The sequence below is a fragment of the Diuraphis noxia genome, unplaced genomic scaffold, assembly GCF_037042655.1.
Source record: "Diuraphis noxia isolate RWA-SAM2 unplaced genomic scaffold, SU_Dnox_SAM2 contig0004, whole genome shotgun sequence".
Classification (NCBI taxonomy): Eukaryota; Metazoa; Arthropoda; class Insecta; order Hemiptera; family Aphididae; genus Diuraphis; species Diuraphis noxia.
In genome coordinates, this window is record NW_028301714.1 from 47,521,902 (window position 1) to 47,784,927 (window position 263,026).

At 26.9% G+C, this 263,026-nt stretch overlaps 20 protein-coding genes and 1 pseudogene across 33 annotated transcripts; 9 read left to right on the forward strand and 12 right to left on the reverse strand.

The window, feature by feature from the left end:
- Window positions 1-3,776: 3,776 nt before the first annotated feature.
- On the reverse strand, window positions 3,777-14,853 carry retm (real-time). Its single transcript, XM_015512812.2, has 14 exons — window positions 14,645-14,853; window positions 14,383-14,532; window positions 14,190-14,321; window positions 11,915-12,138; window positions 10,924-10,985; window positions 10,126-10,250; window positions 9,117-9,306; window positions 7,011-7,099; window positions 6,526-6,784; window positions 6,333-6,451; window positions 6,132-6,257; window positions 5,531-5,672; window positions 5,177-5,411; window positions 3,777-4,790 (listed from the first exon to the last, which is right to left on the reverse strand). The coding sequence occupies exons 1-14, from the start codon at window positions 14,705-14,707 to the stop codon at window positions 4,730-4,732; spliced, it is 1,977 nt and encodes a 658-aa protein (XP_015368298.1). The 5' UTR covers window positions 14,708-14,853; the 3' UTR covers window positions 3,777-4,729.
- Window positions 14,854-22,802: 7,949 nt separating this feature from the next.
- On the reverse strand, window positions 22,803-26,930 carry LOC107164845 (uncharacterized). 2 transcript variants are annotated; one of them, XM_015512815.2, is made up of 7 exons: window positions 26,642-26,930; window positions 26,465-26,558; window positions 23,854-24,673; window positions 23,630-23,792; window positions 23,397-23,572; window positions 23,215-23,326; window positions 22,803-23,129 (listed from the first exon to the last, which is right to left on the reverse strand). In XM_015512815.2, exons 2-7 carry the CDS (start codon window positions 26,550-26,552, stop codon window positions 22,968-22,970), a joined length of 1,521 nt encoding a protein of 506 aa, XP_015368301.2. In that variant the 5' UTR covers window positions 26,553-26,558; window positions 26,642-26,930; the 3' UTR covers window positions 22,803-22,967. The 2 variants fall into 2 exon arrangements, with proteins under 2 accessions (XP_015368301.2, XP_015368302.2); XM_015512816.2 differs by having other exon boundaries at window positions 26,666-26,929.
- A 2,207-nt stretch (window positions 26,931-29,137) lies between these two features.
- On the reverse strand, window positions 29,138-34,509 carry LOC107164852 (transcription factor E2F5-like). The gene is made up of 8 exons (XM_015512827.2): window positions 34,097-34,509; window positions 33,816-33,925; window positions 33,227-33,335; window positions 31,649-31,936; window positions 31,463-31,553; window positions 29,826-29,900; window positions 29,450-29,494; window positions 29,138-29,364 (listed from the first exon to the last, which is right to left on the reverse strand). Exons 1-8 carry the CDS (start codon window positions 34,283-34,285, stop codon window positions 29,246-29,248), a joined length of 1,026 nt encoding a protein of 341 aa, XP_015368313.2. The 5' UTR covers window positions 34,286-34,509; the 3' UTR covers window positions 29,138-29,245.
- Window positions 34,510-36,019: 1,510 nt separating this feature from the next.
- LOC149056135 (uncharacterized) lies at window positions 36,020-37,946 on the forward strand. Its single transcript, XM_089227526.1, has 3 exons — window positions 36,020-36,950; window positions 37,013-37,233; window positions 37,317-37,946. The coding sequence occupies exons 1-3, from the start codon at window positions 36,395-36,397 to the stop codon at window positions 37,647-37,649; spliced, it is 1,110 nt and encodes a 369-aa protein (XP_089083652.1). The 5' UTR covers window positions 36,020-36,394; the 3' UTR covers window positions 37,650-37,946.
- A 2,664-nt stretch (window positions 37,947-40,610) lies between these two features.
- On the reverse strand, window positions 40,611-47,448 carry LOC107164863 (ATP-binding cassette sub-family F member 2). 2 transcript variants are annotated; one of them, XM_015512847.2, is made up of 13 exons: window positions 47,288-47,448; window positions 46,806-46,945; window positions 46,068-46,274; window positions 45,810-45,998; window positions 45,606-45,746; window positions 45,355-45,481; window positions 44,356-44,458; window positions 44,192-44,287; window positions 43,887-44,066; window positions 42,838-42,978; window positions 42,583-42,774; window positions 42,321-42,524; window positions 40,611-40,832 (listed from the first exon to the last, which is right to left on the reverse strand). In XM_015512847.2, the coding sequence occupies exons 2-13, from the start codon at window positions 46,942-46,944 to the stop codon at window positions 40,701-40,703; spliced, it is 1,851 nt and encodes a 616-aa protein (XP_015368333.1). In that variant the 5' UTR covers window position 46,945; window positions 47,288-47,448; the 3' UTR covers window positions 40,611-40,700. The 2 variants fall into 2 exon arrangements, with proteins under 2 accessions (XP_015368333.1, XP_015368334.1); XM_015512848.2 differs by lacking the exon at window positions 47,288-47,448 and adding an exon at window positions 47,135-47,276.
- A 2,762-nt stretch (window positions 47,449-50,210) lies between these two features.
- LOC107164848 (ras-related protein Rab-18-B-like) lies at window positions 50,211-54,016 on the reverse strand. 2 transcript variants are annotated; one of them, XM_015512820.2, is made up of 7 exons: window positions 53,873-54,016; window positions 53,576-53,775; window positions 53,022-53,128; window positions 51,814-51,931; window positions 51,549-51,740; window positions 51,060-51,182; window positions 50,211-50,721 (listed from the first exon to the last, which is right to left on the reverse strand). In XM_015512820.2, exons 3-7 carry the CDS (start codon window positions 53,087-53,089, stop codon window positions 50,620-50,622), a joined length of 603 nt encoding a protein of 200 aa, XP_015368306.2. In that variant the 5' UTR covers window positions 53,090-53,128; window positions 53,576-53,775; window positions 53,873-54,016; the 3' UTR covers window positions 50,211-50,619. The 2 variants fall into 2 exon arrangements, with proteins under 2 accessions (XP_015368306.2, XP_015368307.2); XM_015512821.2 differs by having other exon boundaries at window positions 53,576-53,967.
- Window positions 54,017-54,156: 140 nt separating this feature from the next.
- Window positions 54,157-63,786, forward strand: Rabex-5 (Rabaptin-5-associated exchange factor for Rab5). Of its 6 annotated transcripts, XM_015512817.2 has the most exons (12): window positions 54,163-54,335; window positions 54,511-54,529; window positions 54,738-54,915; window positions 55,297-55,409; window positions 58,844-59,098; window positions 59,703-59,829; window positions 60,683-61,046; window positions 61,767-61,895; window positions 62,512-62,622; window positions 62,802-62,948; window positions 63,037-63,231; window positions 63,585-63,786. In XM_015512817.2, exons 3-12 carry the CDS (start codon window positions 54,755-54,757, stop codon window positions 63,672-63,674), a joined length of 1,692 nt encoding a protein of 563 aa, XP_015368303.2. In that variant the 5' UTR covers window positions 54,163-54,335; window positions 54,511-54,529; window positions 54,738-54,754; the 3' UTR covers window positions 63,675-63,786. The 6 variants fall into 6 exon arrangements, with proteins under 6 accessions (XP_089081970.1, XP_015368303.2, XP_089081969.1 ...); XM_089225843.1 differs by having other exon boundaries at window positions 54,163-54,529; XM_015512818.2 differs by lacking the exon at window positions 54,511-54,529.
- Window positions 63,678-70,837, reverse strand: LOC107164854 (uncharacterized). Of its 3 annotated transcripts, none has more exons than XM_089225846.1 (5): window positions 70,663-70,837; window positions 65,126-65,327; window positions 64,945-65,056; window positions 64,338-64,452; window positions 63,678-64,005 (listed from the first exon to the last, which is right to left on the reverse strand). In XM_089225846.1, exons 2-5 carry the CDS (start codon window positions 65,304-65,306, stop codon window positions 63,889-63,891), a joined length of 525 nt encoding a protein of 174 aa, XP_089081972.1. In that variant the 5' UTR covers window positions 65,307-65,327; window positions 70,663-70,837; the 3' UTR covers window positions 63,678-63,888. The 3 variants fall into 3 exon arrangements, with proteins under 3 accessions (XP_089081972.1, XP_015368315.2, XP_089081973.1); XM_015512829.2 differs by lacking the exon at window positions 70,663-70,837 and adding an exon at window positions 67,848-68,099; XM_089225847.1 differs by lacking the exon at window positions 70,663-70,837 and adding an exon at window positions 67,949-68,095 and having other exon boundaries at window positions 65,126-65,313.
- Window positions 70,838-71,494: 657 nt separating this feature from the next.
- olf186-M (Ki-ras-induced actin-interacting protein-IP3R-interacting domain olf186-M) lies at window positions 71,495-81,651 on the forward strand. Its single transcript, XM_015512850.2, has 12 exons — window positions 71,495-71,711; window positions 72,198-72,444; window positions 72,521-72,597; window positions 72,830-72,878; window positions 73,479-73,756; window positions 75,634-75,835; window positions 77,087-77,263; window positions 77,357-77,783; window positions 78,403-78,453; window positions 79,058-79,120; window positions 80,966-81,142; window positions 81,343-81,651. The coding sequence occupies exons 2-12, from the start codon at window positions 72,251-72,253 to the stop codon at window positions 81,541-81,543; spliced, it is 1,896 nt and encodes a 631-aa protein (XP_015368336.1). The 5' UTR covers window positions 71,495-71,711; window positions 72,198-72,250; the 3' UTR covers window positions 81,544-81,651.
- A 5,889-nt stretch (window positions 81,652-87,540) lies between these two features.
- Window positions 87,541-126,567, forward strand: LOC149056136 (dynein axonemal heavy chain 10-like). The gene is made up of 64 exons (XM_089225815.1): window positions 87,541-88,141; window positions 89,096-89,293; window positions 90,294-90,358; window positions 91,192-91,585; window positions 91,678-91,867; window positions 92,284-92,470; window positions 92,693-92,950; window positions 94,925-95,115; window positions 95,351-95,549; window positions 97,194-97,441; window positions 97,610-97,754; window positions 97,826-97,972; window positions 98,038-98,185; window positions 98,500-98,621; window positions 98,696-98,872; window positions 99,092-99,247; window positions 99,316-99,408; window positions 99,498-99,691; window positions 99,757-100,113; window positions 100,236-100,400; window positions 100,732-100,855; window positions 101,032-101,427; window positions 101,505-101,907; window positions 102,259-102,407; window positions 102,489-102,628; window positions 102,694-102,889; window positions 103,557-103,790; window positions 103,873-104,202; window positions 104,388-104,557; window positions 104,629-104,720; window positions 104,931-105,056; window positions 105,399-105,652; window positions 105,721-105,915; window positions 106,000-106,172; window positions 107,047-107,601; window positions 111,068-111,353; window positions 111,469-111,966; window positions 112,049-112,078; window positions 112,161-112,253; window positions 112,704-112,856; window positions 113,086-113,197; window positions 113,268-113,482; window positions 113,673-113,861; window positions 114,042-114,227; window positions 114,286-114,463; window positions 114,648-114,806; window positions 115,051-115,183; window positions 115,268-115,448; window positions 115,879-116,076; window positions 117,729-118,060; window positions 118,196-118,732; window positions 118,817-119,038; window positions 119,255-119,535; window positions 119,637-119,794; window positions 119,960-120,709; window positions 122,209-122,390; window positions 122,716-122,875; window positions 122,949-123,165; window positions 123,241-123,386; window positions 123,453-123,801; window positions 123,966-124,315; window positions 125,084-125,251; window positions 125,358-125,537; window positions 126,219-126,567. The coding sequence occupies exons 1-64, from the start codon at window positions 87,898-87,900 to the stop codon at window positions 126,513-126,515; spliced, it is 14,355 nt and encodes a 4,784-aa protein (XP_089081941.1). The 5' UTR covers window positions 87,541-87,897; the 3' UTR covers window positions 126,516-126,567.
- On the reverse strand, window positions 108,400-109,646 carry LOC149056137 (uncharacterized; annotated as a pseudogene).
- An 8-nt stretch (window positions 126,568-126,575) lies between the features above and the next one.
- LOC107164855 (fas apoptotic inhibitory molecule 1) lies at window positions 126,576-136,446 on the reverse strand. Its single transcript, XM_015512830.2, has 4 exons — window positions 132,734-136,446; window positions 127,347-127,572; window positions 126,956-127,008; window positions 126,576-126,863 (listed from the first exon to the last, which is right to left on the reverse strand). The coding sequence occupies exons 1-4, from the start codon at window positions 132,863-132,865 to the stop codon at window positions 126,720-126,722; spliced, it is 555 nt and encodes a 184-aa protein (XP_015368316.1). The 5' UTR covers window positions 132,866-136,446; the 3' UTR covers window positions 126,576-126,719.
- Window positions 136,447-136,601: 155 nt separating this feature from the next.
- ICA69 (islet cell autoantigen 1-like protein) lies at window positions 136,602-143,198 on the reverse strand. Its single transcript, XM_089225814.1, has 8 exons — window positions 142,984-143,198; window positions 142,591-142,679; window positions 140,874-141,121; window positions 140,355-140,515; window positions 138,533-138,887; window positions 138,003-138,096; window positions 137,630-137,876; window positions 136,602-136,894 (listed from the first exon to the last, which is right to left on the reverse strand). Exons 2-8 carry the CDS (start codon window positions 142,611-142,613, stop codon window positions 136,793-136,795), a joined length of 1,230 nt encoding a protein of 409 aa, XP_089081940.1. The 5' UTR covers window positions 142,614-142,679; window positions 142,984-143,198; the 3' UTR covers window positions 136,602-136,792.
- A 2,731-nt stretch (window positions 143,199-145,929) lies between these two features.
- On the forward strand, window positions 145,930-158,087 carry LOC149056138 (hapless 2-like). Its single transcript, XM_089227201.1, has 9 exons — window positions 145,930-146,193; window positions 149,525-149,653; window positions 150,145-150,282; window positions 150,349-150,566; window positions 151,987-152,100; window positions 152,165-152,325; window positions 153,902-154,286; window positions 154,695-154,936; window positions 156,942-158,087. Exons 1-9 carry the CDS (start codon window positions 145,945-145,947, stop codon window positions 157,661-157,663), a joined length of 2,358 nt encoding a protein of 785 aa, XP_089083327.1. The 5' UTR covers window positions 145,930-145,944; the 3' UTR covers window positions 157,664-158,087.
- A 38,917-nt stretch (window positions 158,088-197,004) lies between these two features.
- Window positions 197,005-200,123, reverse strand: LOC107170254 (tubulin beta-1 chain). The gene is made up of 4 exons (XM_015520329.2): window positions 199,953-200,123; window positions 198,823-198,931; window positions 198,557-198,752; window positions 197,005-198,216 (listed from the first exon to the last, which is right to left on the reverse strand). Exons 1-4 carry the CDS (start codon window positions 200,007-200,009, stop codon window positions 197,235-197,237), a joined length of 1,344 nt encoding a protein of 447 aa, XP_015375815.1. The 5' UTR covers window positions 200,010-200,123; the 3' UTR covers window positions 197,005-197,234.
- Window positions 200,124-222,022: 21,899 nt separating this feature from the next.
- LOC107170256 (phosphatidylinositol-3-phosphatase SAC1-like) lies at window positions 222,023-228,607 on the forward strand. Of its 3 annotated transcripts, none has more exons than XM_015520331.2 (13): window positions 222,023-222,176; window positions 222,522-222,619; window positions 223,683-223,777; window positions 223,901-224,106; window positions 224,183-224,314; window positions 224,995-225,100; window positions 225,574-225,761; window positions 225,824-225,979; window positions 226,046-226,363; window positions 226,434-226,670; window positions 226,754-226,855; window positions 228,164-228,224; window positions 228,290-228,607. In XM_015520331.2, exons 2-13 carry the CDS (start codon window positions 222,561-222,563, stop codon window positions 228,442-228,444), a joined length of 1,815 nt encoding a protein of 604 aa, XP_015375817.2. In that variant the 5' UTR covers window positions 222,023-222,176; window positions 222,522-222,560; the 3' UTR covers window positions 228,445-228,607. The 3 variants fall into 3 exon arrangements, with proteins under 3 accessions (XP_015375817.2, XP_015375816.2, XP_089081565.1); XM_015520330.2 differs by having other exon boundaries at window positions 222,034-222,172; XM_089225439.1 differs by lacking the exon at window positions 222,023-222,176 and having other exon boundaries at window positions 222,289-222,619.
- Window positions 228,511-230,295, reverse strand: RPA2 (Replication protein A2). The gene is made up of 4 exons (XM_015520332.2): window positions 230,061-230,295; window positions 229,423-229,604; window positions 229,072-229,341; window positions 228,511-229,005 (listed from the first exon to the last, which is right to left on the reverse strand). The coding sequence occupies exons 2-4, from the start codon at window positions 229,594-229,596 to the stop codon at window positions 228,700-228,702; spliced, it is 750 nt and encodes a 249-aa protein (XP_015375818.1). The 5' UTR covers window positions 229,597-229,604; window positions 230,061-230,295; the 3' UTR covers window positions 228,511-228,699.
- A 248-nt stretch (window positions 230,296-230,543) lies between these two features.
- On the forward strand, window positions 230,544-234,538 carry Hira (histone cell cycle regulator-like protein). Its single transcript, XM_015520335.2, has 2 exons — window positions 230,544-231,352; window positions 231,461-234,538. Exons 1-2 carry the CDS (start codon window positions 231,158-231,160, stop codon window positions 233,969-233,971), a joined length of 2,706 nt encoding a protein of 901 aa, XP_015375821.1. The 5' UTR covers window positions 230,544-231,157; the 3' UTR covers window positions 233,972-234,538.
- Window positions 234,539-234,601: 63 nt separating this feature from the next.
- Window positions 234,602-236,349, reverse strand: wash (WASH complex subunit washout). Its single transcript, XM_015520328.2, has one exon. The coding sequence runs from the start codon at window positions 236,147-236,149 to the stop codon at window positions 234,827-234,829; it is 1,323 nt and encodes a 440-aa protein (XP_015375814.2). The 5' UTR covers window positions 236,150-236,349; the 3' UTR covers window positions 234,602-234,826.
- Window positions 236,350-239,059: 2,710 nt separating this feature from the next.
- LOC107170258 (nuclear pore complex protein Nup160 homolog) lies at window positions 239,060-243,668 on the forward strand. 2 transcript variants are annotated; one of them, XM_015520333.2, is made up of 2 exons: window positions 239,060-239,325; window positions 239,881-243,668. In XM_015520333.2, the coding sequence occupies exon 2, from the start codon at window positions 239,886-239,888 to the stop codon at window positions 243,504-243,506; it is 3,621 nt and encodes a 1,206-aa protein (XP_015375819.1). In that variant the 5' UTR covers window positions 239,060-239,325; window positions 239,881-239,885; the 3' UTR covers window positions 243,507-243,668. The 2 variants fall into 2 exon arrangements, with proteins under 2 accessions (XP_015375819.1, XP_015375820.1); XM_015520334.2 differs by having other exon boundaries at window positions 239,060-239,321.
- Window positions 243,669-246,525: 2,857 nt separating this feature from the next.
- On the forward strand, window positions 246,526-257,923 carry LOC107170251 (opsin, ultraviolet-sensitive-like). Its single transcript, XM_089226236.1, has 8 exons — window positions 246,526-246,717; window positions 247,032-247,229; window positions 248,519-248,731; window positions 250,240-250,370; window positions 253,718-253,890; window positions 254,497-254,657; window positions 255,171-255,272; window positions 257,601-257,923. Exons 1-8 carry the CDS (start codon window positions 246,656-246,658, stop codon window positions 257,692-257,694), a joined length of 1,134 nt encoding a protein of 377 aa, XP_089082362.1. The 5' UTR covers window positions 246,526-246,655; the 3' UTR covers window positions 257,695-257,923.
- The last annotated feature ends 5,103 nt before the right edge of the window (window positions 257,924-263,026 follow it).

Sequence of the window (263,026 nt, forward strand, 5' to 3'; positions counted from 1 at the left end):
ACTTATGAGAAACTTTGCATTCAATTTTCAAGTATTTTGATTGGGCCAAAAAAATATTATTGACACTTCAAAAAAAAATTTTCAGAAAAATTGAAAATTTCAGTTGTCTATAAATATCTCAAAAAGTCAAAATATTTTGAAAATACAATCATGTAAAGAAAATGCCAATCTAAATAACTGGTAAAATTTTCAAGTATCTACGACTTAACTAAACTGTATATATATAACACTAACATTAACATTTGGTGAAAATTTCAAGTATTTACAGTGATTAGTTTTTGAATTACAACCATATAAAAAATCGATTTGGTCGAAAACTGATTTTGAGTAAAAATTCACGTTTTTCTGTCACTATTTTGTTTTTCTTGATTTTTTTGAAAACTGTTTACTTTTCACCTCTAAAATACACCAAGGTGAATCTTTTACATCGGAAACCACCCTCAAAGTTTGAAATTGAAGCATTATTTCGACTAGTTATGCTTTACATAAACACAAAAAAAAAAACACACATCATTGAAAAATCAATACACTCATCACTCCGTTCAGAATCTAAAATATATAATGTAATAATAAATGTATTAAGTTAAAATTTATAAAACTAAGGACTTGGGAGAAGAAGTCATCAAGTGAAGGAACTTCCTGACATGAATGTAAAGGGGGTTAATTAGGTAGTTAATAGGTTCAGTGGCGCCGATCACCTAATTTATCAATGACATATGTCATAGTAGATTTTATAGCTGGGGGCCCCCCAAGAGGTACTGTGGCCTGGTTGTGGTTATAGGTTGTGAAAAAATTAGGGTGGGGGCAGGCCCCAGAGGGGCCTCTGAATGTACGATGTCATAGTATTTTTTAAACACTTTGGCGCCACTGAATAGGTTCAATGGTTGAGTAGATTCGAACGAAAAAGCTTGTAAAAGATTTTGGCAATATTTTTAATGGGTTGAATTGAGAAATCTTGCAGACGACCTTCATTATTATATTATTATTATCATTATTATATTATTATATTTCACCTAACCTATCATTTGAATTTTGAGATAAAGTAGGCTTTGATTATTTGGTGGAGACATTTGGACCATAGATTATATTACTCTATGGTTTGGATTTTAAGAATGTTAGATGGTTCGGTGCTTCCCCATAACTGGATTCCATAAGTCCTTATAGGTTGAGGAATAATTTGTACAACAAAAGTTTACTTTTCAACTTGTTTAGAAGACAGTAAAAGGCACTGCAATTGACGGAACCGATTGTTTAGGTGTTTGGTATGAATATGATGGGTTGTCCAGGTTAATCGACAACCTAATTGAAGCCATAGATAGCGGACACTTTAGGCAGATCGAGAAGATGGATTATTGAGGTAAATAGGAATTAGGAGGGCAGACGCAAAACGTCGAAGCGTGAATGTACAGTGTATTGATTCTTTAAGCCAAATCGGTAGGAGCTGAGATTTATTAGTTGATGGTTTTAAATAAACTTTGAGGTCGTTTCAGGATTAAAGTGTACAACTAAGAAAGTCTTGTAATTGGCTAAGTCATCGGTACTTGTACATTTAGTGGTAGGTTTATCTGATGCAATGATATGAATAGGTTGAATCAGAGGTTCCCAAACTTTTTTGACTCACGATGCCCTTAGTCATTTTTTTTTTTAAATCCGGAAGCACCCTATAGTAAGACTTAAGTAGAGGTTTTATTTCGCACTACATACGTGCTATTGGTATAATCAAAAGTATTAAGACTCGGTTGCGTAATTAGGAATTTGGTTTTGGAGGGATGAGGGATTATATGTTGTTATCAAAATCTGTAAGCCTCTTACAGAAACCTACCACAACAAATATATAATGTTAGCAGTAAAATAAAAGTGAAGGGACCTATATCCCCTCATCTTCCCCTTAATTTATGGCTCTTTTAAGATGTAGGCAAATAGGTAGTACTTATATACACATTTTACTTTATTAAACAAATTATTACATTGAGCATTAACTACATATTTTTATTTTTATTTCCAGAACCCTTAATAAAGTTTGGGACACCCTGGTTGGGAACTTCTTGGTTGAATAGTAGTGAAGCAGCGATCGCACCTTGTGGTATACTGGTACAAATCAGAAATATTGCAGATGCAAAAGGATCCTGAGCGTTCCTAAAGTGCCTATTTAGTAGGTAAAATTTAAAGAGTAAATAGTAATAAGAGGGAGCGGGAGAATGTTTTTTTATTTGAAGAAATCTTTATGCCATACTGTGTCAAAACCTAGTGCTACACTGCTACGTCAAAGAATGCACCCGTGCATATTAGCTTTTTTCCAATGTGTAGGAGTTGTTGCCAACTAGTCGGTGGATTAGGTGTATGGTAGAACGATTGTAACAAAATCCAAATTAGCTGTTTGGCAGATTAGAAAACAAAAGTTTAAAATCGTTACTAATAAAATTGATTTTTTTAAATATTCAATAGAAATTTCAAATTAGGGATATAAAAATAAAATATCATTTATTTGAGAAGCTACAATTTTTGATACACATATCTAACAATATAAATTTATTGATAATAATAAAATACTGAGAGTAGGTATCATTGGTATAATACTATTAAATTCTATGTCAATATGGAAATTATTTTATTTAATTTTAAAAAGTTCTAATCATATAATAGAACTATAATAAACACATTTGTACATATTAATAACATTTTTATTTAAATAAGCTTGAGTATATTACTAGTATTTTTAAAAAACTATTTATAATATGTAGTATAATATATTTTTGATTGGAAATAATTATAGTAAAACAATTAACATATGATGTACATCAACAATAATAATAATTAACAATATAACATAATAAGTATGATAAAATTATCAAACTATTAATAGAAATTAATGTATTACATTATGATACCACTGAGTTGTAATAATCAAACAATTCTATGTCATAAGATAACTTTATAAGATCATAATTGTAAGATAAATGCTTCATTTAAATAACTATAATGAGATCATACTATCATGCTTATTTTTGTATTTTAAAATTAAAAAAGGGAAAATTATACTTGCATTTTATTTTAAAAAAGTATGTATAATATGATAATACTTTACCTTAACAAATAAAAACTAACTAAAAATAATTAGAATTTTTTTGGCATAGACAATAGATACCTAGATGATATTTTCTAAATTGTACGTATTATAATTTATAGTCTATATTGGTGTTTAGAAAACACCAAACAAGTATCATAAATACATAACAATAATGATTTTAAAAGTTGGGTAATATAGTATTATATTTTACAGTCATGAATGGCTTTAATAATTATTAATGTTCACTATGTTAATAAACTGATGTAAAAACATCTGTTTTGAATAAATTATTTAAAATTAATTGAAATATCTTTACTTGAGCACTGATATTATTATTATTTTTATTTTAAATTAAAATAAAATTATGGCTAGAAATTAATCAGTTTAGATTTTAAAAAAGGAATAGTTTTAATTTTTGCATAAAATTGTTATTATTAATATAAACTAATTTAATTAATATTTCATATTTAATTAATTAATAAGAAGTATACTATAATAATTGATAACATACCTATTAGTTAAAAATGTTGATTACAATAACGGACATAAGTAAAAACTGACTGCAATTAGTTAGTCATGAATTAATAAAATATGTAACTTTGATTTGAGTACATGGATATAAGAGCTATTATTTCATAGATTTAAAGTATTTGTCAGGATTAATTATTATATGTTTGTCATTACTAATAAGATTTAAAATATATTAAAATTTATGGAAATTAATTTTATTTAAATATCAAATAAACACAAAAACTGCTGACAATCCAATAACAAATTATAATAAGATATATTAATTTTGTACCATCAAGACACATACAAATTAAATTGACATGAGTTACATCATTAAAGTGAAAACATAATTTCATTTAAAATTTATCTAGTTGAATGATGGTGTACTATAATTACATAACCAAAAAAAAATTTTTTTAAATTTAAACAGATAAAACATGTTTTGATCACAGATAAAAATAACAAAATAATATTAATAAATAATAATTAAAATAGAAGAAAAATTAACTAAAACTGCCAACTGAAAAAAGTTGATATTGTAGGAAATATAAAGATGGTATATCGTAAGATAGTAAAAATACAAACAATTATCAGGTCATTGCATAACAAAAAAATTACTAAAAAAAATAACAAAATCTAAACTTAATAATATATACTATGTGATGACATTAACAGTGATTATATAGTTAAATATAATTATAAAGATTATAATAGAAACTAAAACATCAAAAGGACCATTCTAAAAATAAAAAATATCTTTTAATAAATCCAAAAGATTTTAATATGTTATGAAAAATTATAATTACATTTAAAATTAATTATTTAAAGTTATTTTATATTTCTAAATATTGATGATTTATTATTTTGACCTCAAATATTTACAGGTTAAAAATTAAAATTATGAACTCATAATAACTTGGTTAAAGTAACAATGAATATAACTCAAAATTAAAAAAAAACTAATAAATATGAAAATGTTTAATTTAAAATTTAGGTACTTTTAAATACTAAAAGACTGTAAGAAGATATTCATTAATTTTTTACTAATCCAAATAATATCCTACTTGATGTATCTTTTTCTAAATTATAGTCTTAGTTATATAGGCATGACAATTAAAATTGAATATTTAAACAAAATATATGATAAGTTAATTATCTATTACTGAGAGAAGAAAATTTACTATTAGCAGACATCAAACTTGACATTGAACCCCTGTGAAATATTAACAAAAAAAAAAATAAAAATTATTAACTAATAACTATCAAGTAATTAATAGAATTCAATTAAATCAAGTTAAGATATTGATAACTATACCATATGTGTTAATTAATATAAACACAATATCAGTATCATAAAATATTTTGTTTTATACTCCGGTCTACGAGAGATTATTACCGCTATTCGGCCAAAACTCTTCCAATTCTGCGCATACTATACCATAGCATACATATGCGCATACCAAGTAAAGCACAACTATGGCGCATAGTGGGAGAAATTTTGTCACTGCCGGTTATTCTGCATGCACGTGATGGTACTAATCTCTCGTGGGCTGGAGTATAGTCATCATTTTTTCCACTCCATATTTTATTTATAATTACCGATAATCAGCAGATTTCAACATTTCATAATAATACATGATTTTAGCTTTAGTGTGATGTCCTGAGCTTATATTTAAGCTATCTGATGACCAGTACCATTGTAATACATATGTTCCTCTTTTAGTGGTAAGATGAGATCCTTGAACGCTCTCCCCATCATGACATAAAATGGTCTGTTCCACTTTTTCATAATGTTCTCCTTCTTTCCAGCCCTTTTCAATAACATTTATATTACCTAAAATATAATTTACTTATTAACTTTTTTTTATTTATTTAAAATAACTAATTATTGAACAACGAAACAAGTAAAATACATATAAATTATTATATCATAATACATTGATTTATAAATACCTCTGGCACAACTGAGAAGAGTTGATGGCTGAATTTCAATTAATAATCTTAATACATTAAAATTAATATCTTGTCTCATAACATCAAAATCCCATGTTATTACTGAACTAGATTCTTCGACATCAATAAAAACTTCATGAGCCTTTAACAAAAAAAATATATATATATGTTTTCTTATTTGAAAAAAAAAAAGTGTGTATATTTATTTATACAAGATGATTCACTAAAATACTCTTACATTACTTTTATTCTTTAGTAGGTAATGCAATCATTTAAATTATGACTTTTTAATTTTTAAATAATCGAAAGACTATAATTTAAAAACTTAGATTTGTTTTTATTTTTGATGAAATTTATTAGTTAAGATAATAAAAGTATAGTAAAATCAAAAAAATTAATATTTGGTATTTTGTTATTGTTCCAAGTGTTCATTCCTCTTTCAGTCACAAACCAGTAAAATACATCAACACACAATTATAATAATTTAGTAATTTTTTATTTGAATACCAATTTATTCATTAAAAATAATTTATATGACAAAACAATGTTTGCCGGGTCAGCTTGTATATATATAAAAAAAATATTTAGAATTATAAATTACCTGTCCTTTAGTCAGTGTAACAGATTGATATATACTATCTTCAGTAATCGTACATGCTTCTTTTTCTAACTCTCCTTCTTTTAGATACAAGTTTTTGGGCACAAAACCACCTTCAGGAATTTTAACCTGTATTTTGAGAGTGCAAGATTTATTCATATCATAAAAGTGAACTTCATAAACTTGAAGTTAAAAACAACATACTTTACAGGGGCCTCCAAGAAAATCAGGTACATTATCTTCAGTAAGAAATTCACTGAGACCTCCAGATGATTGATAATCATTACCTCCATAAAATAGGAACTTTTGACGTGTTGTCTCATCTAGAAAATTAAAATTAATATTAGTTTATAATAGTAAGGAAAATATAAAGAGAGTTATTAAATATATTTCTTACTGATAAATGTGCTCACTAAGGTCCACAAAACTGGAAATACTCTAGGTGCACGAATTATAATTACTTGCCCAAGTGTTTCTGGATAATTAGATTCTACAATTTCAATAATTCTGAGCAATGCACTCACACCAGGTCTCCACAAATGTCTCATATTTAATCCTTCTAAATCAACTAATAAACACCAAGTTGTTATTGGTTTGCCAGATGTATGTGTTGCTTCTTTTGTTAGTTTCAAACCTTCTTCACATACATGCATAGCCTAAGCACAAAATAATAAATATTAGATATAGCAAAGCAAATGATATCTAGAAATAATAAACATTTTAATTTGTCTTAATAGTAACCTTAAATTAAATAGTGGAATTATTAGTTCCCTATATAATATAATATAAAAGTATGAACTTATTTAAATTAGTTCTTAAAATATATTTGACAAACAATAAAAAAGATGATTAATTTGTTATAACAATAAAATTATAGTTTACTTGTTTAAGAAGACAATCTTCACCAACTGATTTAAGAAGGCCTTTCACATCCATTTGACCTAAACGTAATATATACAATGGACGTCCCTCTATAATATAAAAAAAAAACATTAATCAAAATATTTTTTTTTTTTGCATCTTCTATTAAAAATATACAATCAACTAAATAATAAGGTATACAATTGGAAAAAAGAAGAGAAAAAAATATACATACATGCAAATCATAAGGCTTAAGAAAAGTAGCTACCCAGTGATAACACCTAGACATGATGAACATGACTATTATGGAATTATAACATCAGATGTGGTGTGAACGGAGTCATCTGTTGATGACAAGAGGTTAGGACGGAGGTCATAGATCATTTGTTAGTAGATCAATAGGTTTCTCCATCACTTACACTAAAGCCGTTTGGGATGATTTCCAAGGATGGAAAAGAGAGAGATGCAATGAGTGGGCTTCTGTAGTGAAAAAGTATTTATGAAATCTTTTATTGTGTTTTATCTACATCAGCTACAAAGGGTATTGAGAGATGTGATGGAGTGTGTGATCAGAAACCTAATATGGTGTCTCAGTGATTTGTCTTAAGAGTTTTGGATTAATAGGTTTGTATTCTATATTTCTATTGATATTAGTAGGTTTTGATGACCCCCATAGCCGTATACCATGGATTCATATTGGTTTAAGTAACATTTTATACATAAAAAACTTGTTTTTTTTTTTAAATAAATATGTTTAGAGGTCAGTAGGCATAGCAGTTGGCGACTATGATTGTTGAGAGTTAGATGTTTGGAGCATATATGAGAAACCTTTGTGAGCCAACAAGCAAACTAGGATTAATCCAAGATATCTGATATTTTGAGAGTAAGGTTTTGAGGTTGATATCTCAATAGATATAATTGTGAAAAGTCTCTAGGACATAGTGTGAAGGTTAAGTGAAGCAATTTTGTTTGGTTTAATTTCAGGCCCCATTTTGGGTATGGCGAGGCTAGTAGGTTAAGATGGATTTGTATAAAGGAGAAGGTTATGTCTGCGTAGGAATGTCATATAGTGCTTTGTGGTCAGCAAAGTTTGCTACTTTTTTTGTTTTAAGTAGTGGATTGGTTAGTTTAGGTTAGGTTATTGTAAAAAGGAATGGTACAATAACTTCACTTGGTGGGATACCAATTTCTCTTTTAGAAATATTTGAAAGAGTTTTGCCTGAGCAAACGGAAAAGTGGTGGTCATTAAGATATGATTTAATAGACACAAGTAAGGAGCATTTAAAAAAAAAAAAATAGTTTTGTATAAAAGTAGTAAAAACTTATGACGAATAAATCTGTAGGTTTAAAAATTACTAAAAATTATATGCATTTTTAACTGTAAAATAGTTAGTACATTTCATAGTTTGTCAAATTTCTTCAAAATTTGTACATCAAACTTAACAAAAAAACGTTGTGGCTATGTTTTCTATATTTTTTAATTACTGTAAGAACAACTTATGAGAAGTCATGTATTAAATTTGAAATTTTTTGATATCGAAAAAAAAATTATTTGGGATAAATAATTATTTATTTTTGATTTTTAAGAAGATTTATTTTAATTTTATCAAAAATTAATGTAACATAAAATATATTCCCTTTTATCATAATTTTTTTTTTTTAAACCAATACATTTATTTTCTCGATCAAAATCTAAAATTTCTTAAGTTCATACAAATTATCAACTTCGTCAATACATAAGTCAATAAGCAATTGAAAAAGATGAATTTTCTAATTATTAAATAATAAACCAAGTTAAATATATACTCAAAATTGTTTGTCAATCATTTTTTGCAATATTTAAACATTAATTATCAATTATTTTCTTATTTTATGTATGTAAAATACTTTAAATTTTAATAGACTATTAGACTAATAACTATATTAATTTACCACACATTTTATAGGTCAACATTTAATTCTTGCAGGATTCTTTAAATACAAAAATAACTCTAAAAAACACTCTTATAAAAGTAAAGATCATTGCTTTCGTTATTTAGAATTTAAAACATAACACTATGCATTAATTGCTATAAATATTTACTTGAGTTTATACTAGTAAAAACCATAAATTAATTTACACTTTACCTTTGTCCTGGTGGTGCCAACCACAAGGAAAATATTTTTTGATAGCTTCAGGAAACTCGTGCTCTGATAATATATTGTCAATATTATGTTTTTTTCGCCATATAAGCGATTGGGATAAATTTTCTCTAGCTTTTTCAATATTAAAATCAGTTGCTCGCAAAAACCGCAATAATGTAGTATCACTAGGTAACTGAAAAAATATTGTTTTAAAATAGAAGTTTTTTTCCTAAATAAAATTTGTTAACACGTTGACTGTATGTCTTTTTGTGGTTTTCATTCCAGTGAGCAATAATAACTTTTAAGTTCTAATAAATAGAAACAGTTTTCATATTATGGTCATACTTCTGAGAAATGTAAAAACATGTATTTTATAATATCTATTTGACCAAACTAATTAATAATTATTTTACCTTAAGCTTCATGTACAAATTAATAAAAAATTGACTTCAAATGTAAAAAGTATAATTTAACGCGGTCAAAATCTTAGTCAAAGGTTGTTTTATTATTATTATTTATTAAGAGGACATTATACCAGAATGTGTTGTCTCCGTCTTACAAGTGTGTAACATAGTAATTTTTACACTCAGCAGAACACGTGTAGGTCTCTGTTAGTTTAAAATTTAGAGTGAATTGACTTCTTATAAAAATTAAAGATAACATTATTATCAAGGACTTCTCATAGGCTTTTTATTATATTTTAATTTTAAAGCGAGTTATGAGTATTTTAAAATTGTAAATTGCTTGCATATCTTCAAATACTCATAACTTTGATTATTAATTTTAAAAGCTATTTAAAATAAATTTATTTGTGTGTAATTAAAATTGCAAAATATATTCTAATAAAAAATAAAATCTTTATTTTGTTTAAATGCTGAAATTCTATTCTAATAGTTACAATATTTTATGTACCCAATATTTTTCAAACCAATTAAATAAACAAAGATAAAAAACATGTACATTTTCCAATAAGAATGTATTTAATTTACAAATTAATTTTGAAAAATATTACCTTAGACTTTTGTAGTTGAGACAATTGTTTCTTGAATTGCACTAATTTTGATTCTTGTAATGGTGTCAATTCACCAATGTATCTTTTAATATACTCATCTTCTAACCATATTTTTGACTGGGAATCTAAAAATATATACAACACAAAAAATAAACCTCAATCGAAACTTCATTTCTAACATATTTATTTTAATTATCTAAACTTTAAGTGCTTCATATAATATAATAATGCAAACAATATCATTTTAATGAACAAAAGAAATATTAATCAAATACATAAACTCTTTAATTAAGTTAGTATATATTATATATATATATATTTTGGTTAAATAATATTAACAATATTTTTCTTAAAACAATTTATTCTCAAGCAAATAATAATTGAGAAAACTCTAACCTTCGAACTGTAAGTTTGATTTAAAATCAAATCATGGTGAAGAATATTGTCATAAAAAAATTAAATTAACTGAAAAGTATACAAAATTAACATTCAAAAACTTAGTTAATAAAATATTAGAGAATAATTGTATTATAAGCTGCGTGTTAAGTAGGTATAGTAAAACACAGGGTTAAATTGGCTTCTTTCTCATGTAAGCCTTTAGTCGGGGTGTGCAGTGCTGGAATGAGTTAAATTATGTAAGAAAATGCATTGATAATTAAATGAAAAAATAACAAAATAGGGTTTAAATCCTCAAAAATATTGTGCCACCACATTCTTATTGAATAATCTTCAAAACACAATATGGTTTAAGCGAAAATGTGATGTCAGAATGAGTAAACTTGATTTTATATACTTTACCTGCAGTAGTTGGACTATCTTTACTTAAACCAATGGGACTTTCTTCTGGGTTATTCAAGTCACTAAAAAATAAAATTGGGATTACAATATAATAAATATTTTTGCATTTAAGAGTAATCTCAGGCAGTGTCCAATTTTCATCAGATTTCGTCAAACAACACTCCACAATAATTTAGTTTTGACTATCAAAATTGGCCATTACTTAAAAATCACTTTACAGTGTTAATCTTGACAAAATCCAAGCTAACCCGGTAGTTTGAATTATAAAGAAATGCTTTAGAACAGTGTTTCTTAATGTGAGTGGTACCATTGATTATAGAATAGAATCTATTCTATAATCAATGGTGGTACCATTCCCGAGGGGGTATTTTGGTTAAGGAAGCGGTGGGCTCTCAAATGCAGAATAATGGAAAAAATAAAAACACCAGTATTCAATTGACATATATTATTGAATTTTACCTTCTTTTTTGTATAGAAAAATTTTAAATTAGAGTCAAATAAAACATTTATTTACTAAACATTAATAGTTTGTATTTTAATTTATAAAACTGATACATTTAAGTATGAGATTTTTTGTTAAAAGGGGGGGGGGTTGTAAGCAGTCAGTTATCTCGGTAAAAAGGTGTTGAACTGAAAAAAGTTAAGAACCACTGCTCTAGAAAGTGTGACACTTGGCAAGTTTAAGCCACGCCTATATCTACCCTTGATCGCAAAACCAGGGGTTACTCTTATGTAAGACAAAGTTGAAAGTAAATTTAAATAAATAAAAAATATTTTATTTATAATTTATAATTTATATTTAAAAAAGTAGTTGGAAAATTTTTAACAAAACTAAAGTGTTGAAATATATTATTTTTATTACTTTTTTATCATGCTAGCATGCAATTTAAGTCAAGTAATTTTAGATAAAATATATGTTTTTTATGTTTATTACTATTGTTATGAAAACATAAAACTTATAAGTGAGTAAATATGATGAAATTTGACTAACCAAGATTGATCACTTCCAGTAGGTATCCAACGAGGAATATTAACTATTCCATCTTTTTTTAATTCATCAACATAATATTCTATTATTTCTTTACCCTTGGAAATATTCTGAATGTATTGTTTCATACCAAGTTTTTCCATGGTTGACTCAAAACCCAAAAAATATTTTATATCTAATAGTGCACTCTGTTCATAACATGTCCATTCTGGGTTTTCTGGATGAACCTGAGAAACATGCAAATATAATAAAGTATGCATAATATTGTACTTATACCTATTTTATAACATTAAAATATGGAAATATGATATTATAAGCTAATAAAAAAATAATAATAAAAAATAGTCTATTGCAATTGTATTAATTTAAAATTGTATAATAGCACACAATGAAAAAACTTGTTATTACCAGGGCTTAGATTTTATAGCACTAAAAATAACTGAAATATGCGCTATAATATTACCTACATTTTTTTTAAATAAGTGATAATTCCTTAAAGACATGGAAAATAGCAACAATGAAAATTTATACTATTCGCAATTTTAAAAATAAACCATACGAATGAATGACAGAATATTCTACACAAAGTATATAACTACAAGCCGTACAATATTGATAGGGAGTTATAATTGTTTACTATTTAATACGCCAATTTGATGGACTACTTTAAAATAGATTTAAACATGAACAAAAATGTGGGTTATTATATTTTTTTTATGGATTCAAACAAAATATAATTAAAATAAGCAACAAATTATTTTTATTTTTTATACCACATAATATAAACTAGATTCATAAAAATATAATATAAAATATCTTTTTATGCAAATAAGCAAAAAATAGCACAACAACTTTAAAAATAGTACTAAACATCTATGATACTTCAAATATGCAATAATATGGACAGGGCCAGTTATAGCAGTTGGTTTTTTAAGTAAAAAACGAATATGAGTAGCTGTTAAAAGAATTTAATCAGTGCTCAGGGAAGAAAAAGAAGAAGGAAGATCTTTTAATGATATCTACTTTTAATTAAAATATAATTTTATTTTTTGGGGTCTCTGAAATTTATTGATTAGTGGATCACCAATATTTTGATTGTGGTTATAGGCCCGAGGCCCCAAATTATCTTAATCTAGGCTTGAAGAAAGCTAACTTTGTTCCCCAAATAATTTTTCAAAATTTTAAAGGTAATTATTTATGTTATTATTATAATTATTATCACATTTTACATACCCAAAAAATGTAATAAATAAAAATAGATTTAGGTGTCAATTGTCCTTAAAGTAAAAATCTAATCAGTAGGTGTCAAATGTCCTACATTCATCTTATAGGAAGCTTTACTAATTAAAATAGAAATTCAATTACTAATCTTAATTAAATATTCAAACACTGAAGTTAATGCTATGATGCTATATACATTGTCGGAAATCGTGGGGGGAGGGTCTTGAGGGGGCTTAGCCCCTCCCCAAAAAAGCCTACCAAGCTTCCCCCCAACCTTCTAGCAAACATAACAAATTGTAGTTTCATTTCATATATTATATTCTTAAAAAACAAGAAATATAATTTCTAAATCCTCAAGGATGATGGTTTTAAAATAAAGCATTTATTGCAATAAGATATATTTAGCTATTCAACAAAACTATTATTTTAGAGTATTTTTTTTCCTAATACAATACCTATACTATATTATTATATATGTTATAAAATATTTATATTATAAAATTTCAAATATAAAAGAAAATTTATGAGAAAAATCGTAACCCCCCCCCCCCAGCACCAATATATATATATATATATATATATATTGTCAAAAAAAGGTAAAGTAAATATTAAATATTTGTTTAAAGAATTTTTTTCTAGTTTCATGATAATTCTTGAAAAGTAGTAAAAATTAAAAACTGATGTACAAACCAAATCAAATTTCCTACCAGAGACTATTCTTAATATTGAATCATTTTTTCAAATATAAAAAGTGTCATTATCAAACCAATATATTCATCACTCCACTCAGAATCTAAAATGGTCTAACAATAATTCAGATTAAATGAAATATGCTATATTACATATAGCATATTAAATTTTTATTGATACAACCTACACTGCATTCTCAATGTTAAATCTATTAGTTGTAAATAATTGATTTAATTTGTTACTAAGAATTAATGTAATAAATGTTCAGTGGGGCCCATTATCATCTTGATTCTTGAAGAACAAATAAAAATAATGATATAGGTAAATATGTTTATAATAACATTGAATATTAATAGATTAGACTTACATAGTAACGACATTTTTCTAATACATTTACACGAGTCGAAAATGTTTCATTTGTTGCTTCAATATTTAAACAACGTTCTCTCAAATCTAGTACATTTTTCTGAATAAAATATACATAATCTACACCAATAATCTAAAAATAAATGTTATTACATGTACATAAATATTAATTAGTACATTATAAGTATGAAAACCTTTTTTAATAAATATGGAGCTTCTACAACCAGTTTACATCTTCTTTCAGTGGTTCTAATTGAACCATCATTTGTTGTGCTGTCGGCTGTTACTTCACTCCCAACGAAGACCGGTATTAACGGAGATGTCGGAAATCGTCTTTCGTACGCCTATATTAAAAATTATTAAGACACAATGATTTGCAAAACGAATTTTTAATTTTTTTTTAAATTATAATTCTTGTACACAGACTTGTGTAATGCAATATACTAGTGTACTTACAGCCATTACAATTTCAAACGGATACTTGTAAACTCGCACCGGCGATTGATATTCTTGGACCATCTTAGCGAGGAATAAAAATCAAAAAAACAAAAAAAGAGTAAAATCAAACAATAAAAACGAACTCTAAGCTAATTGATTATCCATTAAAATTTTGATCAGTAATTAAATTATTCAAACACTAAGGTAGTAAGGTTTATTGTATCATTTGTATCACTAATCATAATCAATACTGTGACGTAACCGATATGTTTAATCTATTCTACGAAGGGAATCAGCTGATGATAACATTTATACCAAGGTATAAGGTATAAACTATAATAAATCACAAATTAAAATATATTTTAATTCGTGGTATAAATCAAGGTGGATTTATTATTTAAAAAGCGGCATTTACGCCCTTCGCTTCGGGGGTTGTATGATTGTATAAATCATACTAATCATAGACGTTAAACCTATAAACTTTCTTTAGTATTTGATTTTCGGTTGGATACTTAGATACCAAAATACTCTTCTCAGGCGACCTCACACTGGCCACACTTCACACCAAAAACGTGTGGAATAGGTACTAGTATCTCTCTCCTACGATTATAATAATTGTTTTGGAGTTGGTGATCAGGATTAACGTAGGAGAGGTGGGCGTAGCTCAACGAAGATACAAACGGTTAGGTACTGAATTGAATATTATGATTATTTGATTTTGATTAAAAGCAGTGAACGGATTTAGAAAAATTAGAAGGCGCAGTGTAAGGCCATAAACAAAATGAAAATATTAGCTTACGATTTGCACGTTGCGCTCGTTTATGAAATATTCAAACATGCTTATAGAAGACGCTAACAAGAAACAAAAATATTAATCGTTACGTTGACCAAATTGTAGTATATTTAATAGGTTATAAGCAACAATAATAAAAATACATGATGCCAATCGATGTCATTCAGCATAGGTACGTAAACAAAACAAACCTTGCAAAAAGGGCACATGTCCATAATTTTCATAAAATCATATTTTTACAAACTTTTGTTTAGATAAGACAAATACATCGTTCTGTCTGTTGGACTAACAATTTTCCACCCATAATTTATTTATAGCTTTATTTATTTTTTAAAAAAACCAATAAAATCATTTTCTTTTAACTTAATTTGTGTAGTTACCTTAATCTTAGTATAATTTTTGTACTTTGAATATTTAAGAATTGATATTCTTACAAGAAGCTCAAGAAGGACATATGTCCAAGGTCTTAAAAAAACTATATGATATATAATTTTATAAAATTTCATATACATTTTTCAGAATCTTACAAATCATTATAAATATAATTTATATATAATGTAAATTAGTGCTTTCAATACATAATATGTATTTTTAATATTTTTCAACTGCTATTGTAACAATATGTTAGAACTGTTAGAAGCCTTGTATCAAATTTTCAAATCTTAGATTTAAAAAGAAACATTTTTATGAATTTCTATCTAAGATAATTTGCACATTGCCGTAATTTTTATGTATTTGGTCAAAATTTGAACTTTAAATGCTTATAAAAAAAAATCGTGTCTATAATTATTTATTTTATTTTTCAACTTTTATTGTAACAATACATATGTTAGGAGCCTTGTATTAAATTTTCAAGCTTTTCTACCCAACAAACAAATCTTTCGACTTAAGTCGAATTTTTTTAAAAATTGCATGGTAGATAGAATATACTTATATAAACATTCGATTAAAATTGCATGTATCTATAATGCCCATTTGTTGTAAAGGTACATCAAATAACCAAAATCGATTTTGACGAAAACTGATTGTGCATAAAAATTCCCGTTTTTTCCTTAATTTTTAGTTTGTATATCCCGATTATTTAGAAAAATATTGAGAATTTATTATATCCTCCTCCTCTGGTTAGCAATATTAAACAAATATAAAATAATATATATAGTTTTAATTAATATACATATTTATGTATTTATAGTTTAAAGATATACTTAAATTGGGAGGAGTTGATTCACCATTTTATAGGCAGAATTCGTTGTCTGGTAGCTATCCAGGAGTTACCCCAGGCCTATTACATTCGTCAATGGGTCACACATCTTTTACACCACTTAATCAAATGCCGATATTTACACCAAAAGTAATTATGCAATGTCATCTGACAACTTATACTGCTTTTTGTATTGTGTTTAATATAGATTTAACACTTTATTATGTAGTATTCTAGAATAATAAATATTTCCAATAATTTTGAATGTATATCTATTTATCTTTGATTGATTCCTAACTCCAATATAATGTAGCAAAATTATGTATTCAATTTTAATATTAATATTGTCAATGTATTTTATTCTCTCAAAAATGTCTTCTATTTAAAATGTAAATTTACTAATTACAATAGGGCTTGAAACGTAAAGCATTTAGGTAGTGCTTGACTTCAATTTTGCAGTGTTATAGACATTTATGTCGTTATTTAATACAATTAAAAAAAAAAATGCCTGTTTCTAGTTTTTTCTAGTACTTTTTTTTGCACATTTTCCACTTTGAGATGACTCAGATGGTAGACATTGAGAATATAAAACATGTTATTATTCTATAACTTTTTTCTCGATGTATGTTTATAATAAAATGTTGATTTTGTGTTCTATTATCTTGTAATAATACTTGAGTTGTCTATTTATTATTGCTATCTGCAATACAGCAGAGCAGACCAATACAGGTCATGATTTGTTGCAATGGCCCAAAATAAAAAATGTTCAAAATGCTCAATGATTTAATATAATAGTTCTAAAAGATAATAATACCAATATTTCTTAAAGCAATATACCAATATCCTCAGTGTGATTGACATAATAAAATATAGTAGGTATAATCATATATTGCATGGTGGATAGAATATACTTATATAAACATTCGGTGAAAATTTCATGTATGGTCATTTGCTTTAAAATTTCATCAAAAACCAAAATCGATTTTGTCGAAAATTGATTGTGCGTATAAAAATTCACGTTTTTTTCCCTTAATTTTTAGTTTGTTAATCCCAATTGTTAAGAAAAACATTGGGAATTTTTTACTTTTGATCCCCCAATGTACCAACTAGATTCACTTTCTGATCGAACGACGTACTGAAAGTTGAAAATCGAAGCACTTTTACCCCCCAAACGTGATGACAAACACAAAAAATAATTTTAAAAAAAAACACACATCATGGTAAAATCAATGGTAGGCGGAAAAAATGGCCACGGAAAAAAAAACCCAAACTGAAAAATACACCCCGGAAAAAAAGCCCAAGAAAATAAAAGTGCAATCATTGTAAATTGTAATATTTTATAAAATGTGGTTGATTGTTGATTATAAAATGGATTTACAATCATATAATATTTTTATTTCTGTAATAGAATAAACAGTGGCGCCGAAGTCCATGTTTATGTATGGCAGCTGCCATACATATAAAAATTTGGCTGGGGGGTGGGTCTTTAGATGAAAATTAATAGGAATAGGATCACAAATTATTAAGTAATATTGCCCATTGGGCATTGAGAATATTTGGTATTAAACATCAATGTTTTCGTTGAACCCTGAACAATAAACGCTAAATAGTTCATAATAAATAATAATACAATCAATAGTAAGAACAGTAACAACTATTAGCGCAGAAATCGGTGTCAGTTGCTTAGCACTAGTCAGCAGTCAGTCATTACTTTATTAAGTATATTCAGGTCAGAGTGAGCGACTTATTTGTTATTTTTGTTGAGTTTATTGTCTACTAGTGTTCATGTACTATTTCTGTTAACTGAATAGTTTATAATTAAATGAATTATTATTTAATATACTTAGTTTATATTTTTAGTTATCACTTTTTATATTATTTTGACTTTTGTCTTTTGAGTTTTGACTTTTTAAGCACGTTTATTTTTAATAATTAAAATACTTTATTACCCATATTAATATATTATATGAATGTTAATACTGCCTTATCGACTATTATTTATACATTTAAGAATTGAGTATACTTATTTTATGTACATACGTATATGGTATATCCGATATCGTATATAGAAACATTAGAAACAAATATTTTGATTTGTGGGTTGTGTTGTAGGTGGCGGGGGTGGGTGGGTGGGTGGTTGTTGGAGATTCTTGCCATACATTTAATTTTGTACTTCGGCGCCACTGAGAATAAAACATTTTTAATAGAACATAAGAACAAAATATTAAAAATACAAAATATTCACGTTTCTGGACTTACAGATATATAAGTATAATATAGATTGTATTGTTAATTATCACGCACGTACAAATCTAGTGTTGAATTAACAAACAAAACACTTATTAAGGGTTAATTAATAATCATTTACTTGGATTAATTTAACTCATTTGTTAATACAAGTATTAGAATCAATATTTAATACAAAATGATTTTAACATTATAGCTATTTTAAATATAACTTATTTAGGTTGAACTATAAAGTTAATTCAGCTACACGCGGCTGGTGTTACCTTTAACTACCCAAATCACATGATTTACCTGTAAATTAACTTAACTGTACAATAATGATAATTAACTATAAAAAGCTAAGTTAAAACAATACAAAATTTAACTGAAGTTAAAAAGTTTAAAAATATTAAATACTATGTATATTATTTAAAATATGTATCTATAAATAAATATAAATATATTATGTATAATATATTTTTTGGGGCTTTTTACCGTGGGTTTTTTTCCGGGGTGTATTTTTTAGTTTGGATTTTTTTTCGGAGTTTTTTTCCCGCGATTCAAAATCAATATATTATATTCCTTGCTTTCAGTGGCGTATATAGTAGGGGGTTCAAACCCCCTCCCCCCCAAATTGTTTGTTGGTACGACACTTATACGAATTTATTATCCAAGTACCCAACAAAGTTAATTTATAATAATAATTAAATACATTTTTTTATAAGCCCCCCCCCCCCCCCCGAAATGAATTCCTATATACACCACTGTTCGCTCAGAATCTAAAACATGATCAAACCGATCAAGGTAACCAATGAATCTAATTTAAACTAGACATTTTTATTGTAGGGACATAATATCCACATTCGTTGTCTTCGTCTTACAAATGAATTTAACATAGCAAATTTTATTCTGTACCTACGTGGCTAGACACGGTGTGTTTACATTTTTACAAGTTAATTACACGCACCGTATTTCATAGCTCTTGATAACAGTATAATTATAGCAGCGATTGCGACGATGTTATCTGGTAATGTATAAACATTACGTTATTATAACTAAAACTATTATAATAATCAGTCCAAACTTCCAAAGTGCGCTATTCCAACACAACACTCTATTACACGCCATATCGCAATAAAATCCACCGTTTACAAGCGATAAGCCCAGCAGATTACCTACGAAGATTCGCAACTCGCAAGGTAACATCGTACAGCTAAAACAAAAAAATAAATCTATAGATCGAAAGGTCCCGAACTCTCATCATTAATAGATTTAGAATTAACGTTAAATTATACTTTACCCTTTAGTAAACCATACTTCAACCAGTTCAATACCATACAAATAAAATGCTCTCTACTCAGTCTACTCGGTACTCATATATACAGTAAAATAAGACCGTTAGTAATAACCTACGCGTGCCTTGTCAAAGCAGCTGCCTCGAAAACAAATATTAAAAAATTACAAACCCTTAAAAATAAATTTTCAAGAATAGCCCTAAAAGCCCCGTGATTCATGAGAAACTAACAACTACACAATTATACGGGTGACGGGTCTACCACATATATGACATAATATCTACCTGGATAACACAACAATTCAAAAACTTCCACGAAAAACTTTACAAAGTTGAAGAAGCACTCCACTTCAAAATCGGTAAAAGATCCACAAATCTAAGATTTAAACCTCGGCTATCCCCCAATTTTAAAATTAACATCCTCAAATAATGTTCATGTTTATGTAACAAAAACTTCTTCCTACAAAAAAATAAAACTAAAATGAGAAAATGCACAGCTTAGCACCCTTAGTTTTTTTTTTTATTGAAATTGTGCCTATGGTGTTTCAGGCTTTCTATCATATTTATTAATTTAAAAGCGAGTTATTACTTATGAGTACCTATCTTAAAATTGTAAATTGTTTGTATGTCTTAAAATAGTTATAACTCGAGTAAAAATAAAAATATGATAGAAATCCCAAGAGTCAACTAGATAATAATCTTACTTTTACATTTTTTAAGAGATAAATTCACTCTAAATTTCAAACTAACGGTGCTAAACATGATCGGCCGAGCGTAAAATTTGCCATGTTACGTTGTAAACGGAGACAACACATACGAGTATCGCGTCTTTCAGATTGATATAAGTTGCTACTTGCTATTGAAGTGTGATTATTTTTCTTTTTTTTATTATATATTTCTACTTCGACAACTAAGGCCATTAGCATTGCATTACATAAATACATAGGCATATTTACATTTTAATAATAACTAATTCCACAAAAATTTAAAGGAATACTGCCATCCTAAATCAAAAATCAGTCAGTAACAATGTAGTAGTTTTGAGAAAAGTAATCTCAGAAATAATCATTCAATGATTTATTCATTTCCTAACTATTCAATTAATTGGCTTTGAAATATTAATGGCGTGCAGAAGTTTCTACTACAATAACATTTGTATACGTACTCGTAAATGTTGTGTTGATCGAATACAAAATAACAATTATTGTTGTTATTCGGCACATTTTTTTTAATATTGCCTATTGGTAATTATAATAATTCGTCGAACGGGAAATGGCGTGAGGCGAAACAATAAATATCAACATTTTTTTTTGTTCAGGCTCGACGGCTTTTGTATTTAATACATTACATGTCAGTTATTGGTTGGCGAATTACAACAAAATAGAAAAGTCGTTTCATTATAGAAACCAAGTGCAAATCCAATGTTTTAAAAATTTGAACTTTAAACGCTAACAAAAATTAAATTTGTGGCTTGGTGAGGCGCGGTCGTACGCTTAATCTGCGGAAACGCACTGAGCGTACGTACCGGCCGCAGTTGCTAGCTCCCGGATGGGTGACCACCCGTGATTTTTAGCAACATATCCTTGCCACACATACCTACACAAACACGTGTTACAACCCTACCCACTTAAAAACCTACAAGCAAACATACAAATATATAAATACCCTACCGTACCACCCCACACCCAATGGCCTATGTTGCCGCGGGTTCTCCTTCCAAAAAAAAAAAAAATTAAATTTGACTTTCCAGTAAACATGTATTATTACTATTATTAAGATAGATAAACTTGATAAGTCTTGTATCAGATTTTTAAATCTTGGATTTAACAAAAAAAAAAAAAATGTTTATGAATTTCTAACTCGACTAACTCCAAATAATTTGCAAATGTTTAAGATTTTTACATGATTTGTCAAAATTCGAAATTAACACTCATAAAAAATTAGCGTGAATTTACGGTCCTTTTTTGACAGAGCAAACATATTTTTATCTACAAAAAAAAACTAATATTTAAAAATGCCATATACCTAAAAATAGCTCAACACGAGTCCAAATATATTGGAAATAGTGTTATGTTTAGAAAATGTTAATATAAACATTTAGTGGATATTTCATGTATCTAAAGTCATTTGTTTAGAATACACCAAAAATGATTTTGTGAAAAATTCTCGTTTTTCCTTAATTTTGTTTTTTAAATACCCGCCTTTTTGAAAACTACTAGCAATTTTAAACTTTTCTCTCTCGAATGCATTAACTAGATTTACTTTCCTACAGGAAAAATTACTGAAGTTTAAAATCGAAGTATGAGTTTGAATCAGTGGCGGCGCTAGGCGTGTGCGGTGTGGGCCATTGCCCACGGCCTCACACCTCAAAGGGCCTCGCGTTCTATAGGGTTTTATAATTAACCATAGAGAAATATGACAGAAGTTAAAAAATTTTTTAAAAGGGCCTCTTTAAGTCTACTTCGCCCACGTGTAACTTTTACCTCGCCACGCCACTGGTTTGAATAGCGGTAAGGGAAAGTCCTCATTAGCGGCACGTCTTAGAGACCTCATTTTGGGAGAGAGTAGGTCTCAACACCAGTTCCTTTTAATACCTGGGATTTGTGTGGATGAAAGGTGGCCATATTAGAATTTAATATTTATATTGATTAATACTAAATCATTAATTAATTCTTAAATTTTTATTAACTATTACAAGAGCATAAATCACATAATATTATAATATTAAACGATTACACATTATAAAGGATTAAGATGATACACTGCACTAATATTTTATTCAAATTTAAATTAAATATCAAAAATATTGATTTAATAATATTATTATTTATTTCCTAAAAGACATAAAAGAGTTATCATTAGCAGCTGTTAAGAAACGAGAATGTTCTTCATTCACTTCAGATACCATTGAACTTAAATTTTCTGCGTTGTGCTCAATATACTGTAATGCTGTCATATGGCAGTTCAATATTCGACAAATAGTATCCAACTGAAACCAAAATAAAATTTATCATTATGCAAATATGTTTTATAATTGGTATTATTAATATTAATATAATTTTGATTAAACTTACATCATCATCAGAGTCTTTTTTTGAGTTAGCTTTATTTAAATTGTTTACTATTTCTTTTATATCCCCTGACATTTGTTTTACTTGATTATCGATTTCTTGTGCAGCTTTATATCTGTGTAAAGTATGATTTGATTAAAAATAACAAAAAATAACAATAATATACATAATTTTAAATAACTTACATTGGTTCTCTTTCATTATTCAAGCTACTTAATACTTCAGCAGATTGTAATTCTTGTTCTAGTGGAACTAAACAATCTTCAAGTTCTTTTTGTTGGGATAACAAAAAGTCAAGTTCATTTTCAATATCTACTTGTTCTTTTTCTTTTTGCTCCAGAATATCATACAGTTTTATCAACTATAAACAAATAGTTATGATTAATTAATATTTTTAATTATTTATTGTACAAATTACTTTAGTAGATTGATTAGTTAACATATTATCCCAAACAGTTATTTCATTTGCTTGATTAAGAAATTGTTTTTCTTGATTTTCTAAACTGACAGTCCAGTTGTTAATTAAATCAATAAGCTGTTGGAAATTAGTCGGTTGAACTGCACTAGATTGACTATCTGATCTGTTATAAAAATGTATTATGATATTATTATTGTAATTGATGTATTAAATTTTGTACATACTGAGATGTAACAGGTTGAGCTTGTGTAGTAATTGCCGCAGTAGTTTGTATTGTAGTAGCTTGGGCTGTGGTTGTGGTTATTCCAGAAGAACTCAACGAAAATCCAGTAGTGCTTGTTGTGCCTAATGAAAAACCAGTAGAAACTGCTGAAGATGTAACCAAAGAGAAACCTGTTGATGCTTTAGTAGTGGCTAATGAGAATCCAGTAGATGGTTGAGTTGTTGTCAATGAGAAACCAGTAGATGCTTGTGTGGTACCCATTGAGAAACCAGTAGATGCTTGTGTGGTACCCCCCATTGAGAAACCAGTAGATGGTTGAGTGGTACCACTACCTAATGAGAAACTGGTAGAAACTGCTGGAGTTGTACCCAAAGAGAAAGCAGTAGATGCTTGAGCTGTGCCCAATGAGAAAGCATTTGATACTTGAGTTGTGGCAAGTGGTAAGGCAGAAGATGCTTGAGTTGTAGCTAACGAAAAACCAGTAGATGCTTGGGTGGTACTAGCTAATGAGAAACCAGTAGAAACTGTTGGAGTTGCACCCAAAGAGAAAGCAGTTGATGTTTGATTTGTGCCCAATGAAAATGCATTAGATGCTTGAGTTGAAGCTAAAGAGAACCCAGTAGATGCTGAAGTTGTCCCCAATGAGAAGCCAGTAGATGGTTGACTTGCGACACCCAACGAGAAACCAGTTGACGCTTGTGTGGTACTACCTAGTGTAAAACCAGTTGTTGCTTGTGTGGTACCACCTAATGAGAAACCAGTAGAAGTTGGTTGGGCATTACTCCCTAAGGAGAAACCAGCTGGAGCTTGAGCTGAACCCCCTAAATAAAGAAATAATTATGTTATATTCAATGAAAAATCTATAGAAGCTTGAAGAGTAGGCGTTGCTGATAAAGCAAAACCTGTGATACTGAAGTTTTAGTTTTATCTGCCAAGACACCAAAATAAGTTAAATTATTTATTTCATATGGCTTGGCTAATAAATTAACACCAATAAAATAATATTATATTGTACAGATATAATAAAGGAAGCAGAAGCAACAGCTATTCAAATTTTAATACCAAATGGCAACTAAATATACATAACAAGCAATACCTATTTGACCAGTGGCGCAATTAGGGGGGTGCAAAAAGGTCTTTAGCTTCCTCCAAGTTAAAATTTAACACCCCTTGTTTTTTATATATAATTATTATTATATACCTAATATAATGAATTTTATGTTTTTAAATGATAGGAAATTTTCTGAAAAAATGTTTAACTGTTTGGTCGTAGCCCGTAGGTATAATGTAATTTGTTATTTATCTTTGTAGAATATTGAAAAAGATTTATTCAATCAGATAAACACCGAAACTATTTTAAATAAATATTGCATGAAACCCAGAAAAATTATGCTGATTTCAAATGTATAACATGAAATTCTTTGCCCCCCCCCCCCACCGCCCAGTGATGTATTTACAGATTAGCACCCCTCGTTTTAGAGATCTAGTTATGCCTATGCCCTATGCGGCTATTTCTCAAATGTAAGTTATTAAATCTCTGTTTTAGATACAATATTAGTCATTGGTGACTTAGAGGAGTATATAAAGTATTTACCTCACCATAATTTTCTCTTTCAAATTTTGATTTTTAAGAATTCCGTTTACAACTTACTAGTATATTTAAGAACTATAAATTAAATAATTACATTTTGATTTTTTTTTATAGCATTTAAGCGTTTAAGAAGTATTTTGTACCAATACAAACTCATAATCATAATATGATAACCAATCTTTTTACTGTAAATTATTAAGGAGATGACTTTTTGAAAATTGTTATTTATTCAAGTAAAAATTAGAATGAGTAATTTCTGAGTGATTGATGAGTACCTATGTACCTAGTACCTACTTACTAAAGATAATAATCATAAGAAATGGTTTTACAAAAATATGCAACAATTAAAATATTGGATCTATTATTTATTATAGTACTCATATTTAAAAAAATTATATAATTATATAATAATATATATAATTATATAATAACGTAAAATAAGTTTTTTTTACTATTTCAAAATTCTGTAACTAAGGCTCTATCTATGTTTTATGTGTTTTTACTCAAATTGGACTAATACTTTAACTCACAATACAACATGTTATTACAGCAAACGCTCGCTAGAAAAGGCAGCTTCATCAATTCTTGTCAAACAATTGTTGATTTACTATAACTACTTTCATTATATTACCTATATTAAACTAACTAATTAATAACTATCATAATCAAGATTTAATTTTAACATACATTATACACATGAAAGAATTAGGAATTAAAATATATTCAATAGTGTCAATAGTGAACTAGTTTCACAGAAGTTGTACCTAACTTCATTATATTATGCTCGTCATAATATAAGTGGAAATTGTCTTTTGTCTGAAATCGCTAAAAAGTAAAAACTGTCAGATGACAATTGACTTAGAATTCCGTCTAATTATGCACAATTATCTGGAGAGGAGTTAACATGAACATAAATTACATTTCATGAACTTCCTACCTTTATAAGTTACAACCTACAAAGCTTATGTTACGAACTTCGCGTACCCGTATGAGCCTAATTAAAAATCAACTATAAACTTACATGGAGTATTGGCAGGTGTAGACATTGTAAACATTGAAGGCTGATTTGTGGTTTTGGGTGTCCCGAAATTAAAACTCATGTTGGACATATACACCTATTTGGTTTTTTTATTTGTAATCAAAACAATGTATTAAAATTAGTAATTATGTTATATTAAGATTATACCAAGTTAGTTACTTTGAGTTTATATAATTTAACTACCTATATCCGGAATACACGCCGAAATTGAGAAATTCACAAATTACAAATAACTAATTGAGACAATTGAGTAAAAAGTAATAACCGCAAAAACCGCGGCAAGATGGGGTCTTAAAATCTTCTATCAATATTTAATGAAATAATGAAGCAAACAACGAATAGCGAATAGCGATATCTAGTATCATATCAGACATATTCAGTAATACACATATAAATATTTATATGTCTATGGTAATCCACGATCGGGGTATAATCAAAAGAAAGTACTTAAAATTCTCGATTGTGTTTGAAATAATCGATTAATTCGATTATTGAGAAAATTTTAGCATAGAACCACAGAATATAACAATGATTTTAGACAGACTGACGTGTCGGGCGTCGGCAATGGCATCGGCATCGAAATCAGTTAAAATAATCGAATGAAAAATACGTTTGTACATGGTAAGTGGTAACTATACGTAATGATACAAAATGGCAAATACTATAGTACCATTACCAGTTACGCAGTTACCAGTACTTACCACAGAACAAAAATTATACTTCATATTAATTTAATTTATTGTTTAAATCATGGCTTATTATTTAAATATAAATAAGCCAGGGTTTAAATACTGCATTAGTGCATTCAAATTTCAAATATTAAATTATTTAAAATTGGTTGTAAACTAGCTGACTATGTAGTATATAATTAATAATTGTAGTACGTCTTTCTACTATCTTCTACCACAGCTTCTATCATGTACCTAGTGTTTGAACTGAGGCAGTATAATTGTGCTAAACATTTCCACCCTTTCCTGGTTTTTTGAACGGGAAAAAAAAAGTGTTTGAATTGAACAGTTGTGACTTGTGAAAGTTCTTTTTAAAAAACATTTTAGGTACCACTTCTAATCAAAATTTAATTTAAACATTAAACTGTTTAGTCTTTACTCTTATAAATATAAAATTTCTTCTATATGAACATTTTGTAAACAGTAGTTAAGCTTTGTTGGAGTACCTATATGACACGGTGTCGTGCATTGATCAAATCGTGGGTGGACGTGGGGTGTTAATATCCCATTATCCCCCCAAATAATATAGTTTTTTTAGATGTGAGGGATTGAAGTCCCATCCCCACTCGGCAATCACATTTATGTTGAAAATGTTAGCCTCTTGAAGTTTGAATGGATTTATCCACCAATCCATTTTATTGGATTATACCTATAATGTGTAGTGTGAATCCACCCAGTCAAAGCCCACAAATATAGATACTAAAATATTAATTCGTGTAGGAAATAGATCATTAGAACATTACACACCTACATACATAATATACATGCATTGCATAGTACGTTTCTAATTTTTTTCAAAATTATATTGTTTCTGCGGCTGCAGTGGGCACTCTGTGTATTATAATAGTGTAGGTACTAGGTAGTAGGTACCTATAGTGTAAATGTATGATGTAGACAAAATTATTAGGTATCAGTTCTCAAACATTTTTTTCTTCTGTATCCCTCATTATAACATAACATTTTTTTCATTATTTATTTTTCATAGACTAAAATATTTTATATCTTGTGGCAAATAACAACAATGTATATATTTTGCATTTAAAAAATGAATAACCTATTTTACATATTTGGTGAGATCCAAATCTTTGTTAGAATTAGGGAACAGATATAAATGTTCTAAAAACCAAGAAAAATGCCTTAAAAAAATATGATATAATGCACTATTAACAGAAGATTTTTTAAAGTGCATCAAAAAAATACTCTTAAAATTATTTTTAACATTGAAAAAATTTGTTTTGATATTATATATAAATTCATATTTTGATTAATCTAATTATTTATATCATTTTATCATTCATCTTTTCCTATCTTATTTTTACCATGAACATTGTATCATTTGTATCAGTAAAAACATAAATAATAAAAAATATGTCTAGGCAATATAAATATTATTTTATTTTATTCTGTTAGAATGAAATTTAACTAAATAGTAATCAAATTTTATGCATTCTTATATAAAAATGACTTACAACATAAAAATACACTTAAAAAGTCAGAAATGCTATAAAAATAGAGTTTTTAAAATGCAAAATAAAAGTTAGATTTTTTAATTCCTTGTTGTATAAGATGAACTTTGTGCTTGGAAATTGGAATGCATTGTTTTTGGATATTCATAAAAAAAATTGCAATTTCATTCAAATCCATCCGCTAGTTATAACTAATAAATAATAATAGCCAGTAGGCAGCTTAAGTCTCAACTTATCCGAAAAAAATTAGAAAAATCTACGATAAACAGCTAGAAAGAAACTAACTAAATATTTTCGATGCCATAAAATTAGTAGTTACCTTTAGTTTAGATTGTTATCATTATTATTATTTTTATGAATTTTACATTAATTTGTAACTTGAAATGTCATCAAAAATTCAAAACTCACTTTTCAAATGAACATGAAGAAAAGCAATAATTCAAATAAAAAAAACAAATTAATTAAAAACACAATATCGTAGTAATTTATTAACATGGTATATTAATTAAAACATTCAAGTGATGTAATCAATATTTTTTAAACATTTTTAAAATAGGTATGAACTTTAATTATTTAGGTTTAATATCAAAAGCTTCAAATGCACCTTCAGAAGGGTCAATTAAACATGGAAAAGTATTCACTGACGGAGGTGGGCTCAACCTGAAGATTGGATCATAACGTGGAGAAACTAAATAAATAAATAAATTATATTATAAATAATAATACTTTGTAGAAAGAAAAATATAGTACTTAATTATTATTTGATAACATACCTCTTGCATATGACTTAGGTTCATAATCATCTAATGTATCACAATCTATAAAATAAGAAATAGTATTTTAGATGTTTAAATAGTCTTATAAAAGTATCTTTTAACATTCTGTACATACAGATTACTATAACTGTGCCTCATAACTTAATAATGTTTGCCACGCTACTGATATATACTCATTAATAAAACATATTAAACAAATATCTAAGAACTGAATAGGGAAGTTTTTATTTTAAGGCATGACTATACAGTATTTATTTAATAATATAGCTATTACCAATAAAAAAAAAAAAACAGAGAAAAAAATGCATAAAGAAAATTAGAAAAGATAAAAATGCAAAAACAAATACATAATTATGTAAATAGGATGACTTACTTATATTTTTTTCCACTTGTTTACCTTCTTTATTAAGTACAATAATTTCTTCTATATCATCAGATTCGTCATTATCTATTAATAATATATACATTTTTTAAATTTAATATATTAAGTATAAAACTATCTTTTCATATTTATGTGCTAAACCTAATATTAAATTATATAAAAGAAATATCTTATTTTAAATATGACCAAGAGCACTAAGTTTAAGTAATTTTTTGCAAAAGTATGTAATCTTTATATACAGGGTGATTATTTTAAGTGGTTACACTAATTATCTCGAAAAGTATTTACTTTTTTCAAAATATTTTTTACGTGGTTTCAAGTTGTTAAAAAACCAACGTTTTTATTAAAAAATTATATTTTTAAATATTTTTATCCTTATCATTTTTTAAGTTTTTTACTTTTTTGAATGACAACAGAGTTTTAATTTTATATTCTAAAGCAGAATATTTTTCTAAGTATTTTGATTCATAAAAATCGAATTTAGGGCTTGTAGTTTTTGAGTTATAAGTATTTTAAGTATAGATTGGCAGAGTGGAGTGGTATGGGGTTACCCCGCAAAATGTTTGTCCACTACTCCGCTTGTCTAAACTTTAAATACATATAACTCATAAACTACTCATCCTAAATTCGATTTTTATTAATCAAAATACTTAGAAAAATATTCTGCTTTGGAATATGAAATTAAAACTCTATGTTGTCATTTAAAAAAGTAAAAAAACTTAAAAAATGATAAGGATAAAAAATATAATTTTTTAACAACTCGAAACCATGTAAAAAAATATTTTGAAAAAAGTAAATACTTTTTGTGATAATTAGTGGACCCACTTAAAAGAATCACCCTGTATAATATTAAACATTATTCAGCAACAGAAAAGATAAGAGCAAAATATTTTAATAATAAAATATTTTGTTATTCTAATTAAAAATAGGGGAAAAAGTGATTTTGCTATAACTTGAAGGGTAGGGTGGTTTGTTATACATTAATTGTTGAACACAAATTACAATATGTAACTTTAATTTCCAATAAAGTAATAAATGAAAATGGATGTTAAAATCAATTGGCATCAGTTAACAGTTCTTTTTATAAAAATTCTGCCAAAGCAGTGGCGGACTGGGCGACTGGGAGATATCGGGAAAGTTTCTTATATCCATGAACAATATTGATATTATTGGATTTAATATGTAATTTCCTCCAAATTTGAATTTAAAATGTGTGTAAGAAAGTTTTATATATATTTTTTAGATTTGTTGGTTATAATATGAACTATTTATGAGAATCTTTGTTTTAAATTTTCAATCCTTAGTTATAAAAACTGAACATTTCATAATTTTTTAATTACAATGATTGATTATTTTCAAGACTTTGATACATTTTGTCAAAGTTCAAACTTTAAATGCTAATATATTTGAAAAGCCGTTAGTATATTGAAGGCCTCTACAATTATGATTTTCCCGGGCTGTTTTTCTCCTAGTCCGCCACTGTGCCCAAGGGTAGGTGTCCTGCACCACTTAATTTAATACTTTTAAGCTGCGTCATCTAGTTTGAACGTAGATATCACAAATGCTCTGATGGCATTTTTGTAAGGATAATAAAAAAATAAAAAATGATATAAAATAATAGTACTTACTGTGTATAATACTAGTTTTTACATCATCAGAATAATTAGTGCGAGGTATTTTTCTTAATTTACTAATGGAGTCCGAAACACATCTTTTATTCTAAACATAAAATTATTAATGTACATATTAAATTTGTGCAAGTATTATTTAAAAAAAAAAATTCTTATATGAAACTAATAAATATATAAAAATACCTCAAGTTGACCAAATGCTTTGAATGAAATAAGATTCATGTTAACTGGTACAGTTTTAGAATTAAAATGTATCCTAAAGGGCATACTGTTATCATAGGGTTTAATACTATAGTTTCGATTAAATTTGGTTCTTGGTATGGAAATGCTAGCTCCTCTAAGTGCTTCCATAGGTTGTACAGTAAAAACTGATCGTTTTTCATGTTGATTGGAGATTTCACTACTCAATAGATACATGTAACGAGCAAAAGATTTTTCTTCCTTAAGTACTTTAAAATCACGACCAAGAATCTAGAAAAAAATGTAATATGCACATTACCTATATATATATAGCTAGCTTAGTAATATATTAATGCATAGATTTTGTTGTTAAGTTATTTATTATTTAATATGTATATAATGATAATACAATCAGTCTCTAATTAAATATGTATTAAATAAAACAATAGATGGAGGGATCAACATAGGCTATACAAATGTAAGTATATAAAGCACTTTCTTTATAGTTTTAGAAATAATTAATTCTTGAACTTTAATTTTTAGTTACTTGCATGACTTTGATAAATTTGTTTAGTCATCATTAAGCCCTAGATAACCTTAATTTTTCATAAAATACAATTATATAACTATTTTCCAGTTCATAAAAGCATGTCTTTTGGATTGGACCAGATTTAGAGTAAATTTGTAATTGGTATTGATGTTTGTAAAATTTAAAGATCTGAATAAATATATATATATTATAATTTATATTCTTCCCTAATTTAAAAATCATAATGAAATTAATATTAGATAATCAAAAATATTAAAAACAATAAGGTATATTATCCTATGATCTAATTATTAAGTTGTAAAATAAACTAATCAAGTTGTTAACTTGTATTAATACAAGATATGACAGATTGCATAGTAATATTTTAATAATAATCAAATAGAACATGAGTAAATGCTTAATGTTGTATAGCCTTCTTTTGTAAATAGTACATTAGTACAATCTAAATTAGAATATAAATTTGTCACCTAGAATTACTAGTAAATATACTGAGTTCAACATAAAAAGTAAGCTCAGTGTCAAGATGATCGCTTTACTACACCTCAAGTGTACAGATGGTTAACTTGATGAGGGGGGGCAGATGGGTGTTGCTTGAATTCCACCTGACAAAAACTGGTCTCTGCTGAGCTTACTTCTTATATAGAACAAAGTGTAGTTGATACAATTTAAAATGTTCAAAGGAAATTTCACTATATTTATGTAGCTAGGTAAACAATTTAAATATTACCAAAAGTTGAAATAAAAAATTTACTTAACACCTAATAAGTTAACAGAAATATTTTTTATTTTTTATTAAACCTCAAATTAAAGATATTATTTTAAATAGCTCTATTTTTGTCAATATTTATATTTAAAAAAATTGATAACATTTACAAATGATATAAAATCATAAAATTAATAAGTAATAGGTAACTATTACAATGAAATTGTATCCACTTGTATTTGAATTTTAAAATGGTTGATTAGAAAATAAAAGCATAAACTCAATCAATTAATTTTAGTGTAAAATAATTTTATCATAAACAATTTACCTCTAATTGCTTATCCAGAATATCTTCTTGCCACTTTAAAGTTTGTATTTCTTCTTGAAGTTTTGTTCTTGTTGCAGCAGTCTTATCATCTTCACTTGTTTCAACTCCCCTAAAAAGTAAATAATCATTTTAATATACAGTGTCCTACGGAGATCTGACTAATGAAATAACTTTTGTTATAATCAATATTTTTTACAATTTTTTTAAATATCAATATTTTTGTTAAGTAGTAATTTATTTAACAAAAATATTGATATTTAAAAAAATTGTAAAAATCAGCTATTTGACTTAAATAAGTATTTTTACCATATACATTTTTCTGAAAATCAGATTTAAAAATTGGCTATATTGAATATTTTGAAAAAAAAATTTATACATTTTTAAGTTTTTTATTTTCAGTTTAAAAAATAAAAAATGTATTCTAAAAATGTAGCGCAAGTGTCTATGAATTATATTTAAAAGAAATTTTTTTAAATATTGATTAGAACAAAAGTTATTTCATTTATCAAATCTCTGTGGAACAACCTGTATTAGAATAAGAGTTCAAAAAGTCCAGGTATGGACATTAACTATTTGAGTATTTATTTACCTCCATCTAACTTGATTTTTGGTCTTTTTTTCTATTAAACCAATACCTTCTAATACATTTGTAATATCATAAATTCTTCGTTTTTGTTTAACAGCAAGCATTGCAGTGGCCTAAAAGGAGCAAATGGGTAATTTAACATTTCAAATTGGTAGTTTATTATTTAATTAAAACACATATTTAAAAAAAAACAATAGCCTTTAAAATGTATTTTATAATCAAATAATTAAGTTTTTTTTTACATTTTAGAGTCTAGATAAATAAAAAAATAACATGTTAATTACTTTGTTTAAATGCATTACTCCATCTGGAGAGTTTCGAAGAAGATCAGCAAACTTAGTGGCCAAGTTACCCAACGATTTTTCTTGCCTGCCTTTGCCTAAAAGCATATCTTCAACAGACATTAATTTTGACAATGATGAACTTTCCTCATCACTGCTCTCCACTAGTTCCAAAATGCTTTGATCGTCCATATTTACTTGAACTTGAAACGTAAAAATACTTGAAACAACATTTATTTTCTATAATTACTGTACAATAACTATATGTGAATTATTATTAAGCTATGGTAAAACTTAAATTATTGCGAGTATTACGACATAGGTAAGTAGAGATATAAGAAATCATATTATTTTATTAACTTTATTATTGTTGATATTTAAAATTATTGTGGAATTGTTATGTTCAGTGACAAAGCATTGCTAAATAATTGTGAATACAGATAAGAAAAAATTGCTTTTATCGTGGTTGTTACCATAAACTAAGATAAGGTACCTATGGTGAACAGATTGCGCCACCTAGACCCCCATCCAAATAGACCTCTATGATCTAAATTAGTAAATTCTGGATGACACAACAGGTTCTAAATTCTAATTGATAAGGAATCTAACGCCTAAGCCGTCTAAGGTCTAAAGAACCATAGGGAACAAAGAACAAACTATTAAAAAAATAGTTTGGAGTTTGAATTACGAAATAAGATTTACTATATAGTTTAGTAACTGATGCCTTTTTGTCAGTTTGTCACCGTTTTTATATAAACTAAAACTTGTAAATTCTTTATTTCGGAATAAGAATCTAGAAATTATAGACTACAGTTTTCATTTTTTTCCTAATATAAAATATTTTTTTTGCTTCTTAGTTCTTGAAATACACATTTTTTTGTGTTCCTCTACTCATTTTTTAGATTCTGAACGAAGTGATGAATGTATTGATTTTACAATGATGTGTGTTTTTTGTTTTTGTTTTTGTGTCTGTGTACAGCATAACTAGTCTAAATAATGCTTTAATTTCAAACTTTGGGGTGGTTTCCGATGTAAAAGTGAATACCCTTGGTGCATTATAGAGGTCAAAAGTAAACATTTTCCAACAGTATTCTTTTCAGAATTTTTACGCAAAACCAGTTTTCGACCAAATCAATTTTTTTATATGGTTGTAATTCAAAAACTAATCACTGTAATTACTTGAAATTTTCACCAAATGTTTATGTTAGTGTTATCTATATACAGTTTAATTTTCACAAATTTTTGACTTTTTTTGAGTTATTTATAGACCACTGAAATTTGAAGTGCCGGTAAAAAAATGTTGGACGACCAAAAAAACTTGAAAATTTAATACAAGGTTCTTTATGAGTTGTTCTTATTGTAGCTAAAAAAAATTAAAAATCGTAAGTCACAATTTTTTTTATAAGCGTTTATATTTCAAATTTTTACGAAATCAGTCGAAAACGCGAAAATTTGCAAGTAATTTTGAAGTTGAAAAATCATAAATTTTTTTGTGTTTATAACTAAGGATTAAAAATACAACACTAAGTTTTCCTTCAAGTAGCTATAGAGAAAACTCAAAACATCATTATAGGAAAAATTTTAAGTGCGTTTGAATTTTAAATTTTTACGAAATATCGTACCTAACGATAACGATTTATCTTCAAACGATTTTAAATATTTGTAATTATTCAAAAAGTATAAGTCGTAGATACTTGAAAATTTCACAAGTTATTTAGATTGGCAATTTCTTTACATGATTTAATTTTCAAAATATTTTGGCTTTTTTTTGAGATATTTATAGACAATTGAAATTTTCAATTTTTCTGAAAATTTTCTTTCGAAGTATCGATAAAAATTTTTTGGCCATATCAAAATACTTGAAAATTTAATACAAAGTTCCTCATAAGTTATTCGGCATAAATGCAGTTTGGTTCCCACGCGAATTTTTCGATTTTTTTTTTTCCAAAATGTGTGTTTCACGACACTGAATACAAAAGTCTAATTCCAAAATTCTCGCAAATCATTATTTTGGAAGTTATAGCCATCCAAAGTTTGCGATTTCACGTATTTAGTATTTACGCATGCATGCGCGCAAACCGGCTTTAGATACCCACTTTCTTACGTTTTCGTATTCTCGCCTCTCATTTATATGTTATTTTATTTTATTACAATATTATCTAAAGTAGTTTGATGAAAAATGTTAGATTATACCCTATAATTATATTTTTGTAAAAGTTATATTTAACTTATTAGTTTTATGTAGATATCTACCTCATTATAATTTTAATTAACGAGTTTCAAAAGGCAATAGAACTGATAATGTTTTATTTTCGTTTTAAATATTACTTTTTGAAGATTGCTATGTTAGTACCTACAAGCGTACTCCAGATCACTACAGTTTTTGTTACAGTTACGACAACATATCATTTTAAAATGACATCTATTAATTTTATTGAGTTGTATGATATATTTGAGCATAAAACCAATGGCCCCGTCTCAATGAGTGTTATACAAAAATTGCAATCGTGGAATTTGTTAGCCCGTGATGGTGTATTAAAATGTAAAAATGGTCATTATTTACAATTATACAGCGATATACGTTCTTTAGACGGGTTTAGTTGGAGATGTAGGGCACCTATAAATAAACAAAAAAACAAATGTGACTATTATCGATCGATTCGCATAGATACATTTTTTCATAAATCGCATTTGTCGTTATACCAAATAGTATCGTTTGCATATTTGTGGTTAGAAAACGTGTCACTGTCATTTATTGTTAAACAAATTCGAATTTCTCAACATACTGCTGTAGATTGGTCATCATTTCATAGAGAAGTCGTCTTCGAGGCTATGATTACGAATCATAATAAGATAGGTTAGTTTAAACTTAAATAAATCATTTTTTTATAGTATTAAAATAATTAATTCATATAATAGGTGGAGTCGGACAAGTTGTTGAAATTGATGAGTCCAAATTTGGTCGAAGAAAATATAACCGCGGGCATCGTGTAGAGGGGCAGTGGATTTTTGGTGGTGTTCAGCGAGAAACTGGGGCTTGTTTTTTAATACCCGTAGAAAAGCGAGATAAAGATACCCTATTAAGAGCAATCAATGATTGGATCTTGCCAGGGACTACAATTATCAGCGATTGTTGGAAGGTAGATTTAGTTTTTACTATGTGGGCTGTGCCGAGGGATATTGTGGTACTGAGTTGTGATATTGTGTTATTTTGTTTTACTAGAGTTATCAATGTTTGGAGGATGAAGGGTATGTTCATTTAACAGTGAATCATTCCATTCAATTCAAAAACCCAGAAACCGGAGCACACACTAATAATGTTGAGGGAATGTGGCGTCACGCCAAGGCTTCGCTTTCCCAATATTGTCGTAAAAAACGGTTTTATGGTGGATATTTAGCAAAGTACATGTTTTTGAAAAGGTGTCGTATATTAAACATTGAACCTCTAACGGAATTTTTTAAACTTGCTGGTGAGCTGTATAACTCAAAAGAAAACGATGTTTTGATAAGTGATGATGATAAAGACTCTTCTTCTACAGGAACGGATGACGATTAATAAAATATTGAAAAATTTAAATAAAATTAAAATTGCAAAAAATGTTTGTTTTCAATAACCCTCCCCATTCAAGTTTGATTTTTTAGCCCGGGGGGTTTGAGGGCCGAGCCCACATTCAACGAGAGGTCCGTAGGACCTCGAGTTTGGTGACTGGAGCTGGCAGGCGGAGGGAGCTACTTATACTTATTTTACTTTATCTGGCCATCAAGTCCGGCGACCGGAGCCGATAGGCTCCGGGAACCGGGGGTCCCTTGAATTTAAAGACATGAGTCATTTGTGTTAAATTAGTTTCAGATTACTTGTTAGGTCATCAGGCTGCCCGCAGGGCAGGGACGCTCTCCCCCCCGCGACCCCGGAGGGGTCGCCCCCCCCCCCCCCCCCTCCCCCTCCCCCCCAGGTTTGCTATTTAAGCCCCGGGGGGTTTGGGGGCCGAGCCCCCATCCAACGAGAGGTCCAGAGGACCTCGAGTTTGGCGACCGGAGCCGACAGGCGAAGGGAGCCACTTATACTTATTTTATTTTATCTGGCCATCGAGTCCGGTGACCGGAGCCGATAGGCTCCGGGAGCCGTGAAGTTTATTGACTTTAAGACATGAGTCATTTGTGTTACTTAAGGTTCAGTTTACTTGCTAGGTCACTTACCTACAGCGAACGTGCGTATATATTGGCGATGTGCACGGCATTAAAGTAGTGTTGCGCGTATATGCGTATAAACATAAAATCGCAAACTTTGGATGGCTATAACTTCCAAAATAATGATTTGCGAGAATTTTGGAATTAGACTTTTGTATTCAGTGTCGTGAAACACACATTTTGGTAAAAAAAAAATCGAAAAATTCGCGTGGGAACCAAACTGCATTTGTTCCAGTTATTCTTATAGTAATTAAAAAATTATAAAAATACAATGGCACAATTTTTTTTAAAAAGCATTCAAAGTTTGAATTTTGACAAAATACATAAAAATCACGAAAATTCGCAAATTATTTTAAACTAGAAATTCATAAAGTATTTTCCTTTTAAATGTTAAATCTAAGATTTGAAAATTTAACACAAGGCTACTAATATATTTTTACTATACCAATTGCAAAATAAAAGAAATACATAGTCACAATTTTTTTTTTACATGCATTCGAATTTTAATTTTTTAAGCTAGAAATTCATAAAAAATTTTCTGTTTAAATCTATGATTTGAAAATTTACAATAATCTATAATAATATACCATAGACAGGTAAACCATCTCCGTTCAGAATCGTTTTTCGTATACAATGATACCTATCATTGCATTCAAATTTAACCTACCCTAGTCAGAGGTCCACCCCACCCCCTAATGTACAGCAGAGCGATACCCACTTACCCGCTTTTTTTTTTTGTTCATTATTTAATTTCTAATAGATTTTTTGCATACATTTTTTTTGACTTAGATAAAATTGGAAGTAAGTAGGTATACTGATTTTTATGAAATTAATCATTTAATAAATAAAATATAATAAATTTCTTTTTGCCATAGGTTTATAGGTATTATTATCATAGGCGTGTCCACGGGGGATGCAGGGTATGCACCTGCACCCTCTGCAATTTCAAGTGGCACCATGAATTATTAAGAAAAATTATTCAAAAAAGGGGGCTAGGGCCCATTAGCCTCTTGGGTACGCACCAGGATGCACCCTCTGCGTCAAAGGTCTAGACACGCCTATGATTATTATGTAATTAATAATCATAAATTTTTAGATATTTTAGAATTTACCGCATTCATAATGACATAGCAATACCATGGTATGTTTTGTTGTATACATAAAAATTTAAAACTAACAATATTATGTTCTACTTTACATGCTTGTTGAAGTCTTATTCTTCACTGCAGTTATGAGTGTCAGTAGGTAGGTGCAACGGAGTAAATCAAAAAAAGCTTGAATATGTTGTAATTAAAAAAATATTCATTGTAGGGTCTTAAAATCTTTTTCCTCTAAATATTAAAATATGTATATTATTATATTTAACTAAACAGGTAGTTTTGAATATACATTATGTTTATCATAGTAATATCTAAATTATAAATGCATTTCAATTAAATTATAATTTACATTTATACAATAAATAGTATTATTTGTTACATTATTATTTGTGTTTATGATAAATTACCGTATGGTACTACCATACTGAAATGTATACAACTCTCAAGAGATGGTATTAGGCGTAGTTATCACTAAGTCGTAACAATGTTCATTGTTTAAACAAAAACAAAGGGGTCTGCACTTCATAGTTCATGGTTATGTAGGACTCAACATTTAGGAAGAGGTACATTGTTAATTGTTATATTATTTCACATTTTTACTGACAACTGACAGGAGATTAAAATGTTTCACATCAAGACTCATAACTCAATTATTTGGTTGACTGTTGTGTAAATTGTCGCCGTGTGTTCCTTATGAAACTTAAAGCTAATGTTACTATAAAATAAATAGTAACAATGAATCAATTAATGCTAATATAAAACAAAAGACAGGAGGTATTTTTAATTTTAATTATATTATTGTCACAGTGTATTTGACGCCAAAGGGCCTTACAAGAAAGTACAATAAAGGTGTCAAAATACATTTCAACTTCAATATCGATAATTAAAATTTACTCAGAGTTTGAGTTATCTTAAAAATTAAACATATCATATATTTTACAATTATTTAATACCACAAGAATATCTTGTTACACAATTTTTACCAATTTTTAGGGATAAGCGTCTCAACAGAAAATTATTTATGTGGCTGATTTTCAGATTAATAAAAATAAAAATGTTTAAATTGAAATTTGAAATAATTAATCATAAAAGTATATCTTATCAATAAACATCAAGCTCAGCAAGTTATTATCATAATAAAAATAATAATTTATAACCATGGCCATTCAACAAGGTCTTGACAGTATAAAAAACTTAATTTGTTCGCAAACATTTAAATAAAAACAAAATTACAGAATATAAATTGTATTATATTTATTGTTTTTGTTTATAATATTCCAAAGATGTGAAAGCAGAAAAAATATAATTTGTATAATATTTTAACGTTTATTAGAAGCATTATCATTGTTATTTTTCAAAATCTTTTTTTTCAAATGTTCTTTGTAATCCAAGATAGTTGACTCCCATTTAGTGGCTTTACCGTTTTCACAAATCCAGATTTCTTCAGCCACCTGTTAATTAGAATTCAATCTCGATTATTGATAGTTGAAAATCAAATGTTTACAATGCTAATATGATAACAAAATCTAACTCATGTAGAAAATATGTAACATCTACTTCAGGCATTGTAATATAACAACTATTTCAAGAAAAATAACATCAGCTTATGTGTTGGTAATTTTTACAATGTTTGATACATTACTTTAATCATAACTATAAACTAAGATATACCGAATACAAAATAAATTGCCTTTACCAATATTATTGAGACTCTGTCCTTCTCAAATGGTGGCAAGATAATTAGTACTTAAATAGGATTGTTCTGAGATATTAGGAGAATAAAGATTTAATGCCATATATATAACACGGGCATTTAAAAAGTGCAAGTAATGATAGCAAGTTCAATTATAGTACATTTGTTTTATATTAGGTATACCTAATCAAGCTTATAATTACAATTATAATGAAATCACATTTCAAATCGCAAAAATAAAAACATATCACAGATTTCTGCATGTTCAAAAACAAACATAATTTGACAAGCAACATAAGTAGAAAGAGTATATACTATATATTGTTAAGATATAATTTAAAAATAAATCGATGCAATATCCAAAGGAAACATTGAGTATATTTTAAGAAAAGTTAAGTAACAAATCTAATAAATTTAATTGTAATTTAAGATTAAATAAAAATGTAGCCTAAATCTCAGAAAATCAAATTGATATATTAAGTATTAAAGCATTTTCTTTCCCCTAACACTTCAATTAAATTTTTTACTTACTATTTTCAAAATAAGGATAACACTACATGCCACTAGCATAATATACAGTAAAACTCATTTAAGATGCTCTTTAAGGGATCTCACTAGAGCATTTTAAGCGAGAAAACATCTTATGCGGGAATGAAAAAAAATGAAGTAATTGAAATAAAGTTAATTTTTTAATTATTGAACATAATTTAATGGGCAATATACTAATAAATTGTAATTACATACAAACATATATTTTTTGCTAATAAATTTAATTTAAAAAAATTAAAACGAAATAATGATTATATAATTGTGAACAAACTGTACTTACTAAATCTCATAATACGATGAAATACAGTAAAAGTATTATAAGAGATAATGATATTATAAAACTATACAACAATAAGAACATGTAAACAAATAAAATTTCTATTTTTACTTTCACAAACCTACTAAAATTTATCGTAATCTGCTAAACAAAAGTGTTTTATCAGAAGAGATAGAGAAAAACCCAGCGTATTAACAGGTTGTTTTTACATTAACTAGTATAGAAAATATCTAGGGACCGACAAAAAATAGCGTCTTAAGCGAGTTTTACTGTATATTGTGAGAATTACTGATCAAAAGTGATTTCCATTACATTTTAATTGGAAATAATACTAATAAATTTAAATAAAGCATGGCTATATCAAACCCTGGACATGTGTTAACAAAAACTAAAGATATCAAGAAATAAAGGTAATCATACTTGAGAAATGAGTCTGAAGTCGTGGCTAACTAAAACCATTCCACCATCAAAATGATTTATAGCATCAGCTAAAGAATCAATTGTCTCCATGTCTAAATGATTGGTAGGTTCGTCCAGAAGTAATAAATGAGGAGTTTGCCAAGCTAAATAAGCAAACACTACTCTACATCGTTGACCATCACTTAGTTGACGAATTGGGCATACCTATTAAAAATGTATTTAAAAATAACTTCTTATTCAATTACTTAAAAAATTAACTAACTTGTTGTCTTCCAGTTAAACCATAACGTCCAATAATTTTACGCATTTCTTCTCGCTCTTTTACTTCTGGGAAAGAGTTCATCATGTATTCTAGAGGAGATAAATCTAAATCAAGAAGTTCGTGAAGATGCTGATGATATCTAGCTATCCTTAAGTGGGAATTTTTACGAATCATTCCTTCAGTAGGAAAAAGCTAAAATGATTAAAATATTTGATATTAATAAAAAATATAATTTATTACAATTAATAGACTTACTTCGCCATAAAGTAATTTCAGAAGAGTACTTTTACCAGCTCCATTAGGACCTACCAATGCAAGTCTTGTATCCAAGTCAATACCAAATTCCAAATTCTTATAAATATAAGGTGAATCATCACTGTACCGGAAACTCACATTCTAATGAAAAAAATTTTATTAAATTTAAAAAAATAACAATTACTACCAAACTTTTGATAATAACATGTTATGCACGTATAAAATACAAATTAACAGAAAGAATTTTACAAATATTTATAAACTTTATGCAGCTCAACCAGGGAGAAAAATATGGATGTCATACAGTTTAGAATTTGTAGAAAAAATTTGAGCATCATTCATTCGATCATAAAAAAAATTATATTTGTTCAATTTCTCCGGTTAAAAATATTTAGTCACGCAAAATGAAATAAATTGTTCAATAATCTATTAGAAATTGTTTAACTTGTTTGGTAGTTTCAAATATGACTGAATTCAAATAATTTATCATAGAAAAGTAATGCAATAATTATATTTCAGTATAAACATACTACATGGTGTGCAATTGTAAATATTAATATGATACATTTTTCAAGTTCAATGTTAACATATACTATTTATGTTACATAATATGTTTCTATTAAAACTAGATATTTAAATTATTTGAAAAAGAAAAAATCATATTTGACCACTTAAAAAAAAGATAGAAAATGTTATTATCATATTTTAAACAGTTTTAAACTAATAAGAACTTAATAATAACATCTTTAGACTAATACAATTAGTTAATTAGGCTATCATAATATTTGGAGACTAAAATTCAACAAAGTATAATGGGTAAGTTTTAATAAGGTTTTTTAAAAGCATTTTTTTTTACTACTAAAGTTTTTCATAAAAACTTTTTTTTTCAAATTACATGCTAATAATGGTACATTATATCTAAATTGTACTATTTCCATACCTACAATTAAAAAAATGAATTCAAACTTAGATAGGAATGGACCAATTACAAATAACTGATAACAAATATTTGCTTACACAATTATTAGGTTAATTTTTTTTATTATTACCTGAACCATGATAACTGGTGGTGGTATAGTTCCACACGAAGGAAAATAAAATGTAACTAATTTGTCATTTGTTACTTTATCAGTTAAACCTTGTGCAACCATCTTTGCTAATGTTTTTTCTTTGCTCTGAGCTTGTCTAGCGAGTTTAGCACTTCCATGACCAAAACGAGCAATATAATTCTAAAAAATACATCATTTCATAATTTAAGTTGGGTAAGAAGTTTTATTAACTATAAGTGTATATTATTGTTGTATGCACAATAAATAAAAGTTACCTAAATCATATATTCTATGATTAAATTTACCTTCATATGAGCAATTTGATCTTGTTCCCAATTGTATTGTTTCATCTGATTTTCAAGTTGCTCTTCTCTAGTACGAACAAACGCATCATAATTACCCTAAAATTTTTAAAATTAATAGTTATATATGTTCTACATTTGTTTTTTTACAAATATTTCATACATACACCATAAGATTTAAGCCTTTTTTTATCCAAGTGAATAGTATTAGTACATATACCATTCAAAAAATCTTGAGAATGTGATATTATTACCAAGATCCTCTTGTACCTATAATTATATATAATATATTAATAAGCTGGTACTGCAAAACCATAATAAGGAACAAACCTTGCATTGTACTTTCAAGCTTTAACTAAAAACATTAAAAAGAACTTATACTACAAATAATTTTAAAATGTCCATACATTTTGGCTAAATTGAATTTATAATCAATAAAAAAACTTGTTTAAAATGTATGTGCTTTTTGAAACTGTATTTTGTCAATAATATAAGAATATTAATAAAAAAAAGTCAAATGTTTACACAGATTAAAACGAGTTTAAACTATATATAGAAAATGTTAATCGAAATAAACAATTGGTGAAAAATTTAAGTGTCTAAAGTTTATTCATTTATGAGATACAATAAAAATACAATATCAATTTTGACAAAAATTCTTGTGTTTCCTTAATTTGACAACCCTAAAATATATATACATTGAAAAATGAATACCTATATGTCTCAGCTAAGAATCTATAACTAAGTATGAATCACCACAAGAGCATGACAAATCTAATCATCATATAATATAGTTTTTAAGTACAAATATTTAAAAATCATAATTTGAATAAATTTGTTATTGGTCCTCCAGACGTACTATTATGTCCCTTTATTTTATAATATTATCATTTGCTGATAACCATACAATTTAAGAAAATCCTGGCTTGCATTATTCTAAATTTCCATATTAGATTATGTAAATCTAAAATTTTGTTCAAGTAAAAATGTAGTGTTGATAAATTACAGAGCTTAAAATAGTGTAGAAGTGAAAAGATTAGAACTATGCCTAGCATATCTCTGTGTAATAGTCTAAATGGTACAATCCTAATATTAGATGAAAATATAAAGAAATACCTATATACTTGATTTGAAATATTTTAAGATATTGACCATTTAAAACTTACGATTTCAATTCTTCTTCAAGCCAGACACAAGCATCTAAATCCAAATGATTGGTTGGTTCATCAAGTAACAGCAAATGTGGTTTGACATATAAAGCTCGAGCTAAAGCAATTCTCATTCTCCAACCCCCTATAATGCATAAAAAAAAATACAAATATAGAAAATCAATTTATATTGATAAAAAATAGATTTTCAAAATAAAAAAAAATATATAAAACTAATACTCTAAAAATTTAAATATAAATCTTATTACCAGAGAAATCTTTTGTTTTTTGATTTTGCATGGCTTTAGTAAAACCAAGACCGTGTAAAATATTAGCAGCTCGAGCTTCAGCAGTATCAGCACTAATGTCATCCAATCTTTCATAAACATCCATTAATTGTTCTTGTGATTCTATAGTTAAATAATAAAAAAATATAGTTTCTTTTTAATAATAAAAAATTACTGATTATTTACCATCATCGGGACATGCTATTAATTCATCAACAAGTTTTTCAAGCCTAATTCTTTCTTGATCCACTTCCATAACACATTTGAGTGCAGATTTTTCAGATGCTGGCATTTCTCTAGTCAAATGAAAAATATCAATTTGTTCAGGAATTGGTACTTCTCGATTTCCTAATACTGATAATAGAGTTGACTTTCCTAGGAAAATAAAAAAAATTTGCTCTATACTAAATTAATTCTTATTTATAACAAAATAATCTCTCTTACCACTTCCATTTAAACCTATTAAGCCATAACGGCGACCACAATTCAATTCCAACATAGTGTCTTGTAATAGTTCACAGCCATGGAAACTTATTGATAGATTATCAATCTTAATATCCCTAGATCTAGGATGAGATGCTAAACTACCAGTACAAGCACGAGCTTCAGCATTTAATTTTGCATCAGCTTCCAGCTTTTTACAGAGCAATTCTAAAAGTAAAATTTTTAGATTAATTAATAATTGGTTAAAGTTAAGGTTTGTATTAAATTTGTATCTTATTGTATTGTAATAATTGAATTATTACATTACAGACTAATTAAAAATTTTTAATCAATAATCATAAATATTATTGCCATTTGAAAGTGTAAAGCCAACATTTTAATAGTATAAAATACAGTTAATATATATGTCTATGCATACCAAAAGAATAATAAGTATATTTTGTGAAACAATTTAAGAAAGCTTATTCTTAGAAATCATATTTTATGACTTTAAATGTTTTGTGTGGACAGATACACTATACTTAGTATTGATAGGTTGGTATAGTTGTAAACATAGTTATATTGAACTATGATCATTTCTAAAATTATAATTTAAAATTGGATTTGATCAATGATTTTAATGAACTTTAAAACAGTATTGAAGTAGAACAACCCAGCAATTTTTCAAATTTCAATGTTAACAGGATCCTAACGTGAAATAATCAAATTCATAAAATATAATATGTTAATAAGTATTACCTTCTTCACTAATAGGAACCACTTCATCACCATTTGATACTCCATTACTGTCTTTAGAACCGGCTGGTTTAATATTTTGTCGTGCTTTAGCTGCATCTTTCTTTTTCTGCAGTTGTCTTTTTTTCGCGTCAGATGGCATCCTAAGCATAAAAGTTAAAATATAGATTGTTATGTTCATACATATACAAACTATCATTTTTTTTCAAGTAATTAGATACAACAGGCATTTTCACTGTAAAATGAATAATTATATACAAAGTATGTGAAAATAATCACAAATTATTAGTTAAAATAAATACTGCAAGTACGAAGGTACAATAAGTTATTACTTGAAATGGAAGCCATAACCAAGTATCAATTACAGTTACAATTCAAATGTATTAAATTGGCTAACATATTTTATGTTACATTACAAATTATGAGTATAAAGTAGAGCAATGACACGAAACTATGATCGTTACAAGTTGACGACATACTAATACCTGAATACAGTTGACACAACACAAAGAGGTATTTAAAAATGTATTTTCATAAAAATAGAAACGATAATTAATAAGTAAGTAATAGAAAAGTAGACGTATCGAACTTTAAAAAGTAAGACACGAGCTTTTCCAATTTTTAAAACTAAGGCATGAAGTTGCGTACAATATTTAGCAAACGATAAGAAACTAACCTTAAAAATAAAACTTAAAATAAAATTTAAGAAAATAAAAAAAAAATTTTCAGAAATTATTTATACATAGAAAAATTATATTATTCATATTATAGTCATATTTGTAAAAATGCATTTATTTTACTGTGAGGGTCTAATTTTTATTCAATTTTAAATTATACATCTATAAATTCAATTTTTTCCTCCAAGATTTTGTAATTAAATATTGTGTTCTATGATATTAATGTCAATCGGTATGAAATCAAACAAAAAGCGGGAATTCTTGAATTCTTCAAGTCGAATGGTAAGCATTTTCGATACGTGATGGTGTCGTAGAAGCACAAAACAATAGTTAAAGCAATTTTCCAAAAAAATACTTGCAAATAATTAAAGTAAACTTTATAAAATATTAATTTATGAAAAAGCACGTTGTATTTAAAATATTAAAATAAAAATCGCAAAAATAACTATTAATACAAGTATAATTAAAAATGTATATATGAACAATTCTGAACGAAAATGGTCTGTCAGCTTATATTACCAATTAGTATATTTTTAATTTTATAATATAACTGTTTTAAAATAATTTATTTTACAATTAGTTGTACAATACAGAGTGTCCCGTGAGGATATACCCATAAGTCGTAGAGACTAGAGAGGGACTCGACATCCGGATAAAAACCAGTTTTTTGTCATATTATCTACAGAGTGATCCATTTAAGTGGGTACACTAATTATCTCGAAAAATTTTTTTTTTTTAACATTATGTTTATGTTTTTCTAAAACCGTATAATATTTTAATTTTTTTCACTCTTATATTTACTGGTGAAATCATTCGTAACTTTTGATTTTCAAATGGAAACATGTAACAAAAATATCATAATAAATTAATAAAACCATTTTTTTGATGAATTTACATGTTAACATTTTTATTTTTCGTTGATTGATTTGTGAGATACAGCTCCTATATTTTTTTTTTAAATTAAAAATAAAATGCATCATGCATGTAACCCTTGTATATGTGAGTCAAATAAATAAAAACAGATTTATGATATATTTATTATCTCAGGAGATATCATAACAGGTAAATCCTCACAAGACATACTGGTTGAATTAGTTTTGGTAAAAAAAAAAAAATGTATTAGAGAATATCATACTGACATTGTATGTTAAAAAAAATAACAAATAACTTTAAACATTTCAAGTACCCATCCACACATATTTTTAAAATACAATAAAATAACTTGTTAAAATTGTTATTCCTATTCAACTAATTTCATCCAAATTTCACATATTTTAATATTACAAACGAAAATTTAACAATAAAAAAAATAAAATTTTATAATAGTCTAGGACTATCAATAAAATAATGTAGATATTTTAAAAAAAGCTCTAGAAGTCGAGTGCTTAAGAATTCATTTGAAATTCTATATTCAGCCTTAGATTATTTTAAACACAAATAATTAAATACAAATTAATTTTTAATTTTTCGAAATAGTTTTTTTTGGCCAGCTAAGATTGTCTTTTGTACCACTGAGTACCTCCATGCCAAATGCATAATTAGAATAAAAAAAAAAATATAGCACAGAAAATTAATTTTAGTACTACGTGAAAAGCAGTCTAAAATCCTCATTCATCAGATTTAAAAATTTAGTAATTTATTAACAATCAAATATCTCCTGGATCATTAAGTATTACATTTTACCGACAATGTTTATGGTTGAGGTTTATATGCTAAAAATTATCTCCTTTCAATTTGTAAAATTTAAGAAAGGCTTAGATAATGATAAATCTATCTAACCCTCCTCGGATTGTCCATCATTGTTTCATTTATTATTTTTCTCTGAGAAACGGCAGGTAATACAGAAGGTAACATGTATAAATTAAATACTTATTCCACACAGACATAAAGTGATAAATGGCGTATTGAATAGATAAAATCGATAAATTACTGCAAGACTGCAATGTTAAATTATGATGGACAGAGACTACATTTTTTATGATACCCTTTTACCACCGTTAATATAGAGATTTTCCAAAATTTGCAATTTAAAACGATGCTCATACAAGGACTGAGATTTCAGCCAAACATATTTTAATGAGTAATAAAGAATTCTGAATAAGTATGTAAAGCTTAAAGCTACTGACTACATTAAATTGTCTCAAGATGCTTAAGCCCAAAACATTATTCACAATAATTAGTTTATTAATTATTAGAGATTCCCTAAGTTGGATAAAGTTTAAAATATTAATTTAAAAAGTTAAAGTCCTGTTAAATTCAGATAAAATAATATAGTATAGATACAAATGCTGAACACTTCAGTTTAAAATCTCCAGAATCATACACCCAAAAAACCATTAACAATAATATTAAACTATTAAAAAACAATTAAACAGGGGTTTTCCATTAGTAGCTGGTCAATAATTTAAAAATCAATACGAAAAAATCAACTAGAATTAAATAAATGAAAAAAAAAAATGCAGAGAGAACGCAGGCACCTGCCGGCAAACACAATTTAAAATAATAATAATACTGAACATAGAGGTAGAATAATTTACTATTGAATTCAATGCATCCATTAGTTATTACAGTCAACTCATAAACAAGGTTTGAAAACCGGTAGATTGACTTTCCCAGTTTCATAATAATTTAACAATAATTGAATTAACATAATTAATTCTGAATTCATCGAAAACTAAGATAATCACTGCAAAATAAATGCCAATGGAAAAAATAATTATAAAATGATGCATTTTTAATAAATTATGATTTATTATTATTGCATAATATAGTATACATAATTAATCAATTGATTATATATATAAATAGTACTATCTATAAGCACAGAATAATTATAATTATTCTGAGGTAAAAGTAAACAATAATAATAATATTATGTCTATTTCATTAATAAAACCATGAATTAAGTTAAATAATTTTTGAATGTTAACAACCAAAAATGTAACCTTAAAATTATTTTTAAGTGCTATAATACAAAACAAAATAAAATATTAAGTGCTAATTACTTTTATAAGTATACTGACACATCTGTAGCATATTTTTACTATGCTACAAATAATATTTAATATACCTACAAAGTATTAGACTAGTTGTACAGAAACACAATATGACCTTACATAAATATTTTAACAATTAAATAGTTAACAATAACAATATTTTTGCTCCGATACTGAATGATCATCATTACACCGAACCACATTGGAATCTTCAAGCTTTTCCCATAAGCTTGGTGTATTTATTATCTATTTTGAAAATAATGGTATAATTTATTATATAAATACATATTTAGAGTTAAGCAATATGAATCATTTTTTTCTGATATTACTTATACTAAAGAAAAATTTGATATTTATTACACAGATCAATTATTCAGTAGAAAGTGATTTTAAACATAGATTATTAATTAATGGTTAAACAATAATAATAATAACAAAAACAGAAGTTCACTCTTACATCTGTTTTTTAGCCATAAAAATAAATTTTAAAATTATTAATATTTTATTATTTAGTTTATTTATGTTAATAAGATACATGAAAAGGAAATTAATAAACCCGAGTACTTCATAAATAATTTACTTACTTTTCTAACTAATTCTTCAAAAGCCATATAAACGCCTTCTTTGGTTTTTGCACTAGTTTCAATAAATAATGTTTGATGACGACGAGCAAAAGCAATACCTTCTTCTCGAGTGACTTGTCTTTCCTATAATTAATAATTATTGTTTATATAATGAACATATTTATAATACATATATCGATATATTAACAATTTAAAAACAGTATTTAATATATCCAAATTATATTGTTGAATCATGTTTCATAAAAACTTTGATGGTGAAACTCATTAGTTAAATACATACTACATACATACATACTAGACATAGTATATTTAACAAAGCGTATTATAATTATGAACAATATGCTATTTTTTTTTTAAATTTAGCATATAAACTGCAATTCATAGAATTTAAAAATAAATATTCAGTAATTCTGTTATAATTTAACAAATAAAACATAATTATAATAATTATTATACCTACATATTGTATATAATATTATAAACATTAACCTTATCAATTTTGTTACCAACAACCATTTTAATAATATTGGTTTTGGTAGAGTATCTATTCAGTTCATTAATCCATGTTTCTAAACATGTAAATGAATCTCGGTTTGAAACATCATATACAAGTACCGCACCTTGACCATCACGGTAATAATTTGGAGTGAGAGTACGAAACCTTTCTTGACCAGCTGTGTCCTAAAATGTTATTCTAAATGAATCTATTGGCTCGTATTATATTTAAATATTTAATAGATATTTAATTACTTACCCATAGAGCTAGCTTAATATTATTATTATCAACAGTTATTTTTCTCATTTTAAAATCTACACCAATAGTGACTGCATTGTCGTCATTAAATGTGTCATCAGTAAATCTGCATAACAAACTAAAAACAAATATACTTATATTGAATTGAATTATTATGTATGGTAATTATGTTAAACTTAAATATACTAGAAATATTAAACATAAAATAAATATAGCATAGGTGCACGCATATCTTTTTAGCAGAGCGGGCCAAATTAATTACAATTTAGATACTTAAACATATATTTTCATTTAAAAGGATGTGATACCTGCATGCATGTGTTATCTTTGTCTTACAAGAGCGTAATGTATACTGTCTCACGAAAGAAACGGGACCGTGTATCGACCAAAATCGGTCATTCTTGCGCATCCCCACACCGCAGCGCTACAACGATGACGACGATCATCGCTTGGTCACCAGCAGTCATGGTGAGGAGTAAACGGTGTAGCTCATTCTACATGCGCAAAACGGTCCCGTTCTTTTGTAAGACAGACTATAATAAATTTTACGCTCAGCAGAACAGGCGTAGCTCTGTTAGCTTAAAATTTAGAGTAAATTAACCTCTAATAAAATTTGAAGGTAAGATTATTATCTAGCAAGTTATGAGTATTTTAAACTTTAAAATTGTATATCTTAAAATATTCATAACTTGCTTTAAAATTAAAATACAATAAAAAACCTATGAGAAGCCCTAAATAATCTAACCTTTAAATTTTATTAGAGGTAATTCACTCTATATTTTAAACTAACAAAGCTTTATACGCATGTTTTGCTGAGCGTAAAATTTGCTACATTACGCACTTGTAAAACGAAGACAACACATGCAGGTCATGCAGGTATAACGTCTTGTTAGACATTATGAATATAATATAGCTATGACATTAATACCTATAATAAATAATAATTGCAAAAAAAAATAAAAATTTAGCAAGTTTATAATTTCAAATTATTTACCAATCTAGTACCTACATTGGAAAAATTCTTATAATATTTATAAATAGTAATACTCAATACAATCATTAAATCAATTTATTATTATTATTATTATTATAAGTATCTAATTTAACTATTGATATTGACATATTATTGTTAACTAAAAAAAGTATAAAAAATTGATAATTCTTAAACAGTAGATTAGTTTCCTCAATTCAAATCAAAAACAACTTACCATGATTTTCCAACTCCACTTTGACCAATTAGTAAAATTTTTAATGTTGTTAAAACTGATGGATCCATCAAAATTGTTTAATTAGTTTATAGGTATGTACTTATAACCTGTAATTAATAAAATTATCTAAGTTATTTATAATTATTAATTCAAATAATCTGTAATAGATTATGAATTAAAATATTTCATATGAGAAAATTAAATATTTAATAAAAATATAGGATCTTTAAATTAATTAACACACTATTAAACAGTTATAATTAATTGTACTCATGGAATACATCACAAAAGAATTCAAGTTATACTTGAAAGGTAAAGCATCAGAATTATTTTAATCAAATGTATAAGATGATGTTTAGATAATATTACACACTATCAAAACAAAGTATTTTGTATACAAAAATAATAATTTTAATATTTATACTAGGTAGTTATAAATACTTTAGCTAGAAAAAATTGCATCTCGTAACATGAAACATCTAATTTTCATACTCCAAAATAATACGATTTTGAAAGTAGCTAACATAGTAAAATTAATATTAAAGCAAAATTACCTCAATGACTTCTAAAACAACCAATTTTTTTCTGGTTCCAACTCCCCAGACACAAAAGATATTTCAAATGTTAATAACGAATAGAACAATAACAGATGTTGAATGTTAATAGAAAAAATAATTATAATGCGTATTTTATTGCGTAATGTGGAAATAATGTACTAATCAGCAATAGGTAACAGATAATCTTCTGTTCATACCTAAATTAAAGATATATTTGTGAATTACTATTAACAATTAATAACACATTAAAACAAGAAATTATAACTATTGATACTTAATAGATAGTAACTATACCACAGAATAAATTTCAAAAGTTAAGCGGGTGTGAACTGTGAAATAAGTAACTTAACTACTAGAGCAATAAAGCATAATATTCAAACTAGCCTTAGGCTTAAGGCTTTATCTTTTATCTATGAGTTAAGCTATAAAATATAATAGATAATGAGTGTTTATCAGATAAACTTTATTTACAATCACAGAACAATAAATTGTTCTGTGCATAAACATATATATACTGTTCTGTGTTACAATGATGTAGAGAAGATAAAGGATAAAGTGATAACTTGATAACACTCGTCTTCATACTTGTTAAATGTTAGTTGTTAAAAAACTTACAATATTATATTTTATTTTTATAGTTAATCTTAATATTTAATGCTTAAAACAGTTAATTTTGGTCATCATCATGATACCTATAATTATAGTATTAGTTTTTCAGAGTATTAACTAATACCTATATCTAGAAACTTCTAACTAGGTACCTATCACATTTACTACTATTTTAAATTGTGCTAAGTAATAACTACTATGTTCTAGTTACTGTACCATGCTGTAACTATATTGATAATTAATAGTTTTTATTTTTAATAAATGCTACCCTAATTCTTTTTAATTTTCATTAAAACTAAATAAATTTATTTTCATTCAACTAGGACTTCATTTGAACAGACGGTTTGTATAATTGTATTTATTCACTATTAATATTACTATTCTTATTGTTTTTATAATTTATATATTATATTATAAACTAATTATATTGATATAAAGATAATTTAAATAAAAACAGTTTTTTGTCTTGTGACTAATATCAATTAATATTATATGTACTTTATAGCCTTATATTTTTTATTTGTTGTTTTAAATCAATAACATTTTGTAGGTTTATTTATCATCAAAATGATGTCATTTAAAAAAGGTAATTTTCGCATTGGAGAAGCTGAATTGAAATGTAAAAAAGCAAATGGATGTGATTATTATGGTAATCCTCAATGGGATGGATTTTGTTCAAAATGTTATAAAGACATACAAAGACATCGGCGAATGAATGCTTCACCTAAGTATGTAATTAATTTTAAAAAAATTTTACAATTATATTTTATCAGTTTTTCATAGCACAGAAATTAATATTTAGTTCATTTGAGATATATTCTATCTAAAATATCATTGATTTTAAAATTGTTAAATTTTGGTAAATGTTTTTTTTTTTCATTTGTATTTGATTTTATAATCCAACTATTTACTCTAAATACATTTCTAACTATTATAATTCTATCAACATCTCATATAGTAATTGATTATGTTATGGGGTCGTAAGAATTTATTTATATTGAGGCTAATAGACAATCATGAGTGATAACAGGAGCCTTAACATTGACCAGTGTTTTAACATAAACAACTTAACCAACTAATTTTAACTCCTTCCTTAATATATGTTTCAGAAAGGTACCAATTAACAAGACTAATGAAAAACAAGATTTTAAAAAAGTTGGTTCTACTGAAAAAAAGTCCAAATTGTCATATTTGAAAATGTTTAATACTATTAAATCCAAAGGTTTGTTAAAACAGATTTTTTTACGCATATACAGACCAACTATATTGCATTTCTTGGTTTTATTTTATTGAAAATTCACCAATTTTAAGTTTTAAATCTTCAATTCAATATTATTTTAAGTATATATTTAAATACATAGGCTTCTAGTATTTACAAAGTAATTTAAATATGGTCTAGTTTCAGTCATATCATATTTTTTACTTATTAAATGATTTATTAACTACTTTGTTTACGCAAAGCCATTCCATATGATGATTATTTATAGAAAAATCAAACTAATAAATTAAGTAGAGTATAATTTTACAGTGGTGTAATTAGGAATTTGTCCATTAGAGGGGCGGACATTTTTCTACACACAAAATTTATTTTCTAAGTACAGCGGTGAATTATTTTCTGGGATACTACTTCATTAAAATCCTAAAGCTAATGTATCATATACATGTCCCGCGAGGATTTACCCATTGCGATATCTCACGAAATAATAGAGATATCAAAATTCTGGTTTTATAATAAGATTCACAGGGATAACTACAATTATTTCATTTTTAAATTTATTTAAACGTTTTCGTAAAAAATTTAAAAAATATATTTTTTTATCAAACTATTCCCCAAAAACTTAAAGATATCCATTTTTTAGAGTTTATTCTTCTGAAAATATTGACGTTTCAAAATTTTATTTCCATTAATTTCCTGATTTTTTATATTTTTTCTAGTTTTGAAGAAATAAAATATGATTATAAATTTATAACTATTAGGAACACGGAAAGTATTCGGCTGACTGTATGGGAATGCGCGCGGCGTGGTGGGTCACATGTTTGATAACATTTTGGTGTTAAATAATCAGCAATTTTTCTTGAAACTAAAAAAAATAATAAAAATTAGGAAATTAATGAAAATAAAATTTTGAAACGTCAATATTTTCAGAAAAATAAACTCCACAAAATGGATATCTTTATTTTTTTTGGAAATAATTAAATATAAAAATATATTTTTAACTTTTTTACCAAAACATTGAAATAAATTAAAATATGAAACAATTGTAGTTCTTATACCTGTGAGTTTTATTACAAAACCAGAATTTAAATATCACAATTCTCTTGGGAGATATCGCAATGGGTAAATCCTCACAGAACACTGTACAGGGTGATTCTTTTATCAAACAACACTAATTATTTCAAAAACTATTGACTTTTTTCAAAATTTTAGAACCATCTTGTTCTAGAACTATATATTTTTTAAATATTTTCACCCTTATATTTATCAGGTTAACCATTATCAACTTTTGATTTTCAAATGACAACCTATAATTAAAATTTCATAAACTAAAATGGCTATTTTTTCAATGAATTTTCATGTTTAAATTTTCATTTTTTGTTAATCCGTTAACAAGATATAGCCTCCCAAAGTTGGGTGGTTTTGGGTGGTGTTTATGTGTTATAGGTGTATGTTAGGTGGTATTTACACACTAACACCATTTAAGTGTTGTTTGGTAAAAGAATCACCCTGTATACATAAAATTATTAAAAAAATTTTTTTTTATATCAGCTCATAATCCCACCACAAAGTAATAAATAAATATTATATATGTATATATATATATATATTATAAAGGCTTTGAGGAGATCTATCCTCCTCATCTCCCCTTAATTATGCCATTGGGAGTGGGGTCAGAACACCCCCCCCCCCCATGAATCTGAGATGGGAAATTAACTTTTACATGAAACACAATTATTTCTTTAACATTTTTATATTTTAGAATTTTGACTTGGAAATTATATTAGTAGTTTGTATAAACACTATAAACGTATTCTACACACGCTGCACATTATACACACGCAAGTCATAATATTATGATTATATTTACTACTTTGATCATTTTTGCTTGGGAACATATTATTTGTGTCACAACTCACAGAATATATATTCTGTGTTTGGGTTTCCTACAATGGTAGATTCTAAATCGGTTCGCTGAATCTGTTGTCTGGTCCGATAACAGCGATAAAAGCAATATCATTGTCAGTATTCAAAGTTTATTTTAGGTATATCGAATGCATTTGCAGCTCGCCGATCATTTCACACAAGCTCATTATTGTGTAAAACTAATAGTTAGTCGTTGCCGTTCATGTCTCACTGTTTTACTTCATTTAATACTGTTTATTCTTTTATATTTGACATTTGTGTCCCATTTTATTTGTTTTATTTTAATTTAACATCATTTTAAGACGTCTAAACATTCCATTATGATAAGATATTTTTTAATTTAATTTTTAGTATACCTAAGTGATTGGATAGAAAATATTTTAATATCCAATATTTATGTTCCTAGTTTATTTCCTAGTTGGGTGCAGCGCCATGACTCGGTATTAATTTATCTAAAGTTACAAGATGGTGTAATTGATGCTATAGAAAAAATAAGCAGTTGGAATATGCATTTTGTGAATAATAACTTTGAATTCCAGATTACTGTACACATAATATCAATAGTATTTGCTGTTAGTTTACAACTAAATAAACTTTTACAACTACCTGGATTTGATTTATCTCATGTTATTAATATGGCTGATAATTCTATAAATGTTTTAAAAGAAATGAGAAAAAATGTTGAAAAATATTTTTAATTAATATTTGAAAGAGCAGAACTATTTTGTAAGAATTCCAATATCAATATTTCTTTGCCTTGTCGTGTTGGTAAAAAAGTACATCTAGATAATACACCTGTTACCACGCTTGAAGAATATTACAGAGTGACAATATTTATTCCATATTTAGATAATTTTATAATAATGATAAGTGATCATTTATTAAAACATAAATCTTTGTTGAAAAGCCTAAATTGTTTGTTTCCGATTAAAGAGAAAGATAATTCAGATACTTTTGAAAATGACAACAGATTTAGTAAATAATATTCACAATTATTACCATCTTTTTCTTCTTTAATAGTTATTGTAGAACTTAAATTATGATAGACTTCTCTACAAAATTTGTCTAAAATTCCATCTAATTTATCAAAGTTTCTTAATAATTGTAATACAGATGACTATCCAAATGTCAAAAAACTGTTAAAAATCATGGCAACTTAACTCATTAGAACAGCTACCACAGAGTGCAGAAAGGTTATTTTCAACAATGCGAGAATTAGAAAAAAACTAATTTACAAAATATTCATACATTCTTGATCAATTCTTGTTGAAAAAGCAGGAAAGTGAGTGGTTGTTCTGCTGTACAATAGGTAGTGAGTTTACCTCATACTTAAAGAGTAAGTCACTGACACATATGTAAAATCAATACATTTATCACTCCACTCAGAATCTAAAACCTATTAATGGTATTGATAATTCAATAATTGACTATGCATTAAATTATTAAATTTGTTATGTGTATACCTAAATATAAATACTACAAGTTTAATGTAATAAATTATATTTTATTTTTAGACGATATATCTGAAAAATCTAAAAAAGATTATGATCCAATTATTGCGAAGAAGTTGGATCAATTAGATGTAGAATATATGCCTATTTTGTCTGAAACAAAATCTTTGCGTTCCGATTTAAAAAAACAAATCCACAATTTTTGTCAAATGATGATGATGTCACATTTACAAAGCCCTGTTGATATTCAGTCTGAACTCACTCAACATTTTTATCAAAATATTCTGGATATGCTGAATAATAACTATTCTTATGATGGTATTGTATACTATAGTTGTTTTAATGTATTATATTTTTAAGTAAGCTCAATGTTTAGGTAGGCTTAAATTAGCCTGTAATGCTACTAAATTTACTCAGTGGGCCACATAAAATGTAGCTAACTTAATAATATATGACTAAAAATATTTTAATACCTTTACTCTGAACAATAAAATATGAATACTAATTGACAATAAATATTATATTTTATTAGAGTATAGGTCGTTAACTTTTAAGAGCCAATAAAATTTTAAAAATCGGTATTTTGCTATACCGGGTGTTCATTATTCAATAAATATAAACTAGATTGCTTATCCTTACTTTCATATTGAACGGTTGAAAATGACTATAATATTACATAATATAGATTACCTATACATTTCATAAGTGATTTATGATCAATTGTCTTTCACTTGATGATGCTTTTATTAAGTATGTAATTACTTTTTATCAACCATAAACATGAAGCAAATATCTCTAATTAGTAATTCCACATAATTGATTAACCTGAGATTATATTCTAATATATATTATATTCCATTTAAAATATTTAATTTTAATTTTTAATAACCGTGATCAATTTTTTTATGCAAATGTATTTCAGAATTGAGTCAAGAAAAAAAAGAACAAATTTTGGATTATACAGAAAAATACTCTATGATAAAACTATATAAGTTTTTATTTTGTATGACTTTGGCTGACGAAGAGGAAGATTTAGCTATACAGAAACGGTATTTTATTAACTAATTAAATATAATTTAGTAACAAAAAAATATATATTATTGTGTTTAGAATTATGTGTGGTAGATATGATTAAACCTAAGATAATTTATTTAAATGCTTTTAATTCTTATTTAATTTTTGTAATATATGGGTCTTATAGTCTTATCTCATTAAGAAGATTCTACACCTTCGTGTGTTGTATCTTACATATGTAAAACAGCAAAATCCGTTTTACTCTGAAAAGACAAAAACAAAACAGTTTTAATTTTTTTTAATTATAAAACTACATAATAATTTATTGGATGGGTTGTGAAACAGTAAGAACTTTTTTCATACAAGTGGTATCAAATAATAAAAATATTATTTCACAGATAATGTTTTCAACTATATTGTATAGCAATTTAGAGTCTTAACTGTCACTAGAGCCTAAGTGGTTCTATCCTGTGCAAACAATTTTTTATTATGTTGTATATACATATGTAAGACGAACACTACACATGTGGTGTAAACGGTGTAGTGTCCTCATTAGAAGCAGTCAAACAGAGAGTAAGCTGACATAGCTGACAGGTACACTGACCTCTAAAGGCAGCAATCAGTTTGTATTATTTTACAGAGACAGTACGGTCAACCCACTTTCTGTTTCTTTGTGCTTTTAAGGATTGATAACTATTTTGAAACATTTTTAATCATAAAATGTTCTTTAGTTACTAAAATAATTAATACCCATATTAATTCTCAAATGTTTGTAAAATAATAAATAAACAATAAAAATTAAAAACTTAAAAACTTTTTTATTATTATTTGAAAATAAGTATAATAAAAATATATAATATAATCAAAGTTTAAATAATTCTATTTTAGGATTCGTCAATTAAATTGGGTGAATGCTAAACATCTAGACTGTGATATTGACAAAACTAATGCTCAGATTATTGAATTGGTGTATAAAGCTATTCTAGAATTATTAGATATGGATTCAGCTACAGCACCACAAGACAAATTGGCATGTGTTGTTAGATGCTGTCGGCATATATTTGGAGTTTTGCAAGGTGGAAACAATGGAATGAAAGGACCTGCATCTGCTGATGATTTCTTGCCTGTTCTCATATTTGTTGTTCTTAAAGCAAATCCAGTTAGACTTAAGTCTAATTTGCATTATGTGACTAGATTTTGTAATGCTTCGAGGCTGATGTCTGGAGAAGCTGGATATTATTTTACCAATTTGGTACTTAAATATTAATATTTTACATTTTAGAATAGCGTATTTTTGTTAAAATTCACCACTTGTATTAAAGATATTATTAAGTATTCTTAATATGCTGGGTTGTATGAACAATCACTTAACATTTAAGAGGATGTCAGTGCACTATTTGTTTTCTTTCTCTGGCCGATACGCAACATAGACAAAACGCATTCACGCAAATCATTTTTTTTTTGTATTTTAAAGTTATCTTAGAGTAAAATTACCCATTAAAAGAAAAATGAATAAAAATCTTTTTGAGCGAATAACATATTGATATTATGATTTTGTATTCAACTTTTAAAACAAAAAAATATTGTAAATTTAAATGGTGTTTAAATTGTTTTGAGACCATTTAGACCAATCGATATGTCATACCCTCAAAAATATTGTTCTCTATTTTTTTTGTAATGAATTTTACCTTAAGATTACTTAAAAACAAAGAAAAATAAATCTGCGTAAATGCATTTTGTCTATGTTGAGCATGGGCCAGAGAGAGAAAACATAAAGTTCACTGACATTCTCTTAATGAATCAATACTGAATTAATGATCCTTTAAACATGATTTAGTAGCCAATGGTTGGTCCATGAAATTTCATTGAACTATTCAATTTTGTCATGCAATCCAAAATTAATCAATTATTCTAATTATATAGCGTTGTATATTGTCTTATTCACTGAAAGTTTTTTGACTATTTTTTTCAGTGTTGTGCTGTATCATTTATTGAAAATATTAATGCAGAACTTCTTAGTATGAATATTGAAGAATTTGAGCAGTACATGAATGGAACATTAGTATCTGATACTTGGGATTCAGCATTAATTATATGTGAAGTAAATAAAGACATTTAATATTATGTGATTCATTGGTGATCCATGTGTATGTGCAATGTCTAACCAATTTCAATAAGAAAAAATAATAATTCAATTGCAAACATCAAATTATTATTAAACTGATTCCTTGAGATTTTATGAATTTTATATTTCAAAGTTTTTACATGTTACTTTTTAACCGAATTTGTTTTCTATATTCTGATAAAATAAAGTCTTTGTGTCTTCTACCATACTTAAATAGTGATTATATTATCATTTAATTTGTAATTTACCTATTTTAAACATTTTTATTTAAAATGTCAATTGTATACATTACTCTAGTAATAAAATTCAAAGTTTGTTCTGTTTTTGTCATAATTGTATTGTTATTTAAAAATTAAAATAATAAGTTTTACTGAACAATATTATAATATATGTTGAATACAATAATAGATAAATATTAACATATTAAACAAACAATAACTAATTGTCTAATATTTTACATATTATTCATATGATCTTTGAGCAATTATATTTTTGAATGTACGCTATTTCACTAAAATACACATGGGCTGCCACTGATGTGAATTATAATTAATTCTTACATTTTAAACTTCTATAATATGAATCAATTTAGGGGATGCATCAAATGTTTGAACAGTTAGCACTATTGGCAGATTTAAAAAGAAGAAATATAATGATTGTTGATGATGCATTAAAGCTTAAGAATGAAATGTCTGATTTTAAGGTACTATTTATGATATTTACATATTGATGAATTTAATACACTTAAAATGTGCCTGTTTGATACATATTTAAAACTATATAATAAGTTATTTAAAAAATATGTATTTCTAAATTATAATCCCACAAATAAGATACTTCAAATAATTGTGTTTCAACATATTTTTTTATTAATTTCCATAGGATAATTTTATGGATCAATTTGCAGTATTAAAAGAAGTTTATACTATTATTGATGATTGTGATGAAACTAGTAACAAAGTGACTGTTAGTATTGATGATTATGATCCTTTATGTTCCAGTTTACCCTCATGGACTATGACACCACAGGTTAGTTTTCTCATGTTAATGGTAATTATTATAACTACTCATAATCAGTATAAACGAATGGAAATGCATGTAGAATAATATTGTATAGGTTATTCAACCTGCTGAAAGAACTCGTACAAGTTCTTCTTGTACAGATGTTGATTCTTGGGACATCCATTCTGCCGAAACAGTATCATTGCATTCATTAGATACTTGTTTTAATACACCACAAGAAAATAATGAAATTTCCGGGAGTAGTTTAGAACCTACAATAAATGTACAGCCACAGTTAGATGAAATACAGGTGTGAATTTGTGATTTTAAGTTAATAACCAGTAGTAATAAATTAACAACACAATAATGAAAATAGTTGAAGATTCATTACCTACATGATAATTAATTGTTAAAAATACAAAAGCAATGTGAAATAGTCTTAAATCAAAATCATATGGTTATTTATTTTTATAGTTAAAATTGTATAAACCAATGCATGATTTAATTGCAGCTTTATGACTACTTAAATTTTTAAATAGCACATCATATTTTGTTTTCTGTCTAAGCTATATATTTGAAATTAAATGTATTCTGTCAACTACATTAAATCTTTCATTAATTTCATTGATTACTTATAATATTATTTTAAAACAATTTTTCTAGGAAATATCGATACAAGGATGGCAAATACCTAGTATACCATGTGAAACTGGAGGAAAAGAAATTACCGACTCAAAAATGAATACACAATAAATATAATTATTATTTTTGTTTTATTTAATTTTTAATACAAATTTTGTTAATAATACTACCTGTTTACTTATTTTTAATAATATATTTATTATTTTATTGTGTTAATGCTTAATTGTTTCGATTTATTATTGATTAAATTAATGTTTAATATATCCCTTATAGATTACTCATAACTAGTTCTACTGTTTATTGTTTACTATTGGTAATTATGAAGTTAACTAGTAGTATCTAATGGTAGTGTAAACTCTGATTGGATTTTTGTCTCAATTGATGTTTTAAAACGTTTTGTAGTTCCAATTTGTTGAATATACGGGCAAGCAACTAATTTCATCTAAAATAAAAATATATACACACATTTAGTACTTGTAAAATAATATAAATTAATTTAAAATTTAAATAACTCATAAAAAATAAAAATTTGAATTTTATTGTCAATGGGAACAACTCTTTCACTGTAGGTAATAAAATTCATTCTAAATTTACTATCCGTGTAACCTTTTTATAAGCATTTCAATTATTAATTATTATATTTACCATGTACACTTAGTAAATATTTTATCTTAATAAACAAAAAATAATAATAATATAAAATTAAAATAATTCACATAATACTATCTTAAGCTAATATAATATGTCAAGTAACAAAATAATAATTTGTATTACCTGTAAATCAATTGTTTCTGTAAATTTTCTTATGGGAGATTCTAAGTTGAAATTTAGTTCCGATGTATACTTAACTGGAACTATTCTTGGTTCCATCCAAAATGTTGATTGATACCTAAAATTAATTACTATTATTTAACAACTATATGAAAGGCCTGTTTGATAGGTTATAAATATTTGTTTATTTTTACATTTGAATTTGAAAAACCAACAATAAAATATTATTAATTTTTTTGTTTACAACATATAATTGTTGATGTGAAAGAAATTGTTAAAAAATAATTTTTTTAGATAAGATGTATATAAGATATGGCCATATGGGCATATAAAAATGTTTGTTTTGAAATATTATCAAAATTATAATTATTAAAAATTTATCAACTGAATATAAGTTTTTAAAATAGCCTCAAAATAATGTAAATGTATTAGGTGAATTAAATGGTACCTTCAATAATTTTTGAAAGAATATTAACGGAAATTTACGTATAATTTTTGTTACAAATAAAATAAAAATATATATTGCTCCATATTTCATAACGAAATAAAATATCATTAGATTATATATTAATAATGATTAATAAAATATAAATACAAAATATATTTGTACATTTCTGTTGAAATAACTTTTGTGTGATTTAAATTATTACGATGGTGTGTATAACTGCTGCTTTTTTGATTTTGATTCTTGTTAATAGTTGTGCGCTGTAACTTATTCTTATCTAATGTACAAATAAAACATTTTTATTTAAGTAAGCATTAGATATATTTTTAGTGTGCATAATATTTACTTAATTTATTATCTAAATTAGGTAAAAATCTCATAACACAACCACAGTCTCTTATTAAAAATCCTTCTGGTGAAATTCTTTGTTCTGGTATATCTTTGGTAAATTTAAAAGTTTGTTTGAATATTGCTTTACAATGTGCACTATTATTTTCATTCAATGTTTTTCCTTCAGAATTCCACATGGTCTACCTATATATAATCATCTGCAAAAATGTATGCAATTATGAAAGGAGGATTTTAATGTTGAGTATCAGAGTACCATGTATTTACATTTTTTAAATATATTGATACTCATTATTAAAGGAATTTTAACTTTAATATAAGTACCTACTCTTAAAATTGCTACTCTAATTTTCTACATTGTATAAAAATTTATTGAATAGATATTATACAATTTTACAATAATGCTATCAAGAAAAAACCTATTTTCTATAGTTTATATTTCAAGATGTTAAATATTAATGGCAGTAGGTGATAATATATACCTAACTACTACTAGGTAGGTACCTATAATATATTCAGATATTCCGCTGAATACTAATAGATAAAATTATTTAGTGGAATGCTACTATTATAGTACCATTACAAATTTACAAATTTCTTCTACATCAGTAACTCATACACTCCTTGATAAAATATATTAAAAAACAAAAATTCACTTCTGAGCAAACCTAGAATAAATAAGCACAAATCAGATGTAGTTTTCAAAATTAAAATCGAGGAACTTGAAGTATGTTTATTTTACGTTTGCTTATTGGTATAAATGCATGGGATATGAAGGTTGCTCCAGCCCCCTTAACATAGGCGTAAATTTGGCTTGCTAGAAGGGGGGGCTAACGCTAAGATTATAATTTATAACATTAGAAATTTATAACAAGGCTATACTATTTTTAGGAGGGCTAAGCCCCCCCCCCCCCCAATTTACGCCTATGCCCCTTAAATAAAATTATGAGTATATTTTTACGCCATGATCATAAGAATAATAAATGGTACACATATCGATGAAATTCATATGGCTATAATTTCAAAGATGAGCCTGAACGACAAATTCTGATTGCACCATCGATCTTAATTTGTCGAATTAGGTACCTATACATACTACATAAGTTTAAAAAAACATAATAAAGGGAACTTAGTTTTCTTGAAAGATTTTGGTACCTAGGTATACCTTCCATGTTTAATTTTTAGACTTTTAGTGGTAGACGGTAGGTAATGTACTGTACATTTTTGATTTTTGAATTAACTTAAAGGCATTTAATGCTAGATTATAAATACTTAGGTATGTGATATGCGCCTTAATTGTTTGTGCGTGGTTGGTATTTGTGTATATTATATTTGATGTTTGTTGAGTATTATATTCGCGTTAATTTTTAAAAGTAAGATTACTTTTATTTAAGTATAGGTACATAAAATACTGAAGCTTTGTAAAATAGGTAATTATTCTGTTGCTTGTACCTATACATTCATATTTGTGTACCTATATATATAATGGAGTAGACAAATATTTTATGTGTTATCTTAAGTCTTTCTACTTAATCAGTAGATAGGTACCTAGCAGATAGGTTAACGTAGTATTGCAATATGTAGATTGGTAGATACATAATATTAGGTAAATTGGATTAAAAATATATTATTTTAAAAATGTAAATATACACTATTATACAGTGTACATGACACATCCATAACATGTACACGCACAGGGTCGCAAGCTCCCCCCCCCCAAAAAAAAAAAAGTAAAATTGATGAGTGCATGCTACTCGAATCCTGATTATAAATTTTAATTCATCATATATGTACGTTGTTTTTGTTTTTTTCACATAATCAGGTAAGTCGTAGATCATATCAATGAACAAAATAAAAATAAATGTAATAAACTATACCTAAGCAAATTAATATTAAATTTTTTCAATATCATTCATAGGCAGTAGGCACATTAGGGCGATCGCCCTACCTCAAGTCTGTAGGTATAACAGTCTATTTTTATAACAGCAAGACAAATTCCCCGCAAAAATAAAATTAAAAACTAGAATCGTTTTTTTTTTATAAAAGCATACCGCCATACCGGCATTTATAATAAAAATATATTATGGAGAATTCAGACTATTCGTAAAAAAATCGCTCCCCCCCTAAGATGAGGTCTTATATTATACTTGCTTGACCAAACATAACTATAGGTACCTACTTACAAATAATTTTAATAGGTTTAGTTAAATAAGGTAAGTACCTATTTTAAATTTATTGAATATTAAAATGTTAGGTATTATTTTATCAAGTATTCAAGTTTAAATAAGTAACTTACACGATATTTTACATACCTACATTCTAGATTCTATAATAATAAGTGCATATTTTGAGTTTTATAGTGTAGTTTAAATTAAGTTATAGTTTAAGTTAAGAGTATTTTTTTAAATTACTTATACCTATGTCTATTGAATCACAACAAATTTGGAAAAAGAAACTATTATTAGGTAGTAAAATAGGTATATTAATAATTTTCGATCACTGGTTATTATCACATTGGTTAGGTATTTCCATTTTGAACATAATATGTCGTTATTAAAATAATTTTAATTTTAAAAGTTTTAATGATTCACAAGTAAAGAAATTTTTGATCACAAAATGTTGGTGCTTGAGACATTTATTGCTACATATTTTACTCATCTTATTAATGTGGCTATATAGCTTAAATTATATACGGTAGGTACAATTAATAAGTTACTTACTTTAAATTTAAATTTCGCTTTTAAAAAATAATGAAGCCAAATTAATATAGATAGCAAAGGTACTTCAACTTATTTTAAATCGAATTTTGTATTATTATTACGTTTTTAAGCTAACTAGTAATATACTTATCCATTTTTAACACTCCACCATGTTTTAATAATAGAAAAATGTTAGCGTTCATTTGTTGACTACATTTGGAATACTGCAATTGTGTGCTGTTTGTAGTAGCTGGTTGTAGGTATTGAACTATATAAATAATTATATTGCAGCATACACATGCCTAACTCTAAATCAGAAAGGACATATAGTATTAAAAACTGTTAACCGTAACCGTAAACCTATTTCCGGTTCCTGTTTTTATTATAAAATACACAAATGCTAGTTGTACCTATACCGAATTGGCTGTTATACCTATAGGTACCTACCGTGGGCTATATGCCTATACCTAGTGTATTGGTAACGGATAGGTACGTTGAAGCTATATGGTGCGGGTGCCTATATACCTACATAGTATACATGGAATATATTTAATTTAATCCAAACCCAGAATAATGGCATGCGGAAATGTGTAATAGAATGTGACACAATATATATTATATACAATAGGTATACTTCGTGTGATGAGTGTGCATATTTTATAAATATACTTATAAGCTCAACGAATGAACATAGGTAACTGAAAGCGAACATAATATATTTTGATATATAGGTAGTGATATTATGCACAGGTACCTACATACTGAAAACATGGTTAATGAACAAAATCACTAGACCATATTACCATAAATATTTGATTAAAAAAATAGGGAGAAGTATACTATATAGATATATTCATAATATTATAGATAGCTAGGTAGGTACCTAACCTATAAATAAACCGGAAGTAGTTCAGCCTTCAGCGCTCGACGGATTCAACTAAATCTTAAACAGTTAAACCATAACAACATAGTTGAAATTATTACAATTATTATAATAAAATATCTATATGACTATATACCTAAGTATGTTACAGTCTCACAAGCAGATTATAAACTTTGGGTGAAAGGACTGTGCTCAGTGGCGTAAAGATAAGATGGTTCTAAGTCATCATGGACCTCCAAATTAAAAATTTAAAATAATAATTTAAAAAGCAAAAAGCGGGTAAGTCGAGGATGTCACTCTGCTGTACAGTATAGGTTCAAGTGGGTTACTGTATAATGACTAATGGATTGAATTAAATTTGAATCCAATGATATTATATCATTGTATAGGTACGAAAAACGATTCAGAACGGAGACGATTTATCTGTATAGGATATATTATAGATTATGAAAAATGTTCAAATCTTAGATTTAAAAAGAAAACATTTTACGAATTTCTAGCTTAAAATAAATTGCGAATTTTCATGATTTTTACGTATGTTGTCAAAATTCAAACTTTGAATGCTTGTAAAAAAATTGTGTCTATGTATTTTTTTTTATTTTTCAACTGCTATTGTAACAATATGTTAGGAGCCTTGTATTAATTTTTCAAGCTTTTCTACTCAACAAATAAATTTTTATCAATATTAATTAAAAAATAACTAATAATTATCGAAAATTGCATATGCATATAAATCCTATAAATAGTTCAACTGAAGTCGACATTTTTTGAAAATTGCATGGTGAATAGAATATACTTATATAAACATATGGTGAAAATTTCATGTACCTATATAGTCATTTGACATTTGTTGTAAAGTTACTTCAAAAACCAAAATCGATTTTGTCGAAAATTTGTTGTGTATAAAAATTCCCATTTTTTCCTTAATTTTTAGTTTGTTTATCCCAACTTTTAACCCCCCAAAAGTACCAACTACATTCACTTTCTGATCTAACAAGGTACTGAAGTCGAAAATCAAATTATTTTTACTGCTCCAAAACGTGATGACAGTCACAAAAAAAAAAAAAAAAAACACCTATTATAAAGTCTATATCAAGTAGGTACCTAGAATAGACGACAAATTCAAATCGAATTTTCTTTAGAATTCGTATCACTTCACAAGATCAATTGGTTAGGTTAGGTGTATTTTGGGAATTTGGAATGAAGACACGTCTAAATTCCTGTTTCACACGATGTGTTAGATAAAAGGTCCGTCACTCCAGCACCCCAAGTTTAAAATTTTTACACCAAAATTTCACAACATTATGTAACCATTTTGTAACGAAATGTAATCCAAAATTCGAGATCCCTGACTTAACTCGAATCCCGTAAAACCGATTCTAGTTCGGCGATCACCATCATCGTGACGTTACGCGTAAAACCAAGTGCTTTTCAAAATGGTCTGATTGATTTGACATTTTCAGGAGGTTATGTAATCATTTTGTAACCAAATGTAATCCAAAATTCGAGATTCTTGTTTCGGTTTTATTCTAATAAGAACCATTTTAAGGATATTAATAATTAATATTTAATTATACCTATCAGGCTGTAATGATACATTTTTTCGGTATTAGTAATTTATAATTGCCAAATTAATAATTTTTGATTGTAAATATATAGATAGGCTATGTTGCTGTTGCATAGCTGAAGAAGCACTTGCACATGTCACACCAAGTAGGTTAGTAGGTACCTACACTACTTATTACTTACTAGCAATATTCCAATATGGGCAATATGTATAAGTAATAATACCTACCTATATGGCGTAAGAGTGTAAGACTTAACTACATTACTAAAAGTCGGTACCTATAAGTGATAAAAGATTATTATACCTAAATTAGGAAATATATTTTCAATTATAATACATTGCCTATATTATTATTCATTTAATCTCCTTAATACTAATATATTTACCCCTGTCCTTTCTACACCAGGATATCTCAAACGAAAGATGAATTTTTTTTTGTTATCATCATTTAATTTTCCAAAATAAAGCACTTTTAAATAACTCGTATAGTCTAGCTAAACGTTAAAAAATATTAAGTAAAATGAATAGAGTAAAATCTATAAAATGTTTTGATTTGAGTTTGTGTCGTATTATCCAAAAAAAATCTGATGGAATCAATAAGCCCCCCCCCCCCCCAGGCCCCAGGATGTTTTCAAGTATCCTTGAAAGTATAGCCCATCTATATAATCTAAAAATTCGTTAGTCGCCGACAAGTCTATTCCTATTGGCCATTACTCAGGACCATCGACTTCGATATAAAAAAAATACATATGGCAGTCCATAGTCGTGTTTTGTGAGCACGATGTAAATAAAATTAACAACATCGTGTTCGTGAGAAATGAGAATCGTAAATGTCAGCCACGCCGCCACGGGGGCACGAATTAAGATCATGGCAAGGTACAGAGATAAGATACTGTGGATCATAAGAAAGAATATAATCTAAGATAGATTTATAAATAGGTATATGGACTATGGATCGTTTTTAGTCTATTTTAGTTCGTGATGTGAGCAGCTGCAGCAGCTGTCTGCTGGTGAATTTTACTGGTGTAATTAAGAGACATCTTGTCTGTTGATAACATAGATAATAAAAATTATCTATGGTTGATAAGCAAAACGGCACTATCAATAGTAGATTGTAATGTATTACCTTATCTATTATCCTTAAATTCGTGATAAACGCGATTATAAATTTATAAATACAAATAATATTAATATATTATTGTTAAATGTTAACAATTGTTTTGGCTTTATTAAATTAGTAATTACCATAATTATTTTTTCATGTCTAATTTTTATAATATCATTTTGCTATAGTGTATCTAGTTAATCTATATAAATAATCAATTTCATTGAAATATATTTAGTAATACATGAAAAAAAATATGTTCAGTTCTAAAATTATTAAAACTGAATTAGAAAGTTTACTTATCCTTATTAATATGTTGTAATATTTTTGGTAAGCTATAATTAATACCTTAATACATAATTAAATAACACAGTTTAATTTATTTAGTGTAAAAATATATCATAACTTATCAGTATCTATCTAATATTAATAGGTACCTATATTTTATAATATAGGTTACTTATTTTCTGAGTAAAAAAATTAATAGTTCATCAGGTTTATGGATAAATAATTAATAGGCAATAATAATTGTAATATTTTATAAGAATATAATTATTTATGTATTGATAGTTTAAAATATATTCTGTCAAGATATGAAATGCAATACTGAAAACATTGAATAAAAAAATTAAACATAGGACTATTTTATTTAATATATTAGATCTTAATTTATAGTTATAGTTTTATTTTTGGTGAATTAAAAAAAGTGATTTCAATTTTAACTTTAAAATTTTAATTATTGAGTACAAAATGTAATTAGTACATATTATAAATTATTTATTTAAACATAATATACGGTGCTAAAATTTTTTTTAGGAATTTTTTTTGCTGGTTTAATAAGTTCAAAAAATTATGAAAATACAACTACAATGGCTGAAGATTATGACCAAGTTCCTAAAGTAATGGTAGAAAATTTGGAAGATTTATATGTAATCAATGAACAAAATATTCAAGAAACTAATGAAGGTCAACTAAAAAGACCACCTTCTGCAACTCCTCGAAATAGGAGTCCTGTTACTATACAAGAATGGGTAGATTCACTAATCACTACCGTTGATCAAAAGTAATTATTTATTTTTTTACTTTTCTATAAAATGGATTTTATGATTATTAATTAGTTATATTCTAATTATTTTTAGAGAAGATTTTGATAATGTAGAATCTTCTACACTCTTAAATAGTTTGGATGTCGATAATCTTACATTAGGAGCAGAAGGTAATATTTTGTTTATTATTTTTTGTTTATACTGAACAAAATTTAATTATTTAAGAATGAAATATTAATGTTATTTAAATGTTTACTAATTATACTTTATAATATCCACCAACTATTGGATATAAATTATAAATTCTACCTTTCATCCAATTTTTTATTTATATAAATATTAGACATGTCTTTTATATGAAATATAAATTTAATTACATACAATTTTTTACTTTATTTGTAGCTGGACACTTATCTAGAACTATTCCAAATGTCACTGTAACAACTGAAAGGTAAATTTTGTTTATTTGTGTTACATATAATGTGTTGATTTTATGATATCAAACTAATAACTAATATCTATAAAAAACACACTATACCATATAATATTTTGAGGCTATATGTCTATATAGACTCAAAAGTCAATAGTCAAAAGTTTTATTTTAATTTAAAATTAATAACTTAAAAGCTTAATTTAAATAGTTCTTATGGCATAAATGATCTACATTGTTATCATGGGAATGCTTAAAAATTAAATTTGTATATATTCATAAATTATTATGAAATATTATTTACAATTTATAAGATTTTCTTTACTAATGTATAGGCAAATAAAAATATAATTCAATATAAACTATGAATATTTAATACATAATATATAATATATTTTATATAATTGATAGTAAATAATAATTAAAATAAATAATTATACTATAAATCAAATATAATAGTATATTTAATATTTTAATCTATGATAATACTTTGTATCATGATTATGTAGGAATGTATGGTTTATTATTATAATCATTAACAGTGACTTACAAAATTTAAAATGATGGATTTATTACTTAATATATTTATAATATTTCTTATTTATTTACATTTTATAAAAGTAATATTGTACGTGCACCATCAGAAGCTGAGAGTCAAACTTCCAGTTTTGATTCCAAATTATTAAATGCACGTAAACCAGATCCTGAAGAAATATTACTAGGCTTAGGATTTGGAGGTGGAACTGAATCAACTACATATGGCGAGTATGGACGTGTTCCCAATCGATTTTTACAGCCATCCCAACTGAAGGGGGTTTCTGTGGAAGAGTACTTAAAACACCAGCAAGAACTCATATATATGTATGAATCTGGATTATGGGGTTACCGTGGATTAACTGGTAAGTTATTGTTAGTTTTATAATTTATTATATTCATATTAAGACTTTATAAAGTTTTTAGTCAAAAATATGTATATAATTTTATTCATTAATAAAAATTAATGGAGGAAGATCTTTTCATTCAGGTACATTGATGGAACATCAATCTACAGGTGTTTCAGTAAACAATTGTATAATGTAAGTTCATTCTACAGCTGTTGTGCCAAATTTGTTAATTGTTTTGACGTTTTGTTGCTGTATAGATTTTTCTTTTTTATTTTTTTTTTGCATGTAATAGCTATAATTGTAGTATTGAGTATCTTATCTTCTTCATTATAATTTTATTTTAGGAATTCATTTTTTTTATTTATCAAATTTATTCAATATTTAAAAAAAATTTAATCTACTTTTATTATTTGGGTACAATTATTTTTATAACACATTCTATGAATTTTAAACTGTTTATGACATTTGGGGTTTTTTTTATAAGGTATGTCAAAATTTAAACAGGCCAATTTTTTTTCATGGTCAGGCCACTTTTTCTTTATCATTATAAATACATGTATTTTATGTATGCATGGTGGCTGAAGGGTTATCACTTATTATTTTGTAAAATGTAAATGAATTTAAAAAACTAGAAAGCTGAAAATTTAAAATAGTTCTTTACATGCATAAATGTACTAATAATACATACCTGTGAATAATAAATATAAATTATCTTCATAATCATTTCATTACATTTATTATGGTTATTGGTTATGGTTATCATAGTATATTTTAACTTTTATACATCAATCATTGGCGTTTGTTAAGTAAATTGTATGCTAAAAATAAGTTGCAGAAAAAAATAGTGCTACCAAAGTATACTCAGTCATCCCTATATGAGCTATATGCTATTTTTTTATTGGTAAAGTTAAAATTATGAAGTCATCAACGTTATTAAATTTCAACTAACAATTTTTTTTTATTAATATACCTACTTTAAAAATATTTAATATTTTTGATTTAAATTATAAAAAGTATTATAAATATGAAATAACTAAATTAAATTAAATTTGAATGAATTAAATTTAACATAGAAGGATTTTGTTATTGTATTTTTATTATTTTTTGTTTGTTTGTTTTTATTTTTTTATTTTATACTAATTAGTGAGTAATTTTTAATTTTAAAATTTTAAAATTTATTAAAAGTTCATTATTAAATCTCTACAAATCTAATTTAAGAGTATTAATAACAATAATAAATTAATGGCGTTAATATTTGTTAAGTTACTAGACAGTATGTTTATGATGTTAGTAAAAAACATTAAGCCATTTTATTAAATTACTAAGTATATAACCATATTTATAATTTATGCTTATATCACATTAATTTTTTTATTTGCTCAAAGAAATTTGTCCTAATCCACTTTCCTTTGTATTATGTATTGTTATGTGTCATATTTAAAATACTTTTTATGGTTTATAAATGTATAATATTTACTAAAGTATTGTTATTGCAATTAACTTTAAATAGGTAATACACATACTTTTAGTTAAATATATTTATACCTATTTAATGAATGTACTAGATAGTTTATTAGATTTGTTTTTAGCTATTTGCTAATTGTTGAATATTGAGCCTCACCTTACCGTGTGCTAATATCTAGTTAGAAAAGCTTAATCATTTTAAGCATTTCATACATAAAAAAATAGAAAAATGCATAATATGTGTTTGGTCAATTAGTCAATTATACATACATTGAATACAGAATAAAATTATTTATTTTTATTCTTAGTATTGGTAAATAATTTTTGAATTTTATATTTTTTTGAAACAGATTTATTGAAAAACGATTGTGTGTACAATACTTTTTTTTTCATATAATGTGCAGTTCTAATTTATTATTATTTTATAGGACCACCCCATGCGAGCCCATCAGTTATAGTTGCAAAAATCATGGAAAAACTTCGAGAACACGAACGCGATATGACGTGCCCAAAAGGTTCTTCAAGAGTCATGGTTCCAACAACTAAATCTATGCATCTTATAGACAAAAGTTCAAAACAAAGTTCAAATCGATTTAATAAAGCTGCTGAAAACATTCTCACAAAAATTAGGTATTAAATATAAATTTTATAGAGAAACAATCTCCAAGAAAAATATCCATGATCATTTTAGAGGTGAATGATTAACATAATATTTTATTATTTTATTATCGAACATATGTCATTTCAGTATGTTTAGCATGTCTTTAATGTTTGGTGAAAAATAATCACGATGATTCTTTTATTTTCAAGAAGTTAAAAATAATGTTGCTGTTAGTATTCTAGTCAACAAATATTAGATCAAATATTTTAACAGAAATTATATCAGCTAATATAATATATAATATATAATATATAATATAATAATAATATCTTAGACAAACTATATTTTAGCTGACAAATATTTTGTCAGAACTGTATTTTATCTGTTTGCTATATTGATGCCAAAAACATTTGTCTGCTAAATTACTGTCGACAAAGTACAGTTTGCTGAAGTATTTTGCTGATAAAATATTGCTCTACTAAAATATATATATGGCCCATGTCGCTGAAGCTATAAAGATCAATAAAAAAAAAATAAAAAAAAAAATAATATATATATATATATATAATATATATATACTATAAATATATACTAAAATATCCATTAATAATATTTTGGCAAAAATGTGGTTTGAGCATAATATTTTTGGATTTTCTACATGTTCATTTATTTTTATCTTTTAATGGTATTTAATATGAATATAAATATGTAACTAAACCCAAATATGTCATACATAAGAATAATATAAAATTTTCTATTAACTAAAATTTTGTAACCCAACGGCCTATGTCACCGAGGGTATATTTCGTTTAATAATAATAAAAAAAAAATGTTTTGTAAATATTTTATGCTATTAATAATAATATTCAGTTTAAACTTGAACATAGATAATTTATTAATAACTTGATGACTATGATGTCTCATATTACAGTGGTAACAATTATTGTATCATGCATTCATGCATATTATATTATCTGAATTAAAAATAATTCACAAAAACTTTCTGATAATGGTTTATTTGGTTTTAAATAAATTTCTTCTATCTTTTCATGCTAGTAGTTATAAAAAATATTAAATATGGTTATGTAATAAAACAAAAATTATATAATGAACTAACGTAAATATTAGGTACTTATCTTTGAATGCAAGTGAAATAAATAACGACAAATATATTGATAAGATAAATGTTTAAATACATTTACAGTTAAAATTACCGACTATGTAACCTATTTATTACTATATTAACTATATATATTTGAATGTTTTACTATGTTTCATAGGTGTACACCTGGTAGTGTATTAACTCCAGACAATCGTAAATGGCTTGACAGTCAAGGTGGTGACAAATCACCAGAAATGTCAAGACGACTAATAATTGGACAACAGTCATTTGTGTTAACTCGTGATGGTACTTTAATAGAGACACCACCATCTAGTGTTATTGCTGATAATGAAAAGTTAGTCAATGTTCAAAAATTAATTTTCCTGATTTTTTAATACATGCCACATTTTAATGTGCATTCATAATTATTTTGATTTATAAATTTCAGTTTACCAGTACCACCTGACACAAAAGTAATTAACGATAAAGTTCAAACTACTTTAAGTGAGAGTTCTTCTCATTTAGATGAAGATACTAATGTGATATTTAAAGTTGATTCATCATCGTCTGTAAATTCAGATACACAGTTTCAAAAAGAAGATAGTTTGTCAATTGATGTACATAAAAAAGATACCAAAATGGACAGTTTAAAACCTATATTTGATCCAAATCAATCTTTTGATAAAGATTATAGCCCCGAAAGAGATTTAGAAGATTTATTATCTATAGTTGAGCCTTGTCAAGATGTTAGTAAAGCGAGTTCAGAAGTTGATTCAGGTGCTGCTTCTGATAGTGCTGATACATCATGTGCACAAACAAATGTAATATCGTTGACTGAAAATGAATTAACAGCAAATGAAGATATTTGTTCTAATGTAAGTCATTATATTTTAATTTAATTTTTAGGGTTACACTAAATTATTGAAATGTATATACATAGCTTAAATCTATATCATGTTTGGTCCCTAAGTAGAAGCAAAAAGAGGGTGAGCAGTCCCTAGCTAGTTTAGTATAAAAAACCAAAAATAATACATATAAGAATAATTTACAAAGAAAGAGCCACTTTACTAACAGAAGTTTTTAATTGTTTAGTTTATTAAATTTAAATGTCTACTTTCAATAAAATGTACACAAATATTTATTTTTAACTGTTAATGTTTATTTTGTTTGTGGTTTTAGATAATACATTTGTATAATATTGTAAATCTAAGTGTAGGGGATAATACTTTTACCAGTCTCTGTTGTTGAAAAGTCTAATACTCTTAATTAATAAGTTATGTGTGCTATAAGAAATATACCTTTTTTTCGTTTATAATATTTTTATTTATTTGATGAAAAATATTTACAATCTATATTTACAGTTATACAATAGGTAAATGTGATGATGATTGATTGGCAGGAAGTGGAAGTCCCCCAGTGATGGCACCCGAAATATACCTATATATTTTATATTTTATTTTTGTCTCAGAATTAAAAATATATTTTTTTTTTCAGAACATATTTAGGCAATATGAAGATTTATGTAATCTGAGATTGAGATTAAATGTAAGTTAATTTTATCTAATTACCTATATATTTATCAATTTTAATATATAGTTAAAATAATGAGATATCTAAATTATAATCCTATTTTTATATGTTATCAAACATAAGTAGGTATGCTAAAATATTTTAATTTTTGTTTTTATGCCAGTACAACAAATTTCAAATTATTTAAGAATTATTTAATTCTTTTAAAATTAGATCACATTATTTCAATGTTCTTGTAAAATAATTCAAACTCTTTATATTTTCTTAGTGTTGTAGTTTAATTAATATAGTGATGATAAAATCATTAAACATAGCTATTATCAGTTTATTGTTTATTTCATAAACTTGTATATGTCAAAATATAATTTCAAAACAAAATAAAAATTGATTATATGCATATTTTTTATATTTCCTAATAAATAATAAGCAATATTTTGACACCAAATTGTTACCAAAAACTATCAAAATTCAAAGGGTTTGTCTTTTAATTGACATTAAAAAAGCCTTTAATTGTAAATTTTAAACAACAAAATACCGAAACCATGGCTATACATTTTTAAGTATGTCTATTTTTTACTATTGTTAATTTTTTTTTCATTAATTATTATTTGTTTTTTAGGTATTAGGTTGCCCATTCAATATTGTGCCTCAAGATCAATTTATATCCCTCTCTGCTGAACAGGTAAATGAATTATATAGTTTGAGTAAAATGTAAGTGAACAATAATTTAATTCCTAATTGGTTGTAAAAAAAATTAATAATATCTTATTTTTAAATCTAATTTCAAATACATTTTTGGTACCTATTTAATAATTTAAAAGATTTTTAGAAAGATATATATTATTTGGTATTCATGTTGTATGCGGTCTACTGCCTGTTTCTACACGTCATATGTGGTCTACCACATAGTTAAAAATATGAATGAATACATAAATGTAGGATTACAATATATTTATTAATGTAGAATTTCAATATAATATTTAATAATACAAAAAAAAAATATAAAAATATGTAGATAAATTTAATTAGTATATGTATTAAAAACTAACTGACAAAAAATGTAAAATTATATAGAGATATGCATTGTCAATCGATTTAAATTAGGTACAATATAATTTCACATCTCTTAAAAAACAATCAAATGTGTTGTCATTCTTGTTATTTATACGCCAACATTGTTTCGCCAAATATGAAAGCATCAATGATGGAGATGTACCATGGATTTTTTTTAATAATTCGAAGTTTTAAACCAAAATAATGACCAAAAAAATATATATAGATATGTGGCAGTAAACCGCATATGATGTGTAGAAACATATGTTGTAGACGACAAGTGTGCGGTGGACCGCATACGACATGAATACCTATTATTTATGCTCTTAGTTTTCATGATATAGATAGTATAAAAGTTTCTATCTATTGTGTACATTTTGTCTTCTTCTTCTTCTGGTGTGGTCGACAAAACTCATATACCTATCTCTGGCCAATATTTTATAAAATCGATTACTCGATCAGTCAGTGTATTAAACAGATCATTTTTATTTTGTATATTATATGTTGCATTCGTGCATTTCAGCAGGTGCTCGTCGTCTTGTATTTCTCCACAGTCGCATCTTGGATTTTCTTCAATGTCCCATTTCACAAGATTTACCTGTGTGCAGGCTGTTCCTGTCCATATTTAATTTAACGTTCTACAATCTCGATGTGGTAGTTGGTGTCCAGGGGGTAATGCTTCTTTAATCATGTCAGAGTTGGTTGATTCCTCTTTCCACTTTTCTAAGCGTTTGTCTGCTGGTCTTTTTGTTAGCGGTTCACATGCTCCAAGGAAACTTTCTCTTGACTTGAGTCGTTTATGGGGTGCTACTTGTCCATTCATTGGGTGTCGTTCATCCATTAATTGCTTCGTTCTTTCCTTTCTGGTGTGCACTTCTCTCCTGATGTGAGGTGGGGCAATTCCACTTGTTATGTATAATTTTTGTACTGGGGTAGGTCTCAGGCATCCTGTTATTAGGCGGGTCGCTTCATTCAGCGGAATGTCTACTTTTTTGCATGTGCTGATCTGCTCCAGACTGGGCATGCATATTCCCCTGCTGAAAAACATAATGCTAAAGTGGCGGTCTGTAGGGTGTGAGGGTCTGCCCCCCATTTACTACCCACAAGCTTTCGTAGTATATTGTTTCTTGCACTTACTTTGGCTTTCGTCAGTTCGCAGTGTGTTCTGTATGTTAGGCTTCGATCTAAGTAGACTCCAAGGTACTTGGGGTGGTCACAGTGTTCAAGGTCTACACCATTACATTTGATCATAAGCTTTCTTTTTGCATCTCGGTTTCTTAAGTGGAAAGCACAGACCTGAGTTTTGGTCGGATTTGGTTTCATATTGGTTGTACATTTTGTTAAATTTATAATTGTTTTCAAAACATATGAAATGTTTGTTATTATATTTATTTATTGTTATGATTTTATAATTCAATACCAAAAAATATAGGCAGATACTTTGTTCATAAATATATTTTAACTGTGTTAATAGAGGTGTGCACTCCAATGTAAAATTTTAAGACTTGCGCTCCGCGTTTATTTAAATAAGCTTACTGATGACGAAGTACACCATGAACTGCAAAGTTGTCTGGGAGCAGAAGTTCAACATGTGGCTGACCTATTAGATTCAAATTCTGACGTGGACAAACTAGCAATAATTGTTCGACAGGTAATTACTATATATTTTTATTTTATAGAATATAGTTAACCATATTACTCCAAAAAATGAGATTTTTAACTTGCTTGCCTATATTCATTGAATAATTATATTTAGTTAAATATCAAATATGCATTGGTCTATATAATATTCTGCCATTTTGATTAATAAAATGTTGATTGTTAACATTATTTTTTTAAAACTTATTATAGATGACAGTTCTACTTCATCATCAGACACATTTAAATAGCCAATTAGCCGAATTAACTGTCAGAGCCCAAAATCCAACCGCATGTCATGACATGTGTGAATTAATATTACAGAGGGTTCGAGGACTCGAACAGCTAGTTGAACAGAATGCCAATGAATTAGCTCTAATGAAAGCCCAATTACTGAATAAGAAAACATTGTGATTATAATTTGTTATTATTGATTTGTAATGCTTAGTATTTACTTATATAATTATTCATTAAAATAGTCATTGAACAATAAAATAATTTATAATTGATTTTAAGTAATAATTACTTTTTAGTTATTATTCAGTACCTATTATAGAATTTCCTAGCTTCCCATTGTCCCTTAGTATTTTAGAACATGTATAAGCAATAATCTCCTAAACCCTTATATGTTATATCACAATTATTTAAAAAAATATATCAGGTAATTCTTTTATCATTGAACACTCATTTTTCAAAAATTATTAATGTTTTTGAAAATATTATTTTACATAGTTTCAAGTTGTTAAAAAACCAACGTTTTTATTAAAAAATTATATTTTTTAATATTTTTTATCCTTATAATTTTTTAAGTTTTTACTTTTTTGAATGACAACATAGAGTTTTAATTTCATATTCCAAAGCAGAATATTTTTCTAAGTATTTTGATTCATAAAAATTGAATTTCGGATGAGTAGTTTATGAGTTATAAGTATTTTAAGTTTAGACAAGCAGAGTAGTGGACAAACATTTTGCGGGGTAGCCCCGAACACTCCACTCTGCCAATCTAAACTTTAAAAACTTATAACTCATAAACTACTCGTCCTAAATTCTGAACTGCAGTCTGCAAGCATAAAACGTTATTTTCTATTGGGAATAATAAAAATCTAGCCCGTCTGACTAGCAGCATTCGGCGGTTTTATTCTTACAAATTTAATCAATTATTGATAAAAATAAAATAATAATAATCATAATATTTTAAATAATAACCGTCAAATTATAACCAGTAACGACTATAATTAGGTAATTGTGTGTATACAGTTGTGGGGGGGATTGATCCCCCCCCGTAAATACGCCACTGATCTATACATTAGTAAAGCAGTCGAACAGTATATGGTTCTGTGGTATAATAGTACTATAGTTACGTTTTTTTTTTTTTTTTTGTTGTTGTTGCCAGGTTATTTACGTTGTTGTTTATCCGAAATAAACAATAGTAAATGTATACACTAATTGATTGTAGGTACCTATTGTAGGTTGCTACATGCATTCTACAAAATATCGATTTATATTGTATAATATTGTCTATTTAAATAATAGTAAAGAAATGCATGTGTATTAATGCATACTAAAGTTCGTCTTTACAATGTGTTACCTATCTAAAAACCTATCTAAAAACTAACAAACATATTTTAATTATTTTTAACGTCAATTTGTGTATAATGTTGATTTTAAATAGCATATGTTTGTACTTTATGGTAATAAATTAATACATTTAAAAAGAAAAACTTTAACATTAAAAACATATGTACGTAAATATAGGTGCAGGTAATATTTATAGATTATAATTTTTTTATTAGATTTAAATAATCACTATTATTATAGTTGCTCGTGACTAGGTAGGAAGTTATTTTATTAAAAGACACATTAAATTTATTTATTTATTCAAACAACTGCTATTGATTGCATCATTGCACTAAAATATATTAAAAACTGAGTAAAAAATTGCATCACAGCTGAAATAAAAGCGGGTAAGTGGATGTCGCTTTGATGTACAGTAGTTTACAAGTGGGTTACTGTAATGGGTGGTATTAAATTTGAATTCAATGATATAATATCATTGTATACGAAAAACGATTCTCTAGGATGTTTTAGGCTATATTATATTATATTCAAAAAAAATATAGTTACCTACCTATAAATGAATTCTAAATTAATCAAATCAGATTCATTATGTACCCGACGCAACTAGTCATTCATATAGTACCTATGTACAATTTATTATTAAGTATTAATACCTATAATCCATTGACGACATTGACTATTAAAATTAGAATATAAAGTTTAGAAATTTGAAATTTCAAGTACCCACGAATAATATCTTTAAATTACAATAATACATATAACTAAATGAATTGTTATTCTTGGTTATTTGATATTTAATATCATCCAAATTTAAACTTGAAATAACTATAAAAAAAACTGTTTGTATAATTTTTAGATTTTTTTGTTACAGAATTAACTACTTACGTGGAACCTTGTTTTAAACTTTCAATCCTTAGCTATTAAAGTTAAACGTTTTAAACATTTTTAACAATTAAATAATTTGTAAATTTTCAATTAAATAAATTTTGTCAAAATTTGAACTTTAAACGGTTATACATATATAAAAAAAAACATGCCTCTGTATTTTTAATATTTTTTAACTGCTATTATATCAACTTATATAGGAACCCTTATTGTATTAAATTTTCAAGTTTTTGACCCCACGGATACAATTTTATTGAATTAATAGAATTGAATGAAATACTAAAAAAAAAACGGAAAATTTAAAATGCCTATAAATAACTTAAAAATTTTAGAAATATTTTGAAAATTGTATCATGCATAGGAAAATATGCTAGTATAAATATTCAGTGAAAATTTCATATGTCTACAGTAATTTGTTATAGAGTTACACCAATATCTAAAGTCGATTTTCTTAGAAATTGATTTTGTGTAAAAATTCCCGATTTTCCTTATTTTAGATTCTGAGCGGAGCGAGGGATGTATTGATTATACCATGATGTGTGTGTGTTTTTATTTATTTATTTTTTTTGTATGTCTGTCATCACGTTTTGGAGCAGTAAAAGTGCTTCGATTTTCGACTTCAGTACTTCGTGCGATCAGAAAATGAATCTATCTGGTACTTTGGTGAGTCAAAAGCAAAAATTCTCAATATTTTTCTAAATAATCGGGATAAACAAACTAAAAATTAAGGGAAAAACGGGAAATTTTACGAACAATTAGGTTTCGACAAAATCGATTTTTGTTTTAGAAGTAACTTTACAACAAATAACCATAATATAGTATATAGATACATGACATTTTCACCAAATGTTTATATATGTATATTCTATCCAGTATCCACCATGCAATTTTCTAAATATTTCGACTTCAGTTGAACTATTTATAAGCATATCCAATTTTCGATCATTATTAGTTCTTTTTTTTAATTAATATTGATAAAATTTATTTGTTAGGTAGAGAAGCTTGAAAATTTAATACAAGGCTCCTAAAATATTAATATATTATTGTTACAATAGCAGTTGAAAAATAAAATAAATTCATAGTCACAATTTTTTTTTTACAAGCACTCAAAGTTTGAATGTTGACAAAATCCCGCTTCATTTTGTCGTAACCGTAACCGTCACCTCTACTCTCTAACCTAACCGCTACCGCTGCAGTGTTTTGTAACCTTTATCGATATTATCGAATTTTTTATTATAATATTATGACGTGTAATTAAGTGTTGTTTAACTTAGAATTCTTAAATTTAATGTTAGTTATTGTTATATTAACTAATTTTTTTTTTTTTTTTATTTATATATTTAAGTAATTTACAATCTATACAACATTATGTACAATGGGCAAATTTGATAATTAATATAATATGAAATAACAGAAATTAGCATTTAGGGGAAGGCACTCAGTAGCACCAACCGACCGAGAACATTTTAGATGTCGTGGTTTTTTTTTTTTTTTTAATTTTTTTTTTATTTTAGCAGGTCTCTAGGCCACTACCTTTTTAGTCTTCTGCGTACATTGCCAGGAAGTGAGGTGGAAGAAAGTTGCTTTATTAATGGATTACTGTGAGAGTTTAAGTTGGAGTGAAATTTAGAGTAATCTGCTTTTGCTAATTGATTAAATGTAGGAATTTTTAGGTCTCTGTGAAGATTTTTGTTTGTGAAATACCAAGGAGAAGACATTATTAATCGTAGGCAGATAAATTGAAAAGCTTGAAGAGTGTTGGTGTTAGATGGCTTTGCAGAGCCCCATAACTGGATACCATATGTCCAAGCTGGTCGAATTATTGATTTGTATACTGTATGTTTATTGGAAAGGGAAAGTTTGGATTTTAAGAGTGGTCTAAGGATATGAAGTCTAGAGTTAACAGTTTTGCGTTTAGCTTTAATGTGTGAGCTCCAGGTTAAGCGTTTATCGATAGTTAGTCCGAGGTATTTGACTTCGTTTGCCTTAGTAATTGGTATATTGTTTAACGTGACAGGTGGAGAATCGAGATTGCGTAGTGAAAAAGTTACTTGAACAGATTTAGTTTCGTTTATTTTGATTTTCCATCTGTTTTCCCACAAGCTGATCATATTTAAATGATTTTGGATCATTTCACTGGCTGTGACGTGGCTTTCGTGGGAGGCGGTTATTAGCGTGTCATCAGCGTATGTGCCTAAAGATGTATAAAATGTCTTGGGTATGTCATGAGTGAAAATCGAGTAAAGGAATGGAGCGATGTCGCATCGTTGTGGGACTCCAGCTCTAATAGTGTAACGGGTTGAGTAGGTGTTGTTTAGGCGAACAGTAAATAAACGATTTGATAGATATGATTTTATTAAGAGGAAAAGAGGATCGGGTAAGAACTTTTTAAGTTTGTACATTAGTCCGTCGTGCCAAACCCGATCAAAGGCTTGGGAGATGTCAAAGAATACTGCTGTACAGAACTGTTTTTTTTCCAGGGAGCTGGATATGATATCGACTGTTCTGTGTAATTGGTGCAATGTAGAATGTTTTTATCTGAATCCGAATTGTGTGTGTGGAATTATGTTTTTTGAAGAAGCAAAGAGAATGAGTCTTTTTAAAAGAATTTTCTCAAAAATTTTAGAAAAGGTTGGGAGAAGACTTATGGGTCTGTAAGAGGCAGGATCTTGTGGTGGTTTATTGGGCTTAGGTATTAGAATAACGACCGAGTATATCCAAGTGTTTGGAAAGTACGATAGTCTGAAAATGGCGTTGAATATGTGTGATAAAAAAATTAACTAATTTTTTTAAACCCAAAATGTTGAAAAAATTATAAAATTTAAATTATATTATTAAAGACAATTATAATTATTAAAGTACTAATAATTGTCTACATAATATAATAACAGTAGAATCTACTGATCTACTTAATTAAAGTATTTATCAAGATAAATATAATCTATAATAATAACTAATAAGAATCACAACGGCAACGTTGCATATGAAATGGGCGCATATAGGTTATATATTTATAAATCGGCAGGTAGAAGGTAGTACCTTATCTTTCGGGCGCATTTGTCCAGTGTCCATATCCATCGATGCGCAAATGTACTACTCTGGGGCGCAAAATTTTTAATAATCTATAATATCTCCTAGACAGATAAACCGTCTCCGCTCAGAATCGTTTTTCGTATATAATGATATAATATCATGGGATTCAAATTTAATTCGATCCATTATAGTAACTCACTTGTAACTTTACTGTACAGCAGAGTGACATCCACGGCTTACCCTCTCCCCCCCCCTCCCCGGTACTTTTGAAACTACTGGGAATTTCTAAATTTGACCTTCCCAGTGTACTAACTAGATTTACTGTCCAAACGGAAAAGCTACTGAAGTTGAAAATCAAAATATTATTTCGAAAACTTATATCGTGTACACAGACGCAAAAAAAAATGTATAGGTATTAATATTAATATTATAAACACACATCATTGTAAAATCAATACACTCATCACTCAGAATCTAAAATAACAATAAAACAAAATTTATATAAACAATAATTAAATTTTAGCATTGTACCGCGAGTGATTTTTTAAAGTTTTCAAGTTGAATGACTAGCTATTATAACTCAATAAATATTTTTATATTTGGAGAAACTTCTTTTAACATCGTGGGGTTTTAATTAAAATTTAGTTATTACTTATTAGAAGTAAACAAAAACGTTGCAACTCAAATGTTTGGGCGATTCTTTCATTGACTTTATTTCTTCATTCAAAATTTGAGAATTTTAAATATTTCAAAAAATACCCATAATGTAAATGTGTTTTATTTTATATATTATATAGCATCAGAATTAAATATTTTTTGAAATTATAATAAGATAAAAATTTAATTTTAAAGTAGTAAAAATAAATGGTACTAAATTAATAGTTTACGAAACAAAATTTAAGCCTCACTTAGTTTTAGTACCTATCTGGAAAAAAGATGCAAATGCAAAAACATAACTAACCTAGGTGCTCATGATATAATCATCAGCTATAGGTACTGTAATTTATAAAGAAGTTAAAATTTGTATTCAAAATGTCATTGTAAATATGAATATATTATAATGAACATACAAAAAAACTACTTAGAATATTTTTATTTAGAAAATCAAAATTGTTATGGAATGTAGAACGTACATTGAAGACGATAACAATATTTCATTTAAAATTGAGTCTTAGCGTATTTCTTGCACTAATGGCAATGCATGATATAATATCAAAACAATGAATTGTGGATAAATCTATACAGTAGTTTTGTATAAAATATTGTGGAAGAATGGACTTCAGATTATTGTGGTTTGTTAAATGCATAAACAACGTTTTTGAAATTGGAACTGAAAAAGAGACAGTTAAATTATTTGGAGAAACTCTTAACAAAGACGAAGGATTATTAAGGAAGCAATTTATCCAGTACCTCGAATCTTCGACTCTAAACAGAAATATGAACACAAATATATTTTTCATTTATATAACTACGGTAAAAAAAGTCATCAAAGAGGAAATAGAAGTCGAAGAAGAACGTAAGTATTTTAATTTTGAATAACCTAGTAGTTTTATTTGAATAATAATTATGAATGTATAATAAAGTGCAATCTGCACAAAAGACCCGTAATTCATAACACGTTATTTAACATTTAGAAAAACATTATACAATGACTTTATTGTTTAATACCACGGATCGAATTTTATAGGATTTGCTAATTATTATCATAGGATACAAATAAAAATAACAGAGTGAGTTATAAATTTGTTTAATGCATTGTTGACTTCAAATATAAAGTTTTATAATTTATAATGCTATTTTTTGCATATTTGATGTATTTTAGATTTTAAGTGCTATTTTTTTTTGCTAATTTGCATAAAATAACTTTATATTTTGCATTTTCATGAATGTAATTTATACTATGTGATATGAAAAATAAAAAGTTTGTCATTTATTTTAATTATATTTTGTTTGAATTCGTAGGAAAACTGGAAAAATATAAATACCCTTATTTTTGTACATGTTAAAATCTATTTTAAAGTATAGTCCAGCGAATTGTTCTATCTAATAGTAAAATTATGACTATTATATAGAAATATTAATTGGTGTAGAATGTTTATTTGTCGTACATTTACATTCGTATGTATTTGTTTTTAAATTGTGAACTGAATAAATTTAATTTTTTGCTATTTTTCATGTCTTTAGGTTATATTATAGCGCTAATTTCAGTAATTTTTAGTGCTATAAAATCCGAACTTTGTTTAGAACAAATGACTATCGATACTTTCTTATACCTATAACATTAGCTATAACTAATTTAGTATACAATTTGCAATGTTAAATATATTAAATTTTCAAAATAGTGTTCTACCAATCTCTTGTCTCCCAACTTTATAATATTCTATTAATTCCTCATGATTTTTGTGTTTATTACTATCACAATTTTATTATATATCTCATAATATGCTATTTATAATTTATTAATTTATAGTGTCTGAACTTGAAATTCAATCGTTGAGAGAGTCTGATGGTAAGAAAAAAAAGAAGAAACATCATCAAGATAAGAAGAGAAAGAAAAAACACGTTCACAGAGAAGACACATTAACTAGTGGTGACTCACCAGCAACAGACACTGACAATGAATCGGATGACGGAAAGTCTAGAGATGGTTATTCTAGCCCAGACACTGGTAATTTTTTTATTCAAATTTTGTCACTGATCAAAATATGTTTGGACATAAAAGTATAATATTGTGTATAATCTTGATATATGTATTTTTGTGGAAGTTTATTGTGCGAATTTTCATAAAGTAAATTGGAATTGTAAAATTAATTATTCAATTACGTATTGGCGTGTTGAACGTTCTTACCTGATATTACACATTTTTATTTCATATAAGTATATTTTACACAGAAATAGACAATGCATAGTCCCAGAATTCAATATTTCCAATATTTTATTTAAATATGGATTTGAGTATATGTTTTAGGCAATAATAATATAATATTATACTGGACATACCATTTGCCAACTATAATACAAGCGACAAGCGAGAATACTTTATTAAATTACTATACACTAATACTGTTATAATTTAGTAGATTTTATAATTCTAATGTGCCCGAATATCGTTAAAAAATCGCCTTTGCGAATATTTTTTCAATTCTTGCATATTATCTTACAAGTACTTTAAAATTTACGCTTAGCAGATTTCGTTTAGCTTAGTTAGTTTAAAAACTAGTGAATCGACCTCTTAAAATTTAAAGCTAATAAGAGTATTATTTAGACGACCACAAGGAATTTGTACTATATTTTAATTTTGAAGCGAGTTTTAAATATTTTAAAATTGTAAATTTTTTATACGTCTTAAAATACTTGTATTTACTTCAAAATTAAAACATAGTAAAACGCCCACGAAGTCGTATAAAAACTCTAAATAATTTTATAAAAGTCAATTCACTTAAATTGTTGAACTAACGGAGTTAAACGTGCAGATCTGCAGAGCGTAAAATTTGCTGTGTTAAGACGGAGACAACACATGCGGGTATTCTCTTAAGAATGTACACATTTTAGATTATGGGAAAAGATAAACTTATTTAAATAAAAAAACAAATATGTAAACATTAATAGTTTTTAATCACTTTAATTATTATTTTTATTGATATATATACGTTATATTTGATTTTTAGCTATACAAATGGCTGACGAAGGTGGAGTAAAAAAATACTCTGAAAAATTATATAAAAGAGTAAAAGTAAGTAGGTATCTAAAAATACACATATAGGTACTCTCCTAGATAACCCTCCCCGCTGACTAAAACGAAATTGGTCTCGTGATTTACTTAGCTAAATAAAAAAAAACCAGTTTGAAGTACCTAGTGTCAATGGACAAACCCTTCACTCAAGCATCCAAACCTTGTAAAAAAATTTCAAATGTACTTATTGTCTTATTATATTACAGATTTTAAATACATTTATTTATATAAAATAAAAAAAGGTATTTATTCCAACAGAATCTACATGTTTTCAAACATGGAAACCGTATCTATTTTTACGAACGTTTTGTTTATAAATGTATAAGATTTAAATATTTATAAATATTAAAAAGGGAATATAGCCGCGTCAACAACTAGGCTATTAGTGTACAAAAATAATAATAGTAACTAAATATTAATTATACTGCTCAAATTTATTTAAATAAGTTATAACGTATTTAAGAAATAAAATAATGTTTTTGCTAATGTCTTCAACTGGATTCAGTGCTTCATAAAGGTTGTCTGAAATCCCTAGGCTACTTGATTTCTATGTAAATTTAAGTTTTAACTGTATACAAGGAGGTGTTTGGTTGTGAGAGGTTCTTCGTGAATTAATTATTTATATTGCACCTGCAAGTCCATTGAATACTGATACAAAATCCTAAAATAAAAATTATTAATTTGATAAAAATAAATCTTATTTTTCAAACGTAGGTATTCAAATTCTTGACAAATGACGATCGAGTTCTTATTATTTATACCTCTATATTATATTATTATGTAATATATATTAATATCTTATTACTAAATTACGTATATATCGTTTCATTTAGGTAATTCAAGAAAAAATAATCACATTACCAGAACTGCATATTCATTTCGGATGTATGATTGGAAATCTTGATGTAAATCTCAGCTATTTGTATTTTGTCAAAAATACAAACTCAATTATTCCAGTTTATGATTTAGAAGAAGAAGCTGATTTTTATATGCCTAGTCAATTTTTAGTTGGTAATAAAGGTGGATGTTTGATTAAATCTATGGAAAAAGAATTGGAAAACATCTGGATACCATCTGTAAAAAAACTTTTAATTGATCCATTTTTACATGACTGTGTCACTACTCGAACTGAAAAAAATATTATTAAAACATTGGCATCAGCAAGTATACCATCAACATTTATACGAATAACTCGTGAAATTAAAGCTCAACATGATTATGAAATTCGTAAGAAACTTAACATTTTGATTATAAAAAAATTATTTTTATCGGTTACTACCATATGTTTGCTGAATAATACAATCCATATGCTGATTTAGTTTGCGGAGAGCGTCCTGATGATTACGAAAAGAGACTCGATTCTGTTGATTTGGAAAAAATTATATCACTACGCGAACTTTTTATTCTTGAGTCATTACCACTGTATGATATTAATAAACTGGCCTCATCAGAACCATTGAAACATAACTTTTTGATGGAATTGCAATGTTTATCAGATAAATTAAAGTGGTATGGTATAATATGTCAACTTGTAATTATCTTGTACCTATACCTACTTATTTGTTTAAGGTTATATTATTTAAGTTTATAATAAAAACAGCCAACAGGTATTATACATATTAATATACTAGTAGTCAGTATTTACTTAATTTTTTATACTTTCATATTATCTTAGCACTTAGAAAATTTTTCGAAAGTCATATAAATTACACTATACATAACGAAAAAAAATATATATTAAAAAACAAAAGTAAAAAAAAAATGAAATTATTTAGTTGAAAAATTTGATTTTTAAAATAAAAATGTTGACTCCTAATTAAAAGAATTTTTTTTAATTATCTCATTATGAAATAAATTATTATTTTTATTTTTAAATTATAAATTATTAAAGATCACAGTGTCTAATAGACTAAATTGTAATTTAGGACAATAGATTACATGTTAAAAAGACAATCATTGAAAGCCACTGAATACTTAAGTGGTCTTACCAAAGACAATGTAGAAGAAATAGCTGAAACTCTTGAAAAAACTCCTGCAATGATTCTTCAATGCGTAAATATACTAGAAAATTGGAATTCAAAAATGAAAAATCTTTGTTCTAGTATTTTTGAGGTAATTATTACAATCGTTAAGTAAATATTGCAATTTGCCGTTTAGAACAAAATTACATTACATTGCGAGCTACTTAAAATTTATATCATTACTCATTGGTTCATTGTCTGATAATTGATTTTGAGAAACCAACAGAATTAAGTTAAATTAATAATTATATATTAATATTTTATGCAAAAATGTTAATAATCAATAAAATTCATGATTATTTAAAATAAATAGTTTCAAGAGCGAGAGACTATCCATTCAGAGTTTAGTTTTTGGAAAAACAGCGAAGCATCAGTTAGATCAATTATAGATGAACTTGAAACTGAAGATACAAAATTGTTTCTCTATGTAGTAGAAAAAACATCAAACTGTATACAGGCAATTAAAAACATATGGGATGATTTTAAAATTGTTAAATTACAATTTATTCGTTCGTGTGGCATAGCAAAAGACAATTTAAAATATGTTTCACTCATCATGGAACACTATAAGGTACCTAATTTTTATAAATTTATACTAATTGGTAATATAATTATTAATTATATTCTATCGGTTGATTTTATTAGATAAGATTAAGTTAGGTTATTTCGCATATTATAAACTACCTATATTATATATACATTTTAAGCCTAATATGCAATATACCCAATGGCTAATAGGCGTATTTTGCATATTTACAAAATATGCAATAATTGTTTGTGTCTGTGTAGGTATGTGTATGTGATAATTATTAATTAGTCGAAATAAAACTTCATTATCTTTTCTGAAGCGAAAGTAAATCTTGTTGGTGCATTCAGGTTCGGGAGGGAAGACAAATTTTTATTTTTTTTTCTCTATTACAATTAAAACGTCTCAACAATTATACATGCTATTACAAGTTTCAGATTACAATTAAATTACGGTTAGTTATGAATTTATGATTTTCAGTTTTTATACAAATAGAATATAGTATGGGGATTGTATATAATTTTAATGAGGTTTGTGGATAAGAGATTTAATGTTAGAAATATTTACTGCTATGGGAATATTGTTGCGAGTTTGCTTAAAATTACGGTTATTAGAGAGCAATTAATGGATTTAATAATGTTTTAAGTTCGTCAAAATGTTTGACGTTGAATCTGTTGTACTGAATATTGGTTGGGCGGCTGTTATACTGGCCTATAATGGACCAGACGGGGTTGAATACGATGCATGACACGTGCGGGGCCTTGTTGTGTTTGAATTTTTAACTTTTTTGGTTTGTTTGTGGATTTAATCAGTTTGATACAAAAAATGATACAAACTTTATATGATGCTGTATGTGGTGCATATAGTATAGTGCACATTAAGCCGGGAGGCTAGTAGGATTCTATCTTTAATGAATTTGATGCAGTGATGTACATAATATATCAGTTGAGTGATCTTCGCCGCATACAACGTATCTGGGCTGCTGGCTACAGTAGTTGCGCGTATGACCGTAAGCTTGGACAAAATTTGAAATTCCTAGTAATTTTCAATATCTTGGATAGGTACCTACATGTAATTTTCTCCGAATAATTATAATAACATTTTCTATACACCATTAAATTTTCATAATATAATTTCGACTCGTTTTGAGCTATTTAAAGACATTTAAAATTTTACATCTTTTTAATTTTTTTTTTCTATAAATGTCAAAATTTTTTTATTTATCTACTCAAAAAGCTTGAAAACATTGTTTCTCATTCAATTTTATAACAAAAAATTTAAAAAATTTAAAATACTCAAAATTCATAGGTAGGTAGCATTTTTTTCGTAGGTACCAAGTTAAAGTTCAAATTCTAAAAAAATTATCCAACTGAAAATTCGCAAAATATGAGTATTTAGTAGTTAAAAATGTGTAAAATGTTAATTTTTATAGCGGAGGATTCTAAATTTAAAACAAGGTTCCACTTAAGCATTTCATACTGTAACTAAAAATTCTAGAAATTTTAAAAACACAGTTTTTCAGACATTTTAAGTTTTAAATTATAAATTTGAATGCCATTAATTATTTAAAAAAAATAAAAAAATAACAATATTAGTTATTCAGTTATTCTATTGGAATTTGAAAATATTATTCAAATGAAATTTTTTCGTCAAAAATTAATTTAACCTTAATCATGCTGTAATAGTTAGCTAATAGCTTACTATTAACTATTACTATTTACTAGTAACTATTAATGTCTAAGTAGTGAAATAAATACTTTGATCATAATAATATTATAAAATATACTTAGTTATATTATAGATGGACAGACTGTTTTTTGTTCAAGATAGTTTTTCACGCACAATTGGTTTTATAATATTGAATTCAAATTAACACATCCATTGCAGATATTACTGACATTTATTGACAATATACATTACAATGTTACAAACTTTTTTATTTCTTGTTTTGAATTTATTATGATTATGTCAACAGTTTGAATGTGTTTGAAAAATTATAACCATCTTAATCAATTTTAGGACTTTATATCAGCAGATTTTAATACAATAATTAAAATTATACCTATTTGGTTTGATGATTTAAGAACTATATGGGTTTTATCACCATATTTTGGCAAAGATGTAAATATGTTAAGATTACTTCTACAAATTTCAAATGGTTTATGTGAAAATGTTAGACGAAATTTAGGTGATTTAAAATTAATTTTCAAGTAAGTAATTACTAATTTGACTTAAATAAATAGTTGTAAAATATAAATTATTAGAGAATTAAGCCACCTCTACTCACTATAGGTAACGTTTATAACTTATATAAATGTGTTTGGCATTTACTTTTTGTTATTAATTTAGGTGACTAAATATATCATGGCTACTTTTATTGTACTTTAGTCTAAAATAATTTTTATATATCAGCATATTAGATAAGTACTTAAGACTTTTTTTTAGAAATAAAAATATTGAAGAAATATCAGAAATGTCTTTTAATGCTACAAAAATGTTGGATGTTTGGTCAGCAGAATATTTAGAAACTAGAAGATCTATTGAAAAATCTAAATTCCAAAGATGGGAGTTTGATAAAAATGTGTTGTTTAACAAAATAAAATATATTAAACGTATAGCAAAAGATATTCATGAAATAGTGGTTGTAAGTATTTTGGCTTTGTAGCTTGTATATTATAGAAATATTATTTTTTTATTTACTATAAATTAATTTTTACAATATTTAAGCATATTAAGCAATAACCATGGTGATTAGATAAGTAGTTGAGCTATTATATTTTATTTTATCTAAGATTTATGGTAAGCATTATAATAAGACAGAATTCAAAACAAAAATTAAATTTTATATAAATTATTCATTATGACTATAAACTAATAATATATATTTTAACTAAAAATAAATATAGATAATATACTACTTATATAGGTAGTATTATGTGTTTATTATTTGGTGCCTTGGTGGTGCTACACCTAATTAATATAATTGTTCTCATAGTTTGTATTGCATCTGTCTTCAGAAGAACTACCAATGTTCATATTATAACCTTCCTCTCTTCATATTTAAGCTTTTAATTTTTTTTCACATTTGTATATACAGGATGATTCTTTTATCAAACAACACTCATTATTTAAAAAAGTATTGACTTTTTTCAATTTTTTTTTTTTTCAAAATTGTAGATTTACACTCTTCTTGAATTGTTTATTATTTTTATATTTTTCACCCTTATATTTATTATATACACCACCATCAACTTTTGATTTTCAAATGGTAACCTATACTTCAAATTTCATAATTTAATAAAGCTATTTTTTAATTAATTATTACGTTAAAATTTTGAATTTAGCGCTAGTAGTTTATGAGTTATAGGTATTTAAAGTTTAGATTGGCAGAGTGGAGTGGTACGGGGTTACCCCGCAAAATGTTTGTCCACTACTCCGCTTGTCTAAACATTAAATACTTATAACTCATAAACTACTAGTCCTAAATTCGATTTTTATGTATCAAAATTTTTAGAAAAATATTCTGCTTTGGAATATGAAATTAAAAAACTATGTTGCCATTCAAAAAAGTAAAAAACTTAAAAAATGATAAGGATAAAAAATATTTAAAAATATAATTTTTTAATAAAAGCGTTGGTTTTTTAACAACTTGAAACTATGTAAAACAATATTTTGAAAAAAGTCAATACTTTTATAAATAATGAGTGTTGTTTGATAAACGAATCACCCTGTATATTGTTTTTTACTTAAATTTTCCCATAGCATCCATTTTTTGTTTGCAGTTCTGCAATTTTTTTATGTTACTACTGTTATTAGTATGATTTTGTTTTTCCATAGGTACCGAATTAGTTTTATTTGTGTCTAAATTATTTCATTGAGATTTAAATCCAGTTCATATGGTGGTAATATTAAAATATGATTAATAACAGTGACATATGATGAGCTTTTTTAAAAGGGGGTAAGAGATTTTTTTTATAATCTGAGACCATGTTATAAATAGTAGTAAATACTTTGCTGTATCATATCATATATGTTTTGTATGACCAAAAATCTAAGGAGGGGAAATGACCCACCTCTGGAGTATGCTATGATAAATAACATATTTAATACTTTCTTATACTTTTAGTAATAATTTTAAAAATCAATCAATCATGCATTGATAACAAATCAAAAATAGATTTGATCTTGTCTATAGTTATGTGTAAATTAAATCATTTTATAAATAAATTCTGTAAAGCAAATATAATAACATTACTAAAATAACTGAATTATTTTATATTTTATTTAGACAATTAATCAATTTTTGAAAATTTTGGGTCCAGAATTAAGATCAGTTATTAAAGATATGATTGGTTTAGATGTTATAATAAGTAGGGTTAAATCCCTATACAAAGTTTTTGATGCGATCGATTTTGATTTATTCTGTGAAGATAATGTGGAAAATTGGAATTTATTCTTAAAAGAATTTCATTTGGAAGTATTAAGAGTTGAAGAAGAATGCAAACTTTTTATTGACTGGTGTTTTAATAATTTAAGGTAGGTACTTAAATCATTTTAGTTATTTTTGTAGGTACCTACATATATTATGTTAAAAAAATAATAATTTGAATAACATTTCGGGGTCAAAGCTGCAGACATTCTAGTTCTGTTTTAATAAAATATTAATTTTTATAATTATTGTTTTTTTAAATTTTTAAAATTTAGGTCATGTAAAGAGGCGTATTTAATTTTGGAGAGGCTTCAAAAGTTTACTTTAAGGCCCGTCTTCAAAGAGCAACTTAAAACTAAGTATGAATCGATTTTGAGACAGTATGAAAATGAGTTAACAACAATTGAAACATGGTTTTTGGTAAGAACAGTGTATATAATTCTATTTATATAATATTATGTATTACATGTATTAATTATCAATATATTTAGACTCACCAAAATATGCCTCCAGTTTCTCGACATCATCCTCCAATTTCTGGATCTATATTCTGGGTGCGAATGTTATTTGATAAAATTAAAGAACCAATAATTGTTTTCCAATCAGCTAATGAATTTAATATGCCTTTAAAATTTAAGGTAAAATTATAATTTTTAAAATTATAAATGATGAGTGTTGATGATGTCATATACAATTATTGCAGGTTGTAGAAATGTATGAAAGTATTGTTGATCAAATGAAATGCTATGAACAATCAAAACTAATTGACTGGATAAATAAATCTAAATTATTGGCTGCGCGTCAAATGGATGCCAACATACTTGTTTGTATTGAAACAAAAAATAATACAGGTAGATTTATTTAATTAAATATTATTACTTTGTAATATACAATTTTAAACATTATTAAATCATATTACTAATTCTAAATGGTATAATATCATGTACCTATCTAACAAAATATTGAAAACAAAAAACAAAAACAATAAGTACTTCACCACTTATTTTAGAATTAATAACTTTTTAGTGGATACATTATTTGATGTTTTTATGGTATATCGGCAATGTACTAATAAAGTAATGTGTATTGTGTATATTACTATATGTATTATTTATCTTTTAATACTTATACATATATTTATCATTTTTTTTAAATTGTAATCTAGATCAATGTCATACTGAAAGTAATTTACTTGAAATTGAAGATTTAAAAGATTGGTTAAAGTGTTCCAGAAAATCAAATCAAATACTATCTGATAATAAATTAATGTTCAAAACCAATTTTAATGTATAAAATATATTCTTAATTAACTAAACTATTTCAAAACATTTCTTGTCTAATTTCATATTTTCTAAAAATAGGATAAAGTTTATGAGTTAATTGAAGAAGCAGAGATGATGGAAAACTTGGGAATCGTTTTACCTAGAGAAATACAAATGTTATTAGCTAAGAAAAATAGTTTGTTGGATGACATAATGAATGTGAAAAATATGGTTAATGTATATAATACATTCATTTCTTCTATGAGCAATTTAGAAGTAAGTTTTCTATAAAAGATATTGAAGAAATATTATTATTTAAAATGAAATTGGTTCTGGTGACATTTATTTTGGTGTAGTTAACAAGTAAATTTTAAAACCATTTTAAAGTAGCCTATTAAAATATTTTGTTAATGATTTCAAGTTGATTTAATAAAAAAATAATATTTCTTGTGGGTAGTTTAAAACATACATATTTAATCTAGTTTACTTTATTAGCTTGCCATATTAAAACACAAATTGAAAGATATTGAAGATTATTTTTACACGGGCCTCTGTCGTTATAATTGGCTTTCAATCAGTATAGATACATTTACAAACCATGGATTGATTTTAATAAATAAAACAAAAAATCAGTTGATCAATATTAAAATAGTGAGTAAATCTATTAGTATACATATTCTACAACGAACGGTTGATATTCAATGAATTTATTTTCTCAGGTTGAATCTCATATATCAAAATTGATAACATCGTTTGAAAATTTGAATTTATTTCCGTTGAATATTTTAATTGATAACAATTCAACATTAATTGTAATTATTTTATTCATTAAGCGTATATAAATCATATTAACTTTGTATTTTTATTAATTAATTAATTGTGTTTATGCAAATATCAAAAGAATGAAATGTTACCCATAAGTTATGAATGCTTTGGGTTTAAAGAATTGCGATATATCATTACTAATTATCAAGCGATTTCAAAATGTTTAATTCGCCTAGAATTATATTTATTTGGTTCAAAGACTGGTACATGTAAACCTATGATTGGATTATATTTAAATTACAAAAATATGATATTGAATTCTATTTTTAAGTAAGTCTATTTATTACTTTATGTTTATTTTAATAGGAGTGAATTTATAATTATATTATTTAAAGGATGTATTTAAACAACTTGGATTATTACAATAATGTTTTATTAAGTGATAAATCACTTATCGAATTGACAGTAAATATAACCGACCAAGAAATTACTATTGTTCCTAATTTGTATGTCACTTATAATAACATTTTAAGAAATGTAACAAAGTGTTTGACATGGTTAAAAGTTTTGCCTGTTTGGCGCATAGAATCATGTATATATTGCTCGACAGAAGAAAATGAATGGAAAAATGAGAACTATAAGAATACATTGTATGAAGAGATGATAAATAATAAAGCTATTTTAGAAAAAATTGAGATTCTTCGTAAAAATGCCCACTGTTTAATGGTTAATGTGAATAAATATTTAAAAAAGTATGTAAAATAAATTGAAAATTATAAAAAAAAAAATGTTGTTTTTGAAAATGTGAAAAATAATAATTATAAGTATTGAAGTATAAAGACAAATGCATGTTAATAGTTAAATATTTATTTAGATGGAAACAATTCAAATTCTTATGGAAAGGATCAAAAATAAAAAATAAAGGATTTTCAACTACAGATACATCTATTCAAGATTATGAAAACATTTTTAACGACTTGAAACGACTTCTATTATATTTTTCAACAACATCATTGCACAAAAAAATACATTGCATCAAGTATGTTTAGTGTCTATGAATTATCTTGCTTGTGTATTGTTAAACATTCTATAGAAGCAACTATCTAATTAAATTAATCTCTAATCGGTTATGTATTATTATAATAATTATGCTTCTTATGAATACTTATATTAATAATATATAAATACTTTTATCATATTTAATTTTCACTATAATAAATTGCAACATGTGACTAAGAAAAAATTTAATTTACTGGATAACTAATTATACTTTATTTTATTTCACCTATTAATTATTTGGTTTTAAGATAACTATTTTAAGAACTTTTTATGATTTTAGAGTTTTTAAATTATAATTTTATCCAATTTAGATTAGATCTCAGTCCAATTATAAATCAAATGAAACTATACACCCGTGAATTGATATTATATTTTGCTGATCAATTAATAAAATCTACGAGGGAAATGATGCATCGACAAGGGGATAAATTTGACGTAAGTACTGAAAAATATTAGTTAATAGTTAAAAACCAGGCATTATAATGATTTAAGTATAAAAAAAATTAAATGCATCTAAATTATTTAATAGAAATATTTTTATATTAGTATAGTGATATAATCTTTATATGATATATGTGGTTATTAAATGTTTATTTTAAAAATAATTACAGACTTTTAAAATACTGACGAGCAATGATATAAGAAATAGTGAAGATTTTTACAACATTCTTTATGTAATAGAAGAGATTAGAATAGAACAAGTGAATGTTGAGATATTTTTTCAAAACTTAAACCATCGTATTTATATTTTGGAAGAAATGGGAGTTATCATGTCTAATGATGATCTGACGTATATTTCATATATACAGGATGACTGGACAATGTTACAAAATATTGCTTCAGAAAAGAAATTATTTTTAGAAAAATCCAAATTTATTTGGTCCCATACTGTTAAAATAAATATTGAAATGTTTTCAGTTAGTATAGAAACATTTTTGGAAAAATATGATCAATGTGGCTTAAAGAAAATTAAGGACAACTTAAATTTAGGACTTATTTTAATGAATGTTTGTAAAGTATTTATCATCTTTAGTAGTTTTGTTGTTGATTGCTTTAATAATATTAATTATGTTTATTATCTTAGGAATATGACTGTACATTTACTGATTTTATGAAAAAAAAAGAAAAATTAGTTAAAGAAGAAGATTTATTTAATTTAAAATTATTAAATACAGATCGATTTGATAGATATTATTCTGAGTTTCAATATATGAAGCTTGTATACTCTTTGTACGTAGCACAAAAATCAGACATTGAAAAGTGGTCAAAAATATCATGGTCTGAGATTGAAATAGAATTTGTTCGTGAAGCATTTGGTGCTCTTATGTTAAAATTTAAGACCCTTCCTGTCTTAGCGCAAGATACACACCCAGCAAAAATTTTAGCAAACTATTTAAAAGAATTGAGACATAGTGTACCAATTTTACTTCAATTAAAAAATGAGGCATTTAAATCTAGACATTGGAAAGAAATGTTAGACACTATTGGTAAATCGTTTTTTATTTGAATTACTATTTACTATTATATTTTTATATTCTATAAAAAAAAAATCTTGTTTCTGTAAATATTTCGGTTTTAATTTTGTATATATCTATTATCTACCTTACTTTAAACAAAAATTTAATAATAATTAAGTATGTGACCCTTCTACAAATTACTAAATGTTTTGTATTAAATATATAATATATAAATATTATACTATGTACAATCTCCAATCTATTTTTATAATAAACAAATTCAACAAAGGTATATGGTTAATACTGGAAAATGAAATAGAATTAGAATACATTTTTAAATTTATAATTATTTTAGATAAATTCTATATATAATTTGCATAGGTGTATATTTTAATTTTGAAGAAGATATTTTGACTTTTGGAACCGTTTTGAAAATGAGAACTGTAAAACATAAACATGTTATTAAGAAAATACTATGTAAAGCAATTGATGAAAACAGAATTGAACAAAAATTGAAAGAAATAAATGAAGTAAGAACAAAACATTATGTATTTAATTACTATAAAATTTAAATATTTTATATAAAATTAAATTAACTCAACACTTTATAGCGGTGGAGTACAATGAGTCTAAACATAGAGAAATTTTCTAATGTAAATTTGCATATTGAACATAAATTATGTGGAGTCCATCATGTGTTGCAAATATTGGAAGATGATCAAATTACAATGCATAAAATGATGAACTCATAGTAATTTATAATAAATTAAAACTTTTAGTGTTTTTATATTTAAAATTTTTTATATTTTTTTCTAGTTCAGTTGAACCTTTTTTAGAAAAAGTTGAAGCATGGCAGAAAAATTTATCAACTGTGAATGAAGTTCTAAATAAATGGTGGTATATACAGCAAAAATGGATTTATCTTGCAGAAATTTATGCTGGGAAAAACATTTTAAATATTTTACCTGAAAAAGCTGAAAAATTTAATGAATTAAACAAATTCTACCAAGAAGTATATTGATCTTATTGTATACATTTAATAATGTATTAATTAATAACTTAAGTTTTTTATTGACAATTAAGAGGGAATTATGGCATTGGTTTTTAAGACTTATTGTCCATAAAAAATATTTTGTAGGAATGTACTTAGGTATGATCTTACCTAATAATGTCATTGGTTTTTTAAATGTGTTTAATTGTGTAATAAAGCATTGTTTTTATAATACTGCTAAGTGTTAATGGCAAAGACTAGTTATTATTGTGTCTAAAGGACAATTACTGAGTACCGAGAGTAATCGACAGCTGTTTTAAGGCAGTGTTACAATATATTATTGTACATATCATTTTTACAATATTGCACATGTATTGTAATTGCTGATAAAAATAAAATATAATTTATTTTTATTTTTTATTTTACATGAAAAACTGCTTTCTACTGAATTTGGTTAATAATCTTATAGGCCTATGATCTTAGTTTTACTTAGATCTTTTTTATATTTAGAAGGAAAATCAGATCCCAGGTATCAGGTATATACTTATTAGTAAATTCTAAGATTAACTTTAAAATATTTAGATAAAATTGAAAGATTTGTTTGAATTATAATCTTTTTATTATAATTTATAAGTACATGCATAATATTTGTTATAATGATTCATAAATTTATTTATTATGTTCATAGGTAATGGCTAATGCAAATAGGAATTCAAAGATACTTGAACAGTGTTTAACACCAAATATAATTAACCAATTATCATGGTTAGAATTTCGTTTAGACACTAGTCAAAAAGAGCTAAATAGTTATATTGCTGAGAAAAGAAACTGTTTTCCTAGATTTTATTTTATATCAGATAATGATTTGTTGTTCATTTATGGTAATTCTAATCCAGATGCTATACAGGAATATATTATTCAGGTATAAAAACTGTAGATGTATATCAGCTTAAATTTTAACAAATTAAAATTATTAATAAATGTATAAATATATTTCATTTTAGATATTTGATAATATTAAAAGTTTTATTTACGAATTAAAAGATGAAAATCATACAGTTATAGCAATGAAAACATTTAATGATGAAGTATTAATATTTAAAGATTATGTGATTATTAAAAATACTGTTGACAAATGGTTGCATAAAGTTATTGATCAAATGCAAAAATCAAATCGTTTTATGATTAAAAAAGCTATATTGGATTTAGGAGTTATTTCATGTTCAATAGCTAGATGTGATTGGATAAATAATTTTCCACTATCAGTTTGCTTGACTGCAGATAATGTATGGTGGACTGTTGAAATAGAAAACGTTTTTGATGAAATTGGATTAGTAAGTCATATTTGTATTCATTTTATATTAATACATTGTTTATAGTTTAAAGTCAGCTAATTTTTGATCTATGAATAATACTATCTATGAATAACCTAACCTATATAATTATACTATAGTGTAATTTTATCCTAAATTGTAATTATTTATATCAACTAACATCAATAAATATACATTTATTTTAGGGTAACCGTTTAAGTATGAAACAATATTTGAATCAGTTGAATAAAAAAATTAATGAAATAGTTTTACAAACTAAAAAAGAAACATTAGAAAATAAAAGAAACAAATATAGTTCTATAATTATTTTAGATGTCCATCACAGGGATATAATTGAATCATTTGTTATAAACAAGTAATCAATTAAAGAATTTTGTACCTATAATTATAGTACTATACACAATATGTATTGAATATAATTTTTAGTGTGACCTCTGCAAAATCATTTGAATGGGAAAGTGTAATTAAAACATATTGGATAAAAAACAAGGACAATTTATATCTATCACAGTGTTCAGGTAAAACTTGGTTCATTAATAATGCTTAAATACTTAATATTTTTAGACATATACAATTATAAAATAATGTTTTTTTATTAATTTTGAAAGAAGACATGTCAATATTAGATATTATTGAGCTAAATATTGATTATCTAGTACCATATCTGGTTATTGTTGTTGTCATCTGTCCAGGTTCTCAGATGCAATAATGGTTTTAATATTTTTTAGGTTTTTTTGATTATGGATATGAATTTATGGGTTCAACTAAGAATATTGTTATAACCCCATTAACTAATCGTATATTCTTAACATTCACTCAAGCATTAATGATGTGCTTAGGTGGTGCTACTCACGGTAAGAAAACACTGTTAGAAATATTTGGCTCCATAACTATAGTTACAGGTTTGATTAAAAGCTATACAGCTTAAATAGTTTAAAGAATAACTAACAAATATTTTCATTAATAATTTTTTGGTTTGTAATGACTATTAAGTAATGTAATATAGTCCCTAAGCACTTGATAACTAGTCAAATTTTACACAAATAGTGGTATTTAAATTATTTGTCTATAATTTTGTTAAATATGAATTATGTACACAGACATTTGTAATACAATTTTAATAGTTTTTGTAATTTAAAAAATATCTTAACTCTCAAAAAATTGTATTTTAATTCAGTGCTGTGTTTATAATATAGGTCCTACCGGAACTGGTAAAACTGAAACTATTATGGCTATGGCAAACATTTTTGGCAATTTATGTAGAATTATTAATTGTAGTGATGGGTTGGACCATCAGACATTTAATCAGTTCTTAAATGGAATTTGCCAAAGCAAAATTTGGGGGTTATTCACCAAGTTCAGTAGAATTTCTCAAAAAACCTTATCGGTAATATCAACGTTACTATTTTCCATGAAATGGGCACTATTTGGGAACAAAAACAAAAATAATGTAGCATATTCTTTTAAACATTTTATTCATGATATAATTAAAAGATAATAATGAATAATTTTAATTAGTTTCATGAGGACGATATAAGTATTAATCCTAAAATTGGTATATTCATTACTACAAATATTGAAGAAATTAGTGGACAAAAAAAAGAGATTGATGAAATAATAAAAAGTCATTTTAGACCAGTGATTTGCCTTCTTCCTGATTTTGAACAGATATGTTTCACTATTTTATATTCTGAAGGATTTTTAGAAGCAAAAGTGAGGTTTTAGAAGCTATTTATTCTTAAATTTTAAAAGTATGTTTACAAAATCAGGATCATTATCATTCATTTTTTTTTTTAGATTTTATCTAAGAAAATATCATTATTATATAAGCAATGTAAAGATGGTCTTTCAAATCCATTGAACTACACATTTGATTTAAGATCGTTAAAACTAGTCATTAGAACTGCAAGATACTTACTAATCAATCAACCAGAGCTTGAAGAGAGTTTGGCGATAATGAAAATATTACAGTTAGCATATTTAAATAAAAATGATAATAATAATTAATAATAATTAGTTATTTTATGTTTGAATATACAGGGTGATTCTTTTATCAAACACCCTGTATATACTTGTTATATTATTATCAATTTTGAATGCTTTTAAAATACACATTAAGTTAAAATCATGATATAATTTCAACTAACATACCTTAGATTCAAAAAAAGGTCACATATTCTACTTCTCTGTATATCATTTTAATTTCACACTGAGAAATAAAGTACCTAACTGAAACCTATTTTAGTTTATTCAAAACCCTACAAAACCAATATGAATTGTCATAGCCCATAGGTATATATTTTACTAAATGTGTAGGTATTGTATTGATAACATTATAATTAGTTTTAGATATTATAACATTGCAATTAATTAGTTATCAATTTATCATACTATACAAATTATGATTAAAACATTTTAAATTTAGAAATAAGTAGATATTTTGAATAAGTTCTAGGTAATCATAACGAGTATTATGCATTTAATAAATAAATTTCGTCGACAGTTGTACTTCTTTGGGGGTAGGGCTTAGGATGGGGTGAATGTGGTTTTAGTGGAAGCATTTGCCACTCCATGACATTAGCTGAATGGCTGGATTGCTAGATATTTCACAAGTGTGAAAATAGTTGATAAATTATTTTTAAAATATATATTAAACGGCGTAATGTATATGCAAAATTAATACATTACTGTGTAGGAGTACAGTCTAAAGTACGTTTTACTTACTAATAAAGTAATAAAGTAATAACTAATAACATCAAAAATAAAATTTTAACTTTAATAAGTATTAATTAATTCAAATAAGCATTTATTTGATTAAAAAATGAATACATATTTTTTTTTCAGAGATTTGAACTTACCTAAATTAGTTGATAAAGATATTGCTTTATTTCTATCATTTCTATCTGACTTATTTCCAAATATCAAATATTTAAAAACAAAAAATGATGGTTTTATCAAAGCCATAGAAATTGCTTTGAAACGTGAAAAATTTGTGAAAATTGATACTCAAATAGAAAAAATCAATGAAATTATGGAAACACTAAACAATAGAAATTCGATTGCAATCATCGGGCCAACCAGTGGAGGGAAATCAGTTATAATAAACGTGCTCTGTGAAACTTTAAATCATTTGAAAATATCAACAAAACTTATAACGCTTAACCCAAAAGCATTTACTAAATTAGAGTTATACGGTTATGTAGATCCAATTACTAAGTCCTGGAATGATGGATTATTGACTAATATTTTCCGAAGTATTAATCAACCGATTGTCCCTAATAATCAGTCTAACCATTTTATTTTGTTCGACGGCGATATAGATTCAATTTGGGTCGATGACTTGAATCCTGTCATGGATGATAATAGAATGTTAACTTTATCAAATGGAGAGAAAATTAGGTGAGTTATTTATTTTGACATAACTTTCAGAGGCCTATACATGAGCATTTGTTGATTTCATTTTACAAGTGTGTAACAGAGCAAAACGCTCAGTAGCGAATCTAGGAAAAAAAAGCAACGGAAAAAAAGCAAAAGAAAAAAAGCAAAAGAAAAAAAGCAAAAGAAAAAAAAGCAAATGAAATAAAAGCACAAAGAAAAAAAAGCAAATGAAAAAAATATAAACTAATAATTTAAAATTTAACTAAAAATATAAAACTAAATGCATATTGCATCAATATTGCGTCAATATAAAACATTAATAATGTATCATAATATAATTTATAATATAAGTCTTATGGTATGAGATATAGCTAATAAAAAATTTGGTAGATCACGCTGCTCATCTCTATATTCTTCACATATTTTTTTAAAATTAAATTGCATTTTTTCATATTTTTTAAGTTTTTTTTTGGTTGGACAGTGCCTAATAACCGTTGTTGGAGTTTTGTCTCATCGGCTGCAACTTCCAGTGTCATTTTCTTAATGAGGTTCCAAATAGAAGGGTGCTTATGACTTACCAACTTCGAAAATCTATTATTGAAACCTTCAGTTTGGTTAGGTATTCGTACGCTCGATGTTATATAATGTACTTTTGTGTTGATTTTTTTCCTAACCCCACAAACTCAAAATGATAATATATTCTATTTTGTAAAAATATTTTTGGTTTATATTAAATTTTTTATCTGTGACTATCGACTGAGGATTTATTCAGTAACGTTTTTCAGTATAATATTTTCTAAAAAATATTTAAATTTAAATTTAAATTGGATAATAAATATTTACCTTTACTCTTATAACCTAAAGCTGTTGAAAAATCACAGGGGCTAGAGCAAAATTTCCATCCATCATCCAAGTTGTAGACTTGGCAAGATTTGATAATCCTTCATCAGTTGCAAATATAACAATTCTTTCGTCGGCATTACATTCGCCATTTTCATCGACGATTCCATTGTCATACAATAAAAAAACGATGTCCATCAGAATTAATCGTCCAGTTGACTATCAAAACGATTTACACCATTAAAAATAATCTAAACTACCATAGTATAATTACTACTTATGTGTATTATACAGTTTTTAAGGCTTTTGGATTGATTGGATTTCCTTTTGACCGATGATTACGTAAACTTCTCTTTACTGTATCCTCAGATGGCATTTGAGCTTTAGCTGATTTATCCAATTTTGATACACCACTAGCAAATATTTCAACAAGATTTGTAGTTATTGTGGCTATATGGATTTATAAAAATAATATTTTATGTTTAAAATCTACATATTATTATTTGAACTTATTAACATTGACTTGTGTAAAATAATTTTAAATGTGTATAAATATTGTTGACTTTTCAATTCTTTCAAATATATTGAATAGTTATTAAGACAGTTATAAGCAAGGCTGGGTATTAACGAGTTAAAAAGTTAAAGTTGGGTCTAGGACATTTCGGCGCATAACAGCTATATTTGACTGGATTGTACTATTGCCAATTTTATTACGACTTTATTACGGATACTTTTCATAATTGTATTTAAAAAAAGTGTGTATTATTGTATTAGTGTATTTTAACTTAACTGAGTTAACCTATAATTAAATTAACTTTTAACTTTTTTTATTGATCCATATTAATTTAACTGAGTTAAAAAAAATTATTAACTTGCCCAGCCTTGGTTATAAGACTTATTATAATAATAATTAATTAACATATATATTCTATATCATCTATTTATAATATAATATTATGTAATAATAATGACTTACATGATTTTTCTTTCATATTTATCAACGCTTTGGTTACCATAATTTCCTTGCGATTCGGTAAATGATTATGATCACGATTTTTTTCATATTTAGTAATTTGTTTATCTGTATTCAAAACTGCTGGACACTTTAATGAAGACATTTTTGAACATCGCCATTTAATTAATTCACTAGTTTCATAGTATAACGTATACATATGACCATCAAGACAAATTTTTTTATTTTTTTTGTTAGATTTAATTATTTCCATTGTTTCTGGTAAAATAAGAGAACAGTCGAGAACACAGCATAACTAGGCGTACTAACATATTATAGCAAAATTCTAATATAATATTATTGTTGATATTTTATCAATTATTGAAAACCCGAAAACCTAAATTACCTATTTATCCATCATCTGTCCTTGAATCATTATAAGATAAGTTTGAAATATGATTTTGACATTTTTATTATAGTCCCACATATATAGGAGGTATTTAATCGCAAATAATCACTAGATTAGTGTCTCGTGGTTTCGAGTCGGTTGTCGGGGAAAGCCGCACGAGTTTCGACGAGCATCCACAGTTTATAAAGGAAGACAGGCTTTAACACAATAATAATAAATCACAATTACATATCCAAGGTTTTAATTAAATTGTTTTTCAATAGGCAACTACTACATATTATACTTAAAGGCGGAACCTTTTTTAAATAGTTTGCTAGTACCAAATGATTTAAAAAAATAATCATTAGGCTTCTCACTGATTAAATAAAGTTAGTTGAGTTTTTAAATATTTTTGAAAAAACAAAAATGGGTCTTGCTTTTTTTTCCTTTTGTTTTTTTTTTAATTTGCTTTTTTTCCTTTTGCTTTTTTTCACTGTTTTTTTCACTGCTTTTTTTCCGTTGCTTTTTTTTCAATTGCCTTTTTTTCCCATTACCGAGTGGAAAGACCGGGCACGTACGTGATAGCATGGGAGTGGTGGTGGTAAGGTCGGGTACGTGCGTGATATGAAGGGGGAGATGGGAGGGGATGTTCACGTACATGAGTGAATATAGGCTGAGTGGGGTAACTGGATCCCCTGGATTTGCGGGGGGCACAGAAGGAACTAAAACACACTACTCAGATACATCTGAAATATAAAATAAAAACTGATACTATATAGTCAAACGTATGACACCAATTACGAAAATATATGAATGATGAATAATTTAAGGTAAACATTCTTATGTTAGGAAAAAAAAATATTTTGAAAAACTTTGTTATATTTCAAATTAATTAACTCCAAAAAATATTGATATTTTAAAAAAAGATAAAAATTTCTATGTACATGATGACTAATGTTTTTATCATCAACATTTTGTTTAAAAATAAAATTTACAAACTGGCTATTTAAAAATTTTACTTTCGGTAGGTATTATAAAAATAAATATATTAAACTGTATGTGTAATACGAGCTTGTATAGATTATTTGAAAAAAAAAATTAAGCATTGAATAGAATAAAAGGTATTGTATTTGTCAAGTCTTTCCGTTACACACTTGTACCCTGTTATCTGTAAATTACCTCCATACTCGAGGGATCAGTTTTTACTTTTCGTCTTTACAAATATTTTAATTTAATCTTACATTTTTTTGGAGTAACTACTAATATAGGCACAATAAATGTCATCTCGTTTATACAATTTTTAATAGGATTAAACCACAATGTAATTTGTTGTTTGAAGTCGGCCACTTATCATATTCAGCTCCATCTACGATATCCAGAATGGGTATAGTGTATGTTGATCCTAGTAATCTTGGTTATTTACCATTTTGGATACGATGGTTAGAAGCACGAAGTTTAATGGAGCAAACAGCATTGGATCAATGTTTTCAAAAATACGTACCCGCGTTACTAAATTTAATTTTTAAAGATGAAAGCGAATTGAATAAACCATTCCCTCTAACGACTGCTGTTTTCCAAACAAAATTAAACATGGTACTTATTAAGTATACAATTTTAAAATGCATTATAAATAATACATACCTAGGTACTTTCAATAATCATTGAGAATGAAATTTTAAAAATAATTAATTATTTCGTAATTTTTTAGGTTACTCAACTTTGTTTTATTTTGGATACCATATTACCATTAGTTTCATCAGACAACAGTGATTCGATTAAAGTCGGTCGTAAAACAACTGCAATGACTAGCAATGATATTGCCATTCCATTGACTTCAATGATCTCATTTGTGGCTGGCATGGGAGTGTTAGAAGCCGTTTTCATCCAAGCTTTGTATTTATCACTGGGTGCGTTACTAACTGATGTGACATCTCGTCATACCTTTGATGAAAATGTTAAAAAATTATCCGGGTTTGTAACTGCTTCAAATGCCGACGAACGATCAAAACAACAACGTTTGAAATACATACCAACCGGTGAGCATACTTGGTATGATTATTATCTAGATTTTAGTACATTGGAGTGGATATCGTGGAAAAAAGCAGTCCCAGAGTATATTCATAATGATACGATTACATTTGACGATATACTTGTTCCTACAGTAGAATCCACTAGATTGATGTGGATATTAAAACTAATAAACGAAGTAATTAATTAGTTATTATTATTTATTTAGTGCATAAATATTTCATTCATAAATTACACATAATTTTTTTATTTTATTTCAGTATTACTTTAGAAGTGCAATATTTAAAAAGGTAAACATTTTTTACTGTAAATCTACATCATTAAATTTTACACTTCTTAGTATAATTAGTATATATTTATTTATTTTTATAGGTTAAACGCCCTACAATTATAGTTGGTGACATGAGTTCTGGAAAAACAGCCATAATGAAATATTTCATTCGTAATCTCGATCAAAAATATTATGTAAATAGCTTAGTAATAATTTAATATGTGATAAAACTAATATTATCACATATATAAATATGATAAAATGGTTAATTTTTTCCAAATATAAATAATTCTATACAATATTTTTTAAACTTATTAAATGACAATTATTATTTGTTTAAAAAAGAAAATCACATGGAAATATATTTTAATCATAATTTAATACTTAAAAATTGATTATCTTTTAAAATTATTGAAGTGTCTAATTTTTATTTTAAAATCTTAATTAATATTACAAGAAATAATAAAATATTTTTAACCAATAGGTATATCAGTTTGACAATAATTTTCAGTTTTTTAAACTATTGTTAACTACTTATAATTTTCAAGTGAATCTTAAATATTACGTTTTGACGATAATCAAAAACATATTAAAAGTTAATTCAATAGTGTAATTATTAATTTAATTTTACGTATTTTTTTTAGATAAAAATGGCATTAAATTTGTCCGCTAGGACTTCGTCATTAGATGTTCAACAAAATTTAGAAACAAATTTGGAAAGGCATTCTAGAAAAACATACGGCCCACCAATTGGGAAACGATTAGTTTATTTTATTGATGATTTAAATTTGCCTCAAGTAAGCATGTATAGGTACCTAAATTTAATTTATTTAGTTTTTATTAAAAAAATATACATTCATAGGTATAGGATTAGATATAGTTTTAAGATTGTGTTGGTAAGAAAGATAATATGGTATTACATTCAAAATATTTAATTCTGTGTAGTTTTTACTTATGTATCAATAATTATTATTACTGTATTATAATAAAACAGCACTGATTTATATTTATAAATTTGAATATTAGATGGATGAATGTGGCACACAACAGCCAATTGCATTATTGAAAAGTATATTTGATAAACAAGGCATGTATGATAGACAAAAATGTTTCAATTGGAAAGAACTCGTGGATATATGTATGTATCAATTATTCAATTAATAACATTAACATAAACAATGTTCAAAACTTTTCAATTTTAATTGTAGGTTTCTTTGGTGCTATGAATCACATAGGAGATGGTCGAAATGAATTAGATACACGTTTTTTGTCACTTTGTTCAGTTTTTTTATTACCTTTTCCAGCTGATGATACAATTCGATATATTTTCAATTCTATTTTATCTGGACATACAAAATCCTTTACTGAGAACATCAAATCTGCAGTTCATAATGTTATAAACATGACAGTACATTTATACAAAGTACCTATGTTTGAATATTTTAATATTTTATGCACATTAGTAAAGAGTTAAGACATTGTTTAAATTGTAAAATAATTAAATTACCTTCAAATATTAATTATATTATTGAATAATACATTAGTATATTTTGGAACATTTTGAAACTTTAATCATATACAATTATAATAATTATAATATGTTTTAATTTTAGTTAGTACTTAAAAAACTTCATCAAACACCAGAAAAATTCATTTACGTATTCAATTTGTGTCATATAAGTTTTATTATTAATGGTATGACCCGCATTTTGCCAATCACATTTACGACTACAGAATCTTTTGTACGTGTTTGGAGGAACGAGTTCACCCGAGTGATATGTGATAGATTAATTTATCAACAGGTATTATTCTATTTTTAATTAAGATCTATAAACCTAAATGTCAAAAATACTTTTTTATTTGTTTGTTACAAATATATATATATCAATAAAATTCAAAATCGGAAATATAAATTAATATTTAATGACATTAAATGTATAAAACTAAGAATTAAATTATAAAAGCTTTCACCATTTTATCAGGATCGAGAAATGATTGAACGTCATCTTACTCAGGAATTAGAATCATATTTTCCTTCACAAATGGAATATGTTCTTAGAGATCCTATCTTGTTCGGTGACTGTAGGAATGCTATTAGTGTCAATAATCAAATACGAGTATATGAGGACTTAATAGATTACGATTCTGTTTTTTATTTATTTCAAGAAGTATGTATAAGTGATAATTTTAAATTATTTAATAATTAAATATCGCAAAATCTTTCAGATACTATTAGAGTATAAAAAATATCATGGTTTATTAGACATGGTACTTTTCAATGATGCATTAGATCATTTAATAAGAATTCATCGTATGCTGAGAATGGATAGAGGGCATGTTTTGTTGATTGGATCGAGTGGAAATGGAAAAAAGTCACTCTCTAAGTTAGCTGCATTCACATCTGGTAATGACATTTCACAATTTGTGATTATAATCCGATCATAACTATCTAATCATTATTCATTAGTCCAGTATAGAATAAGTATAACCATTGTGAAAATGATACATAATTGCGTTATTTATTTTTACTTTCAATTATTATAGTTATATGCTAGTTTAATAAGTTTAAAGTATTTATAAATTTCTAGGCTATGAAATATTTATAAATAATTCATTTCATTCAAAACATAATTTTAAAATGAATGAACAAAAGTTTAAACATGATTTGAAAAATATATTTTTGAAAGTAGGAATAAAAAATCAGCCTACTGTTTTCATAGTAGACAAAGTTGATGTTATTGAAGAAGGTAATTAAAAACAATATAATTAAGTATTAACATTTCAAATTATAACTTTCAAATGACAATGTAGGTATTTGTAAGAAATAAGACATAAATTAAATTTATTTTCATTCCATTTATTTCACTATGTTAAACATTATTTCGTTAAATATAATTTCTTTTTGTAGAAAAAAAAAAATATTTTTGTATCTTTATAAGATATTATATTATATTAATGTGCAACATTTGTTTATATTTTTCATGTGATTAGGAATTTTAGAATTTATCAATAATATATTAATTAACGGGTTTGTACCTTCGTTATACTTAGATCAAAAAGATAATTTAGAAATGGTACAGCTTATTAAAGATATAAATATAAATACATCGAGTGAAATCACAATGTAAGTTTTTTATCATGCATTAAATTAAACTACATATCTATATTATGAGTAATTGTTTTTTGTTTTAATATTTATTTAATTTAGGGATATGTTTTTAAAAAATTGTCTAAACAATCTTCATATCGTGCTATTAATGTCACCTGGAAACAACCTTAGATTGATATTTCGGAATTACCCCGGTTTTGTGAATAAAACTTATGTTGACTGGATTAATAAATGGCCTATAGAGGCATTACATGCTGTGGTGGAAAAAGTTTTAATAAACGTAGGATATTTTAAATAATTTTTTCTACATGAGTGCCTACTAAGGGGATGTCGGTTCCTTAACTATATACCTATAATTTATAATTTATAGGTATTTTTGTGCGCTTTGAATTAATTAAATATTTGATGGACCATTATTCCCTCACAAGAATGTAACATAAATGTTTCAGAACCGACATTCTTTTCCATACTATCATGTTTTATTGTTTTATACATTTAAATTTTAATAATTATATTAAGTTTGTATAAAATACAATAGTTTTTTATAACAAAATTCTGTAATTCAAATAGTGACAAGAAATGGAATTCACATAGCCCTATTGTATTTAAAAATGTTTGAAACTATAATACAATGAAATGCCTTGTTTATTTTTAAGTAATACACAACTATGATATTATTCATATTCACTCAATTAATTTATTGCATTTAGGATCAAGTTACTCCTGATGCTTACATTAATAATGTAATACAGCAAAGTGTTTATATGCATAGATCTGCAGAAAACTATGCAAAATCATTTTTCAAACATACGACTCGAAAGATTTGTTTCACATTGAAACATTTAGTGGACTGTACTCAAATCTACAAGAATTTAGTTAAAAAAAAATCGAATCTGTTACAAATTAAGGTATCAATTATATTAATAAATTAAACTTAAGCTTATAAAATCAAATCATTAAAATGTTAATAGGTGTATCATTAATAGGTGTAATAACAACAATTTACAATTCATATTATGACAATATAAGGTATTAAGTTAAATCTGAGCTAAATAATAAATTTTAATTGAATCGCATGATGTGCTTTACCGAAACTAACAAAGTATACCTACTAAGAGGACGCTACACACATATTTGTTGTCTACGTCTTACAATTGCGTAACATACCAAATTTATGCTTAGAAAATCACGTTTAACTCCGTTAGTTTAAAAATTAGAGTAAATTGACTTATTATGAAACTTGATGGTAAGAAAATTATCTGTTTTTGTGTGTTAGGTATTTACGATAACTTAGTTTTAAGTGAGTATTATGGGCATTTTTAATTTACGCTTTTTTATATACACGTAACTTGCTACAAAATTGAATTATCGTAAAAAATACACATACAAACACATATAATGTTCTTACTATCAAGTTTCATAATAGGTCGATTCGTTATAATTTTTAAATTAACGGAGCCGAACGTGATCTGCTGAGCGTAAATTTGCTATGTTTTTGAACTTGTAAGACTGAGACAACAAATAGATGGTAGAGTCCTCTAAAACGAGAATCAACCCTGTCTCGCTATTCTAATATTAGAGTAAATTCACCTATCATCAAACTTTAAGTTAAGCACATTACCTGTGCCTCTACATTGGTTATTTTATGAAATATTAATTTTAAGTTATGGACTTGTAAATTATCACAATTCAAAAATGCTTATACACTGTATACAAATTAAAATATTGTAAAAAAGAACAACGCAGAGACTAAGGTAATGTACAAAGCTTAAAGTTCGATAATAGGTGAATTACTGCAGTACTAGGTGCAGTACTAACAAACAACTTAGAAACATAGGGCTGGTTATATTATTAAACATATACATTTTCTATGTTCCCGTTAATTGTAATTATATTTTTCTATCTATATACTTATTTAATGTTCTGTTTTCTGTATGTAATCTTAGTAATACAACTTACATCTATATATTATATATATATATATATATGTATATATGCAGTGGCATACTTAGACCGGAATTCCAAGGGGGGATTGTTTTCATATTGGATGATCTGACACCTGAACATAACCCCATTAGTACGTTACTGTGTATACATATATTACATTCTTATAATCTTATCTTAACTTGTATTGTGTTATACACAGTATGTTGCACAATTTTCAGACCTGAAGCTTTTATTACATTTTTTGTTTTGTTTTTAATAGTATAAATATAATAATTATTAATACATTTATATCATACTTAATACATTCACCGGTACACCTCCCACACATCACACATTTTGATCTGTCTTCGGAACACCACTGTATGTCATTTTCCGTCATCATAACCCCGCTTCTTTGACTATATACCAAATATATTGTATTATTTGTATTCGTCTACCTTTATTTTAATTCTACAATGTTATAAAATTCTTTTCTGAATATAATATTTCAGACTCATCTGTCATCCATAATTTATAGATGATATGTAAGTTAGTTAATAATTTATGTTATGCTCATTATATTATATTACATTAAATTTAACAATTTATTTTATTAAATTATATTTTTTTTAAGTCTCAACAGATTCAGAGTGGTTTAGAAAAAATTGAAGAAAGTACTTTAGAACTTGGTAGGATAAATGATACATTACTTGAGCAAGATTTATCTATAATACAGAAAAACGAAATGTGTCAACAACTTATGAAACAAATTAGTGACACTCGTATACTTATAGATGAATTAACATCTATTGTGAATAATAGTACTGAAAAATTAAATTTAAGAAATGAACAAATTATAAACACAAAAAAACAAATGCAAGAGTTAATCGATAAAACATTACCTGTTTTAAGTACTAGTAGAACTTTATTGAACGAAATTAATGCAGACGATTTATCAGAATTAAAGTAAGCAACATTATTATTAAAATTATGTATTTTGTATTGAAATTATAAAATTATTTTAACAACAATCACAAAAAAATATTTGAACATAGGATGAAAAATGTTAAGTGTTTAATTATAATATTAATGCTTATTTAGATCTCTGGACACACCATCTGAATCAGTTATTACTTTACTTGAATGTGTAGCTATTTTAAGAGGTATTAAAGATATGAATTCATGGAAAAGTCTTTGTGAAATGATTGAAGAACCAAATTTTCTAAATAATTTACAAGAATTGGACGCAAATAAAATTAATCAAAGACATCAAACTCAAGTACGAACTAAGTTAAAATTTTTGAAAAAAACAATTGATATTCAAACTATTAGCAAAGTGGAATGTAGCATATTAAATTTTATCGAGTCTGTATTAAAATACTGTCATATTTATCAAGACATTATACCATTAAAAAATAAGATAAATAAATTTGATAAAGATTATCTTAATGCTACTTTAAAACTAAAAGAACATGAAGATAGTTTAGAAAATACTCGATGCACTTTATCAAATTTAGAAAAATCATTAGATGATTTATCGAAGGAAAATATTGAACTAAAAAAAAATAATTGTTCATTGAAAATTAAATTTGAATATGCTGATAAGGTTATAGAAGGACTAAAATCTGTACACGAAAGGTAAAAAATATAACTTAAATTTTTTTATTGATTGAAATATTACTATAACTTAATCACAATTTAATATTATATTAATATTTTTAGATGGATTATAGATTTAGAAAATCAAACCATAATAAAAAATCAAATAATCGGTAATTGTTTACTGAATGCTTCATTTTTAGTCTATGCTGGCCCATTTTCATTGGAATATCGTGAAAAAATAATTTTTAACGATTGGTACAATCATATTATTGATCTAGAATTACCTATTGACTTGAAAATTGAACTAGAAAAAGAAATAAATGATGAAAAAGTGATATATGAGTAAATAAATCTATAAATATTTATCATTAATTAGTCATTCCCTACTTTATTTGTAATTAATATATACATATTTACAATGTTTGAACATTTTTAATTTACTTATTATAAAGTAAAGGTATCTACATTCATTTGAATCATTTTTAAAATTTAATATCATACTTTATTTTTAGTAAATTATACGTTTTAGAATTGCTCTTTTGTTGTTGTTCTCTATAGTTTGATTTCAAATGGTTTGCCTTGTGACAAATATACAATTCAAAATGGAATATTGATGACTCAATCTAATCGATTTCCTCTTTGTATTGACCCACATAATCAAGGATTTAATTGGATTAAAAACCATGAAAAAAATAACTCATTACAAATTCTTTCATTTGCTGATAACAACTATATTGTGCGTTTAAAAAATGCTTTGCAATATGGAAACTCAGTAATGTTTATTGATTTTGAAAACATGGATTTAGACATAAAAGACTTATTAAATCAAAGTATACAATGTAAGCAAGTTCAGTTAGCGAAGGTTCTTAAGAATCAAGTTACACAGACATTGTAAAATATAATTTTTTTTTAACATATGTGTTTATGTTTATTTATTTAGCAGAGTCATTTGATTCTGAATATATTGAGATGGATGATAATAAATGTATATATAATCAAAACTTCAGATTGTACTTGATGACTAAACAAACTAACCCAAAAATTACTACATCAATTTATTCCAATATGACTGTAATAAATTGTTCAATCACACAAGAAGTAAGCCATAATAATATGGTATAAATAAATAATTTTTAAAATTGTTTAGGAATTACCTAACCTACATAGGTTTTTAATTGTATTATATCTTTAATGTAATATTTTATGTTCATTTTAGATTAAACTATTTTGATATGTTTCTATGTATATTTATTTTATGTTTAGGGGTTGGAAGATCAGCTACTTAATTTGGTGATCAAACATGAAATAAAAGAAGTAGAAGATAAGAAAGAATTTATAGTAAAAAATATGTATCAACATAAAAAAGAACTCGAAACATTAAAAAATGCGTTTATAAAAGAAATCATAAACTGCGCAGAGCTTTTGATTGATAATCCGCATCTTTATAATAAACTTGAAGATATAAAATTAAAAATTGATTTATGTTCTACAGAATTAAAATTGTCTGTTGAATCAATGACTTTAATGGATCAGTCTAGAGATATTTACAAATCTATTTCACAAAAAGGCACTTTATTTTATATGTCTCTTTATGGATTAAAAGATATTGACCCATTATATCAATTTTCAATTAAATCTTTTATGAAATTGTTTTTAAATTCAATCGATTTAGCAAAAAAAGATCAAAATGTATTTAACAGGATTTCAAATATTATCGATCAACTAACAAATGATGTTTTTGAATTTAGTAGTATCAGTATTTATCAAAAACACAATTTATTATTTTTATTTCAAATAGCATGTACTTTAGAAAAACATGCAGGACAATTATTGAATTCTGAATTAACATTCTTCATCAAAGGAAATATAGGCTCTGAAAATGTTACCATAAAAAATCCAACAACATGGTTATCAAATAAATGCTGGAAAAATGTTGTTAATTTGAGCACCAGCTTTGAACATTTTTCAAATTTGATTGAACATATTTGTAATAACATTGACACTTGGAAAGAGGTAAACTATATTTTTTAGTTGTAGAATATTTTTTATTTTGTATTTTTATGTAGAAGTACAATGTTAGGTAGGTACTATAGTCACGGAAATTATAGTTGAAGTAATAATAACATTATCTAAAAATTAAAATATACCTAATCAAACAAAAATTAAATAACGTCCTGTTGTAGAAATGCAAAACGAAGATTATAATGTTAGTTGTGGGGAGAAGAAATTGCTGACAAGAATATTGCTGTCCACGGGATTTTTTATAGAGATCTCATGGATTTAGCTAATTTCTCAACAAATACAGCAACAGCTATTTCTTTATGGCAGATACAGCGATACTTATACACAAGGGTGTGCCCAGAGAGTGTTTTTGAGGGTTTTAACCATCCCCAAATTGACTTTCTTTATTTTTTAAGCTTATTTTTTCTTATAAAATAAAAAACATATATTATATTTAAAAAAGTTTAAATGACCCACAAAACAAAATCCTGTGCATGCATCTACCCACAGAGGCGGTTTGAATGTATTATACTTAGTGGTGCAAGACAATATATAGACACCCCCACCACCATAATAGAAATTACAAATAAATATTTTTTAATAAGTTTATAGTTTATAATTATAAGGCCCTTATATTCTTAACTCGACGCATTCAACAGTTTCAGCCACGATTATCATTTATCATATGTCATTGATTAGGTACTTTATTACTTTTTCATTTATTAAACATTGCGGTCAGCACATGCTCAACCAAGACCACCCACCCCCCTAACATTGGTGGTGCAGTGCACCAAAAATAGTATACTCAAACCGCCTCTGTACTACCCATACTTATCGTATACCAAAATCTATCTATATGATAGTAAATAGGAAATTTCTGATCTTGATTATGAGAGTAGAAGATTGATATTTTATACTTAATATTGGATAAAAGAACTTGAAGGTAGTAAATGTATAGCGAATGGCTGCAATTAGTAATAGACAATTTATTCAGTGATTATAGATAGGAAGTTATCATGAAAATAAATGTACTTACCTATATTATAATTGAAAATGTAGCAGGCGCTAGGTTTCATAATTAATAAAACCTGTAGATAAATGTTATGAGCACCTGAATGTTATAAAATATTTATGTATTATATTTATAGTTTAATATTTTTCTTTATGTTTAATGTTTTAAGTGTATATCAGTATTTTATATTTTAAGCATAAGTCGCTCTTATTCATTAATAATAAAACTAATATTCATATAAAATAGTTTTAAATTATATTATTTCATAAAATGTTTTTTTACACATCTATATTTCCATAACGTCTTAAATACAATAGGTATTAGCATTGATTATAAATATTTATATATTAAACGTAAACTAATACGTATTTATAATCAATGATATTAAGTAGGTAGGTACGTACTTTTAAAATATAGAATTATTAATTATTACACTTATAGACTATAGTTATTAGTTTAATATTTATAAAATAATCATATTTATATTTTTGTCTTTTAGTGGTTTTATTCAGAATATCCCGAGTCTGTAAGTACTATACCTATAAAAACAAACAAATATTTTGATGTGTTAATGCTAATAAGATGTTTTCGAACTGATCGAGTGTATCAGTCTGTTAAAAATTATGTTTATCAAATAATTGAAGTAAATAACGAGAGTTGTATTAACAAAAAAAATACAAAGTAAATACATAGATATTTCTAAAATCCGTTAATATTTACTATACTTAGTTTATCTAAGCTGAATATATATATATACAGGGTGATTCTTTTATCAAACAACACTTAAAGGGTGTTCAATAATTTTTGAAATAATGAGTGTTGTTTGATAAAAGTATCACCCTGTATATATATATTATTTAAAAAAGTATTCCTTACAATATTTGTGTACCTGTACTGTATATAGTGTATATAGTGTATAATGTATATATATAGTTGTGTAAAGTTGGTTATATAACACCTTTCTATAATTTTTAAATTGTATACTAATTTGTATTATCATTTATAGTCTTGAAGTCATACATAAAAAATTTTCAAATTTAACTCCGTGTGTATTGATATTGAATGACGGATCAGATCCAGCCAAAGATCTGACTAATCTTGCACAAAAAAATGATATTACTGGTCCTACGTTCAAAGTTCTTTCATTAGGAACTTTCGATGAGAATGTGAGTTTTAACTATATTAATAAATAAATATTCTTCACAATATAAAATAAATTATAGATAATGTGTTTATTAGGTTATTTATTTAGCTTTAAAATCAGCAATGCACCGTGGTAATTGGTTGATAGTTCAAAACTGTAATTTTTCTATTCGTTTTTTGTATGATATTGAATGTATATTAGAACAAGCAAATGAAAGTTGGCATCCAAATTTTAGATTATGGCTTATATTTAATGGATATTCACCACTCAGCGAATCATTTCCAATATCTCTTTTGCTCAGGTCATTAAAAGGTAACATTTTATTTAATTGTACTGAATATCCAAAACACTAAACTAATATATTTTACCCTACAATTTTTGAAATAGTTATCATTGAACCTTCAAATCATATGAGAATGTGTATGCAGAATGCTTTAGATAAATATAATTTTAATGATCAAGAAGATAGAAATTCTCATCCTGCTTTCAAATCTTTAATATACGCTTTACTATTTTTCCACGGAATATTATTAGTAAACTTTTACATTAAATATTCTTAGCTATAATAAATAACCTAAGTTTTTACACTTATATTTTAGGAACGTAAAAAGTATAATCAATTTGGATGGAGTTTATCATATAATTTTGAATATTCTGAATTTGATATGTGTCAACAAATAATTGCTATATTTTTAAAAAAAAGTAAACCAGATGAAATACCTTGGTCATCATTAAAATATCTAATCGGTGAAATCATATATGGAGGAAAAGTGATTGATAGCTATGATCGCAGAATTCTTTTGACATACGTGGATGAATATTTTGGTGATTTTATATATAGTTCTTACCAACCGTTTAGCTTTTACAATTGTAAAGATTGTTATAAGGAGGTAAAATATATAGAAGTGGAAAAAAAGTTATTTGAAAGTAATGAACTCAATCTGATGGGTAAGCATTATTTGTGAAATTAATTCTTATATAGTTACACACACACGCAGACACAGTCATAAAAAAATACACATAATAATACTACAGACTATTATTTTTTTTTATAAAGTTACAAATATTTTATTATAATTTATAAAAAATAATTTATTTGTTTATCATAATAGAAGCAGTAAATGAATTGCCAATATCTATTAATCCAAAAGTTTGCGGATTAAATCCAAATGTTTTGTTTGGATACCATAATAATTTAGTTAGTCATTTGTGGGCGGATATGATAAAGTTATATCCAAGTATTGATACAATCGATGACAAAAATACTGATTGGGATAGAGTTGTACAAAATACTACTGAACACATTTTAAAATCATTGCCTGAACTCTATAATCTTAATAAGGTGAAAACGTTTTACGGAGATAAATCTTTTGCTCCTAATATCATAGTTTTGCTTCACGAACTTGAACATTTTAATGCGTTATTATGCGTAATAAGAAACTCTCTATCTCAGCTCTCAAAGGTAAAATCTAATATATATTTTTGTTTATTTATTTATATACTCGTATAACAATTTTTATATTTTATTTATATATATATATATATATATTTTTTTTGGGGGGGGGAACTAGTGTGGTTTGGTGGACCAGAAGCGAGTTTTACCACTCACAAAGGGGAAGGGGACTAGTTAAGGTTCAAGAATTTATTTAGCTGTTTTTGAATCTAAATACAATTTAAAATTATTTTAATTCATTTTTTTAAAAATACATTTGTTTCACAATAACAACATATTTTAAATAGTTATATTACTAATTTACTATTAATTTTTAACCGAAACCTTTAAATATAGATTCATAAAAGTAATAACAAAAATAAACTGTTTATTTAAAAAATATTTGTATTACATTATGATGGCTGTAATCTAAATTGTATTATTTTACAGAGCCATTCAGAGCATTTAAATGTCCATAAATATTAAATAACCATATTCTTCAATGACGATATTTTATAATAATTACTGATTTATCATAATACTCGCTTTAGAGAAATAGATAGATTATTCCCAAGAGAGGGCTGATAACCTTAGTCATAAACAAATTTTGAGGTGAAGTATTGGCCGACATCACTAGTTCCCGGATAGGCGACCACCTAGGTTTTTAGTGACGAATCCTTGCCCCATATTATACACGTGTTTTTCAACCAACTGTAACCTCCCAACAAAATGCTATTGATCATAGTTATTGATGCTTAAGATCAATAAAAATAAAATTATATTTATAATTTTATATAGGTATTTTTGGGAAAAGTGGAAATGAATACAATGCTAGAAGAAGTTTCAACGTGTTTATACGCCGGACGCGTCCCAGGATGCTGGAGCAAATTATCACCACAGACAGTTAAATCATTGCCACGTTATATTGAACACCTTACGAAACGTACACTTCAGTATTCGAATTGGGTAAAATATAAACGTTCCATTTCAGATTTAATTCATTAATCATATTAACACTGTACTAAAATACTACTTTTAAATTAATACATATTTTTTATGTATGGTTCACCAGAGCCAAATCAGAGAACCTTTAGTCATGTGGCTATCAGGGTTACATTCGCCAAAATCCTATCTAACATCTTTGATACAATTGGCATGTAGAAAATATGGCTGGTCAATTGAACAGAGTATGTTTTATACATCTGTAACTCAATGGACTTGTGAAAGTGAAGTTCAACGAGAACCAGACGCCGTAAGTATAAAACGCTAAGTTATACCCATGCGTAAAGAGCAACAAATTTAAGTACAATATAAAAATATATACAACTAGTGCCAGTTCTAGGTTAGGTCAACTGGGATATTTTTCCTAGGCCTGGCGCTTATTCCTTAGAATTAAGGTAGGTAATATTATATAGTTCAATAGTTCAATTGAAAAACTGCTGTTAAATGTTTCGTTATTGGTGCATTATTAACTCAGAGTATAATAATTCGGAAATGTTTATATCTTCGAAATTGATACTCATGCCCATAAGGAATAGTGTTCAATAACACTAAGTGGTCCATCCAATTTAGTAAAAAGCTCCATAATGGCCTTCAGTTGATTGTCTAACTTCATAAACCATATACTTTTTTTGGTGGTTTACCTCTTAGGGTAAACGGTTTTCATAATACTTACCTCTGTGTCATATAATTTATTCAACAAAAACATATTTTATATATTTTTTGAAAATCCTACACCTAATTAAGTAAAATTTAAATTACAACCGATTAACTTGTAAATTTCAAAATACTCCTTAGTCAATTTCAACCGGGCCATTATTTAATACGACTCATAAGTAGTCAAGTAGATAATATTGTAAAGGTAAATAGAGTCCGATAGTAGATGAGTATTTTTAGCTGCCTATATTATAATATAAATGTTGTGTTTTTTAAGGGATGTTACATCACAGGATTATATTTAGAGGGCGCACGCTGGGATATGGATAAACAATGTTTGACGGAATGTACATTTCATAACACGCTTGAAAATTTACCGATTTTGGCTATTAATCCAATTGAAACTCGCCTACTAAAATTACCCAAGAGTTCAATTAACATACCAGTATACGTGACTTCGAAACGAGGAAAATTGATGAACGACAATTGTGTATTTGAAGCCAATTTAAATACATTGGTGCATAAGAGCTTTTGGATTTTACGAGGAGTTTGTGTTATTATGAATACTGATTAGTTAATAATAATTTACTATTATCAATAACACGAATTTTAAATTATTTTATTATTTGCACATACAACAACATATTCATAAAATATTGTAATAATCTGTGTAACTAAATTAAAATAACAAATTTTGTATTTTTCTTACTAGGTAACTTATTTTATATAACACTAAAACAATAACATTTAATTTGTTCGAGAAAAAGTTCATAAAATATTAAAGTTCAGAAACTATAACACCATTAACGAAAAGACTGTGCACGACACCAATTTTTTTATCACAACTATGTTCAGTTCGTATGGTTACTAACATTTCACCAACAGAAAAATGTGTTTCTGTTCCATTTTCAATGAATTCCGACTAAAAAAAAAAAAATAGTTTTGAATTTTTATTAAAAGATTATTATTGACTTATAAGGTATAGGTAATACAAATTAATAAAATTGATTTTACCATTGCGTCTGTAACTTGAGTTCCGTTCACAAAAATATCCATAGTGGCTTTATCTGAAAATTACCAGCACATATTATATAATTACATGAGTGAAAAACAAGATTATTATTGCATTGCTGTATTTGATTTTTTATTTCAAGTTAACAGTTAAGTAAAAACATTTCATGTTGTTTAACTCAAAATAAAGAAGATATTTTAACTTAGTATCGTATACAACTGAATAATTATTTTATTTCGGTTTGAATTTATTTTTAAAATTAAAACACAATACATTTTGTGTGTTGACATGTGATTATTATTGATTTTTCAACAGTATAATATAACGTGCATCGTTTTTTCATATGTTTGTTTTGTTTTTTTTCAGTAAATAGTTACCCATTAATTATATTACCTAGAATAATTCGGTTTTCAACACCATTGTCCGTAATAATTAACCAGGTAGATCGATTTTTTGAAATGTATTCGCAAAATTCTTCCAACTTCTTTCCATCAACCAACAAATCATATGTGTACATAAATAATCCATCGGGTTCTACTTTGATAGTGCATTGTACCTTGTCTATATCAAAAACTTCATCTCCGACTAATCGAAACATCCAATCTTTTCGTCTCACTATCTGTCATTATCAAAAATGTACATCGTATTACGTATATAAATATTAAATATAATATATTATACAATACATTTTATTCTATGATTTACTAGTATTATAGTTATTATTTTTTAATATAATATTTAATTTACTAGCTGTCCCATCCAGCGTAGTTTTTAAAAAAATATTTGTATATAGATGTATGTGCCATATATTAATAATGCTGATTGGAAAAACTATAAAGTATGCAATATTTCTATTAATTCTAATAGTAATAAATAACCGATATCAGCCCTATAAATAAACAAAACAAATTTTCCTTTTTCGTGAGTTGAGCTAATCTTTATAGCTACCTATAGCGGTTTGAAAAAATACCATACCTCCATGTCTCAAGAAATATTTTAATATTGAAAAGTTTCGCTAGATAGGTACTTCTTTTTGTGCGTAAGAAACACCGAGAAGAATAACAGCACACAAATATGAAATAAATAACAACTCGACCTGACTCGATAGCGAGACTAATAAAACATTTATTTATTAAACATTAAGTTTCATTTCGGCGCTCGGATCTCTCACTCGCACGCGTTGCTTGTTTGCGGTGTGCGAGAGAGACAGAGCTAAAAACTGCAGTTTTATGAGTTACATCTATCGTTTCATAGATCCGTCGTAACATGCTATATTATTGACTATTATAATCGCCGTATTTATCTAACCTTCACCCGTTTCTACCAACCTTTGCCGACTTGGTAGCTTTCTTGCCCAGGACCTCAGTCCACGATGTTTCTCCTATTTAGGTGGAAGTAAAGTGGAGGTAGTTTTGACCATGGAGGTAGTTTTTCCCTTGGATGCAGTTTTGACCATGGAGGTAATTTTTTCCTTGCATGTAGTTTTTACCATGGGGGTAGTTTTTTCCTTGGAGTTGGTAACTTTTTTTTTGGTATGTGCACTCCATGACCAACCTGAGGAAAACTTTTCCTTTCGGTAATCCTAATCCCAGTGAGTGAGCGCCGTTTATTGATATCAACAACTATTACATAATAAATCAAAGGACCATGGTGATGGGCCAGTCTCCCACTCACATATACAAGCTTTTGAGGAGCTCTATCCCCTCAATATTGCCCCTCTTATACACACTCTTATGCTTTTTCCCGGACACAAATATACTTTTGCAACAAATAATAAAATAGTACGTAACACTCAACTTCTTACAATACATTTTGAATAAAAGTAAAATCAGATTAATTATATCGTTATGTTTAAGGATGTTTATATAAAAACTTGCACTGTATGTTCCTGTAAAAATGATCAAGAATTCCGATCAAATATTTTGTGAGTATCCATAAAAAATGATTCGTAAAAACCATATGAATTAAAAACATTTATGGATTTTGGGAGTTCAATTTAAAACCCGGGAATAGATGTTTAAGTTGTAACGAGGATACAACTCATAATTGTTAGTTCATTTTATGGCACGAAAACCTCCTAAGAGCTAAGACAGGATAGTTCAAAATTCGGCCCCTGCAGGGATTATAAGGGTTATATAATATAAAGAAGAAAAATTGTTCATTTGATCAGTTTAATCTCTGAAACTATTTAACTGATTTAAACATTTTTTACCATCAGGAAGCTACACAATCCCAAGAATCTATAGGCTTAATTATGTCTTAATAAGTTGCCCTTAATTTTTTGTTTGCAAATTTGAGATTTGTTGTATAGAAATAATAATAATAATAATATTAAATATATGTTCGTATATTATATGGTTGCTATTGGTTAGGTATACAATTTAGTATGGAAGAATAAGAAATTAGCAATTTGTTATTACGTACCAATTTTAAAAATTCTTTCACCTTTACAAATCTAAAAAGGCGGGTAAGTCGTGGATGTCGTTCTGCTGTACGGTAGGTTACAAGTGGGTTACTGTAATGGGCGGAATTAAATTTGAATCCAATGATATTATATTATTGTATAAGAAAAACAATTCTGAGCGAAGACGGTTTATCTGTCTAGGATATATTATAGATTATTAAAAAATTTTAAATCTTAGATTTAAAAAGAAAATTTTTTATGAATTTCTAGTTTGAAATAATTTGCGAATTTTCGTGATTTTTACGTATGTTGTCAAACTTCAAACTTTGAATGCTTGTAAAAAAAAATTGTGACTACGCATATTTTCTTTTATTTTTCAATTGCTATTGTAAAAATATGATAGGAGCCATGTATTAAATTTTCAAATCTTAGATATAAAAGGGAAATTTTTTATGAATTTCTAGCATAAAATAATTTATGAATTTTCGTGAATTTTACGTATGTTGTCAAAATTCAAACTTTGAATCCTTGTAAAAAAAAATTTTGACCATGAATTTATTTTATTTTTCAACTGCTAATGTTAAGATTTTCAAGCTTTTCTACCGAACAAATAAATTTTTATCGATATTTATAGAAAAAAAACTAAAAAAGTTGAAAAATTAAAATGTCAGTAAACAACTCAAAACAAATCTAAATATTTTGAAAATTGTATGGTGGATAGAATATACTTATATAAACATTCGGTGAAAATTTCATGTATCTATGGTCATTTGTTTTAAAGTTACATCAAAAACCAAAATCGATTTTGTCGAAAAATGAGTGTGCGTAAAATTTTCCGTTTTCCCCTTAATTTTTAGTTTGTTTTTCTCAATTATTTAGAAAAGTATTAAGAATCTTTTACTTTTGACTAACCAAAGTACCAACTAGATTCATTTTCTGATCGAACGAGGTACTGAAGTCTAAAATCGAAGCACTTTTACTGCCCCAAAACGTGATGACAGACACAAAAAAAAAAAAAATAAAATAAAAACACACATCATGGTAAAATCAATACATTCATCGCTCCGCTCAGAATCTAAAATACGATAAAATATTATGATTGAATATACTTTTAGTCCTATATTTTAAATGACTGTATTAAAAATTTTATATGGAAATTAAGATAGGGTGAATCCATGGGAAGTTTTGTTTATTATTAGCCGGGTATAAACGAATCTATATAGAGTCGGTATTTTTAACGGGCCATGAATTTGACGGGGATGAGCTAGCTTTTACATAAATATTGGTCAAGTGGTCAAAAAATGCATGAACAGTTGCAAAATACACCCAAGAATTTTTCACATGTAAGAAAATATAAAACATTGAGCTTTATTTTTTCCTTTTATAATAGATATGCATTATATAAATATTAATCTACAAATTTATTTTATTAGCAATAAGAGTAACCAACTAGGTTAACTTTCCCGCCAGAAAAGATACTGAACTTGAAAATCAAAGTATTATTTCGACTACTATTATCGTTAATATAGAATTAAAAAGAAAAGAAAACCCCACATCGTGGTAAGACCAATATAGCATTCATCGCTCCGCTCTAAATCTAAAATAAAAATTGGAAAAATTCTGTGATATAGAACAACCAATATAATTGGTTGCATTTTTTTGTTTTATTTGTGTGACAAACAAAATGGAAGTTGGTAACTGCAATATTTTTTTTTTAACAAAACCCTTTATTGTAAGTGGATATGTGGTAATATAATATTACCTTGCGTGTGAATGCTAAACGTAGGTTGACTGAATAGTGAATTAGTGAATACCTAAAATTAGTGAATATTCTAACTATAATTTTATAGATTGCGTGCTAAAACTTTTTTTAGTGTAAATATATTTTTGAGCTGATACACGATAAAATGTTTCTGGCTGATTTTACGTACAGCTTATGCTGTCATAACTCATAGTTATACTTATACTAGCTATGTTTTTTTTATAAGACGAACGCAAAAGAGTGTAGACGATACACTATTGTAACCAATGAGCCAAAATACAGGAAAATATATTATATGTGGGTCATGGTTGTTTTAATAGCAGTTAAAAAATGTTTAAGATACATTATACATAAGAAAGATGTTTAATAAGCATTCTAAATTTTCAAAAATCATAAAAATCACGAAAATTTACAATTTATTTCGTAGTTAACAAATTATAAAATATCCAATTTTTATAGCTAAGGATTGAAAATTTAAAAATTAAAAATATTATATTATAATAATTAATTATTATGATCATACAAAATTTAAACAAGTTATCTCATAAGTAGTTCATACTCTGATCAAAAAATATATAGGTAGGTAAATATGGTTTTTTAGATTCTGAGCGGAGCGATGAATGTATTGATTTTACCATGATGTGTGTGTTTTTTTTTTTTGTGTCTGTCATCACGTTTTGGTATTATGAATTATGATAACTACATGCAATGTTTTTGGAAAAATTGATTAACCATGCCTTATGCAAAATGCGTCTTAACTGAAAAATAAAATATTTGTTTCAAAATAGAATAGGTATATGACAATATTTAAATTTTAAATATAATATATCCTAGACTGACAAATCATCTCCGTTCAGAATCGTTTTTGGTATACAATGATACCTATCATTGCATTCAAACCTAACCTACCCTAGTCAGAGACTCAGAGGTTCACCCCACCACCTAATGTACAGCAGAGCGATACCCATTTTACAGCTTTTTTTTGTGTCTGTCATCACGTTTTGGGGCAGTAAAAGTGTTTCGATTTTTGACTTCAGTACCTCGTTCGATCAGAAAGTGAATCTAGTTAGTACTTTGGGGGTCGAAAGTAAAAAATTCTTAATATTTTTTTTAAATAATCGGGATAAACAAACTAAAAATTAAGGGGAAAACGGGCTAAAATATTACTGAGTTGAATTTCCATGGTTATATTTAGTGTGCTTGTCACATAATCGATGAATTCTAATAAATTCCTGCACACGTTTTGAAGACGCAGACGATACTTAGAAATTGGTTACCTATTGTAAATTGTCCTGTAAGGACACCTACAATCTTCTAGTAAGTACTGTTATAGTCTCTATTATAATTTAGATGCCTCTGAAAAAGTTACATTAACCCCATAACTATACACACGTAATTATATATATTCTATTTAATCGATTGTATTATAATTAGTACAAAGTGACGTGGTGTTATTTTTAATCATACTATCGGTGAGATTTCATCGTTAAAATTCTGATCGTGAGTTATAGTATTATATTATTATTATTATTTTTTTTTTTATTAAGGCATTCCTAGCTAGAATATCTATCTAAGCCTAAATATTATATTATAATTATATAAAAATGTCCTTACTTTTCCATCCAATCTAATAATTCTTTTACCAGTTGCTGTCCCGTGTTCAAATTCTATTTCATGAATACCGTCTGCTAATGGTAGTTTCCACACTGCTACCGTGTCTTCGTTATACTTTGTTTTCTCTGTCATTAGTCAATAATCAAACGAACTCGCAATCTTAAAGTGTTCAGCGTTCAGTTATCATACCAACGTAAATTAACTGGTAATAGTACAACATTCAACGTTATAATATGAATATTATAATCGTGCATGCATTGATTACTTATACCATTTTATATTTGAGTGTTTATAAAATGTTGTTATGGAAACAACCATTTTTTTTTTTCGTAAGGTCACTGTAAATAATAATTTAATACCATGGTATATTTTTTATAGAAATTAAAAGTTTTTTTTTTCATAACATTAGATACCTCGCTGTACTATACACAACCGTCTTCAATAAAAAAAAATATAATATTATGTATTCATTAATAAAATACAATTTAAAATATAGTCTTATACTATGTCTACTTAATTACTAGACTCAGTAGCAGTAAGGAAATATTGTTACATACATTTCAGTAATAAATAGTTTTTAAAAACTGCGTATTCAAAATATACAGGGCGATCCATTTAAGTGGGTACACTAATTATCTCGAAAAGTATTAACTTAAAAAAAAAAAAATTTTTTTAACTTCTATGTTCATATTTTTCTAAAATCATATAATATTTTAATTTTATTCACCCTTATGGGTGGTGAAATCACTATCAACTTTTGATTTTCAAATGGTAAATGGTAACATATATAGTAAACAAAAGCGGGTAATGGATGTCGCTCTGCTGTACATTAGGTGGGGGGGGGGGGTGGACCTCTGACTAGGGTAGGTTAGATTTGAATGCAATGATAGGTATCATTGTATACGAAAAACGATTCTGAACGGAAATAATTTGTCAGTCTAGGATATATTATATTTAAATATTGTCATATATTCTATTTTGAAACAAATATTTTATTTTTCAATTAGGACACATTTTGCATAAGGCATGGTTAATCAATTTTTCCAAAAACATTGCATGTAGTAAAGTTATCATAATTCATAATACCTTATACTCGTATTATCATAGATATACATATAACCTGATTTCATAAAAATTTAAAACTCAAACACTCAAAACATTTTTCCTATAATGACCCTTCGAGTTTTCTCTATAGCTACTTGAAGAAAAACTTATGGAAAACTTAGTGTTGTATTTTTAATCCTTAGTTATGAACACAAACATTTTTTGATTTTTCAACTTCAAAATTGCTTGCAAATTTTCGCGTTTTCGACAGATTTCGTAAAAACATGAACTATAAACGCTTATAAAAAAAATTGTGCCTATGTATTCTTATAATTTTTTAATCACTATAAGAATAACTTATGAGAAACTTTGTATTAAGGAACCTTATATTAAATTTTCAAGTTTTTTTGGGCATCCAACATTTTTTTACCGACACTTCCAAAAAAAATTCTCATAAAATCGAAAATTTCAGTGGTCTATAAATATCTCAAAAAAAGTCAAAACATTTTGAAAATTAAACTGTATATATTAGATAACACTAACATAAACATTTGGTGAAAATTTTTTAAGTATTTACAGTGATTAGTTTTTGAATAAGAACCATATAAAAAAATCGATTTGGTCGAAAACTGGTTTTGTGTAAAAATTCCCGTTTTTCTGTCATTTTTTTTTTTGTTATTCTCGATTTTTTTTTGGAAAACTGTTAGAAAATGTTAACTTTTGACCTCTATAATGCACCAAGGATATTCACTTTTACATCTGAAACCACCCCTAAAGTTTGAAATTGAAGTATTATTTCGACTAGTTATGCTGCACACAGATACAAAAAAAAAAAAAACACACATCATTGTAAAATCAATACATTCATCACTTCGTTCAGAATCTAAAAACACACATCATTGTAAAATCAATACATTCATTACTTCGTTCAGAATCTAAAATATCATGAATTATTAAAACCATTTTTATTATGAATTTACAGGTTAACATTTTTATTTTTCGTTGATTGGTACAATATTGGAAAAATAGTAAAAATCACCCAATACTTTGAGGAACTGTATCTCGCAAATCAATCAATGAAAAATAAAATGTTAACACGTAAATTCGTGAACAAAATGGTTTTAATAATCCATAGTATTTTAATTATATGTTACCATTTAGAAATAAAAATTTGATAGTAGTTTCAGTAAATATAAAGGTGAAAAAAATTTAAATATTGTACGGTTTTAGAAAAACATAAACATAAACAATTTTAATAAAGTTAATACTTTTCGAGATAATTAGTGTGCCCGCTTAAATGGATCACTCTTTTAGTTAAATTAAACATTTATTTAGAAACTTAATTATTAAAATGTGGGATAAATGTATTTATTGATTAACTACATAATACTAAGTAAAGGTTTGTAAAATGTTAGGAAAGTGACATTGCTCGGTTTTAAAGAGAATCGTAACTCTTCCTATAAGTTTCTTCAGTAAAATAGGTTAATATTACTTTTATTTTATTTTTTTAATTAATTAATTAATTAATAAAATGTAAACATGTGTAGGTATAAATACTAAATGTTAATCAGCATTATTCATAAAAAAATATTTTGGATAACAGTGTCTATCGGATGGGGAGGGGAAGATATCCATCAGATGAGTAGATGACGGCACTCCATTTATCATTTACTAAGTAAACTTTATTTTATTTTAAATTTATATACATATGAAATACTGGGCCATACAGAGAAGACTTTATAATTTATTAAGTATCCAACTTTCGATGATTTATAACCCTTAAAATCTTTAAATATGGAACTATATAGATAAAGTATGTTGAAATTAGACACAATGCTGGGCTATAATTATTATTCTAGGTTATAATCCATAGTCAACAACATTCAATTCATTATACATCCGCCTATCTTCAAACCAAAATTTAGTTAACACTATATTTAGTATACAATATATGTATATGTAATTTACTATTTTCTCTCTGTAAGCCCAATGTTTCCGAGGGTATAAATATAGATTTAAAAAAAAAAAATTCTAAGTTATATACCTAATACTTATTAATTATTATGATATATTGAATATTCTGTTCAGTGGCGCCATGTAGTCCGACCTTCCGACGTATTTGTGGAGTACCGCCGTTACATTTTTCTTGTTAGGTATGTATATGTATATTAATTATAAAATAATTATTTAAACAATGTTGTCGAATGTATTATAAATTAGGAATAAAATAAAGTTATTGCATTATGTAATTATAAAAGGCAATTATTTTTTTTGTTTTTTAATACAATAAGTTATACTTATTATATAGGTAAGTGTATTACTAGGCCTATTTTTTCGAAATTTTCTGATGTCTATCTTTATTTGGACTTTCAAATATAATAATATTTTTTTATATGTAATAATATAAAATTTATATTATATTACATCCGTTAATTATATAAAATACTAACATAATATGATAGTAATAAAAAAATATAGGTTATAAATCATTATAAATACTCGTATACTATATAATTAACGATAATTAGATGGCTAATGAGATATTTGGTGACTTTTGAATAAATCATAATAAGTTTATCGAAACTGTTTGCTATAATATCTCGATCATGGAATATTTCAACAATAACTGAATGTGCAGCACCAGCGTGTTAAGTATCTAATACTTTCGAAACGTAAATAAAAAGGACCTCTTACAATATTATAATATTATGGCTATAATACAATTAATATGTAGTTTTAATAAAAAGTCTATTTCTACAGCAATAATTTGTCTGCTTTTGAGAGTATTCATAAATTTTTAAGTACCTATCAAAATATAAAACGATTTGTACCATTAAAGGTATTATATTTTTTAAACATAATTAATATCGAAATTAATATAAAAATGCGTTTTATACAACCTTATAAACGTTCACATTATTGATTGACCCATATGACATATGATATAAAATTTAAATTTTTTTAATATACATAAATAGATAAACAAAACGTAATATTTTTAAAAATGAAAATATTTCAAAGTAGATCTAATGGATCTAGTTTTGAAGACAATCTAGGATCGTTCAGTGGATCAAGATCAGCAAAGATATCTGCCCAATTTGATGAACTCTCCGATTTCTGTAAAGATATACAAATAAGAGTTTAATAAAATGCATTTAAAAAAGTTAAGTAAGTAGATGATGATTAAATTTTGTATAGTTAAGTTATAATATCTATACTTTTGAATTAAACAAAACAATGATTCTGGGCTTAAATTGACTAACCCAAAATTGGTCAGTAATCTTATGAAATAGGATAATTACTTAAAATGTAATTAAGTGCCTCAAAAAGAATTTTCTGAAAATCTTTCATATATTCTTGACCTAAATTTACATTTCATGAACTCAAAATGTCCTCCAGTCAACCAAAATAAATTGTACTATACTATAGTATCGCCATTTATTTTCTCAATAGTTGAAATTTTTAAAAACAGCTAATATGTAAAACTATTCATTTTTATATTTTTTCAGGCATAGGTACCTAATGATATAATTATAATTTATTACGTCAAAAATACAATAACAATACAATTATCAGAGGGAGTTTCTTCAAAACGGATTGCATGTGCAATCACGGACATTTAAATAGTAATCGGGGTGCCGTGTGGGTCAATTTATTTTAGATAATACTTAACCTCACATACAAAAAATTCAAACAAATGTCTGCTTATTACCATATTTGGTGCCATTTAATCGAGCCTAAGCGCTTATGATGTATAAACACATCACACTATAACACTATATACCAACTTGGTTTACAGGTTTAAACTTTAATATTAATTTAGGTATCGTTAATTGAAAACTTTAAACTCACTTTAGTAGTTGTATTAACAGGTGCAGTTGATCCGGATAGCAAGTCCGACAATAATTGGGATGGTAAAAAATCATCTCCTGTTCCGTATCGTTTAAGCTCTGAGTCTTTTTCTTCTTGATTACTTTCATAAGGATTTGATAAGAAATTTCCAAAATTGTCGCTTCCATCGAACAATGAAAGCAATGCAGATTCGTTTGTTTCTTCTATCTGGTCGCAAGTTGCTTCTATGCCCAATTCTGTGTACGAGCTAAACCAACATTCAAAAAAATAGTTTAGTGTTATTGCCCACATAAACCTAATATCATATTTATACGTGTTTTATTGTTTTATGAAACAACAATGTTTCGATTAAATTATACGAAAAAATGTATACCTTGAATCATTACTGTTATCGTCTGTCTTGGACGTAGATTGCACAGAGTCGGTTCGCAATTCTTTAATCATTTTGAAATCATAATGTTGATACTCTATGGTTGGAATAAAATCATATTGTAAATTATATTTATACCAAGTGTAGTAGGTATTATATTACAAGAACACAGTAACTGTTATTTAAGTTAATTCATGTTGAAAATAACATTAAAATGAGTATTAAAATTAAAAAATAGGTAGATATAGGTACGGGCCCCAAACTACTTTATAACCTAACCTGACCGTAAATTGTTTTCTATTGAGGTGCGAATTTAATAATAGCTTTATGATGATATAATATACTTTTAATCACTTTAAAAATACGTAAGGACTAACACTTATTAATTTATAACTTGTCCCCTATATATATATCTATATGAGATTAAAACAGGACATGGTATAGTTATTGATATTTTATTTGGCATGTAGGACAAAATATAAATGTAAATATGCAAATAAAAAGTACGATAAGGTAAGCCCTCGTATGCTTACGTTTGAAATCTTTAGTTGCGTGTTCAAACGATGCTGCGACGGTTTCAGCAAATCGCTGCAAACTTTGTTGATAGAAAATAAGGACGTGTGAAAACATATTGCAACGCGCAGCAGCGAGCAGGTCGACTTTTTGCAAACAAATCAATTTGTGGTGATCAAACTGCTGCTTAGACTTCTTTACTTTGGTCTGTACGTTTTTGAATTTGTCTAACTGTGAATTGGTGTCTGGATCCAATTCTTGGGAAACGTCTTTCATCCAATTTAGAGCAGCCCTGTAGTCTGTACGAGCATTTTCCATACGTTTTACATCACCCTGTGTGTCCTCCACAGCTCTTAAACAAAACGTTTCTATTTCCTGTATAACACATTGATATCAAATCATAAATAATAATTATAATATTTTATTTACTTGTTCAATCATCGATGCAGAAAGAAGGGTAAGGACTATATCAGCTCGACAGCTCATTACTGAGTAATAATTATGCAATTTTTGAAAAATCATTAATCCGTCTTCTATATAATAAGTAAATACAACACAAGTCACATTTACTACCAGCAGGGATGGGCAAATTACCAAAAAAAAAAAGTAATTTATTACAAATTACTAATTACATGATTGTAGAACATTTAATTATAAATTACAAATTACATAATTGAATTACTTACAATTACCAATTACATTTAAAAATGTTATTACAATTGTATTATTATAGGAAAAAAAGTGTATAAATTAAATCAAAAAAACAAAAAAACATTGAAAAAATATAATAAAATATAATATAAATTAGATAACCCCGTAATTTTGGTTATCTTTTCATTCATCAGCGTTTATTTTAGTAATTTTTTAATTATTAATAAATAAGGAAAAGTAAAATAATTATAAATTTTTAAGTTGTTATTAGTGATGGACGAAAACGAGATGGTTACTAAAGCCATCTAGACACTAAGTGTACAATTTGTACATCGTTCAGTACAATTGTCAATTTATACATAGAACAAGGACAATAAGATAGTATAAATGTATAATATTATATCTGTCTATATTATCTGTATTTTGTAGTAATGTTCATCATAAAATTATCTTTTAGTATCGGTATCGAATGTTTGATAAAACTTATATATATTATAATATATTGTACATTGTAGGAAATCTTAAATTCTAAATTTTTATCATTGAAAAATTGTAATTCTTTATACCAATTACAAATTACATCAACATTTAATAATTAATTACCAATTACAAATTACATCAATATTTAATGATTAATTACAAATTACAAATTACTGTAATTGAAAAGTGCCCAACCCTGACTACCAGAACTTAATCTTTGTATTAGATTGGTATTTCAGACTTAGAATAAAACACAAACTTGTTTTATAAATAGATCCATAAAATAGTTAAATATAGTTTTTAATTTTCAATTTATATGGTTAAATAATATTTTGTCATAATATATTTATGACTGTTAAAAACGTTCGAATATTAGAAAATTTCAAAAATGTTGATTAGTTATTTTTGTTATTTATATCATAATTTCCTTGTGACTTTGGATGTATTAAATAATTGTTTTAATTTTCAACTTTTAAAGTTATATATGAAATAAGAAAATGTGCCTATAATTCACGTGTTACTTTAATATTTTGGTTAATTAAAACTTATTTAATATTTTTTCCTTGTTAGATACTTTCTGTATTGGTAAATAAATAATAATCAACTGTTCATTTTTAAATCATATTTTTTATTTACTCTTCGTTTTAATTTAGGGTTATTATTTTTATTTTTGTAATTATTTCGTAATATTTTATAAGGTAATATTTATACCTGATGTAATCTGGCTAATGGCGTACGTAAGCCAATTCTCTCTTGTCCTGACTGTGCCATGCAACTTCCCAAAATTTGCATCATCTCACCAGCTTTAGTTTGATCTTTGTTTCCAGATCTTTTTAAAAACAGGCCCATTTGATTTTCTTCATATGCTAAATCTTTAAAAATAATTAATACCTATCATTTTATTCACAAGTGTCAGATAATTACTTCATATTACTTAATCATTATTTTATAGATTTGAGTATAAATAGTAAATAATTGCGTATGATTTATATCATTCATAATTGTCGTTATCTTTATTAAAAATGTAAAATATATTGTTATCTATACGAGTAAAATATTTTACATATCTATCAAGATACAAATGTAATATATTTTACTCGTAAATAGGTAACATCATGTGCTATTCTGCAACTGTTCGATAACTACAACATTTTATAGGTTAGATTTCACTTTTTGGAACGCAAATACTTTAAATGAATAGTTGATGGGCTGAACACAAATAATACTCACTATAAACTTTTTCATCGTATTTATTGACAATCCTTTGCAAATGTTGACAACTACCACGAATAGACTTAAATAATTCTAATTTAGCATCGAGTTCAGCGTCGGAAGCTACTATGAATTCGTCGTCCTTTTTACCCAATTTTTTACATACTTGTTGTTTAGTTACCCAGTACTTGTGTTGCATTTTAGCTACAGTTGAGCCATTAGCATTATTTTGCCAACGGTTCAACCCTGGAGCATCATACGTATTCCTGAACAAAAAAATAATACAAGTCTTATTAGTTATTAGGAATTTCAGTTCTTATAATACGTTAGAATTTTAATAGAATAAGTATAATTTTATATTGTTTTCAATACGGAACCAAAAATGTATTGCTAACAAGTAATAATAAAAATATTATCTACCTCAGCTCATCAATATTATAGGCTAAGTTGAGTGTTGACTAAGAAATAAATAAATATAGCATGATTTTGTGCACTGAGCTCTCCTGTAAATATCCTGTGATACGACTGACTGATTCACATAAATGCAATTCAGCAAATTTCTACAATACCTATTTATAGGAGTAGTATATGAATTTGTTGAGCCAAAAGTTATTGATAACAATTCAAATAATACAAGACAAACGCGCGCGTTTTGGGAAATTTATAATTTTATACTAAAGTATTTACAACATGCACGTAAAGTAGGCAGTGAAACATATTTAGGTTGAAATGGAGGTTTGGACCCTGGTTGGAAATCTTTTATGGGTGGTACATTTTAGAGACCATTCAGATTTTATAAAGAATAAATAACAATGATTTAATTAACACATTTTCGAATAAAAAAGGTCGGCGTAAACATTTTTAATTTCCTTCATTCAAATTTAATAAATAGTAAATGCATATTTTACGATAGGTATATTTAAAGTAAAGTAGTGTAAAAGTTGAGACGCCATGTCGGATTATGCTCCTAATTATTTAAATTTCATAAAATGAGTAATTTTTCCCTTATTTTAAAGATACATATATATTTATTAATATCATTGATTTATCTAAAAGCCTATGTGTAAATCAACATTATTTAGCTTACTTTAAAAGTAATTTTATTCAATCTATATTTTTTAAATATTGAAATCAAGATGCTTCTTTTGTACTTTATTATTTCTAACTTTAACAACAATAAATAATGAATTATAAGTATTTGATTAATAATAATTAATAGGTATTATACATATGGGTGGTATTTAATGACTAATAGTTTCAAATTAAAAAGTATTTTACAGTAATATAATATGATATTAAAAATACAATTTTCCAATTAAAAAAAAAAATCTTGGAATATTTAAAGTATTATAGTTTTATCGATTTCCTAGTGTGATTGAGAATAGAAAGCTGAATTATTTTCTAGTTAACATCAAAACTGTTCAAGCATAAAAATGCAAGTTAAAAGTAATTTTGAAGTCATAAATTAACCAAATATAAAATAATACTAAATTATTCATTTCACGCACATTGAATACGATAGCTACAACCTACAGTGCGCATAAAACGTATTCCTATCTGTAATGTGTTTTAAGCCAATTTGGTTTTAGAACAACAACATATGTTTTAATCCAAATACGATTCTAAATCACTGTAATTTTACATAATTTTATGGATCTACAGTAACATAAGACTAAATACATTAACGCAATATCATAATATTTAATTATTGTATAATAATATAATAATTACTTACCACCCCGATTCTGAAAGACTCATGATGATCGAACGTTAAAAAATTAGCAACAATATTTGAGAGGAAAAATCAACCGAGAAATGTTCACACTAAATGTAAAAAAAATGAATTAAAAAAAAAAAAGACCTGACTTACAATGTATTATTAATGCACATAATATATGTACAATGATAGTGTACGTGTATACTAGCGCTATGAACTGAAAAAAGGATCCACTATAGTGGCCACGACGACCGCTTGCGACGCGACATTAACAGCTAACACATAGAAAACGTGGGACAATAGTAATAATATAGTTATAATAATAATAATATTATGATTATTACTATTATTACTATTTGTTAACAGCGAATCATACGAATGTTTTTTTTTTAATCGTAAAATATTATATACCTGGCGAACGGCGTTACGGGTGATTTTTTTTCGTTTGTTTCTATATACTTAATGCATAACTGAATAAGTTTTACCGTTACTTTTTCCGTTCGAAGAAATCTCTATGAAATTGAGAGATTAAAAAAAAAAAATCGAATAGAAATTCGTGCGCGTAAACCGTTTGCTTGCGACCTAACAACGACAATGATACCGTCGCCATACACCGCCACTTGTGTAAACGGCTGTTGGTTAGGATGGCGACCGGAGGAAATCAATACTATACCGTGCGAACGGTTTCGCGGGGGTGCCCCTATGTGTACTACCTATTATCGCAGCTGTTACTATAATATTATAATGTAAATGATAATGATGTGGATGCGCGCTCAGTTTTGAAATTTTTTTTAACCGTAGATGAGCTGTTGTTTTTATAATTAAAAATAATTTGCATACAATAGAATTGAGATATAGACCCGTGGATCAGAAAATAGACCATAATAACTATAGAAGAATTACTAGAATATACGTAATAGTTACATACATATAGGTATGTGCGCTATGAAAGTATAAAAAATACTTAATATTAAGTTTATTTTTGTTTAGGTCGATTTATTTATAGTGTTAATACGCATATATAAATGATAAATTCAAATATATATTATTATCATGTGTTTGGGAGGAACGCGTTCAAAACAATTTGTTCCAACTATGTCGTTCAATTTTCAGGAACTTAACTGGAACGTATTTTATAGTTTGTTTTTTATATAAAGGAACATAATGGAATTTTGTTCATTTACAATATATTCTTAAAATCTTAAGCAGAAATTTAAATATTTTTATGACAAAACTTTTTGAAGATTTTTTAGAAATTTAGTCTCTGTTTTACTGTTATAATGAGCTTATTATACGAAAATATATGATAAATGATAATATTATTGAAAATGTTAAAACTGTTGAATCTGCAGTTACGGTGGTCCTATCGGTTTTTAATTGTATGAAATAAACAAATTAAACATTTTAAAAATATAACAACCACATAATTAAACAATTATATAAATAAAATTTTCAAATAATTGAGGAACGACGAAAGGAATTAGTTCCTTTCTAGAGATAAGAAACGATTTAGTTCCTTTTTAACATAATGAACGTGAACTAATTTAATTTTTAAAGGAATATTTTCCAAGCACTGTATATATTATATTATAAGTAATAGGTATAGGTATATCACTTTACGAGTATTTATTTGATTGTTAATACCTAAATTTCAGAATTTTTCAAGTTACGGACTCATAAATATAAAATAGGTGAACAAATCACAAATGTTATGGATTTTATAAAATTAATAATATTATGGTTTATAACTTCATGAGCCAATGAATTCACATATGTTAAAATATAGCATAAAAATTAGAGGAAGTACATATGAATGATAAATTTTGTTATCATTTCTGTGATTGCGGAGCACAACATGACACTCGCTTATATATTATAGCTGTGCATAAATAAAAACAAAAATATCACAATATATTCACACAGATATCCAATGAGCGATAGAACAAATCGATCACAAAAGACAAACCATAATAATACCATACAACATACACGATGATTATACCGTTACGGAATTACCTAATAAAAGGGGTTCCGTTCAAGCACAGTTTTTAAAATATGTATTTAGTCACAGAGTACAAAGCACCTTACACCGAACGCCTTTCAGATTAATTATTATTTAGGTATTTGTGACTTAGAAATTGTACGCAACATTAAAATATTCAAATTTAATGATGAATATATTTTTAATATTATTTTAAAATCACACAATTCGAGCACTGAAGTATGATTATTACCCATTAGGGTTCCAATATTTTAGAGTCATTTCAGTTCTTCAGCCCCCCCCCCCCCCATTTACAAATTTTAAAATATACATTTTTTCCAAAACTATTTATCATTGAAAACTTGAAACGTAAAAATATTAAATGTATATTTTTCTTGAGTGAATTTAACCTATATTATGTAGAATTTTGTCTTTTTTAGCTTCTCGAAATACATTTGCCTGCGGGCGCCAAACCCCTTTTCTCATTATTTTTTTTTTCATGATTTAATCATTCTTAATAGATATTAGATAGTAATTTATTGCATTTAATTATTTTGAGATTACATACTGCAATCGTCAGTGTGTATTCTAGTAATATTTTTTAACTAATCGACGTTTTGGGCAAAATATTTTCGGAATTCTTATTCTCATGTATAATATTTTCTAATAAATTATTTTTCGTTCATTTTATTTTTGTATTCAATAATTTTCGAATTTAAATACATTTCTATCGAAATATTTTTCGGATACAATAGTTTTCGTAAATTTATTTTTGGACAAAATGATTTTGGCTGAAATATTTTAAGATATAGTTTATTGACAATCCGTCAATCCATATAGGTACAGATTAAGAAACAGCTGATTATAACTATATTATTATTATTAGATATCAAAATAGTTATCCACTAAAATTGAATTACTCTTCTTTATAAATACATCTCCACGGGGCACTGATTTTAGTGATTAAAAAGTATTATCGTGTCAAATACTAATTATCAACTTAAACCTTCGGTATAAGCAATAGTAGTACATAATAAAATGTTCCATGTAAAAGAAAGTATATTACTATATTATGCAATTATGAAATTCGATAAACAGTAAAACAACTACGATTCAAAGTCTGCTAATACAGGGAAACCAAAAAATAATGTTTTTCGATTGATTCTTTAATACATAAAATGGTTGTTACTGTTAATATTTGTAATGTTGTTTATTATGCTGCTGAACTCATTTGTTGTACCTACTAAATATTAATGTAGAAATGTAAGTCGTTTCGCGTTTCTATAGCTTACAAAATAACAACTATACTTATTTGATTTTTATTTCATTTCTACCGCCAGATTTGTAGATATTTGATTGTAACATACGTATATTTGTTGTGTACATATACGATGAGATTTACGATATTATTCCTCCAAATTATGTATTTAGTATCTCGAGTAGTTGGCGAATCTAATGGCTACTATTGTACGGGTTCAAATAGTGGCAATATACATTTTAAATGCATAAAAACACCGTGCAACGGCACTCAGTGTGAAACGACAATCGACTACTTAGAAAAACCCGGACCGGACGTAATTATAGATAACAACAATAAGGTACTTTTGAATCTCGAAATCGAAAACATTTCTACTATCCACGTAAGTTGTACTGCTACCTATACTCTATTTATTAGTACCTATTATGACTTTATTAAGTTTATATACATATTAATATATTATAATATATTTATCAATTAACATTCGTATAGTTATAACGTAATAACGTATTAACCAAAGAGAATATTCTGAAAAGAATATATTTCATGTGCACCTTGTAAATACTTAATACATTTATATATTAATTGGCGTATCGTTATCTCACGTTTCCATGGCCCATGGACCATAACACTATACTGTGTCCCGAAATGATTTGTCCATTGATATATCTCTCGAAATAATAAAGATATCAAAATTCTGGTTTTGTTGTTTTGTAATAAGACTCGCAGGGGTAAGAACTATAATTATTTCATTTTTTAATTTATTTTAATGTTTTGGTAAAAATTTAAAAAATATAAGAGCCATATAGTAGAGTTTATTTTTCTGAAAATGTTGACGTTTCAAAACTTTAAACTTTTTTTTAGTTTTGAGAGAAATTGCGAATTATTTAACATCGTAGTGTTATCAAACATGTCACCCACCGCATGCTCACATGGCCGGACAAACGTTTTTAATGTGCCTAATAGTTATTAATTATAATCATATTTTTTTCTTCAATACTAGAAAAAATATTAAAAACCAAAAAATTAATGAAAATAAAATGTTGAAACGTCAATAGTTTTAGAAAAATAAACTCACAAAAGGGCTATCTTTATTTTATTTTTGAAAATAACTAAATAAAATAATATATTTTTTAAATTTTTTACCAGAACATTAAAATAAATTTAATGTTAAATATAATTATAAAATATATAAATTACGTTAGTTTCTATTAAAACATCTTTGCGGGGAGTACAATGATGGAAGTAGGGACAATCCAATTTTTTTAAATGCTATTGCTAATTTTATTAGAAAATAAAATTTTCTATTTTTAAAAACGTTTTTCTTTATTTTTAGTGAAGGCAGTCATTTTTTTTAACAAATTATTTGATATTTTATTATCATATTATCATCTAGGTTTAACTAATTTTATGAGCTAATTTTACAATTTAATATTTGGGCTATTTTTTTAGACAATTTTATATGAATGTTTTGATTTTACAATGATGCGTGTATGTTTTTTAAAAAAAATTTTCCAAATTTTTTAGAAAATAGTGTAGGTAGTCATTTTTTTAGCAAATTATTGCTGTATTCATAAAAATAAATTGTTTTGCATTTTATTTTATGTTATTTGAATATTTGACTAATGTGTGTGCAGTATATTTTGTGATATTATTTCTACTAACGTAATTTATATATTTAGGAGTTAATTTTATTAGAAAGTAAAGTGTAATATACTAATTTACATAAATACGGATAAATTTGGATATTTTGTCCGTGGATATTTTTACCATTGCATATTTTGTCCTTGGATATTTTAACCGAATACCAGTAATTTATGCTAAGTGCAAGTATAGTAATGACCAATGATTTTACCGTTTATTATAATGATGTATCATTATTTAATTTAAATTATTGTGTAACCCAGCAGTGGCAGTCCTACGGGGGGGGGGGGGGATGGGTGGATCGCCACCCCTTGGTTAAATATAAAATATAAAATTATTACATGAAATAAATTTTTTTATGACTTCTATTTTTGAGTACTTATTGTATTTAATGTGAAAAATATTTCGCCCCCCTCCTCGAATTTGTCAAGGATCGCCACTGTAACCCAACCTAGGTAAATAAAAAGGTTATTATACTGCACTAGTTGCCTCCAATGATCATGTAGTTAAAAATTATAAACGAGTTGTCTCCCAAGAATTTTCACACTAGTTGCCTACTGTATTGACTCAAGTAGTGGTTCATCACTAGGAAACACCTTGTAAATACGTAAATCGAATTTAATTATTTATAATGAAAGAATATACATTATTAGGTATATATTATAAACATTATACATTTATATATTTTATATAAATAATATAAAACTTTTAAAAATAATATTATAATAAATCGATAAAAAAACTGCTGGTATTAATGAAATTTATATAATAGGTACAGAATTCTATATTTAAACAATACTTATATAAAAATGATTCAATAAAATAAATTTGGTGTCTATAATAAGTCAATAAGTTAATATACACAACAGGTGACGGTTATTAGTCAATAAAAAAATACCAAAAAATTATTTATAAGATTGCTTAGGTTTATATTTGTAAGCTAATATTTATAGGTACTCAAAATTTAATTTGATAGTTCTTTTCATTTAGATTTTTCATTTGAGTGTTGATGAAAATTATTTTATTTCTAATTTGTAACAGAGCATGTGATTTAGTTTTATTAGGACTTAGTATTAAAATTATAGTCTCGGTATGAATTAGTTTTAAAATTTCAATAAATTTCAATACATTAGGATGCGGAGACTCAAAATGCAATTTGAAAATGTTTGGATCCACTTATATATTTATTACCTGCCCATTGGGAGGCAACTAGTACTATACATTTATCATTTACGATAACATTTAGGGTATATGGTACATTATGTGGCAACTCGAATAAGATCGGGTGACAACTTTAAAAAAGAATGGCCAGACCTCAAAATTGTTTTCAATATTATTCGTACTTCGTAGATAAAAAGTGTAAATTATCCCTTAAGCATTTAAGCTAGTAAAAATTAATTAAGTAATATTTTAATTAAAGAATATGGATAACAGTAATTTTCACATAAAAATTTAAAATTACAGTGTATTATAAGGTCCAATCAAATAAACATAATAGTATCATCAACATTTTGAAATTAAATTGTTTTTTAATATTGATATTTAATTTGATCAATTTATAAACAATAACATATCTATATTCGATACATATTCGAGTACACAAATTAAATGTATTATTATTTTTCAGACCTCGATTGAATAATAAACAATATACAATTAATAGGGTAGAATAGTGTTTAAAGTTTTTAATACAAAACGAAAATACGAATATTGTCAAAATGTATGTATGTCCACTTAAAACAGAAATTAAATTATCAAACGAGTCATAGTTATAATGCAATTTATTGTATAGTCCAACTTTGTTGTTATACCTATTAATAAATATGACCTTGAAACTAAGTACATAATGTTATTATTATTATATTTTGTATACTTTTTAACTGCTTATAGTTTGTCCTCGTCATAGAAATAAGTCTCTGATAATAAACTATAAAATAAAACATACATTTTTATAGGTAAAATGTGTACCTAACCTACATAATAACACGATAACGTTATATAAATTATAATATAATATGATCGCTTTTTTTTAAATATGTAAAATGTTTCAATAATTCAATGTTTACTAGGTGTTATTTATTAACTATGTTCGTGATTCAGTAAATTTAAATAAAACAACATACCGTCTTTTGAAACCGATTATTCTAAAAGTCCAGTTGGCTGAACCAAGAGAATTATACAAGTTACGTTTTATAAATGTGAGTGGTTTTTATTTTTATTATAATTTTCTATTAAGTATCAACCATAAGAATTAACTATCAAAAACAGTGTGATACTATTATTTTAGTTAGATAATTGAATTATGATAATAATAAATACTAACAATATTATTTTGTGTTGTAATAATAAATTATATTTGTTTTCGATATGGTGTATAGTTTAAAATAAACTCATCCGTCACATTATTATTAATTATTCCTTATTTTACACGTAACTTGGTATTTAATTAGTAGCTCGTCGTATAAATATAAATGACCGGGTGATTTTGTACAAAATAATTACAGCTTAAAGCCCTGACTAAGTCAGAGTAGTAAAGATGAAAAAAAAATTGTTATAATAAATACATAAACTATTCATCATAAACAAATAATTTCTTGTCTGCATATATGACCTATATTTCAGGTTTAATTAGAGTGCATTTAATAAAAATATTAGTCATTCATATAACTCAAAATTATTATTTTTCAAGTATGTAAATGGTGGGCCGACAGAAGAAGTGATAAGTAAAGCGACTAGGAAAAATTACTTCGGATGTGATTCTGGAAATATATACCCCACATGTGGTATACAATATTATAACTTAAATGAGCCGGTGCCTTTTTCAGAAGTAAGTAAACTAATTTTTGGAGTTCACTAACAAAATAATAACCTTAAATACTTCTTGTTTACAAAGGGTTTTTGTTGTTCGTGTTTCGATTTGGTCAATGATGCTCGTCAACAAAGATCATCCGATGAACTGAACAAAAATAACATTTCAATAACAACCAACACCGATTTCGTAGTTCAACCGAGGGGCGAACAAGACTGTAAAGACATCAATAAAAATCCCGGTTACGCAAATTCAAAAACTTATCACGAGAGTGCTCATTGTTTTAGATATAGTGATTTATGGTAATACCTATGTTCTATACTGTAAATACTTTAAATTATATTATTTTACACTAAGAGGAGTGATGATATTAGCAAAATGCTTAGATCTTCAACTTTGAATGTGGTTTCTGATAGGAAGATAGATCTAGTTGATACTTTTAAGATGTCAAAACTGAAAATTCTGAGTACCTACCTTTCATAAAAGTCAGAAAAAAAATTAATAAAATTAATAAAAAATGGAAAAATTTTATAATTTTAAATTAAATAAAAATGTTAATTAGCTTCAAATAAATTAATAATATTTGTTATTTGAAATTGAATGGATATAACTCGATAAAAACATAAAGTAGGTTGGACTCTCTAAACCAAAATCCTGCGTTAACATTTACGGCAGAGCGTTTACCTACTTACCTGCATTGGGTATGTTTCTCCTTTTTATATTAATACTTAGAAAACCAATTATGCAGTAATCAAATGGATGTCGCGCTTTTATAGTTTGCATATTTTGTTATATTCAAATGCATATCTTAATGAATTAATTTCTGAAATTTCATTATTTTATATATGAATATGTATTATGTATGTATTAGACAAATTACGATTGGAACTACCTGATTAAAAGAATGATGCGGATTGTCGATGAACATCCGCATTTATTCTAGCAACTTATAATGTCATAAGGTATTTGTATTTAATTTTTATACCTATAGTTCATTTTTATTTTAGCTCAATTATATTATATATTAAGTTATACCTACTTATTAATTTTGCTTTTTGTTACTTGTTTTTATTAAAATCAAATTTGTTATTAATTAAGATATATATATATATATACAATTTAAAATAAATTTTTAGCCGTCCAAATAATTTATAATATAATATCATTATAGCTCTGAATATCTAGGTATTAATCTGCTTATATAGTATATACAATAAACTATTATGTTTAAGTCATTATTATATTGATAATATAATATCGGGGGGCCCTTACTATTCTAAAGCAACTGACCAACTGGGTACCAGTGCACCGTTTGTTTATCAGTTTATCACTAAATTTATTGAGTGACTTCCCCTGTTCTATCTAATTGAAATGTTTTAAAATAATATACATTCACAATTAAAATCCACATAATAACTTCACTTTAACATACCACAAAATATGCATTTTTCACATATTGAAATGAGCAAAAATATTATGCATTATACCTAAAATATTAAATTAAAAAATTGACCATTTTTATTGATATGAGAAGTTCGTGGACATTACTTAGCAATTTGTTGAAATGTGTTGCAAAAAAAACCTATCAATGTATATAACATAAATTTCAGCTCAGTTAATAAATACACCATAGAACACCGTGTCAATGGGGATGACAGGATCTTAACTGTAACAATATTATTACAGCCTTCAGGCAGTATTTATAATTTATAACTGATGCAGGTTCAACGTTTATAAAGTAGAGAAATCGGAAACGGTCTTACCACTGACATTGGAATTATTCAAAAAAAGCGAAAGTAGCGTTTACGTGCTCCACCAACAATGTTTTTCGTCATCGTAAATATCAAACATAATTTAATTAATAAGTATATATGGGTATATAATAAATATATTTCCATAGATCATCCAACAAAAAGCTGACCATTTTCAAGGATTTGGTATCGTACCGGTACGAGGTCAAAGGTTTAAATGAAACCGTCGAAAACGACCTGATGGCCATGTTTGTTCTGATACCTCAGGACGTTCCCAAAGCGTATCAATATGGGCTCCCGAACTTTAATGGTATGTTATTAAAGAATACATGAATAGGTACACTACAATATTACATAATATACGTAACTACTAGCAATAATAGTAATATAATAATATTCTATGGTAATATATGGATGTTAGTATGTTACGTTGTCATCTATAATATCTATTACGGTTTGCTTAAAAAACTATTGTGGTTATCGATGTTTAAATTTATTGGCTGATATCAGTGCCGTATTCTGATTTTTTCTTTGGTGGTGGGAGGAAGAGGTTCAGTGGCTAGACTAAAAATTTCTTACACAAGAGAGACTCAATTACGTTCCTTCATAAGGTTAATATGACAGTAGGACAGCGGTCCTCACCCGATGACATTCGAAGAACATTTAATTAGCTTTGAGAATTGGAATTAATATTAACATTGAATATTATATTATTATGCAATAGATGAATGTGTACGAAATCACTTGAATTATTTGAGGCTGAAAGTTAACACTTCACAATAATATATAGCTCGATATTGACGACCTATTGGTAATTCAAATTTCAAATAACACCAAAAATCTCATGAAAGTATTACAATTATAACCATAATAATATAATATTTTAATATGAAATTTCTAATGCACGCCTCTGAGTCATATATTTATATAATATGTATGTATAATATAAGTTAGTATTATACTGTAAAATAAATATTTAAATGATAACTATTATAGACTGTATGGTCTCTCGAAAAACTAGTGTTTTATTAAATATATTTTTAACTCATTTCCAAATGATATTACAGTTTTGCCACTGACGACATACTTATATCTAGGGCTCGGAAGTTGATGCATTTTGAATTTTTGTTTGGAAATTCTTAGATGATGCTCTCCTGGCCACAAATCTGTTTCATTAGCATGTGAATCTGCAGAATAACTAATTTTTATTTTGCATTTTTTGGTGTTTATTACTTTTTAAGTCATTTTTTGCCATTTTTATGTCATATTTGCATATTTTTTGTAGGTCATTTTTTATTGTTTTTAAGGTCATCTACTTCAGAGCCCTACTTATATCATATTTACTATTCAATAAACATCGTTAATCTATGAGTAATATGATCAAAAGAGTGTAACGGTAAATCAATACCATATTTTTTTTAAATTTAAACCATGTACTTTTCATACTTGTCGTTCATAGACATTAGTTTTATAAAATTTATACTTTTAATTAAATAATTATTTACTCTATAGAAGACTTTACTTTATGCAACATTTCACTCATTCAAATATATTTATTTATTTTTTTGCATCCTAATCAATATATCAATATTCCATAAATATATTCAGAAGATATCACGATAACATTATGATTACAGTGGTGACAAAAAGGCCGAGGTTTTACGAAATATTTAACTTTAGTGGTCTCTAATGTCTAATATATTATATAAATTGTATTGTTATCTAATTTGTTTTTTATTATTTGAAATTTTACTTATTAATTTGAATTTTTATTTTAATAAATTATTGCATAATGTTCTCATACACTGTCTCGCATACCCGTCGCCATCATCGTCACGATCATCATACGTTCATATCGATAACTTAAGTGACCCGCTTTTTTGCAGATCGAGGGGCCGGAAAATACCTCGCGATCCATCCAAGTAGAATGTCGAAAATCGGTGGTGCAGAATGCGACCTAATCGGAGTGGAACCACGAGGTTTCTACGAGCAACCAAACAGGTGTTATCGACCGAGGGGCAGCTGTCTCGACCAACAACCCGTTCAACTGCTGAAGCAGAGGGAGGGTGACTACAACGGAGAACCATTGACGGGTGCCGGAAGTGATCGTCTGTTCATCGAAGACTATGTGCAAGGTGATATCAGTTTCGACAATGCCGCCGACCACATTATCGTGGACCGTCATTCGGTCTCTTTCTCTGCCGAACCCTCGGTGACTGTGCAGAGCGTTGGAGAGATCAGACTGGACGACAACGCCGTCATCAATGACAAGTATTACCTATATTCATTTTAATGGTTTTTATTGGATGAAGACAATGAAGTGCTTCAGGAGGTACATATTATTATCTATATTATGTTTTCGCTTGAATACTTTAGTCTATTACCGTGATTTTTTGTAAATCTGATCGGCCTCCTGGTAGTATCTATCTATATTACAATCACAAATGTTCATCATTATTGGGATATATAATTAAATAGTACCTATAAAATAACGAGGAATTTCCAAAATTTTAATATTTCTAACTTGTTAAGTGTGCGTGTGCAGTGTGTATAGGTCTAACGTATAATATATATATATATATTATTATTACTCTATATGATATTATACCTTTCAGGTTTAAATCATATTGTGATAAGTGATTACACACTTTCATCATAATATTTTATACATTTTCGTAGGATTTTACTTCAGATAAGCGAGATACATGCGATTTCCGACAACGACTGCAACAACACTGCAAAATTACGCGTATTCGTGACGAACTTGGGCCTGAAAACAGCAGAGTTCTTCATCAATGTTTCTAGTCCCCTAGACTCGAAAAAACTCGAAAAACAACACAGCCAAGTAATCGTACATCCCCAACAGACTGGAAGGATTAATTTAGAGTTCGAATGTCATACCATTGACTGTTGCGCAACCGGTGAGAGAAACTTATTTTTTTAAAGATATTTTATTCTGAATTTATATACCTACTGTATAAACGTCGTGTGAGGTACTTCCCAATTGTATATTCTCGAAACGACGAGGAGGGCAAATTCAAAAATGTTTGATAGTACAATATACAATATTTTTATTTCTTATAAGTGATAAAACAATTAATATTAACTAAAACAACTGTGGGTACCCATGATCATTTTTTGAATAGAATAGGAAATATAAGAGTTAGAAATTAGGAATAATCTGATATTCAAATCACCTCATGTTTTAGTTAGAATATAAGATATAAATATGTAATTTTTAGAATTTTGCATACATTTTCAAATAAATATATAATATATACGAAAATCCACAAAAAAAAATGATCCAATTTATAACCTTTTTTTTTTTGTTCCAACTAAAAAAAGTTGGACATTTGAAACTATCACCAATTGAAGCTTCAGTTATTTTTCACTTACATAGGTTTATTATAATTATATTATATAATAAATTTATATTTATACGAACTGAAATGGGTGTGACCGTTTTCTGCGCGCCAACAATTTTTTTCGATAAACACCAAAATATAATATACCTATATTATTTTAGATATTTTTTGAGAACCTAAATCCATCAAATTATAATTATTACAATGTATATGCGCTTCACCTCGTATAGTTATTAGTTTCTACATCATATCAACTATCAAGGTCACTATTTAGTATCAATATGATACATAATAAATTGAATATAAAACTAAATTAAACGAAAAGTATATATAAACATTAAACAGTATACTGTATACTTTATAAGTACAATATAAATATTGGTTATAACAAACTTCACTAATTTAGCTTCAAATACGTTAAAATTGCATAAAATGTACAAGCATTTATACATACGAGAAAGTCTTATTTTTCTTACCACTTTCACAACGTAATAATGTCATCTTGAAATATAGGTACATAATATACGCAATATTAGGTATAGGTACACCCGTGGTTACTTATAATCACGTCAATATTTTCAGACATTACTTCCAAAAATGCAATAAACACAATTAATTATTAATTCAAAAATCAATAAATAATTTTTAACTAATATAGTCGTGGTATCGACTAACTGAAGATTTCATAAGCATCCGTAATAACTCACCCGATCACGGGTTCCGGTCGCCATGAAATAACAATAATAATACAAGATACAATAATATAGGAGTTCTCAAAAAATATCTTTTAGATTCTGAGCGGAGCAATGAATGCATTGATTTTACCATGATGTGTGTTTTTTTTTTGTGTCTGTCATCACGTTTTGGGGCAGTAAAAGTGCTTAAGCACGATTTTTTTTTTATAAGCATTCCAAGTTTGAATTTTAGACAACATACGTAAAAATTACGACAATGTTCAAATTATCTTAGATAGAATTTAATAAAAGTGTTTCTTTTTATATCTTAGAATTTAAAATTGTATATAGGGCACCTAACATATTTTTACAATAGCAGGTGAAAAATAAAAGAAATATATTAACACAATTTTTTTTACAAGCATTTGAACAAGTTTGAATTTTCACAAAAATCACGAAAATTCGCAAATTATTTTAAACTAGAAATTTATAAAAAAAAATTTTTTTAAATCTAAGATTTGAAAATTTTTAATAATCTATAATATATTATAGACAGATAAACCGTCTTCGCTAAGAATCGTTTTTCGTATACAATGATATAATATCATTGGATTCAAATTTAATTCCATCCATTATACAGTAACCCACTAGTAACCTACTATACAGCAGAGCGACATCCACGACTTACCCGCCTTTTTTTTTTTTTTTTTGTGGAAACCAGAACATAATCTTTTGGAAAAACGGATATTGTGCATTGATAACGGGCGAGGGTGATTTTGGCGGAAAACGGAAACCCCCAACTGAAATGTTTGTGTCAACACTTTTGACCTGCGATCGAATGCATCATCGCGAGTCGTGACATTTATTTCAATTTGTTTATTTTCCAGTGCGGTTGTACATCAACCACACCTCCACCGTCGCATTAGCGTCCAGGAAATTCAAGGTCGTTCGTGGTTCCGGTTGCTACTGCCTGTGGCACAGACGGTGCAAGTGTTACCAGGCCGAATCACTATGTACCACCGGTGACAGGTTTTTGAGCCAGGCAGAGTACACCGGTGCAGGGTTCCTAGGTGATGTACCACCCAGGGCGGCGGTCGTCTTGGTGGCCATCAGAGACTGGGACACGCTGATCGCCAGTCTGGTATTTTTGGTCGTCTACCTAGTAGTGGCACTGACTCTGGGCCTGCTCAAAGCTTTGTCACCGTGTAGTAGCCACTGGCTGTGGATGGTCAGATCCGGTAAACGACATCTAGACGAGTACAAGGAACCGGAACTCAGACCGTGCACAATGATCCGGGACGAGCGTGATTACGTGCACCCCATCACCGAGTCCCAGAACATACGTCTTATGGACAGCGGCCAGGAGTTCGTCACCAACGTGCTGTTCTTTGTCAGCCTGCCGACCACGGTGTGCCGGTGGTGGTACAACCGGTTGAACGGTTACTATTGCATGACACAAGACGAGTGCTGTTATACGTTATCGGCCCACCAGAAGGCCCACCATGATTCATCGCAGCAGGCCAGTGATTGTGATTTGCAGCAGCAGACTATCTGTTGCGATTCCCAAAAGTTGCTGCACGAGTCCAATTCGTTGGAGTGCATCGAATGACGAACGATACCGATACATAATCCTGCAACGACAGCGCTATCGTCTTCCTACCAATAATATTGATATATTAAAAAAAAAAAAAAAGACTAATATTATAATATTAAGTATGCACCCCAGCTAACCATACGCCGATCTACGTTAAAAGTAGTATAATTGAAATACTCGAATACGTAGGTATGCCCCACGTAATGTCACTACTATAATGTATACTAATGATATTTATACCAGTTCGCGGTTGTCAACAAATTCCTCAAGCTTCTATAGATAATTACGTCTCAAAAACTACAATTAAAAACTTTTATTTTTATTTTATTTTTACAAGTAATATACAATCTGTATCATTAATACATAATACAATAAGAATATATGCTAAGAGTAAATATGACAGGAAAATAATTTGATGAAAGGAGCCACCCATTGATGACACTTTCTGTGAATTCTTAATTATTTACTAATTTTTTTTTTTTTTTTTTTTATATATTATTATTATAACTATAACAAATCACGACACCACTTGCGCTTTAGGCGTCTTGGGGGATTACCTGGTATAGTAGCGGAGGCCAATTTTTTAATAAGTGGATTCGCATGAGTGCTTAGATGGTTGTAGAATCTTTTATAGAAACATTTGGATTCCTCTGCTATTGTTTTTAGTTTTAGGTCTGAATGAAGGGAAAAATTTGAGACGTAGGGAGGTGCATTTGTTAGTTTCCTTAGTGCAATGTTTTGGAATGCTTGAATTTTGTTAACGTTTGTTTTTTTTGCACTACCCCATAACTGCAGACCGTACGTCCACATTGGTTTGAGTAGACTTTTATATATAAGAAGTTTGGTGGACGTGGAGGTATATTTATTATTGCATAATACCGTTTTTAACATGCGTAGGCGATTATTTAGAGCTAGTCTTTTGGTTCTTATGTGGTGGGCCCAAGTAAGTCTTTGATCAAGTGTTAGACCAAGGTATTTAACAGTAGGAGAGGTAGGAATGGGTGTGCCATATAGAGAAACATTTGGACACGGAGCCTGTCTGAGGGTGAAGGTAGTGTGGATAGATTTACTTTGATTAACTTTGAAACGCCATATGGTAAACCAGTTTTCCATGTAGGTAAGATGATTTTGTAGATTTGAAGAGGCAATGAGGGGATCGTTGTTGATAGAAATTATCGCTTTGTCATCTGCATAGTCGGCTACTGACGTAAAAGGAGTGGTTGGTTGGTCTGAAGCATAAATGTTGTACAGGATAGGGGATAATATGCCACCTTGTGGAACACCAGCGTTTATAACTGCTATATCCGAGAAGGCAGAACCGTAGCGAATTTGAAAATGACGTTCTATGAGGTACGATTTTATAATTAGATAGTAAGCAGGTGGAAGGAATTTTTTAAGCTTATACAGTAGGCCATCATGCCAGACTCTGTCAAATGCTTGAGAGATGTCTAAGAACACACACGTACAATATAATTTTTGTTCCAGTGCATAGGAAATAGCGTCAACTAATCTGTGCACTTGGTGTATAGTCGAATGAGAAGCACGAAATCCGAATTGGGTATCAGGTAGTACATTATTTTCAATAATAATGGGTAGTATACGTTTTAGAATTAACCTTTCAAGTATTTTAGCAAAGAATGGTAAGAGACTAATTGGACGATAGGATGATGGAAGATCAGGAGGTTTATTTGGTTTAGGGACTAATATTATAGTTGAAAATTTCCAGAGAAGTGGAAAATATGAAAGTCTAAGAATTGCATTGTATATGTGTGAGATGTGGACGATGGCTCTTTTTGGGAGACTTCTAGCTACTTCAGCAGTTATAAGATCGAAGCCAGGTGATTTATTCAGAGAGCTTTTTTGAATGGTATATTTAATATCGCTTGGAGTGAATGGTTTGACTGGTAAAGAGACGGGAAGTGGAGAATTAAGAAACTCATCGACCTTATTCAAATGCGCATCATCACTTATATTAGAGTGTGGCTGAAATGTGTTAAATAGATGAAGCTTAAAAAGATCAGCCTTTTCGGTGTCCGAGCACGCTAAACTGCCATCAGATTTTTTGATTGGGAGATTTGGTGCTTTATAACGTAATATTTGTTTTGTTGTTTTCCAAAGAGTACCTTCCTTTGGAGAAAGATTAGATAGATGGTTTTGCAAGGCTGTAGATTTAAATTTGACAAGAATTTTTTTCAGGGAATTGGATAAATGGTTATAATTTTGACGGTGGGAAGGAAGACGAGTGCGTTGATAGAGGGCTCTGGCTCTTCGCTTTTCAGAAATTTTTGTACGTATATACATCGGAAGCGAGTCTAGGATAGAAGGGGGTGGATTTGTGTTTGTAGCCGACCAGGCAGCACTTTGAATGATATTAGTTAGATTATTTATCGCTAAATCTATGTCTTCGGGTGTTTTTAGTTTAATATTTAATTGAATTTCTGCATTTACAAAATCGTGAAATTGATGGAGATTTGTAAATTTATTAAAAAGTTGTGGTGTTTCTTTTTTAGTAGGAGTTGTATTAAGGGTTAGAAGAACAGAGGAGTGATCTGAATTCAAATCAAGGATATTTTTAGTGGTGCAATATAAATTATTTGGGATTTTGGACACAAAGATATCTAATATATCTGGATTTTTTGAGGAGGAGGATGGCCAATACGTTGGTCCCGGTGGAGCTAGTACTTTAAATCCTTTAGTGTTTATAAAATTATATAATGTAAGACCACGCGGATTATTCACACGGCAGCCCCAAGACTGATGTTTTGCATTGTAGTCGCCGCCTATAATAAAGTTATTTTTAATTGTGTTAAAGTACTCCGTGAATTGTGTGTTAGTGACATTGTGTTTTGGAGGAGAGTATATTGCTGCAACAGTGAGTGAAGTGTTATTTACAATAAGACTGATAGCACAAGATTGGAGAAAATCTTGACAAAAGTTTGGTAAAGGTTGAAAAGCAAGTGTGGATTTTACAAATATAGCAACGCCCCCATGCGCAGTGTTATCTGGATGGTTAGTTTTGATTAATGTATACCCAGGGATACGAACATAAGAATATTTAGTGAAATGAGTTTCTGTTATGAGCGCAATATCGATGCGCTTATTATTTAAAACAGTTTCTAGTTCAAGGGCGTGATTTTTAAGTCCATTTGCATTGAATTGTAGTATTAAGAGTGAGTTGTCAGTGACAGAATTTTTATTGTTAGAATTAGGCATTGTTTTTATCTATTAAGCTGGAGATTAATTTTGTGAGAAGAGATAACATAGGATGGATGAGAGATTTAAATTCATCAAGAAACGATGACAACGTTTTATTTATGTCAGGAGCATTGGTTTCTGGAGCAGTTGGTATACTATTATTGGTGTGCAAATTGTGCGTAGCCTGAGCATATGTTTTTGTTAGAGGTGGTGGTTGACTAGGTAAAGTATGATCAGGAAGGTGGCTACCTTGTACATTTATAGGCTTAGATCTAAGGTTATCGTGTATAAAATTAAAATTACTTGTTGGGCTGCGTCTTTTCCGGCGTTGAATCTCTTTGTAAATTGAGCAGCCCTTGTAGTTGGCTGGATGGTTTCCTGAACAATGTGCACATTTTGGAGGAAGATCACGTGAGTTAGGGCAATCAGAAGACTGGTGATCGTCACCACAGCGGACACATCTGGATGTATAGCCACAATATGCTCTAGTGTGGCCATATTGTTGGCAATTGAAGCATTGACTAATAGTTTTTGATTTATACGGTTCTTCTATTTTGATTTTGGTGTGCAATAGCGATGTAAGTTTGAAGATTTCATTTGCAAAAGTAGTAGGCTCAAGATCAACGAAAAAGAGGGGGAGGCGGTTTTTTGTTACCTTATGGAGAACATTAGTTACTTGTCTTACCTCGAATAGGCGAACAGTTAACTCTTCTTTGATTAAATTTAATGGTGTGGTTGGGTGGAGGTTACGAATAACGACTCGTAAAGGCTTGTCCTCCTTGAGCTGGTACGTATGGAACTCGGCTTTTTCATCTCTAAGAAAGTGCACTAATGCTCTGTATGCAACAGGGTTCGTCGTTTGGATTTTTAAACAATCAGACGTAGACTTACATATAAAGTTATCGACACCAATAAGTTCTATTAAGGTCAGGCAAAGTTCAGGGAAGTCTTCAACTCCTTTGACGAATATAGGAGGAGGTGGTTTGATTGTATCCGGAATAATCGGTGGTTCTGAATCGATAAGATTGTCGTCCAAGTTTTCGTCTGTGTTATCATTTTGAGAGAGAACTACAAATCGATTTGTTGTAGAAAATAATTTTTTACGTATTTGTTGGGATTTGGGTGAAGTAGGATTATCAGATACTGAGGAGTCTGAGTGGATTCTTTTTGATTTTTGCTGAGTTTTCCACTCGCCGTCTGAAGAACTGCTAGTTTTGTTTGTATTTCTGTTAGAATGAGATCCAATATTTCTATTTACGTTTGTGGACGAAGTAGATTTATTATTATGATTTGTCATTTTCAGGTAGAACTGTGATTAGTTTAATTACGGTAGAATCGAAGTACTGGACAGCGATAGCGTATTTATTAATATAATAGTAATTAAAATTACTACAAGGCCGCCGCGGCGGCACTTGATAAGAAACGACGTATACCGTATAACGCGTATACGCACACCTGGTGGTTTGCGAAATATTTATTTGTGTTGTATGCTTGTAACGAAGCAAGTGAATAAGATAACTTAAAAAATCGCACAAAACCGAAGGAAGTTGAATAACATTACAACCCGTAAGCAAATTCGTGAAATTTGAGGTAGGTAAGGAGAACAGTAAACACATTGGAGGCGCACAGAGAGAACGCGTGCGCACCGGTTGACTGCTATCGCAGAACTGACAATTAAAAACTTATAAATTAAAACTATTGAAAAATCTGGAGCTATCTTATAGGTGTTTTATCTACTTTCCCGCAGTCACTACCGTCCAAAGTTATTGTAAAATATTTTTCAAAAATCTATTTATATAGGTATCTAAAAATAAAGACACTTATAGTATCATTTGTAGTCCCTGTGAGTCATTATTATTTCTTACAAACGTATACCGAATAAAGGCATCGTAAATTTTTTTCATGATTATTGTGGTCTATTATCTTATATGAATAATAAAAAAAGGATTATATAATATATATGTATATATTTCATTATATGAGCAAAAACGATTATATACAGTGGCGTGTAATCTAGGGTCCAAGTGTTGCTCAAGCAACACCTTAAATATGGGTGGGTGGGTGGGTACTAGGTGGGTATTGCTAGAAGGACAATATTATTAGTAAACATAATATACAAATTCGACATCTAAAATAACTGAAAGAAACAATAAAAAAAGCTAAAATAAATTGGTTTATTTGGAATAAGAATAGCGTGAGTCTAATTTATATATATAAAAATTAAATTTTTATCTCCTACCTAGGTATATGAAAAAAGAAGTATTTGCTTTAAATCCCTAGCCCTACTTATTATAATTGTCATGACCTTATTATGATTAACAATATTATGATGCTACGAAGATGTGTTTAGTGAGATTGTGGTGGCACATGATTGGCATATTGGTGGCTTTTGCCGTAGATAATTAATTAATTATAATAAATAACAAATTTGTAATTAATTATTAGTTTCGTATTCGGAGTAAACTTTTGATTTGGAATTTTACAAACTAGCTGTCGCCCGACATGGTCGGTACGGAAAATTAATGTGTACACTGTATAACTTAATTTTAACTTTAAAAAGCAATAATCATATTTATTCAATAGTTCATATATCCAATATATTTTAGTAAAAATATGCATGTGCTTCTAACATTTAAAAACCATTTTAAATATTCTTAATCGATAATCAAATCAATAAATTTAAAAAAAATAATTAAAATAATACCAATAAGGTACCTACTTTATTTTGTTATACATAATTTTAATTTAAAGTTATGTATTATTTCGGTATAGTTATCTCATTTCATTATTGCCAATGCCCTGCAATGAACAGATTGTATACAAGGGCATCGTTGATACCAAAGTAGTATTATAATATATACCTAGGTATCTATGGACTTCTCTTATTGATTTAGTACAATATAATCCATGGCGATTGTCAAAGTCGTTGCGGATGACGCAGTCTATTAAAGATTCTAACATTTCAATTAGATAGCAAAGTAGACATGAACGAAAAACATCCTGTTTTCCGTTTAATATTTTTTTTCATAAATCACATTATTTTTAGACTTCAATTCAGCAGTATCTGATGCGTTTCCATTTCAGTGTCGGAGTGTATACACGTCGCGGACTCTAACAAAGTCCAAAATAATTGATACCTATTTAAGGTAAGTTTGTTTTAATACCAATTCTTTTGCGACTCAATATTATAAAAGAATTGAGGTACACGTTCGTACACTTTTACAATGGTGATGTTTGCAAAGAGTTCTTCACCTATGCATTTGAAACTAAAAACTACAATAGGCACTTTAAACATACTTTATATTGTGACTTTTTCAAATATAATAAAATATTCCCTTGAACCCAAAAAGTCAGACTTATTATGGCCTTTTACAATTTTTAAGTAAATGCAAGACTGTCATATTTTGATATGTGGCTGTATTGCATACAGAAATTGATTTTCAGACATACCAAAATATGGCAGTATTGAATTTAAGCTATGTTTATTTTTGTGTCATATATCCAATTATGGCAGTATTGAACTTTAAATTATTAATGAATAATAAAATATTATTAACTGTTAGTTTTTTTGAAATTTGATTAAAATTATTGTTGTTTTATAATTTATAGTTGTACAAATAATATATATAAGGATGAAAATTAATCATTTAATAGTTGTAGGTATGTAATCAATATCTTTAAAAATAATTTACTATAAAACACTAAATAAAAAATAAAATACTACTTGTCTTTAAGTCAATAAGCTTATTTTTATGTATCAAAGTAACAAATAATATGACAAATTAAAAAAAATATATATATTCTAAACTGATAATGACTATAAAATTATCAAATGCTTTTGAACAACAAGAGTACAAGACTATAACATTATGTACGAATTTGAATAATTTATTATTATTTTAATAATATAGGTAATACTTTTATAGGTATTTTATTAGTATTTGTAATAAGTATTATCAATTTCAGATATTTTTAAGTTTTTATAAAAATGATAATAAGTATCTGGAATAAGTTTTGCTTTGCGTGATAAAATTAAATCTTTTTTTATTTGTAAGACTCCAGGCTTTTCAATAAATGCAAATTTCATATGTAATGTATGTTTGATAATTTTATTTTTGAATTTCTATTTTTCTTTAAAACTATAATTTCTTGATAATTTTCTTGCCCATAAGTTGTTTAAATTGTTGTAAAAACAATTTATCAGGGAATTTTTTTTTAACTTTAATTAATTTAATATCTCTCTATAAAACCATTTGACCGATATTATTTTTATTAAAGTTGTTACAAAAATCATTACTATGACACCTTGTTATAGTTAAAATGTCATCAAATTCTGATTTTAGACCTTTCTTATGATGTTCCTGAGCTTATATTTTCCTTCCAGTCCTTGTCTTTAATACTATCATCAAAATCTCCATTATCTAAATCTGTAAACAGAATACAAACTGTGTTGTATTGAGATCAACATAAAATTATTATTTATTATTAGAGTCAGTTATTTAATCACACTAAGTTTCCATTGGCACCTACTAGCTCAATGAAATTTTGTGAACTTTCATTTGATTTGTTTGAATGTGTCATGTGTTGTTTCCAATGGTAAATCGTCTAAAAAAATATAATAATATAGCTTGTAAAAAATTGCAACTGTGTAGCTGCTAAGTACCTACTTACTGTTCTCATATTCATGTACTTATCACTGAAGATGTAGTATTTAACCATCCAATATTACTTTATTTGTAATATTAAATTCTGCATTTTTAATAGCTGTTAATATTTTCATAAAACAATAATACAATTAAATTAAAATTTATGGTTGATAAGGTTTTGTACATTAGAAATTATCAGAAAATGATTAATAGAATGAATTACATTCGGTATTTATTTGGGTATATAATATTATACAAAATATATACAATAAGCCAACAACTGACATAGATTAATATATTATTACCTATTTATACATTATATTTATAATTCATATTGCTTAAAAGTTAAGCCATTTAAAATTAAATTAAATTTTTACAGATTTATAGGTAAACAATTTTATTTATATTTATTTTTTTTTTATTGAGCATATTCACATCGACAACAAAGGCCATAGGTAAGTTATTTAATTAGGATAAAACATTTTTTTTTTTATATAAGATTAAACAATTTTGTTTTTCTTAAAAAGTTAATTATGTCTAGATTATTTCATGAATAGGTTATTTTATATTTTACGTAGGTACCTAATTCAATAATTTATTAAAATTGCATTTATTATTTATTTTCTAAAAAAGACACAATATATTATCAATAATTAATAAATAATAAATTGGAATAATATTTTTAAAATTTATCGAAATAAAATAAATAAACATTAATACAAGTAATTATAATTAATCTTTACGTTATTAAAATAAAAACGAACCGGTAGGTATCCGAATATTTAGTAGATAACTTGTTGTGGTTAGTGAACTAGTAAAGAAATAATAAGATCTTGAATAAAATATTCAAAACACATAATAACATTAAACGGTTTGTTAAGCTATATTTTATCTGTAATAAAAAAAAAAAAGTGGGTAAGTGGATGTCGCTCTGCTGTACAGGTTAGGGGGTGGGGTGGACCTTTGACAAGGGTAGGTTAAATTTGAATGCAATGATAGGTATCATTGTAGACGAAAAACGATTCTGAACGGAGATGATTTGTCAGTCTAGGATATATTATATTTAAATATTATCATATATTCTATTTTGAAACAAATATTTTATTTTTCAATTACCTAAGACGAATTTTGCATAAGGCATGGTTAATCAATTTTTCCAAAAACATTGCATGTAGTTACCATAATTCATAATACCTTGTATTATCATAGATATACATATTATAGGTACTTGGTTTGAGGATAAATCGTTATCATTACGCGATTTCATAAAAATTTAAAACTCAAACGCTTAAAACATTTTTCATATAATGACGCATCAAATTTTCTCTATTTCTATTTGAATCAAAACTTATGGAAAACTTAGTGTTAAATTTTATAACCTTAGATATAAATACAAACAATATTATGAATTTTGAACTACAAAATAATTTGCAAATATTCACGGTTTTGACGAATTTTTGTCGATATTTGAAATTCAAATGGTAATTAAAATTTAATTTGAATTTCCGGAAGACATTTTTTTTGTGATAAAGATTGAAAAATTTGTAAGGAATCTTGTATTAAATTTTCAAAACTTAGATTTACAAAGAAAATTTTTATGAATTTCTAGCTTAAAACAATTTGCGAATTTTTGTGATTATTACGTATTTTGTCAAATTTCAAAATTTGAATGCTTATAAAAAAATTGTGACTATGAATTTATTTTATTTTTCAACTGCTATTGAAACAATATGTTAAGAGCCTTGTATTAAATATTCAAGATTTTCTACCCAAAAAATAAATTTTTATCGATATTAATTTAAAAAAAACTAATAATGATCGAAAAATGCATATACCTATATATATGAATAGTTCAACTTAAGTCAAAATTTTTTTGAAAATTTCATGGTGGATAGAATATACTTATATAAACATTCGGTGAAAATTTCATGTATCAATGGTCATTTGTTTAAAGTTACATCAAATATCAAAATCGATTTTGTCGAAAACTGATTGTGCGTAAAATTTCCCGCTTTTCTCTTAATTTTTAGTTTGTTTATCCCGATTATTTACAAAAATATTATGAATACTTTTGACCACCAAAGTACCAACTAGATTCACTTTTTGATCGAATAACGTACTGAAGTCAAAAATCGAAGCACTTTTACTGCCCCAAAACGTGATGACAGACAGGTGGGGTGGACCTCTGAGTCTCTGACTAGGGTAGGTTAGATTTGAATGCAATGATAGGTATCATAAAATCAGTAAAATTGAAAACTTTAGTTATCTATAAATATCTCAAAAAAGTCAAAATATTTTGAAAATTAAATCATATAAGAAAATTCCAATCTAAATAACTGGTAAAATGTTCAAGGACTTATACTTTTTGAATGATAACAAATATTTAAAATCATTTGAGGATAAATCGTTATCGTTATGCTATTTCGTAAAAATTTAAAATTCAAACGCACTTAAAATTTTTCCTATAATGATGCTTCGAGTTTTCTCTATAGCCACCTGATGAAAAACGTATGGAAATCTTGTGTTGTATTTTTAATCCTTAGTTATAAACACAAACATTTTTTGATTTTTCAACTTCAAAATTGCTTGCAAATTTTCGCGTTTTCGACAGATTTCGTAAAAACTTGAACTATAAACGCTTATAAAAAAAAATTGTGCCTATGTATTCTTATAATTTTTTAATCACTATAAGAATAACTTATGAAAAACTTTGTATTTAATTTTCAAGTTTTTTTATTGGGCCAAAAAAATGTTATCGACACTTCAAAAAAAATTTTTCAGAAAAATCTAAAATTTCAGTGGTCTATAAATAACTCTAAAATTAAACTCTATATACATTACACTAACATAAACATTTGGTGAAAATTTCAAGTATTTACAGTGTTTAGTTTTTAAATTACAACCATATAAAAAAATCGATTTTTTTGAAAACTGTTGGAAAATGTTTACTTTTGACGTCGATAATGCACCAAGGATATTCACTTTTACATCGGAAACCACCCCCAACGTTTGAAGTTGAAGTATTATTTCGTCTAGTTATGCTGTACAAACACAAAAAAATTAAAAAAACACATACTTGTAAAATCGATACATTCATCAATTCGTTCATAATCTAAAATAAATAGGTCAGAAAATATTGTTGAATATTTTATTGAAATTTCAGAGATGGTATTCGTCAGTGAAGATTTTGCTAACTAAATATAATATTCGATGTGAAGCCTGTGTGAAATGTATTAACAATGTTTCGAAGATGAAGTTTTATAGCAGATTCAGATATTGGGTAAGTGATTTTCTATTTTTCAGTAGGTTTATTTTTATTTTATTAATTTATTAATTGATCAGGGGATAGATTACTTGCAATTTTTAAATTATTCGTTTTGTAACCACTGGTATAACGCTATTCAAGTTATCAATAAAATCATGATAAAAATTAGGAAATTAGTCAGGTATGATGTTTAAAATTTTTTTTTTTAATAATTTCCTCAATGATATTTAAATATTTTCACCAATTATCAGGTACGATGACCTGTAGGTACTATAGGGACTGGGTGTTTTAGAGGGGGGGAAGAGAAGGATAAAGAGATAGGGGAGAGAGAGAGAGAGAGAGAGAGAGAGAGAGAGAGAGAGAGGGAGAGAGAGTGAGAGAGAGAGAGATAGTGAGAAGTAGTGTAGCAGATGGTAGAGAAGCAGAAGAAAAATCGAGAGAAAAATAGATTAGGTTAGGTAAGGTAGGTACTATAGTGACTTGTAAAGAGAGAGTGAGAAAAGGATAGTGTGAGAGGGAGTGAGAGAGGTAGATAGGATGAAGGATAAGGAGATAAAGTGAATGAGAGGGTGCAAGTGTAAGAAAAACGGGTAGAGGGGGAATGTCAGACGAGTGAGAGTGAGGGAGATAGATGAGGGGGATGGTGTGAAAGTGATAGGGTGAGAGAGAAATAGTGTCAAAGGGAGATGATAAGGTTAGGTGGGGGAACAGAACAAAAAGCGAGAGAGAATCGTGAGAGGTTGTGAGAGGCAGTGAGATAGGTGAAGGGGAGGGCGCGATAGGGATAGGAAGAAAGAGGGATAGTGGCATAGAGAGAGGATTAGGTTAGGTGGGGGGAAGGGGAATAGTTAGGTAGAATAATTATGTTAACAATTCTGAATATGTAGGAAAGGATCTTAATTGCAAAGGTCACTCGACCCTTTGAGTGATACTACCAGGTTAGGTAAGGTTTACAACCTTCGACTTATGGGATAGAATAAAAAGAGAAGGTTGGTTATGTCGATTAAGAGGATGTCAGTGGAGTTTTTTTTCTCCGACTCATGCGCAATATATCAAATTTTTTGTTCACAATAACCTTAATAATTTCTAAAATTAGAGAAAAATGAATGGTTAGATTTTTATCTAGGGCATATCATAGGCTTATTATACTTAAATTATTAAGTGAGTTATGAGTATTTTAAAGTATTCATAACTCGCTTCAAATATAGCCTCTAGGTATTAATCATAAGTATCTTATAATTTTAAAAGAGGCTATTTCACTCTAATTTTAGAAATTATTATGATTATAGTGAACATAATATTTGCTATGTTGTGCGTGGGTCAGAGAGAAAAAAAATAAATGCACTGACATCCTCTTAAGTGTTATCAAGTCAAAAAAGCTCTTGATTTTTGATTGTTTACATTATTATAAGTCTTGTAAAAATTATGACTTTGTCATCACATATTTTGTTAAAATATCACATCAATCAAATGAATATTATCTTTAAAATAACAAATTTTATTTTTATATACAAATTTACAATTTCATTAAACATATTATACTTAATAGTCCTATTATGAAAAGTATTGTAATGCTCAATAAAAAAATGTATTAGAGTTGTGGCTTGATAAGTAACAAAATTTAAATATTATAAATTCTTATTCTCAAAATATTCATCTTAGAACTTCAATTTCATAATAAAATATTTGAATACTTTTGTTTAATATTACTTTACAAGATTGTATTATGATTGTGATTAAAAAAATAAGATTGAAAGTAGGCATGATTGGAAGTAAAAGTTATAATTAATAACTGTAGAGCCATAACTTTTATGTACTTACTAATAATTCATCAAATATAAGCAGTTAAATATTCCTTAAAAAATTACATTCTTTTATTAGACTATAAAAATAACTTAATTAAATATTTTATGCATTCTATCATAATATGTATATATATATATACCGTGTGTCCCACAAAACAGGGTAGGTACACTTTATCACTCATTACCCTTTAATTATACCCTATAATCAATAATAAATTCCTATATGACTTAAAATTCTTTAACTCAAATATTTTAGTGGTATCCATACAACTTGGTTTTGTTGTTTTTGTGATTGGCGTAGACTTCTACTTTTTGTTTCCCATGAGTATTTTTTTTTTTTGAATATATTGTTATGTTGTTTATTCATGAGACATTGTGCTAGATTAGTAAAATGTCTTGCTAATATTTTGATACCCCAATCAAAAGTTTGGTATAGTAGGGATATGTTAAGTCTTGTGTTTAGTATGGTGATGTTTAATTGAATGTTTTTGATTTTGGTTTTATCAAGGCATTTTGTTGTTGTGATTGAATGTTGAAATGTTACGTCTTCTTTAAATTTATTATCTTAAGTGTTTTTTTTTTTAAATTCATTTTCATGCTGTATATGCGAGATAAATTGAGTAAGATTTGTGAAGACGCCTTTTAATATTTGTATATTATGTTGTTATTGTTGTCTATATTTATGATTATGATGAAGTTAGCATCTAACGTTTCCTGGCATAATTATTTATCGTAGAAATGTCTTCTCTTGATAACTTGTAGGTATGTAGGTAGTAGAATATCGAACGTCTTTTATGAAGTACCTACTTAATATGTATGAGATTGGATATTAGAATCTCTAATGTATTATTCTTATTTGATGTTTTGTTGTCTTTTTCTTTAGACTTTTGGAATATTTGCTTGATTGTGGCAATAGTGTTCAATGACATTATTAATTTGGTAAATTATTAAAAATTAGAATTTTGTTTTTGTGGTGGTTTAGTATGATCAGATAAGCCATTCCTTGTATAAAGATTTCATGATTATGATCTGAAATCTGAATGGATAATCCATTTAATTTCTTGTAGCTTACATTTATTTATTTTTATAAATTAAAAATTTTTAATTTAATTTTATTGTTTTTGAACATTTATTTGTAATTAGATTATTAGTATTATTTTTAGGTACCTATAGTCTTGTAGAAATCTGTAAATTATGACATTTTAATTGGTTATTATGTTAAATTTGTATTTTTGTTGTATGGTTAACTTGTAATAATATGATTTTATTCTTCTAACATGAATGATGTTTTCAGCTAGTTTTTTATCGAAGATTAATTTTACTTTATGATCTAATTCTGATATTTATTTATTATTTTTAAATTACTTTAAATTGGCCTCTGTATTTTTGTGCTAATTTAGGCGTTTTGCCTATTTGTGAAAATGGAAATTTAATTAATTCTTGGTCACCTGGATTAGAGCTTACTATTCCGAGACTTTTGTCTAAATAATTTTTTCGTTTAGTTTGTGCCATTTTTTTACTATTTGTGGAATTTCATTCCTTATTTCGTTTAGTTCGTTTAATAATTTTTATATGTTGTAAGGCATGCTTTTTCTGGTATTAGTATAATATCTATTGGAAAATAAGGTTCAATATCATACATTAGGAAAAAAAAATGCTATAATTGGTATAATAATATTATGGTGTGCATCGTTGATAATATAATATGTTATTTATTATGACAAATTGTCGTGATTTCCTCAATATGTTTTTATTTATATTTTCTTTGGGTTAATTAATCGCTTTTGTTGTAAATACAAAATTGATCTTTGGAATTCGATGGATTTATGTCGTACATTCGTACCTAATTAAGTGATTTGTCGATTCCAATGTTTTTATCGTTTGTATTTATGTTATTGTATTATAGCCCGTCTGATACTCTGTTTTCTTTACCATTTTTTGATTTATCAAAGGTGAAATCTTAAAGTTCGATATTATTTTTGAAAAAGAAACATTTGTCTGATATTATTGAAAAATTCATTTTGTCCATGATTATGAACACTTATGTTAGGTAAACTTTGTTGTTTGTTTCAGTTATTTGATCGTCGTTGTTATCTCTGGACATTTATTTTTTTATCATTATTTTTTTTCTTTTGTATTTAAATCAGAATTATTTGTTAAAAGTCGGCTATGAATTATATTCCCGATAATCTGCTATGGATTATGTTTTATTTATTATTAGTCATCGTTTGGACTATAATCTTAATTTTATTTGAATCTTAACGAATAAGTGTTTAATTCTTTTATAAAAAATGTGTTAATCTTTGGATTATATTTAATTTATTATTATTCAACGCTTTGACTATAATTTTAATTGTATTTGATATTATATTAATATATTTATTTGGTATTTATTTATTATTACTTATTAGTCATCATTTGGACTATACTATAGTTATAATATATTTTTATTTTATTTGAATCTAAACATCTCTGTGTTTAATTCATTTATAAAAAATGTTTTAATTTTCTTTGGATTATATTTTATTTATTATTAGTCATTATTCGGACTATAATATAGTTATAATATATTTTTATTTTATTTGAATCTAAACATCTCTGTGTGATTATTTATATTTTATTTATAATTCTTAGTTTTTTGGTTTGGTCTCCAGTAAATTTGGTTTTTTTTATAGTGTACAATGGCATTATTTATTTTGTAAATTATTGAAAATTAAATTTTTTTTTTTTTGTAGTCCTAGACATACTAGATTGGTATGATCAGATGAGCCCTTCCTTGTATGAGAATTTCATGATATCCAAAAATGATATTTAAAATAGGGATTTCCATTTAAAAAAAATGAAGAAATACATGACTTATAAGAATTTTAAGTCATATAGGAATTTATGATTGATTTGTCTAGTTTAATGTCCAACAAACAGAATTAAAGATACTTACAGGTTAATGAGCAATAAAGTGTACCCTGTTATTTGAGCCACATGATATATTGTATATATTAAAAAAAAAAAAAAAAAAATTAAAGTACTAGTAAAAATTTCATTTTTATTTCATATTTAATATAATTATATTTTGATCCATAAAAATATTTACCTAAGTGTTTGATTTTCAATAAACCATCAAAAGATGCACTTCACACATTTATAATTTTATCACATAAGTTTTTAAATATGCTGTGTACTACTACTAACCTAGAAATAAGCATACAATAAAGCTTACAAAAAAGAAAAAAATATATAAAATGCATAAAAAGTCAATGCTCTAGAAAACATAAAATGTTTTAAAATAAAAATTTGTAATAGTAATTTGTCCAGATAAAAGAAAAACAACTTTAGAAGGTGATTAAGAGTTAAAAGAATTTCATTATGAAATGAAAGCAACTTATATTACTAGTTTTTTTTAAATTAATCCAAATCTCTAATGCTGGAAAGAAGAAATAAGATCTGGTGATAGGAAATTTTTCTGAGAAATACATACAATCATTTTTAAAGTATTATTTTAGTTGAGTGTTGGAATCTATACTAGTGTTAATCGTATACTTTTTCGGCTATTCTAATGGAATTTTAAAATTTAAGATTTTAGAAATAAAAAAAAAAATTTTGTTGTTCACGTATGTATTTATTACCTAGGTATTCAATATTTTAAGTGAGATACGTGTTGTTGTTATTATTAGCTATAAAAATAAAAATACATTCTTGAACTGAAAAATAGACGTACAAGTACTAATTATCTCATATAATAGATATGGTTTCTATATATTATGTTAAAAAAGTAAATTTTGGACCAAAAGGTCAACACATCGACTGTCGTCGCTAGCTCCCGGATGGGCAACCACCTGGGTTCTTAGTGACGAATCCTCGTCTTATTTACATGTGTTTAAAACTAAACAGTAAAATCAGGTTATGCAGATGATATCTTGAAAACAAAAAAATTGCCTCTGGCCTGGTATATACACTGCACACTAGTCGTATACTGTATTTTGGGGTATGGTGTGGCGCGGTGGTTTGCCGTGGTCAAACATCGCCTGGCGTCACTAGCTCCTGGATGGGTGACCACCTGGGTTCTTAGTGACGAATCCTCGTCTTCTTTACATGTGTTTATAACCAAACAGTAAAATCAGGTTATGCAGTTGATATCTTGAAAACAAAAAAATTGCCTCTGGCCTGGTATATGCACTGCACACTAGTCGTATACTGTATTTTGGGGTATGGTGTGGCGCGGTGGTTTGCCGTGGTCAAACATCGCCTGGCGTCACTAGCTCCTGGATGGGTGACCACCTGGGTTCTTAGTGACGAATCCTCGTCTTCTTTACATGTGTTTATAACCAAACAGTAAAATCAGGTTATGCAGTCGATATCTTGAAAACAAAAAAATTGCCTCTGGCCTGGTATATGCACTGCACACTAGTCGTATACTGTATTTTGGGGTATGGTGTGGCGCGGTGGTTTGCCATGGTCAAACATCGCCTGGCGTCACTAGCTCCTGGATGGGTGACCACCTGGGTTCTTAGTGACGAATCCTTACCCCACATACTCACGTGTTTCTAAACAAACACACGCAATATGGATATATAATTGCTGAAGGATTTGTTTTAAAAAAAAAACGTATATTATGTAATAATAAAGATAATAAGAAACCAATTGTACATTGTTTAAGTCTATATAAGATATTATACTTCATACTATAACTTTTTAATAATAATAATTAACAATAAGTATGTAATTTGAGATATTTTAGATGGTTAAATTTTCTTCTGGACACTTGATCTTTGTCACAAAAAAATGTACAGACACTGTGATGTAAAGATTACCAATCACACAGCAAAATAATATGTTAAAATAATAAATAATAATATTTTATTGTAGAAAAGATTGTGTAAACATTTTTTTAGATCGCTTCATTTAAAAAATATTCAAAATCGTAATAATTCAATTTCTGGTGTCTAGAGTGGTTTTTATTAGGTACCATATAAAAATAAAAATAAAATTACCATTATGGTACCACCCGACGTCTATGGGCCCAGAAAAGCATGATAACTATAATTTTAGTGTGTTGGAAGGGGAAATAATTTAGATATTACACCATTTATGTAATAATATTACAAAAGTTGTTTTGCTTTAATGAGAATGTCGCACTCTCATTCTCTTCAAAAGGATTTTTGTAAGTCGGAGACAATACAAACACATAAATCTTTAATAATTATTAGTTATTACTTGTACAATTTATATCCAATCATACTTGCGAGTTTAGATGACAATTTTTGAGTAGGATTTGATAGAATGTACTATCACGTATAGTCATTTATGCACTCATCGCGGACAGACAATCATCATATAAATATGTGCTTAAAGTTATATACACCAAAAAAATGATAAAAAAAATCAAAGTGCTAAAAATCTAGTAGGGAGAAAAATATTTCAAGAGGCTCAACATCTTAATAATAAGAGCTATTTCTAAGAGGTTAACAATCAATAGAACAACTTGATAAGTAAACACTTATATCGGAAATCAACTAAGGATCTTTTTATTCAAAGGGTCCTAGTTAACCATCCGTTTGTCACGCGTTACCCAAATAGCATTTATTGTTCTACGATCATTTAGATTGATACTTATTAAACCCAGTGTCGTAGTCAGCCTTCCCGAAGGGTATTGGGTGTATAGTACTGTATACACTTATTCCCTCCTCAAATCCTAACCCTGGCTACGGCACTGCCTTCCCCGCGGACAAGTAGATGGTTACCTACATAAGTCATCAGAAGGTTAGTTTAGGTTAGGTACCTATCGACAATGGTAAGTTGAGCTCAAGTGATGATAGACGACTATCATCACTGGTCGTGACATTTGCATAGATCTTTTCTTACTAACTAACAAGGTATTCGAAAATGTCGACATAATGATGAAAAATATTTAAAAATTAACGAGGAAAATATTAATACTACAATTATACTAAAATATAATATTATACTTATATATTTGTAAATTATACGTACTTTTTTTTTAAGCTTTTATAATGAATACTTAATCCTTAAAATATTATATATACCTGATTAATAGTGACATAATTTGGATCACGGTTTTAAAGCCATACGAGTACTAGCGTTATAACAGTATTTCATATGAACGAATGTCAATCACAGTAAATACTGCGTCCTCTGATCATAATTTGTTCAATAATCTATATAAAAATCTAGTTTATTTTTGTGTTCACAATTTTCAAACTTTATAAGCCACTTGCACTAAAAAACATAATTTTATCATGATTTAATTATTCTTTATTTTTTTTTCTTGAGAATACATGTTGCAGTATTTATAGTGTATTCCAAGAACATTATTTTTTCCAAATTTCTTTTTGGATTCTTAAAAATCATTTGCCTGCGGGCTCCAATACCCCCTTTCCATTTTTATATTCAAAATATAGCTCTAGTTTTTTTTTTGTGGTCACATTTTTCAAACTTTTTTAACCAAGTTCAACTAAAAAAATTATTTTATCATGATTCAATTATCCTTCATTTAATTTTCTTGAGAATACATATAGCAGTATTTAAATTGTATTTTATGACTATAATTTTTTACAAATTTTTTTTTGATCCTTAAAAATCATTTGCCTGCGGGCTCAAATACCCCCATTCTATTTTTATTATCAAAATATACCATTATTTTATTTTTGTTTAGACAACTTTTAAACTTTATAAGCCACTTGCAACTAAAAAATATAATTTTATCATGATTTAATTATCCTTCATTTATTTTTCTTGAGAATACAAAGTGCATTCTTCATTGTGTATTCAAAGTCCATAATTTTTTCCAAATTTCTTTTTTGATCCTTAAAAATCATTTGCCTGCGGGCTCCAATACCCCCTTTCCATTTTTATTTTCAAAATATAGATTTAGTTTATTTTTGTGTACACAATTTTTAAACTTTCATTAGCCACTTGTCACTAAAAAACTTAATTTAATTATACTTCTTTTGTGTTTCATGAGAATACAAAGTGCATTCTTCATTGTGTATTCAAAGTCCATAATTTTTTCCAAATTTCTTTTTTGATCCTTAAAAATCATTTGCCTGCGGGTGCCAATCCCCCTATCCATTTTTATTTTCAAAATATAGCTCTAGTTTATTTTTGTGGTCACAATTTACAAACTTTTTAAACCATGTTCAACTAAAAACATAATTTTATCATAATATAATTATCCATCATTTATTTTTCTTGAGAATACAAAGTGCATTCCTAATTGTGTATTCAAAGTCTATAATTTTTTCCAAATTTCTTTTTTGATCTTTAAAAATCATTTGCCTGCGGGCTCCAATACCCCTTTTCCATTTTTATTTTCAAAATATAGATTTAGTTTATTTTTGTGATTTTTAAATTTTATTAGCCACTAGCCACTAAAAAAATTATTTTATCCTAATTTAATTATTCTTTATTTTTTTTTCTTGAGAATACATATTGCAGGATTTATAGTGTATCCCAAGAACATTATTTTTTCCAAATTTCTTTTTTGATCCTTAAAAATCATTTGCTGCCGGCACTATTACTCACTTTCCATTTTTATATCCAAAATATAGCTCTAGTTTTTTTTTGTGGTCACAATTTTCAAACTTTTTTAACCATGTTCAAATAAATGAGGATAATTAAATCATGATAAAATTATCCTTCTTTTGTTTTTCTTTAGAATACATAGTGCAGTCTTCATAGTGTATTCTAAGACTATTATTTTTTCCAAATTTCTTTTTTGATTTTTTTTTTTTTTTATTAAAGTAGAAAAAAATATACAATCTGTATAACATAATACAATAAGTAATTTAGATAACATTTTTACCAGTCTGGACGGCTTGAGGGAAGGGAGAGTCCATTGACACTACTTCCAATATGAACTTTGATTAAATTAAACTTTTATTGTACATAATAAATGTATTTGTAGACACAATTTTCAGACTTTTTTAACCATGTCCATCTAAAAAACATAATTTTATCATGATTTAATTATCCTTCTTTTGTTTTTCTTGAGAATACATGTGCAGTCTTCATTGTTATTCCAAGACTTAAATTTTTTCCAAATTTTTTTTTTGATCCTTAAAAATCATTTACCTGGAGGCGCCAAAACCTACTTTCCATTTTTATTTTAAAAATATAGCTCTAGTTTGTATTTGTAGACACAATTTTCAGACTTTTTTAACCATGTCCATCTAAAAAACATAATTTTATCATGATTTAATTATCCTTCTTTTGTTTTTCTTGAGAATACATGTGCAGTCTTCATTGTGTATTCCAAGACTTAAATTTTTTCCAAATTTTTTTTTTGATCCTTAAAAATCATTTGCCTGCGGGCTCCAATACCCCCTTTCCATTTTTATTTTCAAAATATAGTTTTATTTTATTTTTGTGTAGACAACTTTTAAACATTATAAGCAACTTGCAACTAAAAAATATAATTTTATCATGATTTAATTATCCATCTTTTGTTTTTCTTGAGAATACATAGTGCAGTCTTCATAGTGTATTCCAAGACTATAAATTTTTCCAAATTTCATTATTGATCCTTAAAAATCATTTGCGCGGGCGCTAATACTCACTTTTCATTTTTATTTTCAAAATATAGCTCTAGTATTTTTTTGTGGTCTTAATTTACAAACTTTTTAAACCATGTTCAACAAAAAAATTATTTTATCATGAATCAATTATCCTTCATTTATTTTTCTTGAGAATACATATTGCAGTATTTAAATTGTATTTTATGACTATAATTTTTTACAAATTTTTTTTTGATCCTTAAAAATCATTTGCCTGCCTGCTCAAATACCCCCATTCTATTTTTATTATCAAAATATACCTTTATTTTATTTTTGTTTAGACAACTTTTAAACTTTATAAGCAACTTGTAACTAAAAAATATAATTTTATCATGATTTAATTATCCTTCTTTTGTATTTCTTGAGAATACATAGTGCAGTCTTCATAGTGTATTCCAAGACTATAAATTTTTACCCAAATTTATTTTTTGATCCTTAAAAATCATTTGCTGCAGGCACTATTACTCACTTTCCATTTTTATTTTCAAAATATATCTCTAGTTTGTTTTTGTGGTCACAATTTTCCAACTTTTTAAATCATGTTCAACTAAAAAACATAACTTTCATAATTTAATTATCATTCTTTTTTTTTTCACGAGAATACATTTTGCAGTCTTCATTGTGTATTCAATGTCCATAATTTTTTCCTCATTTCTTTTTTGATCCTTAAAAATCATTTGCCTGCGGGCTCCAATACCCCCTTTCCATTTTTATTTTCAAAATATAGCTCTAGTTTATTTTTGTGGTCACAATTTTTAAACTTTATCAGCCACTTGCCACTAAAAAACATAATTTTATCCTAATATAATTACCTTTCATTTATTTTTCTTGAGAATACAATGTGCATTCTTCATTGTGTATTCAAAGACCATAAATTTTTCCTAATTCCTTTTTTGATCCTTAAAAATCTTTTGTCTGCGGGCTCAAATACCCCCATTATATTTTTATTATCAAAATATAGCTTTATTTTATTTTTGTGTAGACAACTTTTAAACTTTATAAGCCACTTGCCATTAAAAAAATTTTTTGTGGTTTTAATTTACAAACTTTTTAAACCATGTTTAACTAAAAACATAATTTTAGCATGATTAAATTATCCTTCTTTTGTGTTTCTTGAGAAAAAATATTGCAGTATTTATAGTGTATTCTAAGACTATAATTTTTACCCAAATTTATTTTTTGATCCTTAAAAATCATTTGCCTGCGGGCTCCAATACCCCCTTTCCATTTTTATTTTCAAAATATAGCTTTACTTTATTTTTGTGTAGACAACTTTTAGACTTTATTAACCACTTGCCACTATAAAACATAATTTAATTATCCTTCATTTATTTTTCTTGAGAATACAATGTGCATTCTTCATTGTGTATTCCAAGACTATAAATTTTTCCAAATTTCTTTTTTGATCTTTAAAAATCATTTTCCTGCGGGTGCTAAAACACTCTTTCCATTTTTATTTTCAAAATATAGCTCTATTTTTTTTTTTTTGTGGTCACAATTTTCAAACTTTTTTAACCATGTTCAAATACATAAGGATAATTAAATCATGTTTTTTAGTGGCAAGTGGCTTATAAAGTTTAAAAATTGTGTCCACAAAAATAAACAAGAGCTTTATTTTTTTATAAATTTTTAAACTTTATTGCCACTTACCACTAAAAACATAATTTTATCATGATTGAATTATCCTTCTTTTGTTTTTCTTGAGAATACATAGTGCTGTCTTCATAGTGTATTCCAAGACTATACATTTTTACCCAAATTTATTTTTTGATCCTTAAAAATCATTTGCTGCGGGCACTATTACTCACTTTCCATTTTTATTTTCAAAATATATCTCTATTTTTTTTTGTGGTCACAATTTACAAACTTTTTTAACCATGTTCAACTAAAAAACATAATTATATCATAATTTAATTATCCTTCATTTATTTTTCTTGAGAATACAAAGTGCATTCTTCATTGTGTATTCAAAGTCCATACTTTTTCCAAATTTCTTTTTTGATCCTTAAAAATCATTTGCCTGCGGGCTCCAATACCCCCTTTCCATTTTTATTTTCAAAATATAGATTTAGTTTGTTTTTGTGGTCACAATTTTCCAACTTTTTAAATCATGTTCAACTAAAAAACATAATTTTCATAATTTAATTATCCTTCTTTTATTTTTCTTGAGAATACGTAGTGCAGTCTTCATAGTGTATTCTAAGACTATAATTTTTTCCAAATTTCTTTTTTGATCCTTAAAAATCATTTGCTTGCGGGCTCAAATACCCCCATTCTATTTTTATTATCTAAATTTAGCTTTATTTTATTTTTGTGTAGACAACTTTTAAACATTATAAGCCACTTGCAACTAAAAAATATAATTTTATCATGATTTAATTATCCTTCATTTATTTTTCTTGAGAATACAAAGTGCATTCTTCATTGTGTATTCAAAGTCCATAATTTTTTCCAAATTTCTTTTTTGATCCTTAAAAATCATTTGCCTGCGGGCTCCAATACCCCCTTTCCATTTTTATTTTCAAAATATAGCTCTATTTTTTTTTTTTTGTGGTCACAATTTTCAAACTTTTTTAACCATGTTCAAATACATAAGGATAATTAAATCATGTTTTTTAGTGGCAAGTGGCTTATAAAGTTTAAAAATTGTGTCCACAAAAATAAACAAGAGCTTTATTTTTTTATAAATTTTTAAACTTTATTGCCACTTACCACTAAAAACATAATTTTATCATGATTGAATTATCCTTCTTTTGTTTTTCTTGAGAATACATAGTGCTGTCTTCATAGTGTATTCCAAGACTATACATTTTTACCCAAATTTATTTTTTGATCCTTAAAAATCATTTGCTGCGGGCACTATAACTCACTTTCCATTTTTATTTTCAAAATATATCTCTATTTTTTTTTGTGGTCACAATTTACAAACTTTTTTAACCATGTTCAACTAAAAAACATAATTATATCATAATTTAATTATCCTTCATTTATTTTTCTTGAGAATACAAAGTGCATTCTTCATTGTGTATTCAAAGTCCATACTTTTTCCAAATTTCTTTTTTGATCCTTAAAAACCATTTGCCTGCGGGCTCCAATACCCCCTTTCCATTTTTATTTTCAAAATATAGATTTAGTTTGTTTTTGTGGTCACAATTTTCCAACTTTTTAAATCATGTTCAACTAAAAAACATAATTTTCATAATTTAATTATCCTTCTTTTATTTTTCTTGAGAATACGTAGTGCAGTCTTCATAGTGTATTCTAAGACTATAATTTTTTCCAAATTTCTTTTTTGATCCTTAAAAATCATTTGCTTGCGGGCTCAAATACCCCCATTCTATTTTTATTATCTAAATTTAGCTTTATTTTATTTTTGTGTAGACAACTTTTAAACATTATAAGCCACTTGCAACTAAAAAATATAATTTTATCATGATTTAATTATCCTTCATTTATTTTTCTTGAGAATACAAAGTGCATTCATCATTGTGTATTCAAAGTCCATAATTTTTTCCAAATTTCTTTTTTGATCCTTAAAAATCATTTGCCTGCGGGCTCCAATACCCCCTTTCCATTTTTATTTTCAAAATATAGATTTATTTTATTTTTGTGTAGACAACTTTTAAACTTTATAAGCCACTTGCCATTAAAAAATTTTTTTGTGGTTTTAATTTACAAACTTTTTAAACCATGTTTAACTAAAAACATAATTTTAGCATGATTAAATTATCCTTCTTTTGTGTTTCTTGAGAATAAATATTGCAGTATTTATAGTGTATTCTAAGACTATAATTTTTACCCAAATTTATTTTTTGATCCTTAAAAATCATTTGCCTGCGGGCTCCAATACCCCCTTTCCATTTTTATTTTCAAAATATAGCTTTACTTTATTTTTGTGTAGACAACTTTTAGACTTTATTAACCACTTGCCACTATAAAACATAATTTAATTATCCTTCATTTATTTTTCTTGAGAATACAATGTGCATTCTTCATTGTGTATTCCAAGACTATAAATTTTTCCAAATTTCTTTTTTGATCTTTAAAAATCATTTTCCTGCGGGTGCTAAAACACTCTTTCCATTTTTATTTTCAAAATATAGCTCTATTTTTTTTTTTTGTGGTCACAATTTTCAAACTTTTTTAACCATGTTCAAATACATAAGGATAATTAAATCATGATAAAATCATGTTTTTTAGTGGCAAGTGGCTTATAAAGTTTAAAAATTGTGTCCACAAAAATAAACAAGAGCTTTATTTTTTTATAAATTTTTAAACTTTATTGCCACTTACCACTAAAAACATAATTTTATCATGATTGAATTATCCTTCTTTTGTTTTTCTTGAGAATACATAGTGCTGTCTTCATAGTGTATTCCAAGACTATACATTTTTACCCAAATTTATTTTTTGATCCTTAAAAATCATTTGCTGCGGGCACTATTACTCACTTTCCATTTTTATTTTCAAAATATATCTCTATTTTTTTTTGTGGTCACAATTTACAAACTTTTTTAACCATGTTCAACTAAAAAACATAATTATATCATAATTTAATTATCCTTCATTTATTTTTCTTGAGAATACAAAGTGCATTCTTCATTGTGTATTCAAAGTCCATACTTTTTCCAAATTTCTTTTTTGATCCTTAAAAATCATTTGCCTGCGGGCTCCAATACCCCCTTTCCATTTTTATTTTCAAAATATAGATTTAGTTTGTTTTTGTGGTCATAATTTTCCAACTTTTTAAATCATGTTCAACTAAAAAACATAATTTTCATAATTTAATTATCCTTCTTTTATTTTTCTTGAGAATACGTAGTGCAGTCTTCATAGTGTATTCTAAGACTATAATTTTTTCCAAATTTCTTTTTTGATCCTTAAAAATCATTTGCTTGCGGGCTCAAATACCCCCATTCTATTTTTATTATCTAAATTTAGCTTTATTTTATTTTTGTGTAGACAACTTTTAAACATTATAAGCCACTTGCAACTAAAAAATATAATTTTATCATGATTTAATTATCCTTCATTTATTTTTCTTGAGAATACAAAGTGCATTCTTCATTGTGTATTCAAAGTCCATAATTTTTTCCAAATTTCTTTTTTGATCCTTAAAAATCATTTGCCTGCGGGCTCCAATACCCCCTTTCCATTTTTATTTTCAAAATATAGATTTATTTTATTTTTGTGTAGACAACTTTTAAACTTTATAAGCCACTTGCCATTAAAAAATTTTTTTGTGGTTTTAATTTACAAACTTTTTAAACCATGTTTAACTAAAAACATAATTTTAGCATGATTAAATTATCCTTCTTTTGTGTTTCTTGAGAATAAATATTGCAGTATTTATAGTGTATTCTAAGACTATAATTTTTACCCAAATTTATTTTTTGATCCTTAAAAATCATTTGCCTGCGGGCTCCAATACCCCCTTTCCATTTTTATTTTCAAAATATAGCTTTACTTTATTTTTGTGTAGACAACTTTTAGACTTTATTAACCACTTGCCACTATAAAACATAATTTAATTATCCTTCATTTATTTTTCTTGAGAATACAATGTGCATTCTTCATTGTGTATTCCAAGACTATAAATTTTTCCAAATTTCTTTTTTGATCTTTAAAAATCATTTTCCTGCGGGTGCTAAAACACTCTTTCCATTTTTATTTTCAAAATATAGCTCTATTTTTTTTTTTTTGTGGTCACAATTTTCAAACTTTTTTAACCATGTTCAAATACATAAGGATAATTAAATCATGATAAAATCATGTTTTTTAGTGGCAAGTGGCTTATAAAGTTTAAAAATTGTGTCCACAAAAATAAACAAGAGCTTTATTTTTTTATAAATTTTTAAACTTTATTGCCACTTACCACTAAAAACATAATTTTATCATGATTGAATTATCCTTCTTTTGTTTTTCTTGAGAATACATAGTGCTGTCTTCATAGTGTATTCCAAGACTATACATTTTTACCCAAATTTATTTTTTGATCCTTAAAAATCATTTGCTGCGGGCACTATTACTCACTTTCCATTTTTATTTTCAAAATATATCTCTATTTTTTTTTGTGGTCACAATTTACAAACTTTTTTAACCATGTTCAACTAAAAAACATAATTATATCATAATTTAATTATCCTTCATTTATTTTTCTTGAGAATACAAAGTGCATTCTTCATTGTGTATTCAAAGTCCATACTTTTTCCAAATTTCTTTTTTGATCCTTAAAAATCATTTGCCTGCGGGCTCCAATACCCCCTTTCCATTTTTATTTTCAAAATATAGATTTAGTTTGTTTTTGTGGTCACAATTTTCCAACTTTTTAAATCATGTTCAACTAAAAAACATAATTTTCATAATTTAATTATCCTTCTTTTATTTTTCTTGAGAATACGTAGTGCAGTCTTCATAGTGTATTCTAAGACTATAATTTTTTCCAAATTTCTTTTTTGATCCTTAAAAATCATTTGCTTGCGGGCTCAAATACCCCCATTCTATTTTTATTATCTAAATTTAGCTTTATTTTATTTTTGTGTAGACAACTTTTAAACATTATAAGCCACTTGCAACTAAAAAATATAATTTTATCATGATTTAATTATCCTTCATTTATTTTTCTTGAGAATACAAAGTGCATTCTTCATTGTTTATTCAAAGTCCATAATTTTTTCCAAATTTCTTTTTTGATCCTTAAAAATCATTTGCCTGCGGGCTCCAATACCCCCTTTCCATTTTTATTTTCAAAATATAGATTTATTTTATTTTTGTGTAGACAACTTTTAAACTTTATAAGCCACTTGCCATTAAAAAATTTTTTTGTGGTTTTAATTTACAAACTTTTTAAACCATGTTTAACTAAAAACATAATTTTAGCATGATTAAATTATCCTTCTTTTGTGTTTCTTGAGAATAAATATTGCAGTATTTATAGTGTATTCTAAGACTATAATTTTTACCCAAATTTATTTTTTGATCCTTAAAAATCATTTGCCTGCGGGCTCCAATACCCCCTTTCCATTTTTATTTTCAAAATATAGCTTTACTTTATTTTTGTGTAGACAACTTTTAGACTTTATTAACCACTTGCCACTATAAAACATAATTTAATTATCCTTCATTTATTTTTCTTGAGAATACAATGTGCATTCTTCATTGTGTATTCCAAGACTATAAATTTTTCCAAATTTCTTTTTTGATCTTTAAAAATCATTTTCCTGCGGGTGCTAAAACACTCTTTCCATTTTTATTTTCAAAATATAGCTCTATTTTTTTTTTTTTGTGGTCACAATTTTCAAACTTTTTTAACCATGTTCAAATACATAAGGATAATTAAATCATGTTTTTTAGTGGCAAGTGGCTTATAAAGTTTAAAAATTGTGTCCACAAAAATAAACAAGAGCTTTATTTTTTTATAAATTTTTAAACTTTATTGCCACTTACCACTAAAAACATAATTTTATCATGATTGAATTATCCTTCTTTTGTTTTTCTTGAGAATACATAGTGCTGTCTTCATAGTGTATTCCAAGACTATACATTTTTACCCAAATTTATTTTTTGATCCTTAAAAATCATTTGCTGCGGGCACTATTACTCACTTTCCATTTTTATTTTCAAAATATATCTCTATTTTTTTTTGTGGTCACAATTTACAAACTTTTTTAACCATGTTCAACTAAAAAACATAATTATATCATAATTTAATTATCCTTCATTTATTTTTCTTGAGAATACAAAGTGCATTCTTCATTGTGTATTCAAAGTCCATACTTTTTCCAAATTTCTTTTTTGATCCTTAAAAATCATTTGCCTGCGGGCTCCAATACCCCCTTTCCATTTTTATTTTCAAAATATAGATTTAGTTTGTTTTTGTGGTCACAATTTTCCAACTTTTTAAATCATGTTCAACTAAAAAACATAATTTTCATAATTTAATTATCCTTCTTTTATTTTTCTTGAGAATACGTAGTGCAGTCTTCATAGTGTATTCTAAGACTATAATTTTTTCCAAATTTCTTTTTTGATCCTTAAAAATCATTTGCTTGCGGGCTCAAATACCCCCATTCTATTTTTATTATCTAAATTTAGCTTTATTTTATTTTTGTGTAGACAACTTTTAAACATTATAAGCCACTTGCAACTAAAAAATATAATTTTATCATGATTTAATTATCCTTCATTTATTTTTCTTGAGAATACAAAGTGCATTCTTCATTGTGTATTCAAAGTCCATAATTTTTTCCAAATTTCTTTTTTGATCCTTAAAAATCATTTGCCTGCGGGCTCCAATACCCCCTTTCCATTTTTATTTTCAAAATATAGCTCTATTTTTTTTTTTTTGTGGTCACAATTTTCAAACTTTTTTAACCATGTTCAAATACATAAGGATAATTAAATCATGTTTTTTAGTGGCAAGTGGCTTATAAAGTTTAAAAATTGTGTCCACAAAAATAAACAAGAGCTTTATTTTTTTATAAATTTTTAAACTTTATTGCCACTTACCACTAAAAACATAATTTTATCATGATTGAATTATCCTTCTTTTGTTTTTCTTGAGAATACATAGTGCTGTCTTCATAGTGTATTCCAAGACTATACATTTTTACCCAAATTTATTTTTTGATCCTTAAAAATCATTTGCTGCGGGCACTATTACTCACTTTCCATTTTTATTTTCAAAATATATCTCTATTTTTTTTTGTGGTCACAATTTACAAACTTTTTTAACCATGTTCAACTAAAAAACATAATTATATCATAATTTAATTATCCTTCATTTATTTTTCTTGAGAATACAAAGTGCATTCTTCATTGTGTATTCAAAGTCCATACTTTTTCCAAATTTCTTTTTTGATCCTTAAAAATCATTTGCCTGCGGGCTCCAATACCCCCTTTCCATTTTTATTTTCAAAATATAGATTTAGTTTGTTTTTGTGGTCACAATTTTCCAACTTTTTAAATCATGTTCAACTAAAAAACATAATTTTCATAATTTAATTATCCTTCTTTTATTTTTCTTGAGAATACGTAGTGCAGTCTTCATAGTGTATTCTAAGACTATAATTTTTTCCAAATTTCTTTTTTGATCCTTAAAAATCATTTGCTTGCGGGCTCAAATACCCCCATTCTATTTTTATTATCTAAATTTAGCTTTATTTTATTTTTGTGTAGACAACTTTTAAACATTATAAGCCACTTGCAACTAAAAAATATAATTTTATCATGATTTAATTATCCTTCATTTATTTTTCTTGAGAATACAAAGTGCATTCTTCATTGTGTATTCAAAGTCCATAATTTTTTCCAAATTTCTTTTTTGATCCTTAAAAATCATTTGCCTGCGGGCTCCAATACCCCCTTTCCATTTTTATTTTCAAAATATAGATTTATTTTATTTTTGTGTAGACAACTTTTAAACTTTATAAGCCACTTGCCATTAAAAAATTTTTTTGTGGTTTTAATTTACAAACTTTTTAAACCATGTTTAACTAAAAACATAATTTTAGCATGATTAAATTATCCTTCTTTTGTGTTTCTTGAGAATAAATATTGCAGTATTTATAGTGTATTCTAAGACTATAATTTTTACCCAAATTTATTTTTTGATCCTTAAAAATCATTTGCCTGCGGGCTCCAATACCCCCTTTCCATTTTTATTTTCAAAATATAGCTTTACTTTATTTTTGTGTAGACAACTTTTAGACTTTATTAACCACTTGCCACTATAAAACATAATTTAATTATCCTTCATTTATTTTTCTTGAGAATACAATGTGCATTCTTCATTGTGTATTCCAAGACTATAAATTTTTCCAAATTTCTTTTTTGATCTTTAAAAATCATTTTCCTGCGGGTGCTAAAACACTCTTTCCATTTTTATTTTCAAAATATAGCTCTATTTTTTTTTTTTTGTGGTCACAATTTTCAAACTTTTTTAACCATGTTCAAATACATAAGGATAATTAAATCATGTTTTTTAGTGGCAAGTGGCTTATAAAGTTTAAAAATTGTGTCCACAAAAATAAACAAGAGCTTTATTTTTTTATAAATTTTTAAACTTTATTGCCACTTACCACTAAAAACATAATTTTATCATGATTGAATTATCCTTCTTTTGTTTTTCTTGAGAATACATAGTGCTGTCTTCATAGTGTATTCCAAGACTATACATTTTTACCCAAATTTATTTTTTGATCCTTAAAAATCATTTGCCTGCGGGCTCCAATACCCCCTTTCCATTTTTATTTTCAAAATATAGATTTAGTTTGTTTTTGTGGTCATAATTTTCCAACTTTTTAAATCATGTTCAACTAAAAAACATAATTTTCATAATTTAATTATCCTTCTTTTATTTTTCTTGAGAATACGTAGTGCAGTCTTCATAGTGTATTCTAAGACTATAATTTTTTCCAAATTTCTTTTTTGATCCTTAAAAATCATTTGCTTGCGGGCTCAAATACCCCCATTCTATTTTTATTATCTAAATTTAGCTTTATTTTATTTTTGTGTAGACAACTTTTAAACATTATAAGCCACTTGCAACTAAAAAATATAATTTTATCATGATTTAATTATCCTTCATTTATTTTTCTTGAGAATACAAAGTGCATTCTTCATTGTGTATTCAAAGTCCATAATTTTTTCCAAATTTCTTTTTTGATCCTTAAAAATCATTTGCCTGCGGGCTCCAATACCCCCTTTCCATTTTTATTTTCAAAATATAGATTTATTTTATTTTTGTGTAGACAACTTTTAAACTTTATAAGCCACTTGCCATTAAAAAATTTTTTTGTGGTTTTAATTTACAAACTTTTTAAACCATGTTTAACTAAAAACATAATTTTAGCATGATTAAATTATCCTTCTTTTGTGTTTCTTGAGAATAAATATTGCAGTATTTATAGTGTATTCTAAGACTATAATTTTTACCCAAATTTATTTTTTGATCCTTAAAAATCATTTGCCTGCGGGCTCCAATACCCCCTTTCCATTTTTATTTTCAAAATATAGCTTTACTTTATTTTTGTGTAGACAACTTTTAGACTTTATTAACCACTTGCCACTATAAAACATAATTTAATTATCCTTCATTTATTTTTCTTGAGAATACAATGTGCATTCTTCATTGTGTATTCCAAGACTATAAATTTTTCCAAATTTCTTTTTTGATCTTTAAAAATCATTTTCCTGCGGGTGCTAAAACACTCTTTCCATTTTTATTTTCAAAATATAGCTCTATTTTTTTTTTTTTGTGGTCACAATTTTCAAACTTTTTTAACCATGTTCAAATACATAAGGATAATTAAATCATGTTTTTTAGTGGCAAGTGGCTTATAAAGTTTAAAAATTGTGTCCACAAAAATAAACAAGAGCTTTATTTTTTTATAAATTTTTAAACTTTATTGCCACTTACCACTAAAAACATAATTTTATCATGATTGAATTATCCTTCTTTTGTTTTTCTTGAGAATACATAGTGCTGTCTTCATAGTGTATTCCAAGACTATACATTTTTACCCAAATTTATTTTTTGATCCTTAAAAATCATTTGCTGCGGGCACTATTACTCACTTTCCATTTTTATTTTCAAAATATATCTCTATTTTTTTTTGTGGTCACAATTTACAAACTTTTTTAACCATGTTCAACTAAAAAACATAATTATATCATAATTTAATTATCCTTCATTTATTTTTCTTGAGAATACAAAGTGCATTCTTCATTGTGTATTCAAAGTCCATACTTTTTCCAAATTTCTTTTTTGATCCTTAAAAATCATTTGCCTGCGGGCTCCAATACCCCCTTTCCATTTTTATTTTCAAAATATAGATTTAGTTTGTTTTTGTGGTCACAATTTTCCAACTTTTTAAATCATGTTCAACTAAAAAACATAATTTTCATAATTTAATTATCCTTCTTTTATTTTTCTTGAGAATACGTAGTGCAGTCTTCATAGTGTATTCTAAGACTATAATTTTTTCCAAATTTCTTTTTTGATCCTTAAAAATCATTTGCTTGCGGGCTCAAATACCCCCATTCTATTTTTATTATCTAAATTTAGCTTTATTTTATTTTTGTGTAGACAACTTTTAAACATTATAAGCCACTTGCAACTAAAAAATATAATTTTATCATGATTTAATTATCCTTCATTTATTTTTCTTGAGAATACAAAGTGCATTCTTCATTGTGTATTCAAAGTCCATAATTTTTTCCAAATTTCTTTTTTGATCCTTAAAAATCATTTGCCTGCGGGCTCCAATACCCCCTTTCCATTTTTATTTTCAAAATATAGATTTAGTTTATTTTTGTGTACACAATTTTTAAACTTTATTAGCCACTTGTCACTAAAAAACATAATTTAATTATACTTCTTTTGTGTTTCATGAGAATACAAAGTGCATTCTTCATTGTGTATTCAAAGTCCATAATTTTTTCCAAATTTCTTTTTTGATCCTTAAAAATCATTTGCCTGCGGGTGCCAATCCCCCTATCCATTTTTATTTTCAAAATATAGCTCTAGTTTATTTTTGTGGTCACAATTTACAAACTTTTTAAACCATGTTCAACTAAAAACATAATTTTATCATAATATAATTATCCATCATTTATTTTTCTTGAGAATACAAAGTGCATTCCTAATTGTGTATTCAAAGTCCATAATTTTTTCCAAATTTCTTTTTTGATCCTTAAAAATCATTTGCCTGCGGGCTCCAATACCCCCTTTCCATTTTTATTTTCAAAATATAGATTTAGTTTATTTTTGTGGACACAATTTTCAAACTTTTTTAACCATGTTCAAATACATAAAGATAATTAAATTATGATAAAATTATGTTTTTTAGTGGCCAGTGGCTTATAAAGTTTAAAAATTGTGTCCACAAAAATAAACAAGAGCTATATTTTGAAAATAAAAAATTGAAAGGGGGTATTGGCGCCCACAAGTAAATGATTTTTAAGGATCAAAAAAGAAATTTGGAAAAAATTATAGTCTTAGAATACACACTGACGACCGCACTATATATTCTTAAGAAAAATAAATTAAGGATAATTAGATCATGATAAAATTATATTTTTAGTTGAACATGGTTTAAAAAGTTTGTAAATTGTAACCACAAAAAAATACTAGAGCTATATTTTGAAAATAAAAATGGAAATTTGGAAAAAATTATAAAATCTTATTGTACTATTATAGGTTATCATAATGTCAGATTCCAATTACGCTGCTTGTTTATGTGGTAAAAAGCGATTAAGGTTAAATGAAACAAACTGGAAAAATCATTTGACTTTTTGTAAAGTCTCAAAATTAAAAAAAAAAACAATATTGTTGTCGATGTACATAATTTTTTTTTTACAGTTTTAGGTTCTGAACGATGTGATGTATGTATTGACTTTACCAGTGGCGCCGAAGTCTTAAAAATCTAGTAGGGCGAAAAATATTTCAAGAGGCCCAACATCTTAATATCGGGAAAAATGGCATACCGTGGAGAGAAAAATGGTCAATATGAAGCTCCCTATCTCTTAAATTTTCAAAATATGTCGGGCTATGGCCCGACCTTAATATAGGGTTCGGCGCCACTGGACTTTACAATGATGTGTGTTTTTTTTTGTGTCTGTGTACAGCATAACTAGTCGAAATAATACATCAATTTCAAACAATGAGGGTTGTTTCCGATGGAAAATTGAATATCCTTGGTGCATTATAGAGGTTAAAATTAAACATTTTCCAACAGTTTTCAAAAAAATCGAGAAAAACAAATAAAAAAGTGCCAGAAAAACGGGAATTTTTACGCAAAACCAGTTTTCGACCAAATCGATTTTTTATATGGTTGTTTTTCAAAAACTAATCACTGTAAATACTTGAAATTTTCACCAAATGTTTATGTTAGTGTTATCTATATACAGATTAATTTTTAAAATGTTTTGACTTTTTTTGAGTTATTTATAGACCACTGAAATTTTCGTAGTTTATGATAATTTTTTTATGAAGTGTCGGTAAAAAAATTTTGAATGACCAAAAATTCTTGAAAATTTAATACAAAGTTCCTTATGAGTTTTTCTTATTGTAGCGAAAAAAAATTAAAAATCTTTAGTCACAATTTTGTTTATAACTTTATAAGCGTTTATACAAATTTTTACGAAATCTGTCGAAAACGCGAAAATTTGCAAGTAATTTTGAAGTTGAAAAATCACAAAATTTTTTGTGTTTATAACTAAGAATTAAAAATACAACACTAAGTTTTCCATAAGTTTTCCTTCAGGTAGTTATGGAGAAAACTCGAAGCATCATTATAGGAAAAATTTTAAGTGCGTTTGAATTTTAAATTTTTACGAAATAGCGTAACGATAACGTTTTATCCTCAAACCAGGTATATGTATATCTATGATATAATATAACTATATAAGGTATTATGAATTATGATAACTTCATGCAATGTTTTTGGAAAAATTGATTAACCATGCCTTATTGTCTTATGCAAAATGCGTCCTAATTGAAAAATAAAATATTTGTTTCAAAATAGAATATATGACAATATTTTATATAATACCTATATTCTAGACTGACAAATCATCTCCGTTCAGAATAGTTTTTCGTATACAATGATACCTATCACCCTTGTCAGAGGTCCGCCCCCCCCCCTAATATACAGCAGAGCGGTACCCACTTATCTGCTTTTTTTATTTATATATTTTTTTTCAAAACCGATTCACAACTAGTTCAAAAATGTAATTTACTAAATTAAATTAGTATTACATTAAATATAATAGGAATACAATTTAGCGACATTTTATCAGTAGGTACTAGGCATAACAAAAGTATAAGAGTTAGGTCACCTAAAATTATTTGAGCAACACCAATTTTTTTTTTGGGTACACTCCACTGATTATATAATATGTGTATATATATATCATTAGGTATATGAGTAGTATTTTAAAAATGTAATTAAAAATATTACATCGTCTGACACCTGACATAGCGTCTCTGCTCAGAATTGTTTTCGTAAGCCATTACACTGACCTAACTGTCCACTCAATGATGAGTATATACCACATAATATACTCATATAGTCATATACGTCATACAGTCATTCACACAACACCAGTAGAGCGGTTGGAGGTTACTACCAACTTGTTTATTGTTGAGAAATTGTATCTAGTACAATAAATATCTAATTATTGTTGAGTTGAAAATAATGGTGCCATGGTGGAATCAAAAAATCAATACCTATACATAAAACGTTATTATTATTTTTCATTCAAGACTTAAATAACTTTAAGAGGACATCACTCGTCCACTCGCATGTGTTGTCTTCGTCTTACAAGTGCGCAATTCAGCAAATTTTACGCTCAGCAGTTCCAATTTAGCTCCATTAGTTTAAAATTTAGAATAAATTGACCTCTTATAAAAATTAAAGGTCACATTACCATCTAGCTAGGTTATCACAAAAACTTTTTATTATATTTTAATTTTGATGCGAGTTATGAGTATTTTTAAAATTGAAATTGTTATATATCTTAAGAATTATTTGTTTGTTCTAATGTTAAAAATATTAACTAAGTGAAGTTCCTTTTCGTGAGAAATAATAATTTATAATATATGAGGACGCCACACCCGCATGTGTTGTCTCCGTCGTACAAGTGCGTAGCATAGCGAATTTTACGCTCAGCAGATAACGTTTATCTCCTTCAATTTAAAATTTAGAGTGAATTGACCTATCATAAAAATTAAAGGCAAGATTATTGCAGAGAGCATCTCATAGGCTTTTTATTATTTAAAATTGTAAATTATTTTTATATCTAAAAATACTCATAACTCGGTTTAAAATTAAAATACAATAAAAAGCCCATGAGATGCCATAGGTAATAATCATTAATCTTGCCTTTAATTTTTATGATAAGTCAATTCACTCTAAATTTTAAATTGAAGGAGATAAACGAGATTTGCTGAGCGTAAAATTTGTTATGCTACGCACTTGTACGACGGAGAAAACACATGACGAAGGTGTAGCGTCCTCTTAAATCTTATTAAAGGTGTATCTGTTTTCGGCGGAAAAGACTATATTGAGAGTTTATAAGCTATTCTATTTCCAAAGCTCTTTGGTAGGTTGGAGATGCTGCCGTTTACGTGGGAAAACTTTGAAAAAAATCTGTGCTGTGATAAAACACAACAAGATAAGCGAATCAACTGAAAAATGATAAGAGTGAGACTACGTATACACCCTACGTTCTTCTTCGTTGGAAATGATGGGAGGATGGGACTTCGATATAATTATTGATTATAATATAATATAGATCGCATATAGTTATTTAAACTGATACCTAATTTTAATATCTGGTTACTATATTTTTAACTCGCGTTGGTTTATCTGGAGTTATAATAGATTCAAAAACTACGAGTTCTTTATCAATAAAAAATTTAAAAATGTTTGACCAATACCTTGAAATTAAATTTGTAGACTTGTAGTTATTTTTTCAATCGCTATACCTAGGTTCGATATAAAAAAAAAAGTCCCCGGTATGAAATTCTCACGGGAAAAAGTCTCCAAATAATATTTGATTTAAATTCAATATTTTATCATATAGGTATATTGGCACATAGGGCATATATGTTACTTATTTTATTGAAAATAATTAAAACTAAATTAAATAGGTACCTTTCTAGGATTAAAAATTATTCTCACATATTCATGAAAGAACATAAAAAAAAAAAATATTATTGTCATAGTTATCTAGATATTTTCCTTCAATTTGATTTGCATGGTGGTACTATATTGGTACGTCACTCCTTATAGGTAAATCAAATTATTCTAGACTACAATACTATATCACAAGAATATAAAACATTGATAAATAATAGAGTACATTATTAAGCTGATTTTCTATATTTGTTGGATCCACAGATCTGCTTTAAAGTGGCCTGTTTGTTTTTAATGTATGAATGGAACTCTTGAAATCTTTTTCTCGTTGTTATCAGAATGGCTTTTAATACTGAGGCAGTGAGGCTCCCAACAATCTATAAATTATGGGTTTTAGTGTTTTACAATATACATCAAATATTATGTATATATGTATGATAGTGAATTTTTGAGATATGTGATCAATAAATCCTTCAAGTTAACTTTTCTTAGAGCTAGATATTTTTAGGTTCTTTGGGGACAACGGGATACTTAACTTGAAAGCAAGATGCACGGTCACATTAGTCATATTGATCTGTTTAACATTCAATAATGAATTATATTGTATATATTTAAACTTCCTACAAATTTATTCCAGCTCATTTGTCTACTTTTGTGATTATTTAAAACTTATACTGGAATCTTCCACTTAATACCTAATAGTATGTAGCATGAAAATCCATTAGCAAACCTGAATATTAACCAAGCATGACCAAATTGAATACCTAATACATTGTATTATTCACTTTTGCTTAAAATTTTCGAAAATTCTACTAAAATACCTATTGGATTAATAGGTTAATGCAAACAAACCACAGTAGATAATTCAAATTAGAAATGACCAATGAAATGAATTCTAACCATCATTTATAATACAAGTTGCTGATACTGAGAACTAGACATTAATTTGAAAATCCGAGACCCTAACCACTTTTTGGATATTTTTATATTAATAACTAAATTCTAAAGTTCCCTTAACTAAACAAAAAAAGTTACAAAGAATATTTCAATTTGCTATATGACATTTTAAAACCAATGTTAAGTTTAGAAGCAAAATCTTCATCATAATGTTAAATACATATAAGCATTTATTTATGATTTTATGATACTATTATGTTAAAATTTAAGTGGATTAACAGATATTTAATAAAATAGCTCTGAAAGGATTGAAATACAACAAAATACAAGTCATGTTCATGTGCTTGAAAATAATTTTAAATTTTAATTTCATAAAAGCTATATTGTTCAATTATAATAATTATAATAATTCAAAATAAAAAAGCAGTGTTTTTTAGTATGAAGGAAATGTATCATGGAATGAAAAAGCATTAAGTATAAAAAAATAATGGATTAATATACAGAACTTTTTTTTAAATAAAAAGTAACAAAAATGACATTTTAAAGCTAAATGTTTATAAAAAGTCTAGTTTTCATCAACTTCTTGTTCCTGTTCTTCATCAAATTCAGCTTCCTCATCAGCGGTAGCTTCTTGATATTGTTGGTATTCAGATACTAAATCATTCATGTTAGATTCGGCTTCAGTGAATTCCATCTCATCCATACCTTCACCAGTGTACCAATGCAAGAAAGCCTTACGTCTGAACATAGCAGTGAACTGTTCACTGATTCTCTTGAACAACTCTTGGATAGCTGTTGAGTTACCAATGAATGTAGCAGACATTTTAAGACCTCTTGGAGGAATATCACACACTGCAGTTTTAACATTGTTAGGAATCCATTCAACGAAGTAGCTCGAATTTTTGTTTTGGATGTTTAACATTTGTTCATCGACCTCCTTCATGGACATACGGCCACGGAATACAGCCGCTACTGTTAGATAACGTCCATGTCTTGGGTCACATGCTGCCATCATGTTTTTGGCGTCAAACATTTGTTGGGTAAGTTCGGGTACGGTTAGTGCTCTATATTGTTGACTTCCACGAGATGTAAGAGGTGCAAAACCAGGCATGAAGAAATGTAACCTGGGGAAAGGAACCATGTTGACAGCGAGTTTACGGAGATCAGCGTTCAATTGACCAGGGAACCTGAGACAAGTGGTCACTCCAGACATGGTCAAAGAGACCAAGTGGTTTAAGTCACCATATGTTGGTGTTGTAAGTTTTAATGTACGGAAGCAAATGTCGTACAACGCTTCGTTGTCAATACAATAGGTTTCATCAGTATTTTCAACCAATTGGTGAACTGAAAGGGTAGCATTGTAGGGTTCTACAACAGTGTCTGATACTTTTGGAGAGGGTACAACAGAATACGTGTTCATAATTCTGTCTGGGTATTCTTCACGGATTTTGGAGATCAATAAGGTTCCCATACCAGAACCAGTACCACCACCTAAGGAATGTGTCAATTGGAAACCTTGGAGGCAATCACAGCTCTCAGCTTCTTTCCTAAAAGAAAAAAAAACAATTACTATCTAGAAACTCAATACCATAATTTTTTAATTTATTATCTGACGTAAAACCATAAAATATAAAATTAATCATATATTATGATTGCATTTAATACTGGGTCATTACAATTAAAAATCATCAATAAAATTTCTAATATCATGGTTATAAATTAAGTATAAATAGATGTATAAAAACATTGTTTTAATTGTTTAAAATGAATATTAAAAATATTTTTTTTTAAATAAATTGAATCTCAATCAGTATAATTGCCAAGTAAAATCGTATGTTGTCAAAATAATAGATTATATAAATAATATGCTAGTAATTAAAAAATTACCTGACAACATCTAATACTGAATCTACAAGCTCAGCACCCTCTGTGTAATGACCTTTAGCCCAATTGTTTCCAGCACCTGATTGTCCAAAGACAAAGTTGTCTGGTCTGAAAATTTGACCGAATGGTCCAGATCGGACGGAGTCCATGGTACCAGGTTCCAAATCAACCAAAATGGCACGAGGTACATACTTTCCACCTAAATTTTAAATTATTTATTAGTTAATAAATTATTTTAATTTGAAATACAACATAAAATAATACATTACCTGATGCTTCATTGTAGTATACATTAATACGTTCCAATTGAAGATCAGAATCTCCATGGTAGGCTCCAGTTGGGTCAATGCCGTGTTCATCAGAAATAATTTCCCAGAACTGAAAAATATATTAAATATAAAATACATGTTGAAGGGCAATATATAAAGGTTTTGTCTTAGATAATATAAAAAAAGGTTAAGATTTTAAGATAATTATAATCAAAAATTATATCAGATTATTTTAAGATCTTTGTTATATATATGTTCAAAATAATTATATTTTTTTTCATTCATACTTTTATTAATTGGGTTAAGGAAATAAAACATCTTTTAGTAACAATACATACAAATGTACCTATAATTATTTTGTTACGGTTGACTTATGATGCATAAAATATAAAAAACCAGTCAAAAGTTAAATCATATGGTAACCTATATGGCTATACCTACTACCTTTACAAAGAAAAATGTCAAAAAATATACATTAGAATGGCACATAAACAGACTGCCTTGAACTAAAGGTAATTTGAATATTTTATTTATTTTTTGGGGCATACAAATCATTAACAAAAGTGGAATCTACTTAATAAGTACCAATTAAATTAAATTGTCCAACATGAAACTAGTAAAAATGCATAACAAAATTAATGTTATCAGCAGAAAGTTAAGGCATTTTCAAAATTAAAATTGTTATTCATAACCAAAAACACATTTTTAATTTATTTTAAGATAAACTATATTTAATGGCAAACATTAAGAAATCAATGAAAATAATAAAGAAAATGTAGGCGATTCACACACGGTTACGATTTTCTCACAGATCGAATCATCTCTAGACATGCATCCTTTGTTTACACTTTTCACTAACACTGTTTGACTTTCAAACCTGGCCACGCTAAGGTTTAAAAACCGATTTAAATAAAACCGAGCATATATGGTAACGGACGTAAGGAGTAACGCTGAGTACGAAAAATGAAATATTAATTTCGTTAACCGAACAGTAATCGAAGATACTAGTTAAGAAAACGTATAGGAAAAAACACCGGTTGAAGATACTGCGATCTTGACCCGACCGCCATGTTTGAGCCAGTAATCAGACCGAACGCTGCGTCGTTTATTATAATTTTTATAATATTTACCTTGGCTCCAATTTGGTTACCGCATTGACCGGCTTGAATGTGTACGATCTCCCTCATGTTTAAAGTATAAAGTATAAAAAATTAAAAAATTAAAAATGCTTGAACGAGAAGCTTGAGATAGTTGAGGTACAGTAAGGCGACCGTCTCAAACGCTACAGAGAAATAAAATGGCTACGGCGCGGGTTTTGTCGGTTTTGTGGCGTTGGCGATGCACCAGCAACCCCGCTCCAGCCGACGCCCTAGCAGCGTTCCGATTGGCTGATTGCTACAGTGGTGCCAACATAAGCACGCCAAAATAACGATTTTTTCTCGTTATTTCCTTTGATTTTTTCCATCTACCCTCCGCACGGCGAATTGTCGTTTTTGAATTTGAATAACCCAATCGTTAATCGCGTGCCGCTCGCCGTTTTGGGCGTCGGCCAACGCACCGCCGCCGCGCAGTGCGCTCGCCGCTCCGCATTCAAAACGATTGTTTACGACGATGTCTGCCCCGATGCCGCCGTCTGCTTCCCCACTTCCCAGTTCTCCCTACGCACTATCCTTTAACGGAAATAATATAGAAAAAACGTATTCGATCGTTAAAAGTGCTAACAAAACTGTTCTCTCTCACTCTCTCTCGCTCTATCTCTATCTCTATCGCTCCACTCACGACTCTTTACTCTTTAGTCTGCTGATTTTTTCAAAGAAAAATATAATTCTAGCACGGTATTATTTTGGAATTTAATTCTGCTGTTTAGATTAGTTATGAATATATTATGATGACCTGATATTATTGTCGTGTTTATGTATCTTACCGATATGACTTCAATACATACACGATACACCATTGTTAGATGTAAGCAATTACATTTAACGGTTTACAATACCTATTTCATAAATCAGCCTTAATAAATCCATAAAATTTATTATGCTTACTACTTACGTAGGTAGAAACAGGATACTGATTAAAACAACATTATGATTTAAATACCCTTGTTAGGTAAGTGTGGATATTATAGGAACTGACGGACTAGACATCTTAGTCCGTGTTGGTAACTGCAATATTCTCTTGAATAGATTAATTACCTTATAAATTATTATAATAATATTAGTTATTAATAACAAAAATAATTGTTCAGTATAATATGCTACTATCCTCTTGAAGCTAAGAATCAGTTTAAACTACCTAATACCAATACAGACTACAGTATACAGCTATACTTTATTAATCGGACGATTGAAACTCGGCCCAAGAAAAATAAATGTGCATAAGCAGCTCCTTCTTCCCATATCGAACGTTAGTTCCCTGCACTAAATGTTTTTAAGATCCCTAAACAAAACTTCAAATAAGATACTACCCATTACAATTATAATTGTTACTAAATATTTTAAATACCCATTTCAATTGTACGGGTGTCCCATAATATGGCCGTACGCGATTTCCAGGTAACAACAGTTAACCGATAGCTTAAAATGATAAAATTACTTTAAAAAATAAGTACGAATTATAAAATCAAAATTATTTAAAAAAATTACAAATTTATTTCAGTGTGATGCACTGAGGTGGCCCTATTCAAAAGGTTTATTGTAAACTTTGCCCTGATAGTTTTCAGGTATGAATAACTGATAAAGTAATAAATAACTCAGCTGGAATAAAAAACATATTATCCTAATCTTTTAGCATATTATGTTTACTAATTACTATAATTTATTTACCTTATAATATTTAAAATTTTTGAAAACCATTAAGCATTATCCAGATGAGGATACCACGAGGAAACAATTCTCATTATTCTCGAAAAATTATTTAATTTTAATTATCATATCATTAACAATTATTAAAATTCGTTACAACTGCTGCGTAAAATTATCTATATAAATTTAAATTTCAAAATTAATTGTTTTAAGAGGATGCTAGGTATACATCATACATATATTATACGTGTTATCTCTGTCTTACAAACGTACAACATAATGAAACATTTTTCGTTCACTAGTTTCAATAATGTCTTGTTAATTTTGATATTAGAGTAAATTGATCTATATTATCAGTATTTTAGATAAAATATTATCTGTTGTTAAGCACCGGAGATTTTTAATATTTTTATTTTCTAGCAAGATATGGATAATAATATGTGAATGTGAAATATCAAAAACAAATTATGACTTTCAAGTAATATAATATAATATATATTGCTTTAAATTAAAATATTGAATAAAAATCATCGCTTGGGCCCATTTAATGTTCTTACTTAAAAATTTGATATTAGGTCAATTTACTCTATAATATCAAAACTATAACAGCAACTATTGAAACTATTGAAGGAAAAATTATGTTTTACATTTGTTAAGACGGAGACAACAAATGCATAGGTAACGTCCTCTTATAAGTCGACAGCAATGTATTTAACATAGATTCATTTGTATTTCTCTATTTCTTATTATTTGAGCATGATTTCTTACAATTATTTGTTTTTTTTTTTAAAGTTTTGGAATTTTGTTATTTAAACGATTCATTAATAAATAAATAGATTGTTTATATTAATATAAGTTTCAGTTTATATTTTTATTATTTTGGATATGATGGAATATCTATTTGGGTGCCTAAATTAAGTTAATACTACACTATAATTATTTTTAGATTCAGGCGATTCAGTTGTGTCGTCCTTATTATATTTCATTGGAAAAATAATCAGCTATAGTATACAATAAAAAAGGTAATCTCTGTCCGAGCTTACATTTGTATTTTAATCTGGAGAAAAAAAAATAGAATAATCAATTAATAAAATAATTACGTCCACACCTATTTAAATTATAAATAAATAAAAATGCATTGTTCAAATTACGTTCTTGATTATTTATACTTCTAATATACTTATAGAAATTGCATATAAGCTACACACAATACCTATAGGTACATCATACTTAATTAGTTCATTTTATAATTAAATATTTTTCTATGTCCATATTAGGGCTCCAAATTTTTTATAAACTTTCTCTTGAACATTTACATTATCGTTCATAAATATCCAAGTACCTATATAGTATATACAACTATATTTATCAAACATTCGTCTTGTTTATATTATCTATATTCTATAGACATAATTACATAATACTACCTACGTTATATTTTATAAAAACTTCATTTTGACACAACTGGGTCTTATTTTGGTTATTTCTATACAAATACTTCAAGGTCAAATTGTTATTAATATTCTTATTCACCTTCTTATTTTTTTTTTCGTCTTGAAATTGTTTGAATGAGATGGACAATATTATGTTAGTATAGCTACCTATCATAATATAATATATCTAACATACCTATAGGCTAAAATATTGTAATTATATAAAATAAATAAAAATGTTTATGTCGTATCTGAGTATAAACGTAATTAATACGGTATAAAGATATTTTTTTTACAATAATTATAAAAACTTGCACCTTATTGGTATAGGTGCTGTTTTTTGTCCATAAAATACCAATTAAAAAAAAAAAAATGATCATAAATACTAAAAGTAGTTGATTAAAATCGATATAATAGATGTGGTGGGTATTTTACGTACCTATAAAAATATTTAGAATTTTATTTCAGGGTGAAATTACTACAGAGTTTTACTTAAATATATAACGCCAAAATAGGGTTTTTGTACATTCGATTGTCAACATAATTACATATAGGTACCATATATACGTATATTGTATACTTTTATAATATAATATAGTGTAGTTGATAAGTATTAGACTGCAATAGCCATAACAACGTACCTACCTAAAACTATAAACGCTTTTTTTTTATTACCCCGTTTGTTTCGAGGGTTGCTACTCGTATGATATAATTGTATGAAAAATTCTACAGACATATCATATAATATCTGCTCTTTACAATATAAAACAATCGTCTTTCGCCTCGAATGAAGTAATTTTATTTTGTACGTATACTTAGGTATATCATGCGGATTTGGTTTCAGCTATTTAGACATTTAGTTGTGTGATGAGTTTATTAATTATTATATACCTATACATTATATAGACCTTTTATCTTTAAACTTTTACCAAACACCGTTAAATTATGACTAACGTATAGTTTCTAAATAGATGGGTATTTTACTACTTTTTATATAATGTAACAAGGTGTGTATGCGTTTGTAGACTTTAGGTATTAAGAGTAAAGTCTAAAAAACTAAAGTATATACCTATAAAATACACATTAAACATTTATATACCTAAAGATAAATATTTAAAAACTATAAGTATATTATATAATTATAACTTATGATCTTACATATACCGATTATACCGGTAATACCTTATGCAAGCTCTATAATAATAAGTATAGACTGTATAATTAAACACATATTATTATATTAATATATTATAGCAACATAAGTATCAAATCATGATGAGAGATGACCTCAGGTCAGTATTTTGTGATAGAAAAATTTATCATGAATGTATGAAGCTGACGACTGATGGTCTAACAAATAGTTTTTAAAGTTTAAAAAATATTACTGTTTACTCCTCATATGTAACTTTTAAAGGCTCGACGCTTCGACGTCAAATATTAAAACTTATAAATTATACAAGCCTTAAAATTACTTAATTTAAAAAGCTCACACATAACATTTTATTTTAATGTTAATAAAAATAAAAATATGTAATGATTTTGTTTACTTATTATAATAATATAAACCGTTAAAATATAATTATTTAAATATGTTTATCATAATTTATAATAATAATAATATAATAGTTATTATTATTTATTATCTATAATTTTAAGCACTTCCTCTCGATGCATTATTTGACCTTTATCACATGTAATATATAGGTAATAGTAGCTACTGATCTACGCCTAAACCGTCTAAACATATATAGTAGGTATATCATATTATTTTTAGACATTTTAATTACTTATACATACTAAACCAATTGAATACTGATCATGGTATACAAAATACAACCCAAAAATAAGTGTAGCCCAACCCAAACTATATATAGGTCATCAATCACGAAAAATAAGTAATTCTCTAAGGGTCGCCACATACTGCAGCGGTGGCGGTAAAATTCTTTTGTCTTGGCGGTGGCGGTAAAATTGTGTCCCGCTTCATTTTGCGGACACCGCCACCGCCACCGCCACCGCCACCGCTACCGCTGCAGTGCAGTGTGCCAGTGTGGCAACTGGCTACCTTAACGTAGATATTTACCGTAGTATATCGCTAAAATATATACAAAATTACTTCATTCTTAGATAAGTGGTTTTCAACTGATGTGCCTTAAGCATTCTCTAAGTGTGCCACGAGCTTTTAAAATTTTTTTTTTCTAATTTAATATTAGAATAGTAAATTATATTAATAGTATAATATAATAAAATATAAATATACGTATATATATACATAGTAAATAAAAATGTATTTATCTAAGTTGGTGTAAAAAGTGAAATAATTCCCTTAAAAAAAGTGGTGTTGAATAAAACAATTTTAGTGGCTGAGACATATGATGTAAAAATATTGTGAGGAGCATAGTGTGCTATATTTTAAAAAGGTTGAAAACCATTGGTAGACCAGCGTTTCCCAAACAGTGCACCGTGAGCACTTTCTAAGGACACTGTAGTCTATATAGCTCATAATAAATAATTTAAAATATATAGAACTTTTTCTCAAAAATTCGTAATTAATGTGTATTTTTTGTCTTATCTTTCATGATATTCAGAGCAGTTCACTTCACATTTGGTCCAAAAAAGGGTACCGTGGAAAATAATTTGGGAATCACTGGTATACACTATATGAAATACTAGTAGGTATAAATAAATGTATATGTTGTATCTTCATCGCTATTTATTTTTGAATTACAATCAAATGAAAAACTTTTTGTTAGAAATTTGTAAACCTCAGTATTAGGACAGAGGAATTGTAGTATTTGCATATTTGTTTTTCACAGTGAGAAAAATAGCAGAGTGTGAAACAAATACATATTATCAAGCTTTCACACAGCTAGTTTTGAAATTTTATTTTGCATATTTTGAGTCATTTTTGTTTTTAGGGCATATTTTACACTTTTATACTTGTAAGGGACATATTTACCTTAAATCAATTTTTTCTACACTGACATTTTTATTTCAAAAAATACTTTCAAAATATTTTAATAAAAATTATTTATTTTTAATTTTTGTCATAAAATATGGTTTTTGACTGTCTACCGTGGGCACACGTTTTTCCTAGAAACGCTTTCAGAGGAAAATGATTATAACTAAACTATGATTATCGTTTTTTTAGTGCCAGAAAAATAAGTGTAAAATTAAGAAAAATGTATTTTGTTTATTTTGCTATGGAATAAAATATATTTAAATATGTGAATATTTTGACTTGTTTTACATGCTATTTATTTTTTTGATAGGTAATTATAAATAAATTCACTAAAAAAATGTTAAATGCATATTTAGAGCTTTTTTAAAGCTATAGGTCTTCTGCCCTACATTAAGTATATATGAATATATATATAATATATTTACATATGAGTTATATTATATTGCATACCTACCAAGTTTTTATTTTTTATTCAATTGTTTTGAAAACTGAAATTTTTACTTTTGTCTTAAAGTATTAACTATACCTACATACAATTTAGTACCAGAAACTATTCTCAAATTTTTAAGATTGAAGCATTTTTACTCTTTCTAAAGGTGATGACAGACACACAAAAATAAAACACTCATCAATGAGAAACGAATGCACATAATTTAAAAATTACAAACTATAAAATACTGATTCAATATTAGATTTGGATCAAATATCTTTGCTTTCATTTAATTTTTCAAGCCAAAGAGGGGTTTTTACAAGAAAAATATGTGTGAATGTAGCTCTACACAAAAATGAGTAAGAACTCTTAAGTCTTATCATATATAAGATTTGTGTTTATAAATATAGTTATATTTGTATTATTTTTTATTTTGTAATATTACTAAATATATGAGTATCGATATGTTTTTACTTCGTAAAAGTTTATGATTATATGTTTATAACATACCTACCTAATAAATTATATAGTTCGAGGTTTATTATAAGAAGTTAATTTTTGGGTGTTACCGAATGCAGTAATACAATACAGTACGCTTATAAATATTGTCAATTTAATACGATACCTATTGTACTATCTATGTAATTGTTCGTTTAGCTTAAGGAAGTCATGCAAAGCTGTATAGTTCATACTTTTTTTTAACGGAGGCGCTCCTTTTCCACCAAAGACGGACGACGGAAATTGAACAATTATTGTAACTTCAAGTAGGAGTTAAATCGCCGCCCACAATTTAAAATACATTACTTGTCTTGAATCATAGTGGGTGAGGACCTTGGTAATGTCATATCCTATACAACGTGTATCGTATAATTGTCTCAAACAGTCAAATATTCATAAGTTTGATGTAAAACTACCAGTAATAATATAAATAATAATACCTAACTAAAAAATCAACTACCTATATTATATAAGATAGTATATTTCTAAAAGTAATGATATAGAAGGTTGGTAAATAATTACACTAACCTATAACAATCCTATATATTATATTATAGCATTATAATATTGTCTTTATTCATAATACTAATTACTTATACAACATTTAAAATAATGTTATTGTTTAAAATGTATTGTTTCGCACATTAATACACATATATTTTTTATATAATTTTATTAAAACAAAAATTTAGGATTTTTTCCATATCCCTATAAATCCTATATTCATTTGCAAATAAACTGCTTGCTTAACTTTACTTAAGAAGTAAAAATAAAAAATAAAAATACCTACATCACTCTGCTTAGAATCTAAAAGGAAACCTAATTGCAACATGTAATTTGTTTAAGTCATAGTATAAAATACAGAATTTAATTTACATAAACATCATGCAGTGCGTATGGAATGTATGAAAAATTACCTAACGGTTAATACTATAACATACGGTTAACATGCTATACCACTGCAATGATAATAGGTTATTCACTATATGATTTAAATAAGTATTTCGTAATTGGTAAGTATATATTAAAATATAAGTATATTAAAATATGTATTTTAAATCGAAGTAACATTGTTGCAGGTGCTTTTAAATATTTTTTTTATATAATTATGACAATCTATTAAAACACTGAAGTAATTTAAATACCTACCTATACGCAATAAAATGTATCTTATTAATGTGATAATTGTAATAAGAACTTAGGAATGTATTCAGGGTCGTAATTAAGAGGGAGGTAATCAGGGGGTTAGAACTCCAAAACTATTATTTAACTACTAATATTTTATATTTGGTGGGGTAGGTTAATATATGAGGCTTACATATTTTGCTAAGAACATATAAACCCCCTCCCAACTAAATTCCAATTGCGCCGCTGAATGTATTATATCCAGTTCCGGCACTGACTATATCAATAATAGTTAACAACTAAAAATATATATACTGTATTTAGGTGCTTCGTGATTTCATTGTAAATAAATTATCTAAATTATAAAGCAAAAGGAGCTTATTTTAAAAATTATTAACAGTAGTTTCTTTAAATTAATTAAAATATCCAGATAAAAAAAAACAGCAATTAACGGTGTTTTATAAATTATTAAACTCATAATTTCTGGTTTTAATACTGGTAACAATATAGCAATAGAATTAATTAACAAAACATCTATGGTATCATTGTTCTCCTTCCAGTACATTTCACATAACATTTGAAAAATTATTGCTAAAAATATATTATTAGTCAATTATTTATCTAAATTAATCATTTCCCTTTTATTTATATACCTAAGTAACATTCTTGATTTTTATAAAGCTTATAAGTTGATAAAATTATATCATTATAAAAAAATATTATCCTTTCATGATATATTTCTATATCAATTATTGAAAATTATAGTAGCCATATATGATATCTCTGTCTAACAAACGTACCTACCAATACAACGTGGTAGATTTGCGTTCGGTAGAATCAATTTTGTGTTGTTAACTTTAATATATTAGAGTTAATTGACCAATTATAAAACTTAAATGTAAGAACATTACTGTGTTAAAATAATATGGGTTTTCAAGTCGGGTTTAATAATGTTTAAACGAGTTATGGAATTATATGAGTTTGTAAAGTATAAGGTACAATTTAAAAATGTTCATAACCCTCTTAAAAATTAAAATATTGTAAAAACTAGCGTACAAACATGATATTATGTTCTTAACCTTTAAGTCTTATAGCCGGTGAATTTAATCTAATATTAAGCTAATAATACAAAATTGGTTGCAAATAAATGTGCCGTATTGTAACGTACTTAAGTACGTTTGTTATCTATAAGACACATGTCGGGAGAATTACGTCATTTTAAAACAATTTTGTTTTTTTATAACTGTTTTAGGACAATAAGTAAATATAACACTAAAGTACCAATAATGGTTTGTGAATAATAATGATTGACTAAAATGTATTAGAAAGATACTAATATAGGTATAGTGCATATGCTTAAAGGTGGTAGATATATTAGAGTAAGTTTTAACTAAAAGGTTATATTAATGTAACATATCACATAGAATAATACATTTTAAAAAAAATTGTAATATTTTATATTAATGTTACCTATATATAATATAATATTAGTCTTATAAAATATAAAAACAGAATTTTATGAGTAACGTTCAATAATATAATTATTATCTATATGTAATTTTGTCATAACAAGAATATTATAAATCCCCTATCCACGCTAAGTCTTATAACATTTATTGCAATGAAAATGGTTTTACTGCCAGACGCTAGTTATTAGTTTAACAAACCTCGGTCTAGATAAAACCAGTACCTATATGGTCGATTTTTTGAGCATTGCATTCTTAATGAATTATACTGCACATTTTTATGACTAAGATACCTAAGATGTAATTTAAGTCCTAGAATATTTTATATTTGCTTAGTACCTAAGCAGGCATATAACAAATCTACCAAGTACAAATATATATATATATATATTACTTTGTGTGGCATTCTGGCATGTGTTTTAGTAATTAAAATTAAAAATTAATTAACATTTAAAATAGGTAGGTAACAATAAAAAATCATAAAAACGTAACATGTACAGTTCTTTATTATTATTAAATTTTTAACATGCTTTAGTAGTAACATAACTTAAAATTTATATGGAAAATATGATACCTTAAACAATGATATGACGTCACAAACCAACCTTAAATCACTTTAAATGTATTGTTAGATACCCGGAGAATCTTCATTTGAGAGATTGATTTTTTTTTAACAATTTTATTTTTTTTTATCTTGACTTAAAAACAATAATTATACATATTTTGTTTACCAAAAGTTGTTGGTTATCTAAAGTTAGGATCTTCTGTAATTAGTACGATCATTAAACTTCGAGGAGTATCATTTTTTAAATAATTTATTTGAACTTTTATGATTTAACCCCGGGAATAGTATAATAGGTACTATCATCCATCTGTAATTAAAAACCTCGTTAAATAGGTCATGAGTTCAAAAACTAAGCATGTTTTATTTGAAAGTTTTTAAATAATGTTATAATACAAAATATATTATTGTTAATATAATCATAAATCTAAACAGGACTTTTTAAACTTATAATAATATAACATAACTCAAAGTTTAGCAGAGTTAACAATCCTCGGCTATATGAAAACATTTAGTATGTTGACATAATTAATTAAATAAAAAAAAAATATATAATTCTAGCTATAGTTAAAAAAAACATTATTTTTATGCGTGAAGAATGTAAGTATTATAATTAAAATACATTACAATGGTTTTAAAGTAATGTAGCTTACGTATAGGTATCTAATTAGTAACTTATTGATATATACACACATATATACGTATATACATATTAGCGTTTATAGCATTTATTTCAAAAAATAATGAACCTCACTGAGCATATCAATATAGTACCAAAAGATATATACGAAAACATTTTTTTCGCTGTTCATCCATACGAGTAAAAATTACAGATTAAAAAATATAAGTGCAAATTATACCCAATGTGTAATTACTTTTTTTTAGTCGGAATTATTTTATAACACAAAATCGTATTGAATGAATAATTTTGTAACATATTTTTATCATGAAATAGATCGACAATTTATTTTTTTACAGCCGCAGTCTAATACAGATGACAGATGCATATGTGTAATAAATAAATGTATTGAACATTTTTAAATATATTTTATGATCAAAACATAAAATAAATATTAACTCAACGATAAAAATTCGTGTATGGGATTCATCATCTGTGCAAGTGATGTTGGTGTTACCCGTAAGACATTCACAGACAACATTAATCAATAATAAAAGATAAAAAATTAACATCTGGTCTAATGTTATGTTATTTATAAGTATATACGAAAAATAGCAAAACGGAAATTTAACGGGATATATATTTATGTCGAATCGGCACGGCGACGTGTATGAAAATAATGTAAAAAATATCGAAACACGTACTTGTGTATGTAACCATATAAGGCCACGTTCTCAGTGTGTTCGCTGGTTCGACGATTATCACATCGCGCGCAGTAGGTAAACGACCTACGCACACGACCAAACCTACCCACTTACCACTATATTGCTTTGCCCGTATATAGACTGACCGTCATCCTCGGTCTTGTTTTCGAAAAAGCCTTTCGCACTTCACTACTATACAGTATATACTATATACTATTTACGCACGCATGTATAGTAGGTATATAATATTATGTGTACGTCATATTATCGTATTTCGTACCGTGTGTGTGTATGAATAACATTTATAATAATATTATTTATTCAGAATTCGTAATGAAATAATAACAGTATTATTTGTATTACGCACTATAGGTACTCTATATATTATTACCAAAATGAAATTAGGTACAACGCGCGAATGCATCTCGAGTTTATAATATATATTGAGTTCATTTAATTTTATATTTATATGTTATACAGCTATATGAATGCACTACGGACGCATAGTAGGTTTGGTTAATATACCTTATACCTATACTTGAATATATGTACCAACATGGCAACATGTGTTTATAGGTAGGTATATAATGTGAGTGCGCGTTTGCTTGCGTCACTACTCACTATATATAGGTACATATTATACAGTGTAGTCGCGTATAGACTATAGACAGCATACTTTTATAGGTAATAACATTTATTTAGAATTCAGTCATTCGGCAAACAATTATAAATAATACACACCAAAATGTTTCGTCTATTGACTATTTGACGATTACCTATAGAGTTTGCACCGAATTAATCGTAACTGAATTCTAATAATTAATAAGCGTAATATGAGTCTGCAACTGTACGCATACCCACAGCCCACAGGACTGAGGACACTCGGCCAAGTGGAATACTGGAATAGTCTCGATGAGTGCAGAAATGCGTATGCATAAGAAATGATTTTCATCGGGCCGCGGCACGTTTCTCGCTGAACAGAGTACTATAGTTGTTAACGTTTTCCCATTCGCCATTATCCATGTGTATACTTAGATACAATAAAAGTGTAAACAATTTAATTTAAAAAAGCATAATGAAAATCAAATTTTTGTAATAAAACCGCTAAGCTTATATTATATTATATTTTATATATGAAGTTTATTTATAATATAAATTAATTAGCTAGATAGAGTGAGCAAATAATGGATCGAATAGATATTTAACAAGAATTTTTCCACAAGTTTGAACACCAAAAGTTTGGAATTGCAATTAATAATAATTATAACAAGTATTATCGTATTGAATAACAAATAAATATGATACAATCGCAAGAAATACATGTTTTATACTTCATTTAAATTGTTAATTCATTATTGTTTGTAAATGCCTTCACAATTTGAAATTAAAATTTAGGTACTGTTTATGAAAGTAAGAAATAATATGTTTGTAAAATATTGATTAAATTTAAATTAATATTGACTTCGGGAGGTTTTTAAATTATGAATATATTTTAAATATACAATGGGAACAGTTAATAAATAATAATTTTATACAGTATAATATTTAATATAATATAATATTCGTTACTTAATCTTTAACTTTTAATTATTAACTATTTTACTTGAAGCTACGAACAATATATTTGTAGATATAGCCGGTAGGTATCTAGAATGTTTGAATTCGAGTAAATGACAATTGACAAATGTATAAAGCTTAGTTACATATTCAGCCCAACCCTTTTTAAGGAAATATTAACATTCATTCCAATTCCAATTTTGGTTACTATTTATATACAGGTTATTTCTTAAAAGGATTGACTGTTGACTGACTATAATTTCTAAAATTACGAACTGTGTTTATATAATATTGTTTTGCAACGATTCTAATCATAATAAATATAAGTTTACCATTATTCAGTTTTTTTAACTATCAAATTAACAATATAAATATTACTAAATTATATTTTATACAGAGTTTATTCTTACAGCTATAATAAAGTTCTCTTAAATATTTATTTTTTAACTTTATTTTAATTCCATAATATATATATATATATATTATATACATATGTGTGTGTGTGTGTGTATGTATTATATAATATAGTTCACCATTATGACACTATATTATAATATTACTGATTATAGTGATGGATTGCCTATATATGTATTACGAATATAAATTTTACTATTTCAAACATTAATTTATTGTAGGATATAACTTTCATATATTTTGATACAGTGCAGACTGCAGATTGAAATTCTTTAAGCATTAACTCACATTATTTTTAAATGTATATCAACGTTTTGACGAAAAAAAATGTTTTAAATTTTAAGATATAGGTACCTAATTCATTTTTTATTTTTTATCATTTTATAATTTTTACTTTTTTTGATGATAACATACATTTTTAGCTGAATTATTTTTTTTTTTTTTTAATTATATTAATTATTAATTAGAGCCTAGAGGTGCAAATTGTAAATCTAATAAATTAATATCAAACGATTAACTATTATACTATATAAAGTAGGTATATACTATATATTATATTAAATATATGTTGTCATTCAAAAAAGTAAAACTTAAAATACACTAAAGAAGAAAAATTTTCTTTGGAAATATTCCTTTATAATAACTTAAAAATATTAAAAATATAGGCAATTTAATATTTTATAAACGTTAAAAAATACTTTTATAGACAATGAATGCTTAAAGAATTGCCCATTAAAATATGCATTATCGACTTACATTAATATTCTACGGTTTCAATACATGTATAGTAAAAGTGGCATGCAAACAAGTCAACACACGCACATCGGTTTATGTCGCAACATGAGTCATCATTTTATTAGACCTATGAGTAAGCTTTGTTTCTGGTCCATGGGTCCTAGCAACAGAAATAAAATCAATAGCCTGACGCTTGCGGGAAACGTACATGCAATAGCACAAACCTAGTGTCACTATTAGAAATGTGATGTAGCTTAAAAACAAATCGAAAACGTTTAAAAACGTCCACAAATATTATCATGAAATGTATTTGGAATTCGAGTAAGTTATATAATAGCCACTAATATGGCTCTATATCTACCACATTGTGTAAATTGTTATTATTGTCTAAAAAAATTTAAGAGCTATTTGTAACAACAAAACCAGGTAAATGCTGTGTTGTACGTTGTACAATATTATAGGTGTCAATACTCAATAGTGCAACTCTTTATTAGGTAGGTCAGTGTAATGTACTTATACCTTATGTGAGTTAAACTTAAATTCAATAATAAATCATTGAACACAAACAAGTATTCTAAGCGGATATACAGTCTGTCAAGCTTATATTTCTAAAGATAATTTTTTATTTATTGATATTGCTATATCCAAATGTATTTGTAACTTATTTTTTTATGAGTATACGGAAAGTTCAACCAAATGTTATTTATTGCCAAAAACTAATCACATATATAGGAACTAGGAAGTATTTATTCAATATCATTTTCAAGAAATATATAATATTACAATAGCTGTTAAAAGTCAATATGCAGAATGGTGTGAATACTAAATTGTAATTCGTAAAATAATCATTACAAAAACATTTTTAAAATAGGTAGCAGTATGTTTATAGTAAATCAATAAAATACGTAATTCTGAAAAGTTTCAATTCCCTTATCATATTTTTTGGATTACAACAAGCTAAATACAATTTAATTTTTTTTTGTATTTATTTCCTCGAAATTTAAACCTAAATAAACAATAAACTTCATTAACATAAAATTTAAAAAAAGTTAATTTATCTGTAAAATTCGTCACGCCACGCCACGTCACGCCGTGGTTGACAACTAATACATTTATATAATATAAATTATATTATATTACATCGAACTGCAGAAATATTGTACAATAATATAATAGAGGTAGGTTATCATGTGCGGTCAAGTCAATCATGGTCTATGAGAACAACTTTGTGGACTCTTTCTCTGAAGCTCACTCTCAAAAAATGGAGAGAGTATATGTGGGATGACTCAAAATGGGGAACAAACAACGTCGTGATAGGTATTGCTTATAATGTCCTTGATTCCTGTATATATATGGAAAATTGGAAAGTGTGATAGAGTTGATGCGATGACCAAAGCTTAGTGAAGAGGATCTTTTTAAACATATTTTATCAGATATTTCAGATATTCATATTATAGCCTCTGTTTAACTAAAACAATTGTTTTAAAAATATTTGGCCTTTGTCGTTTTTATAATTTCTAATAAATTTTAATAATTCATTATAAATTATATGAACAAAATGTTATCCACAGTGTTTTGGCGGGGTGATAATAGTACCCCTATTCAAAAAAATTAGAAAATCTATGTTTTCGATAGTATATACATTTATTTAAGAACAACTAATGTACATAACTTTAAGTACTATTTTACATTTGATATCCCCCTAGCCAAAAAAGTACCTAATTGATCTAATTTACTACCTGTAATGGCTGTAATCACCTTTGAAGTTGAACATTGACAAATTATTTATTCTGTTGCGATATACAGAATTTTCAGACACAAAAAAAAAATGTGTTAAAAATAAAACACACTATTGTAAAACAATTTATTCATTATTCCTCTTTATAACATAAAAAATGAAATATTTTTTCTGGAAATAACAACATATTTTTTTAACTACTAAAACACACTAACACATACATTTCTATATGATCTATAATAATCTATAGATACATATAGTGCTCATTATTTATATAGGATATCAATTTTATCGAAAACGTAAAAATAAAAACTATACTACTTTTAGGCTTTAATTTGCAATATTAATATTAGGCTAGTAGTTTATGAGTTATAAGTATTTAAAGTTCAGATTGGCATAGTGGAGTGGTACGGGATTACCCCGCAAAATGTTTGTCCACTACTCCGCTTGTCTAAACTTTAAATACATATAACTCATAAACTACTCGTCCTAAATTCGATTTTTATGAATCAAAATACTTAGAAAAATATTTTGCTTTGGAATATGAAATAAAAATTATATGTTGTCATACAAAAAAGTAAAAAACTTAAAAATGATAAGGATAAAAAATATTTAAAAATATAATTTTCTAATAAAAACGTTGGTTTTTTAACAACTTGAAACCATGTAAAAAAATATTTTGAAAAAAGTAAATACTTTTCGAGATAATTAGTGTACCCACTTAAAAGAATCTCCCTGTTTTACAAAATATCCATGCATGGACGTATATATTTTAACTTGTTGGCATTAATCAATAATACATTTCAATAATGTGTTATGTGTTGCTTAACTTTTTTTAGGTAGGAGCAGTATCAAGATTTTTCAATATTATTATTTAATATTTATAATTTATATGAAATAACGTCTTGCCCTGGCTGACTGATTGCTTACTATCGCCTATTCAGAACTGCAGAACCGCCTTTTAGTTTCATTTTATGATGTATAGACCCATTAAGAAAGAATTTCCAAAATCCACATTTTAATCAAACAAGGATTTTAAGATACACGGTGGAAAGAAATTGAAACCTTCTTTTGTATATAAATGGTTACCATTGGTTACTCAAAGGAAATGAGGTACATGCATGCATCAAATCGTCGCGTTTACATGCTTGTAACTTAAACTAAAAATTACTTGAATGAATCTCTGAAATTGTTTTTAGAGATGTCAGAAAAGTTTAGTAGCTCCGTGCCGCTTAGAATCATAAATGGAGGCTTTTTATTTGAAAAACAGAAGTTTGTATTCCCACACGACCCTCTTTAAGTAGTACAAAAAACCTCAAGAATCTCAAAAATCCGAATTTGATTAAATTTATTTTTGAATGAAAAATGCAGGGTTTGAATCATCATAACTATTATACTTATATATTAAACACGACAAACAACTTTGAAAGTTTTAAGTTTCAATAAATATTTTTCGAAATGTTTTTATCTATAGCCATGGGTAATTACCCATTAAATTATATTATATTAATAACCTTGAAATATATAGATTAATTAGAAATTCAAAAAATATCTGTATGGTATTTGTGAATTGTAAATATGAAGTTTAAATGTGTATTTATTTATTATAGGTATATTATAGAGTTATATATATAGTTACCTAATTAAATTGTATTACTCAAAACCAATTTATCAAAGTATAAAAAGTAATACACTTATATTTTCTGTCATAAATTGTAAATAAGAGAAAGTTGTGGGATGTTGATAACAGCTCTTATATTTTGTTCTGTCCTGGAATAGTGCAATGGGTCCCCTTCTCTAATCGTCTGTATTACTGTGCTTCATGAAAAGGAGAAAGTAACTGTACAAGTGTAGGTACAAATATACAATAAAGATATGCCAGATAAATACAATACTAATTCCTGCTACTATTTAATGAGAATAATTTTAAAATAAATTGTATACCTATGAACTGTCAACAATATATTATCATCTAAACTACAACTTTCAGGCACCTACCTATATATTTTTTATTATTGTTTGCTAAATATTAAATAACGGTTTTATTATTGAAATGTGTCTTAGGTATATTTGTAGGTATATTAAATTATAGTCTTTTTTTATGGGGAATGAGAGGATATGAAGAACTAGATCTACATTATACTTGTACCTACTTCCGTAACTCATTAATCATTTACATAACATGCAGTTATATTTATATATTCTCATCACTTTATCAGTTATTATAACTACTTATTATATATGTACCTATTGTACCTACTTTGTACATTTGTTCCTACATCCATTATTTATCAAATAATTTGTTACAATTGAAATTATAACGGTCGTCTCTTGCTGTCATTTAAAATTCTCGTGAACATCAGTTGTGATCGTTGTATATATATTTTTTTTATGATGCCAACCAATATGTTGAATTTGTCTATAACGTTACATATTAAAAATCATTTAGGGACAACAAATAAAGCATACATATCATTATTTAATAGCTAGAATTACTTATTGTACGTATTTTCAAACTAAAAAAAATATTTCCAAATAAAAAATAAAAGTATTCCTCAATTAATTACTAGGTAAGTAATTATTTAATGCAAATCTTCTGTCAGAGTTTTATAAATGTAACGATAATTCTTTTACGGTAATCGACGTCCTCAATATAGATACTAAATCATTCATATTATATTCAAACTAATCTACTAATAGGTAGTAATAAACAATAAACAAATAAAAATTATCAATTTCTAATAATTAATAATGAACAGCAAGTGAAAAAAAAATTATGAAAGTTTGATAACCCCTGATTTCCTCACGGGCTTGTGGATGGTGTTCTCAATAATGCACCGGTGCGTCACAGACAGTGAAAGGGTTAATGATGTGAATTTGTGTGATTATTTTGAGTTTGCGCGCCACTTATTCACTTTTGGTACTTATTAAAGCGTACTTTAAGTTTGTAAACTTTATATTCGTGCTTATAGGAGTATAAACCTATTATATACCTATATATTGTATTCATATATAAATTGTATATATAAAGTATATGTACATACATGACAAACTACAAGGCTACAATGTTTATATTCTTAATATATTGTAGGCATACGTAAATATTATATTACATATTACCTAGTACCTATGGGCTTTGACTCAAGGTCCGATGCTTCCGAGTTCCAAAACGCAGTGCCGTTATGTCACTGTGCATATATTATATACATAATATATATATATATATATATATATATATATATGATATAGGTATTGTTATTGTACAGTTTTCGTGGTGAAGCACAACCCCATAATAACTTTTAAATTATATGGATGTATAGTTTATTATGATATATATCTACATGATAAATGACAATATATACACATATAATATAATAATATATAATATGATATTATTATAATCTATATTATTTCTTAAGGTATTGGAATTATTCAGATGACAGACGTAGTAAATCATTATTCTTGATAAGGACGGAGGGTGGATCATTATAACTATAACAGTTAATACAATAATTATACAAATATAGTGAAATATATAACTAGACTTAAGTGCAATGTGCTAGGATGACAATTAATTTGAAAAATAAACAAATTTTGGAAGTATCTGATTTCTGTATAAATATATAGGTATCTCCTTGTAAAGAACATTTTAAAGGCTAGCTATAATTAAAAATGTCAGTGTATTAAATTATTTAACAAAATATTTATATCCCTTTATCACTTAATGTCCCCTGGCCTCTGTATAATTTTAAATTGTTTTAAGAATAAAAATAATTTATACCCAGTTTAAATATAGTTATTATAATTTTTACGTAATATTTACCTACAATTAAAAAATGTGGTGCCATGTTTATACAACAAATTTTACTAGGTGCTTATCTTAAAAAAATTACTTTAATAGTTACTTATATACAATTCTAGCACCTCTATTTACATCTCTAGTTGCGTTAATGAGAGGGAGAACATATTGTACTATTGAAAGTTAAAAAAAATATATTTGGGTGGATACTATTTAAAAAATATTATGACAATTTGATGCCTAGATGGAAAATAACAACAGGAAGGTAAAGTTTCCAATGCAATAACCAGTATGTCCACTTTTCAAAAATGGTTCAGCAGAAGAAAAAACGTTTAATTCATTATTATGATTTGTTACAACTTATGCTTAAATAGTGAAAACATGTAGCTTTCCTTTATTTATAGATATTAGGTATTCAAATTACTTTTTTACTATTCCCAACCCATTTATATTAACATGAAATAAAATAAAAGTATAAATTTATATTGTTTCTTACTTGGGATATTTTTTTATAATTTTCAGTAAAATTATGAAAAAAAACTAAAATGAAAAATTTATTATGTATATATTAATTTCCGATGAGGTAAAATCGATTAATCATTTAGGTATTTTCGATTTTCCCACATTATTAATTTTATAGTTTATTACAAATCCAATGTAGATAAAAATCAATATGACAATTGTAATCAGTAGGCACAATAAATATAAATGTATAATAAAATCTAGTAATTGTCTTTTTAGTTTTTAATATTTAAGACCTTGACGCTCATATTAGGCGTATATTATTACAATTTACAAGTCATAACTCTTAATAATATTATGCAATAATGTGCTTAGCTAATTCATTGTGTCTTACTACCTACTTATGCGTAAAATAAAATAATTTTGGTATCTAGTGTTTAAAAATATAAAAGTAAAGGTCTATTGGAGTACCAAATACCTATTATATAATATATTATTTACCATTTCAAAAAATTATAAGTTTATAACAAATACTAAATAGGTATAATGAATTGAAAATTGAAATATGTGGTAAATGGTATTTTCGAAATTATTTTATTCCGATTTCGATTTTTGACTGTATGATGGTGGCTATTTTATCAACGTAACTTGAATAATCAAGGTTTTTTAAATGTTCAAATTTGGGAATGGTCGGAGTAACATATTTAAGTATATAACACATATACCTAAAAAAATAATTATGATAATTTATCTACTTATTGACAATTGCAATACCTATAAGTACTATTAGGTATCGCCTATATATGGGCGACAACGTTTAAATTTATAATATTATACTAAAATTAACCACTTAGACGGGAACAAATTTATACCATCATTATTTTACGGTATACGTTTTTTACGCCATGTTCAGAATTCAAGCAAGCATAGAATATGTTCTATGGTTCAAGGTAATGATGTCTTTATTGACTCTTCGGTAGGTAGTAGTGGTGAGGTGATACGAGAAAAATAACTTGCACAATTCTTGAAGAATTTCCGACGTCACGTTTCCGGACGGGTACCGTAAAGTCCATAACCACACGCCCATCGATACACGTCACCCGATACACCCACCATGCCGTAATATGTTGATGATATATCATAGAATAAATTTTGGTATCATGTTGTAGTTCTATTGGTTCTACCCTAGGTACCCTACTCATGGTTCACATTGGTTCGGTGGTCGGGTGGTTACCTATTTGTTATAATTTTGTGATCACAATAATCGTTCGACAAATAACCTTTCCCGATACACCTATAATATAATATATAATAAAATATATATACCTGCCTACATAATGCATTTATGCATATTATTTTAATTTATGATCTTAGCCAGTAAGCTACTTTGTGCATACTACGTACCAATAACCGAGTGATTCGCAATTATTATTGTAGGTATGAATAAAATAGGCGTATGACTGTATGAGTATATGACATAACTGACGTAATCAATAAGAATCCAGAGAATCGACCACAGCTGCTCATCTACTCAGAGTAATAGAGATTAGTGGGAAGACGGAGTATAAATACAGAACATATTAAATTAAAATAGATTTCATCTATTCTTTGACATAACTTAATTATTGTCTATTAGCGGTGGTATGTAGTATTGAAGTATAAAATTAAACGGAAGACTGGAAAGTCAGAAACTCTAATTGAAATATGATGCGGAATTGCAGAGTTTAGATATTTCAGTACAGTTGTTATAAATAAATATAAACTAATAGATTATCAGCTTCCATTTTATTATGGTTAACAAAAAAAATTTCAAAAATCGCTTAAAATCTATAGCCGTCAGCCGAATTATCACCTTGAATCTTGATACTTTCTTTAATCGTGGTAATTACCAAATGATAAGAGATAACACAGTTTGACTTGACCATTGAGTTAAATCATAAAGTATATTTTATTATTTGTCATTGTCATTTGACTTGAAAAATTAATAATAACTAAGGTGTAAGGAGTAAGGACTAAGGACGGCTGTGCGCTGGTAGTTGAGTGTAGTAGGTAACAAGAATTGAAATATATTTTAATTTGTGGTAGTTATCATCGAATACGAACTATAGATAGTAAGATTAAGATGATTGCTGTTGCGACCATATAATAACAATAAATTATTATTATTGTTTTAATTTTTTTCGAAAAAGTTCTACTTAGTACTATTATACGCTAAGATAGCAGTGATTACTGATTAGTGATACTCTATCTTAATTCGTGTTACTTAGTGAGACTATTTACTATTTTTAAATTTTTATTTGTGCGAATGATCAAAGATAAGATATCCAAAGTTTTTGTTTGTTTTTTAACTGCTTTTATAACTTTCGAATTTACTTATGTGAAATTTTTTTCCAGTTGTAATTTTTGTTTTTCTTCGTCAATAAATTGTTCAACATGAACTCTATAACTGCAGAACCTAAGACCACTTCGTTAATCTATAACGAATTTAATATGTAAGTATCAACTGAATGTGTTCGCAAAGTACTTTTCTTCTAAACAATTTTACCTGTAAAAGATATTATCCTATGGGTAATCAACTACAATAATTGTAATTTAAAAAAAATGTTGCCTTTTTCACAATGGTAAGTAATTTCCATAATTTCTATTGTAGGTATTTCTTCGGAGGAAAATTAAATCTACTATTAACTACTTAGGTACAAGTTAAAATTTAAAAAATTGTCTCGCAAAATATATTTTAATTGGTTGATTAAAAACTAACTATAATCTGTCCCTAGTTTCTATTTGAAAACAGATATTTTTTGTAATGCGTATTCAAATCAGTTATACAGGGTGATTTTTTACTGATGCTCACCTTAATTTTTCCCTTTAATTACACTTTTATTTAAATTCTGATTTTTAGAATTTTTAAGTATACTATAAAATCATATTTTTAAATTTCTATTATTTTTTGTGCTACCTGATGAGTGTCTTATGGCGATATAAAACTTCTATTTTTCAAATAAAAACCCATCCCCTTTTTACTGTAAAATATTTTGCAGATGATTTGATTGAAAATGTTGATGTTGGTATCTAAATAAAAATGTCAACAAGAGTAATTTCTGAGTTATTATATAGTATAATGCTTATATTATTTATTTATGTATAGTAATCTTTTAATATGGTTTTACAAAACTATAAACTATATGTAATATTAATGTAGTATTCATCATACTTACTACTTAGATCATTTTTATAAATTATTTGTATTGATAAATGATAGATTAATAGTAATTACTGAGTTTTTAAAATCATCTAAGCCCTCATATCTACATAAAAATTCCCCCCCCCCCCAAAAAAAAAAATAAAAAATAAATATCTACCAAATAATTAAAACTAAAAATGAAGGAAGAGGAGTCCTATTTGAAAAACAGAAGTTTGTATTGTCATAGGACCATCTTTAAGTGGTACAAAAAATTTGAAGTATTCAAAAATATGGTCGTTAAGTATATTTAATATGTCTAAAAATTTGAATGTATTTATAATTCAACATAATATTCTAACTTATTTTATTTTCAGGTATATTTGCCCAAATAATATATTCATTGAGCCTGTACAAAACACGAATATAATACTGAATATCGATCGAATTGACTTCACCTCTCAAAAACAAAGTAGATAATTTATGGATTCATTTCATATACATTTTTTAATTTTTTGAGCTACAGAATTTAGTTATTGTATCCAATAGTTCATTAAAATATCTTATTATTTAACCTGGCTTAACTATTTTTCAGCAAACAATGGTCAAATACCATCAGAAAGTAAAAGCCAACCAATTGCTGGAATATTGGGAGTTGTAAAACTTTTAATTGGCCCATATATTATCATAATAAAAAAAAAAAAGTTTGTTGGTAAAATAAATGGTCATGATATATGGCAATTGGTAGACATTGATATTTTACCTATACCTAAGACTAAGCTTCATTTAAATGAAACACAAGTACTTACACATTTTATATTTTTATAGTTAAAACTGTATTTATATATTTTTATAAAAATATTTTTATGTTAAATAGGAACGAATGGATATTGAATATTTAAACATGATCAAGCAAACCTTTAATACTCCATATTATTATTTTTCATATACATATGATTTAACTCACACAATGCAGAGGCTGTATAACACTTCTACATCATTTGTAAACGTAAGCTTAAAAAATATACAGCAAATAAATGATTGAAAGTTGTATTATAATGATTACAGAGGCATCTAGACAATATTTTTTGTAATGTAGCAAAGTTTGAAATGTTTATCTATTACTAACCTTTGGGAATACACAATTAAAAATTAATTTCTGGTAAACCTTATATTATATGTTTTACTTATACAACTTATTTCTCAAGTGTCCTATTTTATCCAACTAGTTATGTGACTAGTTTTATTGAGCCACATTCAAATTAAACGTGATGACAGCTTAATGAACACACCGCCAATGCTTTATTTTCAAAGTTTGGTGAAGTAGAAGTGAGTTATATTGTGGGATATGTGATAATTGTACTAAGATTTACATGAGTTTTATATTTATACACTTACATGTAAAATCTTAATATAAGAAATTTAAAGTAACAGTTTAAATTATGTAGTTGAAACTCAGTACTAGCGAATAATGTGATATTAATAATTGTGTGATAGATGTAATGTTGCTAAAATAATGAATACAACATTTACTTTTCCATCACAGGCTGGAATACATACTTAAAATTGTATTATAAATACAAACACGGTTTTATTTTTAATTTTGCTGTCTCTGTATGAATTTTGGTTTAACCTTAGATGCTAAATCACAATGATTAAAATGTTTACATATTTTTCTTCTTATTTTAGATTCCAATGTATGAAAGGGCGGATCAGCGATTTCTGTGGAACCATTATTTATTGAAGAATTTTTGTATGGAGCATCATGAGTTTTGTGTTTCCATCATTCATGGATGTAAGTTGATATATAAGTTATGTCTTCACCTATTTTTTGTATAATGTTGTAATTTAGTCTGTATTGAATATTGACTATCAGCTATATACTGGGGGGAGTAGGTTTTTTGAGATTTACTGATTTGTTATACTATCAGATTGTTACTAATACAAATACATTTTACAAATAAACAGAAAAAAAATAAGTATTCAATTTTTTAAGTAAGCAAGAAAGTTGTTGGCTATATAATTTTCTTTTAATTATACACAGATTTAAAAACTTATTTCACAACTTTTCAAAGTAGACCCAGTAAAATTACTCTGTGGTCTGTTACTCAAAACTTTGAGTAAAGTTGTACAAAATATAATTGGGTGCAAATTAATAAGTTTAAAAATAATATGAAAATATATATAATCAGTGTTGATTTTAAAGGATTTTTTTATTTTAACCAATAATTGTATTTATAACTTTATGGAAATTATTTTTGATTTCAGTTATTGCGATAAATGATTGTATCTTAAATGGAAAAAGTTTTGTCTGGACAGTAGTATCTAGACGATCAAGAAATCGCCATGGTCCAAGATTATTAAAACGTGGTATTGATCAGAATGGAAATGTTGCCAATTTTGTTGAGACAGAAATGATAGTAGAATATAATAACACTAAGAGTTCTTATGTGCAGGTATATTAATTCTTATTACTTTGATAATCATTTATCAGTTTTTATTAAAGTTGCTTCTTTAGACACGTGGATCAATTCCTTTGTATTGGGTTCAATATCCAACACTTAAATATAAACCCGTAATGCAGATAGCTCAAAATGAAAATCATTTAGAAGCAGCTACAATTCACTTTAATGAGCAGATTTCTGTTTATGGTCAACAAATTTTGATTAACTTGGTAATTAAAATGGTTTTTGTGTATTTAATTTAAATTTATACTAATACATCATAATAAAAATAAAAGATTGATCATAGAGGAGCAGAGCAAGAATTGGAACGCAGTTATCATGATATTGTTGGTATGTTGGACAATAAAAAAATTAAATATGAAGCATTTGATTTTCATAGTGAGTGTAAAAAAATGAGATGGGATAGACTTTCAATTTTAGTCAATAGAGTAGCTCACGAGCAAGATAATTTAAAATACTTTCTTCTTGGATCTGACGGAAAATTGCTGATGTTACAAAAAGGAGTATTTAGAACAAACTGTGTGGATTGTTTGGATCGAACTAATGTTGTTCAAAGTTTATTAGGTCGTAGAATGTTGACTGTTATGTTGCAGGTAAAATTGTTTAATCTTATTAAATATTTAGATATAAAATTACAAATAAAATATTTTATAATTATTTAAGAAAATGGACATATTAAACTTTGGACAAAAAGTTGAAGATCAATCAGATTTTGAATGTTTATTCAAATCAATATGGGCTGACCATGCTGATATAATATCAATTCAATACTCTGGAACTGGAGCTTTAAAAACTGATTTTACGCGAACTGGTAAACGAACTTACAATGGAATGTTCAGAGATTTAAAAAATTCACTTTTACGATATTACAAAAACAATCTTAGAGATGGAGTTCGCCAAGTTAGTAGAATATTAATATTGTTTAATGTTATTTTTGAATCATAATAAAATACATTTTCTTTTATGTTATTCATACTTCATAGGATAGTATTGATCTTGTTTTGGGAAATTATGTTGTAAATGCCGAAGAATGTGCATCTTTGTCATGCCCTTTAGAAGTCAAACCAGCTCTTAAATATTTTATGGTAAGTTATAATTTAATGTTATTTGTTATGGAATGAATTGTCATGATGTTACTGCAAGTGTTGGGTAATGACTTCAGGGAATTTGGTACTATTATTTTTCGTCTTTGTGTAATGTACGCGAGATAAAGGATTATAGACGTGTTCTGTTAATCTGTTCTTTGCCTAATTCCTAACACTAATTGATTTAATGAAGCTATAATAATTTAAAAAACAGATTTGAATAGGTTGTCAAGATTACTTAAGATTCACTTTTCCACATTATTCATATTATCTCCCAAATTCCTATTAATGCAATACTATAAAAATTGTCATTTTTTCTTTTGGAGAAGTTATAATAAAAAAATAAAAATGTGGAAAAAGTGTTCTCAAGTAGGTTTGATGTCAAATTTAAATCTGTTGTCAAAATTTGTATCATTCACTGGGTATAAAGGTTGGTATTGGTATGTTTGGCAAAAACTATGGCTAAAACCCTGTCACGCATGTGTTAAACAAAGACAGATTATCATGGTACCGAATCCCCTTTATACAAATTACTTTAATGAAACCGCTGTTTAGTAATGCAGTAGCAAATAGTGATATTTCATTTTATTTCAATTAATGTAACATTATTTTTAAAATTAACATAATGAAATTTGTGTTACTCGGTTTGAATGTTGTGACAATAGTTTTAATATTAGAGTGAAAATTAGACTTGATAATAAAACACTATTTATTTTGTTTTCATAATGGTTTTTTTTTTGTAGTTATAATTTTAAAGCAATTGATTATAATCATCTGTTAATAATTGTAGCATTTTACAAACTCATCTAGCATAAAAATTACAAAATTGAAATAACCACAACAATAAAACAGTTAAAATTCTTATCTTTAAGTTTGATAATAGGTAAATTTACTCTAGTAATAAAATAATCAACACATAATTGGAACTACTAACACAAATGTCCTATTATACATTTATAATGTTTGTATGAGATGAAGATTACACACAACCCTTTTAAAATGCAATGGAAATATTAAAGTTTAATATAATAATAATAATATCCCATTAGAGAATTTGTTGGAGAACTTTAGTTAACTATTGATTCGTTATGTTTGGAATATTAGTTTTATTAAAGTATTTAAATTTAAAACTCCTACATTGCCAACAATATAACATTTCACGCTATTTCAACAGACTGTCTCACGTTCATTAACAATATTCCAGAAACAATTTTGATCTTATAGGATTACAAACCTATTATAGAAGATAATTTTAATATTATAATACAGGTTATACTAAGTACTTATTTATATTATTTTATTTTTTAGTATCCAATAATTTTAATGATTGCACTTGCAATGTTCATGGCTAATGCGGTGTTTACTTCTGGTAAGTATTAAATATTTAAACTGTTAATCATAAAGTTAATATAATATCTTATATCTGTTTGTTAGAATACAACACTGGAACTTATATATTCCTTCTATTTTGGGGCACAATGGTTATGTGTGTATTGTCATTGATATTTTATTATGGAAAAGAGTTTGTTAACTATCCACGGCTATCAAGTTTTGACAATGGAAAAAGACTTCATCATCATCAGTCTTAGTGCATTCTTTCTCAATTTTATTATAATCGTATGTTACTTTTTAGGATATATAAACTGTTATGAAACTTTTGTGTGGAAAATAAATTTTATGATTTATTATCTTAAATATTATTATAAAAATGTATTGATTATTTTTAGTAATAAACATTTACTGCATTAGTGACATAGTACATTAAAATTATTGTGCTTAAATAATAACTTATTCTAGTTTTCAATTTATAAAATAATGTTAAAATGAATTTAAAAACTGAATATTTAACTTCCAAAGTCTGTGACTTTGTAATGATTCTCATCAATGGTTGAGAAAATATGTCCCTCTTCAATGAAAAATGAAAGAATTTTTTCTATTTCTGGTAATGGAATTTTCTCTGGAAGTATCTTTTGAATATCTAATGCTGAATAACCTGCCTCATCCTGGCACCTCTTTATTACTGTATAAACTTTTAACTGTTTTGGGTTCAGTGATAAATTGTTGGTTGTATCCATAAATCCATTAGCATTATCACCACTGATTAAAAAGTCCTTTTGATTTGTTGCAATAGACTGCTGTGTACCGCTAGTCTAAAAATCAAATAAAAATAAATAACATTTTTTTGTTTTTTACATAAGTTAGATAATTATTCTTACCATATTGATTTCCTCGGTTATTAACGGTAACGCAATAATACTTAATAAATGATGCGTTAATTCATTTAGACTTTCTAAAGGTCTTACACTGTGACAAAGCAAAGTGACCTTGTCATTTTGAATTCTTTTACTACCAACTACTTTAAAATATGCATTTTCAATTAACTTTGGATATCTTGATAATTCGTTCTCATCGCCCCATTGAATGCATAACAAGCGACCAGTATTATCTTCAATTGTAAACATATTCTTTAACGTTTGTGTTTCAACCTGTAAAACACAAAAAAAAAAATTATAATGTTACATTATTTTTAAGTAGATGTTTTATCATAAAATTAATAATGGTTTTACCTGTTTGATAATTCCAACAACTACAACATGTGTATTTTTGTTTTCCTCGTTACTATCAAACAATTCACGAATAGCTACAGTAATTACAGTATTTTGTTTTGGTTCAGCTCCAGATGCTGTTGCTGGACTTTGTGTCATTGTGACATTAAAGCCACCTTCATCATCACCCCACATTTTTAAGTCTGAAAACATTTTATAATTAAGTTATCAGTAAAATACAGCAATTATTTTTATAAAAGAATAATTTACAATAAATTACTATATTATTAAACTAGACATTTAGAAAATATTATAACAGTAAGCTTCGTATTAATCGGTACTCAGTGACAAGAATAGAATCAATCAATCACATAGTTGCTAACAAGGCACCCACAAGTGGCGTGGATCAGAAGGACCCGTGGTACTGGGGCTCGGGGTTCATACAAATAAGTAATTTAATATATTATATTGGAAAAATGTTTAAAAACTAATTGTTATTTGAGAGGGGACTGGATCTAATTCTGTACTAGAGTTAAAAACATTATTTGGGGGCCGGTTACTGATTTGTTTTTCAACAGAAATAGTGTGGATTAACATTCGTACGCTAACATAAGCTTTATTCACGTCTCAAACTACATATCATGTCAATAATTCCTTACCTGTCGGAAAAGAAAACTGTGATCGAGGTTAGTATAGTACACGTGTTGTGTACCACTATATGGTGATCAGTGATCGGCGATCGCTGAGTTTATGCCGTTTATGGTTTAAACTTAATATTACTTATAAATTTATAATCACATAAATGCGTAATCGTATTGAACTAGTGAATAATGAATAATATCTCGGGAACCAAAGAATGTCCAGCGCATCATGTCGTTATGGCGGCAAAAGGAGAAACTTGATAATGGACGGAATTGTTCTGTGGTTTAAACCATAGACCCGCAAACTAGTTTACAGGTCTATGGTTTAAACCTCCTGCCCCTCCCGGATACAGCAGAGTCTACCCGTTCACGATTGGTTTGTTACGTTAGATTACCACACGATTAACCACGTTACCGTATTATTAGACTTTACTACTTTAGAGGAAACCCGCTTTTACAAGCATGATTATTGATGTAAATAAAATAGTGTATTGAATATTCCAAAGTAATAAGAATTCTCAATAGTAAATAGTAATTAGTAATTCTTATTACTCTGTGCCTTGTGGTATATTCTATTCGTATAATTTGTATATATAACTTTAATAGTTTCATCGTGCTTGCGCATTTCGAGAGAGTCGTTACTCGTAAGTGAGCACTCCGTTTGCGTACTGAGCAGCTTAGGAAGGTGGAAGGACCAGTAATATAAAATATTACCCTATATATAGAGAAAAGCGGATACTGGACACTGGTGAGTGGAAAAGCTCGGTTCCGTTACCAGTGTCATGGCCCATGGGTATGGTGGCGGAATGTTAAGGCAGGCTTGATAGTTGTAGACTGTTGTTAGGAACAATTTTGAAGTATATGATGTCCGTAACGTTGCGTTGTCGGAAACGAATAACAAAAACATGAAAAATAATTCCCGGTAAAAAAAAAATAAAATTTATGTGCGAAGGGTGAGAACTTCAAGTATAATAAATAATTAATTAAATGTTTTTTCGCCTTTCAGTTTTTAACTTTGTAATAAGTCACAAAATACAATATGCCATTTAGATTGTTAACTATGGATGAATTTAGTATAAAGAAAAAATTGTAAACGAAACCCTCCAACGTATATAATGATTATTCTGAAACCATCATGGATATCTCACAATGGTATGCCTATATTTTCGATCGACATTCATCCAGATGGTACTCGTCTGGCCACCGGTGGTCAGGGCCGGGATTCCGGACTGGTAATGTTGTGGAACACAGCCGCGGTGCTGGACGAAAACAGCGAAAACGACGAGAACGTACCAAAAATGTTATGCCAAGTGAGTGGTTGTTTTCTAGTGAACAAGGGAGAGGGGGTTCAAAATGTTTTGAAGTCAGTAATCAAATTAATAATGATTGGAAAAGCTATTATAGTTTAATTATTTTAGGTTGACAGCCATTTAGCAAGTGTCAATTGTGTTCGTTGGAGTCACTCGGGAAAATTTTTGGCATCTGGCGGCGATGATAAAATCATTATGGTGTGGACATTGAGCAAATATCCAAACAGTGGAAACATTGTGTTTGGCACCAAAAATATTGTTAATATTGAAACGTGGAAATGTATGTTCACTTTACGCTCACACTCAGGTGATATACTTGATCTTGCGTGGTCACCACATGACTCATATTTGGCATCATGTTCAGTGGACAATACAATAATCATATGGGATGCTCAAAAATTTCCATCTGTCCATAAAGTTCTTTCTGGACATACTGGTCTGGTAAAAGGGGTTTCTTGGGATCCAATCGGTAAATATATTTCATCACAGTCGGATGATAGAACTTTAAGAATATGGAGAACATCTGATTGGAAAACAGATACTATTGTTACGACTCCCTTTAAGGACTGTGGTGGAAATACATCTGTACTGCGGCATAGTTGGTCTCCAGATGGGCAATATTTAGTATCGGCTCATGCTATGAACAACAACGGCCCTGTAGCTAAAGTTATTGAAAGAGATGGTTGGACATATGAGAAAGATTATGTAGGACATAGAAAAGCTGTAAATTGTGTGAGATTTAGTAATTCAATAATGGAGCGTAAAGTTGGCAAGAAAAATCATCATATGTGTTTATGTGCTGTAGGCTCTAGGGATACAAATGTATCAGTATGGCAAACAGGATTAAAAAGACCAGTAGTAGTTCTTGAAAGTTTATTTCAAGGTCCTGTGTTAGATTTATCTTGGTCAACAAATGGACTGAACTTGTATGCTTGTTCATATGATGGAACTATAGCAATATTAATATTTGATCCAAAAGATATTGGAAAAGCACTTAGTAATCAAGATAAAAATATAATTTTTGAAAAAATGTATGGTATTTCGCCTTCAGAACGCCACAATAACAATTTATTGATAGAAAATCCAGCAATACTAAAAATGAATGGTACACAACAGTCAGAAATCCAAGAGGTTGGTCCTAAAAAAGAAATCAAACAGGCTTCTCCAAATGTAATTAAACCTTCACCACCAATTTTGAAAAAACAAATTGAAACTCGCACATCTGATGGACGCAGACGTATTACACCTATTTTTATACCACCAACACCTGATAATGCAGAAGAAATAAATGTTTTACCGTTTTCATCATCTAGTGAATGTAAAAGTCAAGTAGTTGTTGAAAGAGTGAATAATATTATTGAGCCTAATATAAGCAACAGTTGTAGTAACTTTAGCCAAGAATCTCAAACTCCAACAATTATCGATTCAACAATACCAAGAAGCACTCCTACATCTGTTTTACAAATATCTCCTAGTAGGGGAGAATCAAAGAAAAGGCCAGAACCTGTAGCATTAGTATCAAATTTATTTTCAACTAAAAAAATTAAATTCAATAATTTGGAAGATAATGAAATTTCATCAGATGCCCGACCTAATTTTGGTCAAATTACAATGCAAAAAAGAAAGTTCACTATTTCAAACTCATGTACCGATAGGATTGTTGTAGAAAACGATAAATGTAATACTATAAATGGGCCTATTTCTAAAATGAAAGTCTATAGTAATAATTTAATTGCTTGGGAAAAAGTATTTAGCTCAAGTGTAGTAAAATATTGTACTAATAAAACTCTATCATTAATAGTTGTGGCATTGAGTGATTGCACTGTTCATATAATAGGGTCAAAAAACGGTTCATTAATATGTCCTCCCTATGTACTATCGTCTGTAGTAACCTCTATTAGTTCTAATAATCACTATTTGCTATGCATGACCCAAAATTCTCTTTCTGTTTGGAACATATATAAACAGGAATGTGTCCTACACGAAGAAAAACTTAACACATTGGTTTGTTCAAATAAAAATAAGCCAGTAAATGTACAAAAATGTATGTTGACTGAAAATGGAACATCAATAATCACATTAACTACTGGTAAATCATATATGTTTTCTATAAGTGCAAAATGTTGGATGATGATTGGTGATAGTGGAGATGCTATATATTCAAATTCTTCTCAAAAAAATAAACACAATGGCTTAAATAAAACTAGTGGAAAGTATCCACTGAGTGTCATGCAAACATATTCTTCAAGGTATAAATCAAACTTAGATTTTAAGGACACTGAAGGGATAAGCGAATTATGTTCTAAATCATTTTTGGAACAACAGATGTCAGCATCTTTAGCTTTGGAGTCAGATAAAGAATACAAATATTGGTTAATGGCTTATGTTTCATATTTAATTGAAAGAGAAGATAATGATCGACTAAGACATTTATGTCAGGATTTATTGGGTGTTTCACATGGTTATTCAAGTCATAAAAAAGTTGAAACAATAATTGGTATATCAAAACATGAACTTTTAAGAGATGTGTTAGGCATTATAGCTGGTTCAAGAAGTACTCAAAGATTATTCACTGAGTTTCATGACCAATTACAGCAAATGTCTGAATTAAACGACTGATTAATTATTAATTTTGTAAAATTTAAATTATATACACAAAAATGTTTTAAATAGTTTACTTAATTATGTAATAATATGAAAATTGAAATTAGATAATATTCATGTTGTATTTTACAATTAAAAAAAATTTATTTAAATTTACTTATTTAAAAATGAATAACAGTAACTGTTAGTTGTAATTTAATTCTTTATATCATACAGTATTTTTTAGAAATGTTACCAAAATCCATGTTTTGTCTAAAATTTTTTTTTATGAACTCAGAAAATATATTTCTTGAACTACAAGAAAGTTCTAATTCTTCAGTTCAAATCAATCATTACAACAATTGGACTACTTTGTCGTAAATTTAGTACTAATAATTTTAATTATTACAAATCATATTTGATTTTTTCTATTAATGTATACTATGTTATAAAATAATAATTGTTGTATATAGAAAAAAAATTGTAAATTTAATTTAAAATTATAATGCATATATTAGGTATCCTATCAAAATATTTTGTATTTAAATTATAAATTTAAAATTTTTTTAATTGTAATTAAAAATATGTGCACACTTAAATAAATCATATTAGTTTTTTATTTCTAAATAAAAACCTATTACTTTGTCAGTTTTTAAAATTAAAACATTTAATATAAAGTGAATTAGATTTATTTTAAATTCTCCATTCATAAATATACAAAGAGAATGTTTGTTTGGATATCAATGCAACAAATATAGTATAAATAACTTCACAATTAGGTAAATTAACAATAAAATATACAATAAATATGTATTTGTAGAGTAAACAAAAATAATAGCAAAAAATCATAGTTAGTACAAGTTTAAAATATTTATTAGACCTATTGAACAATTAATCATCCCAATCACCTTCTGTGTCGTCATCACCATCTGCTTCACTTTCAGATTCAAGGTTTGGAGGTAACATTGTTGAAGCCATACGGTATATCACCCCTTCTAAGCCGCTATCATTTTGCTTATTATTACCAGAAATCCCTTGCCTTCGCATAGCTAACTTTTTATGCAAATCTGCCATTAATCCATCTCCACTAGGTACTGTTTCATCGTTTGTTTTCCTATCAACTACAGAGCGTAATTTAGCTTTTTGTAATCCTCCTGCATTTCTTATTTCGTCCATTAGAACACTGTGCGTATTAATGTTATCATTATACATTTTATTAACATTTTGATCTGTTTTAATGGGATTATCAATGTCTTTAACATCATCAACTTTATTTTGAGTACAAACAACAGTTGACAATTCTTCAGGTTCAGCCGGTTTTATGATCTGGATCTCAGTTTGCATCAAATTATCAGGAACTTTTTCACTGTTTTGAATATCGTCTAACTCATCAAAACTTGGAAGATTCACTACACTGGAAGGATTACAAACAACTGGCGTGCTATTGTTTTCTTCTTCATTTTTGAAACATAATACATCACCTGCTATTCCTGGAAGATCGGGTAAATCGGCAGGCACATCAATAGAAGGTACTTCTTCATATTCTGGTGTATAAGAATAATTAAACTGATTTTCAGTGTCATTTATTGGTAGCGTAAACACTGGTTTATTAATATTTTCAACTTCTTCGACTTGTTTACTCGTTTGTGTAATTTTAACTTTATAGGGGTTGGATAAAACATAATTTTTGTATAAATTTTCATTTGAATTAAATAATAGTAAAGAATTAATATAATTAACATCATCAGGCAATCCCCCAAGACCTTTCATTTGAACAATATCTTTATTTTTTGATAACTTTTTATCAACATCATCAACATGGTAAAATTTAAGTTTATCAGTTGGATCATTTGACACACATATTTGATGAGCAACTTGGATATTGTCTGTAATATCAGATTTTATTTCAAAATCATAATTATATTCATAATCTTTTTGTAAATGTGTAGCAGGATATTTTGAACTGGAATAAACTTGAATCGATTTCTTGGTGTTTGACAGTAGTTTTACTTTATTAGCTATGTTGTTCAATTTATCACTCAGTTTAACTATTTCCAATTTTTGTGAGTTTATATTACCTCTTACATGTTCATATACACATTCAACCACTTTATCTAGACAATCTAATGATTTGATTAACTGTAAAATAGTCTCTTCATATCCTAGATCATACGGCAACAGTGGGATATATGCTTCTTTATTAACTTTAACCATATTTATAAGAGAAAATAATTTATTATTATAGTAAAAATGTATGAATGAAAGTAAAATTGAAAATCTGTCACTATTATAATAGGTAAAAATAAAACTAAATACAATTTTGCTGATATCTATGAATTGTGAAGAAAACTGAACATTGGAGTATTATAAAATTATAAAATAATGAATAGTTGAAGTGGTATTAAATAATAAATAATTAATTTTGTATGTAGTTTTGAGTAATATAGATAATATTGATAATACTATCTATACTCTATAGTATTTGATAAGTATTTTTCTTTATTATCTAGTATTCTATTTACTATTTAGTATATTACCATATTACTGGTATTAATACAGAAACAGAATATACAAGCAATTTTTCATGGCATTTTGAGCTATACAGAATATTACTAATAAAAAAAAAAAACTCATTTTCCATATAGCCTACAACATGGGCGGATAGTCCATTTTTGGCCTACCGGAAAATTTTAAAAAGGGGCCCCACATGAAAAAGAATTTAATAATATATGATATTTAAGGGCCCCATTACCGAAATACGAAGGGGGGCCCGACGGGAAATGCCCGGTTGCCCGGTAGGCCTATCCTCCCATGGCCTACGACATAATATTATATTATTATATTATACAGGTGTCTATGAAGATTTACCCATTGTGATATCTCTCGGAATAATGGTGATATCGAAATTCTGGTTTTGTAATAAGACTCACAGGGATAAGAACTACAAAAATCAGGAAGTTAATGAAAATAAAATTTTGAAACGTCAATATTTTCAGAAAAATGGCAATCTTTAATTTTTAAAATTAAAAAATGAAATAATTATATTTCTTATCCCTGTGATTCTTATTATAAAACCAGAATTTTGATATCTGCATTATTTCTTGAGATATCGCAATGGGGTAAATCTTCGTGGGACGCCAGCTGCTGTATAATATGATAAAAATAATAATATTAAATCAAATTTCATAAATGATTTTTGATTTAACTGATCAACATGATTTTTAAATAGAATTTTAGAATCAAAATTCATTCCTTAGTCATTAATCATATTTTTACGTGACAAGTACCTATAAGTTAGTATATATTGTTATAATATTAACTACTACATAAATATAACTTATCCTTGTCACGTAAAAATATGATTAATGACTTAGGAATAAATTTTGATTCTAAATTTATTTAACATCATACCTTTGTCATTGCACCACGTAAATAAATGATAACCAATATAACCTAATCTATATATATAAATTATTTTTCTCATTTGTCGTTATTTACTTATATATATGTTTAAATAGGAAAAATAGTTTATTAAATTATATTTTTTAGTTACAAGTTATTCCTAAACATCTAAATATACAAGCAGATACCTATACACAATGTTACAGAGTTACGAATGTAAATCTCGTAAGTCGTAACTCATCATAAATCTTTTACATTATTCACAGATTCCGACTGCGTGCATTTGATGAATGGGAAAAGAAAACACAACGTTTTTATGACATTTTGAATTTAACGAACTGTATTGGGACTCTCAATGGTAAACATGTAGTGATGAAACCTCCAATGAATTGTGGAAGCCTTTACTTTAATTACAAAGGGACACACAGAATTGTATTACTGCAGACTCTTATATTGGCTCCGGTTATACATTTTTATGTGTTGATGACGTTGATGTGAGATGTATAACTGCCGTATTTCAGATTGTGGTGTATTTTGATAGTTTCAAACTGTTCATTGTCAAAAGCTATCGGAAATAACACTTTGAATATAACTTAACCTAAACAACGATTACGTGGCCAATAAAATTCAGTGCCATTTTTGTTATCGTTATTCGTTGGTGACAATGCTTTTCTTTGAAAAAATATCTTATGAAACCGTTTCCTTTTCGAAACCAGCCCAAGCCAAATTGCATTATTATAATATTAGACTTTGTCGAGTTTTAGAGTTGTAGAGGACGAATTTGGGTTGCTTCCTGTTAAATTTCGCGCGTGTACTAAAAAGACCTATAGGGTTAGATCCAGAAAAATGTACCAAGAATTGTTGCTTACAAAATTATTTTATGTTTCGGAAAGGTTATATATTTTTAAATATATGCACCTCCTATAGAACATTAATATAGAAGAGCGAAGTGATTTGATTCCTGGTTTTTGGAGAGAAGAAAAAGCTCGACAAAACTCATTATACTCGATACATTTTACATTTATTTAAATTTTGCAAGTTAACAACTACAAAATAATTTGCAAGTTTTCGAATATTTTCAAAACTTCAATTTTAAATAATTGTGAAAAAATTGTGCATACGTATTTTTAATAATTCTCAATTATTATTATAAAAACTTATAAAGAGCCTTGTAAGAGATTTTTCAAGCATTTGGACCTATAACAATATTTGTTTATTAATATTTATAAAAAAACTAATAAAATTGAAAAATAAAAATGTTTATAAATAGCTCAAAACAAGTAAAAATATTTTTTAAATGTAATCATGTAGAGAAAATGATAAAATAAACATTTAGAAAAAGTTTAAAGTATATCATCAGATATTCTATTAGAATAACAATAAAATAAGAAAATCGTTCTATGAGCAGCGCCGGTTAGGCAAGGAATTGGCCGGCCCACCGAGTTTTAGGATTTTAACCGGCCCTAAAAAAATCTTTCTCAAAATAAGGTAAAAATGTATAATGGTTTCTGTTATTAAAATTTTAAGAGATTATATTATTATAGCTTTATAGCTTTGGTGCTAGTACCGAACTTTTTTAGAACAAATGTCTCGCGGAACTACAGATATTATCCCAGAATATAAGAACGTAGGTGAAAGTGATGTCGGGACAAAAAGTAATATCCATGCTAACGTATTTGTGATAAGCGTTAACAATTAGAATTAATTTCCCTCCTTGTGATTTGTGAATTGTGGTTACCGCAAGTCCACAACGAAAACAAACAATTATTAACGATTATCTGGAACCGGAGTATCTTGAGCACTTGAGCTTGACTTGGTAATTTAACCACAGAATATATGAGATATTCTACGATTTAAATATTTAAGTAGCAACATTAAACGATTAACGACTGTGCAAATACTCAAAATGTGCTCTCAACACTGAAGACTTAAGTTTGTGATTTTGTTAAAACTTAAAGTGATTCATAACGTGTCATTAAAAACGGTAGGTAAGTCGGTTACAATATTATAGTATATTATAGTTCTTTATTTTTTTATTTATTATTCTTTCTACTTGTTTATAAATCTAAAATGTATGGTCAAATTAGTTTTCCTTGATTCTGATTCATATCTCTAAATGTATATATTTTTCTGTTTTAGTCTTGTTGTATTCCCACTTTGTTATTATTTTGTAACATTCATCTTATTTCATTAGCTATCCGATATTCCTTAATAGGTAAGATCAATTTAAAAAAACTAATGATTGAGAAAATAATCTTGTTAGATGGATATAACTTTCTATTTTGGGATTAGTGTTCAAATGAGGTATAATATCGTTAGACTCAATTATTTTAGGCATGTTTATTCTCATAGTTAAAATTATGTTGATAAATTAGTATCTATTTTACTTATATGTATCTACCTAATATCAAGTTTTTACTAGTTGCTATTATTTTTCTTTGTTTTTTTTCTTAAAAATTATAATTACTATTAGGTGTATTCAATTGCTATTTATAACATTTAGTTTTTTTTCCATCTAATATTACTTGTATTATTTTTTTTAGAGAATATGGATATTGATAATCCATACATGGATACCATCTATAAACAAGTAGTTACTGAACATTTTCAATCAAATGAATGGAGGGAAATTTTGATTAATCCTGAAGGCGCTTCAACTACACTACGTGATGAAAGTACTCTGCCTCGATCAGGTGGACACTGTTTCAAAGATATTCCTAACCGTTTTATATTTTGGCGTGTTCTGTATGATAAACTTGAATTAGTTGAACATAGCTTAGATATGAATCTAACAGAAAACCAGGTGCGTATACATTTTCGCGATTCACCTGTATTAGAAAGTGGAATCTCTGTATATGAGACATCGGAATCTGTTGTTTTATTAGTGCCAACAGCATGTAGTTGTCACCGATTGACGTTTCCAAGACCAAATCGTCTGAATAAAGATAATGAAAATGAAAATGTATTATTGGATTCTTCGATATTTTCAAATTTTAACATACCATCTATTGATGATCCAGCAACATTTTATTCGTATAATGCAGAACTTAGTCATCCATATTCAGCTGCTTCTTGTTTAGATCAAAAACATGATGCTATATTTATAATAGCTCTACAAAACAATGTCATGCTTTATATACGTATGGAGTATATTTCTGGACTACCCACCTTAAAAGAAATTTGTCAAGAATCTGCTGTACCTCGAATGCTTTCAAATATAACCAAGGTTTTTTCTACACATATTGAGAACCCAGTTATAAACAGTTTAGCTGTACATCCGTTTCAACAAGATATATATGTTTACTCTCTCGATGATACATGTGAATTAAAAGTTTGGTCAATTGATAAATCTGTATATATTCATATAATGGATATGAAGAAAATATATGCGGCTTCTACAGAGAACGGTTCAAGACCACACATTATTCACAAATGTTTTGATGATAAACTTTTACTTACTATTTACCTTAGTTTATCAGAAAGTTCAACATTTGTGGTTCTTGAACCATGCACTGACCATGGTATGTTTAAGCTTCAGCAAAAGTTTTATGTACTCTCACCCGTGAACAGTAGACTAGTTGATATGTCATTGTATGGTAATGAAATTTGGTGCATATGGAGAACTGGAAAAGACACTGCTTGTGTCAAATCTGTAAATATCAGGAATGGCAGATGGAAAAACTGTTCTTTAGATACTACTGCTTTTGAACAACCTACTCAGTATTCTTCTAACTCAAAACAAATTTATTTAGATAGAATATTTTCATCTTCTACTTATTTTACAGACGATGATTTGAAAAATGCTATTGCTGTATATGATACTTCTGATGGGTTTGAATTTGTGACTGATTACCGTACCAAGATAAGTAATGCAATTGACACAAAAGTTGCTCAGGAAATGGATAAATATGACTCTTCAGATATTGAGTCACAAATGCAACTTATTGAACAGTGCAGTGCCAGTTTTTATAAAAGTTGTTTAGATTATCGTCGTAAAAGATTAGCTCCTCTTGGACTTATATGGTTGGGGCCACCATCGTTTTTACTAGTTGTTGTAACAAATTCAAGTTTATGCTTTTTACGGCCATCAGATGAAATTGAAAACAAGATATTGTCATTTAAAAATCCTGATAATGAAAGTAAATTGAATAATTTACTCAATGTGTTAATGTCAGAACCAACAAATAAATTCAGTTTGTTTTTAGATATAAATATGTCCCCAAATGGCTTTTTGGAATTGGTTAGAAAGTCTTATATGTTTAATAGTAACGATCCAATCATATCATTATTTTTAAATGGATGTAATGTTCTTGATACTGCTCGTATATTAATTAAGATGCTGCATGCTGATCCAGAGACAGATGAAGATATGCAAGTTACACAACATTCAAGATGTTTTAGAAGTAGATTAGGTATCAGTGTTGTTTCTCACAGTTTTCATCAAATAGCGGTGACACGTTTTGACTTGTGTTGTAGATTGTTTACATTTATGGAGTTGAATTCCAAGAATTATGGACAAACAAAAGAGTATGTTGTTGATGCTAGTAATCTTACTTATAGCTATTGGATTCAGGCTTTATTTTCACATGATATAAAGTTATTTGAAAAAATGATCTCTTCTAATACATTGTTAGCCAGAGAACCATTTATGGATTATATTGATGGGTTATTAAATTACACTTGGCCACTTATTGACGCTTCTATTCTTGTAGAATTCTTATTACAAGAGAAACAATACAGTTTCATACAACAAATGGCGCAATTATTAGACCATAGTAAATGGGAAGAAACATTAATTATCTCATACATGTTGAATAATGATCCAGATAAAGCACTTAGGATACTTAAAAGTGATTTAAAAAAAAATACAAACGATTTTCTTAAAGCTATCACTCTCTTTGAAAAATATAATTACTATGATCATGCAGTAAACCTTGGAAATTATGTATTACGAATATGTAAACATGCTGGGGATAAAAACATGATATCAATGTTCTATTCCAATATTTTTCTTAATAATTTAAAATTGAAAGACTACAAAAGTGCATTCGACAATATTTCATGTTTAAAAGATCAAGATCGAAAATTGAATTGTTTGCATACTTTTGTCTTAACATTACTAGAAAATGATGAAAAAGAAGAACTCCTGAGTTTTAATTTTTATGGCTTACAAAGCTCAGTAGAAGACATAGTACTAAAAAAAGCACGATCTTTGTCTAATGTAGATGCAGATCCTTATTACATGTTTTTATGTTCAATTCATGATAAATATGGAAAGTATAAAAAACTATCCATGACATTTTATGAATTATATTTACGAGCTGACACATGTGTAGCCCAAGAACAATATTTAAGACTATCACTTTTATACTTAGAAGTTTTGAGTCCTAGTGATGCTTGGTTTGTAACAGTTTCATTACCTTTTCTCTCAGAAACTAATAATGTTCAAAATGGATTAATACAAATTGAGCATCTTAAGAAGTTATGTTGGTTGGCTCGAGCTCGTCAGGAAATTGAAGAATCTACAATCAATATGGACGTTCAAAGTGTGGTTTCTGTATTGTTAATGAAACATAAGTATAAAGATGTAATGCGTTTGTCTAAAATGTGGAATTTATCACTTTATCGGCCATTAAGAGAGTTGGTAAAAACATGTTTGTCCCTCACAGATTCTGAAGAGCGCGATAAAGCGTGGATTTGGTTAGCTGACAATGGAGTCAGTGGTGATGGCATTGATAGTGGAAAAATAGCTTGGCATTTTTTGGAGACATTAGTAAACAGGTATGAAGAAAAAGGAAGAACATTGATGCATTATCATGTAGCTGATGAGCTACTTAGACATAAAACATTTTTACCTAGTTGGATTGTCAAAACATTCAAAGAAAGAAATGTTGGTGAATTGTTACAATTATACTTAAGTTATGGAGAATTGATTAACTGTGCAGATTTAATATTAGAACTTTTTGAAAAAGAAATTAGTAGTGGTGGTTCTGTACAAGCATTTGGTAATACAATACCTGTAGATATCATAGAATGTGTTATTGTAAATTTAAAACATAATAAATTACAGGTTGGTGATGAGGTTCTTAATAAATATAAAATATTTTATGATACAATTGTAGCACAAGAAAATACAAACACTAAAGTAAATAATAAGTGTTTTGATTAAAAAGTAATAAGTTTTATATTTTTTACAAACAAGTTATTTAATATATTTTTTGATTAAGTACAATGTCAATTTATTTTTAATCTATGTACTAACTTCTAATGTATAATATATACGCATTGTGAAACAGTTTTAAATAAAAATAAAATATTTTTATCTGTTTAATGCATTATGGTTGTTTATTCGTACACATTTAGAAGAATGTCAAAGAAGTTATCTGCTTTAATAAAATACTTATGTTTAATGCTTAGTTTTATTGATGTCAGTATGTTTACTGTGTTTTTACTAACAATGATCACTATAATGATTAATGTATAGTTTAATTATCATATCTAGGGTATATTTTTTTTTATGTTAAATACACCTTGATCATATATTTGTATATTGTTTCATTGTTTTATCGTAATTTTTACATCACATACACTTATCTGTGTATAAGAATCTTGTGGTTAAGCTTGAGAATAATAATTTAAAAAATCTTTATACTATATTTTAAATCTGTTGATTCTATGTCCTTTATAGCTTATGTTGTATTCTTCTGTCTTAACACTAATCAAGTTTATTATTAATAACTGCTTATAGTAGGTATATAATATTATATGTCATATCAAATTTATCTGTCAAGAAATATCATCATAAAATTATTATAAACCAATCAATTAAAATCCAAGGGCATTTTCATTACATAAAAAAAAAATTAGTGCTGAGAATAGGTATTTTTCAGTGCCTCTATTTATTTTCATCACTTTTAAACTTATCAATACAAATGATTTATTTCGTTAAATATTAATTTACCTTTTTTTAAATTTAACAACAATCACAGTGTATTCATGATTTTGTCAATGTTTAAAACATGTTTCATACATTTTAATAATAACAAACCTAAAAGCCTAATTTTATTCTTATAAATAATTAACAAGTTTTTGATTCTTAACAATACAGAGTATCTCTAGCGTGTTAAAAAATAAATATATATTGCTAATGGCTTCTATTTACTTACATTATTTTTTGATATATGATTAAATGAAGCCATACTGCAATTTCAATCCTATAAAACTGTATTCAGTTTTTGTATATAAAAAAAGAAGCCTTTGAAATATTTAATCATTTTAATTCTTTGGTTTTATACAATCAATTACAATATGTGCACTATTCTTAATCATTAAGTACTTTTATTTACAAACCAATAATACTACAATTATCCTCCCATTGTAAATTATGAGTCTTGAAGGATATGATACTCATGCATTTTTATTTAATATTTCTTACAAATTATACATAAGTATATACTAAATAATAATATATGTACCCATTAATTAACCTTTAAATTCATTGATATTATCAAGTAGGTTCCTACTAAGCAGTTGTACAGGAAATCATTTTATGACCATAGATATTTATAAACATAAATATATGTATAGCTAGGTGCTGACTAATTTACTAACATGGGATTTGAGTAAATTGTTTTGTAATTGTAATATTCACTAATAAATATCCAGAAAACAATAATCCAAATCAGTAACTTCAAATTTAGACTGTTTATTTTACATATGAAGAAAACTTACATTATTATAGAAGAGTAGAAAATAGGTTCCTAAGATAATATCTAGATATAATAGGTTTGATATTATTGTTTAATTTCGTCATTTTCACTCTGTATCGTTTTTTCGTTCGTGTACAATGATTTTATATCATATATTATAATCATTGAATTAAACTTTGACCAACCAATTACATGAAACTTAATGTATAACAGAGTGGTAGTGTCTTGCCCACTTTATTTTTATTCTTGCTATAAGAAGAACTTATAAGCCTGCTTTTATTAAATGTTATGCTATTTGGCTACTCTAAAATAAAAATATTATAATAAAATGTTATAATACCTACATTAATAGAAAAAATAAATTTTTCAAAATGTTTATTAATGGCAGAAAAAGAGCCAAAGTATTTTGAAAATTATATTTTGCCTATAAAAATGTCATCTAAATATTTGGTTAACAATTCGTGTCTAGTAAATAGGGTTTGAATTAGGTAGGAACAGCAAAAACCAAAAACGATTTGTTAAAAACTAGTTTTGCTAGTATTTTTTGGAATATTCATTTACCTACAGTATTAAAAAGTATATATACACAACAAATAAAATATAAAAACAATCATGTTATCTTTGTAAAACTATTCCATTCATCGTTCTAAATCTAAAATAGTTATTAATATAATTATATAAATCTACATATCTATTTTTAATGATATCAAATCGTACATAATTAAATTGTTTAAATGGGTTAATTTTTCAAGATGATAAATATTTAATGTTAAAATAATTACTAAATATAATTTCCTAGTGTAGATACATTTAATATTATTTATTAGTAATTAGCTTATTACTCATGTGCCACATGTCAAAACATATCTATTTATTTTTTTTTAGTTGCAGATAGGCGCAGAACTAAAAATAAAACTGTTTGCAGATTGATATTTAAAAAACGAAAGTCTATGAACAGTTTTACTTATAGGTGTTGTTTATAACATACGTGAGGAGAATTATGAAAAAATAATAAGTACTACTTACCCCTAGTTAAATAATAAGTGATTAAGAGAATAATATGTATACCTACCTTAATATTATAAACATTTAAAAATGAAACCGTTCCCTGGAAAAAAAAAATAACCTGTGCAGAGTATTAAATTCAAATTTAACTGATGTATTGGTACGTTCTAATAGTATGATAATCTTATATTATATACTACCTATACATATTATAGTCTCTGCTCGTATTCGTTTTATGCGATTTCAACGTATTATGTCATTATTAAACTAACTACCTGGAAAAAAACTATAGATATTATAACCTTATGCGTAAAAAATAAAAATAAATATTAGTCGGGGATTAATCATTTGATAGGCTACGGCGACGACTACGGTTAATCCTGCTAGTCACCCCGCCTGCAATCCACAGCATGTGTGCCCTACCATATAAACCTCCCTGCAGCCCTTAAGTACGTATATAAATATAAACTGCGGGTGGCTTAAAAAATACCGTCTGTTCCGGACGTGTACAGTTTATAGTACCTAGGTAGTGTTTTAGTTGTCCGGACTCCGGAACGCGTACACAACCAGTCCACGCATAATAATTTATAACCATCATCGCAATATGTCACCAACTCTAATAATGGACTTCAACCGTACCGTATCAAGACCTCTGCCACAATTGGGGTACGCAAACATATTATCGAGAGAAAAAAAATTAAGCCTCTTGCATTCGAGTGCAGTACATAATATTGTCGAGGAAATTGTTTATTACTGTTCTAATCCCAAGGCCGCGTTATTATATCATTAGCACAGTCTCTCTTATTTCAAAATATACAACTTTAATTAAATTATTTAATTTTTCAAATATAAATATAAATTGCATAATTTCTATTATATATGAAAAAAGTCTAAAGTTCTTTATTATTTTCTCTTTTAATACACACAGTAAATATAAAATACCTATATGTACATCAGACTTGTTTTTATACAAATTTTAGCTTGATGGAAAACGAAGTAGGTGAAACTCACTTGTTGGGTTGGAACCTTCCAGCCGAAGATCTCATCCACATCCCAGAACATTGGTTAAAATACCAAGAACCCAGTGCGTTGCAACATTACTATTTAGCATTTATGTACACAATTTTTATGATAGTCGCTTTATTTGGAAATGGTTTGGTCATATGGATATTCTGTGTGTAAGTATCTACCTTTATGTACCTATATTATTTTATATTCATACAAAAAATACCATTACCTACCTACTGCACAGAAGGTTTACATCATGAATTCATGAATATCAATGTATTATTCAATATAATATAGGTACATTATACCATTGAGTATATAATATGTTGTAAATATAGTACAATATACCGGGTGATTCTTTTATCATTGAACACTCATTATTTCAAAAATTACAAATGTTTTTGAAAATATTTTTTTACATAGTTTCAAGTTGTTCAAAAACCAACGTTTTTATTAAAAAATTATATTTTTAAATATTTTTTATCCTTATCATTTTTTAAGTTTTTTACTTTTTTGAATGACAACCTAGAGTTTTAATTTCATATTTCAAAGCAGAATATTTTTCTAAGTATTTTGATACTTAAAAATCGAATTTTTAACGAGTAGTTTATGAGTTATAAGCATTTAAAGTTTAGATTGGCGGAGTGGAGTGTTGCGGGTGCGTGGTGCTATACCAAATGAATATAATAGTTAATAGTTATCTATTATTTCGATAGTGAGGATTCTTGTAATACATAGCTGATAGCTAATTATTATATATCTTATAAATATTTTATTAAAGAAAAAGAAAATTGATTTTCATCAGGTACTAGGTAGGCACTGAAAGTTATACCTATTAGTTATTGCATACACCCCAAGACCAGTAAGTATCTATACGTACCTATTATACCTACCTAGTTATAGAATGAGAAACATCCAATAAACGGGTTGGTTAGACTTAGACATAAAATTTGTTTGGAATTTTTCAAAAATAATAAAATTACGTTTATTCTACTAAAATATTTTTTGCGGATAATTTTATGTATATTTCGATTCATTCAAGTTCTATATCAATAGCAATGTGTCTGTAGTTATCGTTGTAAATAATAAATCAAAATTGATATTTGAATCTAACCTTGATTATTAATAATATAGTAAATAGGCACTTAATTTTTTATTATGTATCTTTGAAATTTTATTGAAAATTCAGTATCAAATGTATTATCAGTATTCAGTACCCACCTATTTATCCAAAACGTGTTTTATTTTTTTATTAAGAAAGTAAATATTTACAATCTGTGTAAAATTCAACCATAAATGTTAAATAAAATGCATAAAATGCATTGTGGACGTGTTGAGTGGAGGAAATGTTCTTACTTATTTGACACTATAGCCAGGTAGTACCTATTAAGTATAGGACATAGGTTACATTACATAGTACATACAACAAATAAAGTTACAATTGAATAATTTATTTCAGAGCAAAGCCATTGCGAACACCGTCAAATATATTCGTAATCAATTTAGCATTATGTGATTTCGTGATGATGGCGAAATCACCAGTTTTCATATACAGTTCTATAAATCGCGGTTATCAAGGCCATTTTCTTTGCCAGTTATTTGGTGTGGCCGGAGCTTTCAGCGGCCTCGGGGCGAGTGCTACGAATGCTGCAATTGCATACGACAGATTTAGGTAAAATACGTACCTACCTAATAACTACCTGATTTCTTCTAACTTTATCCTGGACCATTTTCAAATTATTTCCTTACTTTCTCCTTTCTACTTAGCAGTTGTATTTTATGTAAACATATTATAGGTAAAAGGTAATTGTTATTGGAGTACCTATCGATATATTTTTGTTTTTGGTGTAGGCAAGTACCATCATAGTCACTTAGGTGCCATTTAAGTAGGACGAATGTATACGTTCCTACACGATATAATAAGGTACATATGTAAGTTCCCACACTGCGTATATTATTATATATAAATATAATAGGTATATATATAATTTATAAGTTATCAATCTAATATCAGTTATGTCATATGAAATTGGCATACATTTTAACATAATAATAATACGAATAATTCATAATTGTAAAAAATATATAAGTAGGTACTGCATTCTATATAATAATAGATTTATAATTATAAGTTTTTAATGTATAAGTTATCTTGTCAGATTAATCGATACGCTGTCGTTATAATCTATATTCATAGATTCCTTACTTTAATAGTTTTACAGGCATCATGTATATATATATTGAAACAAGTGTGATTATATATTTATATATTATTTCATCACTTATCCCACACTATTATATTTTTCTAAATATAATTTTAAATCATCAATTTGATAACTTATTATAGCTATAATAGTATGAAAACGTAGTACATATAAATATTTTTTCTTACTATTAAAATGTATAATAAAACTTATAATACTATATAAAATATAGCATATTTTTTATACATATGTAGGTATCTTTTTTTACCGTGTAAAAACTTACCTACATATCATATATGTAGGAATCAACGTAGGTATGTAATTCTTTACCTGTTACTCTCGTGTAGGAACTTACAATTCCCCTACGCTTCGTCTACAATAGGTATCTATATAGTACGTATATAATATATTACTATAAACCTATTATTTATTATTATCTATTACCATTTGCAATGGCATTTGGAATTTACCTATAAAAAGTAATCACGACTGTTAGTATTTAGTATACCTAAAGTATACTTTAGTATAGGTACCTAAATTTAGTAACTATACTACTATATACTTATAGTTTAGCTGTGCAGGTGAATACTTACGTAAATTTAATACGCGAGTATTGCGTCCTCTTACTACTAAATACTATCTATCCGTTCCTAATCTTATCTAATAAGCTATTGTAATAAATTACATAATAATATATCTGTTTAAACTTTTTAATTTTCACCAAGTTAAATTTTGTATTATTTTTTAAATTTATCATTCGGCGTTAAATGAATCCACTTTTAACATATCAATTATAATATCAAGTTAGCCATTACACATATTAGGTTATATATAATATTATAGTCCATACTGTTGGTATAAGATTTATTTGCATTAACTTGGTGTAGGATAAAAATAATAACCTTGTATTAAAATGTTTGATACAATAAACGTTTGGTTTGAAAATGTGTTTTTAATATAACATTTCATTTTTTAGTACGATAGCAAAACCATTCGATGGACGTATGACTTATGGTAGAGCATTTTTTTTAATCATATGTATTTGGACTTATACTTTGCCATGGGGCCTCTTACCTTTAACTGAAAAGTGGAATCGTTATGTACCAGGTTAGTCATTAATATTTAATATAATATGTACGTATATACTAGGCATATATTAAATCAGATTTGTATTATTTTATTTAAAAAATGTTACGTAGGTACCTAAAGTTAAAAAGCCAAAAAGCTAAAATTAAAAATTGGATATTTCAAGAAAAAAACATAATTCCTAATTCCTATATAAAATACCTATAGATTTTTAATGATACACGTTGTGAACATAATAAATAAAAAATAACAATAATATTTTTAACTTATACTTTTAACTATTACTATTTGAAGTATGGAAGTTATTGTTTTTACAATATTTTATAATACCTATATATTAACTAGGCAAGTACATTTCTAAAACTATATATTCTTAGTGTTTTCACGTACCTACTCTACTGCTCTAGTATCTATATAAAAATTGTGTATATAAACTAAAATCAAATTAAAAAAATATATGTATAATTCAATAAAAATATAACGAATTTAAATTTAAATTGTGGGTGCTTCAAATCAGTTTAATACATACCTATCTATACGTAATTGATCTTTTACCGGATTCTTGAGCAAAAGCTTTTTCTAATAATTCACTATTAACATATTATTATGTAATTTATACTACTTTCATAATCATTATATATTAATATAGGTATCTAATAGGTTTTTGAATTTATTTATTGTATTAATTGTTTACAGATTGTAAATATTTTCTAATTAATAAAAAAAATATATATAGGTTTTGGTAGAAGGTTGTCTACATAGTAGTGTAGACTGTAAGTATAACATAACTTTTGTATGGTGAAAGGGGATTAGCAGCAAAAAACATAACTTTAGGTAAACAGTAAGCACCATGTGTTTTAATTTATTTATAATAACCTAATTACCTAAAAGAAAATGGTCATTAATCATCACTTCATCAGTGTATGAAAAAATAATTTTAGGTTAAAACCTGAATTCTAGCCTTCCAAATTCAAAAGCTTAGTTATGGCTTAGTAAAGTCTGTCAAATCTGTAAGCTTCGCAATACATTTCTTATGAGTTATGAATCGTTTAAAACGTATACTCGTACATACGAGGTACACATATATTTACAGGTATATTATAGGTACATTTTATTTCAACATTTATTGTATAGGTATTAAAATAATTAAATTTAAATTTAAAACTCAAGTATTTTAAACTTTTAATCAGTTGATCTATTTATTCTTCTGCAGTGATGATGGGAATTAGGAATTTCGTGTTTTACTATTATTGTGTGGTACTTACTATGGAGTGTGGTCAATGTGGATCTGGCTTATTATTTTATCAAGTGAAGATGAGATAGACAATTAGCAATATTATTAATTGTGTATGTCTTAATATCTTATGCATATAATATACAATAGGTACTTAATATTTGATATAATTTTAATATAGGTACTAATAAGCACTCAAAGATATTGAAAGCCAATTTTTAGAAAATTTAAATCTAGCAGGCTAGAGCATAGAAAGCAAAACAAAAGGTCATTGAATGTAAATATTAATAATTAGTATAATTAGTACCTATTTATTATTTGTGGTTCTTACAACTTATTCAATATGAGTTTTGGGGTTAAGTGACCGCAGATGATTACGCAGAAAAATCAACTTCCATTTCGGAAGTGGAAACATTATGTAAAAGGTGACCTAACTTATCTGGTGTATCCGAATTGCATGGTAAAAAAATAAACATAAATTTAAATGTCCAAATTGCATGCTATCTCTTAAAGGGGTCTGTCCGAATTGCATACCACCTAGTAAAGGGGTCTGTCCAAATTGCATGTCACGTCTTAGAGAGGTATGAGTTATGCCATGTACCTTGCACAAGTTTATTTATCATGTGCAGGAAATTCAAAAATAAAGTTTAAATTGTGCATGTAAGTGCATGATGAATAAACTTGTGGTTATACGGCATACTCTTCTAAGAAATATATAAGGAATATAAGGTGTGGCATGCAATTTTTACAAGCCTCTCAAGACGTCGCATGCAATTCGGACATTTTTGTTATTTTTGGGATGCAAAATGCGATTCGGATACAGCCAACTCACCATCTGTCAGACATTTTATGTTTGATTTGATATGTTTCATATTAGAAAATTTAGATACATTATATTTACAAATACACAGATAATAGTGTTGATGCCAAATCTAGCGAGAGTGGATATTTTTCAACGGAGAGGTACCTAATTTTTTACCGGCTAATTTTTATTTAACAGCGCACGTCAATTTCTCTTGTAGATCAAAGTGGATCTGTTTGCCAATCACATAATTTTATGTATCTTGATTTTCAATTTCAACTGTTATAGAATTGTTGTACGAATGTATCATCTACGTCAGTACGAATATTATAATTTATAAATACAGATAGGTAAACGTTAAAATTGTAGCAATTTTAAAATGTAGCAAAAGCCAGAAAAAAGGTACTCAGGCCGCCAGTTGTCCATCAGTGTTATGTAGTAGGTACTTACATACATATTGGTGTAATTTCATTACATTTCAGTAGGTGCAAAACTTTTATCGGTCCAATAATTGTAATGACAAATTAAGTCATATTTAAAGCTAATCGCTTTGCTCGCGTTTACTATACTTAGTATATAGGTAGGTATCTTTTATTATATTTGATAACAATATAACATAAACAAATATCAAAATATGTATATTTTAAGCATTGTTATGTGGTATATCTGTACCATAATACATTAAAAATATAATATTAAGGTATTGAAATTAACTATAATTTAAAGTGATAACAAAATTTTTAAAGTAGTTTATAAAAAATTCAACAAATCAATGAAATATAGTATGTATTGTATTTTAATAGGTATTAAGTTCAGCGTCTGCAGGTATAAAAGCTTATCTTTGCACCTGCCACATAATACTAGGAGGTGCAAGTGCACCGTCAGGCACCCCCGTAATTACGCCACTGAGTACATAGGTACCTAATTGTTTTATATCAAATCCGAAAATCATTGCTGTATTCATGGGTACCTACCTATTTTATTTTTTTAAATGTATATTCTATTTAATCAATTATAATGTATAATGAAATAACAACATATTTTTATGAATATCAACAAAAATATTATTTTTTTAAGCTTTTACAAAAAAATAACATAATTTCATAGAATATAAAAAAAGGTGTAAGAGAAAGACTATCTGAGCAAGTTTTGACTACCATCCTTTGTAGGTATGCACTCTGGAGTTTACAATATTAATCAGATACAATCTGAATATGATAGCCTCTATACTCTATAGATTAATAATGTAATTCTTCTGCTGTTTGTTTAAAAACTTAGTAAACTTATTTAAGTCGTTTAAAATTATTATCAAGACTGTATTGTTTATTTCAGAGGGGTATTTGACAAGTTGTACCATTGACTATTTAACTCCAACTGACGAAACTAGAGCTTTCATTGGAATTATGTTTGTTATTTGTTATGTAATACCGGTTTCATTAGTCATATTTTTCTACTCGCAAATCGTTAGTCATGTCTTCAACCATGAAAAAGCACTTCGAGAACAGGTAGTTTATACTTTTATGGCACAAGAGTTTTTTAAAATACAAAATATATAGCTATCTACTTAACAAAATCAATAATGATAAATCATTGTATTTGATATAACTATAGGTTAAGTTATAACTATTTATTCTTTATTCATATGATAGTTAATTAATTTCTTATTCGTTGTAGATTATGGGTAGGTACTGGCGTGGTAAGTGATATTCTTAATACGGGAAAAATATGTTATTTAATATTTTTAAAGCTAATAAGTGATACTATATATTGCCTAATAATATTATTATTTACATTTTATAATTATTATTATAACTACTACCCACTAAACTTTCTATAAGCTTCGGAAAAGTGCAAATTATTTAGAGGTTATGTGCACCACGCAATAGTACCTACCTATCTTTTATTTAATTTAGTGATTTAAGTTATATGATTTTTTTATTATTTATGATTTTTCATACCATGACAAATATTGATTATAAATACCTACATTATTCGATATTTTATAGCCAGTTACACATATATAATTTTAATGCGTAAAGTGTATAACGCCTTGAAATATCTTTCCCAGAATATATTTAATTTTAAATATATTTATTAATCTTGACATTAAGGCTAAAAAAATGAACGTAGACTCGTTGCGAAGTAATCAAGATGCAAACGCTCAATCGGCGGAAGTAAGGATTGCAAAAGCAGCTATCACTATTTGTTGCCTATTTATAGCTTCTTGGACACCATACGCTGTGGTCGCTATGATTGGTGCTTTTGGAGATCGGTATGATTTGTAAAACTTTCTAATCTTTAAATATTTCCTGTTTATTAAACTACTTACTTATTAATTAAGTTTTTAAAATAAACTTGTACCATTATCATAGGCGCAAAAAGGGGGTATAGAGGGATTAGCCCCCCAAAAACAAATGATTTTACTACATGATATACACATAAAAGCATCATAAGAGTATTCAGTATCCTGATCTGAGCTACAGATTCAGCCCCCCCCCCCCAGATTTCAAACACTATTTGTGCCTATGACCATCATTGTTATATGATGTAATGCATCATTGGCGTTTCCAGAATTTTTTTGAAAATTAATTGTTGACAAATTTTATCTAAAAATGATTTATTAATACATTTTTTTCATTATTTAACAATTTCTTAGGAAGATTACAACCTTCTTAACCCTTTCTCGGATACACCATATTAATACATGTGATCACCAAATCAAAAATATTATTAAATTTACCATGTACCTAATAATCACTGATCAATGTCGTTTTTATACTTCAAGATCATTGCTGACACCCGGTATCACAATGATACCAGCGATATTTTGCAAGACTGTGGCTTGTTTCGATCCTTATGTGTATGCAATAAGTCATCCAAGATACAGGTGAACTTATGATTATTATTAGTAAAATAAATTATATTTAAATGGCTAGAAAAATAAGCATTAATAAAGTAAATGTATAGATATAACTTAGTGTATTAAATGATGGATAGTTTTATTTAAAAATAATAAAAATTTTATTTTTATGATAATTCAGTTATGTATCTAGGTATAGTAGTAAGTAGTATAGATAAATATTATCTTATTAAAGCTTAATATTGCTAAACTTATTTTTTATTTAACTTTTTTAAACAATATTTTAACACTCCAACATCATCTTTTCTACAAAATGTTTAAGTTGAATTGATAAGTCCCACCTCCTGCACGTAGTTAATCATAAATGTTGTTACTACTTAACATACACGACTGTAATTATATATGTATCTAAATGTATTATTAAGTTTGCAATCTGTATATAAAATTACTAAGTACTTTTTATTTTTTTGTTTTAGAGATTTATACTGAATTGCATATTATTTTAAAAATCTAACTTTTGATTAGGTTAAAATATGTTTATTTTGGAAATATGAGTATTGCTAATAATAAAATATTATAATTTTACGGTGAATTCTTTACGACAGGAAACTGCAGCATTTTCTCTCTGCAGTATAAAAAAAAAATTAAATACAAACAACTATTTTATATAAATATAAGATAATATAAAGGTACAAATAGCATGATATTGATTTTTTTTAAATACCTATCACTTTATAATGTCGTGATGTAACATCATCCCCCCTCTCTGCTACCTAACTATCGTAAATTAATTCTAAGTAGGTACATTTACTACATTATACGTTTTGGGGTCAAACTTCGTGATGTCCTGTCAATCGCAGTAAGTAAATTTATTCCCGAGACCTACTTTGTGTACAAGTTGATTCTTTATTGATGTATATCAATAGACTGCATGACCGTATTGAGTTCGAACGTCACTTTTTCGAGAGAAGCATTGTCATGGTATACTGCCATACTAGTAATTCAAATTCAAATGACCAATTTTTAAAAACATTGTGTTATAAATTTTTAGCAAATAACTAAATTTTTTACTAATAATTTTGTACTAAAAAAACTGAAGAGAACAAAATTTTTGAGAAACTTGTCAGTCAATTTCCTCGTGGTGTTTCTAGTGTTTCTAATAGGCTGAATATTTAACTAAACATTGAAAATAATATTTATTGAACCGGGGAATCAACTCATATACAGATTTTTTACTTAATCCTATTTGTTACGAATCTACAATAATATTTACTAGCTAGACAAATAGCAAATAATAAAAAAAAGAAAATTTTTAGTAAAACTTTCACCAATTTTAGTTAACAGGGGGGGGGGGGGCTTTTATTGTACAATATTTTCCAAATTAACTTCAACATTTAGGAAATTAATTGCAAATAATTTCTAACCACATTTAAAAATAATCATTTCTTATATTTCAGTACAAAATTAAAGTGTAGTACTGTAGTTGCGTAGTTGCATTCAAAATCGACATTTTTATATTACCTAATTTACGAAATAGGTACCTACTAAAAAAAAAAAAATGTCAAGCAATACAACGTTGTTTAATTTTTTTGCAATAATTTTTTTTTGAATTCATTTTACAGAAGTAGTTGGATAACTTTGTGACTAATGCCTTGTGAAAAGTAAAAAAATATTATAATGATAAAAAATAGTTAAATTGTAAAATGTCTGTAGATTGTTAAAAAAAAGTAAAAATACCATAAAACATCAAAAAATAACCTTAAAAGTCACAAAAATGACCTAAAGACAAAAAAAATACTAAAAATACAAAATAAAATTTATTTATATTGGTTCGTATATTATTAGAGCACATTTTAAACTAGAAAAGAATCGTCTATGGCTTAACAAATAAAAATTCAAAAGTTACCAACATTCAGTCTCTATCGATGATATATTGATATTACGTAAGTCTATAATATGTGGCTGCACAGCTATCAATTGAGTTTACAGTTTTACATTAATAGACACGATACAATAATGATGCATGCAGTTTCTATATTGTCTTAAATAGTTATGAATTGGTGAATAGTAAATATTATCAATATTATTTAATTAGGTTAGGGACCTATTTGGCTATATTATTTTAACATAATTCATTAAATTAGTAAATTTAAAAATGTAAGGTAGTAATGTCTATGATGAATCATGACTCATGAATATCCACTTATCGTCCTTATACACAATATAACCATGTATTATAGGTAGTTATTAGTTACACAAACATAATATTACAAAAACATTTATTTTATGAGTATAGAAGTATATTTAATCGATTATACCTTATTCTATACAATTAAATTAATTTTTTTTTTTTAGATTGGAATTATCAAAACGCGTTCCATGTCTTGGAATCAATGAAAAGCCACCAACAGCATCTGAGACTCAATCTACAACTACTACAACTGCTTAATATATACCTACCAATTATTAAAATAGGTTTATAATTACGAATTAATGAAAACTAATAATAGATAAATAATTGAACGTGTGTTTTGTAAAATATAACTATAATCCATACATTTTATTTAACTGTCTACACCAATGAGTACCTATACATTTTCTATTTATTTAAAATTGATATGTAACGTTTATTTGACCTACTTTAGATTGATTGAAAAATAAAAACCGTAAGAAATAATTTTCAGTATACCTGTTCCATACCGATTATGTAAACTTAAAAAAAAAAATAGTTGTCAAGTGAATAATGAAATGGGTTAGGTAAGTATAGGTACTGTCATTGATAGAATTTCTGAATTGTAAAATTATATATAGCTAAACCGATAAAACTTAATTTTGAAAATTAGGAAAAATATGATATATTAATTTACCTATATAATATTATAAATGTAAAATTATTTTACCGAACAGAATTATTATTATTTTTATTGATCATGAGCCCGGCAGCTATGGCCATTGGCAATTAGCTATTGTGTGGACGTGTGGAGTAACGGTTGATTAGGTTAGGTTCGTCCGGGAACTAGTGACACTGGCCAGACACCGCGCCACATAATTAATTTGATGGACATTATTCATTCATATTATCTACTAGCTGAACTCGTGCACTTCGTAGACCGTTAAAAATCCTACTTCTTATATGTCTCAAATTGTGTGTTAAATTTATTTTCTGTGATTATGCTAGCAATATATTTTTATATAGATAGATAATGGTTACAATATACTAAGTATAGCTCAATATTCAATTTAGTTTATTATTATGTAATTTTATTCGTTTTATCAAGAAAAGTCCGATGATTCAAACATTCAATTGAATAATTTTTGGGCCAATTACTTTTTAAATTAGCCTATCTTCTGCCCATAAGTCTAATATATCTCTGTACCAAATTTCATAGCAATCGGCCCAGCCGTTTAGGAATGTATAAATGACAAACAAACAGACAGAAATCCATTTATATATTATATATAGAAGAAGAAAATAGAAGATAGATAGAAGATAATAAGTAACCATCACTAATAGCAACCATTGTAAATCTCAAAATGTCTGTTTGAGCCCTCCCGGGGCCGGGCCTATCGCTTTTTAATTTAGCCTATCTTCTGCCTATAGGTCTAGTATATTTCTGTAGGTACCAAATTTTGTTGCAATCAGTCCAGCCGTTTAGGAATGCATAAAGGACAAACAGAGAGACAGACAGAAATCCATTTATATATATATATATATGTATATAGATAATAGAAGAAGATATAGTTTATATTAAATAAAAATGGTGTGATGAAAAATGCATAGTAATTCAAATGATAACGGTTACGCCGATTGGTCCAAATATTTTTTAAGTTGTTCGTAATTGTCAAGAGAAGGATTTTACGAAGGAAAATTTTGGGAAATATTTTTATTAAGTAGGTACCTGATTTTTTTTTATTATATTCATTATAAATTATCTCGTTGCTATGTCAATAACAACTATTCTCTTTTTGTTTATTTAATTTTTGTACTTATTAGATAGGATTAATCATAGTTTTAGGCAGAATTATTTGCTTAATGTCTGCTTCTAAGACGTGGACAACTGCCCCTATTTCTAAAGTCTTGTAACACCGTAAATAATTGCAAAAGTTTCTTTTTCAATTTGTTAGAATTCACACACTGACTCAGAAAACGCTCTTAAGTCTTAAAACATAGGTGGCTATATTGCTATATACTTGATTTTCTATTGGATCTGGGTATGCAAGCGAATGTATCTATAACAACTATATAGTGCATAATACGATGATACATATACTACGAGTTTAATTGGAAGCTTGTTATAATAATTTAGGTACAATACATATATCTCGTATAATAAACTATTAGGGATTTCAAAATTCTAATTTGTTTAAGTTCGTTGAATGCTTGGTCACATTTTTCTATCCATTTCCATATATTTACATACACATCATGTGTAATACATGTACAATAGTTTTAAAATGTTTGCAACGTTTACGATAAATTTCATATGCAGTTGTCGCCGCTTATTGGATTCGCGATTAATTGACTCCAAAAAATACTAAAAAAATTTAAAAAGCCTATAAATATTTTAAACTTATTGTGAGTAAAAAGTTATTATTTAAGTAACTATAGAATTTTCAAGTTTCTGCACGCGATTAATATTTTACGAAATATTACAAAACAACAAAAATCGTTTGAAAATAAATTGTTAGTGTATTATGTTACACATCAAATGGATATTTAAACATAAAATAACAATTCCAATTATTTTATTATTTATTCAAAAAAAAAATATTCATATGAACTAAAAATTGTTCACCTCTAAGTAAATTAGTATTTACTATTTATACACAATAAAATGTTTAAAATATTTATTTCAATTTTAAGCTATTATTATACCATTGCACAATCATATTCTAACACCATTTTACTGTACGTTGTTATTGACCTTTTTAAGTTATTAAAATAACCTGTAATATTGTAAAACTTAATTATAATTTTTTTTTTTTTTTTTGAGGGGAACTCGTGGCAACATAGGCCATTGGGTGTGGGGGTGGTACGGTAGGAGTTATTTTTGTATATTTGTCTGTAGGTTTTTGAGTTGGTATGGTTGTAACACGTGTTTGTGTATGTGTGGCAAGAATATGTTGCTAAAAATCCCGGGTGGTCACCCATCCGGGAGCTAGCAACTGCGGCCGGTACATACGCTCAATGCGTTTCCGCAGATTGAGCGTACGACCGCGTCTCACCAAGCCACTTAATTATTATTGTTGTATGTTATTACGTGATTTGTGTTTTGCAAAAATAGTTCAACCTACTGTATTATACTTATAAGTTATAATAAGTCATCGAATAATAAAATAATAATAAAAATATAGAATAACCTACTTTGAAATATAGGCTGACAGACCGTCTTATTGACATTTACTCTATAGCACGCTGTAGTAGGATTTTGTAGATATTTATATTTTTATGAAAATTACAATCTTTTTAAAATTCTCATACAAACTTGTTTCAAAATTAAAATACCTATAGCCCAAATGATATATTTTCTCACTTGATAATAGGGTCTAATTAAAAATTATATTAAAAATAAATGAATTAATTGAATTCTTTTATTTAAATTTGTTATGTTACAATTTATGAATACAAGTAAGACGTGGAATGCCACATATCGGAGTCAATCCTAGTGAGTAGTGGGTAAGGTTCTTAAAAAAAATGTTTGATTTTAAATATTTGAATTTTCGTAAGAATAACTAATGGTTTATTCATTCATAGTTTTGTATATTAGGTATTAATTCCTATAGTAGTAAAAGTAAGACATATATAGTTTTAATTTATTTTTTTATTTGTATTCCAAAAATGATCAAAATTCTTTGTAAATGAATTTAGTGTAACAAATAATTCAGGCTGTGCCAGAGGGCTAGGCTTGTACTAAAAGCAATTTTTCAGAAATTATACATATACTAATATCATACTAGTGAAAAGGTAAATTTTGTAAAAAACAAAAATACATTTTCATGGAGAAGGCATTTCGAGTAGAGATTTATAACACCTTAACACCTCTTACATTTCTTAGTGATGAGAACAATCTGTTGGATATTGAATAGGTATAGTAATTTAGAATATAAGTAGACATACATATATATATTACATAACTTACCTTTTATAACATTCTATCCAATCCAAGGATAATACAAATAAAATATGTAATTAAAAAAATTAAAAGATATTTAGTTTGATATCTGAATGAAGTATATTAAACTATACGTAATTTATATTAAAATATAATACTGAGACGATGAGTTTTATAATGAATATTTTCTACTGTTTATATAGATATACAACTACCACATTCCCTTCCACAAGGAGCATGACATGATTACATTGCTTTTTTAAATCTGTTATATCACGAAGACTTACAATATCTAACATCGAATTAATGTTAGAGAATTATTTAACTTACATGTTAATACGTGGCATACATATTGAGTTTATTTTTGCAACCTCAGTACTTTCACTATACACTCGATAGTTTTTTATTTTTTTTAAATATTTTTAGTTTATATAAAATATTTCACAAAGATCATTTTGAGCGGGTGGATCTAGAAGGCAATAGTTTTATAGTGATGTAATTTTTAAATGATCGAATAACTTTAAAAAATGCAAGCATCCCTATGAATCAATTTATATTAAAACACAGATAACATATTATCACCTACTTGCATTAAAATTAAGCTAGGATTAAAAATCCATTAAGCCCTAGAACATCGGATACCTTCTAGGCCTCATCAACTCAAATTTCAATTATTCGCACGACTCACTGTAGATATTTTAAATTTTCAACAAATGTATTTTATACGACCATTTCTAAACATGATAAAATTTTCAAAATATTTTACTCTCTTTGAACTATTTACAGGCATAAAATTTATTCGATTTTTAAAAGTTTTTTTAATTATTTTGGAAAAAAATTTAATACAATAAGCATATCTCACTAGTTTTTACAATTTGTAATTTTTTTAAAGTTGATGATAAATTCATGGCAGTTTTTTTTTAAATGAGCGTATGAAATGAATTATTTTGAGTTTCAAATTCATATAAATTTTTATTTTTGTAACTAAGATTTGCTTATTTAGTTAAATATTCCTATATTTATCTAACTTTATTGAAAAAGTTTTCCGAAAAGGTGCATGATTTTTCATGCGCGTTGAAGTTCAAATTTTTTACATTAATAGATATTCATGAATAAATGCAAAACGATTTCTCGTCGAACGATTTTATTTTTTGTTGTAATTCAATAACAAATAAATGTAGGTTCTTGGAATGTCACCTAATGTTTGTACATTTGATATACACTTTACGATCTTCAAATATTTTAACTCATTTTTACCTGTCTATTGACATTTTCATTTTCATTTTTTTTTTTTTTTATTCTGAAATCGTGGAGACACAACATTTTTTATTTGGTAAAAAAGTTTGAAAATTTAATGCAAGGTTCCTTATACATTGTTATAATAGTAGTACAAAAATAATAAAATTAAGCAGGCACGATTTAAAATGTTAACAAAATTCATAAAAATCCTGAAAATTTGCAAATTATTTTGTAATTAAAAATATATAAAATGTTTTAAACATTTTAAGGATTAAAAATTTAAATCAAGGTTTTTTGCATTGGTAGTTAAGATTTTAATAAAAAAATTGTTAACATAGTTTTTCTTATAGATTTTTCCATCAAAATTTGAACAAAATTAGTTATTTATAGAATTTAAACGAAGAATGACAATTTTAGATTTTTGTTGTG

Excerpts from the sequence above, each read along its gene's own strand:
- retm (XM_015512812.2), bottom strand. The coding sequence starts at position 14,707 with ATGGTCCAAGAATATCAATCGCCGGTGCGAGTTTACAAGTATCCGTTT. Across the intron at positions 7,100-9,116 it reads TTGGCACCACCAGGACAAAG|AGGGACGTCCATTGTATATA; the intron begins GTAAAGTGTAAA and ends TTTATATTATAG. Across the intron at positions 6,785-7,010 it reads AAGATTGTCTTCTTAAACAA|GCTATGCATGTATGTGAAGA; the intron begins GTAAACTATAAT and ends TTTTGTGCTTAG.
- LOC107164845 (XM_015512815.2), bottom strand. The coding sequence starts at position 26,552 with ATGTCCAACATGAGTTTTAATTTCGGGACACCCAAAACCACAAATCAG. Across the intron at positions 23,793-23,853 it reads GCTCAACCTGTTACATCTCA|ATCAGATAGTCAATCTAGTG; the intron begins GTATGTACAAAA and ends TTTTTATAACAG. Across the intron at positions 23,130-23,214 it reads AAAAAGACTCTGATGATGAT|TTGGATACTATTTGTCGAAT; the intron begins GTAAGTTTAATC and ends TTTTGGTTTCAG.
- LOC107164852 (XM_015512827.2), bottom strand. The coding sequence starts at position 34,285 with ATGGACGATCAAAGCATTTTGGAACTAGTGGAGAGCAGTGATGAGGAA. Across the intron at positions 33,926-34,096 it reads GAGTAATGCATTTAAACAAA|GCCACTGCAATGCTTGCTGT; the intron begins GTAATTAACATG and ends TGCTCCTTTTAG. Across the intron at positions 31,937-33,226 it reads TTCTGGATAAGCAATTAGAG|ATTCTTGGTCGTGATTTTAA; the intron begins GTAAATTGTTTA and ends ATTTTTTTCTAG.
- LOC149056135 (XM_089227526.1), top strand. The coding sequence starts at position 36,395 with ATGTTTTATTTTCGTTTTAAATATTACTTTTTGAAGATTGCTATGTTA. Across the intron at positions 36,951-37,012 it reads TACGAATCATAATAAGATAG|GTGGAGTCGGACAAGTTGTT; the intron begins GTTAGTTTAAAC and ends TTCATATAATAG. Across the intron at positions 37,234-37,316 it reads TTATCAGCGATTGTTGGAAG|AGTTATCAATGTTTGGAGGA; the intron begins GTAGATTTAGTT and ends TTGTTTTACTAG.
- LOC107164863 (XM_015512847.2), bottom strand. The coding sequence starts at position 46,944 with ATGCCATCTGACGCGAAAAAAAGACAACTGCAGAAAAAGAAAGATGCA. Across the intron at positions 45,747-45,809 it reads AATAGCATGTCCCGATGATG|AATCACAAGAACAATTAATG; the intron begins GTAAATAATCAG and ends ATTTAACTATAG. Across the intron at positions 42,525-42,582 it reads GTTTAACTGGAAGACAACAA|GTATGCCCAATTCGTCAACT; the intron begins GTTAGTTAATTT and ends CATTTTTAATAG.
- LOC107164848 (XM_015512820.2), bottom strand. The coding sequence starts at position 53,089 with ATGGATCCATCAGTTTTAACAACATTAAAAATTTTACTAATTGGTCAA. Across the intron at positions 51,183-51,548 it reads TTGGTAACAAAATTGATAAG|GAAAGACAAGTCACTCGAGA; the intron begins GTTAATGTTTAT and ends TATTAATTATAG. Across the intron at positions 50,722-51,059 it reads TTGAAGAATTAGTTAGAAAA|ATAATAAATACACCAAGCTT; the intron begins GTAAGTAAATTA and ends TTTTCAAAATAG.
- Rabex-5 (XM_089225843.1), top strand. The coding sequence starts at position 54,755 with ATGATGTCATTTAAAAAAGGTAATTTTCGCATTGGAGAAGCTGAATTG. Across the intron at positions 59,099-59,702 it reads TAATAACTATTCTTATGATG|AATTGAGTCAAGAAAAAAAA; the intron begins GTATTGTATACT and ends AATGTATTTCAG. Across the intron at positions 59,830-60,682 it reads GATTTAGCTATACAGAAACG|GATTCGTCAATTAAATTGGG; the intron begins GTATTTTATTAA and ends ATTCTATTTTAG.
- LOC107164854 (XM_089225846.1), bottom strand. The coding sequence starts at position 65,306 with ATGTGGAATTCTGAAGGAAAAACATTGAATGAAAATAATAGTGCACAT. Across the intron at positions 65,057-65,125 it reads TAATTTAGATAATAAATTAA|ATAAGAATAAGTTACAGCGC; the intron begins GTAAATATTATG and ends TTTGTACATTAG. Across the intron at positions 64,006-64,337 it reads CAGAAACAATTGATTTACAG|ATGAAATTAGTTGCTTGCCC; the intron begins GTAATACAAATT and ends TTTTTATTTTAG.
- olf186-M (XM_015512850.2), top strand. The coding sequence starts at position 72,251 with ATGGCTGAAGATTATGACCAAGTTCCTAAAGTAATGGTAGAAAATTTG. Across the intron at positions 73,757-75,633 it reads GGGTTACCGTGGATTAACTG|GACCACCCCATGCGAGCCCA; the intron begins GTAAGTTATTGT and ends ATTATTTTATAG. Across the intron at positions 79,121-80,965 it reads TATCCCTCTCTGCTGAACAG|AGGTGTGCACTCCAATGTAA; the intron begins GTAAATGAATTA and ends CTGTGTTAATAG.
- LOC149056136 (XM_089225815.1), top strand. The coding sequence starts at position 87,898 with ATGGACTTCAGATTATTGTGGTTTGTTAAATGCATAAACAACGTTTTT. Across the intron at positions 112,857-113,085 it reads ATGATTTAAATTTGCCTCAA|ATGGATGAATGTGGCACACA; the intron begins GTAAGCATGTAT and ends TTTGAATATTAG. Across the intron at positions 114,464-114,647 it reads GTTAGCTGCATTCACATCTG|GCTATGAAATATTTATAAAT; the intron begins GTAATGACATTT and ends ATAAATTTCTAG.
- LOC107164855 (XM_015512830.2), bottom strand. The coding sequence starts at position 132,865 with ATGACAGAGAAAACAAAGTATAACGAAGACACGGTAGCAGTGTGGAAA. Across the intron at positions 127,009-127,346 it reads TGAAAACCGAATTATTCTAG|ATAAAGCCACTATGGATATT; the intron begins GTAATATAATTA and ends GGTAATTTTCAG. Across the intron at positions 126,864-126,955 it reads CTCAAGTTACAGACGCAATG|TCGGAATTCATTGAAAATGG; the intron begins GTAAAATCAATT and ends TTTTTTTTTTAG.
- ICA69 (XM_089225814.1), bottom strand. The coding sequence starts at position 142,613 with ATGAGTCTTTCAGAATCGGGGTG. Across the intron at positions 138,888-140,354 it reads CATTAGCCAGATTACATCAG|GAAATAGAAACGTTTTGTTT; the intron begins GTATAAATATTA and ends TGTGTTATACAG. Across the intron at positions 137,877-138,002 it reads GATAACAGTAATGATTCAAG|CTCGTACACAGAATTGGGCA; the intron begins GTATACATTTTT and ends ATGTTGGTTTAG.
- LOC149056138 (XM_089227201.1), top strand. The coding sequence starts at position 145,945 with ATGAGATTTACGATATTATTCCTCCAAATTATGTATTTAGTATCTCGA. Across the intron at positions 152,101-152,164 it reads CAACAATGTTTTTCGTCATC|ATCATCCAACAAAAAGCTGA; the intron begins GTAAATATCAAA and ends ATATTTCCATAG. Across the intron at positions 152,326-153,901 it reads TGGGCTCCCGAACTTTAATG|ATCGAGGGGCCGGAAAATAC; the intron begins GTATGTTATTAA and ends GCTTTTTTGCAG.
- LOC107170254 (XM_015520329.2), bottom strand. The coding sequence starts at position 200,009 with ATGAGGGAGATCGTACACATTCAAGCCGGTCAATGCGGTAACCAAATT. Across the intron at positions 198,753-198,822 it reads ATACTACAATGAAGCATCAG|GTGGAAAGTATGTACCTCGT; the intron begins GTAATGTATTAT and ends TTTAAAATTTAG. Across the intron at positions 198,217-198,556 it reads TCAGTATTAGATGTTGTCAG|GAAAGAAGCTGAGAGCTGTG; the intron begins GTAATTTTTTAA and ends TTTTTCTTTTAG.
- LOC107170256 (XM_015520331.2), top strand. The coding sequence starts at position 222,561 with ATGAACTCTATAACTGCAGAACCTAAGACCACTTCGTTAATCTATAAC. Across the intron at positions 225,980-226,045 it reads AACAAATTTTGATTAACTTG|ATTGATCATAGAGGAGCAGA; the intron begins GTAATTAAAATG and ends TAAAAATAAAAG. Across the intron at positions 226,671-226,753 it reads TTAGAGATGGAGTTCGCCAA|GATAGTATTGATCTTGTTTT; the intron begins GTTAGTAGAATA and ends CATACTTCATAG.
- RPA2 (XM_015520332.2), bottom strand. The coding sequence starts at position 229,596 with ATGTGGGGTGATGATGAAGGTGGCTTTAATGTCACAATGACACAAAGT. Across the intron at positions 229,342-229,422 it reads TTGTTGGAATTATCAAACAG|GTTGAAACACAAACGTTAAA; the intron begins GTAAAACCATTA and ends TGTGTTTTACAG. Across the intron at positions 229,006-229,071 it reads TAACCGAGGAAATCAATATG|ACTAGCGGTACACAGCAGTC; the intron begins GTAAGAATAATT and ends TTTGATTTTTAG.
- Hira (XM_015520335.2), top strand. The coding sequence starts at position 231,158 with ATGATTATTCTGAAACCATCATGGATATCTCACAATGGTATGCCTATA. Across the intron at positions 231,353-231,460 it reads TACCAAAAATGTTATGCCAA|GTTGACAGCCATTTAGCAAG; the intron begins GTGAGTGGTTGT and ends TAATTATTTTAG.
- wash (XM_015520328.2), bottom strand. The coding sequence starts at position 236,149 with ATGGTTAAAGTTAATAAAGAAGCATATATCCCACTGTTGCCGTATGAT.
- LOC107170258 (XM_015520333.2), top strand. The coding sequence starts at position 239,886 with ATGGATATTGATAATCCATACATGGATACCATCTATAAACAAGTAGTT.
- LOC107170251 (XM_089226236.1), top strand. The coding sequence starts at position 246,656 with ATGTCACCAACTCTAATAATGGACTTCAACCGTACCGTATCAAGACCT. Across the intron at positions 248,732-250,239 it reads ATTGCATACGACAGATTTAG|TACGATAGCAAAACCATTCG; the intron begins GTAAAATACGTA and ends TTCATTTTTTAG. Across the intron at positions 255,273-257,600 it reads ATAAGTCATCCAAGATACAG|ATTGGAATTATCAAAACGCG; the intron begins GTGAACTTATGA and ends TTTTTTTTTTAG.